The 266192-nt window shown below is 41.0% G+C and overlaps 10 protein-coding genes and 1 long non-coding RNA gene across 13 annotated transcripts; 7 read left to right on the forward strand and 4 right to left on the reverse strand.

Annotated features, from left to right (window-relative positions):
* Nucleotides 1-57426: 57426 nt before the first annotated feature.
* Nucleotides 57427-117410, reverse strand: LOC101478558 (eukaryotic translation initiation factor 3 subunit H). The gene is made up of 8 exons (XM_004568074.5): nt 117254-117410; nt 108931-109087; nt 81538-81705; nt 76774-76873; nt 73288-73437; nt 62648-62768; nt 58160-58292; nt 57427-57713 (listed from the first exon to the last, which is right to left on the reverse strand). The coding sequence occupies exons 1-8, from the start codon at nt 117353-117355 to the stop codon at nt 57619-57621; spliced, it is 1026 nt and encodes a 341-aa protein (XP_004568131.1). The 5' UTR covers nt 117356-117410; the 3' UTR covers nt 57427-57618.
* Nucleotides 117411-118746: 1336 nt separating this feature from the next.
* Nucleotides 118747-127035, reverse strand: LOC101478831 (double-strand-break repair protein rad21 homolog A). Its single transcript, XM_004568075.4, has 14 exons — nt 126879-127035; nt 125350-125541; nt 125053-125182; nt 124779-124878; nt 124180-124286; nt 123786-123983; nt 123523-123648; nt 123301-123426; nt 121918-122141; nt 121188-121341; nt 120895-121040; nt 120317-120493; nt 120040-120123; nt 118747-119733 (listed from the first exon to the last, which is right to left on the reverse strand). The coding sequence occupies exons 2-14, from the start codon at nt 125491-125493 to the stop codon at nt 119542-119544; spliced, it is 1908 nt and encodes a 635-aa protein (XP_004568132.1). The 5' UTR covers nt 125494-125541; nt 126879-127035; the 3' UTR covers nt 118747-119541.
* A 2797-nt stretch (nt 127036-129832) lies between these two features.
* LOC101479111 (exostosin-1b) lies at nt 129833-175701 on the reverse strand. The gene is made up of 11 exons (XM_004568076.5): nt 173771-175701; nt 146296-146389; nt 141022-141129; nt 139106-139225; nt 136540-136672; nt 135999-136117; nt 135068-135163; nt 133769-133858; nt 133410-133570; nt 133145-133316; nt 129833-132863 (listed from the first exon to the last, which is right to left on the reverse strand). Exons 1-11 carry the CDS (start codon nt 174721-174723, stop codon nt 132678-132680), a joined length of 2232 nt encoding a protein of 743 aa, XP_004568133.2. The 5' UTR covers nt 174724-175701; the 3' UTR covers nt 129833-132677.
* On the forward strand, nt 132779-133152 carry LOC143421046 (uncharacterized). Its single transcript, XR_013100773.1, has 2 exons — nt 132779-132904; nt 133030-133152. It is a non-coding gene; the product is annotated as an uncharacterized LOC143421046 (long non-coding RNA).
* A 6952-nt stretch (nt 175702-182653) lies between the features above and the next one.
* On the forward strand, nt 182654-195422 carry washc5 (WASH complex subunit 5). 2 transcript variants are annotated; one of them, XM_004568077.3, is made up of 29 exons: nt 182654-182747; nt 183257-183526; nt 184358-184503; nt 184662-184746; nt 184956-185056; nt 185391-185583; nt 185695-185847; nt 186003-186116; nt 186633-186804; nt 187586-187713; nt 188049-188178; nt 188505-188617; nt 189075-189241; nt 189564-189639; nt 190446-190556; nt 190921-191061; nt 191596-191676; nt 191806-191907; nt 192073-192252; nt 192418-192542; nt 192689-192851; nt 193017-193119; nt 193193-193272; nt 193407-193510; nt 193684-193813; nt 193995-194091; nt 194336-194489; nt 194664-194751; nt 195037-195422. In XM_004568077.3, the coding sequence occupies exons 2-29, from the start codon at nt 183341-183343 to the stop codon at nt 195091-195093; spliced, it is 3480 nt and encodes a 1159-aa protein (XP_004568134.1). In that variant the 5' UTR covers nt 182654-182747; nt 183257-183340; the 3' UTR covers nt 195094-195422. The 2 variants fall into 2 exon arrangements, with proteins under 2 accessions (XP_004568134.1, XP_076745913.1); XM_076889798.1 differs by lacking the exon at nt 182654-182747 and adding an exon at nt 183046-183064.
* A 127-nt stretch (nt 195423-195549) lies between these two features.
* nsmce2 (NSE2 SUMO ligase component of SMC5/6 complex) lies at nt 195550-200560 on the forward strand. Its single transcript, XM_004568078.5, has 6 exons — nt 195550-195947; nt 196456-196568; nt 197305-197458; nt 198340-198431; nt 198888-198994; nt 199681-200560. The coding sequence occupies exons 1-6, from the start codon at nt 195833-195835 to the stop codon at nt 199790-199792; spliced, it is 693 nt and encodes a 230-aa protein (XP_004568135.1). The 5' UTR covers nt 195550-195832; the 3' UTR covers nt 199793-200560.
* Nucleotides 200561-202083: 1523 nt separating this feature from the next.
* On the forward strand, nt 202084-204680 carry lratd2b (LRAT domain containing 2b). 2 transcript variants are annotated; one of them, XM_004568079.2, is made up of 2 exons: nt 202084-202327; nt 202643-204680. In XM_004568079.2, the coding sequence occupies exon 2, from the start codon at nt 202833-202835 to the stop codon at nt 203655-203657; it is 825 nt and encodes a 274-aa protein (XP_004568136.1). In that variant the 5' UTR covers nt 202084-202327; nt 202643-202832; the 3' UTR covers nt 203658-204680. The 2 variants fall into 2 exon arrangements, with proteins under 2 accessions (XP_004568136.1, XP_004568137.1); XM_004568080.4 differs by lacking the exon at nt 202084-202327 and adding an exon at nt 202352-202530.
* A 30493-nt stretch (nt 204681-235173) lies between these two features.
* On the forward strand, nt 235174-239388 carry klhl38b (kelch-like family member 38b). The gene is made up of 5 exons (XM_004568081.6): nt 235174-235504; nt 236555-237775; nt 237861-238002; nt 238094-238199; nt 238462-239388. The coding sequence occupies exons 2-5, from the start codon at nt 236556-236558 to the stop codon at nt 238749-238751; spliced, it is 1758 nt and encodes a 585-aa protein (XP_004568138.2). The 5' UTR covers nt 235174-235504; nt 236555; the 3' UTR covers nt 238752-239388.
* Nucleotides 239389-242609: 3221 nt separating this feature from the next.
* Nucleotides 242610-249518, forward strand: fbxo32 (F-box protein 32). Its single transcript, XM_004568082.6, has 9 exons — nt 242610-242888; nt 243368-243492; nt 243806-243855; nt 243983-244075; nt 246431-246524; nt 247111-247295; nt 247419-247601; nt 247953-248096; nt 248227-249518. The coding sequence occupies exons 1-9, from the start codon at nt 242776-242778 to the stop codon at nt 248314-248316; spliced, it is 1077 nt and encodes a 358-aa protein (XP_004568139.1). The 5' UTR covers nt 242610-242775; the 3' UTR covers nt 248317-249518.
* Nucleotides 249519-250188: 670 nt separating this feature from the next.
* On the reverse strand, nt 250189-253730 carry prelid3a (PRELI domain containing 3A). Its single transcript, XM_004568083.5, has 7 exons — nt 253360-253730; nt 252894-253062; nt 252590-252679; nt 252429-252499; nt 252141-252243; nt 251835-251911; nt 250189-251713 (listed from the first exon to the last, which is right to left on the reverse strand). The coding sequence occupies exons 1-6, from the start codon at nt 253389-253391 to the stop codon at nt 251840-251842; spliced, it is 537 nt and encodes a 178-aa protein (XP_004568140.1). The 5' UTR covers nt 253392-253730; the 3' UTR covers nt 250189-251713; nt 251835-251839.
* Nucleotides 253731-254667: 937 nt separating this feature from the next.
* Nucleotides 254668-260806, forward strand: elovl4a (ELOVL fatty acid elongase 4a). The gene is made up of 7 exons (XM_004568084.5): nt 254668-254891; nt 255831-255913; nt 256433-256620; nt 256880-256960; nt 257445-257616; nt 258392-258519; nt 258669-260806. The coding sequence occupies exons 2-7, from the start codon at nt 255847-255849 to the stop codon at nt 258993-258995; spliced, it is 963 nt and encodes a 320-aa protein (XP_004568141.1). The 5' UTR covers nt 254668-254891; nt 255831-255846; the 3' UTR covers nt 258996-260806.
* Nucleotides 260807-266192: the final 5386 nt, after the last annotated feature.

A 266192-nucleotide genomic window follows, 5' to 3' on the forward strand; every position in this document is an offset into this window, starting at 1 on the left:
ACAAATCCAATGGAAAATTCGTATCTGTGTTGTTTTATTCTATTGCTAGTCGCAGTGGAGCAGTTGAAAACAGTGTCGACTCTTAATAGAAAACACTTTCTCCTGGGGTATTTTTACTGTAGCATCAAAAAGAAAGTAGGTGGGATATGCTCATAAATGGACGATTTCCTCCCACTTCAGCTGCTGAAAAGTGTATTACATGCATCTACTAGTACACAGTGGACACTCAGTGGACTGTTTGGGTTTTTTTTGTTTTTTTTTGTTTTTTTTCCTCTCTTTGAGTTCAAACGGAACTAGTACATATTCATTGAACTGTTGTCTAAAACAGCCCTTCTCAATCTGGTCTGGCAGAAGCAGATGCCTCATTGTACACAGAGAATCAGTGAAATAAATCCTTGTAAATAGCTCCAGACTCTGAGAGACACGTTATTGCTCAGATCAAAAGAGGGCTGTCTTCCAAGTGAAACAACAGCACCTCAGATATGCTTGTTAGTCTCAGTCAGTTAAGCTGAACATACCTTTAGCTCAGTATAGTTTAGCGTGATAGGTAAAGGCTTTGCATAGGTCCTGAGCAAACAATGACATGGCTGCATTTTCATATAAATTTAAGCAATTTTCTCTTTTTTGGGAGGGCTGCTGTGTAAAATATCACAGCAGGCTCTGACAGACACGTTAGTACATTATTTATTGCTACACAATTAAAAAGTACATTTAGGTAGCTGGAGACATCAAACACCTGCTGTGGTTTACTTGTGGATATCTGTTTCAAGCAGGCGTGAACAAATCAAATCCCCCCCTTTTTTTTTCTTTTCTTTTTTTTCTGAAATAGCTGCTGCAGTGATTTTGAGAGAGATCATTATGAGAGAGAACATGCTTCTGGCAATCCTTTATTACATTTCCCTGCCAGTGCTCAAATAGCAAGCTAGCTGCAATAACAAAGCGCATCATGGCTGCGATTTTTGTCACCTGCGTGGCCGTAGCTCTGGGACTTTGATGTTTAAATTGTTGTGGCAACACACACACACACACACACACACACTAACAAGCTGAAGCAGTCCACTATTGCTGAGTCATATCTCTCTCTCTCTCTCTCTCTCTCTCTCTCTCTCTCTCTCTCTCTCTCTCTCTCTCTCTCTCTCTCTCTCTCTCTCTCTTCCCCCCCCCCCCCCCCCCCTGTTGTACCCATTACCCATTTCTGCTCTAAGACAAATATGCTGAAATTCTGAATCTAATGAAGCTCTGTACTGTGTGCAGCCAGAGAAGGAGGGGTAAACAATAGTGCCTTTTGGTTTTTACTGACTTCATAATACAAGCCACAGTTTAAATGCTAAACCAAATCATTTGCCATTTTTGAAGATGCATTATGAATTTCATTCAACAACCTAATGAGAATAATGTCGCCAGATCTCTTTTTGTTGCCGTAATGCTCTGGATTCTACTCTTGTCTGCCTCCGCAGCCAAACTGAAGACGCTGAATATCGGCTGTTTTGGCAGTCAAGCGCCCTTCTTTCACAACTGCATGCCTGCTTCGGGGTATAGAACGCCAAAAGTTAACACCACTTTCACAGTTTCAGATTTGCAGAAGGCAACGCAATACTGTTACAGAAGAATAGAGCTTGGATCATGGCCAGTGAAAGCAGTGCTGTTATTAATGAGATCTTATCAAGCTCAGCATATGCAAATTTGGGGAAAAGGAAAGATGACGTTGCAAGATGACCAAATGATAACCATTCTGAAAAACAGAGAGTGGGGGTGGTGTTGGGAGGGGGGGGGGGGGGCGGCACATAATGACCTCCCTGTGAACACTTGTTAAGAATCATTGGAGTGAAGTGGACAGAGGAGTGTTGTGAAAACCTGGGCGCCATCTAATGAGTCATCTACATGAGAGGCTGCAGCAGAGCCGGTACCTACTCACACACACCTCACTGATTTCCACCGGGCCCTTCTGTCTGTTTAAGCTCATGTTGGTAGAGCACACTTTTTTTTTCTTTTTTTTTTAAGTCATAAGGGGCCAAAGAAGGCTACAGGATCCTACATCAATATGATGCACCATGAAAAAAAAACCAAGCTTTTCTAAAGGTGAAACATGCAGTTTTAAAATGTGGGTTTTTGGGATTATGAACAAAGAAATCTTTTAAATTATTAGAGACTTTTAGTACCCAGCTGTAGCTATTACAGTGTGCACTAGAGATGGCACGATACCACTTTTTTATGTCCGATACCGATATCATAAATTTGGATATCTGCCGATACCGATATGAATCCGATATAGTGTTTTTTAATCAACAAAACTGTTTTTAAATATCTTGCTGCATTTTGTATAAGTTCATACTCAAGTTTAAAACAACAACTACACTAAAGCTATTCTGTTATACCTGTATGCAAAAAAAAAATATTTCATAGTTCAGCAATACTGATCAATCTAATAAACTTAAACCTACACCATCCTCCCTATTCTGGTATTTTAAAGAGTACTTAGCGTAAATATTAAGCAACCTAACTAATAGGGTTCCAACTCCCAGCAACAACAAAAATAAAAAAATAAAAAATAGGGAACCACCCCTCACACTCCACCTCATGATGCTTAATCGACGTAATCAACCTTAATTTGATGCAGTGTGAAAAAAAAATGCACAGAAATCAATTATTTTTCAAGAAATATTAAATAGATTCAACATCTTTCTTCAACAAAATTGCAGACTGCACAGATGGTACCTTCCCAAAGGGAAAAAGTACTATAGCTTACTAGGGTATATATATTAGACTTAATAGTTACTATATACAGTAATTGACTTCTATTCATTTTACATCAAATTAAAACTTTGGGTGTCAGATAATTATTTATTAAAAGCTTGACATTTTAAATGAGAATAAGAAAGAAAAGTATGTCTTTGTGCCCCCTTTTCCCTGTTAATGCCCTATCGGCCCCCCTGGCTAAACTTTGCTAGATCCGCCCCTGCACAGTTACCAGCCGTCAGCTACGTAGAAAAAGATCCTCGAGTAGAAAGTAATATTAAATACATTCTAACAATAGCTGATCAAGCTTAAACGTGCTGCTGTTGTTCAGCCGCTGGTTTCCTCTTTCTGGTGCAAAGTGGGCCAAAAACAAACTAGAGAGACGGACTCGCGACAGAAAAGCCGATCAGCTGATCGTTAAGCAGTTTCATGATTGAAGTAGCAGCAGGAGAGGCAGTCGCTCCATATATCGCTTGTTAAGCTTAACGCAGGAATGCTTTACATTCAGAGATGGACTTACACACTTGCTTTACTTCTCTCGGGATAACTTTGTCGGAGATGAAATGCCGGGTTGCTAGCGAAGCTCCAAATGCTATCCAGACCACCGACAGGTCCCGCATGCCACAGCCGCTCTATCACGTGATGCATACTGCTCTGACGTGCTAACGTTCTGAGGTGAGTTACCGCGTGTTGCAAGTTTTGTGAGGTGCTTTCGTGATATTTAATGGATCGGATTACATTTTTTATTTTTCTCCGATATCCGATCCAGTAATTTAGGTCAATATCGGACCGATACCGATACGTAATATCGGATCGGTCCATCTCTAGTGTGCACCTTTAGCTTTAACAATTGATTGAAAAATAGTCATTGATGTTTCTGTCCAGAGAACTGCTGCACTGTGGTCTGATCACACTAGGCAAGGGCCTCAATGGTATTCATACATTAAATATTTTGTTTTTGAAGCTTGGTGATGTAGAGAGAGAGAGCCACCTTTACCACTCACACACTTGGGAGCCAAGAAAATGCCAGAACTAGTCAACCACAACAGCTCTCTGAGCTTCTTTTCTCTGCATTGTCAGTGTATTCTTCGCTTTGGTTTTGTTCTCAAGCGCAAGCACGATTTCATTCAATAAAAATAACATTTTTTCCGACGTAACAACTTTGGTAATTACTGACAGCCCCAATTACACATATAACGCTCCTCAGTTAGCTCATTTCCTTTGACTGTTGCCTGTTTACAATGGCCTTTATGTGTCTGATCCACTGAGACAAGCCCTGCAGGCAGGGTGTTAAACCCTGACCCGAGCAAACTTGCGACTACTGGTGCATATCTCTATCTGGGAGGCAGCAGCATCATGACAGCCCGACTCCATCTTCCAATAAGGAGCAATCATTCCGCATCTCAATCCTGCCTGACTGTCTGTGGAGTCTCATCATTGTGTCAATGGAATGTGCTGCTCCCACATGATTACAGGTGTGACCTTAGCCATTTCTGCAAGTCTCCACCGGGGGACTTATCGACTTTCCTCATCCAAACCGTAACTGCATGATTCAACATTGCCCTCAAGTGCAAATGCAGTGAAGTGTGTTGCAGTGGATATTTTTTGTGGGTTCCTTAGTACAGTAGGGGAACCAAAGCATTTGATTAAACACAGAATAAGTACAATTTGTTACTGACTCCCCTCATTTATGGCTAATAAAGTATTACATCACACAGGGACATGTGAACATCAAATTGCTCTGGCAGAAATGAGAAACACTGTGAAATCTAACATATCTGACACACGCACAAGAGCATAGCTTCACCATCACATATGATGAAATTCCATGAAATCTATTGTATCATTGCAGCCCGGCATTAAGTGCATTCGTGAAAAAAATCATTAGGTCTACATTATGTTCCATATGTTTAAGGCTAAAGTGCATAATTGCCATTGTTGACCTTTTCTACCTTTTTTTTCCTTTACTAACAGTGTAGTCAATGAAACCCAGCCACTGTGCACTGGACTCAAAGTGTGAGTACAACTTCAAGTTTTGCAGAATTCACAAACACGCTAACAAGACTAGACTCTATATAAACAAAGCCTGAGGAAAATTCCCCTAATGTCTGGTCACTGTGTGCCAACCTAACGCCTCTATGTGCAAAACAAAGCGTACTAAACTTGACATTGCTTTAGGCGCTGCATTTAGAGAAAGACTATGCTCTGAAACTCACATATTCATGAGAATAAAATAGCAGTGAAATGAATGCAGTCACACTTACAGCATGTGAATTATTTGGAATTATATCCTCTGCCAGTGTCTGTGCCCTTTCATGGGTGTCAAGTTGGTGGGGTTCAGTGCATGTGTACTTGCAACCTTATGCATGTAAATCACAGCTAAGTTGTATTTGGTTTTTAAGGCATTTTGTGAATAGTAACAAAAGGTCTGCCATAGGTCTTTGTTATCCAGTAAGCTCCTGCGTGCTCTGCTATATTATGACAATGCTCTGATGACAGAAAGCTTCAACAGTGCCAGCTGACAAGTCTTTCATGCAACTGTCAGTATTTCCATGCAACCAAATTTGTTTAAAACATTATTAACCTACAGTTGTGCAGTTACAGATGACAGCTCTTTTAAAGTAAAATATGCTAATATATTCCTGGGGTATAGGGTGAGTTAAAGGTAGGGAACATGCCCAGTGCTGCTGGTGTCTTGTGGTGATCAAAGCATTACACAGACAGGGAGCATCGCTCCCCTGTGGGCCAAGTAAATTCACCATTACTGGTGTTGCATATGCAATAAGTCCAAGCCGCTCCCACTTAGACCCTTTTATCAAGCATTTTATGGGACAAATGTCTGGGCACCCAGGGTTCAGTCTGATTCTGACAAATGGTAAAGAATGAAAATGTCTTTTCTTCTTCAGAAGAGATTTGTCATGTGATGCATTTTGCTCATGACTGTGGTCATGTGTAGTACATTGTAGGAAAGCATTCTTTTTTGAGAGCCATTTTCCACATTTTTTTCGTACTAGTGCAAAAAAAAAAAATGCATTTTAGTCCTTACTGTGAGATTTCAAGATTTTCTCCTGACATTAATTAAACCTCTAAAACTACTCTCGGCTCAGTAGAATTACATATTTAGAAGTTTTTTTTTCCTTGTGAAAATAATCCCTTCTTGCCTTAAACTGGCTTGGATGTAACTCTAAACCTTTACCACATATATTATGAGGAAATGTATGAATATGCAAATCAGTCACAGCAGCAGCCTACACTACCCTCATAGTGTGTGTTTGCTAAGCAGGAGAGGAAACCCCAGTGTTTAATTTAAAGACATAGGGTCCCAGATCAGATATGGTGCTGATCCAGCAGGTCAGGAGAAAGAAAAGATCACGAAGCACTGAAAACTCTACAGCTCAGCAATGACATTAACTCTTTGCGTCATGTAGTGCGGTGTGAACGGGTACATGACTGGGAAGACTGAAAGGATAACAAAACACAGAGATGAGACTAGGAAAGATTGGGCACGAAGCGAAACAAACCACGAATGAATAAACCAGAATTCAAGAAGTAGAACTAAAAAACTCAGAGCCACGGGAAAATAACACACTCAGGACCTAGAACATTATTGTCTTATACTTTCAAAGACATAAATAAGAAGTCCAAAACAAAAGTCAAAAACAGGGCTGAAGACCCAGGAGCACAAGGGAATTTTTCTTTTGTGATATGTCCAGCGTGGGAGAAAAAAGATGACATGGACATGTGGTATCAAATTTGGCTCATTGTATCATTTTGAAAGACACAATAGTGAGGCAGCTAGGAAAAAATAACTAACTGAGGATTAGCATTGCAAAGCAGCAGGAGCAGACAAGTTAAAAATAACATAAAAGGCATTTAACTGATGAAAAATGATACACTCATAAGAAAAGGAAAAGAAAGAGATGACATGATTAGTTGCTCTTTTTTCTACAGAAAGTTTGAGTCACACTTGTCAGGGTGTGCTGACAAAAGTCAAAGTAAAAAAAAAAAAGTGGAATTTGTATTGTTGTAAGGCAAGCTGAGACAAATTCTGAAGAATGGTCTAGCTTGCCAAAAGGAAAAAGTAGGTAGGTTTTGTGCAAATCAACAAATCATTGACATGTAATCAACTGCATAAAGATGGTGCTTTTGATCACTAGCTGAAGGGATTTTACATCATCTGTGAGTGCAAAGCGGTAGAGAAAATATTACCTTTTCAGGCTGGCACGTCTGCATTTTCACACTGCAAATCAACATTATGCTGCGTGTCACAGATGATAATTCAGTGACAAGCCTTAGAAGGAAGTGAAAGGATTTATTGAGCATGCAGTGTCCAGGCTGCCATTTCCCAGGTATGGTAGTTATCCTGGTAATGCTTCAGTGTAAGTACCTGTTCTCACCACAAAGGACTGAAACAGCTAAAGGTGGACATTTCTGTAATAAAACAGAAAAAACAAGGTGTTAGGGTTATTGATTTCGAGGGGTTGAGAAAGAAACACATAATTACAAGTCATACACTACCCTTTCTTGCTCTGGCCTTTATGCTGCCGTCTACTTATCCTGAAATAGTGTTCAGCTACAAGTTCATGTGCTTTTTGTTTGACACTGCTGGCGGTGAACAGCTACACAATGAACAGACCATTTGAAATGGATGAGAAAGTGGGGTAATCAGAGGCACAGCTTACCTGAGTAAACTTTCTTCTTTGGGAGAAGCTGTAAGGAAAGTCAGGCCTGTTTTTTCTGATTCATCCATTGTATTTGTTTGTCATTGGCACAGCAGTGACTGAGGACATTTTACAGTGACATTGCATGTCAGGATATTAAATAGAAACATTTTCCAGTGGAAGAGACTAAAGCAGAGTGCTGACATTCACTTCACAAGGAGCAGTCTGAATATCCAAATTGGGAACACCATAACCTAGATTTGTTGTTGTGGGAACACATAGACTCTCTGACTTATGTATGCAGAGTCATTCACACATGGGGACACGTTCAGCACTTTCATCAAAGTGTCATTAGATACAGATTCTAACCTTTTGTGATATGCAAAAATTGAATGAAATATTTAAAGAAGAAAGAGGTTAATGTGTCCTCTCTGGGTGTTTATCCAGGAGGGCAGAGAGGCAGCACTTCTGCTCTTTTTCACGTGGCCAAGCTTCTGTTGAGAGAAGCTTTCCAATTTATGCAGATGCATAGGTGGGAAAGAAGAAAACACACAAATCGCACAAAGCACTCTCATGAGAGCATGATGGATAGGTGGATGTACTGAACCACTCATGAAGAATGACACACAAAGCACGTCCCATGATTCCACTTTTTGCCAACACTGAAAAAGGCTTTGCCTTCTTCATCTCAACGGCTGCTTAAAGTGAACAAAATAAATTTACATTATAGGGTTTGAGTAGCAGACACTACTACAATTTGAAGGAGGTCTTCTTGAAGACAGCTGGTAAGGAGTCATTAGGGAAACACCATCTCCAAATTACACAGCAATCGAAGGAATGGCACAACAGCTCTCCAAAAATGATGGAGAGACAGGTAGATGCGGAGTGGAGAGAGCCGCTCTGGATGTAATCACCAGACGAATTTGCTGTCCTTGACAGACAGACAGAGCATATGCCCAAAACATATACTTGATATTTATGAACTTACTGAAGCATGTCGGACTGTGCTCTGACATTAAATCAATGGAAAATATTACCATTTATAATAATACCTTTTACTTAGTAATGTGCGCTTTCAAAGGTCAATGTCAGCGTACAACAAAGATCTTTTGTTGCAGAATCCAAGAACAAATTATCTTAGCGTGAAACTTTAAATTAGCTGGTGGCTTCAAGGTGCCGAGCCGGTTTCTACTTGATAAAGTAAAAGGTGTGGGCAGAAGGGAAAATCACACCTGCCCACAGCTTACATTTAAAAGAAAATTTAAAACTAAACACAGAGCCGGAGGGAGCTCACCGCTATGATGGACTGCTGCTGTTTACAGATGTGCTCACAATGGAAATTATTGTAATTAAGTTCAGATTACTGGTGATTTGCGCATTTTTAAATTTAAGGGAAACCTCAAATCGCTGTAATCACCCTGTCCCTCTGTGATTATTTTTCATGCTCGCTTCCATTTGATTTACGAGCTTGAAAACTATTATTGTAGGTGTGGGTGTATAGAATAATGTAACAGTGTGAAAAAAGATTTCTCATGGTGTCATTTGAATCTGTATAGCCAAATAAATATTATTATCAACAGTCAAAATCATGGCCATTGAAACTCCGTCTGACTCAAAAGGAGTCCTGTGATGCGTTTAAAGTATGATGGCAGAGGCTGAGGAGCTGTGCTTGTCACTCAAGTGTCACCTGTAACAAGTGCTTCAAATTATCTTTACCTCTGAACCCGTTGGCATTTAGCGAAGTATGCTCTCATCCAGAGGATTTTACTTGTGTTCCCGTGAGTCGCTGCACAAAACTACTGGAGAAGGTTTGACTTTGCAGAATGAACTCTGTTCTCCATGAAAGATTCATGCAGAGAAAGAAAAACATAAGTTTTGGACTGACAAAGAAATAAAATCAGCTTACACACACACCCTCAGAATTGGTTATGTTGCATCATCTATCCTCGAGGGTTTTTTTCCCCCCCAGGTCTTCATTTTTTCCTTCAACATGTAAATCTTAAATGAACTAAGAGTGGTGACTGATGTCAAGGAACAAAAATCAAAAAGGGAGCGATATTCTCTCACTCTGCTGATATACTGCAGTCATTAGTGTGAAAGTTCAAAGCAGAGCTCTTTGCCGCCTACACCAAAACCCCAGCTCTGTCCAGTACACCTGGACTGATGCTTAGTGGATCTCTATTATCCTGAGTATCTATTTCCCTGAGGAGCTATTACACTCGTTAGCCTTATCTTATCTTTAAACAAGGGGAACTAAGCAGTGCTCCCTCTAGCACTATTCAGCCTGAGAGAAGGAAACTTCGGCTCTGTGCTAAAGCGACTTCAGTCACCGGAGACGAGGCTGGTGTCAGTAAGCCTCAGGCACCTGGCTCAACTGGCCTGCTGCGGTGAGAGAAAAGTGATGACTTTCAGTACAGCAGATTGGGGCTGACTCATAATGGGCAGCGCACTGGAAGGATTACAGGGGAACACAGGGCTTAGCCACATCTTTCTCTGGGGATAATGAAATTCATCCACCTACCAGCTTAATTACCACTCACTCCACGCCACTGAAGTCACTCTTCATATCATATAGTAGCGGTCCACTATATCGTGTGTCTGTTATGTCCTAGAGTATGTGCATATGTCATTTTACTACTAACATCCTTCATTCTGTTCATTTAATGCTTCTTAAATAAGCAGCATTTTCTGTAAAGTTGATCAGAATAATTTCAGTGAATCTTCAAACTGTGGGTTGTTTTTCAAACCCATAAAAAGAGAGAAATTCCACCAAGCACAAGGTGACATTACTGAGGTAGTGTCGAAAAAGTTTCTTTTTATGAGTTACACCTGTTCAGTTGCTTATGATTGCAAAAATCTTATTAACCAAGACAATAACTCAATGCACTGCTCAACCTGCTGAAGTTCAAACTGAGCATCAGAATACGATCTTATCTAAGTGACTTTGAATGTGGCATGGTTGTTAGTACCAGACAGGCTGCTCTGAGTGTTTCAGAAACTGCAGCTCTACTGGGATTTTCCCACACAACCTTCCCTACAGTTTACAGAGAGTGGGCTGAAAAATAGAAATTATCCAGTGAGCAGCAGTTCTCTGCGGGTGAAAAACCCTTGTTGATGCCAGAGGTCAGAGGAGCATGGCCAGAGTGCTTGAAACTGAAAGTAAGGCAACACTAATTTGGTTGTAGTAACTTGTTACAAAAATGGTATACAGAAGAGCATCTCTGACTGCACAACAGGTCGAATCTTGAGGCAGATGGTCAACAGGTGCAGAAGACCACATTGGTTCTATCTAAGAACCAAAAAAATGAGGCTGCAAACTGAGGCTCATCAAAATTGGGCAAAAGAAGACTGGAAAAATCTTGTCTGGTCTCATGACTTTCAATTTCTTCTGAAACATTTCAATCAGAATTTGAAGTAAAGCACATGAATGCATGCATGTCTTGTATCAACAGTTCGAGCTGGTGGTATTCAATTCAGTTTGATTTATATAGCACCAAATCACAACAACAGCTTTATATTATAAACTATAATAATGCAAAGAAAACAGAGAAAACCCCAACAATGATCACTCTCCTTATGAGCAAGTGCTTTGGCGACAGTGGGAAAGAAAAACTTCCTTTTAACAGGAAGAAACCTACAGCAGAAACAGGCTCAGGGAGGCCCAGGCATCTGCTGTGACCGGTTGGGGATGGTAGTGATGTACAGGTGTGAGGGATATTTTTTGGGCACTCTTTTAGACTGCCCAATACAAACTGGGCATCATTCAAATGCTCAATGTTGACTCTGTTCATTTGACCATTTCAGTTTTGTAGTACTTGTGACTACTGATCAATGGTCATGGTAATCTGGATGAAACTGTGCTCAGAGCTTGTTGTCAGACAGTGATAGCAATTTCAGTTGTTGTGCGATGTTCTGTTTCTCAGGCTGGGGTAGCCTGCCATCAGCTGAGATTCAAGTCACTTGGATGATTGTCCTGCTGAAAACATTGAGTCCAGATGAACAGAATCAATTTTTGTGTGATTTCTTTACCTGAATTATGTATTTCAAGCTGGCTTTTTGAACATGGCAATGAGTTCACTGTACTATGTAATATGGCCTCTACTCTGTCATCAGATCTCAGCCCAGTGGAGTGCTTTTGGGGTTTGGTGGAACAGACGATTCATCATCATGAATGTGCAGCTGACAAATCTGCAGGAATTGTGTGATCATGTCATGGATCAAAATCTCTGAGGAATGTTTCCAGAACCTCATTGAATCTATGCCATGAAGAATTAAGTCAATTCTGAAAATAAACGGTGGTCAAGGTGTATCTGAATTGTATATGTCAGTAAAGTACTCGCCATGCCTGCTAAATTGATTTTGATTGTAAACTCAAAGAAGACACCCTTAAACCTGCAGCAATTACCTTTTTTTTTTCCATTTGAGCAATAACAATAACAATAACAATAACAATAAACAGCACTGACATATTTTCACTTTTTCCAAATGTGTAAGCAAACAGTTGCCTATTTACACATCTAGCAGAAAGGCTGTAGCAGCATCAGCATTTACACTCCAACTCAAATGTTTCATGCAAATTAGAAATGTCTTTTCAGTAATTTTGAAAGAAATGCACATTTGGAAAAAGTAATTAATTTGTCTGAAACATTATAAATGGCAATTAATCCAATCATCACTCATTATTGATTTTTAATGGAATAGGGAACAGAGGCCCATTCCAGTGCTTCCATCGCACACTGCATTACCTAATGCAAGTTTATCATGTTAAAGGCTAATTAAGCAACTGAATAAATTCTTTCCAAAATGATTTTAGCACAATGGAAAGCATTTGTGCTGAATGTAGAAGAAACACATTTGGCCAGTTGAGCATCTGGATCGTCAACCTTTGTGGCTCATTTATAGCTTCAAAATAGAAATTCATCACAGGAGACTCGGTGTGGGGAAAAATAGCCCCCGCGTAGAAGAAAAAATCATTTTTTGTCAAAAATGAATTTTTCTTTTTACAAATGATAAGAATCCAGAGGAATGCTTGGAACATCAGACATTTTGGAGAATATGAGAGAGCTGCCCAGGATAAAAGGAAGGCTATGATTGTATTTTGTTATGCCATGCTACACACCTATCATGTGGTTTGAAGCCAGGAATCCTTCTGGAATGCAAGAAACATTTAGAGAAGAAACACGCTGTATCCTCACTAATGAAGCTATCCTCATGAAGTGGTTAGCTCAGTCGTTGGATCTTAACCCTGTTAATCTGTTGAGGTAGTGGCAAATAAGTAAATGATACCTTAAGAGCACCTATCAAATCAATCAAACGTGTAGTAAAGCATAAAGCATGAAGTGAAACTGCTCATGATTACCTCAACAAATCGGACGTCTAATGGTCAAAGGACTGCAAGGCTACTGGAACAGATGGATGATTATTTTGTGTAAGTGTGAAGCACAAAATTATTATTTCAGTCCCATTAAAATTATCACAAGGTATAATTTCTGGGGGTAAAAAACTGACCCCAAACGTTTTAGCAGATGTCCATTTGAGTCTTGTTTCTGACCATCTGGAAAATATTGTGGCGAGCTCAGACAAGGAGGAGACGGAGGTATCGTTTGGTCTTGCTTCCCGTGAGCTAGCCAGGGAGCACAGCCGTTTATTAACACAGGCAGACCAGCACACCACAACAACAACAACAAAAGGCGCTCTCTCACCCAGAAACACACAGTCGTAGAGAGAGCGTCACCTGTAACCATGGCAACAGAACAACAAAACATAACTGTCAAAATGTCTGTGAAGGTTCTCAGTCATCCAGGTCATTGTAGTCAAAGGAGCTTGCAAAGAAAAGCGTCTGGACTTCTTTAAGTTGCTTGAAGACGTTTCACCTCTCATCCGAGAAGCTTCTTCAGTTCTAAGGTCAAATGGTGGAGAGTCCCAGATATAAACCTAGTGGGAGTTCCCTCTAAGCCTGAAGGGAAAAAGAAGGAACACACACATGTAAAGGAAGCACTCAAAACGTGCGGCTATCCTAAATGGGCGTTCTTAAAGTCAGCAAAGAGGCACAGAAAAGAAGATCAGACACCAGCGAGGGAGGACAGACGCAACAACATTGTCATCCCCTATGTAGCCGGCGTATCAGAGAAACTCAGGAGAGTTTTCTCCAAGCATGACATCCCAGTGTATTTCAGACCCAGCAACACGCTCAGACAGAAACTGGTTCACCCGAAAGACAAAACGCCAAAACACAAACTTAACAATGTGGTGTATGTTGTACAGTGCAGCGAGGAATGCTCAGACCTCTACATTGGAGAGACCAAACAGCCACTTCACAAGCGCATGGCACAACACAGAAGAGCCACCTCCACAGGACAAGACTCAGCAGTCCATCTGCATCTTAAGGATAAAGGACACTCTTTCGAGGATGCCAATGTTCACATTTTGGACAGAGAGGACAGATGGTTTGAAAGAGGAGTGAAAGAAGCCATCTATGTCCACTGTGAGCGACCATCTTTGAACAGAGGCGGGGGTTTACGACACCAACTCTCTGCCATCTATAACCCAGTTTTGAGATCCCTTCCCAGACGCCTTAACGCCCACTCACATCCTGGGCCATCTGACCTCAGGAATTCGCATGATAAGGTGGGGCCAAGTTTCACAATGAACACACCCGAAACTCTGGCTGATTGGGACCTGCAAATGTCCAGGTGCCTTCTTCTGGCGCACCGGCCGATCTCGACCGGCGGGGGAAAAGTCACTCGGATCAGAGCATGGGGTGCCACCAGCATTCCCTGCCCCGGCGTCTGCTGGAGCGAGCGGTCGGTACGGTGAGAGTCTGTCCTGGTGCAACACCACCATGCGCCCCTGGCCCGGCATGCAGATACGGTACACCACTTCTGTTAGCCATTCCGCGACCTCCGCCGGCCCTTGCCAGTGACTGCAGAGTTTGGGGGACACGCCTCTCTTGCGAACCGGGCAGTACACCCAAACCTTGTCGCCAGGCATGAACCCCCCCCCCCCCCCCCCCAGTACTTGGTGTCGTAGGCTCTTTTCTGTCGTACTCCGGCGCTGGCCAGGGCCTGGCGGGTGTAGTCATGAACCACCTGCAGCCGCTCCCTCAGCCTCCTGTAGTAGTCCATCTCTGGCCCACCATCAATCTCCGGCTCGGGGGGGGACCCGAACACCAGATCCACAGGCGTCCGGAGCTCCCGTCCAAACATCAGAGCAGCAGGTGTGCACTGGCTGGACTCCTGAACCGCAGTCTGATACGACCAAAGGACCAGGGGCAGATGTCGGTCCCGATCCCGCTGGTGGCGGCTGGTGAGAATGGCGAGCTGGGTGGCCAGCGTGCGGTTGAAGCGCTCAACCAAGCCATCGCTTTGTGGGTGGAGCGGTGTGGTTCTCGTCTTCCCCCCCCCCCAGCCGCCGGCAGATCTCCCCGAAGACCTTTGATTCGAAGTTACGCCCCTGGTCACTGTGGAGCTCAGCCGGGACCCCAAAACGGGTGAACATCTCCTCCACCAGCTTCTCGGCCGTCGTCATTGCGCTCTGGTCCGGCACCGCGAAGGCCTCTGGCCACTTCATGAAATAGTCCATAGCCACCAACACATACCGGTTCCCTGACTCTGTGACGGGGAAAGGCCCTAGGACGTCCACTCCCACTCTTTCCATTGGGGCCCCCACCAGGTACTGCTGAAGGGGGGCAGTGGAGTGTTGAGTTGGGCCCTTCTGTGTCGTGCAGGTGTCACAGCAGTGCACATGAAGTTCCACATCACGTCGACAGCCAGGCCAGTAGAACCGTCCCCTGCGACGGCGGAGAGTTTTGGCATTCCCATAGTGGCCGGCCCCCACCGAGCCGTGGACAAGCTCGAGCACCTGCGACCGCAGCAACCGAGGCACCAACAGCTGCAGGAGATCTCTGCCCTGACCGGGCCCACCATCTCCGGTACAGGAGGCCGTCGTGGGTCTCCAGGTTGTTGTACTGGGAGTAGTAGGCCTTCACTTCGGGCTCCTGTCCCGACACCCCCGTCCAGTCTGGGCGTTGCGCCGCCTCCAGCCAGGCCCCCACCTGAAACAACGTCGCGTCGGACTCCTGCTCCCGCTTCAGCTGCTGCGTGGTCAATGGGAGCCATCCCCCTCCGCTGACCGCGGCCTGAGCAGTAGCCACCCCCAGTGCCTCCTGGGCCCGCTCCTCCTGTTGCAGACAGTAGCGGCACTCGAAGGCCATGCAGGGCCGTCTGGAGAGGGCATCAGCGTTGCCATACTGTCGACCTGCCCGATGCTGGATCTCAAAGTCATAGCCCTGAAGGACCTCCAACCAGCGGGCCACCTGACCTTCTGGGTGTTTGAAGTTCAGGAGCCAAGTCAGAGATGCATGGTCAGTGCGCAGGAGAAACCGGCAGCCGTGCAGGTATGGCCGGATGTGCCGCACCGCCAGCACTACGGCCAGCAGCTCCCGCCGAGTCACGCAGTAGTTCCTCTCGGCTCGCCCCAGAGCACGACTGAAGTACGCCACCACCCGTTCTCCAGCCTCGTCCTGCTGGGAAAGGACCGCCCCGACTCCTACATTGCTAGCATCAGTGTCCACAATGAAAGGTTGCCGGGCGTCGGGGTAGGCCAGGACTGGGGCTCTGGTGAGGGCCTCCTTCAGCTGTGCAAAAGCCGCAGCATAGGCATCCCCCCAGCCAAACAGCTGTCCCTTGTCAGTCAGGCGGTGGAGGGGGCTGGCCATCGTCGCGAACCCCTTGATGAACCGACGGTAGTAGGAGGCTAGGCCCAGGAAGCTCCGCAGTTCTTTGACGTTCGAAGGAGTCGGCCAGTCCCGGACCGCAGCCACCTTTGCGGGGTCGGTGGCGATACCTTGAGCGCTGATCACATGGCCCAAGAACGTGGTCTCTCTCGCCAACAGCCGGCACTTCGCAGGGTTGAGCCGCAGCCCAGCTCGTCGGATGGCACTGAAGACCTCGCTCAGGTGAGACAGTACACTGTCGAAGTCACCACCGTGCACCAACAGGTCATCCAGGTACACAACACAGCAGCTACGAGGGATGTTCACGAGCACCCTCTCCATCAGCCTCTCAAACGTCGCTGGCGCATTGCAGAGCCCAAATGGCATGACCCTGAACTGCCACAGCCCCTGTCCAATGGTGAATGCAGTCTTAGGCCTTGCTTCGGGGGCTAGCTCCAACTGCCAGTAACCGCTGCGTAGGTCGAGGGAGCTGAACCAGCTGGAGCCGGTAACATAATCTAGGGCCTTGTCGATCCGCAGAAGCGGGTACGAGTCCTTCTTGGTGACTGCATTGAGACGGCGAAAGTCCACGCAAAACCTCGGGCTGCCATCCTTCTTCCCCACCAGAACCACGGGTGCCGCCCATGGGCTATTGGACGGCTCGATCACCCCAGCCATCTCACGGATCTTCTCTTCCGCTACCTGCCATTTTGAGAGGGGCAGCCGGTGTGGGCGCAGACGGATGGGTTGAGCAGAGCCGGTGTCGATGGTGTGCTGGACCAGACTTGTCTGCCTACAGTCTTTGTCACTGGCGGCAAAGATGTCCACATTCTCGTCCAGGAGGCACCTCAACCGCTGGCGCTGGTCGACATTGAGGCCTACGCTGCTGCGCTGCCAAAGGTCATCAACAGCCTCGATGGTCTCGGTCGAGGGAGGTTTGTCGGGGTGAGAGGCTGAGGCGAGTGAAGATGACCCGGAGCCACCGGCATCCGAAATCTGCTGAGCGGCAGCTGCCCGACGCCTGTCTCGTCTGGTCCCCTCTGCTCCTTGCTTTTGGCCGTGCTGGAGGGCAAAAGTCTCTGCGCCAAGAGTGATAGCCAGCTTTGCGGTGTCAACGCAGGCCCCCCAGCGGGTCAGCAGATCAAGGCCGATGATGCACTGGTCCTGAATGTCAGCAAGCCAGAAGTCGTGCACCAGCTCCAGATCCTTCACTCGGATCCGCAACGGTTTCTTCCCCCGCATGTCAGTTCTCTCCCCCGTCACTGTCATCAGCTGGGTGTCGGTGGGTGACCAACCCTTCACAAGCGGCCCGGATGTTCCAGGGAGCACACCAGGTCGTATTAGGGAAATGGTAGACCCCGGGTCCACCAGGGCCCGGCATGGCTGGTCCTCAACACAGCAGCTCAGGTAGAGTCCCTTGAGGTGCCCGACTTGGCCCACCACCGTGCATCGTCCTTGGATGGGGGCAGGAAGCTGGAGCGGTGGGCCCCTCGCTACACCGCTCCTTCCCCATTTCCCTGAGGCTGCGTAGTTCTGGTCTTCGGGGCAGGTGCTGGGCAGTCACGCGCCACGTGACCAGGCTCATCGCACCGGTAGTAGCGGTTGGTCGGTCGACGAGGACGCCTCCGGGGCACCGAGGGTTGCAGCTGGCATATCTCCGCGACCTCCCCGTCGCAGTCTGCGGCTCTGATTTGGGGGTAGTTTGGGGGGGGCACCTGCTGGTTAGGTCGCAAGGTGAGCACCAGCTCGGTCCTTTCAGCCTCAAGGAGCGCCTCACGGAGAGTTTGAGGCATGGCCAGGCGGACGTGTTGGCGTAATCACTCTGGAAAAAGTCCTCGCAGAAAAGCATGCAAGCTAAGCTCCTCACGGCCTGCTGCTGGGAACTCCGGGTAGCCACGACGAGCATACAGCAACACATCCGCTGCAAAGGCGCCCAGGCTCTCCCCTGGCCGACGGCTCCGGTTGGTCAGCTGCTCCCTGCTTTGATCAGTGGAGTGCCGCTGCCCGAATCGCCTCTCGAGTGCCATGGTGAGGGCCTGGAGCTCATGCTGCTCTGCTGGGGCTAGGTCAAGGAGTACCTGCAGTGCATCTCCTTCCAATGCTAGTGCTAGGTGTGTGGCAGCCTCTTCGTCGCTCCAGCCACTATGCCTCGCGGCTAGCCGGACTTGTGAGCGGTAGGGCTCTAGTGGGGTTAGCCCGTTGTATTTCGGTACCTTAGCTGGCGTGGTAGGCATAACTGCTCGCGGTTGGGGGCTCGGCGTGTGGGTCGACAGAGGTAGCCCATGAAGCATTGCCCTAGTGTCTGTGGCGACGGGCCGCTGCCACGGTGCGCTTGCGCCGTCGGGACCCATCGGGGGACTTACATGGCCGCTCGCTTCCTCTCTCTTCAATCGCCAGCTTCCCAAGCAACGAATGCTCTCCTTGACGGCTTGCTCCAGCCTCCGAATGTCTCTCTCCATTACGGCGAGGGTGAGCAATCCCACTTCTGACACCAATGTGGCGAGCTCAGACAAGGAGGAGACGGAGGTATCGTTTGGTCTTGCTTCCCGTGAGCTAGCCAGGGAGCACAGCCGTTTATTAACACAGGCAGACCAGCACACCACAACAACAACAAAAAATGGCGCTCTCTCACCCGGAAACACACAGTCGCAGAGAGAGCGTCACCTGTAACCATGGCAACAGAACAACAAAACATAACTGTCAAAACAAAACCCCGAACAGCCCTGACCCGCTACAATATTATACTTCCCCTTTGTCCCTAATTCTGTAAGAGTTTCTCAATATGCAATATTTATATAGAAAAATGTAACTGATACAATATGTAATACATTTGCATAAAGCAAAGTTCAATGCATGCTGTTTTTCTGATTTTTATCAAATATACTTGCGCCTGTTCTGTAAAATGATGAACTTACTGTGAAAACACGATAAGTCCAGCTTAAGTAAAAAGAAAAATAGCTTTCAGTTATGAAGAGAAACACTTTTTGATTTGGAAAAAAGGGGTAAAAAAAATATTCTTAAACGTGACTGTTTTGGTTCTTTGCACAGATACTGCACAGGATTACCTCTAAAGATGCAGAGTTTTCCATCTCTTTTCAAGGGAAGTTTCAATTTCATAGGTTTTTACCAAACAAAAAAATCACATGGAGCATTAAGTGGTACTAGTCTGTATTTAGCAGAATCCCATTTGACACAGAACTCCCACTTTTTCATGCACAAACTGCACTGTGGCAGAACAAAATGCTAAGCACTGAAAAAGAAACCTTTTAACTGTGCTAATGACTCTGCTATTAAATGCCAACAGAAAAAACAACCCCCCAAAAAATAACCCCCACAAGAATAAAAGCACATTTACTCCAAACAAGATGCTCAAGGTCAAGATGAAATCTGGTTGGAGGCAGTGGCATCCAGTTAAATTGTCTGGATCGCTTCATTCCTCAGTACCGTGCCGGGCTAAAGACAGAAAAGTGCCACAGGGCACGAATAAACCCTTAGGCCATCATCTGTAGCCCTCAACAGTGCTGTCAGAGGTGACACTTGTGACTAGTTAATCCTAAGTAATGAGACGTCAGAGGCCTGGAATTTTCCCGAAAAACTGAGTTGTTGCAGGAGTTGAAGGGGTCACAGAGCGAGCCACGGGCTTTTTCTTTACAGGAAGCTTGTTGCACAAATATGCAAACACAACATAAGCACTTATTGCAAGTGCTCACTCAAGAATAATTTGAATAATCTGAAATTATTACTGTTGAGAAACTAAATAAATAAACAAAATCCTCTGACTCATCATCTGGAACCACGGGTGCATTTTGCGTTGGTGTGGAAATGGTACTCAGCTATACATGTGGCAGCATATTCATCTTGTCATGTTGTTTGCACACTTCTTTCTTCATGTGTGGTTCAAGGCGAGCATTCGCGACATCTCAAACTAGTCAGCGGACTGACTGATCACAGCTGCATGCCTAGCTAAATTAACATCAGATACAAATAACCATCGTCACCACCCTCACCCCTCCACCCACTCTGGCTCATCCATTCGCGGGCATAAGCCCCTCACACAAGAGCGAGCGGCTGACGTGATGGACAAATATCAAAGAAGCAACGGGGGAAAATGAAAATGGCTGGGCAGCAGCATCTTGAGCTGAGCCACAAGGTAAAGGGACAGAGTGAGACTAATGCAATGGGACGTGCTAAATGTGAGCTAAAGCACCAGCAGGACGTGGAGCAAGAGGGCTTCAAAGCGTGGATTGGGGAGAAGTGAGGGTGGGGGGTTGTTGAGCAGTGGAGGCTCTAATCCTAACTGACATTGTGTGAACTACAGTAACTAAACCACACATCAGTATGGATCCCATTCACTCGCTACAGATGATGACTGTATCCTTTAAGACAGGCTGACATACAAAGAGACAAACACAGCTTGAGATTTTATTATCCGCCTACAGTGCTAACCATTTAATTGCACTTGCATTTGAAAAAAAATCATGTTTAAATTCAAAATGTTTTATAAACAAAAATCCTTATCCGTATTCCAGGTTGACTTGCCCCCAGCAAATTACACTATTATTGCTAAACTAGTGACTAATGCACAATGGATAATTGTGACAACAAGCTGCTTAAGAGGTGAGGAAGCTGTTTTCTTGTGTAATTTTTTTTTTTTTTAAATCTGCCGTAAACCTGAAAATGTTTCCTAACGTTGGTAACAACCAAATAATTTCAAGTTTCCCACAGCAGGCTGCACAGTAACAAGCTCCAGCGGCACAACAAACTAAAAAAAGGCATTAATTTAGATAACTGTGGGTACGGAAGCTATGCCACAGAGATATCCTGTGACTGTGAATAAACACAAAGGCAACATTAGGTAACTTTATAGCATCATAACCATAAAAGTTTTTTGGGCACATACATAGAAACTACGTTATATATTAAATGTTAAAGTTAGCCAGCAACTTATTATGCACATCTACCTAATGCAAATATTCTAATACAACTGTCCCAAATAAAGTATACTTAGTTGAAGCCAAATTTGTACTGCAGCAGCTCCAAGTGAAAGCACATGACACACGCAGTTTTTAATGTCCACTTTTTATTTAGAAAGTTTTTAGTGTTTTTTCTTTTCTTTTCTTTTTTTTTAACTTTATGATCATCTCAAAAGCTGCACTCTGCAGAGCATTTAACTGTGTGTTGTAGATATCATGTCAGGGTCTACTATGGCTGATTTAAATGGGGTAGATAACATTAGAAACAACATATTAAACTCTTGAAAAACTGCAATTCTGTTGACTAAACCTCCATGAAACCATTTTAAACAGTCCAACACAGTAACCTTCATTTTTGCAGGCGTTTATCAAAGGACAGAGCAAATAAACTCGCAATCAAGTGTACATGGTAAATTGTAAAATAACGATAACACTGATAAATGAAATTTTAAGAAGCGACAATTTCCAAGAAACAGCAAGCAGGATAATTATCTTTGCTGAAGAAGCATTTTGGATTTGATAACATACTATTGATGGAAAGCTTACAGATACAGGCCGTTTGCTGACTTGAAAAAAAAAGATTGCCTTACACTACTATGAAAACAAAGCAGACGTCAGCTGTTAGCTTGTCATATGTCATTAAAAGAACAAAGTCAATTCTGGAGGCTGCAGCATGCATGCAGTAAATAGATTTGTTTTCAGCAGAAAGTGCAGTGTCAGTGTTTGGTGCAATAAAGGAACATCGTGTCTCAATCATGGGATTAAAAGGCCTTTTTACGATTAGGGTTAATTAAATTAAGGAATGAGCGATATCAGGATATTACAAGACAGACAATAAGTGTTACTTGGATCAGCTTGTTGTGGCTTCTGGCCTTTACATGGGACAATGAATATGTAACAGATCTGCATACTTATCATTTAAAAGTAGACGGGTAAGCCTATCGACACCGAGCACAACAGGCGGGCTTGGCTCTTCACTCCGACGCTATTCAGGCCAGTGCTAACCTGACGTGTGGGAACACCCAAGGACCCAACCTGTTCACACACAATCTGCAGTGGCACAATCCCATTACTCAGCCTGTTATTGGCCCCTTTCACACAGTGCAGCACAGCACTGGATCAGTCAGCCACGGCCAGTCTCACTGCCTCTCTGGGGAATAGACTGGCTTCATGATTTTCTAAGGTGCTCATCTCATACTCTCTCCCTCTCTCTTACCCTCCATTGTCCTCAGTGCTCCGTGCATGCTGTCTATCTTTCCTCGGTCCCCCCCCATTCCCACATTCCCGTCTATCTTTCTTGCTCATTTGCTCTCTCATTCTGCCCCTCTTGCTCCTCCTCTTTATCCCTTGTCCTGTCTCTCTCTCCCTCTCTCTCCGCTCACTACAGTCCCGGCTCTTTCTCTGGACAACAGAATACCTTATTTAGCAGTCTGCTCAGCACAGCCATGGCAAAGCTGCCAATTCACCTGCTTAGATTGCTGTATTCTCTACTCTGTCTCCAAAACCCATTGCAATTACAATCCCTGCATAAGTAAATGCACCTGGTACATGGCCATGTCTGAACAGCACCCGTATCATAACTTCCCCAAATGCTTTATTCTGCGTGGTTCTATCCCCAACAAACTCTCCTTTAAAGCCTGTAAAAGCACTCATTATCTGGCACAGGTTACTGAATGTCTCCATGTGCATGGAAAATGCGCATTAAAAGAAAAGAAGCTATCTGAGTAGGTACTTCTAGCCAACATTTGAATGACTGTGTGCTGTCAGATACAATGCTGTATTCTCTTTTTAAACAGTGGTTAGCACTGTTGCCTCACAGCAAGAAGGTCCTCCGGCTTCCTCCAAATACATGCAGTTTGTGGGGATAGGTTAATTGGAAACACTAAATTGCTCGTAGGTGTGAATGTGGGAGTGAATGTGACTGCGATTGGTTGTCTCAGTCTTTGTGTTAGCCCTGCGACAGACTGGCGACCTGTCCAGGGTGTACCCTGCCTCTCGCCCTGAGACACCTGGGATTAGACTCCAGCGCCCCCCGCGACCCTGAAAAGGATAAGCGGAGGCGAATGGATGGATGGATGGAAAAAAAGGCGTGCAACCAGGCATAGCAAAGTGTAAAGTGAGCGACCTCAGTCTGATGTCAAACTTATGCTTTGCATGGAATAATCTTACCTAATTCTGTAATATATAAATTGCCATTTGTTGCAGAACAGAAAAAAACTGTTGTATTCCTCTTCTTATAAGAAGAAGAGGGAGAAGAAGAAAGAGCAAGCAAAATAAAAACATTAAGACCAATAAACTGTGTAGTGAGAAATTTGGGAAATGCACAACAATTCAAGCAAATGAAAACTTAAATAAAATTGGGGAAAGCCTTTTCATTAAAGCATGATTTGAGACTGAGAAATGAACATGCTCTAACATTAAAGTCCCTCTATGGATGAAAGGCACTGTTGAAAAAGAATCCAGAAAACTACAGTTAGAAACCACAGAGCTGCTTGTTTGCTGCAAAGACTGATCTTCTGACATCTTCTGCACTTTCTGATATATAATCTATATCGCTTTTCCTTTATTCTTTAGTCTTTGCGAAACTATCTAGATTCATTCCCAAAGACTATGAAGTACTCCGCCTTCAATAGCTGTAAGAATATTCAAGGCTTAGGAGGAAATTGCAACACAGCCTGGAAATTTAGCCATAAAGAGTTTTTGAATAGAAAAAAATAGATAAATGCCATTCTATGAAATTCTACTAAGAATTCAAGTGTCTCACTGGTTGAAAAAGTGTTTAACATAAAAGCCAGTTGACTGAATGATTCATCAGTTAGTGAAAACTGCTCACAGCAAGCAGCTGCTTGTAATGCATCTACAGGAGGGACAGAACCTGCCAACAGAATGTATAATGAACCCGACCAAGGCAAACAATGAGCAGCAAGTAGCACTGAAGATTTAGACTAGCGCATTCCCACTCAACTTTACCCATTTCATCTGTTTGAGAAGAACTGCAAAAACCATGACCTGAACAGCTTGTGCATGTGCCATGTATTTATTTCGGAGTTTCATCGTAACTATGCAACAGGCTTTTTAAAAATAAGGATTTGAAGGATTAAAAAGGTCATAACTTAGCATAAAATTTGAACTTTACTAGATTTTGGTTTTAAACCATCTACATCCTGACCAGTCATTAATACATGCCTTCCCTGACCTGAAAGACATTATAAATGTCTCTTTCTTGAATAGTGAAAGTTGACAAGTACAGTAACTGAGAATATTTGCTGCTTCTTTGCACAAAACAGATTTTGGCTTTAAACTCGGTGAACACCAATGCAAAGGCTTTTATTTTTTGATCCAGAGGACACTAGTGCATCCAGAAAATGAAGCTTATGCAGAGGTTAATTAAAGTACAGTTTCATCATTATGTCTGTGCTCATTTCCATTTGTGACTTTGGCCCCATCTTAATTTGGTCTTTATGTTCCTAATCTAAATTAGCCTGCATATATATATATATATATATATATTATATATATATATATATATATATATATATATATATATATATATTAGCATATATATATGCTAAATGATTACTTTTAATCTGAGCACTTCTGTATCAAATTCCAATATGTCCATGTTGATTAAGAAGACTCTTGCCATGTTTAATAGTTGATTCTGGGTCACCCTGAGTCCAGCTTTAAGAGAGAAAAACGCAACAAAAGCTTTTTGAACTAAAAAAAAATTGGTAGTAAAGGTAGGGTTTTTTTTTCTGAGAACCAAATTTATTTTCAACAACACCTCTGCTTAAACTTAAGGATGTGTGGCAGAGGGATTTATCTGAGTGTTACATCAATTTGACTGACTGACTTTCCATATTCAGTGCAATAAAACTGAAGTGAATTTCCATCACATCTATAATGCTGCTAACAGCCAAGAAAGCAAAAAAACAAAACAAAAAACAACAATGACAACACATTTTTAAAATGTCACAGGAAGTAAAGGGACCATTAAATGTGTTCTGATACAGAAAATACATTTCATTTGCCTGGAGAAAATAACCCCACTGATATGGTCCTTGGCAGTGTGATAAAAGTAGCAAACTATGGTGAAGTTACTGTAATTTTCAGTCATTCAGCTTGAATGTATACATGCGGCATGTGAGCGCCTTGCTTTATATCAGATTTATGTGTGTAGGTGTTTGTGTGCACGTGCTTGCATGCAGTCGTGATGTAAAAAGGAGTTCTCTCTGTGTGTTTTCAAGGTATTGCTCATGTTGTGAGGACATAAATCTATTGACATAGATTGACAGAGTCACATTATGAATTCCTTAGGTAGGAAAAAAAAATCCATTCCAGTCCTTTTCCATCAGGTCAATAAAATTTCAGGCGTTTTTAAGGTTATTTTAGGGTGGATTGTAAGCATGCAGTTGATGTACAGTAGTTAAGGTTTCAGTGAAACTCAAGAAAATGTTTGTAAGTCTGTGCAGAGTACACTGAAATAATTATTACACAAACTCTGTATATGTTAGTGTGCACGTCTGTGTGTGTCTGTGCATGTGTGTGTTTTCAACTGTCAACTGCCCAAACAATTAAGTCTGTCTTTAACGTCTGCTGTGATGCCATGCTGACCTTCTCATGGCTTGCAGAGAAACTGTGCAAACAGCTTGGGGCAACAGTCATTAGGATGCACACAAATTAGAACCTTTGCAGCGCTATTACACTGTTTGGCTACTGGCCCTTGGAGGACAGACATTCAACCTGAGGAATATTGAGCAAAAACACTCCACAGAGTTAATGCGAAGTTCTGTTTTTAAATGCCAGAACTCTGGGTTAATCTCAAACTAAAAAACTCTGAAAATGTATCTTCTCTGTCACCTTTCTGCGTAAGTGTCCTTTATAAAAATTCATATTTTACACTTCTGTTTTTTTCTTTACTAATTACTGTCTGTATTTATGTTTTTGCCTCTCAGCTCTTTCCATCACTGTGAAAAAGAATTTTGCAACAAGCAACTCAAAAACTGAGTATTGTGGGGTCATTAAATTATGTAAAGTTATTCAAATTGCACTGAACTACACACGTAGTGTCCTATATTCCTAAATCTTGTTGTCATTAACCTTGAGTGTTGCTTATATGTAATTCAAAGAAGCTTTTTAATGAGTTGTTCAATGCCTGGCTGTACAGGAGCGCTCTCTAGCTCTTTCAAACCTTCCTCTCTTGTGCAGAGATGTCATAGCATCTTGAGCACTGACCAAATATAAACAGAGAGGACTATAACAGATGGACCAAAGTAACACCACATAATTGGATTATGTTAAAGTTTCCTTTTTTCTTCTTCTATTTTTTTAAAACCGCATGTGATCATTTTTGGACATAAGGAAAAGCTGAGGAGAAATTGATTATACCACTAGGTATGTATTGGTTAGCAAGATTTGTCCATACATGATTTACTGAGATACTCAACAGGCTGCTGATTTTGACCAAAATCAGAATCACATTTCTTTTAAAACTTTTTTAGCCTGAAAAACTGAACAGCCAACTTCTCAGAGTGTCTTTGACGATAGTTTAACAGCGAACAGGGAGAAACTGGTCACATAAACACAGCTATGCCCATAATAATGTGCTACGGCCTAATAAAACATTAGGCCTTAACACCGTGTAAAAGAGTGACTTATATAAAAATTCGCTCCCAGTTAGGATATCGGAAAGTAGGAAAATATAAACCTGTGAAGAGGTTTCATTTTTACTGTTAAGCATCTCAATATGAGAGTCTATGAGACTATGAGACAGCCCTTAAGTTCTTGTTTCATGCGCAGCAGTTTTAGGCACTTTAATTTCAGCTTCATTTTACAGCCCGAAGGTTACTGCTTTCTCCTACAACTGATGTCATAGTAACTTAATTCCCCTCCATTAGCTGTGTTATACCATAAGTTATAAACCATCCATCTGTTTTTTTCAGCTCATCCAACACAAGGTTGCAGTGGGACAGGAGCAGTCAACGCCGTGGACATGGGGAGGTTATTAACAACACCCATATAAAGTCATCAGATGGAACAGCTAAACTAATTTTAAAAAAAAATCCAAATATTACATCATGTTTCTGGAATTTGGTAACTTGACATAAGGTGCTTTTACTTAATTGTTTTCCATTTTAAATCACTAAAGAGTTGCTCTGCAGTTGATCCTATCATGAGTTCAAACAACTATCTAAAGAAGTAGATTGTGGTTTAACCAACAGTAGCTACAACAGCCCCATACTGAGGTTACTATGCAAGAAGGCTTTGATATCATTTTGCTATCGCCTGGTGGTACTGATCACACTACTACAGCTCTGGTTGTCACCAGAGCCAGTTTATTTAACGTGTTGACCTCTTTGATGGCTCTTTGCCCACATAAAGAGCCTTTAAAGATATTAGTGCAACAAGTTAAGAAGTTCAGACTAAAGGTCAAATTTTGCAGCAGCGTCAATTAACTGTTCTGTGTTTTTTTTTTTTTAAATCACATAAACAAATTGCTCAAATTAGTTCAAGTGGCCAATTAAATGTTAAGAAAATAACATCCTAAACTTAGAATGTAGAGTTTGAAACTTCACGCAGATAACTCCTCTGTCAATGATAACTACATATTAAAGGACTGGGAGGGGACGTAGTCTGGATAAAGTGACAGATTGACAAAGATAAAAAGAGCCGTGTGATGAAAGCTTGAATATGTGATCATAATGGGAGATGGGGAAGAAGTGAGGACACGGTTTGAGAAACAGGCACACTGAGGATGTTGGTAAGAAAATGAAATGCAGAACGAGAGCGAGATGACATAACACACACACAGATGAGCAAGAAAGGAAAGGCCAGCTGTTCCTATCAGTGTGATACTACTAATGAGGTGGCAAGCTGTAGTTCTTGCAGCCATATATGGTGTGGTCACCTCTGTTGCAGCCGATTGTTGCGGGCGAGCGGTCATAAAACACGCTGAAATCCTCATCGCTCTGCAGATGCATTGAGGGGTACAGGTGTGGAAATTAGCCATTCGATCCAAAGGGGCCCCGTTTGCTGTTACCTTGGAAACCAGCTCTGGTCTGTGGAGTTTCTTTGTTCTGCGCTGCCTATCTGAAACTTCTCTCTTTGATAAGAGAGTAAGACGATGAGGCAAAAACGGGAAGAATCAGAGTGTCCGTCTTTGGCCCGCTGTGGGATGAAAACATGTCTGCAAAGTTGCACATTTAAATCATTCCAGTTAATCCACAGATGATAATCGTTTTTCTTTTATTTTCACCTTTTGCATCTTATATTCTGCTTCTTAGCATCCTGAGCAACATTGCACGCACTTGCATGGGAACTTTTTTTTTTTTTACATTTCAGTGTCGTTAGTTCTGAGGCAATGTGTTCATTTTCGTTTCTCACTCTTCTCCTTTCACAAAATGGATAAGAACTGGATGATGCTATTGTGTGCTTTCTTTCCTTCTCTTCGAAGCTCCGGTGGCAGATTACTGGTCTGTCAGTACTCTGTGGAGTTCAGGTAGAGTGTGCTTTGTGCTTCAGCTCTCAGGGAGTGTGAAGCCAGAGCGATAACTTGTGACAATTTTTACATTTTCCAGCCCGGGCGTTTAATGGATACACTCATCAAACACAGCATATAATAAGCAGAATGCAACTCAGACAAACAAGGCTTCACGCCTGAATGCATACCTTTATGCCACTTTTTCCCATTAAAGGATTATATTCATTGCCTCTTTCTAAGGACCTGACAAACATGATTTCTATGCATGAGGCTTAAGGGATTTCATAAAGGAGGGCAGTAATAATAGGTCAAACCTATCCATCTGTCATAAACTACACTCTTTATGAAAAGCTCTGATGTAAAAGCTTGTAATAATGACAGTAAATCGGAGCGGCAAAATGTCAAAGTTGATGACTTGTCAGAGTAGAACTTTGGCTTAAATTTGGCTATTTGCCGCTGAAATCTAGCCAATTTTTTTTTAAAACTTTTGTCCAAACAGATGGAAAGCATATTTAATTGATTCGGCTCTATTAGAACATTCAAATCATTCTGATATGCTTTTAGTTAATTTTCATTTTCCCATTGCTAATGGCTCTTGACATTTGTGCCCTGTGTATCAAATGTACCATCATAACTCCTCTGGAAACACTTTTGGCATAGCCCAGCAAACGTTTGATCTCAGAAGGCAAGAGTACCTTTAATCTTGATGCAACTGTGGTCGGAGAGTCATGTCCCAGGGGTTCCTGGTGAGAGCAGTGAATGACTGAGTGGTAGAAAAGCCAGTGTCATCAGTGCAGAGCCGGGGCTCTCTGGCTCCTGGTCTTATAATACTCCACGCTACAAGGCCCCAGCTGTGCTTGTGCTCCCCTCTCATCTTGTCCATCTGTGTCTGGGACCACAAGGGCACTCCAGTCCTCCCTCCATCGTGCTCTCTTCATCACTCTCTAAGTCACACCCTGCCTCCACGATTTAAGCTGAGCCTGAAATAAAGATGACCCGAATCTCTGAGTGGCTTATTAGGCACATAGTTGAATTCTTTCTGTACTCAGAGACAGCAAAGACAAAAAAACTCCATTCAAATTTTTTAATTAAAATTTTTTATCATTCTAGTGTCATAGTATGTGGTACAGGTGAACTCCACAACAGAAACGAAGAATGCCCAGGGAGCCTTAAAAATCACTTTTTCTGGGTGTCACTAGAAATTTAGGGCAATGCCACAAGCCACTGTGGGGGAACCACTGAGCTCTGCAGCACTTTGGTTGAGACGATAATAGGTTATCACTAGAGATTTTGAGCTTTGGCTGACTTGGCAAGAGAGAAAAAGAGTAGTACAAGTGGATTACGGCACAGACGCACTGCGGCCCGATGTGCTGCTTGGTTTGAGGCATAATAATAAAAAAGGAGGGGGAAAAAACAAAGACCTTCTTTGAAACTATCCTCCAGTCAAGTAAACTTAGAAAGTTAACTGGGTACAAGATACAAAACTATTTTTATTTTCTTTGGAGCTAAGGAAGAAGGTGTGCTCTATCATAAGAACCAATGGCAGTTTATACTTTGTGTTATCTTTGTACCGGTACTTTGATTTTACTGACATTGAATAAGCTGTTAAAAGAAACAATAAAATGAAAATCCTGGTTGCCTGTCCACCCACACATCACTCATATCTACTTCTCCAGATCAAATATTCATTCAGCTAGTTCCAAATATTTGACAGGTTTCAGCATCATCCCGTCCCAGCTTTTAATTCAAATTTTAAATCTCCTCCCTCGTAACTCGAGCATGATTCAAGAACATACATGTCTTTATTATTGAAATTAACTGCTACATCATTAGCATGTGAAGACATGATTCACATTTGAAGTGCTCACCTCTGCTCATTAAACTCACTCATTTGTTAATTACTCACCAGCAGAGCAGCACTTGCTTCGAACGTGACCAATGCTAAGAACGGATACAGCAGTGTAATCACTTTTACTGGATTTCTGCAAGGATACATATCCATGCTCTAGGATAATTGAGCTTGCAGTATAAGACTTGCTTTAATTGCTGCATAACTTTTCGAGGGTCCGTGTTATTTAACATTCAGTGAACCAAACACTGTAATGAGAAACTTTGCTTTATGTCTCTCTAATATTTGCCCTCATAGTGATCAATACAGTTTTCCAAGTGTTTGCAGAAAATAAACTCTGCAGCTCCTCTTTGCTACGAGGCTACGAAAGCAAAAGGCAAAGTACACATTCAAAGAGATTCAAGTGCTTTTTTTTTTTGCCTGATTTTTACCTTTGGAGTAAGTCCCATTATAGATTTATTATTAAAGCTGAAAGCACACACAGTTACCAACTATTCATAAATTCAGTGCTAAGCATGTAGCATAGCCACTAGCTACACTGAGCTTATGAGTTGATAAACTGGAATTATAGACTAAAACATCTGCAAATCGCAACCAATATGGAAGGGCAGTAAACCTTCATTCTTCCTAATGGACAGCAGGGGGCAATTGATTTGGTTACAAAGAATCAAATAGCCGTGTTCCACTAGTACCTACTGGGGTCAGCTAGTCTCAACTCGACTCAGTTTTTAAGGCTTTTTCTGTTAGATGACAGTACCTGATACCAGGTACTTTTTTAGTACCTACTCTGTCGGGGGCAATCTGAGGCGATCCGCTAATGTGACATCAACTGCAAGCCATCGAGTCGCTAGTCAGTAGTGTCACCCAACGACTTATGAAAGCGACTCCCTCGTAATTATCAAATACACCATTTTTGAAACCCTGGCAACACGTGAAATAGAGGCCATGTTGTTGTTTTTTATGTAGCTGCATCTGACAAAGAAAGTGTGTTGCTATAACAACCCTACAGACCCTGCAGTACTCGATTGTAATGGAAAATGTACGAAACCAAGTTGAGTCAAGTTGAGTAGGTAATAATGGGAAATGGCTAAAACTTTATAAACCACCCTAATGTTTTTACGGTCTCACTCGAAGGTTTCAGATCTAATTTAATAAAATAGGACTGTAAATTTGTATATTGTTGTCGCTTTTAGAACAAAAAAAGAGAATAAAAGAATTGTGGGAATGGACATGATCAACAAATGAGTTCATTATGACTGTGCAGTGTTTTTATTTAGTCAGTCAGATCCAGTCTTTGCTTCTAGTATCCTGTTGATAGAAAAAAAAAAAAGGGGATAACAGTCAAATTGCTCGGAAATCGACTTTGCAAACCAATGGTTCATACTATAGTCACTACATACATCTTTTATATACAGTCTATGATTAGCATGACAAAAACCATTAAAGAGGGCTATGAAATAACCATTTTAGGAAGCAAAGTGAATTGTTAATCTTATCTAACAACCCTTTGTAAACAAGGTTTAAGTTTTCTTTGTTGAAATTGTTCTTCTTTGAGGGAATTTACTTCAGCGTTTTATATTATTTACCTTTACACTGATAAGAAGGCCAGTCCTATAAAGCTTATGATAAACTACTTAGTCTGATTGTTTCAATATAACTTTACAAATATTTTGTAAAGTTATACAACATATGACTTTACAAGCATTTTGCTGCATATGTAAATGAACTTTTACAGTCTTTATACATTATATACAGTGGGGCAAAAAAGTATTTAGTCAGCCACCGATTGTGCAAGTTCCACCACCTAAAATGATGACAGAGGTCAGTAATTTGCACCAGAGGTACACTTCAACTGTGAGAGACAGAATGTGAAAAAAAAATCCATGAATCCACATGGTAGGATTTGTAAAGAATTTATTGGTAAATCAGGGTGGAAAATAAGTATTTGGTCAATAACAAAAATACAACTCAATACTTTGTAACATAACCTTTGTTGGCAATAACAGAGGTCAAACGTTTACTATAGGTCTTTACCAGGTTTGCACACACAGTAGCTGGTATTTTGGCCCATTCCTCCATGCAGATCTTCTCGAGAGCAGTGATGTTTTGGGGCTGTCGCCGAGCAACACGGACTTTCAACTCCCGCCACAGATTTTCTATGGGGTTGAGGTCTGGAGACTGGCTAGGCCACTCCAGGACTTTCAAATGCTTCTTACGGAGCCACTCCTTTGTTGCCCGGGCGGTGTGTTTTGGATCATTGTCATGTTGGAAGACCCAGCCTCGTTTCATCTTCAAAGTTCTCACTGATGGAAGGAGGTTTTGGCTCAAAATCTCACGATACATGGCCCCATTCATTCTGTCCTTAACACGGATCAGTCGTCCTGTCCCCTTGGCAGAAAAACAGCCCCATAGCATGATGTTTCCACCCCCATGCTTCACAGTAGGTATGGTGTTCTTGGGATGCAACTCAGTATTCTTCTTCCTCCAAACACGACGAGTTGAGTTTATACCAAAAAGTTCTACTTTGGTTTCATCTGACCACATGACATTCTCCCAATCCTCTGCTGTATCATCCATGTGCTCTCTGGCAAACTTCAGACGGGCCTGGACATGCACTGGCTTCAGCAGCGGGAACACGTCTGGCACTGCGGGATTTGATTCCCTGCCGTTGTAGTGTGTTACTGATGGTGACCTTTGTTACTTTGGTCCCAGCTCTCTGCAGGTCATTCACCAGGTCCCCCCGTGTGGTTCTGGGATCTTTGCTCACCGTTCTCATGATCATTTTGACCCCACAGGATGAGATCTTGCGTGGAGCCCCAGATCGAGGGAGATTATCAGTGGTCTTGTATGTCTTCCATTTTCTGATGATTGCTCCCACAGTTGATTTTTTCACACCAAGCTGCTTGCCTATTGTAGATTCACTCTTCCCAGTCTGGTGCAGGTCTACAATACTTTTCCTGGTGTCCTTCGAAAGCTCTTTGGTCTTGGCCATGGCGGAGTTTGGAGTCTGACTGTTTGAGGCTGTGGACAGGTGTCTTTTATACAGATGATGAGTTCAAACAGGTGCCATTCATACAGGTAACGAGTGGGGGACAGAAAAGCTTCTTACAGAAGACGTTACAGGTCTGTGAGAGCCAGAGATTTTCCTTGTTTGAGGTGACCAAATACTTATTTTCCACCCTGATTTACGAATAAATTCTTTACAAATCCTACCATGTGAATTCATGGATTTTTTTTTCACATTCTGTCTCTCACAGTTGAAGTGTACCTCTGGTGCAAATTACTGACCTCTGTCATCATTTTAAGTGGGGGAACTTGCACAATCGGTGGCTGACTAAATACTTTTTTGCCCCACTGTACATACTTCTACATACTTGTATAAAGAGGGTGTGCACATTCATGTCTTTACTTTCAACATCGTTCTCAGTGTGGGTATTTTTTAGCTACACAACAGTTGCTTACTCGTGTAATAATATCTATTTTAATGTAGGGATACATGCTAAATCTTGTAGACTTTTTAACTAGATTGAGTCAGCTTGTGAATAGCAAGGTGCAGACACTTACACAAAATGTCTTAAGATGGATTAAAATGATGTCCAAGCTCTTAACACTTTCTTAGACATTATCTTGAAGCTGAGGAATGCACTTTCCATTGTCAGTTCTTCTCCCTGGGTCATGTAGAGAGGCTGTGGGTGTGAGTAGGGAAAGGGCATTATATTCAAAATAATGAAGGGATATGTGTTAATGTCCTTTTGCTGAAGCGAAACCTTTACCTCTTCCTCCTCGGGGACTCTATTCAGGACCATCAATGAGGCTGGTAATTTCTTTTTAACATCCTAATTGTCTTTCTTTTTGTCTGCTTTTTATCTGACGCATCCAGTCGCTCTTGCTCCAGTGAATTTTTGTCGGTGGCATAAGGTCTATTTCGTGTTGTTCTCAGCATTTTAATGCATCATTTGTAGGAGAGGCACACAGAATAATGTGCAGCCAATTAGGTCATTTCTGTTGGTCTGCCACTGAGAGGTAATTCTAGATGTCCCTTAGATGGCTGCTGGATGTTTTTGAGCAAACTTCTAGCACAAGGACTAAAAATATAGTTGGGATGTTTTCCTTACAGCTGGGAATCCCCCTCGTTTAATGTAACATCATGGATCTCTATTAGTAGACAAGGCTGGTGTTTATTATTAGAACCATCGTGCTTCTGAGTAATCTCCTCGGTGCTGTGTTTTATATGAGCTAGTAAAATGTAAAAATGGATCATGTCTGGCTGTAGAGGAGCATGACTGTGACACTATGGGTTGTAGTGTACTGCTCCTGATCTGAAAGCACACAAAAAAGAGGACCCGATTTAATGTGGCTTAACAAAATCTTTTCCTATCACATGAGTAAAAGAAACATAAGCGTAGACTAAAATAAGCAAAGCAGTCAGTGATAAAGTAGAGGATGTTAATAGATAATAAGTCAGAAAACATGGATCTGTGCTGTCATAAATAATAAAATAAGGACTTTATGCTACTTTACACACATAAGGTGATGGCTTTAGACTCCATGACTGCATCACCAGGCTGATTAAAAGTAGGCTGTACGTATGATATATGAGTAGCCAGAGGAGACAAAAATAATGAACTGACTCCGGCATCAATTAGTAATAACCACGAGGCAGTGTTAGATAATGCTCAGCGGTGCATTCTGAAAAGTCAGCCAAACTAATGGAGCCGAGCTGGCGTGTTTGTGTGCACGCGTGTACAACTGAAAAGGAAACAATAAGATAAATTCTCCGTAGTGTTACATCTGAATGAATTCTTTCCGAGCCTTGAATCTCAAAGCAGAACTGAAAGTAATATTTTTCTTTTGGTAAATGGCTCCGTAACATGATGGATTTCCCGGCTTGTGAGTGATGCCTAAAGAAAAGTTCCTCGGGAAAAACTTTAAGCAACTGTCATTGTCACGTCAAAGTTTAAGAAGCATGTAATGAAATTCATGGTGTGTTTGCAAGGTCAGGGAGACAAGGATGTGAGGCTAAGAGATTAAAAGTATCCTTCTACTGACCCTCCAGGAGCCTTCAAGGTAAGCTGAAATGCTTTCTACACATTCTCCGTGGGTGGTCATTTTTGCTCTTGCTCGAAATGACTGAGATGAAATTCTAGTGGATGCAGTAATGAGTGCACAGAGTTTAAAGAAGATGCTTTTAGGATGCTTCAAAATTAAGTCAGCTGTTTTGTGCCTTCTTCTGTTGAGCTTTTTTTTTTCTTAAACAAATCAATAAGTCATAACACATACATTTTTCATGTGCAGCACATTCACCCGTTTGTGTCTTGACTCAAAAGGCAAATTTTATTTATTTATTTTTAGCTTTACAGAACTGCTCTCATTCTAATAAATATCAAACAGCGGTAGACATTACACAAGCTGCACCCTCGCCCTTCGCTTTAGTAGGAGGCAAAGATGAAATTACAAAGCTGAACACTTGTAATTACTTGGAGTATTTGTTGCATTTGCCGGTGAATTTTACTTTGAGGTGTGTTTTTTTAAAGCTATCTGCTGTTAAACTTCTCAAACACCAGTGAAATCTGATTAGAAATTATATCAGTGTAGTAAATCATCTTGTGAAAAGATGAAAACCCCATCTCTTTTTCCAATCTCAATCCTTTTTAGGAGACCATTCTAGATACAATAAACTCGCTCTTTGATGGGAGAATCACATCCATTTTATCTCCCCGTGCTCCCGCAATTGCACCGTTACCAACAAAACTTATTTTCTCCCCAAGCTCTAAACTACTTCTGTTCAATATAATATCCAATTAACTGACTCTTGTCCTCCTCCGTATGGTCCCACATCCCTCGGCAGTCAATGAAGAGAATCTGGCTACGGGCAAACTGCTTTGTTGGCCTTCCTGGCTCTGATGTTGACTAAGATTAATCAGCAATTTTTAAAATTTCTTGCAGCAGCTCAGAGATGCTTTGAAACAAGGAGCAGAGGGATCTGCTTAATGGAGAGGTAGTGCTCTGGAAGACGCGGTGTGGCCAGAAGGTGGGAGAGCGACCTGTTGTTGTTCACTGGGAGCAGACCGACAGGAAACAGACTACTAAGTGGCAAGGTGGGTTGGCGGTGGGTGTGCAGCTGAGCCTGACCCCTTTATCAGGGAACAGCACAGAGCTGCCAACCCCAGCCTGCCACAGCACTAATCACCCAGCCGCCTGGCAGTAAAAGAATAGAATCCAGCCCGGACTGGATTCACTCAGCCAGCCAAATGATAGCCTGGTGGAGAGGAAATAACTGCTTTCAGATCAGTATCGCTCATATCAGTCGATAAACAGTGTGGGTCCTCACCTGCACCTATGCCATCAAATTTTCTATTGCACAAAAAAGGGAGCTCTAAGCTGCTTGGCTCAAGATTAGTTTTTTTTTTTCCTTTGACGTTTGGCAAGCAGCTAACCTCTTGAAAAACAAATCATAACTTGCTAGTTGACAGCTGAATCTTGAGCCAGGCGTCAAATTATGATACTGTCAAAACAGCAAATTCCCACTGTGTATAATGAGCAAATTATATGTGCTAATAGGAACGGACCATCAAATCTGTGTGAAAAGGCAGCGCATGCATTATCTAACAAAGAAATCACTGCATCGAACATTAAACATTAAAAAGTTACTCTGGTGTCAGTCCAGGCTAGCATGCAACTTGCTTTTTAACACGTACGACACTGGACAGCCAAACATAAACTGCACGATAGTCTTTTCCAAAAACAATCAGCACATTCCAGTGAGTTAATAAACAAGCTGGCTGCTGAATTCACAGAGTGGTTTAGATGGATGTTCCTAATAGCTACCTCGCAGTCAGTGCCAACTTTTTTAGGTACACAACGCAAATACCAGGTTGGACCACCTTTTTCCCTCAGAACACTGTTAATTCTTCATGGCACAGATACAACAAGGTGCCGGAAATATTCCTCAGAGGTTTTGCTCCACATTGACATGACAGCATCACACAGTTGCTGCAGGTTTGTCAGCTGTAAATCCATGATATGAATCTCCCGTTTCACTACATCCCAAAGGTGCTCCGTTGGATTGAGGTCTGGTGACTGTGGAGCCCATTTCAGCAAGCTGAATTAATCGTCATGTTCAACAAACCAGTTTGGGATGTTATAAGCTTTGTGAAATGGCACGTTCTCCTGCTGGAATCAGCCATAAATGTGGGTACGCTGTGGTTAGAAAGGACTGGACGTCATCACCAACTATACTCAGGTATTTACATGATGCTCAGTTGGTACTAAGCAGAGATGGGCAGTAACACTGTTACTGTAATCCGATTACTTTTTTCAAGTAACGAGTAAAGTAAGGGATTACTACTTCAAAGGGTAATTAGATTACTGTTACTTTCCCATAAGCATGCTGCATTACTGTGTTACTAAACTGTGATTTTGTTTATGAGAGTGTCTCATGACAATGATGTACGAGCATGCGACGTCTATGGCAGCAACAGAAGTGTGTGGATCAACAATAGATAATATAGAGTGCGGCAGAGAGTACGACCATGCAGCATTTAAGGCGTGGAAGTACTGACATTACTTTGAGTTCGATTGCGTAAAAAGTGACAAAAACATTAGCGTTCGCTGTACACTTTGCATGAGAAGAAAACTTCTGTCTACAGCGAAAAATTTAACTTCAAATCTGAACAAGCACCTAGCACGCTGCCACGGGACTGCGAGATTCAGAGAGAAACCCCCAGATCCCACCACTGATATGACCGCTGCAGCAAACCTCCGACAGCCCCACTCCTGCTATCCAGTTCAATTTAATTTTATTTATATAGCACTAAAATCACAACAACAGTCGCCTCAAGATGCTTTATATTGTAAGGTAAACCATACAATAATATATACAGAGAAAAACTCAACAATCATCTGACCCTCTATGAGCAAGCACTTTGGTGACAGTGGGAAGAAAAAACTCCCTTTTAACAGGAAGAAACCTCCGACAGAACCAGGCTCAGGGAGGGGCGGGGCCAAATGGTCTATTTTCACTCGCTAAACAGGTGAAAATAGATTTAAGAGCGACAGGACTTAGTGCCGCTGAATCTTTGATTTTATTTATTTTTTCCTGTGTTTTACTTGCATCTATTTGAAAGAGTGAGTGTAAACACAAAAATGTATTTATTTTATATGCTGGAATATGCAGAAAATAGTTTTAAATGTTAAACAAATTTCTTCAAGTCAAAGACTGTTGCTTATAATTACATTTTTGCTTGATGCATAAAGTTAAAATATTAAAACTAATAAAACAAGTTTTAAAAAGAGACTTTTTCATTTGAATACATTTAATATGATGGATTATGCAGAAAAAATAGAATTGGGCTGAAAGGTCTATTACGTTATTACCTATTCAGGTTGCGTAGCATGGTTTTTAAAAGTAACTAAGTAATAAAGTAACTAATTACTTTTGGAAACATAAGTAATTAGTAAAGTAATGGGATTACTTTCTTGGAGAAGTAATCAGCAATTAGTAACTAATTACTATTTTCAAGTAACTTGACCAACACTGGTACTAAGTTTTTTTATTGTCCAATTTTGGTAAGTTTGTGTGACGTGTAGTCATACTTTCCTGTTTTTATTTAACAGCAGGAACCGGTGTGGTCTTCTGCATCTGTAGCCCATCTAGGTCTTGGTTCAACGCGTTGGGCATTCAGAGATGCTCTTCTGTATACCTTGGTTGTAACGAGTGGTTATTTGAGTTGCTGTTTCCTTCCCATCAGCTTAAAGCTGCCTGGTCATTCTCCTCTGACCTCTGAAATTAACAAGGCATTTTCACCCAGAGAACTGTTGCTCACTGGATATTTTCCATTTCTTAAAGCATTCACTGTAAACCTAAGACATGGTTGTGTGGGGAAATCTCAGTAAATCAGCAGTTTTTGAAATACTAAGGCCAGCCTGTGTGACTTTCAAAGTCAATTAAATCACCTTTCTTTCCCATTCTGATGCTTGGTTTGAACTTCAGAAGTTCATCTTCACATGTCTACATGCCTGTTGAGTTCCTGCTATGCAGAGGTGGGAAGTAATGAAGTACAAATACTTTCTTGCTTTAAAAACATTTGCTTTAACAGCTTGGGGGGGGGGGGGGGGGGGGGGGGAGTATTATTTCCCAGTGGTGTGTTCCTCCCAACTTAAAACCAGTATGAACCCAAATGGTGAGAACAATAACGCACCCTAGGCAATCCTATTTGTGTATTGCACATGACGAAATGAAAAAAGGCAAACATAATTCATGCGTCATCTGCTGTGCTAAGCACAGGGTTAAAAGAATCCAGAACAGTGTTTTTGTTGTAGATGCCTATAAGATGTGATATTTCAACATCTAACTTCTACTACTGATGAGTAGGGAGCATAAAGGGAGTGATTTTTTAAGTAGCATGCCATTTCTAACAGCTCGACAAATATCATCAAGCACACAGGCTGTTTCTGTGCAGTTTGTCAGTCTGCTAGCTAAAGGTACAGCTGCTGTATTTCTCAGGGAGAGAAAAGAATGAGAGGCAACTTGAAGAGAGATGTAAGAAAGACAGGACAGGAGAGGAAGAAGAGGTTATATTTAAAGGTTAGGACTGCTCAGTGGATTTGATAAACTGGAAATTTATAGCCTATTTCTAACATCCTCAATCATTTTAGGGTGTTTTGAACAGATATTGGATTGATAGCCTCCATGATGTGTTGCTGAAGTTGTGTTATTTTTCATATTGTGAAAAATCTTGCAAAACAAATTGAAATATATTTAGCTTATTCAAAGGTTGCATGAAAATACTGCGTAGTTAAGTGCAGGCTAGAAAGGTTAGTTTGCGGTAGTGTGGTGAAGTCTGCTGTAATGCATGATGTTGGACTGGAACAGAGCAGTGTGTGATGTGAGGTTACATCAAGGGTAGCAGACGTCAAATTAAATTTAATGTGATGATGCTGAATAGACTCACTCACTGAAGACCACTTTTATAGTGTCTGAAGGTTGGAAATCAGCCGTGATAGCTCGTGTAACGTCAGCTTATATCTTGATGAACCGAGCTGTGTAAACCCACTCTAGTAAACCTCAGAGCAGCAGCACGTTAGCTGATCACAGCCTGTAGACGCAGCTCACAACAGAAATTATTCTGACTTTTTTCCCCACACTGCACCACTACAACTGATCTCAGGTTCTCCAACCTGGTGAATCTCACTTTAACTCTCGACTACATTAATTTTTCTGGTTAGGTCTCGAGGCAACATCATCCTTCTACAATGTAGGCAACAGCAAATACAACTTTTTTTAATCCCTGTGTTTTTATCTCTTTATGATTTACACAACAGATGTTAAAGCTGAACAAATTCTTTAGAATTCAGATTTAAGCTGAAATAAAGATTTGTTCTAATAATATTATTTTATTATTAAATTAATATGGTATGGGGTCCAATTTCATCTGCACAAAAATAGCTGGTTGACATACCTTCCAAACATGCCAGCCATTTTTACTTTTATACTTTGAATGTATTTCAGAATCTTTACTTTTTCGCTTTTACTTGGTTACAGAAGTTAAATCTGTACTTCAGTTTTTAGGTACATTAAACACAAGTATCTGTACTTCTACCTGAGTGAAGATCTTTTTGTTGGCCACTGAGAGTAAGTAACAAAAAATTGCAAAGTTGAATAACGAACAGTGAAAATGTAAGCTGACCACCATTAGCATGTCTGTTGATATAGTTGACAGAATAAACTGGTGAATTTTGATCTTTTTATCTCCAGCTTTGGAAATATAGTATAGGATGTTAGCATGGTCTCAGTATAACTGGAGTTATCATGTCATTACCTAAACTCAGGACACGCTGAAGCAGGCGGTGACACCGTTTTTGTTCAAATACCACAAAACCCAAAGTATAAAATCCAACAATTTATGCGCAGAGCCAGGTTAGCTGTTGACTGATGCTCTTGTTGTCATGCTATGCAATAACTGGCTGCCTACTGCAGCTACTTATAACTGTACTCTTGGGAAGAAGCCAAGTGTTTTGCTCAAAATGTCAAATTATTCCCTTAAGAAGTGTAATTGCTGCTAAAGGACTCTTTTCTTTCAGGTGCTTTTAGCTTCAAAGTTTAGTTATGTGCAGGCTTGACATATCAATCCTTGTGCGTAACAACTCATACATTTTCATTTTTTATTTCCTCTCATTTCAATTCCTGGTGGGCAGAGCAGGTTTTAAACATTAAGGAAAGGAAAGGAGTCGTATTTGATGTTTAATTCTGATAAGCAGTCAGCAAGCTTAGATGTGTAAATTGCAGAAAATCTGCTTAAATGCACAACTATTATGGCTTTTTATTTTCAGTATGCGGGACTATACCAGACATCCAGACAGTCAAACATGTCAGTGATGGGGTCAAATGTTGTCACTTGTAATTTTTGAGCGCTGATACTTCACATAGAAGCCAGTTCTCAACTCTGCAGCTCAATCAGTGATGCCGTCTTAATAAACTTTCTCTTTTAAATCACCCAAGTTTCTTTTTTTTTGTAATTCTGAAATAATAGGAGTGGCAGTTTCCATTTCTCAGCACCTGTATCTTTTTTACAGTTTGTAGTACATCATCTCATGCTTTTAACAGATTATGTTTATTGCAGTAATTTGTCTAGATTTCTCCAAGGCCATCTGTCTTTTAAATGAACTCCTGCATTCAAAGGTACATGTCCACAAATTTGCTAGGATTTGATCCAGCGTTTGGACAACAACCAGCGCTGTGTACAAATATAACTCAGGTGTGTAGTGAGTTTGAACACATCAGATATGCTGCCTTTTTGTGCACAAACCATGTCAAATCAGCCCACAGCACCATAACCAATTCCTTCTAAAATGGGTGAAAGTTTCAGAAATTTCTCTTTACAGAGTATATGGATCGGGTGCCAGGTCAAATACAGCGAGACAAGCCTGCAAACAGCACCCTCAGACAATTTGTAGAGATCCTTGAGTGAGGAGGCGCACAAGAAATGACCAATTTCAGGTTTGAAAATTGTGTGTGAATTTATTCCAGCAGTGCCCAAGGTAAGCAGGGAAGGAAATGCTGACGCTTTGAAAAAGATTTACTACTGCCCGGCCTTGGAACGTGCCTCTCTGGCAGAGGGTTTGAACGGCATCAACCTGATTTTCTGTAAATCACTTACCTGCAGGCCATCATTGCCTTAAAAAAAAGCCAGTTATGGCTTCCATAAGCTTCCTCTCTATCACATTCCCTCCATAACAGGTTGGCAGTTGCATCAGTAGTACAGCATCTCCCTGCAGGTGGCTGGGGAGAAATTGAATTAAGATATTGTAGCAAAGAGTGAAAGTGCGGTTCTAGCTGTTCACCACTCGCCACTTTGTTTACTGATGTCCACATGATTGTCCATCTCTGTCGCTGGTCGGGGTTTCAACATGCAATTCACTTGGCATCTGTGTGCATGTGTCGTGGTGCGGTTGACACAGCATTTGCCGTGCATTGTATTATGTGTGGTTCAAGTCACAGGTGGTGGCCACGAATCACTGTGCCAAAATAATGTGGCTGAATGTCAGCGGGCTTCCTTCTTTGCTCACAGGAAATAAGTAGACGTGAAACGATAAGGCTCAGGGCTCAGGCGTTACCATTTGTTATAGTCAGAATGCATTTGCAAAGAAATCACAAAAATGATTGAAAGCTTAAAATTAAAATGGCAACATTTGAGTTTGCTGTAATTGTCTTCCCAGCTGGAAGATGATGTGGTAGTTCATTCTGTTAAAAGGTCAGCGGCAGCTGCTCTGGTGCCACTCTCAGAGTTTGCTCCTGTTTGAAAAGGGTCAAGTACATATTTAGAAACAGATCAGTAAGCAGTATTAGCTTTTCTTCAACATCAGTGCACTAAAGAAAATTCATTTAAAAAAAAATCTAAAAGCCAACTGTGAGTTATTTTTCTTAACACAGATAAGAGATCAAACAAAATAGGCTAGTTCACTGAGTGCACATGTTGAAGCGGGTAAAGCAGACTTAGATAATAAAAGTAAATAATTAATAGCACTGAGGGAGAAACTAGAAGGGATCGCGAATGAAGCATTTATCACATTTTTACAGAATGCAACTAATTAATCAATTTTAGTGATTTTCAAAACGTCTTCAACACCCAAAAGTGTTCCCCAAAAGACTCTCAAACTCATTGTGCAGTTTTACCACTTTAAATTATATATCATCATACAGAGTTTTCCCTTTGAGTGGTTTCTGTTGAACTCAGGCCTACAGCACTGGTGCTTTTCTCTCTTAAACTCTTAATAACCACCAAATGGATTGTGTGGATTACATCATCACATAAACATAGAACCATCGAGTGAACTGGTTTTTCATTTACAACGTGTAGACTCATCACGGCTCTCCAGTCAAGTTGATTATCCAAGAGTCTGAGTCATAATGCAGCTCAGACTGGTTTCAGCATCAGCGCCTAAATCTAACTAAAATCCGGCGGAGAATTCTGTCAACACCTCCGTGGATGCTACTATCACCATTTAATGGAGCGGTTGTGGAGGATATGGGCGATGCCTGGGAGGGTGCATCAGCGAAGATGACTATGTGCACAAAAAAGACATCTCACACTAGTCTAACAAGTACAATCTGATAAACAAGCGAAAAGGTACAACAGCAGAGTCAAAACATTACCACTGCATGGTTCCAGGCTCTGAATAGTCAATAGAAAGCACAAGGATGATAATGCCTTAGAAAATTATTCTCCATCTGCTAGTAAAAGCGGCTCTCTAATAAAATCCACAATCCCAGAATGGATCAAAATCAATACAAAAAAGTTGTATTGATGGAAGTTACCTTAGGAAAGAAGACGTTCTTAAACCTGTCTTGGCAGAGAAACTTTTAGGCTCAATTTCTCAGACATAGATTAAGCCTAATCTTAGACTAAAAATTGTATTCATAGAATTTGTCCTTTCAGTTTAGAACTAGGCTTAATAAATGTGTGGAAAACTGGCTGTTAGTGCAAATATGTGTCCTGAGAGCAAAACAAATGGCAAGATACGCTGTGAGCCGAGTTTGAGACTAAAGAAAAATATGTTAGAGGCAAGTGCAGTAATTCCAAATCTTAGGTTATTTAGGTGAGAGCAAAGTGAACAATGAGAAATAAAAGACAGAAAAAAGTACGAAAAAAGGAAAACTGTCTATATCTCAAAAAAATTGGTGAATAATTCTGAAATAAAGGGATGTTCATTATGTTAGTCTCGCCACTATATGGTGTGAAAAAGAATGCTCTTAAATTAGGTGCTGCTTTTCATTGTGTGAAACAGACAGACTACATTAAAAGAGTGAGGAGGAGAGAATGAATAGGTGAACTGAATGTTAATGTTTACCTGCTGGAAAGAAATATTCAAATGCACATCAGTCATTCTGAGGACAGAAGCTGAGGCCAAGGCGTGCACTGCATTGATGATGCATGATTGAACATCAAAGGGGAGGGCGCTATCAGCATTTATCTTTGAGAGTCACAGCTGGGAGATAAGTCGCGCTTTAATTGTGGGTCTGTCTATTGTAGGTCACAAGCATCGCATCAATCACTGTACCTGGAGCGACCTGGCATCTCCCGACTTTAAGGAACGAAGGGAAGCTGATCATGAATTATAATTACTGCATTCATTTTCTTCATTAGAGAGAAAAAATGATAAGCAAGCAAATAAAAAACAAAGGACGGAGTTTAATTCAACACTTCTGGCGATACTTCTAGCACTGGTTTGGTTTAAAAGTCACAGTTGGGTTAAATATCAGTTTAATTAGTTTGAACCAGAGGTGGGACCAAGTCATTGTTTTGCAAGTCTCAAGTAAGTCTCAAGTCTTTATCCTCAAGTCTCAAGTCAAGTCTCAAGTAATGTCAGGCAAGTCAGAGTCGAGTCTCAAGTCACTGGTGTAAAAGTCCGAGTCAAGTCACAAGTCTGAAACTTTGAATTTCAAGTCCTTTCGAGTCTTTAAAAAAAACAAACGAAAAAATAATGTTGCAGTTATATGCTAAATGTAAATATTAGACCATGTAATTTTAAAATCTGTGTTTTTCTCAACACATACAAAATAGTGAACTTAGAAAATATACACAAATTGTGAAATTGCACCTCTTTAAAATGCAGCTCAATTAAACCTAGCTCCAAGAATAATTTTCACCGACAGTTCTGAGATACGCTGCATGTTATTCTTGGATGCGGTTGTAGGACGAGCTTTAAAATCGCATGACAAAAATATCATACACATTAAAAAAAAACTGTATCACCAACATAGCCTGGACAACATTTGCTAGTTAGATGAAGTCAGCTATCTCATCTTAGCATATTTATATGCATATTTATAATTATACGGTTCTTGGAGTGAGTGCATACACTCATGAAGTTTAGTAACTTCCGGTCACTGCAACAAGCCCAGGTACAGTTTACCGACGGATGGGTACAGGACCTTGAAATGCACCGTGTAGAACGAAAGACCATCGTACGTATCATAAGTTTACCAGTCTCACAAATCGTCTTCATAAATACACATTCGTTAACCGTTTATTAATAGGACCTTTGAGCTCAACGGTAATTAATTAGTAGTGGAAATAATTTCTGGTACCCATCACAGAAATGTAGCAGTGACAATAATATTGTATGCTGTAATCGTACTGGGCAATTAGTGATACAAAAAACCTGTTTTATCCTGTGAATAAAAGTATATGTTTTTGTCAATGTGCCATAATAACAGAAGCGAAACGCAATATTGTGTCAGGATAATTTACTATTTATGCACAATAAATAAAGGAGCATAGCGCGACAATTTCTGTTCAGCACCAGACTTGCTTGTAACCTATATCACCAATTATGTTAAGAAAAATGACGCATTAACTACAACAGCAGACTGACCTTTGTGGAAATGCTTGGAGCAGACTAACCTGTGAGCTGGAGTGTTCTAGGACGTTATATTTGATCTTTGAATGGCTGCAATCCAGTCGCCTCTTTGTTACTTCGGAAACATGGCTCGAACAATTTCTCTTCAACGACGTAATCCGATAACAACCGATCTCTTTACCCGTCGGCTTCCCGTGGCTGTCATGCGACCGGCTATTGCAGTTAATAATACAACAGCTTCTTGACATTTTTGTGTTTCTTTTTATCGCTGTGTGACTGATTTTAATTGAAAGCCTGCGTGCGCTAGTACCGCTTGCCACGAGTTCCCAGAATCCTTTGCGGTTCTACCCGTGAATGACGTCACATTTTCAATCTCTATATAATATGCATGTTAAATTTTATATTTGGGGTGAAATATCAAGTCTTTTCAAGTAAACCGGTTCAAGTCCAATTCAAGTCCCAAGTCATTGGTGTAAAAGTCCAAGTCAAGTCACAAGTCTTAGAACATTTTTTCAAGTCAAGTCTAAAGTCATAAAATTAATGACTCGAGTCTGACTCGAGTCCAAGTCATGTGACTCGAGTCCACACCTCTGGTTTGAACAGGTTAAATGTCATGAGCACTGAGTGAGAATTGTTGCTCAGTTATTGAGAACAAAACAGTAACTTGACAACTGTGTCTCTCTTACTTGCCTGCAACACCTAAAATGATTTCCAGCCATTAAAATTGGTGTTTAATGACCCTAAATTGGACCTCCCAGCCAATCAGTCAACACTGGGTGGGAATAAATGTTCATTGTCCCATTGTTTTGTCTGCAGTTTTTGCACACCAACTCTGGACAGTTGTAGGAGAATCAGGTCAGGACTCGAGTTGTTCTTGCTCTTGTGAAGCAAACGACAGGAGATTGTTCACAGCAGCTGCGCTCTCAGTACTGGAAAGTTTCAGTTTCATTGGTTTGTGAATAGTGCGTGCAGGAAGACAGAGAACCACCAAATGGTCCTTGTAAATTCAACGGGCTGTTAGCTGGGACACTGGACATCAGCCAGGCTTTATACTGCGGAGCTAGCAGATTAAAGAGCGTTTAGTGTTCAAACCAGCTACATCTGACATTTGTGTTCTCGCAAGCACTCTGTGAGGTCTAGGAAAGTTCAGAGCTGTGGTGTTCATGTGAAAACAGCAACACTGTATATGGTCGGGTCACCCATGCCAAAGGAAGCTTTGTGCATACCTTTGTGACACCAACAGCTTTTAACAAAGCAACAGCATTTGATGTCTTGGGCATGTCGGCACTCTGGTGTTTCACATACAGGCAGTCTGAAGAATCTCCAAACACTTTTTGAGCTATGAAAAATATCTTTAAAAAGAGGTAAAAATAGCTCGAGGGTGCTGAGGGAGTTTTCAGAATCAGTGATAATGAAACCTTTTTTTAAAATACTACTAGCCATTAGGAAAGCATTGATTACAGCTAATATTGATTATTGCTGCTTTAAAGGAACTAGATGGCATTTAAGATAGGCACTCTGTCACTTTCCTGCTGGTAGTTTGATGAGAAGATCCATACCGCTGTCGTCTGTATTCTAATTTTGGAGCTTATTGAGAAAGCAGTTGATTAGCTTCATGTAGTCAAATACCACCTAGCAGTGCTCCCACAGCTATTAAATTAACATGTTGTATTGTGTTTGATGCATATACAGATACCATGTGATCTTTTTTTTTCATCTGTTTACGTTTGATGCTCATATTTTCAAACATCAGAGTTTAAAAGAGCAGCTGTCAAGTCTTTTAGTTATGCTAAGCTAAGCTAATTAGGCCTACTACATATATATGCTGTGCAAACATGAGAGATTTGTTAATTTTGTCAATTTTGTTAATTATATATAATAGAAATCAACGGTATGCTGCACTTTCATTCAAACATGAATAAACAGATTAGGTTTTCTACCATTACAAAATAACAAAATAAAAGGCATCCCCAAAAAAAAAAAATAACAACAACAAAACAAATTTGTGACCTGCAAAATTCTGACAAGAATAAAAACCCAATTTATATTGTGCAGCAACCAAGCAAATCTAAGTATCATGCAGAAGATTACAAGCAACATGTGACTGATCTTGAGCAAGGGGGACCATCCAGTACATTTGTCTTAGAGTCCTGGGGATAAGACACGACATTAGTGATGGAGTGGGATCACAACAACGCACTGTAGCCTTGCCTGAAGCCCACGGATGCATGTGACAGACAGGGTATCATGCTCCGAAACCCTCCTTGAAAGGCTTCTGGTGCTGCTGTTCTGGGGATTAAACCAGCCTCATAATGGCCTGTGGGATTTGTGCCACTGCCGGGTGACAGCCGTCGAATTGGGTGGCAGGCAGAGACGAATTGCAACTAGAACACAGCGCTCAATCTATACAGCTGCCAATCAGAGTGAACATCTATTGACCAGGAAGGGGGAGAAAAAGAGATAAGGCAAATACAAAGCTGCTTCAATGACAGGTAGAGCGCTGTTACGTGAAGAAATGAATTCAGACCGTGGACTCGTGTGAATAATCCCATAAATGCTAAATTCCCTAACCATATCCACACCTCTTCCTACGACTGCATCTGCTCTCCACTGCTCTTGTTTTGGGGATTTGCAAGATGTTTTTTTTTTTTTTCCACGGGAACTACTTTACATCCTCAACAACTCCATACAGGATCTACAGTTGCCATGGCAATATCCATGGCAGAAAAAGAGAGAGAGTGTAAAAATAAATAAATAAATAAATAAGGGAAAAACTATTCACAGTTGACAGGGAAATAACTGGTTTCATTATATTCAGCCAGCTGATTCTCTCTATCACCAATGACAGGGCGACGGCAGGCGCGGTGAAAGAGCTTGTGTTTGTGCTCGAGCGGTAATAAATTACGACTGGGGTCAGGGCTGCGCGGGCCACGCTCGCTGATTAAATGAGACCAAACTTATATCCCTCTGACATCTCCCAGTCTCTTCTTCGGGAATCTGAAGGTGCAGAGACAAATCCCATAATCCTAATTAAGCATTTTCTCCTTTTGCAGCATGCAAAATGCCTGGCTGTTTACATACCCGAAGCCCTCATTCAACTTCCCTCGCTCAGTTCAAACATGCAGTTTGGGTTAATTCCTGCAAATACTGAAGAGGAAAGTGACGTCACTATAAGCTAGGAAAAGCCACCGAATCGTTAGCGAAGGAAAGAAAAAATATTTCTGGTTTTAAGGGTGGAAAAGTTTAAGCAATGCATCAGAAGACCACAGACTCAGCTTGTGCAGCGTTTGTGTGGGTATTTTTTTTTTTACCTCATATTTGAAGAACTCATTCTCCTCTTCACCGACTCACAGCGGTATCATGGTCAATTGAGCAGGATATTGCAGGAGAGAAAAGCGCAAAAACAGCTGATATTGTGAGTTTCCATGTGTGTTTTTCTCCAAACAGAGAACATTTCAGAAACAAGCAGCACAAAGGAGAAGACACTCTGCACTTTTAAGTCCACAGAAATACCCCCCTGTAGGAACAAAAGGTGAAGTGTATGAACATATGGATGGACATTAAGTAGGCATAATGAATGTGCTCCAGAAAAAATAACTCATTACCGTCTGTCGGATGGCAGCATATTTACAAATGACAAGCAAAATAAGTGAGGTTTATTTTAACCCCATTTAACATTTAGAGGCAAATATAAACAATCAGTGAATGTATTACATGCTGCAAATTAGTTGTAAGCACATATAATAACATTTTAATTCAAAATACCACTCAGACATGTGTTCTGTTTATTGGCACTTCACATTATAAAAATACCCAAGGGTTGTTGTTTTTGTTGTTTTTTTTGTTCTGTTTTTACACAATTATGTAAAACCTAATATTATGAGAGTTTGATTTGAACTTGGAATAGGCTTGGATGCTTATTGTGCGTCAATATGTGCCTTGAAAAAGTATCTTCAGTACAACAAAGTGTGAATGTACCTCAGTTTGTTTCAGTCTGTTTCTGAAGTGAACAATATTAGCATCTTCAATAATATCAAGATATGTTCTACAACTGTATAAAATACATTGCAAACCAAGTGTAAAAGGATTTGCACAATAGGCGACCTCCATATTTGCTGTGGCAACTTGCCAGTGATTTGGGAGAGGCTTTGTGTGTCTGTGTTTCAGTACTGCTGTGAGCCTGTGCTTGGGCTAGTTTAATTGAAGGTAGGCATAGCTGATTGCACTTCTACTCCAGCCTACTTTTTGTCTTCCTAGGGGGGCTGTAGCTCAGGGGATAAAACAGACCATCAACATGTCAGACGGTTGGTGGTTTGACCCCTGGCTGCTCCAATCTGCATAACTTCAAGTAACCCCAAGTTGTTCTCCGATACATCCATTGGAGTATGAAAATATAGAAAGCATGTAAGCATAGAAAAAAGTGCTTGTATAAATGAGTGTTCAGGTATTTAAGTGCTATTTAAGAACCAGTCTACTTACCATTCATACTATGCAACAGGTATGTTGTATAATCCAGAATTAAGGTGGTTTAGATTAAAAACGCGTTGCATGCTCTTCCTCTGTGCAGACCAGGGCCTACATGCTTTAAGGTGAAGGCAGAGCTGGCTTACTCTGCACTAGGTAGTGGGTGTAGGAGGACAACTGCTGATACCTACTGAAGTTGTGAGCACACCAGAGAGTGTAGCTGACCTGTGGGGCAGGTAACCATGATCATGGACTTTGTGTTTTGTCTTCACTGCAAGCTGAACTTTCCCCCTTAAATTTCATGCATCAAATATTGTAACTGGGAACGTTTTATTGTAGTGTTTTTGTCTTTGGTTGTGAACTACTTAGTTAGACATTTACCCCAGAAAGGTCCTGGGTTCGAATCTACTGGCTGGCTGGGGACTTTTTGTGGAGTCTGCATGGTTGATCCATGCTTGTGTGGCTTCTCTTCAGGTCCGCCAGCTTCCTCCCACAGTCCATAAACATCTGGTGTTGTGTGAGATTGGATGATTGTCTGCATCACTGTGTTGGTTCTGTGATAGACCAGTGATCTGTCCAGGGTGTAGCACACCTGTTACCTGTTTACAACTGGAATCCAGCCTTTAATGAGGATATTTACCTCATAATGCACTTTCATCTCGCACATTATTAATGCAGCAAGAACAGCCACAGGATATAGTGGAAAGCTGTTACAAATATCAAATAAAAGTTTCCAAGATTGAGTCTTGTCTCTTTGAGTTTTAAAAACATTTATAAAGGTTTTCCTGTGTATGGCCTCCACATTCCACCAGACGAGTCTCTGTAAGCTGTATTCTTTTAAGAGATATTCCCTCCTTGTGTGTTTTTTAGTGGCGGAGAGACATATTCGTTCAATATTTATCATAGGTAATTAGTTACACTGCAATTTGGTGGCTGCAAAATGTGCTTCACATCATTTTCATGCTCAACTTATCACTCAGTGACCCCGTATGGTTAATGGATGGAAGCATTGGCATCTCTGACATTAGGAGAGACGTGTTTTGGAGTCTTCTCTCACCCCCGTTCTCTGCGACCTGCTGGAGCGGGGGGCCGGGAGGAGGAGTTGGCCATCCGACTGGGGTCTGGAGTGTGGGGCCTCCCTGCTGCTGCGGAGTCGGGGCGGTCTGCTTCTCGCCACCGCAGGGAAAAAGGGTAACACCACCTGGGTCTGGGTGCAGTTTCCCCCTCCAGGGGCAAGGGTACCTAGACCCGGTTCTTAGAGTACGCTTGGGGAGTGTGATCGTGTGTACAGTGTCTCTCTATGTCTGTCTCCACGTTGGTTGAGTGTTGAGTAATTGCATATGAGAGCTTGAGGGTGGGAATGGATGTTTGTATCTGTGTGTGCCTGTACGTCTGTGTCTATATGTCAGGTTGGGTATCAGACGCCACCTCTCTGGGGACATCTCAGGCCCTCCAAGGTATGGAGGCCTATCACCCCCACCACTTCCCCTGCCGGTGGCAGATGCCCTCAGACATCGGTGCGTTGGTGGTTCTTTGTGTCCGGGGGTGGGTGCCCGGGTACACACCGGCTCACTCCTTGGTGCCTGCTTATCGGGGCCTGGAGCTCACTCGGGCCACTTCGGGGGTGGGGTGCCCTCGGCCTCTCGGCCTGGGGCTCGCTCACTCTGGCACAGCTGGCTGCCGGCGGAGCTCATGGGCGCGTCACTGCAACTCCCCCTGGCTTCTGCTCCGCGGCTGCTGAGTGAGCCCTCATCTGGGACTCCTCAGCTCTTTCTGGGACAGTGGCGCGGCTGCCCCTCTGTTGGTCTTCCTTGGTCTCTTGTGTTCTGAGGGCCTCTGGATGTCTGGAGTCTTGATCTCCTCCATACCTGCTTCATGCCCTGGAGGACGGGGCTGTGGCCCCCCACACCATCTAGCAGATCATTACATGAAGGAACCTTTTAAAAACAAGCGCGTCCATGCTCACAGGTGTACACACGGGTGCTCACACACACAAACGACACCCTTTTTGACTCCTACCTCAAAGCACACTGTACGCTGTCGATCTTACGTGCTGCACAATAATGTTTGATATTTAGTATTTACTGTTATATTCCCATATATCATCGTGATGTTGTTTATTGTATTGCTCTCGTTTTCTTCTGCTTCTGCTTTTTTCTTTCTCAACAGGTGATCCAGGTGATTGATATATGTATTTTTTTTTGTTTTGTTTTTTTGTCTGCTTATTTAGTTGGTTTTTGGTTTTTTTTTTTGCCCTTTATCCCCGTCCCTCTTCTCCACTGTTTTCCCCCCCTCTTCCTTTCTCCCTTTTCTTTTCCTCATTCAAGTCTGTCCCGTATCTAGCAAGTGAAAATAAATAAATAAATAAATAAAATAAACAATAAAAGATGAATCAAATAGACCATTACAGCAAGGCTGGGATGGTCAATTTGGTAAAGTAAATCCGTTGGGCATCTTTCCTCGCCTTTAGACAATAATTCTGATGGCAAAAGAACCAAACGGGACAGGCAGAAAACAAAAACGTTTCATCATATGATATCAGTGATCATTCAGAATCTGTATTGATGTGCAATGACATTTCCTTCTAAAAAGACTAGTGGATCAAAGCCATAGAGGCAAAAAGCCCCCACAGCATAGCAGAGGCACCATCTCAAATCACTGTAGAGGTCAAGGGTTCCGGTTTTAAAACGTGCTAAAGGCTTACAGTGTGTTAAACACAATTTATTGAGTTCATGTACTAAAGGGTTACTGACAAACAAGTTAGTTCCAGGAACACATCATTTGGCTTTGAATGTGACCCCGTCATGCCCTGTTAACTCTTAAAAGAGTACATATTTTAGCACCCATATTGGCTTATCAACTCAGCCGGCAGTTAATGATTATAATGATTTATATTGCTGTGGAGTAACGTAGAAGCACATCACCAGTTTGGCTCTCCTGCACTTCCACTCTATTGCCCTTGAGCCCTGCCGTGACTACATGATTTAGTCCAAACTGTTTTCCACTACAATCAAAACACTGTCACTTTAAATACCATCTGAACCTCTGTCACTGCCTTTGCACTCTGCAGGGGTCAGCGATGCCACACGATCCGAATGGATCTGTTGAGGGCATTTTCAAGTTTTATCATTTGCTCACACACCTCAGGGTTTGGGGACACAGGAGGTTGCCCCCACCCTCCCCCGGCCAGTCAGCCCCTCAAGGACAACGTCACCCAACAGGGGAAGCTTCAGAATTACAAACGATGCAGATTCAGGAGACACCGCTTCAAAAATCCAATCAATACCTGCTAGGAAGAAATGCCGCACATCACAGGACGCATCAATCACAAGCACAGCTGTGCCTGTCAAAGTGGCAGATACCTTAATTAATAAATATCAACTGAGCCTTCTGTTATGAATTAATATTTCCCCATCCTGCCTGCATGTCAGGGAAACATGTTATGATTTGGGGAAGAAATCATTTCCGGCTCGAGTGTCGCTGTTCCAATAAGCGTTTATTACGTTGGTTGACTTGTAATTATTGTTAATGACACTGTGCGGATGACAAGCAGGAGCACTACAAGTTATTACTCGACCAGGCGAGGCTGATGACAAGTTAAATAACATCATCCGCTGAATTAGATGATGCTGTTTAACCACAGGTCGAGGAAGAACAACAGAGAGCGCAGGCAGATAGAGCCGCAGCGTCATTATGATACACTGAACCGCACGCTGACAAGTCTCTTTATTACGTGAAGCAAGAAGAGCCAATCATTCAGCGTCCCTGTTGCTGGGGTGGAGTGGACACCGGCGACAAGCTCCACAAATGAGCTGCGCTTTTTATGACTTCACAAGTAAGTACCGAGATAATGTGACACCTCTGCAGAGGATCAACACCAGAAACAGCTTACAGTTACATTTGAGGCGTTTAGCTGACGCTCTCACGCAGAGGGATTTAGCAGATGTTAAGGTTTCTGAGTTTAACTCGAGGACACTTCACGGGACTTTAGATGCCGACAGACATGCTGGATGCGCCGTCAACCTATAAGTGAGGTTTTGGCTAAGGATGAAACCTTCTTAATGGCTGAAGAGTAGAGGAAAGCCTGCCCCCCCCTAAATATGTTCCTGTCTCGTGAAAACTGAGGCGAGTTAGTTCGGGAGGCCGGATTTACAGTGCTGTCGTGAATGCACCACGTAGGTAAGCGCGGTGTCTTTTGAAGCAGGTGGAGGAGGATGCCTCGCGTGTCAACAAGCACACCTCGATCACCAAACTAAAACCAACTGGAATTTAGTATTTGCCCAGATGTCTAATGTATTAAAAGCTGCAAAAGTCACCATAACTGTTGCCTTCACTGTACTGTGTGCACAATATATTTATTAATTCGTCATCATTGACAGTTTGGTGGCAAACAACCTAAACCAGGGGTGTCAAACTCAAATACACAGTGGGCCAAAATTCAAAACTAGAACAAAGTCGCGGGCTAACGTTAATATTTATTGAAATATATTTATTCCTCCAGATATAAGAATGAATCTTTTCTTATGGACTCAAACATGTTTTGCTGAAAAACTGAATATGGAACAAGCAAAGCTTAATACTAAACAATATATATATTAGCTGTATAATACCAGTAGGCCAGCTCTAATAGTAATTTGGTATGGCTTCGCGGGCCAAATGTAATTAGGCTGCGGGCCAAATTTGGCCCGCGGGCCAGAGTTTGACACCTGTGACCTAAACAATATACCTGTTTAGGATGTGTGTAGGTAAGAATATGGCTGAAATGTCATCTTAGTGACCTTACCTTAATCTCAATAGATATTGCCTCACAGACCTGCCAGCCTGGCTGTAAGACTCCATTTTAATTAACTTTTCTCCCCCCCAAACTAAGGACTCGATGGAAAGCAGTATTGATACCAAGTGGTTTATCCTGTTGAAACAAGTAACTAGGAATAGAGTTTATAATCAGGTACAGCGAAGTGATGCCCAGAGGGCAGCAACGAGTATGTGCTTTGTATGATGTGGTCAGGTAGGTTCAATAAGATCATCGATTTCCTTTTGCCTCAGTGGTCACACGAAGAACTCCAATCCCTCTGCCTGAGTTCAGTAATTATTGACCAGGTCTTGAAAATGCTGGTCAGGAAAATGTTGCTCTGTTTCCATGATAAGATCAATGGATGGATAAAGCTTTTAAAAAAAAGCACCAAAAAAAGGAATAGGGGTTGGAATTGTTTTTTTGTTTTTTTTAATGTGACAGTCAACTTAAAGGGAACTGATTACTCTTATTTCCAGGGTAGCTTTGCATGATTCACAGTTCAAAATAATCTTGCAGTATCTCATCTTGTGCCTTTGTGTAGTCCTTACTGCACTTACACTTCCTTTCATCTGATTGGACACACCTCCTAAACAGAAGGTCAGGCCAGCAGGTGGGTGGGGCTTTGTGCCTACAGGCAGAGCTGCATGCCTGAGATGACCAAATTAGGACCGTCTGCTCTCAATGACATCACACAGAGCCAGGGGTAGAAATAAAAAACTGAAACATATTGTTTAGAGCAGAATGAAGCCTGATCATCAACTTTAGCTCAGGGTAATATGAGCAGTCACCACTGCAACATGTATCAAAAGAATGGGCACAAATTTATCCTTGAGGGTTACATGTGACCGTTGCTTAGCTTTGTTGATATTATTTCTATTTCTGCTTGGAAGGTTTTAATCATAAGAATATACACCAGACATACATATCGATATGTATATTTATAAGCATTGCATCAGCCTGAACTTGTTAGGTCACTATTTGTTATGTAGATGTGGAAGTTCTCATGTTTTGCACAGTGTGTAATATGTGCTGGCTGATTGATATTAACATTTATTTATTCAGTGTGCATGACAAGAAATAAGAAAAGTCTTCTTTAACACTGTGGATTATAAAGTAAGTTCTTTTAAGACCCAACAATCAGAAACATAACTGATTTATCAACTTTTATTTTTTCCTGAATAAAATTCAAAACCACTGAACTTTTTCCCTTGTTGGTAATTTCTCTAATCAAATCATTTGTTTTTTCTTTGGCAACACTCATCATCAAATACAGAATGTCACCCAGCATATATGACAGATTCTCAGCCTTGTCATTTGGCACACCTGCAGTGCGGCCCTGAAAACTCAACAAGCAAAATAATCTTTGCTACAAGCCCGATTTCACTTGTGGGACTTCTAAAAATAAACTCATGCTAATTGCAGTCATTGTAGAAGAAAGGCAGAGCATGGCGCGTTGTGCAATTTCACTTTAGGAAAACAAATGTCTACTTTTTGTGAGTGCGGTGAGAAAGAGGAGGGTTGGGAGGGCAAGTCATGTAACTGGCATTTCATTTAACGCTCAGCTTTCACTGATATTTCTGTTGCAGTTCTGTTTACATGAAAAAATGTCGTTTTCCCACCACGTGCGCCAACACGAGGCGAACCCACTGATAATTGGTTCCACCTGCTTAATGTTTGAACTGCGGATGAAAAGCATGTGGCAAAAACAACTCAAAGTACTGCGGAATTAGTTTGTACTTTCAAGCAGAGCTCCGTTCTCACATATTAATAGTCTGCACAAAAACATTCTGTACAAAAACCAATCATCTTTGTACAGTGAAACTGAAATTGCAATTTCCATCAAAAACAAAAGACAGCTCGACTGCGATAACAGACGAAGGAGACGGAGAAGATGTTGAGATGCAAGAGTTTTTATTTAAATCAAAACCAAGTGTTCAAAGTTAATTCTGTGTCTGGGGTGGTTCTAGACATAAAAAAAAACAACAAATAAATTCAGAGGAAAAAAAATAAAAAATGAAAATGAAGGCTGCTCCTGTGGGCATCATTAAGGTGGGTTTGCATCTCTCTTGCTCCTTCTGTCTCTCCTCTAGTTGTGGCCTTGGAGAGCCTCTGCCATGAACAGCTTCCCGAGGTTCTGCGAGGTGAATTCCTTCACATTCTGGCAGTAGTTGTTAATTTGCCCTGTTGGAGTGTAACCACATGCATCCACACGCCCCCATACAAAAGACACAAACACGCGCCCACAGAAACGTACAGACAAACACGCACGCACACACATGTACACAGACGGTGCACGCAACCAGGCGGGGGTGGGAGAGAAAACAGCAGCACAGCAAAACAGTGAATTAGTGTGGAGTCGGAGTAAACGGAAGGATCAGAATGTTGTCGGGAGGTGGAGAAAAGGGGCGGTCGAGATGGAGATTGAGTCAATAAACTTTAAATTAATGTAATTTCGAGATAATGGCGGAGATAATTACAAAACAGAACCTGAGCTCCTGTGAGGGGAGCAGAGGCGGCTGATGGAGTTTGGAGGGAGGGGTGAGGGGGGTGGAGAGGGAGCTCTACAGTGGTCATGGAGAGTCATGACTATACTCGGAGGATGTGTGAGTGTGTGTTTGCGTGCATACCTGCAATGAGCAGCGTGTCCATGCGTGGTGGCGGCTGGGGGGGCTTGAATAGTTTGCTGATGTCCTCTTCAGGCAGCGGGGGCTCCCCTCTGCTCTGGCGCTGGGCGTTCTCTTGCTGCCGCCTCTGGAGGTACTGTGGAGGGAGCGATGCAGAGACAGAGAGGCCTGGCATTAGTGACGGCAGACACGGGAGAGGAGAGGATGAAAATAAAAGATAGATTGCGAATGGAAAAAGTGGGTTGGGAATTGAGGGAAGAAATCAAAAAAGTGGACAGAAAGGGAGAACGGGATGGGCCGGAGATGACGAGGACAGGATGAGAACATAAAGAGAGGGGAAACAGAGAAAGAGGAGGAGTGGGAGTAGCAAAAGTTAAAGAAAAAACAAGTGAAGTGAGAACAAGGAAAATGCAAAGTAACACAGAGACAGAAATAAAAGAGGAGAGCACAAAGTAAGAGAGACGATGCAAACAGTAAGAGGTGAGTGAGATGTAGAGAAACATAGTGATGAGAGATGAGATGTAAGAGACAGAGAGTAACAGAGGAGTTATAAGTGCTGACAGGGATGGAGTGATTTGTCGGGGGCTGACAGTCGGTAAATCAGTGAGGTGCTGGGTCTCTGGAGATCCTAAAAGCCTTCTTAATTTGGCAAGATGGAGGAGAGAGAGACAGACACACAGGTGGAAGAAGTGGTTGTGTCAAGGAAAGGAATAAAAAGTGAGTGGGAGCAGTGACTTCAACCACATCCCACAACGCACCTGTATGGTTGATTGAAGCTGAAAAAATTGCTAAGATAAACAATATGAATATGAAAATGAAAAATATAACTATTTGTTTAAATAAAACTTCTCTGCCACTGCACCGCAGCATGACTGTGTAATCAAAATGCTAATGCATAATTGTATGCAAATTCTAGAAACAACTCTTTTTTTCTTATGCTCCAACTTACTCAGTATTCCATATAGATATACAATGCCTTAAAAAGTAATTTTTCCTACCAAGAAAAAAAAAAGTGTGGCACAAGAACAAGCAACCCTTGCTAAGTCAGCAAAATAGAAGCACCTTTGACTGCCACGCCCCCAACCACCCAGTTTTTCTGTACAAACTGCTCAATCTCTGTCAAGTTCTATGTGATGTGTGTGGGAACAGCCGTCCTACTACAAAGCCTGAACTGAAATGGGGTCTAGACTACTGTGTATCTTTGACTTCATGTTTGAGCTTGATGTCTTGGTAGAAAATAATCCTATCCCAGCAGTTCTTTTACAGCCTACAGACAGATTTCTCTGAATTTTATTTTTCCTATATTCATTTTACCCTCAACCTTCACAAGCTTTCCAAAGCACCACTACAGCAAAACTGCTGGAACCACTGTGCTCCCAGCTGGGGAACATGCCTTTCTGGCATTGTGCTGCTTTCCTGAGTAAAGCTTCATTATGACAGCCCAATATTTTCATTTTTGGTATAATAAGTAGAGGTCCGCACAGACCAGGATCAAATTCTACTTATTATAAACCACATTATGCTCTCAGTAGATATGATGGCTTCTTTTCCTGCCACGAGTGCCGAGTTTGTCAGAAAATATGTCTGACAATGAATATCATGAGGCGAGCTCATTTCCAGAGCACAATGTTTGTGTGTGCAAAATAGATGCTCTTAAACACAATTAAGGAATTGGTTTTTATTTACCCACAGAGATCGAATATAATAATTTAATATTTGGAGTCTGGCAGCGTACAGAATATTTTACTGTTGCTCCATGTGGTGAAATGGGACTCTTAATTATGTCCACAAATTAATCTTTGAAGCATGTAAATGAATTTTGGATTGACCTTCAATGAATTTACAGTTGTTCTCCGGAGAATATTGTGGTATTTGGAGCCGCTTGTTAGCTGAGAATCGTCTTTATGCTTGTGTCAGTGCTCTCGTTCTCTTCAGCTTAGGCCTAATTATCTTCTCGTCCCGTCAGCTAAGGTCCATCTTTGAGGGTTTTTTTTTTTTTTAATATATATAAAAATAAATAAATAATTCTGGCATGCTTTTACATGCTCTGCATTTCCAGTGGGCTCCATCAACCTCCACGTCTCATTACTGTTGCTTCACCATGCGCTTTATCTGGTCTCATCTGACTTTCGCCAACCTAACCGAGAGGTCAAAGGTCATTTTTACCAAAGACGCCCCCCTAAGCCCCAATGGGCTTCATTTTCATTTTGAGCATATTTTGCTTCCAAATGCAGTCTCTCTTAAATTTAGCTGAATGTGTTTGCTTTCTGTTAAATTTTTACAAAATCATTACATGGCTATAGCATAACGTTAAACCTTTTAATCGGAGCCCTTTCGTTTCTATCGTTAACCATAAATGACAATTCCTCAGTTCATATGATTACCACACTGCGCCATACCTAACCTCCTTTAAAAGTGCGCCTCGCTTTCAACAGATGTAGGGAAAAAAGAGAAAATGAATGAATTGAAAGAAGTGAGATGTACATTTCCTGTTACAAAGACTAACTTGGCTGCAGACTGTTCCTGGGAACCTGATATTTACTGAATTCAGAGGGCTATAAATGAAAAATGGAGCCCTCTCAGCAGAACGCCTTTTTGCAACTTTCTATGATGATTAATAAGGTTCCATTTGTCCGGGAAGCAGCAGGGTCAATAGCACGAGATTACATGGAGCAAATACTGCAGATGTCTGAAAGGTTTTAACAGCGGCGCGCTTTCTCCTTCTCTGTGCGTTATTTGTTCATTGTCGAGACTCATGTGAAACGTGAAAAAAGGTGACACCATTAAAGGCCCCATCTGTGTGATATTGTGTATGACGAGAGTCTGGGTATAGGGGTGTACAGGGCTTCGGGGAGCTGGAGATGATGGGGAGGTCAGTGTGGGGAGGATGATGGATCATAATGGCTGCAGTGTGGGTGAATAGCCCGGGGATACGTGGGGATAAATCTAGGAGTGCGTTTTCGTTGTGTGCGTACTGAGGACGAGCTGTGGTCACCGATGCACGATTGTTGTGAGGTCTGCCTAATGACTGTGAACTTGGCTCTGGCTTTTTCTTCTGCCGGCCAAGATGCTGATGAGTCAGCCCCAATCGCCATTAATACCTCAGACATTTTCTCATTTCCACTTGCTGAAAATAATGACAAAATAGCGCGACCGGTTTTACCGTGGGTGTACGTTTGCGCGCACATTAGTGAGTCACCTGTGCCTCCGCTCTTCCACTTTCCCAAGCAGCGCGCCCGTGAGAGTCGCTGACTGTTAGCAATAGCATGTTTTGCCGGATGTTTATGATGCATCTGGACGAGGTTGTAGCTGCAGATGGTATGAGGCTCACTCTGTGTGTGTCTGTGTGCAAGTGCGTTTCGTTCTGGTTTGCTTCGTGCCTCCAGTTTGTGCTTGGAGGTGGTGTGTGCATCTGTGAGCCTTTACACACACAGTACATTTGTCACAGTGCGCTTGTGTTTTGCAAAACGCTTTTAAATGAAGTCTGAGTTCGTGATGTGTCTCGCTGTTACAGACAACAAATATAAACAGAGGATTTTCACTTCAGATGAAAGGCTCAGTTTACTAATGCCAGCTTTCGCTTTATATGTATCAGCTTTCCATAACCTCTGAACCTGCTTTTCTTAAGTACCTAAAGAGAAATATTGCTGTGACTGTATTACAGTGAGTAAGGACATTACCTCTTCCTTGACAGGAGGAGGATGAGGATGACGGTGCCTGAAATTGAAAATCTGCTGATCTACAGCAGTAACTGAAATGAGGTGACTGATGATAACACTATGACAGATATTGCAAAATTAACATTAGTCATTCTCTAATTGGTGCAAACTCAAGACAAGAGAAATCACTTTCAAACTGATCTCGGTGCCTCTGCTTGAATCTACTTGTGACACGAGTTTCATCTTTTATTCTTCATCTTTTTGTCCCCCTGCTTTCTGTGTCTGAACCTCTACAATGACAGCTGCATCACGTGCACGAGAATCTGCTGTGTTTTTTCACACAGGGATGAAAGTCAGCGTGAACATGACTCAAAATCACACTCAGCAACACAACTGAACTTTACCAGATCCAACCGGAAGATCCTGCGCTTTCAATCAAAATTATTTTGAGCCGACTTAACATGAATATGGTAGCGTTTCTTGCTTGATCCCTCCTCAGAACCTAGGACACGTATTTAACATTTTTACATTGTAGTTCCTGCTTTGACTCCTCAGTATGTACACGTATAAGCCTACAGGACCATATTCCTACATGTGCGTGTGTGGGGGTGTGTTTGATACCTGGTGCTTTTGCTGCTTGCCTGCTGTGATTATAGCTGCAATTGGTTGTGCCCATGTCTGACAGAAATCTACCTGCTGTTTTCCTGCTGAGATTGTGGCTGTAGGTGCATCTGTTTCTCTGTGTGTGTGTGTGTGTGTGTGTGTGTGTGTGTGTGTGTGTGTGTGTGTGTGTGTGTGTGTGTCACGGTGCATTCATGCATTCAAGAGTTACCTGGTGCTTCTGCTGCTGCTGCTTGCTCAGGTTGCGGCTGTAGGTGTTATATTTGACAATGTCTTGGCTCATGTCATCCACTCTGTCCATCAGGAGCTGAAGGCTCTTCTCCAAGTGGTTGCTGGAACAAAATTGACAGTGTGTCACTCAAACAGGTTTTTGTACTGTCAACAGCACTTGTGAACCTCAGTGAAATGTTTTTACCTTTTTACAAAAAAATCTCTTTAAATTAACAGCTCACACTAATCCATATTTAATTTCAACTTTTAGTTGTAACCTCTTAGTTATGTGCGATAAGTATGAAGGCTCAAAACAAAACAAAGGGAAAGACCTCAGAAAGCATCAGTATACTGGCACTGGCGTGTTTAACTGGCTTGGTTGGTGTGGAGAATCACAGGACTGACAAACTGCAAGTACGAGGAGACGGCTCTTCAGTAAGTTTACACATATCTCACACATAATAGGCTCCTCATTGTTGCTGCTCCTTCTAAATGTAATGTGATATGCAACATCGCCTTTATTGTTATGAGCTGTACAGATATGCTAGAGAATTTAGCTCCTGCTCCTTACTAGCTTTGTGTTTGACACCTGCTCATTGCAAGAAGAACACTTCAAATAAGACAGTGCCACTGACAAAACTATCAAGTTGGGCTAAGTTATGACTGACTGGGTGAAAGACTTGTTGCTTCATTTGGCCTTAGGAGGAATTTGCTGTTCCAGTGTCTTGCTCCGGTACACTTTGACAGGTGGAGCCAAGGAAATGTTCCCCTGTGGATGACCTGAGCAGCCTCCTGAGCTGAGATCCAATGCAATTCAATTCTATTCAATTTATACAGTGCCAAATCAAAACAGCAGTTACCTCGAGGCGCTTCATATTGTAAAGTAAAGACCTATGAGCAGGCATTTAGCAGCAGTGGGAAGGAAAAACTCCCTTTTAACAGGAAGAAACCTTTGACAGAACCAGGTTAAGGGAGAGGCAGGCATCAGGTGAGGAGAGGAAGACAGGACAAAAGACACACTGTGGAAGAGAGGCAGAGCTTCACTAATGATTAAATGCAGTGATTTATAAACACAGAGTGAAAAAAGGTAGGCGAAGAAGTAACACTCATTGTATCACTGGAAGCTCCCAGCAGCCTAGGCCTATTGCAGCATAACTACACTATTCCCATCTAGAATTGACCACTATGAATCTAAAACTTTCCAAGCTTTGAGAAGTCAAGGTCTTTGTATCCATCCAGACTTAATCTTTGACCTTTCACCGCCTACTAAATTTGTTGCTCTTGAGACCCATGACCTGAAAGTCACCTGTGATCCCAGGTTTGGTCAGTACTTGGTACAGGTCCTGTGGACCTTACTTCATGCCCCTCTCCTACACATTTCTGTGATGTCGTCACATCCTTCATGTTTTTCCAATGCTGCCATGCTGACAAGACTCAAAACAGAGCGCCACCAGCATTCCACTTCCCTCTCGTCCCATGAGCTCCATTTTTAACAGGATGTCTTGCTACCGCTTAAGTTCAACCTTCACAAGACTGCAGAGCTCTACTTCAAGTTGTATCCCTCTTGTACTTCCCTCTGTGGAGTTGTATTGTTTCATTTACGAATGTTTGGGTGCTACATAATGCAGTATGTACTGTGGGAAAACAGATTCGTAGTGTTTATTTAAATGACAGCTATACCCGTAAGAACTGCCAAAACCGTGTATGTTTTGGCAGTGTGCATACTTGTGCTGATGTAACTGTTGTGCGTTTGTATAAATATGTTAGTGTGTGGGAAGACTGGAGCGTGCTTTGAATGGTTTTAGTTACATTCCTCTCTGCTCTGAGTTTTATTAACAATTTCTAAAGGAATCAATATTTGTCTCTCAGCCCGTCACAATCTGTTTATTTTGTTGAAAGCCAAGAAAAAGAGATTACCGTCTCAACTTAAATTTGAGCCTAAACCCACTTAAACTCACTATATCTGCACTGACACCACAGAAACAATCTCCACTGTAACCATAATTGACCTGAGCCACATACATTTCCCATAACAATTTGTGCATATTTATTTCATATTCAATTCTTCAGCTTTCTGTAGTTCAAATGAAACCCACTCAGTCATGTCGGAGTATTCTGATCCCTTTACTTGTGCAGTTTATAAAATACTCGGTGTTTTCTTTTAGACTTGTTTGGAGCCCTGCCCAGTTATTTCAGATTTTGACTTTTCAGGTCAGAGAATCTTTTTCTTCAACTTCTCAGAGTTTTTTTAAATGCAGTTTGACCAACTCCAACAAGGCTGTCTTGTGCCTTTTACTCAGTTGGTCTCCATCTACCTACTCTAGCACAGAGGTCTAAATTGAGGGTTGCTGAATGGGCTGTCCTTTTAGCAGGCTTTCCCATTTCGCCAAAGGATTTCTAAACTAGCTGTTGTGACTGCTGGGTTTTGGTCACCACTACGACCAAGGACTGGCTGACTCGGTAACTCAGTTTGAAACCACCAGGTCATATTAGGAGTACTGGTGTATTCACAATTACAGAGGTCACTACGCTCTAAGCAACACTTAAAGATTTAGAAATGGTTTTGTGCTGTTGCCTTGATCCGTGTCTGGGTGGGCATCTGCAGAGAGTTAGACTTAATGGCTTGTCGTGACACGTACTGTGAATTGTGACTCTCTTAATACAGAGATGTTTTTATAGCAGCCCCTTGTCTGCAATACAACTCCGCCATTTTTGGTGAGCACATAAAAACCCCTCGAACCATTCGCAGAAGCTAAGGCCTCTTGATGGCTTTAGCAGAGGGATCATCACACATAACATCTCCCCAATCGAGCCTTCGCTCCAATGGATTCCGGTACATGTTCATAATACATTTTTTTTATTTTACTGACTGCCCTTAAAGCAAGTCTGGTTCTGGCCTCGAAGTACATTTCATATCATATGTTGACCTGAATTTGCAGTCCTAGATACCCTTTCGTTGTTCAAAAAGTTAACACATTATTCTAAAGGTTGCCGTGCTTGCGCCAGGCCCTCTTGGTCGTGACCTGCCTGAGGAGACCTGGTTTGAAAAATCCATAATAATCTCCTCACTTCTTAAAAACATATTTATAAACTTGCATTTATGTGATGTTGTTAGGTGATGTCTTTCACAGTCCATTACTGGCTACCACCTTGTTTTATTTAGTCGTTTGTGCTTCCTTTGACTTTAATCTTCCGCTTGTATTTATCATTTATTCTCATCATCTGTTATGCATTTTGCATCCTTATTCTTGCTAATTTAATTCTACCAAAGCTTTAACTTAATTGCATCCATTTCTTCTGGCTCTAATGTTTGGCCGTCTGATTTTACCTTCTGAGTATTATTTGGTTTGTTTGCCAAAGCACTTTGTAAACTCGGTTTGTAAAGAGGGGCTATAATTTGTATGGCTTACATAAAGCAATAAATGTGCATAAAGTGGTTTTGAATTTTTGTCTGGAGTAATTGCATACTGAGGAAAAGTTTCTCCTGTCACGGCGCTGCTTTGCAAGCAACAGATGACATAAAATTACAGTCCAACACTAAAAATACTGTAGTTCTCATATTTGAAAATTTACAGTTTCACTGCTGCATGCAAGCTCCGTTTTCAGGTTTTATATTAAAGCATGAGCAACATACAGAACAATATATCAGGTCTGCGGCTACAGTGCACACCAGAACAGAAACTACAGGACAATAAGTATTTGCATAAAGTTAAGCAGTAATACATTTTGGAAATTTATGCACATTCTAAAGACTCATCGTGATCATCTTGGTTTACCATTGCCTTCCATTAACTGCAAACACCTTAATTATATTTGCATGAAAATATGCACACACCGAGAGAAAATTAATGCAACTAACCACAGGCATGCTGATAATTATATGAACAGTGCTGACAATGATTTATAGTGCTATTCTCACATGCCTTAACTATCTGTGACACTATCCGTATTATACTGTTGCATCTGCATGAGGCGTGCGTTAATATAAGCGATTAGATAATCTACTTAAATGCTTGCATACTGCCCTTTATTCAGAATTTTAGTCAGAAAAAGCTGAACAGGTTTCAGAAAGATCAAACTACTTAAAGCCATCATGCAAAACACGTAAAATTTCCACTAACTTCAAAGTCATTTCCATAATCTGGACTGCCTGAACCATTTCCAGTACAGTAATGTTTGCCTGTGAGGACTGTTGCGTGATCAGTTTGTCAACCCTCCATTGTAAACATGCAAACCGATGGCCCAGGACCAACTCTCAGCATAACACTTCCCTACTGCGTCCCTCTGACTGTGTCAGAATTGATTCTCACTGACGAGAGCCCATTTAAAACTATTTCATCCAGCAGTATGGTGGCTAATTTGTGTGGTGCGCATGAATAATATATGCGAAAGAATCCATCTAGGATCCTTCAAAACATCTGCCGTTTATGTAAGTGTCAAATGCCTGAGCTGGACTGAGTGTGTGTTTGTGAGCTTTACTGTGTGCCGTGGGGAGTAAGAGTGACTTGCAATTTAGTGGGATTTCTTATCAGTTTGTATGTCTTTTGTCCCTGATTGTGAAATTGCAAGATTTTTGGAGAGCTTATGTAACAAATGAAAAAACGAGAAACTGACGAGTAAAAATTAAAAGGACTATTTTATCAAAGACTAAAAAAAAACTTCACTCCCAGTCCACAGACTTCCTTTACTGAGCTTTGAGCTTCCAACTGCATCAGTGTCTCGTGTGTCTGATAACTAGTTTAGTGCACTGGAGCATGTTCAGTTTGATATTCTGTTTTCAAAACCCTGACCATACAAGAAAAACCGCATAACTGCTCCGTGTCTTCTCCAAACACTCGAAAACTTAATGTTACCAGTTACAGAAAGTTGCTACAACTGCACGCTGAATAATGTATCCCACACTCCACAACGTCTGGCCATAAACTCCACAGGGTTAAATTATTCAGAGGCATCAGCAAGCTTTGCAATCAATACTGAATTAGAAATCAAAGTCTATCTAGGGATTTCGCACCATCGCCGATTCTGTCAAGTTCAGTGGAGGCCCGTACAGTGTACAGTAGGAGTGCCTGTGTCCACAGGGTTGTATTTGCCCAGGACAAAAGAGGACAAACCTGCATTGTTGTGTGAGCAAAAGTTGGCTGACATTCACTAAAACTGAAAGTTCAGAGGGGAGTTGTTTAACAAAGCTGCCAAGGAAATGACTTCCACTCTTAGAATGAGCGTTTTATTCTGATGGAGTCTTTTTAACTGATGGACTCGAGCACAATGTGGATTGCTGGCTTGCGCCGCCAGCGGAATAATTTGTTTTAAAGAGGACTTGAAATAAATCTAAAAAGATTTTTCCCCAACGTACGCGTACAGCATTGTCTCAGTTATATAAAAAAAGAGAAAAAGATGAATGTTAGCTTTGGCACAAATTTAAAACCTTATGTGACTGAATACCTTTCTCCATCCCTCACTGCTTCCTGCCCATTATCATTATTTCAGTTCCGTCTCCTTTTAAGAGAAGGATCTATTATTGGCTTTTGTTCAAAAATACCTCTTCTTATAGTCCATCTCGATGGATCAAGTTTGTGTGTCAAGGGTCAAATTTTTCTGCAGATCATTTCATTCACACAGACACTTCTGTCAACACCTGCCTCATGACCCCATTTCCAGTTATTTCTCTTCACCTGCATCAGCAGCTATAGCACACAAAGCCTTAAAAGTTCTCCCCTCCCCCTCACTCACCGAAAACTTATCAGGGTAATTTAATATCAGAGAAAATATGTTTACATATTTTTCACTTTTCCAACAGTAAAAGAGTCCAGGCAGGAGGCCAAATACACTAATCAGACAGATACTGGGGGTAATGAACTAAATGGGAAATTTACACATGAGTGAAGACCTTGTTCAGATAGAGGGGGAGGAGGTAGAGGTGGTCAACAAGTACAAGTACCTCGGGCTGTGGGTGGACAATAAACTGGACTGGTCATGCAACACAGAGCACCTGTATAAAAAAGCCCAAAGCCGACTGTACTTCCTCAGGAGGCTGAGGTCTTTTAACATCTGCAGGAAGCTCCTGAGGATGTTTTACCAGTCGGTGGTTGCTGGAGTACTTTTCTATGCTGTGGTGTGCTGGGGGAGCAGCACAGCAAAGAAGGACTCATCCAGGCTGGAAAAACTGATCAGGAGGGCTAGCTCTGTGGTCGGCATGAAGCTGGACACTCTGGTGACAGTGGCAGAGAAAAGGACATTAAAGAAACTGATGGACATTATGGACAATGCCAGGCATCCTCTGCACACGGCCATTAACAATCAGAAGAGTCTGTTCAGTGACAGGTTGCTTCTCCCCAAGACAAGAACTAACAGACTTAAAAACTCCTTTGTCCCACACGCCATCAGACTGTTTAACTCCTCTCTGGAGGGGAGAGGGAGGGGAAACAGGAGGACAAAGGAGGGGGGAACAACTAAGCTGTAGTGCCTCTTCACCTCACTGTGCAATACCTTTTGTGCAATACTTTTGTAAATAGTCAACAGTGCAATAGACTCAATACTTGAAATGTGCAATTCACTTGTATTTTTATTTTTTATTCCTATTTATTCTATTTATCCCCTTCGTATATTTTATTTATATTGTCTCTGTATTTATATATGTGTGTGTGTGTGTGTGTGTGTGTGTGTGTGTGTGTGTGTGTGTGTGTGTGTGTATATATATATATATATATATATATATATATATATATATATATATATATATATATACATAATATTCTGTAACTCTGAAACTTCTGTCGGTGCTGTGCTTTTTGGAAATCGAATTTCCCAGAGGAACCCACCCGAGGGATTAATAAAGTTCTATCTAATCTAATCTAATCTAATCTAAAAGGCCCAAAATGTAGTTTAGTTTTAATAACACTGCAAACATGGGTATTTCAAGAGGGCTGTGGGGGTTGAAAGGCTACATAGATGAATTTACATTCATACAATCCATCACCACGATCAACATCATCATCTGTGGTAAGAAGAACCCTGTTTGCTGGAGTGAAACGGCACTCTCTCAGCGTTAGACATAGATGACATTGACAAATGGGACCGCAGATTGGAAAATGAGACAAAAGGAAAAACATTAAATAAAACCCATTATCGTTTACTTTTTCTTCTTTTTTTCCCCCGTTTCTTTTTTTTTGAAGGGGTGGAAATGAGGAGAAAAGGGTGGGGCTGTCAGCAGAAGATGTAGAGAGATGGAGCGCTACAATCCAATACGAGGGCAGAGCTGTGCAGCAATCTGACAACTTCGGGGAAACAATTTCATCTTGCCAGACATCCCATCGGCGGTTGTGTCGAAAAACCTACGGGGGAGGGCCATCCTGCTTCTGCTCCGTTTTGGGCGATATCAAAAGCTATGCTTCAACTTCAGAGTAATCACTTGGAAAATGGAACAATATGCAAGAATAGTGAGCCATTCTCCTTCACTCTATTTAGTAATTTGGAAGAAAATTGCTGGGGTTTCTGCCTGCCTCTGTTGGCCATGCTCATGGAACCTACATGTCTGCCTGCATGAGGCCTCATTTAAGTCATGCCATACTTGCGTTTAAGGACACAGTTGAGGAGAATAACAACAACTCCCGAAGTGCCTCGCCGCAGCGTGCAAGTGAGCACAGTGTTTTGCGCGCTGCCAGTGTGTAAATCAGCACTTTGAGTCGTTATTGTGCTAATTTCTCACACCTGCCCCTGGGAAGCTTTTTGATTAGCAGCTTCACAGCTGTTGCTCCACTTGCAGCGATTTATCTCCATAAATGATTGCTGATAAATTCTCCTGAGACTGATGCTGAGTGCCTCTGAGATATAAATGCGAGACTTAAAGAGCCAGGCTGTGAGTTGATATGGTTGGTTATATTTGTTCATATTGTGCTCATTAGTGATGGTAGGCAAAGTTTGATGGCAGGTCCTGCTTTTGAAGACATTTTGGAATAAATAGGCTGTGACATTTAAAATGTGGCATTTACCGGACCGAGTTTTAGAGTGAATCTCTCAATCAAACATCCAATTCCATCCTAAAAGGTACAGGATTGGGAAATCGGATAAGTGGTCAGACGCGCCCTGGAATGCATTTGTGGGCAGTGATCGGAACAATTTACAAAATCCCCCCCCCCCCCAAAGAAAAAAATGTAGCACCTACTATCTGGTACGATCCAGTTATTTTAGAATAAAGTTTAAAGGAATTGGTTTGATTACTTGTTCCTTCTTTTTTAAAATATATATAGGGACACAGTTGTTTATGCTATTAAGGCTCCAGTGTAGTTTGTCTTCCAGCTTACAACTCCAATTTCAAAAAAAAGTTGTGAAATGTAAATAAAACACAAATGCAATGTTTAAACTGAGAAAATATACTATTTTCAGATAAATAAATAAACAAATAAATAAATAAATAAGGCCATTTTGGATTTAACAGCAGCAACACATCCCAAAAAAGCTGGGACAGGGCCATGTTTACCAGTGTGTAACACCCACTTTTCTTTCAACAACAGTCTGGGAACTGAGGAGACCAGCTGCTGGACTTTTAGCAGAGGAATATTGTCCCATTCTTGTCCGTCTGATTATTCTTGCTCTAGCAGCTCAACAGTCCTTGGCCTTATTTGCCATGTTGCTCATTTCATAATGTGCCAAATGTTTTCAGATGGTGAAAGGTCTGGATCGCAGCCAGGCCACATTAGCATCTGGACTCTTCTACTATGAAGCCATGCTGTTATCATAGCTTCAGTGTGCAGTCAAGCATGTTCTGGGTGAAATATGCAGGACCTTCCCTACAAACTTGATATGAGCATATGTTGCTCTAAAACCTGTATACACCTTTAAGCACGGATGGTGCCGAGCTGCCAATTTCACAGGCACGATAAAAGTGCTGATAAAAAGCTGGACGGTCCCTCTGCTCTTCAGTGCAGAGGGCGAAGCATGTTTACAAAATAAATTTGAAATTTGGATTTGTCCAGGTCCATTTTAACCCTGGAGAACCCATGGGTTCAGATCCGACCCCATTGGTTCTCCAGGGTTAAATAGGTTTGGGTCAGAGAAGAAGGCAGTGTTTCTAGACCATGTTCATATATAGCGTCATCTTTGGATCACTGAGACTGAACTTGATTGATTTCTGGAAGTGCTTCTAAGCCCATGTGATGATTTCCATGACAAAGCCCCACCTGTTTTTAAATGCAGTGTTGCCCAAAGACCTGAAGCTCACGAGCATCCAACATTTCCATCCCTGTCCCTTACACACAGACTTGTCCAGATTCTTTGAATCATTTGGTGAGATTATATACTGAAGAGGATGAGCTATTCAAAGTTTTCAAACTTTTACATTGAGGGACATTATTGTGAAATTGTTCCACGTGTTTATAGATGCAGTTTTTTGGAGTCTGCTGTACATCTTTACTTCTGTGAAACTCTAACAAGCTCTTTTGTTTATGTCCAGTCGTGTTACCTGAAATCGTGTTACTACCCAAAATTTGCAGTTCATTCCTTTATGCTTTTATTTACATTTTTCCCAACTTCCCAACATTTGGAATAGGAACTGTAGACACTGTGCATCCACCTCAATGTATCTGACCCTTTCCTCATGAATGAATCATCTGCATGTTCAACCATGTCAGAGCCATCTGACCTAAACACTGCAATGCAATAATAAAAATGTAATAATATTGATATGTATAATATCAATAACACATAAAGCTATATTATCATACCAAGTAAAGTTTCTCAACTAGTACTAAACCCAAGTATAGGAGATGGAAGTGGATGTAAGATCCGGTGTTGTTGCCCTGGGGAGGGTACGCAAAAGGCAGAATGCATCAATAAACTGCTTATTCTTTCATTCAATCTAGCAGCTTTTGGAACAGTTGAGAAGACACAGATTAATGCCCAAGAGTTCGCTAATGTCAAATCAATTTTAATTTAGAAGTAGCCTTAAGTCATGTCTGTTGAAGCAGCCTCCAAGCTTAAAGAGATACCCTCAATATGGCTTCAAAGCTTGTAAGATGATTTTAAGAACTGCCTGCATTCTTTAGTAGATAAGTACTCAGTGTACTATGGTGACTATGTACAAAGAAATCAAACTAAGGTGACACTTTGCTCAGAGCTGGATTGTGTGGGCTGAAAGAATTTCCATCAATAACCACTTTTCCTCTGTTTGACTGTAGATTTTACACAAAGCCTGAAAAGAGATGGTACGAATTTCAGATGACCTTATTGAGCCATTAAGGTGAAATATTGAAAAACGTCCTGCAGTTACGATGTCCCACAGATCTTTTCATTTGCATTGTAAGATTAACTATTTGTCGGCTTTGCAAACAGGAGTCTTGAAACTTGAAAAGAAACCATAACACAGGGTTTTAAATCTGGGAATTAAAAAAAAAATGTATATACAACATCAGGAAGAAAACCAAAGCACTCACACTGCAATGCGGGCATGAGAATAGATAATAAAAGTAAAGCCGTACTAAAGGTTAGGAAACATATGTTGATAACCCTTCAAAAAAAAAACCATCCAGATAAGCTTCCCCTCTTGAGAAAAACGTGTAGTCCACCAATATCTTATTTGCCTTTTTACAACCGAGGTGTCTGGCCTTGGGCCCTTGTGGTAAATGGCTGCATGAGCTCATGTCTGACCTGCTTGAGAGGTTTAGCAGTTCGTGCTTGTCGGCGACCGTGGACTTGTCCTCCAGCTCCCACATTAGTACATTGATAAGATGGGAGTTTTTGATGACGATGGGCACCTCCTCAAACATTTGTTCAAAGCCAATGTTGGCCTTCTTCAAGCTAAAGGGAGACAGAGAAAGAAGAAAAGAGGGGAGGGGAGACAGGAGGTAAAGGTGAAATCACATTTCTTCACATTTCTCACATGGATTTCGACCATCTTTCTACTTTAAACTCACTCGAAGTGTGATGGACCCAATGATGTGGCTGAAAATTAATGATACCAAAAAAAGTGGTGGGTGTTTAAACATCTCATATGATTTCTAAGGGAACCCTGATGGACTTCAGTGCCTGGCCCCGTGTGATAACCACTGTTCTTTTTGTTGTGCTGAATCACAGTCACAGGTTTATACTAACTACAGGAATTTTTTTTCTATTAGAAACATTAAGTTGTTTTAAAGGGACAGCTACCTTGACACAAAAGAGAGTGAATCAGAGTGGAAAATAAACAACTGTTAAACAAACCTGGTCTTAGCTGATCTATAGCAATTGCGAATACATTTTTAAGTGAACAGACGGTGGTTTGGGGTTGATAGTTGCTCTGCTGGGACTCATTTGCATTCAAGTGTTGAAATCAGTTTTTCTAGTCTGTTCCTCTGCTACTCCAAATTTTCGTGTTCGTTAGCATGCGTTTCTCCATATTAAAACAAAAGCTGCATTTCAGTATTGTGCAATATTGAAAAATATTATAATGCATGTTACACGCTGACATGTAAAAAATGCTGTCATTGATTCAGCAGTTCATATTGCCTCCCAATAGCAATGTTAGCCACAGTAACCAGTATGAACTTTGCGGGAGGGCTATTATGCCAAGCACACAAGGCACTGACTAATTCCTGATCAACTCCTCGGGAGCTGAAAGCCGCACCTCTCTCTCCCTTTTTCTAACAGGGTGTCACAGGCTGGGTCTCTGACCCAGCGCTCTGAGTTCATGTTTGTATTTGTCTCATTTTGTTATGTGATTTAGTTTGTGTTATTTCCTATCTGCCTTTAGTTTAGGCAGTTATTGTTCCTGGGTTTTCTATGTTTTGGGGTTTTGTATTTATTCATCACATATTAGGTCTGTTAAGTTGTGTTGTCATGTTTTAGTTTTAGTATTTCCTGTTTTATTCTGACAATGTCATGTGTTCTTTGTTTATTGTATTTAGCTTTCCTCTCCTGGTCCTGTCATTAGGTTTATGTCTGTCAGCTGTTTCCCCCATGTGTCTCCACCTCCCCTGATCACCTCATGTATGTATTTAAGCCCTTTGTTTTCTGCATGCCATTGTCAGGTCGTCTGCTCATCCATGTCTCATCTCCAGGTACCCATGTCAGTTCACTATGGTTAAGGTTTTTCATGTTTTGTTATTAGTTCACCCAGTTTAGGTTATTGTTTAGTTTTCACCGATGCCCTATTATTTTGTACCCTCGTTGCTAACCTCAATAAACGGCTTGTTTTGTTAATCCACACCACGTTTTGGTCTGCGTTTGAGTCCTCCTCTGCAACACATACGGTCTGCCCCAGCCAGACCGTGACACAGGGGTCTGTTAACACAAAATGGAACTTCAATCTTTGCTTAATGTCTCACATAAATCTAATAACCCTGACTGACTGCCTCGGCTCAGCCTGTCACTCGCGCACAGTGGACGGGCTACAAACTAATGTCTGTATGTGTCTAATGTTGCCTTGTTAGATGCATTGTGCTTGTTATGAGATCAATACACTCACTGCATTAATCTGCCGTGTGCAATGTACCAGAAACAGAGATGTTTGGGCTGTTTGGGTCTGTGTGATAAATAGGGATGTGGAGCATCACTGATTTTAAGTTATTCTGAAAGATATTGTTTTATATTCTAAGTAGAGCAGCACCTCAAGCAAACTTTAAGAGGAGACTCGGAGGCAAAAGCAAGACGACAATGGTGCCCCGGGCTCCGAGTCAGTATGGGTAACAGCAGTCTATAAGGAAATCCATAATGATATAAACACTGTTTGCTAAAGATTTGGCACAATTATCAATCTAGAGGGCTTTAAAACATTTCCTGCATTCGATGACCTTTTCAAATGCCGCCAGATTGATATAAAAAGGTGGCTATGAGGAAACGGAAGGACAGCACATTCTACGCAGGACAAATTGTTCAACCATACTAGACTCTGGCACACTTAATGCCACGCTCTTTACAAGTCGGGCCCCGCTGGACAGAGCCAAAAGGTTGACTCCACAGGCAGACTAATTTGAAGCTTCAGATTTTGCGTTGAAGTGGACGCTATTGACCACTGCCTTCATAGCCCGACAGACTTGGAGGGCAGTTCAAAGGGATGAGCCTATTCAACAGTCATCTATCCTTGCCTTTCATTTCAAAAAAAGGTGCACAATATATGCAAGCTTATGCAACATCAAATACAGCAACATGAAAGAGGCTGATTTTTTACTGCACATTGTAGCAGAGGGGAAAAATGAAACACTTTTGAAGTTTTGCATCTTTGGAGGAGGGAAAATGTTATTGATATTCAGATTTCTAGTCTATTTTGGAAATAATAGGATAGAGACGAGATTGTTGTAATGGGGCGATATTGTCCTTTCCTGCCCTGAGCTGCCCTCTTTCAATCACGGACTTATTGGGAACACTGATAGCTACAGATTGGGGCTATAATAAATCATAGGAACTAATGAAAAGCTGCAGAAATGAGAAGGATCCTGACTCTGGGCCAAACACAGTGGGTCAATAACAGAGTGGCTGGCAGACGCACACAGGTGGCGAAATACAGAGGAAATTGGGAGAGAGGGAAATGAAATGATGCAGTTAAATTGCCGTACTGCCTGCAAATACGCTTGCTTTTAGTGGATTTCAAAGTGTATATCTAAAGATTTTTAATGGACAGCCTGCGGTGTTTCTCCACTGGGCCGTTACGCTCGCATTTGTCCGAGCGTTTGCGCCCTCGTGCGTTTCTGCATGTGGGAGCTGGTGCACCGGCACCACCCTGAACTGCCAGGAAAATAGTCCCCCTCATTACAGACGTTTTTAGCAGCAATTTAAAAGCAATTACGATAAGCCTTGGGGTCAGAAAAAGTGTAAACATGGTACATTTGTTTGACGGGCAAGGGCGAGATGATAAATCATCATCATCAGCATCCATCTTCAACTGCTACTAAATACCTCCCCTGAGGATGCAAAGGCCATATTTGCATCCATTGAATAAACAGAATTGGAACTGTGAAAAAAACCCCACTAATAATGATAATAATAATAATAATAATAATAATAATAATAATAATTCTCAATTCCTATAAGCAATAGCAGCTCATGTGTATACATATAGTTATCTGTGAATATCTGCATTTCTGTGTGGGCATGGTCAACAAAGTAAAAGTAGTAGCATGAGTAGTATCCCGCTGTGTGTTCTGGTCCTGAATTACTCACCCCTCAGGTGTGAAATCTTTCTCTTTGCAGATCTCCATGAGTTTTGGGGTAAGCCTGTAGGCTTTGAGAGACAGGGAGCCTTGAGCCGTCTTTATAGGATCTAGAATGAGACAGAGGTGAGAGCTTGATTTTAAAAAAAGAAGAAAAAAACCTGCAATAACCATCTTAAATCATATGGGTTGCAGAAAACAAACTCATGGTTTTCATTTTGCCCATTTCAAATAAATAGATAAATACAACAATGCAATTTTGGACTCATTTTGGAAGTTTCACGACAGCTCTATTTATTGAACACAGTTTTGACATAGATTGCTTTCACGACTCATATTGTTATATGTGAAATCCTGAGTGAGAGAGGGATTGTTTTTTCTTTTTGATTTTCTTTCCCCCTTAAAGACGTGAAAAGTATTCACCCTGAATACAGTGATAAAACAGGGATGTTTCAAAATGTACAACACGGACTAGGATGATATCCAATTTTTCAGCACTGAGAATCATAAAACCCTTAAATTTTACAATTTTCATAAATGAAAAAGCCTAATGATTAATTTTCAGAGAACTGACAAGCCAAGCTATTAAGCCAAAGCCAAAGTTAAGCACTATATTTGCAAAAGCAACTTAGCATGACATGTCAACAATAATAATTAGCTTCCTTTCCATGCACGGAAAAGAGTGGTGTGTCTCTGCACTGTGACCGCCATCATCATAGGCCACAGTAGCTTAATCATAATGCACAGTATTCTCCTTAATAACTCTGAAATGTGGTTTCCAGCAGACTCCTTTTTACACCTCTCTAAAGAAAAGCCACAGTTTACAGATTAATACAGTCAAACTGAGCCAAAAACGTGCATGTCCCCAAAGTGAAAATATGAGGAACAAAAAGATCCTGTTAAAAGGGTCTCATCTGCAGATAAGCCATTATAACAATGACTCAGGGAATTTTCAGATTCCGTCAGTATGTCCTCTCCCCAATTTTCGGGATGGAAAACTCTATTCTTGTACTGGCATACAAAGTAGGAAAAAGAAGAGCACTTACAAAATTGCTTCTGTTATAAAAATCAATTCAACACACTAAAATAAAGTAAAAGCAGCAAATAAGAAAAAACAAAGTTCACTTCCTGTTCAGATTACCTGCAGAAAATGGGTCTTAACTACATCCACCTTTTTACCTACAACTTAGCTAGTTCAGTTCATGTGGTCATCTCCACTGAGAGTGGTTGCTAATAGCAACAGTTCACTAAAGATAACCATCCTATACTTGGAGGAAGCCTGATGGCTTAATTAACATTTTGCATGATCAAGCCTGAAGCCCCAGGAGCCTCGTGAATTTGGACACGGAACCTTTATCTTTTCCTTCCCACAGACACTAATCTGTGCCAAGTGGTACACACATGATTTTATACATCAGTTCTGTTGGTCAATATGCAGTAAACTGTTAGACTTTTGTCTTTATTTTTGCAAATACACAGAAGGAAACTGCACAGAGCTGCTGCTGCTTAGCTCTGCGTTGGTCCATCTTAACCTCTTCAATTTTTCACCTCAAATAAGACAGTCACTGCACTGAACACATTCAAACAACTGGTTTAACAACCAGCTTTAACTCTGTGCTGTCACTGGACAGAAGCCATTAACGCCGCCAGTTGGCCACGGGATTGATTCCTTAATCGACGTAAATTGAACGGTGAGCTAATGAAAAACAGAACAAAAAAAAAAAAAAAAAAAAAAGGAAATCAATTTTCTTTCCTTTTGACTTTAAACGGAGATATAATGTCAATTCCTTTGAGGCACTGTGATCTGTTAAGCGCTGCATTATTGACTGACATAACAGCGCACTCCTTTGGAATGAGAGGACGCTCACTGCTTGGCTAAATGGCTTTCTGGGATGACTGGATCAGAGGGTTGCATGTTTAAAATGGTCAAATTTAATCTTTGTCAATACTGAGTGTCTACAATCTAAAAACAATACAACCCAGGAGTAATGCTAAAGAGACAGAACAGGGCAGGGAGAGCTCCTCGACAGTCAGCATTACTTAAACCTTGAAATTCAAAGTTGTTTTCATTAGCAATTTCCCAGCACAGAATACATTTATTTTCCTAAATCTGAGATTTTTTTTAAACTACAGTCCTCTTTATTGTCTGACTCTAGACTTGAAGTAACTGGATAAACTGTGAACGGTTTTAATGAAAGACTGCTTTAAATTCAGTGAGCTTGTGAGTCTTTTTGTGTCACCCTGGCTTTACTTTTATTTTTCGGTTCATAAACCTGAGGGAGAAAAACAAAATGAGCAATACAGAGAGGAAATACTTTCTTGACACAGTGTGGCATACTGACAGTGTCTATATTTGATTCCTCAGCTTAGAAAAGTTTAATGTGTTGGTCCATGTCCTCTGTAATGTCTAGGGTCCACACACCAACACCCCTGCCTTTGCCTACTGCCCAGCTCAATCTGCAGCTCACACCAACGCCTGCCTCTGCAGAAGGTGGGCCCACAGGGTAGCAGATCCATGCTAGTTTTCAGGCCTCATGGAGGCAGGCCTGGCCATCAGATGCTCGCTGGTGAGGTTAATCACCTCTAAACAATCGGTTTCTTTAGAATTTTCCAAATTGCTCGCTGTCCGGTCCCACCTCTGTGACAAAGGCCTTGGACAACACACTTCCCAGGATCACACGGACGCACAAATGACACGCCCTGGCAATTTGTCAAGGGCATGTCAAAAGGAGTCCGTTGAGGTGGTTCGGACATCTGGTTTGGATGACGACTGGGCACGCCTGACTGGGCGTACAACCCAGTGTAAACCCAGAACCTGCTCAAGTGACTGGATTTCTTATCAAGCCTGGGAATGCCTTGGGATCCCCCAGGAGAAACTGGGGAACATGGCTGGGGAGAAAGATTTCTTGAATACGCTGCTTAACCTGCTGCATCCACAGCCTGACTTCAGATAAGTGGAAAATAATGGATGGATGGATAAAAGAAAACAGCAGCACTCTGACAGGAACGACAAAACAATCGCCATTATCATCCATTTCATTGTCCACTTATCCATGTAATGTATTAATATGCTCCCTCTGAACTTGGTGTGGCAATAAAATTCCATTTATTTAGACACTAAGAAGTTAACACTTCACTAAGTAGTGACAGGTTTTCATTTTCTGTCATGTTTTGCTGTCATTTAAATCCTTACACCATCTGGGGTGGTTCAGCATTTCCGGGGAGCTTTTAAAGGCTTTTAGTGTGAAGCAGGTGAACCCACATAATGCCTGTTGGTCTCATGTTAGCAGCTACAGGCTACATAGTTAATCCAGTCTTCTGCGAGCCCGCCTTTCCCTCACAAGAGTTCCAGACCACGGCATCAACAGAATTTATTGTAAGGTCAAAAGCCAAAAGTCATCTCCATCTAAATCTGTACTATTGCAGATGTGCACAAAAATAAAAACTCTCTATAAATAATCGTCAGTCTCCTTGATGATATAGACTTGATGACAATGCAGAACTTGCAGAAATCCATCTTGAAACAAAAATCTAATTCCAGGCACATGACGCTTAGAATTAGATTGTTTTTTAAACATCTGTGCTTACCTCCACTAATCTGTTCCTACATCTGTCAGACTGATTTATTGCTGAGTTTCTAAAAGTGCACCGCAGCAAAATATCTTAAGACTTCTCAGTGGCAGTCCTATTCTTGGATACCTATTGATTAAAGAGACTAAATTTGACATGTGGTTGTTTAATCATGGCAGAAACCTGAGTGACAATGAAGCATAAATGACTGTAATCAACTCTCTTGTAGAGGCACCATTTTGGTGCAAGTGAAAGAAAACAGATAACGACCATGTTTACTGAAACTAAGCAAGCTTTTCTGCTTTCAGGCCTAGGGTGAGTGTTTTGATGTTGCTGTGTTTACTTTATTTCATGAGGACTCAGCAGTACTTTGTGGGGCCAACTTTACTAGAATGACTTTCCACCAGCATGAGTCTCTTTCAGTACTGGTGCCCTGTGAAAGGTTTGAATGGCTTTAGGACATGTGACAAATACAGCAGTGGATCCCTTCTCTCCTTTTGGCTTGATATCACATTATCAATACAACTTTTTTTTTTAAATGTAACAGCAACAGACAGTCCAAGATTTACACCTTTATTGTGGCTCTTAAAAACACACACAACATAAACTTGAAGGGGACCTATTATGCAAATTTCCAATTATTTTAATTCTTGAACCCCACTAGGGCAGCTTTACATTATTAAAGGTTCAAAATAATTTGGCTTATCCACTGTGCGAAATAAGCCATTTCAGCTTCCATTCCCCTACTTTAAGGCAGATTTCTTCTCGTGGGGGCTTTTATACTCAGTCACAGCTGTGGACCTGACACATTAGAGATACCCACTCTCACTGACATCATACGGAGCAAAAGGAAACAAAATATCAGAGATCAAGTGCTTTGAACAGTCTGAACTTTAGGCTCAGCTGCTCTTATTCTTTAAATGTTTATGCAAATTTAATATGAGCATCCACCGCCAGTGCAAGTATGAAAGAATATAAGAAAAAGTATAATAAGTAAATTATACTTAAATTGATGAATTTTTAATTTAACATCTATACCATGAATCTTTTTTATTTATATTCAAATTCTTTGTAATGTTCTGTCTGTTCATCTATAGTAAAATATATTTGATGTTTTGCCAATTTCTTGCAAACAAAAGTAAACAAAATGATTTAAAAAAAAAAAAAACTGTCTTTACGCCGTGTTCTGTACAGGACTACTCACCATATATGAGTACTACTGACTCCTCAATGGCGTGCTGGTAGCTGAACTGAGAGTCGAGCAGCGCTCGGCTGACAAAGGAGCCATAGTAGGTGGACTGGTACCAGCCCACATGCAGATGGTCAATGTTGACGTGACGCAGAGAACGCATCATCTCCATCTGGTACTGGACTAGAGGCCGAGGAAGAGGAAGAAATAGAGAGGAAGGGAGGGGAAAGTCAGGGAAATGGGACAAAGAAGAAGGGGAAAAAAAATCAGTTCACTGAAATCAGCTTCTTTTTTTTGAAACTGTGAATATCTGTTCTCCATCTGGAACTCTACATGGTGTATGAACAAGGGGAGGGAGTAATGGGAGAGAGGAGATGTGAGAAAAATGATAAATATGGTGAAGAAAAAGAGCAACCAGGATGTGAAGGACGAATGCAATGAAACTGAGGAAAAACAAAAGCTTCATCTTCTGTTATCAAGTGGCTGTGGTGGAGATTTCTAAAACAAACATCAGCTGGGTTCACCAGTCAGCCTTTCATTACTTATGTCAGTTAATACATCGTACTGGGGAGAGAACGGCAGGACAGAGACACAGACAGGCTTAAGCTAACAGAGAGAAGGCAAGATGCATTTTGGGGAGAGCCATTTCATTATGGCAGACACATCCTAAGGATGCACAGCCACAAATACAAACAACCTGCCTCGCTGGCTGTAAGTAACAACCAAAGCAAGCAAGCAAAACAGTATCTCTATGCAGGCTGGCTGGAGGAGGTTGATAAATCAGTTTGTGATTGGGCAGCTGTGGCCCCCTAGACCCCAGTCTGTAGAGCACATCCTTCTCCTACTGGGGCTGTTAGCAAGAACAAACTGGAGCGGTTTGAAAAGAGGCATGGGTGAAAAGCAGAAAGGGAAAGAAAAAAAGAGCAAAGCTGGGAAAAATGAAGGACACTTGAAATGGAGGGAATGTGTTAAAGAGGGGAAGTGGGATGAGAGGGAACACACAAAGAAAAATAAGGCAGGGAAGAAAACAATTTTTTTTTTTTTTTTTTTTTTAATGGGTGAACTTCTTTTTTTATCTTCTGCCTTATGGTCAAAATTTGACCCCTGGCAGTTGAGGTTATGTAAAGCAGAGATCAGCCAAAGTCAAAATATATTAACATTTCATTTGGTTGTAATTAGCTGACCTCCAAGAGTTCATGGAGTGTTAAAAACACTGAGGTTTCTGAATCACTAAAATCCAAAGCGATGCAAGGGACCCCATCTGATTTGCATTAATCTCAAGTTTTCTTGAAGCAAACCTCCCACAAACCTGTTTCTTGCAACAAAACAAAGAAAATAATCAATCAAATGTTCTCCTTGAACTGAATTTTAACATTTGGCTTGGAGCAGTGGATGGGAACAGTCCCTTTTTGTGGCCCCATACATGAATTGATGAACTGGACGTAACAGTCTATCCTTTAAATCTTCCCCTTTATTTAGTGTTTGACATGGTCAGTGAGACAAAAGGAAGCAGAGTCAAACAGAGGGAGGAGGATGAGAAAGTAGGAGAGAAATAGAGGAAGATGCAGTACATGAAGATTGAGAGAGAAATTGGGAGACTGTAGCAATTCTGGTACATATCATAGGAGGAGGAGGAGGTTTCAGGTAGCATCTGCAAGTGTGTTTGTGTGTTTCTAAAGTGTGTGTCTATAACATTCAAGTTTTTAATTCTGACTGAATGGTGACAAATAAGAAGTAGGTGAGAATTAAAACAGAGAGTGGGAGAAAAGGGTAACAGGAGAAGCAAAAAAGAGCGTGAGGAAAGGAGGGAGTGATGGTGATGGAAGGATAATAAGTCTGTTGGAGAGTGGCTCTGCTCGGGGGCTGGCTAGTAGCAGACTCCAAGACAGACAGAGCTCAAGGCAGCCTGCCACCTAAATACAGCATCTGTCTGTGCACTTCTATGCCCATCAGTATGGGTACTTACCTTTTAGGCTCCACTGAGGCATGCACCAGCCCAGCACCCTATCATTAGCAGGGAAATTGTGTACAAAGTGATCTGTCTCTGATACAAAAGCTAAAGGCTGGGCGATTGACAACAGAGGTAGGAAAACCAATTGGCCATCTCTCCTCCCTAACTCAACACCACCTTCAATTCCTAGTTCGCAACTCTAATCTTTGTTGTGTCCAATATGCAGCTCAATCGGGACTTTGCTTTCAGCACATATTTCCTATTCCTTATGACTGTATTGCAGATTTAAACAACTGGTGATGATCTTCTTAAGTGATGGTTTAAGAAGGTCGTCATCAAAATAAATAAATAAATAAAAAAAATATGATGATCTATGATAACAGGGTTCTTGCTGATCGGAGCTGGCTCGGCCCTGGCTTATCGGAGAATTAAGAAAGCGGAACCGGCTGTTCAAACCCCCCCAAGGCTGCCCGCTGGGATTGAAACGATGGGACGAGGCGCGACTTCTCAGAACGGGCTCATTGAGAGCAGCATGGTTAAGACCTTGGAGACGCTTACAGCTGCCGTGAATACTCAGAATAACACCCCTGAGCGTATATTGGGTTACATCAAGGAGAGGCCTGCTCAGAATAACACCTTTGAGTGAAAGTTGGATTACATCGTGGAACAGCTGACTGCAGTCGTGAGTTCTCAGAATCGGCTCTCTGAGCAAAAGAATGTCAACACCACGGAACGCAAGTTTGATACCATCATGGGGAAGCTCGCAGTTCTCCAACGGGAGATTGAGAGACTAGTGTCGGAGTGTTAAAGAACAGCTTTGAAATTCTCATGAGGTGTTGCAAAAGAAAAATCACCATCATAATGCGGCTACCCGGTGCCAGCTGTGGGCTCAAGGCTGGAGCCGAACAAAAACTCCCTGATAACGACTGTGTTGAGTCTGTTCCTTCCCATTCCCTACAAGGCCACCTGGGTTGGCTGGAAGACTGTTTACTTAGCCTGGCAGGGCGAAGGACACTGTCTCAGCTGAACTATGGACACGCAAACACATACATATACTGATACTGATAAGCAATCACTGACGCATCACCCTCCCTACCCCGGATCCAACGCCACCTCCAACGCTTACCTCCCCTCTGATGTGGACATCGGGTCAGCTGGAGGCGCAGTCGAAGATTGCAGCGGTCCCAGATCAGATGTACACACTGGAACACTTTCCCATGTTGCTTGTCTGTGTTTATTGTGCTATGGTGTGTTGATATCTATGATTTCCTGTATTATCCTTTTGTGTTACACATTTCGATGTTTTTTTCCTTGCTACCTAGCCTGACCTGTCTCCCCAATGTGATGTTTGTGTATTGTATGTACGGTCGGCAAGGTCTGTCATCTCGGTTGTGGGCAAAAGACCAGCAACTGACAAATAAAGGCTATCTCATCTCATCTCTCATCTCAAAAGCTGCAAGAGCTGAACATGTGTTGGCGCGACACCACTTAAAACGGCCTGTTGTTTAAAGCGTGACTTTACACCATCGAGCCTTGCTGAATGTTAAAACGTGTCACTCTCAATCACTCGTCTTGGATCTCTGTCAAACGAGTTGATCTATAAGGCATTCAAGACAACTTCAAAGTCCGTGGGTCTTTCTGCAGTCGATATTACAGTTTAGATTCAAGGGTGGATTTCAGCGTTTTCTTTAAAATGAAAAGGTTGGTCAAAAGTCTAAGTATCCTTGAGAAGCATTTACAGGGAGGTTCTTTTTAACAGAGGAGCAGAAATCTAAGACTCAAGTGAAAAGTCACTGATCTTTAGAAGGTTAAGAAATCATATCTGAAGTACTCGGAATTTCAAAAGAGTGGAGCAGCCTCCATAACGAAAGAAACGCCGTCTCAATAGTGTCTTTCCCCCTGTAGCTTGTAGGACAAACTGAGCAGCAAAGAGGCAATGGGGCACAGAGAAACAAAGGGACAGCCATATATGAGCCTCAGTAAAAATGCTTTAACCCACTGGGTTTGTGGTTCTGATTCCTCAGAATTATTATTCATATTTGGATTGATATACAGATTTCCTTCAAGACTATTGTCATTTTTAAAAGTTCTGGAATAATATGAATTCTTCCCACTAAAACTTCAACAATGTGAGGCATGGGCAAAAAAAACAACCCAGAAAACAAACAAAAAGACCCCCAATTCACAAAAGGTGAAAGTCAAATAATAAAAATGCTGCAGAAATAGTAGAATTAGTATTCAGCGGATACTTTTGTATGGGCCTTCTTTAATTTGAATTTGAACTTTTTGGGGATGTTTTTCTCTTCTATTTTGCACAATTTGAATGTGTTTCCTTTGTGTTTGTTACATTTCCATAATTTGAAAATACATGCATGCATGCACCACTGCAAGTGATGGTGAGAAAAAATTAAAATATATTTATTCCAGCAGATTATCCCAGCATGTCATTAAGTCTGTGTATCTGAATACTCTTAACATTAAAATGACACCATGTGAATGGGAAAAGACTACCGCGTGTTCAAACTAATCAAAGTTTACACCAACTTCACACTGACTGACGTGTACTCTACTCGACTGGATGACACTCGGCTTCCAGACGAAACTCAAGCAGACAGGCCGCCTTGCAAACAAACTCCTACCGACTGTACTCAGGTCAGAAAGGAAAAGACGAAGAAACAAAGACAGAAGACACATGAAGAAAATCAACTGTCTCTTAGCCTGAGAGCTAAAGTGAGATTCGGGGGCGAGTGAGACAACCAGCCAGTGGCAGGCCTGCAGAGGCATCCACTACAAAAATCTAATAGAAGATACAAGAGTCTTGTAAATGGCACAGGACCACTACCTTCTTTGTTCATAAACCATAAATTACAGCTGTGGAGGAAAAAAAAAAGAACAACAAACAGCAAAACAAACTGCGTGGCATCTTAGCTGTGTCGACTCAACACTGATTGGAAGTCATAAACCTCTGGAGATCTTTCAATCTGCCTGATAACATAGGTGCTAAAAACAATTATTTTTATAGTTATATAATCACCAGTAACAAACTGACACTTATTGATGAGATAAAAAACTGTATGCACTTAAAGTGAAATTCTGTGTTCTTTTGTATCAACTGACACCGATAAACAAATCTCTCTCTACATCTATATATATTTATTTAGCTTACTTATCTATATCAGCTGATACCTGTTTATCTTCCCTATTTTTGTATTGTTCTCTATTATGACACAAGTATTCTTCATCACACTTTCTCTGAACCTTTACCAAGGGCAAAACTGACGTGACAGCACAGATAAATATCCTTCGCTGACACCTGTAAATGCCATCTTATTTGCCAATAGTCAATATCAGTCAACAAGCAAGACAGATTGGTACATGCTTGGAAAACACTGACACCCCCCCCCCCCAAAAAAAATAAATAAATAATGAAAGAACATTTTTACTCTGAGTGGCCAATTGATTATCCGGTGCCTATTTTTGATCTACGCACTGACTGACATATTGTTTTATACCTAAAAATGAGTCATAAAGAGATAAGAAGTCAAAGCTACAAACACATCATGGGACTCGAGGTTCATACACGACAAAGAGAAGCTTTTGTACTTCCTGAATGTCAAAACAGGGAGGAAAAAAAGGCTAGAGTAATCTGACGTGAATAATGTTCTGTTCTTTCAACTATGACTGTGCCTACTTTACTTTTACCTTCAATATAGTACTTACAGCACAACAGTTCATAGACAAAATGAAAGAGGCAGCGTGCATCATCTACAGGCTCACAAGTATCATGTGGATTAATTATCTTGAGGGTGCACACACATAATAGATGATCGTGCTCTTTCTTTTCCCTCCTTTCCCTTTCTTCATCCACCAAGGGTGAGACTACATTTAGTCGTGCTAAGGAACAACACAAATTCTACTTCACCAGAATAGCTGGAGAGCTACTCCAGTTAATATGGACTTTTTGAAAGAGAGACAGAAAGAGGACTTCTTTCTCCCCCCCTGTTGCTTTACTAGGGAAGCCAGTAATATTCTGTGGACATAACAGCAGCATTAGCCCAAGAACAGCCAATTTAACAATATCATCAAGGCGTGGAGGTGGGAGCGTGCCCCACCATTTGCTATTCCTCACTCATTTCTGCTGCCCTGCCGCCTCTCCTATCAATCAATCTGGTTCTGAGGCCAGACGGGGAATGAGTCTGTCCATTCCCTTAGTGCTGCTTGATTGTGTGTGTGTGTATTTAGACAAGAGACAAAGTGAAAGTGTGTTTAAAGGAGTATGTGAGGAACTGTGAGTTCAACAGAAAATTGAGAAGGAAATAGGATGTGATGCAGAGAGTAAAAGTGTGACATCTGGAAAGGAGAGAGAGTGTGTGTGTGTGTGTGTGTGTGTGTGTGTGTGTGTGTGTGTGTGTGTGTGTGTGTGTGTGTGTGTGTGTGTGTGTGTGTGGAAAAGGAAGGTGAGAGACGTGAAGCTTGAGGATGGACAAGCCGTATGTATGTATGATAGACTGGAGGTGTTTATCAGTAGGGAGCAAAACTCCTTACCTTGGGGAGGAACATTCAGAGTCATAACCAACAACGTACTACCGTGTGTGTGTGTGTGTGTGTGTGTGTGTGTCTCCGCCATGAACCAGACAGACAGTCCATACTCTAATACTCAATGACACAAGAGGTGAACTGCGTTGGACCTTGCATGCTGCTGCAGGCCACAACATCTCTGTGCGGGCAGCAAGGTGTGTGTGAGCGTGTGTGGGTCTCTGAATGTGAGGCTGCACGTATCTGTGTGTCACAACACATTCTAATCACCACCTTGACAGGCTGACGGGGCCTTGCCTGGAAAGTCTGTTGCGGTTTAACACACACACACACACGCCAAAGTTTACATCCACCAGCGTCAAGTTAAGCAGGTGAGTAGCAGACAATGGTGCCAAGTGTTTGAAGCTTGGGAGAGCGACATTTCTTTACCCTCAGTTTCCTCCCACTACTTACCGAATTTGGCGAATAGAACATTTTAATAGTTTAAAATAAGGATAAATGGGCCAATCAGACCTCCATCAAAAATACATTTTCGTTATAGGGGGAAAAATCCATTTGGAAGCCGCAATGAAATTAAAATTATGACTTTCAGATGGTGCATTTATCAAGGAAAGTTAAAGAGAAAGAAAGAATATGTTAAGAAATATCTTCAATATTAAGAAATATCAAGCTATGCATATATAATGCATTTCTAATTTGTATTAACACCTCAAGCTGAAACTTGAAAAACACACACATACAAAAAAAGATTCAGTTCGTGCATGAAGTGTAACACTTTTGATTGTACTGAACAGACTGAAAACCCCTATTTCCACATATGTTCTCCACAGTGACAGCAAACCACACTCATTTTGGCATTTCATAAATACTTTAGAGCCACGAGGAAAACAAAACAAATGTTTAGCTTACAATTTAAAGACATCGTATTCTACCAGCGTACTGCTGAGTGAAGAAGGCTGTTGTTCTTCTCCCCCCCCACCTCACCCTCAGGGCCCCGGAGCACAAACCCTCATTGAACAAGTCCACACTCTTGACCCATTCATTCAACACAGCTGACAACCCACTTTTACTCTGCACTCCATTCTGACAGTCATTTACTTTGCGACAAGGATGCCAAGCTGTTTTGGAAGGTAAAAACAGAGTGGTTCTTACCATCTCTGTGTTTACACATTTATTTTGCAGTTCTCTTTAAAAGCCTCTCTGACAAGCACTAAGCATTCTATAAATACTCCAGGCTTGACTTAACCCCATATGCAACTAAACAACGCTGCATCCACTACTACGTCTACTTCAGAGGACAAAGATAATCTGAATGTTTTTAGGCTTTGAGGCCGACTTCCTTCTCTTCTTTGTTGTTGCAATGCTGCTGCCCCGTTTGCCAAACCCTTCATCTAACCTTGCTACTCCCTCAGATTCCCTAAACAGACTCAGTAATGTTTGTACTTCTCTCCTTCTCCAAATCTGTTAAAAATTCTAGGTTATCTGCAGAGTCCAAAAACTCTTCACTCATACCCTGTCCAGATTTGGGAAAACAATGAAAAATGACCAGCGCAGAAAGTGAAAATAATGTCTCCACAATAAAACAAGGAAATGATGGACATGCTGTTACTCTCAAGGACAAATAAGATTAGCCATCATCAAATGCAGTGCATGTCTATATGCTGTACCCATGAGATGCAACTGAGACAAAATCCATAATGCTATCCATTCATTCCCAGCCCACAAAGCCCATGTGGAACTCAAATTTAATGGCTGTAGCCCTTTTTTATGAGTTATTCATGACCTCCCAGGTTCGCAGGATTTCTTTAGCACTTTAAGCTCACAATACCAACCTTCATCACGCTTGTTCCTTCATCACTGATTCTACCCACCTGTGCTTATAGCTTTACAGCTGACCCTTTACTACCAGATTAACCAAACAACAACAGTCACTAGGGTTGCCACAAACGATTATTTTGATAGTCGACTAGTCACCGATTATTTTTGCGATTAGTCGACTAATCAGAGCATGCATCCATTGGACGTAAAACCTACAGCTTACTGCACAAGCATGCATCTGCTCTTATGTAACTATCATTAGCTTACAGCTTTAAGTGTTTAAAGTATGTGCTAACTAAAAATAAAGACAAGATAGTTTATTAAATTTAAATGAAATTTGCAGATTGTTTCGGTGAAGTTTAATAAACTCCTTGCTATCTAAAATATAACGGGACACCGGAGTATATTCTCGAGCATCTTACACTTCTGATAATCAGTTGTCTGCTTGACGTTTATACAGCGGTGTAAAAACTATAACTTTAATTTCAGCCAAACCAATTTACTCAGGAACAAATAAAATACTAAAAAAAGCCAAACAATAACATTTTTAAGTTATCTAAGTGACATATATATTTAACCTGAGTAGCGAAAGATGGCGGTGGGTTTGAAAACGATTTGCCGGGAGTCCGGTGTTCTCACAGGCTCTAGTGAGCCTTGCCCCCGGCTAGCTATCGAGCTAGTGGGTAACAGACGTCTCCGAAAACGTCGGAGCGCTTTTGAAAATATGTGGTGTCTTGATAAACTGAGCAGATATTTGAGGTTTACACAGCTACATTCTCGCCTGAAAATATGTTAAACGTTTAATTTTGTGACCCAGAAAGAATAATAAGAGTAATATTAAAACAAACTAGCTGCCACCATTGTTGGAAACTGAGCTGGGCTGCGCTATGAATTCTGGGACGCATCTTCTTCTTCTTCGGGGTTTAACGGCAGCTGGCATCTTCTGTTTCAGTCCGTTATTACACTCTTAAATCCTACTACTTATTCCTGCGTCTTTTGTGATCTTACAAAGCTTCAAACGACGCGTCGACTATTAAATCAGTCGTCGACGATTTTGATAGTCGACGTAATCGTGACTAGTCGAGTAATCGTGGCGGCCCTAACAGTCACACAGTAATACGTATAGTTTAACAGTGGGGTCATGTGCTAAAAGGCAGATTTAGTGAGAACTCTGAGTGGAAAGTTTGAGTTTTCTTCTTCCAGAAGACCCCCAACTTAGACAACCTTTCTTCAACCAACTCAGGGTTTCTCTACAAAACTGTCAATTCTTCCTTCATAGGCCACATAACATTAATTTGCCCCAGTTCACATCTCTACAATGACAGAAACCCCATTTAGTTGTCAGTTCGTGATTTGTTATAGTTCAACAACTATTGGCTGATTTCAATTCTGCTGGAGTACTGGCTAAAAAATTATTCCTGGCATGCAAAAATGGAAGCAATATAAGGATGGAGGAATGTAATCAGTTAATACTTTTCACACCTCTGATTCTGTAAAGCCCAGTCAAATTTAACAGCATGGGACCTTTAACATGACAAATGCAAATGCACAAGTTCCTGCAAATATAGTTTGCTTAATTAACAGCCACTAAAGACAATAGCTAGGTTTTGTCTAAAGTCTAATTCATTAAATCAATCTCCACTTCTGTCTGTCTCAGGCAAACAATCTACACTTCCAGGCAGCGATATCCAAACACAAGTACACCCAGATGTGTGCACGCACATGCACACTACACAGACACACGCAGGTACAGGAGATGCCTTTAGCCAGGGTTGATATAGCAGATGTCCTTAAGCAGGTATGATGGTCCTTCACAACCACTGCCAATCAGTGTGGTCAGTGTGTAACCTAACCAAGTATACTAAACTTTCCTTTTCTCTTTCCTTTCTGTGAGTGAGTTCCCCAACCTACATATGTTGTCACATCTAAATAATGCATATTTAGCAAAAAGAACATGAAATCTAAAAATGACAAGATTAGCAAATAATTATTTAAAAAAAACAACAACAAAAACCCCATTTTGGATAAATGGTGAGAAAACAAGTGTGAAGAGATAAATAATGGGTTGAAAAATCAGGGGTGGTGTGGATGAAAGAGTAGTCTACTTCATCTGACAGGCCTGAGAGGGTGTGGAAAAAAGGCCAGGAAGCAGAGGCGTAGATACATTATCTGCAGCACAACACAGGCACAAGATAAATGAAGGCCACTGCTCCCCATCATTATGACATACATGATGACAGTAACCGAGAGGTGCAGAGGGGAAAAGCGAAGGGAGGAGACCAAGGGTAGGAAAGGAGAAAGTGTGATAGGCAGAGGGAAGAGAAAGAAGGTGACTGCCCGTCTTTCATCAAAAAAAAAAAAAAAAGTCAATCTGCGCGTGTCTGTTAGGGATGCACCAGTTTAATATTTTACCTGGATATTGGTCCAATCTGGACTCAGAAAGCTTGGTCGGTGATTGATAACAACAAGCAGAGCTATGTGGCAATCCACTGAATTCAGTTCTATGTTAGTGACCTGGTTGCTGGTGGAAAAGCAACTAGCTAAAACTTAATTATATAACACACTTCAAGACAAGAAACCAGTCACAAAGTGTTACAGGGGTATTTAATTTAAATTAATTTTTTTAAGAGCAAATACAAGGTAAAAGTAAACCAGGTAAAACAACACAGAACATACAAACGTTCTGAATACATGAGTTTTAGTGCATTACAAAAGATCAAGTCGGAGGAGACGAAGGGATGAGCAAGTGTCTCCAGTTCACTTTTTGAGACAGAAAGGATGGGAAAGACCTTAGATGTTTGGAGAATGATAAAGTTATTTGCCATCCAGCCACCAGTTGCAGTGAGACAAAATAAAATGGTTAATTTATATGTGCTGAGATATAAAGGAGAGGTACAGTTCAATGTTGTCAGCATACAGATGATTAAAAAAAGGTTTTCAAACTACTACTAATAATATGACATAATGAGATAATAATATACCACAAAAATAACATGAGACTGAACCCAGATCCTTGTGGAATGCCACATGATTTTGGGGTGATAAGAGCTAACATAGCCAAGGAGGAAGCTAAAAGCAAAGTCCATGTAGTTTGGAGTCATTTCACACCTGCTTCGTAAACAGCTTTATTTTGTAAGGGAATAGAGGAAACTAGTGTGACTGTAAATTACAAGAGTACAAAGTAACCTGTTGCCATGTATTATTTTACTAATGAATACCAATTCCCTAACGGTGTTCCTTCCTCTAAAAAAGAAACCAGGAATTAACCTATTAATTTAAGTCTGGTGTCAAAAAATCCTCTGGTATTCAATCACAACTGGAAAAAGACAGTTTGATGCATCTCCTGGGTGTGTGTGCGCGCACCTGAGAAATTAAATCATGAATGAACCTAAAGTAATAAATGAAGTAATAACCTAATTTTACTCAAAGTTCACCTGAAAAAAGCAAAAATTTTAAATCAACTTTACTGTTGAAGTATGACGCCCGAGTTCTCTCTAGACTGGATTTCATTTTCAAACCACCATTTCCAGCACACTGACCGTGAACACATTTTAATGACACTGCCAACCAGGACAGGTGTAACCTGACAGGCCAATCAGCATTTCCCAACAGCATGGTAATGTGCAGGCTTTCATTTACAAGCAATTCACTCTACAGATGACTTTATTAACAATAAATTAATCATTGTCACCATTAATTTCTGTAGCCAATCATCAACTTCGCCCTGCTATACAGTACAGTAAATATATCGCTGACCTTGGAACACTCTCTTTCCCATTATTTCAGTAAAACTCCACAGTGCACTTGTTCCTACAGCTATACATTAACAACGACTTTCGAAGACATTAAGTCCTCGTCCTCTTCTCTACAGAGGAAAGATGACAAACGCATTCTTTCTATGCATTGTCAAGGTCAGCTGGTGCGGATGTGAGAGAGCAGATAGCTCCGTCGTGGCATTCTGTCCGTCCGTGCATTCATCTGTCGGGAGACGGGAGCAGTGATAAATGTGCAACTTGTCGGGAAGTAAATGGTGGTATCGAGTTGTGGTCTGGTCCGGAGTGTCAGGAGAGGTGCGGGGCTAATTTTCAGCAGCAAGGCTATAATGGGATGTGTGTGCCTATTTGTGAGTGTCTCTGCGTGTTTGTGTGAGTGCACCCACCACGGTCTATGTTCCACCTGGCACAGTGGATTAGGTGCAATTAATCTTAGTTAAGCAAGCCCTGCGGAGAGCTGCCTCCGTTACACGCGCATGTACATACAAACACGCACACTGTGCCACAATCAGGCACACAAACCACCCTCAGTGATGCAGTGATGCACAAAAGGGAGTGCGAGCATACTGAAGCAGCTGCTTTGTGTGCATAACACACTGATGAGCTCACCGTATGCACATTTGACAACGCTGCTTGTCAGGCCTTTGTTTTTACAGTGGGAATGGGGAAGGGGAAATCATGTGTATTCGCATACTTGTTTATCTTCTCAAATGTGACAAAAAGGAAGGAAATTGGGTGCTCACAGTCATACAGGTGTTAGCATCAACAAAGGTAAATGTCATAGCTAGTGGAGGTTTATTTATTAACTGTGGTGGCCGATTTGGTGACATTATGAAGGCAAAGGGGAGTAAGATATCATCTGTGAGGTCACAAAAGCCCACGAGAGTATTAGAATGGGTAATGTTACATGTTGTTTCCTTTGAATGATGAAGCCTAGCAATAGAGCTGATGGGTGCTTCCCATAGAATGCTGAGCAACTACCTTAACAAGCTACAATACTTGCTAACAGCTGACCAAACATAACATACCAACATAAACATTCAGTTTGCAGAAAACCACATTCAACTTGTACACATTTCACATTTGAGTGTTTGTGAGGTCCAAGCAATGAAGGGGATACACAATTCAACACAGGCTTCCACATACCCATTTTTCAGTCATGCACATGCTTCTTCCTTTAAATGAATAATTCTCATGACAAATAAGAAATGCCTTAAATGCAATCAAGAGTCATCAAATCATTAATACATATATTTGCACTCGAGCGAACACATTAAATGTAAAAATATTTTAAATACCTATTTTTTGATATTATACTTTAAGCTTCACATAAACAATACGAGGTACCCCTCGCGTTGCTAATGGCTGCAAACAGGTTTTGAAAGTGCACTCAGTCCTGTGTAAGAGAAGCTGGAGTAGCTACACCTGTGACTACATGAACTAAGTATCTGTGCAGAGAGAATTAATTTCTGCACCACCCACATCATTTGTTTCAAACTAAATCCCAAGTGGCTTCACCTGTGTTTTTTTTTTTTAAACAACTAATAATAAAAAATTCACAACTATCAGACTCGCATGAGTAAACGCTTGCCCATCTGTGACTAAAACAGCCCAGCAGAGCTGCAAAGGAAGATGAGAAATTTTGGATATTCAGGTTTCTGGAAGTAAGAGTCTTCATTGGCTTCTGCTTATAAAACGAACGGTGACTCTGGGGGAAAAATGCTGTCTCAATGTGGAAATGTCAACTATGTCTTTGTGTTGTCAGTCACTGCAGATATACTTAGTTTACCTCAACTTTTAAACTTAGATTGAGTGACTTTTTAATATTCCTCTACGTTTCTTTTTTGTTGTTGTTGTTTTGTTTGTTTGTTTGTTTGTTTGTTGTAAATCCTGTGGTCAGAGAAGCCGAGCGGAGCGGAATGAATCGTTAGCACATGCACCGCGTTTTCCTTGTGATTTGTCACCCTCACAGCGGCTGTGCACTGTGTGACAGGGAAAAAATAAGAGAGACCTTCTGTTGCTTCTAACATTCTTGTCAAATGATAATTTTACACACAAATATAGCCGAAATGCCAGCGCAGCTGTTGTCTTTATCTTGTGTGCGTGGTGATTTTGCCGCTACGATGCTGCGCTTACAAAATCAGTATCTTTAAAAATTACTGCCTTTAATGCTTTAAACCAAAAAGCAAATGTCCTTCCCGTGTCATGTTCAGCATCCCCACCTCATTTCTCAAATCCTTGTCACATCCCTCTCTCCTGCTTACCTTTCACCCTCCCACTAGTCCCTACAGCACACCTGGATTATCCTGCAGTCTGCAGTAATGCATTCTGACCCCCCTCCACACACACAGATGCACAAAATTTAATGCGGGGCAGAATCGTGAAGAGACAAAGGAGCAGATGAATAAAACAGTGGAACTGATGGCAATGGTGACGGCACCCGGGGGACTCACATTCTTGATTTATAACGCCAGGTGAGCATTCAAACACAGATACAGACCAGGCTCGCTGCTAACAGCCAGTCTTAGATCTACACTACAGTGAGAGAGACACAAAACTCACGTAGAGGGGATCAAGATGAGGAAAGAGGAAATATTAGTATGGAGACAATGGGAAAGGGAATGAGTGATTTCTTTTTCTTTTTTATTAGAGAAAAGGCCAATGTGCCCTTGAAAACTCCTAATACATAACAGTCCACATATTAGCTTTTATGTTTATGTATTTCCTTTAAAGGTGGGCTGCCAAGTGATTTCTAATTAGCCTCACTGAGGGAGAGTAAGGAAAAACGGAGGAAATCAATTTCCCATTTGGGGCAGGTAGACTGATCTATTGAAGGGCTAACTCCAAGGTAGACCTTATCAGAATAGGTGTGGACCATTTTTTACCCAATACACACAGGCTGAATATTATATATATGTAGATACACAAGCAAAGAGCAGAAATCACGACAAAGGCATTTTTAATCCTTGTGACTTCAATTAACCCACATCATCGTGTCTGCCACGAATGACAACGTTTAGAAAACTTACAAACCCTGCAGGAGGAGAAAGCTGATCTAACATGTCCCAATTAGGTGTTTTCTTTTTTTGCATTTTGCTAGATTTTGAGTTCCCATAAAATTGCTAGCATAGTGGTATGTGCTTCAGCACTTACTCATCACTGTGTTTCCTATAAATGTGAGGAGCCAGAGAGGATGCTCTCCTTCTAAAAAGCCCCGTCCGCTCTTACTGGTCTGCTCCCAAGGGCTGAGCAGGCACCACCTACCACATCATCAGTATACGCCTCCAGGGGAAGATGATTCATTAACATTTCCTTGGCATTTTATACGCAAACAGCAAACTATTATAAATAAATAAATGAATAAATAAATAAAAGTACCCACAAAATGATTTTCCCCCATCATTGGTGTATAAACAGCACACAGTATTCACTTTAATTTGATTTCATGGTGTCTTTACAATTCCCCTTAAGACAAAATTTCAATCAGAGAAGCTTCCCTCCAAGGTGTTTATTAAATCAACCCTCATGATGAAGATGAACCATTGCTTAAAAGAAAATTTGCCTATGAAAAACTCTGCAGCTTCCCTGCCCGTCAGTCAAAGCAGAGCAGAAGACGTCGTTACAGTTGCAACAAAAACATTGAAATCACCAGGATTACTCACAAAATGCTAACAATGCCTCCAAAACTGCAGTCAGGGTTCCTACTGCAGAAATGAAATTGGAAGTGTGGGTTGTAGAGGTGTTCCTCATTATAATGAAATTACATACACTCTGGTTGCTGAAAAACTATGTTCCTATCCTATTGTGTAAACAATTCCCAGATCACAACAACTCTCAAAGAACATAGGAAGAGGTTTTCTAGAGGTACAAAGCCAGACACTGCTTCAAAAACATTTCTAAAGACCTTGGTGGTAACCAATCCACAGTAAGAGAACCTTCACAGACAATCCACAGTAAGACACATTGTCTACAACAAAAAGGAAAATCAAGAACACAATGCGCCTTCCTGAAAGAGGTGGAAAGAAGATTTCAAGGATAACAGTGACACACAGAAATCTAATCTCCACAGAGATTAGATTTTCTAATCTCTGTGGAGATTAGATTTCTGACTTCAGAGAGTTGTTTTATAAAGATTGCAGTAAAAGGTTAGAAGCTTAAAAACAGTTACCACATTAAATATTGTGTTTAAAGAAGTTTACAACTCTTTGCAGTCTGTGATCCAAATGTAATGAACCAAATTGTGTTTATAATACAGCGGTCGTTCAAATACCTTGTTTAAGAAGTCAATCACATATGCATGAGGTTACGACACGAGGTCACCTGGACACAGATGGTAATTTAAATGCCTAAAATGCAATTAGTCTTGCCACACCCTAAAAGATACAAAAAAAATAAAATAACCTGAGAGTCTGGGAGAGGATGATCAAGCAGCATTTACACAAACCCACACACAGTCCTGACAACAGGTCTAATTAAGCAAGTAACTCCAAACACCAGCGGGGATGTAACAGAGTTGTGCAGTGAATTTACACCAACACATTTTGGTGCCCTTGTGATTCTTCAAGAACACGCACACCGTATTTAACAGACGACTTTGACTGCAACTGTAAGTGTTGTCTCATTTGAAACTAGGGCTGGGCGATATGACCCAAAATTCATATCTCGATATTTTTTAGCTGGATGGCGATATAAGATATATATCTCGATATTTTTTAGCTGGATGGCGATATAAGATATATATCTCGATATTTTTTTAAAGCCATAAGGTAAGAACAAAAAGAGAGTTCTTAGTCAAAGCTGTGTCCCAGATGTCACACAGGCACTTTTATTAACATACAGCATAGATTTAAACATGAAAAAAACTACTCAAAAATAAATTATGAGCATTTATTAAATAATAATGCTCCATAAATAAAAGAAAACTATGTTGTTTTTGTGCATAACAAAGAGCTCACAATTACGCAGTCAAAATGTAAACTAAAAGACGCTGAGCATAATAACAAAGACAGATTTCAGAGCTGCTCTCTTTCCAAGTTCGTGACTGACAGCCTGGAGTTTGAAATTCACTTCATAACCGTGTCTCTTAACAGGTGCCATTTATGGTCCTTATACACACACAATACGGTAATATTACGTCGAAGCACCTTACGTATCACTCCGCGAGGCTCCTCGGTAGCCGTAATGCTCCGACAATCCATCAAGCCGGTGCAGCTCCGTAGCTTACCAAAGTCGAACAAAAAAAGTTTTTGACAGATTGCTGAGCGCTGTGTTCCACATAAAATCGGTTCGCGGCCATCAAGCACAACCAGAATTCATACATAAGGCGCACTGTCGATTTTTGAGAAAATGAAAGGATTTCAGGCCGTGCATGGCGTTAGCGTGGTTAGCTCGTTAGCGTGGTTAGCTCGTTAACACGTTGACGCCGTCCAGCCCAACGCACGGGGCGATACGCAGTAACTCGTTAACGGAGATTTGCCGTGTCCATCTTGTCTCCGCCTGCAGGTGAAGCGATGGGGGAGGAGGGGGAGTTGTGTTCAGTGAAGGAGAGGCGAGGCAGAGTAACCTTGCGTAAAGACAAAAGCGGACAAAAGAGAGGCAAACTTGTGGCTCCACAACTATAATTATAAAGTAACATAGACTATATCGATATAAAAGATATTGTCACATCTTATATCTCGTATAAAAATATATCGATATTTTAAAAAAACTCGATATATCGCCCAGCCCTATTTGGAACATTAGATATTTAATATGCAAGTCACAACAAATACTGGCATTTTCAACAGACTCTTTAGAAAAAAAACCTTTACAAGTGCCAGTGAAGAAAATACTTTTGGCTACTCCCTCGCCACGAGGGGTCGCCACAGCAGGTAGCTCCATGTCTCTGATTTGGCAGCGTTTCGCTCTCGATGCAACCTCAAAGGGGATTTGTGCCTGAAGCCAGAACACTTATTAAAATGTCTATGAAGAAGAAGAAGAACAGGGACATTTTGGAAGGACTTTCTCTTTTCTCTTGGATAATTTATGCTGAGCAATTATGCAACATCTTTCTCTTATCATTCCAGCAACAGAAGCTTCCAAAGGTATGGAAAAAGTCGATTATTGCTCCAATTGCAAAGACTACAAAACCTACATCACTGAATGATTTTAGGCCTGTTGCTTTAACATCTCTAGTGATGAAATCCTTGGAAAAGCTCATCAGCATGGAGGTTCTGCTGCAGGTAGAAAAGCTTATTGATCCACTGAAATTTGCATACAGGCCTTGTAGGAGCGTTTACAATGCTGGGGTCACTTTATTAAATTTCCTATATTGCCAACTGGATGGGGCCAAAGTCCATGCTCGGCTCCTGTTTATTGACTTTTCTTCAGCTTTTAATACCATCCAGCCACATCTTTTAGCTGATAAGCTTCTTAACCAGTTTGGTTGCATTTTAGACTTTTTAACTAACAGTTTTCAGTGTGTGAGAGTAAATGGCTGTTTTTCCAATCAGCTGAATTCTTCTACTGGTTCACCACAGGATGTTGTCCCTCTCCCTTACTATACATTTTGAATACTAATGACTGTCGTAGTACACAGGCTAACAGGCATTTCATTAAATATGCGGATGATACACTCATTGTAAGCCTCCTTCATGGTGAAGAGTATTCCCATGGGCCTGTTATGTTTGTTTCTTGGTGTGGTGAGTCATTTTTAAAGATAAACACCTTGAAATCTAAAGACATGGTCACTGAGTTCAGGAAACACAGGATGCACAGTGTACTTTGTTAATGCTACTGATAAAACTTGGGCTGTTTTTTCCTCTCTTTTTTGTGTATGTATGTGTTGTTTTATGTGTGGACATGCTCCAAATCAATTTCCAATAAAGTTACAATTGACCATTGAGTTTTAAATCTGTAGTCTAAGCAGCCAGATTTCCCTTGTAAGGAGGCATTTTTCTTTACCCTGCAGCCCAATCATATTCACTACAATCTAAAGCTATGTGGCTAATTAGTATGCTGAGTAATTCAAACAAAGGCAGCAGGAGTGACATAAACAACAAATAAACTGAAAAGAGGGTGCCAATCAGCAAAAATCAACCTCATTAATGATTACAGGTTGTTTATACATCAAGGGTAGCTTTCAATGTGCCTTTTAATTAAGTGTCTTGTTAAGACTTAAGTAGCAACAACCTGTTATCAGCTGACACGTCAAATGTACAAGTGAAATGCTCCTTGGCTGAGAAGTGGCCATCATGTTTTGTCTAAGGGGGCTAGCCACAAAAACACATCTAATTACCGAATCAGGGAGCTCAAACTGCAAAACAAGCCCCCTTATAACTTGTTTGTTTCACAAGGCTGACAACAGCTCCCATCCTCAGGGCCAATGGGAAACATGACATGAGGCCAGAGGCCTTGCAGCCAATGCAACCTGTGTCAGGCAGAGAGCTAGCAGCTTGGGGCAGCAAGCTAATCAGAAGGCTGTGGGAACGCATTCAATGGGGGAAAGACTCCACAGATAAATACAAGCAACACATAAATGCATTGTGATATGTGTCTATTACCATACAATACACTACCCCAAAAAACAAGACACTGATCACTTTTTTACCCAGTATCAGCCCTGATAGAGAGATTTTTCTCCGAGTGGCAACACCTATGGTTCAGAAGAAGACTGCAGTACTGCAATGATGTCACAGCATAACCACAAATGAGGTGACCATTAACTATCATCATGAACTTGCATAACATCAATCAACTTCCACTGTTATATCTGCATTTGCTGATGTTAATGCGCCTATGACGGCAGGCACTGTACTGCAAATCAGGAACACAATAATTACTCCAGTTATTCAATTTTCTTGGCGCTGGCATCAATGCAGTTGCTTTTCTAAGAGAAAACCAAAAGCCATTGCTGGCTTAGTACAGTTTGTTCAGAAAGAATTTCTGGGAAATAATTACCCCAACAGGACATTTGTCGGGCGCTTTCATCCTCTCTTTTTAAAATAGCATCTTCCCATTGTTGTAGCGGGAATGGAAGGAAGACTTGGGGCTACTGGGTGCAGGTGGGGACAAACAGGAGGGAGAGTGGGGGGAAAAGGAAAAGAAAGTTGATGATAAAAGAAGGAATGAAGAATGAAATACTAAAAGGAAGGAAACAATCAATGATTGCAGGAAAGAAGAAAATTGTGGGAAGAAAGGCTATAGGTAGTGCTTACCTGTGGTGAGTCTGGAAAAAAAAGGGAGGGGAAAAGAAGGAGAAGTAGTGGAGAGTGGAAGGAAGGTGACTAATTTTGTTCTACCTTCAGGATACCTCCTCCTGCTGCCGAAGTCTAGCGGCGTGGGTTGAATATCAAACACCGAAAGTGGTACTGAGCAACGGTTTGTTTGATACAGTCCCTTCTTACAAGCCAAAAAAAAAACCCCCACTACCCAATTATGCTTTGTAATCCTGTGAAATTCATTAAGCCACAGTTCCCAACAAATATTAACAGTTTGCTGAAGGTTTTAGTGCTTGTGTTCACGAGGGGTCTCCCAGTCGAGATTCCCCCCACCCCAAACCCATTTTTTTTGGCCCGATACTGATCCAAATCTTTTCATTTTGTGTATCTGAGCCTGATCCAATAAATATTTACCCCATGAGAATTAAACATGTATCTGCCACATGGAATTAACAGCTATAGCCTATTAAATTTGACAAAAGCTACTTAATCAAAATACCAAAGGGTTCAAATCTACTGAGCTGATCAGCTTAAACTATTTAACGAGTAAGAAAAAAAAAGGTTAATTAAAAGATTGAAACTTGTGCAATAGATCCAACTTTTTATAACATCAATTGCATGGAGGTGAGGAGGTATTTCTCACCATTTTTTGAAATACTGAAGCAAACCAGATCAGAACGCAAAACCAACCCAGCTTCTACGATTTGGCAGCATCATTCTAAACAGTTAAAACAACATTTGGTGCTGTGTGCAAGCTAAGAGAAACTGCTTCCAAATCCCCCTCCCTCCCTCTCGTATATTTATCTAATGGGATAGAGGAGAAATAACTGTTTTGGTGAGCTAAGTGGTTTAGCAAATTTTGCCAATCCAAGGGTCAGAAGAAGTCAATCACCAGTGTGTCCAAATAATTTTTCACACTCCCGTGCTGTAATTTTCACTATCACACGCAGGGAAATACTTACAGTGTAGAGCTCGACTGTTATTAAGGGAAAAAATGGCAACAAGACTACCAAGCAGAGGTGGACAAAACAGAGCATAGGCGAGTAAAAAACAATAAACAAAGAACGGGATTTAGAGCAGCTTTGTTATTGTCCATAGCAATCCAATAAAGCATCTCTTCATCGTCTCAGATATCCAACAGGACTGGCTGCCACATCTATAGACTTAACAGACTAAACAGATTCATATATTCAAACAAATATATACATCACTAATCATACTTTGATTGAAGATGATTAAAAGAAGTGTTTTAATCCAGCAAAACGCAAATGAGTTCCTGGTATTGTGATGTAGTTGTGATTATTCAATAAGATTTCGAAAAGGAGTAGCTGCCCAAAGTTTTTGCTCAATGATTGTTTAAAGTTGTTTTTTTTAAAAATAGAAAAATCTTCGTGAACCTGTATGCAAATAGACAACTTCACGGCAAAATATGCAAAGATGGAAGAAAAAAAAAACCCCACACACACACACTGTCAAATGCAGTGAGATCTCAATAAAAACTACAATACGCGAGAGTGCAGAGCTTATACAGAACCATAATGAGAAACATGGCACACTGACACAAAGAGCTGAAAGTTACAGTGTCAACGGAGCTTTATCCACCCGCCATATTGCGCGGCACAGACTGAACAGTGAAGCTGCATGAAGTGCACCTCTCATTACTTCTTCTGTGCAAACACATTGCTGCTACTAAGAGGAGAGGTTATTAACCACTTCCAGCATGAAGGGTAAGTAATGAAGGCAATACCTGTGGGAGATCTTCAGTGTACTGTGATCCAACAATGAATTGGCCTACTGTAAAGCTTTGATTACACTGGTTTGCATCTATGAGTCCGCTGTGGTCCCATTGGGTGTGGGCAATTTAAATTTCGTCATCAGATGGTGAGTGTGCGGGTCCTGCCTGTTTTTTTCCTCCACCCCGTATGGACTTGTCTGTGGAGCATTAGCATTACATATGCTCATATGCACCTCAGGCAGTAGGCTGCAGGCGGACTTCAAAGGAGTATAACAGGAATTAGTACTTGGTCGTCAGGTCTCCAGCCTAATAGGATATAATCAAGGCTTAACTAGTTAACATAGGTGTAATACTGTTAGCTAAACAACTAAAGGTTTCGGATTATATGAATGTAGCCTCTCAATCATGTAGGTCATAGTAGTATTGAGGGCTTGTTGGTTTGTGACAACCCTCACCTCCCATCCAAGATGCTTCTTCAGTTCTAAATCCTGGGAGGTGGTCCTGAAGGTCGTATAAACCAATCTTAATTATGCGAGTCATTACATGACCGAAGGTGTGAAACAAGGCACTGGTGATTATCATCACAGGGGCCATGGTCTGAAATGCTTGTGAGAAATTGCCTTGGAAATTGCCATCAAATGAGCTCTTCAGGTCACATGACTCTAGGTGTGAGTGGGGGCTAAATCGCCTGGGAGGAGCTCTCAAGGCCGCACTGTAGGTGGTATCGCGGGCCGCTACGTCTTTTGTACAATGGTCGTTCAAAGTCAATGTAGATGGCCTACTTTACTCCTCTTTCAAAGCGTCAAGTCTTCTCAGTCCAAAATGTGAAAATGAGCATCATCAAAAGAATGTCCTTTCTCCTTTAAGTGCAAATGTCAGCAGTGTCGTCCTGCTGAGCTGCTGCTTTTATGTAACATAGGAGCTAGCTCTCCCGAAGAAAAGCTTGCTACTAGATGAAACATTTTTCACCAAAAAGAAGTCCAGTTGCTTTCATTTCAAGCCCTCAAGAGTATCAAATGATAACATTTACTTGGTTCTTTTACTCTTTTTCTACTACTAATAACTCTTTCAACCTGTTTTTCAATCGGGACAGTATGCTAATATGACACATTCAAAGTGTTTTTCTGTTTTTTGGAATATTTGGTACCCAAAGAGAAATTTTAGCCAGCACTAAGGGGAAAATACCACCTGCCAGTTTCAGTAATTTACTGAAGTAGAATAAACAGTTTTGTTTGCCTGGTCTAAAATATCTAGAAATGCACAGATTCACTGCCTTTACGGTGCGTGATTCGATCCCGCTCACTATCAAGTCAACCCCCAGATGATGAGTTGAGTCCGGTTAGCTGGTGGATTTGCAATACACCAGTGAAAACCCTGTGATAGTCGCTCTGTACTAAAATACCTCTGCTTTGTAATATTGCTGATATCACAACAAAAGAGTCGGGCCAATGCACATGATTAACATGCTATTTGAGTGCCTCTACTGCACAAAATGCCAAGAGAATAAGTGCCCGCAGTTCCACACATTTCTCTCAATACATTTTGTCAATGATGCAAGGAAAGCGTGTGTGCAAGGACACTGGAAGATAGGAGGGCTGGGGTTCAGTCAAGGTCATTTCTTTTTTCTTTTCCCATTTTTTCCTCTCTCTTTTTTTTTTTTTTTAATCTGAGGCCGATTCTGCTGTGCGTGCTCAATTACTCTTTATCTCATTCCTCACTCATTTTGGTCACATTTGCTGCCACTGACTGTCCTGTAACTACAGCTCTATACTGGCACCTGTTGATGAAAGCATAGCATAGCATATACATGCGCGCACACACAGACACACGGGAAGGGAGGGGAAAAAAAAAAAAAAAAAAGAGTCACGTAGCTGCCAATCCTGCCCATTGTTCATTTCGAGATAGATTCGAGGAGTAATTCTAATCTGAGGGGCCTCCAGCAGGCAATGAGTCAGTGTAAGATGATTTAGGTGTACACAGACACACACACAGATCACAAAAACACAAGGCACACACACCAATCTATCCACATATGCAGACCTTGGAAGCAAAATGTATTGAGGGTGGCTGATTTGAGGTGAAGAGAGTACACGCTTGTCAGCTCAGTCTGTGAAGGCCCAAATCTCCAGCTTTATCTCAGAGAGTATTGGTTAACTGATATGTATCAGAGTCTCATTATAATGGTCAGAGATAAGGCTGCATTGAAATAAAAGGTATAGGTCTGAAGCAAACACTGTAAAAGTCATCAAAAATTGATAAAAATGTTCAGATTTTGGACAGCGTTACCCATGTGCCTCTAGAGGACATGAGTCTACAGTATAACAGTGTGCGTCTGAATGAGTGTGTGTTGCTTCTGTCCACTTACAGAAAAAGAAAAAAAGAGCAAGGTACAGATTAATGGAGCACTGATTGAAAGTAGCGATGGAGCAATGTGATACTCATATCGCATATCGGTCTGACACAGACTCAAATGGCTGTATCGTGCATCTGTGACATCTGGCTGATGCACGAGGCCAATCCATTCAGTTAATTTCCTTTATTCCATAGCTGTGTTCACACATACACTGCAGCTCTGAAATGTTCTTGACATTAGCTTGCAGAGCTATATGTGGAAAAAAAACTGCTCAATCTGGGCAACTACAACCACATCATAAGAAAATTTCCAAGCCTCTTTCTCAGTGAAGAATGCAGCTTATTAAGATCACTATCCGATTGGTTCATACACAAAGCATCACCAACTCAAGTGTGAGCAACTACCTCTGAGTCATTATCCAAGCTACTGCTCTGCAGCAAAGTTACTTTATTTGCAGAAACATTCAGCGTGGTTAAAAATCTTTGATACAGGCAGATGGCCTGGGTATCAGTGAGTAGCGCTGCCTATTGTTTGTCTGTACAATAGCAGCAGACGTTACATTGACAGAATTCGTTTTTTAATTCAATACGCATTTGTGACCTGATATGACTCAGATACTCTGTTATAACACAGTAGTACCACATAAATGTCTACAGGAGTAAGTTACAATGTCTGATTCATTCTTCAACAAAACTCTGTTGTTCTGCTGCTTCTACAGTTGGTCGAGGTCACCCGCCCCAGCATCAGCACAGATGAAACACTAACAATTGCTACAGGGGCGACGAGACAGAGAGAAAAGGGTGGCCTGACTGGTCGCGCGTGTGTGTAGACGTTTCAAGCTTGAGTGTGAGACCAAAATGATCAAACGTACAGGCATTAAATCCGCTTTTCAATTTTATTTCTAAATGTGTAGTAGCATAAGTGCGTAGCATAAACTTTCTGTCAGCTTGGAGAGCGGAGATGGGAGCGCTGTGTAGCTACAGAATTGTCTGCTTTATGATGTGCTGTTGCCGTTTAAGAGGTCGAAAGCACGGAGAACATGAATGAATCCCATTTCCATCTCCGTTTTTGAATTTTGTTCCATACTGACAGAAAACCTGAAGCCTGTCACCTTTTACAGCTGGATCAAAATCCCCACTGAGCAGAGTTCTATTGTAGCTCTGTAAATTTCCCAGAGTTCACGGCAAGACGCTACTCGCTGAAGCCCTTGTTAAGTTAAAGGGAATGACAGATGGAAAATCCAGCGCTTCCAGTGTTTATAACACAACAAGCCATCACCGACACACACACACACCGACACACAGAGAGAGAGAGAGAGTGAGCTGCTCCTGACACTAACAACCTTAAGCAACCATTGGCGCTTGCATATGCCGCTGAATTTTTGACTATTGCTCGTTAGCAGCTGAAGCCTCACAGACCAGGATTTCTCCCTTTCCTCTGTTCTCGGGACCACCTCACGTTCCTCCCACCCCTCAGTCTGATGCAGTGGGGTTTTTTTGTGCTAACAAGGAGAGAGTAACAATAAGGTGTGATAGGGGAAGGGCAGAAGTCAGAGGGCATGACACTCTTTGATAACAATGCTGACAGAAAGCAGCAGGGGAAAGGAAAACATGTGCGGATAAAGACCAAATCAAAACCCGTGCACGTTCGCACCGCCCACCTGTAACGCCAGAAGCTAGAGCACTCCATCCTTGGACTGCGCATCAACCCTTGGCACTGACAGGGTAGGACACCCAGCACCTAGTTAGCTTAGTTAGAAGTCAGCATTGACCTTAACATGACGCCGGAGGATATCTTACTCAAACTTTCAAGAAAACAGACATTCAGTTCGTTCTTGATACAAGTTTACTGTGACATCATCTCAGAAAATCAGTTACAAGAAGCCAAAAAATATAAATATGAATAATAATTATAATTATAATAACAACCTTGAATTTACTTTATTTAGTCAAATTTAGTGCCCTCTTTTCATTTCAGCACACAGTGATTCCATTGTGAACTTATTGGCATGTTAGATTCACTCATAATTTGTACCCTCTGCTGTCACTTCAGTCTGCGGCTGTCACCGTGTGCGTGTGAAGGGGCGGAACAAGGCAGCAAGCGCGGCAACAGAAGAGAGACGGGGAGAAAAAGACGAGAGCGTTACTTGAGTTGATGACAGCCTGTTAGCATGCAAACAAAGGCGTCCCAGCAAGCGGTAATTCTTCTAAAACCAAACACGGCATGCACCAACTGACTCCACATCACGGGCAAAGCCGGTCCTAGAACGGCAGCAACGCTGCAGATGAGTTAAAGCTAAATCAGCCAGCAACACAGGACCTGTGTCACCCCTTCAGCTCTGAGGGAGATGAGCACCCCCAGGTGTCTGGTCACAATCTCTTCCCCCGACCCCACCTCCATGCTGTTAGATAAGCTAACATACGTGGCGCGATAAGGGTCAATTTTAATGAGATTTCCACAGAAATCTACAAAGTAGTTCCCCCCAAAATTCAAAGACTTTCTGTTCACCCTGGTAAAATTTTAAAAACAAATTAGTTTGATGCAATATCTGATATAACATTTGGCTCACACGTCAGTCATGCCAAAATAAATTAATGACAAACAACAACACCTTTTGTCCTGCCAAAAACAATATACGTTTTCCACGGAAATGTTTCAAGTCAGTGTTTTCACAGCCATCTGGTATATCAACTCAAGAACACTGTGTTAATTAAAAACTTAATCATCCAAATTTGCAATTCATAATGTCACGCACCAGAATTTAAATGACAAAGCAGCTCTTATCTACAGTGGAGTTTCAAAATTTCACAATAAGCAAATACCACAGCTCCCATGTTGCTGAAGATTTCTTAATATCATCTTGTCATAAATTGAGCGGCCGCAGTCACCGGAGACACCATCATCTTACGGTTTTACTTGCGCTCGGTGCTTAACGGGTATTTATTTCACACTCTGTCGTGATGTGATAAGTGTGCGCGCGTTTTTACAGCTGCAGGAGAAGATCGATGGAACAAACAGAAAGCAGGCACACTGCTTTTAGTTACCTTCATCAAAGTCAGCATCATCCTCTGTGTGCTGGGGGAAAGGGAAGCAGTTGGTGATCTCAAGTCGGTCGTCGACTACCAGGCCCAGCAGGACGCCCTGAACCACCTCACTGCCCTGGCCCTCTTCTTGGTAGTGCTTGATAATCTTCAGCACCACCTGTGAAAAGGGAAAAAAAGAGCAACATTAGTGCTGCAGTAGAAAAGGAGGCAGAAAGGGAGGTTGATGATTCTTTATCCTGCTTTCAGTGGCATTTACTGAAAATTGATTTCATTTTCTGAATTGATAATATTTTATCCATCTTGTCGTTTATAGCATTTATGTAATTTCTTGCTATTGTTTGATTTATGGTACCAAATACAGTTGTCTCCCTGCTCGCCATGTTGATTTGAGCTCATTAGTGTGAGTTGAGGATTTTCTGTGTGAGATGCTGTTTAAAAGTCACATGGATGTCTTCCTCTGTTCTTTGGCACATTATTTTTTAATCACAGTACAAACACACTGAACAATTTTCTTATTTTCAAATAGAGAATAATGTCTAACCTCTAGTGTACAGAAAAGTGGTTTGATTTAGTAAAAGAATGCAAATAAAGACACATGATAAAGGCCTGTGATTTACGCCTAGGAAATGTGAAAATAGGAACTTCCAGTTAAAGAATTTATGTTGTTATGATTGTAACGTGTAGTTAATATACTTTAGGTTGATTGTACAACTCTAGTCACTTTGTGGCTGAGAATATTGTCCCAGCAGAGCACATATGACACATTTCTCATCAGTTCCCCACCAAGAACAACCAACACAAGGCTTCTGATTTCACCAACACCCAAAGTGATATCAAGAGAAAAACCAAACAAAAACCACCCAAAAACAATGAGACTTCATGCATCACTAGAGTTTTCTCTGCTTATATACACAAACTAAAGTGTTAGCATTACTCATTACGCAAAAGAATTACAACAACGTAAATATGAATAGTAACCCGAGGTTTAACAGCTCTGAAACAGACACCAAATTTGTGCTGTAAATGTCCACGGTCTTGTGTTTTTTCCTTGGAAAAGGTTAAAAACAGGTGCAGCAGTGTTTAGCATGAAGCGTGCTAATCTGCAAATTAGTCATATGCTCATGTTACCAATTCTCCATAGTTCTCCATGTGAAACTGCTGCACCTGGCTAGCACGCTAATCGTGCTTATTGTTCTCAAAATTCAATACATTAAGAGTGAGCAGGAAACACTTCAGTATTAAAGCAATCATTTTTGCTCTTCGTGATTTTTATTATGCACATTTTGCTGTGGAGACTCCAAACACACACTAAACGATAACACCGAAGATAAATCCTGCTCTATAATGAGTGTCACACATACATCCAGACAGCTGTGTGCACCCTGCAGCTCAAAGAATAATGATCTAGGGCCTGTATTCAGTTGTGATGGATCACAAGGATGAAATGGATGTGTAGATGTGACATAAATAATATCACACTGCTCTGGAAACAGTTCCATTTTTTTGGTAGAAACAAGCGGTTGTCGTCTGCTTGTGTAACTTTCGAGGTGCTGATGCTTGATATGGTTAAGCCCCCCGTAGCTATTACACACTTTCCCTCTGGAAAAACTATTACAAGTTGAAAAATCATGTTGTTGCACTGACAGGTGCACAGCTCAGGTTCAATACAGTTTTAACTGGGTGGTGACGGGCACAGCTACTCGTTATCAGCCCGGTCTGTAGTTCTCCTGATAGAGAGACAGAGAAGTCTACTTTTTTGGGAGTGGGATGAGGGGTGAATTTGCATGACATTGGCTCATTACTCTGGTAGGAGGAGCCTAAAACCCTGATCATATCAACAATTCATACTAATCCCCTAATGAAGCTACAATATTGCAAAACTGGGAGTTAAAAACAAAAAAATTAATACAGCAAAGCATCAGGAAATTCTGTGTGACAATGCATGATACTGACACAGGGACACTAAATACTGATATTTAATGTAAAAACTCAAAATACTCTGAGAGTACTATGAAAAAGAGGGCTATCTCATGCACCACTATCCTGAGATACCAGTAATAAGTGACGTATTTTGATATCAACAGGCTTTCTGGTGATTCCTAGCGAGATGTGAAATTGTGTAGTAAAACAGGTTTGGGGGGAAAAAATATAACTCCTCTAATACTAAAACTAGAACATTTCTAAACAAATTCTAGTAAATTTATAAGAGCTCTCCCAATAGACAGCTGAGCTTAGGTCTGTTGCCTCAGAGCAGTCTTCTTATTGTCCCTGCGCCTATGTGAGTTTCCTCTGGTGCTTTAGTCTCCTCCCACACTCCACAGATGTGCATGTTAAGTTAATTAATGATTCTAAATCCAATGTAACCCAATGATCAACTTGCAACCAGTCTAGGGACCCCCACATCACAACAAAACCACCACTTACTTTGGTAACAGATTGCATAATGAAGCATTCTGCACTCTTCACTGGCCACTAAGCTCTTACATAAAAACCACAAAATTGTCAAAAAATAACCATTGTTATGTTAGGAGAAATTCTGGGACAAGTTACTAAGGCTATCACTGACTGTGGTTGAGTGCTGGAGCCCGCTGTGGTAAGCACCACCTGCAGGCTCAAACACTGGTGCATCACTGATCTTGAGTGTGTACAAAAGGGCAGTTAGTATTCAGTGCAGCTTAGCAATTTACACTGGAGAGCGAAGAGGCGGCACACATAAAATTTTCAAGAAAAATGCCATCCTTGTACAGTGGGAGGGTATATTTGGACTCGTACTCCGATATCCCACATAATCGTGCTTCATCTGGACAGAGTGTCCATGCATCATCGTATGCATTTAATTTTTAATGCCAGATAAAAATGGGCCGATAGGACAAAGCCTCCGAATGATTCAGGAGTGGGTTTAAGCTCTAATGCTGTGATACTGACACCAAGGACGGCGGAGGAAAAACTATCGCACATGCACAATACAAACATGTGGCAGGCATACTGACAAGCAAAAAATAAATAAATAAAAAACTGAAAAGCAATGGCAGAGAGCAGAGAAGGTAAAGCGTCTAAATGAACAGGAACAGGACAAAAAGCTGAAAAGCGCTGTGTGGAGGGGGAGAGCATAAATCACGCTGATAACAGTGTGGGCAGGTCACAGCCAGAGGCATTAATAATACACACATACACATTCACACATAGGAGCAGGGTGGCAGTCCTAAAGCCATGCTCACAACAAAAGAGCCAACACCACCATAAGGGAGCCCTCGCTGGTCTCGGGCAGCTGCTCGTGCACGCGCAAACATACACATACACATGCGTGCTTGTCCGGGGAGATGATTTATTTCAATAGAGCGCTGGCTCTGTCATGCAACAAGTAAAAAGAGCTAGAGGCGGGAGAAGAAAAACCAAATGGGTTGGAGTGGAGAGAAAAACAAATCTCATTCCCTGCCTGCCTGCTTTGGCATTTTTGACTGAGAGGGCAGGAAGGTCTGAGCAATAGGTCGGTGAAGAGAGACACGGGTGGAAAGGGAGGGAGAAACAGCAAAATAACTGAGTGGGAGCGCGATGGAGGGGAGCAAGGTGGCGGAGCTGGGTAGCGAGGAAATGCAATAGTGCAAATGTGAAACGGAGAAACAGGTGGATGAAGGAACGGATGACAAAAAGAAAGCAGTGGGGCAGTAGGTGAGGTGTAGCAAAGAGAGCGAGGAAGAATAAGAAGGAATCCGGCAGGGGAGAGGAGGGCTACAGTCGAAGTCTCCAGGAACAGTGGCATTGGCTGCTTTACCCTGTCCCCGGTCCCCTTTGAGCTTTGGCTCCTTTTTCCACCAGCAAATAGCTTTTCTAGTCTCCCTCCATCATTGAGAGCAGATAGCAACGGATACACAATGCTTTCAGCTATCTAGCTCTTGGCGATCTGCTCATCGCACACTTAAACAGCATCTGTCTGCAAAAAGGGAGGAGGTGAGAGATGGACAGTCGGCCAAAAACAACTCCAACAAGGTCAAACAAATAGGGCTAAACACGATGGGGGTTTAAAAAAAAAAGAAAGGAAAAAAAAAAGGGGGGGGGGGGAGAAATCCTGAATCCACAGAAATGCTTTAAAGACAGGAAGCAAAGAGGCATCTGCACTACAAGAAAAGGAAGGAAGGAAGCCTGGAGGTTTCAGTGGATTTGTAGTACTGGCTTCCTGGCGCTCAGTAAATGCCATCAGGTATTGTAAGCAAAGCCTGGAAAGCTTAACGTCTGTGCAAACCTGCATGCCCACAAAGACATGCCAACTCTCCTTCCAGTACCATCCCTCCCTACTACTCACGCTCTCAGACACACACACACACACACACAAACTCACGTATAATTTTATTGATCCAGTACACCGGCAGCTAACCCAGTGATCTCACCTCATGTGGAGAGGCCCAAGATTGATATGTGGACAGTGCATTATAAATCAACAAGCTTAAAATTGAATTGTGCAAAATCAATTGCGGTCTAAGTCCCCTGTTGGCTGCCTTTAATTCTTATCATAAATCTTCTGCCTCGCTCACACAAAGGGGCTTATATTCCTGCCACAACGGGGCTCAAGTTATGAGAAAGTACAGCAAGAGAGACGATCGCGTAATGAGGTTTTGTTTTTTTTACCCTTATTTTCTTTTTTGCGTTGCTGAAGTGTGAACGGACTCTAAACTCAACGCCGCCTGCAAAATATTTGACAGAGAAAATACTTTTGTGTGGCAGGAGTCGTCTGTTGGGTTAAGCCACGGATGAAGACCACGGCAGATTCCCACTTCATCTGCCAGCTTTCGCCTGCTGGCGTGGTGAGATCTTTCTCAAACATGTTTGATTTTGCTAGGCCAAGTCTGGCGTGTAATGTGAAGTAGTCCAAGACTGATGTATAGCAGCCACTGACTCTGGCAACAACCGATGGGAGCAGCTGTAGCAATGTGGGGAGACAAATAATCCAAAAAATGTACTAAAAGGAAAGTACAGAGGTCAGAGCAATACAGCTAATTTATAGTGAGGATATTTATGCATATCATGCGTCCTGTCTGCTGCACAGTCCATCAAGATAGCAGCCTGGTCTAAACCAGTGCACAGTTTCATGTTTGAGACACCTCATCTGAAACCATAATACACCTTAGTCATTTTTAATTAATTTTTTTTAATCTAATTTAAGATCAAAGTCTAGCCATTAATTTCCTTGACATGTAGTATTTTCATTGCTAGGAGAATAATCTGCCATGATTGAGGAATTCACAGCATATCCAGCAAAACATATGATTAACTGCTTATCCAGGGTTTCCCCACAGAGGTCCCGCCCCAATAATATCTGGCTATCTACCCATTTCACCCTTTTTTTTTCCTGCCCAAAAGAATGACGCAATCCACTAGCAATTTCCTAACGAGCAATTTCCTCAGTCTTATTTTGAAAGTTCGGTTGCTAAACAGCTACTCCCCTTCCCATCTTGTGTTTCCTTCCTGGCATACTCACCAGTCGCTCTCATGGCTCTCAGAGTCTCTCATCCCACGGTCAGACTGAGTCCAGCTTTGCCATCTTGGACTGCCGCTGGCAACAATAGTCCTTGTTCTGCTCTGAGGATCTGCTGCGAGCTGGAGGGCCACTCTAACCAGAACCTGCAGCCGGTTTAGGACTGGTTCATGTGCTGCTCCATCAAGGCTGCGGAGCAGAACAGGGACCACCGTAGCCAGCTGCTCCCCAGGATGGTTTAGTTGGCATCCAACAGTGGGGTAAGAGACTCATTGGAGAGGCAGCTAATTACTGGTCTGTTAGTTATTTGTCACAAAGGGATCCTGCAACTAATTAGCAGTGGATAAAGTTTATATTATAATATTTACTATATTAGGTATAGATGTGCCTCCTTTCACACACACACCCATGTGTGCACAGCCACCTACTACCACAAACGGGAGTATCACTGTTATCTATTACTATTTTATTGATATTAGCCTCCCTGTTTAGGGTTTTATTCATATTTCAAACTCATCCTTTTCTCTCCCTTCGCACATCTAAAGCACTCGGTGGTGAAACATGGCTGGACTAATGTTTTTTAAAGATGTGACTGAACAACAAGCAGTAGCCACCGTGACCAACAGTGCTCGGCAAAAGGCTGCACTCCTCCGACCTCTCAGCAAGGTAACCAACTCAACTGTGGAACAGTGAGCTGCTTGAAATCTGATTATTGTTGACCGAGTCTTCTTTTTTTTACTTCACATTTCAACAATGCAAGTTTGTTTGACCTGAGCAGCCGCACTGGATGCAGTCGTGCTTTATTTTTGCTCAAGTACCTGCTCAGCGAGTGCTTCAGCGAGTGTATCAAGGAACTCTGAATGTCAAATTAAAATAAATAGCATGTAAACATGACGTATAGCTTCTGTGCTATGTAGAAGAATATATGTAAAGCTATGATTCTGCATTGGATAGCAAGTCATCTCCTGTGTGCATGGCAGCAGATCTGTACTACATTATTATATGACACCTCCCTGTCAAGCACAGGCTCAAGAACCTGAGGCTTATCTAAAAACCCCAGGGGGGCAGAAGGGACTGTTCTTGCTGAGAGTGGAAAATGACTGTTACATGAAATGTTAAGATTAAACTTACTTTGTTTTTTCCCTTCCTTTCAAGTCAGTGAGACCGTCAAATCACGGTGCCAAAATATCCTGCACAAAGCACTCTGACTTTTCCTTAATTCGTGGTACAAGAATAAGACGCGTGTCTGACGTGCATCGAGGCTTCTTCTCAACAGAGGCAATTGTGTGATCTCAGTAGGTGTTTAATGGAACCCACTGCAGTGCTGCTCTCCACTTCTGTGGCAACATCAGTGACTGAAACCTCTTCAAAAGCAAGGAAACAATTCAGTTCTACTACACAACAGCAGTGATGCTGTCTACGGGCAAGCCTCCAGCTAAACCTCTGACAGGCGTGTCATGACGCAACACGTCAGCAACAGCTGCATCTCAATGCATTCAGGTGAAGCGCATTTCATAACGCCACCTGAAATAGACACCCTTCCTTCAGCAGTCTCCATTCAAATGAGGCTGCACACTAAGCTCTTCCTGACTGTTTTTAATTTAAGTGTTGCGATTAAAATGTTTGGCTGATAAAGCCGAGAAAAGGAATTAAGAAAATCTCATTAAGGGTCTAAATAATACACATGGAGGTGAAATATTCAGATTTGAAATTAGAGCCTAGGACTCTGGGGCACCTTTAATGAGCAAGATAAAAGGAAGGCAGCAGCTGGCAAGTTTAAGTCTTGGTACTGCGTTCAGGAACACTGGGGAAAAAAAGAAGGAAAAAAAAGAGCTGCTTTGTGTCCAGTGCCACTCAGGGCAGGAGGGAGGGAGAACGTCAGCGAAGCAAGTTTGTCCTCTGCTGTTTCTGCAGAGGTACTACAGGACAGGAAAGGGGCCATGGATTGTTTCAAGTCCAATTTGAACATGTTCCACTATTTACCTGTTAATGAACAGTCGCAAGAGCTTACTAACAAGTCAGCGAGGAAGTAAATTTTGTGTCCAAAGTACACACAATAGCCACACAAACCAGCACACTGTTACAATACATGTGCCCAAGAACCCTAGGTCTGAACAAATCTGAAACAAAGGCCTCTCTAGCTGTGTATGTTACGGGAGACAATAGTATCACCAGGTCCCAACAGGAAAGGCAGAACAGTAACTTGTTAGTTTTTGTGCTGCAGAGGCAGAATAGTGGGAAAATGAATTTATTTACTGTGTTTTGTTAACCTAGCCACAAGAGATTTAACATCATCTAAAGCAAATTCTGCTTCAGAAGACTCACTTAACAAGGGCCTAATTTAATCAAGACAATAGGATCTGTTGGAAGGCACACAGGCCTTCTGTGGGTCTATAACAAAGGTCAGATTTGCCAGTGAAGGTACTGTTGTCTGCCACAATGAACACAGCTAACAAATGCAACCTCTAAAACACTTTACATCGTAAAAAAAAAAAAAAATCAGCACCGGCAATAACACAATTCTGATACTCGGGGAAGTCCTGGTGCAAAAAACAAACACCCCTTTCGTTTAATGAAACCTACACACCGGCTAACAAAAAGACGATTGTTATTAGCATGTTATTAGTCTGCTAGTAAGTTTGGAATCTCTAAACAGAATTTTTTTTCATATGTTTACCAAAAACTGAATAACAAGGCTCCATGCACGTTTTATCCCTTTAAACAGAACCAGAAAGGGCCTTGTACTATCTCTCCGCCATGATGATGCTCACACTGTAACGCACACATCTGCTAACAACCGTTTTCTCTGCCGCTCGTTAGAAGCTGGTAACACAGACCCACACTAACACTTACCAGTCCCTCAATCTGGATCTGCTTTACGGGAGAGTCCAAAGTGCCGCCAGTAGAAGCCATCGCTGTGCTGGATACTGAGCTGGACTCCTTACGCGATGCCATCTATGTTGCGCTCCACGCGGAAAAAGGAAGGAAAGTGCTCGGCGACGGACGTTTCCGGTGATGATACGCCCGTTTTCCTGTCCGTGTAGAAACAAAGGCTGAGAATCCGATCTACTTCTCGTCTAGAAGTTCCAGTTGAAGTTGTTGGGGTTTTTTTTCATTTAGCGCATCGGAGTTGTAAAATAATACTTTTCTACAAGTGCCCTAACATGATATATGCTGACAACCGCCGCTACAAAATAAAATGAAGGAGCAATCCCCATACAGTTGTGGTCAGAAGTTCACATGCACTCATGATGTGCATGATCTACATGGTGCTTTGGGGCTTTTAACGCTGTCTTTGAACTGTTCTTTTTCTTTGATTGTACAGTCTACTAATGACTTTAAAGAAAAAAACCCCACATAGGCATAAACTCAGGGTCACAAACACACACACGTGTGTGTATATATATATATATATATATATATATATATATATATATAGAGAGAGAGAGAGAGAGAGAGAGAGAGAGAGAGTTAGTTTAGAATGTTTTAGGGCGTTCAGGAACACCCATGAACCATCAAAGCTTAAGCCCGCCATGAAATGGAAACTATCCAGTTTTACATCACCACGAAGTAAGAGGTTGTCAACTAAGAATCAAGTCCCTGCTCTAAAATCGGTGGAGAAGTAAAGGTGAGGTTTTCAATCCTAAAAACACTCTACCAGCTATCAAGCATGGTGGTGGTAGCAACATGATATGGAGCTATTTTGCTAGCACTGTTATATTGCATTGCACAAAGCAGATGTAATAGTGAATAAAGAGGACTAGTCAACAGCTAAATGGTTAGTAGCCATTTCAATAGGACAATCCCCAAAACACACCAAATCTGATTAAAAGATACAGCAATCTAACATTAAGGTTCTAGAAAGGCCTCCCCAAAGCCATTCCTGAGTTCAAATAAACTCTACCAATCCTGCAAGGAGGACTGGTCAAATATCCTTCCAAAATTATGCCAGAAGGTTGTTCAAAAGGTAGAGCTTGCTAACAGCTAGCTAACACACACACACGCTTGTGCATACAAGTTTGACACAGTGTACATTCAAGATAACCCCAAATACATTAAAACTTTTGAACCATTTTTTTAAGTCATTAAAGATGTTTACTATACAATTGTTCCAACCTTTTAATGATTTTCCTTACCAAGTATAAAACTATTAAAGGCCCTACATTTCCATGACATCTATGCCCACAATGTCATCTATGCTCACAACTGTAACATTTAGTATTTTTGATCCCAGTCTCTGGTTTTTGCATTTCAGTGCTTTCTTTACATGGTCAAGCAACAAGAAAAAACTGAAAGCAGAAATGAGCCTTTGAATTTAAGGTGAATCAATACTCTCCTGTTAGTAATCAAAGTACTTAAAACACTTTATTTCAAATCTTTACAGATGTATCACAACTAGAAGTTACCCAAAGACTAAAAAGGTGGGATAATGAACTTAACTGTAACAAGGACATTACCTAGTTATATAATGCAAAGAGGTGAATAAGCATAAACTTAAAAAGGTACAAAAAAGAAATTTACATGAAACTTAATCGACAAACTTCCTGAATTATACATCTGATACGTGATATTTAATGCCAGGTAAGATTGACCAATTTTTTTTAAAAAACAGATTAAACATTTTGTTTTTCAAAGAACAAGTGCAACAAGGAGAGGATGGGAAAGGTTACACTTCTGAGCAATAAAACAGTACCTTTGCAGAACATGGACAGTCATTACAGGATGTTTTATTGAAAAGTACACTGGGGGGCTTTATCTAAAATCTGCAATATTTCAGTTGAAACAGGGGCAATGATACAAAACTCAAGGAATAAGCAGACAATAGAAATTTAACTTAAAAGTTTACAAATTGGTGACTGAAAAATGTTGCTTTATAAATATTCTGTTAAACATTCTTCCTCGCTCCATTTGAACCAAGAATACTGCATGATTCAATCTGTAGTACAGTAAAATCTGTTATTTTAAAAAGTTTCCAACGCATTCGCGCCTAATCCCTCCCCCCTTTCCCCAGGGAAGAAGTAGGAGAAGGAAAAAAAAGAAGAGGGGGGGGGGCATCAGGAAAACACAAAATAAAAAGGAAAATAGTTGAGAATCAAAAATGTATGCCTGTTGCAAGCAGTGTTTGTTGGTTCTTCCAATGTCTAAATAAGGTGGAATTTTGGTCCAGCTGTGGCGATGATGTCGCTGTAGGGCTCAGACTGGGTCACTTCGATGGCTTGCTGCTTCTTCAAGACGAGGAAACTGTAAAACTTGGCGGCTGCCTGCTTCCTGTTGTTGTTCCGGCACAAGTCCAGCAGACTAACAGACTGTGCACCAGTCTTAGCCATAACGCGCTATGAGACAAAAGCATTAAATAGATGTATGATCAAACATAACACAACTTTGAGATGATTCTCACTGTTGAGGTCAATTTGTGAGGAAAAGTTCTTAAAAGACTACCATGTTTCAAATTTAAATCCATACCATGGATTAAATCCATCCAAACCATGTTGCAAGTAAAGTACAAAGGTTAGTTGTTGTTTTTTTTTTTTAAAGCACTCTGTGAACTGCCCAAAGCCTTTTCATTATTACTTGCTAACAGGCTTAGTTATTTAAATTCCATTTTCAGAAATGTGTAAGCACCATAACAGCTTTCTTACCTGGAGACCATGCAGCATCTGTTGGGTTCTCTTGTTCCATCTCTTCTCTTCCTGATCTTGATCTCCACCCTGCCCTTCCTCTTCCTAAAGTACAAAAAAACAAACAAAAACAAAACAAAACAATGATTAGCATCAACTGGTCCAGACATGTATAGCCACACAGACAGAAAAACTACTTCTCTTGATTGGGAACTTTGGACAAATTGGCAACACTGTCAACTACAAATTCTCCAGTTTTGCATGTAAATAAATAAAAGAATAGGCTATTTCCACTCACCTCTTCATCGCTTTCATCCTTCTTGTCTTTTTCCTTCTCCCCAAGAAGGTTGAGTTCAGGGACAAGGTCTGTGAGGTTGAGACTACTCTCCTCTGGGGGCAATTCCACCTGAGGCATGTCTAACCTCTGAGGCACGACTGAGCGGTCAGCCAACTGCTGCGGCTCCAAGGGAACCATCTAAAAAAGGAAAGAAAGCAGAAAACATCAAAATCAGGACCGAGTTAATACAAAATGCAGTAACCTGAAATGTTTTATTTCTACAACTGGACCCATTTTGATGTTTCAACAGATTCAAAACAACTTCATCTGTTGGAACCTTTCTATTAAATAACATTTAACACGAATGTGACCCTAACCAGGTGAAATCTTTAAGCCTGGTCTAGGAAAACACTGTTTAAGAACTGAAAATCTAACAAGAATCAGCTGTCCATTATATACATTTTAGATACAAACAACAGCACATTGTTATACGCAATGCAAAGGTAAACTAGACATCTGTAATTTTGCTGATTTTACAGCATAAATAATTTTTATTTATTTATTTAAAAAAAAAAAAAAAAAAGGAAATAGATATTCACAGGAAGGGTGCCGTCTTTGTCAAGAGCCTTGCGTTTGACTGCACGTGGGGTGGAGGGAGGGGGCATGACAGTTTCATCCAAGGCCGTTCTGCTGCCCTCCATTGCAGAGGCTGCCAGTATGCTGGGCTCCTCCATGATAGGCTGGTCTGAGGGACACAAAGAAAGAGATTAATTGAAAGTAATAACAACTGTCGAGGTGAACACCACCTTATTTGATGAAATATGGTCTCCCTTCTGAGGCTTTAACACAACTAATGACATGATCTCCTCTCGTCATTTCCAGCAGGACTTACCAGTAACATCTCTGTGCTGAGTTAAGACCTCGTCTCTAGGCACCTCTGGGTTCTCCAGTTCTTTGAGGAACTCATCCAGACTGTCTGCTTCGCCTCCCTTCCTCCTCTTCCTCAGCTCATCTGGCACCAGAGGTGTCAGGCAACGTGTGAACATCTGATATCAGATATGTAAAAGTTAAAAAAAAAAAAAAAAAAAACAACTTGTGAGAGGGGCGGGTGTTACTTTTTTTTTTTTTTTTTTTTTTTTTACACATTTAAAAACCACTATATGACAAGTTAGTATTAAAACAAAAATGCAGAACTGTTGGGGAGGACTCATGTGAGACAAAAGGAAATTGTCCTAAATTATGCATCGACACATTTTCTATTTAGTATTCAGAAGCAGTAACGTCAGTGTTAAAGGACAGGGAAAGAGGCAAAAACAATCACTTCCTCCACCTCCTGCTCCTTCAATGCTCTCATTGTAAATCCCACAATCTGAACAGAATGCCAATGAAAAAATACTATGTTATAAATCTACTCCATCTCCTCTCCCTTTCCATTACACAGCAACTGAGGCTGACCTACTTGGAGAATTGGACTGCTGTTGTGAAAGCGGTGATAAGCACGCCAAAGTGCTAATATTCCTTAGCAGTGATTTCAGACAGGCAGCTGAAAGTCTGTGTTAGTTCTCAATGTGTGTGCGCATTTACCCACAAATACATGAATATTTATCACAAGCATTTGTTACCTTGAGCAGCCTGGAATTCCAGAGGGGCTGAGCAGGCAGAGAGAAGAGCTTCTCCACTCCTCCAGTTTCCTTCCACATCATAAGCTTCTTAGTGGGAGGGGCAAGGTCCAGGGTGGTGACAATATCTGAGTAGTCAGACAGTTGGGCTCTGATGGTCTTGCTGTCCAACTCCTTCACGCTGTCCACAATCAGTTTCCTTTTACGCTTGGCCTTGGTCTCTTTAACTGAAAAGAAACAAGAAAAAAAAAAAGTTCACAATGGTTATTTCACCATAACTACCCTACAACTAAAATTACAATTTTAACCTCCTAGGACCTGGCGTCCACATATGTGGACATCACATTTTGGGTTATTTAGACCAAAATACTCAATTTTGCTCTACAAGCACCTGATATCCACTTACGAGGACATTATACTGCTGCTGTTCTATCAAAATTTTAAACGAATATCCTCATATGTGGCTCTCATTTTTCTTAGAAACAAAAATTAAGTTAAAAAAAAAAATTAAAAAAAAAATCTGGTAATTCTTTGTTTTTACATTCATCGAGTCCCAATATGCCCAAATATCAAAGAGAAATTAAAAATGCATGCGATGGAAGAGTTCGGGTCTTAGGAGATTAAATTATTACGATAAGTGCTTAATGATGTTAAAGCTGTGTCTACAGAGAAGTTAGTAGTTTTTTCCCTATGTTACACCAAGCAAACATGGTTCTGTTGTAATCACTCCAGCTGTATACACAAATGGCACATTTAATTCATTTGTACTATATGCCCGTAAATACAGCCTGCACTGTATTTTCATGCTTCCACTCTATATAGCCCATTATTACCCAGAGAGTAAGAATGTATTACACTAAGCATGTTTATTGGAAGTGAGGACATTATCTTCCTATCAAACCTGTGTACACCTGCAACTATGTGGCTTATCCTGCAAAATATAGACAAGTAAAACTAAAAGTTAATTGCTCTGAGCAAATTATATATCAATATTACAGAAATTTAAGCCTTTCTTCAGTCCTATTAATTTGCAGCACTGCCTTCAAATTTCTCAGTACAACTAGAGACATTAAATAGAAAAGCTATCACAGCACTAAAGAAAAAGTGTAATGTTATTAACTTTATCTGTAGTTGGTTTTAATTTTGTGGCTACTTGGTGCTTATTGCCATAAACTAATCACTTTTAAGCATTTAAAATTGCAGAGCGAGTGTGTTTATGCAGCATTGACTATAGAGGCCCCCCTTTTTTTTTTTTATGGACCGCAATTAAAAAAAAAAGAAGAGTAAAACTGCAATGCTACAAAAGAATAATAAATAAAGAATTCAATTCAATTTTTTCTCCTCTTTAATGCAGCCTTTCATCTCAACAAAAGAGCGGGGACTTACCAGTGATATCAATGGGCTCCAGGGCAAAGGCCTCCTCCTCATTGTGAACCAGAGTGGTCTGTTCTGTCTGGTCAGCCATGGCAGGCAGGGGCTCTGGTGGACCTGAGTCTGGGCTGTCTGGGCCCGCTGGACACACGCATCAAAAGAGGCAATATGGTCACTTATAACAGCACACAACTGAGGAGTTTTATCACCATAGTTTCTACAATTTTGTTTACTTACGTGACTGGAGGTTGTCAAAGTCATCCTCATCATCACCATGATCTGGAGGCATCATGACACTTTCTGTAATAGCTGGAGGATCGTCAAAGATACCGCCGCCGTCTTCAGAGCTCAGCAGTTTGTCAACTAAGAAATAATACATTTAGCTTTATCATGTTATCATATCTCACAGAACAAGAATTGTTTGCCAAGTATGAGAATGATGTGGCAGTGATGATGATGCGGTCACCAGATCCCAATGTGTAAACAAATATGCTTCTCACCCAGCATCCCCCCATCACTGTTGCCCATGGAGCCGTCCCCAAAGTCATCATACTCCATGTGGTTGGATTTGTCAGGAAGATTAGCTGGACCAGGTTCAGCCTCAAGCAACAGGTTAGAAGCCGTCGCACCATGTATTATATCCTCCTCAAATGTGCTGGCATCACGCATCATCTCTCGGTCGTCCATGCCAAAGTCAGCTGAGGAGTACAGCAGATATTATTATAAAATATACACCACATTTCTCATTACACAGAAATGAATTAAACATTTCAAACCCCAATGGATAACAAAGACATAATTAGTAAATCTAAATTTGCCAAGTGTGGTGACCATTACCATGGTTGGGTTGTGCGATGTGTGTGTGTACACATGAGGACATAAATAATGACCTACCAAAGTCATTGTCTTGCAAGAGGCTCAGGTTGCCAACATCTTCCCTCATGGTGATCTCCTCTACTCTGCTCTGGTTCAGGGTGAACTGCTGAGCAACATCTATGTCACTATTTGAAGGAGAAAGCAAACAAAGGTATTAGAGATGAGTCAAACAGTTGCCTATGACGTTATTATAAAGCCTCCATGTCAGCCCATCACTGAAACTCAATATACTTGTTGTTAATTGCAGTATTTATTTATTCATTTATTTACAATACAACTTGCAGAACTACATTTTTCTATGTAGTATACAGACTTCCATTAGCTACAATAGCCCATGTTGGTCTTTGTCACCACTGTTTGAATCACCAAATAGCTGCTCTTATTTACAAAGTTTTCATCTTTCTGTTATTGAACAATCTGTGTAATGATGGCAATTGTGCAATGAGATGGGCTTCACTGACAATAAAAATGGTTGATGAAAGCAAAAATTGGGGGCATGCGTTGCTGTCATACTTAACACCAAGGACTGAAAACACAGACCTTACACTGCATCCTATAATTGACAAAAGTATTTGGTAGAAATTACAAAATAAGAGTCGTTTACATAGTTGACTTACTCCAGATCTGGAAGTGGCTGGTCAAAATCATGGAATTCTTCAGGTAAGGTGATAGCATTGTACGCTGCCTCTCTGTTTTCCTCAGGTAGATCCACTACACCTGAACACAGACAAGCAGCAACGTAGTTTTAAACACACAACTTTGTATGTGGTTCTTATTTATGAGGTGTAGCACAATGGATCAAAGTCAGTACCACAGCAATGGGCTGGAAAATGTTTTTATTTATTTGGGGAAAACGGATCAAAACTTCAACAAACAGAAAAAAGACCTTACCTGGTCTAAAAGCCATTTTGATCTTGATGAAAGCTTCATTACAGTCAGCAAGCAGATACTTGGCCTTCCTGTGGTAAATTCTCACCACCCCAAGGAGCAAGTGGCCTGATGTACGCAATGCCATCTTCACCTAAAAAAACAAAAGTGCCCAAAATGCTCAAAGAAAATAAATTTTTACAGGGTTATTTGTCCTGTTTTAGTATTTCACCAGCTCAAGATCAAAACAAGCATAGAAAGTGGACTGAAAAGTCTACAGTAGAACCACCAGAATACCTGAGACTATTTTTGTTGTGTTACCTTGGGTGAGATGATGCTCTCCACACTGCTCTCGAGGTTGCATTCAAACACATGGGCCTTGGTCAGCTTTTTGTCCCAATGGGCCGCCAGCCAGATCTTGGCCAGCGGCCCACGTTTGCTGAGGACAAAGTGGGCGTAGAACATTGCCCTGCTTCTCCTGGGTCACACGCTCACCCCTGTGGTATAATTTACCTGTAAACATAATAAAGTAGTAAAAAAAAAAAAAAAAAGTCAAGACAAAAGCATTACCATCCCTTAGGATTTGTGGAAAAACAATGCATCTTTTGCCCTACTTCAACAATACAATCCTCAACACTTTTGACTGTTCTTAATGTGGGATTAAGAGTCAAATCTACTTTTTGAAAAAGTCGAAGAAAACACCACTGGATAGTTGCACACGATTATTACTTAGTAATACGCTGCAACTATCATTTGGTCAGAAATATGCTGAATATTTAAGCCAAAATAAAACCTATTGCTTAATTACATATAACCTTGATGTTCCAACAAAACAAGCCATTACAAATAAAACGGATGGACACTCATGCAGATTGTGGAATAGAGATCCAAAATTTAACCAGGCCACCAAGCCGGAGTTGGGCAACAAGTCGCATGAGTCGTTAAGACACTACCCCATATTTTAAATAATAATGCCATCAGAATGCTTCTATTTAATAAACAGCGGTCTATTGTATCTCAAATTAACATTTTGAGACAACTTCGAAAGCCGCCGCTCATATTAAGCAGGGGGCTTGCTAGCTGGATTTACCGAGGCTACTTTATACTTCATCCAATTGAGCTCCCTCGAAACACTTCGTATACTTTTTTTCTTACAAATAAATTAAAGTTATGAAACTTTAATTGTTACTTACTGCTGGTAAGATACTAACTACACATAGAAAGTGAGATTCGAACGTTATCAAAACATGCGCCGTGACTTCATTCAAGTTCCGCCTATTTCCCACTCTCCGAGGCAAACACTGTAAATGCACATGTCTATCTGTGGAAAGTCGCACTTTGGCGGCGCTTAACTTCAATAATACGACAACGTTTTACATTTCCAAAATGCAATAATTAACTAGAAAAGCCCCACGCGTCTTTGAACACGCACTTCAGACAGTTTAACACGTTAAAAGCGCCAAAGAGTGGTCTGCGCCAGCAAATAGCCGGCGCCATCAAGTGGGATGAACTAAATTAGCCAGCAGCTAACTACAAAAGAAGCAGTGAGCAGCTTCGCGGTGAAGCAGAAAATGTGGATCAAACTGAATTAACTTAATTTGAGCAAAACCACAAATTTTATAAAATGGCAAGAACACAAACGAAGCACGTGAGGGGGGGGAAGTGAAGCGCACAGGAACAAGGCGCCCATACTTTTTCCCTCTACACTAGCACAATACTATCGCTAACTGCTGGCTAACGGCTTCTTTTACACTGAAGGCCGCAGTGAATAAACTCACACATGCATGCTTACTTCCTATTGTAAAATACACAAAACTGCGCCCAAATATTTCCGCTGCAAACACACTTACCGACAGTATCCCCTCTTGAGCGAAACCCCAATGATTAAGTTATTTCTCCCAGCAAATTCTTCCCTGTTGTACTCATTAAAACAGCCAAGATGGCGCCAGTCGCCTTCCTCCCGCTCACCGCTGTCCTTTTAAAATCGACAGGATGTTTACAGTCAAAAATGGCGAAGGAGGAGTCTGCTAAGAAGGGTGATACTAACAGACAGCCTGCTGTGAACGGCAGCGGAGGATAGGAGGCGCTGTTGCACAGAGATCGCCAAGGTAATTTTAAATTCTGAAATATATATCGCGTATGTATTATTAAAATTTCAACAACAACAACAACAACCACAATAATACATATTAATAATCTTTTTTAGGACTTGCTAAGGCGACTGAGCTAATCAAGGTTATGTTAAAGACTATGTAAAGAGCAAAAAATGATCGGTTGTATTCACGTGGGATGGTAACACTCAAACAATGTCAATCCTTCTAACAGTATCCTTAGTGGGCAGTGAAGTGGTCATCCATGCAGTCCATAAACCATTTTAGACACAGAGATGAGGAACATGGCTAACAGACTGACTCATCTACAATCAAATTACAAAATGCACTAAGAGGATTTGTCTCATAGGCTACAGCATCTGTTGCATTACAACTGCTGCCAGCTGAGCATGTTTGTAATTTAGCAGCAGCAGCAAAGCTCTGTATCACTATATGAGGGAGATATCAGAGGAATTACTCTGTTAAATTCGTTGTTAAAGAACTGATTCATAACAATATTATTAGTCATCTTCAGTGAACATCAAATCCTAACAAGACAGTATGAAGTCACAAGGTCTGTTTATGCACCACAATCACATAATGCCGCCACATTCCTCGTGCATTCAGTCAATGTGATCTAGGCCAGATTACATTGGGGCAAAAATACATAAAAAGTGAATATATTTCAAAACTGGATGGAGGTGTTTGAATGGATTACATCACTAATTTATGGGGACATCGTATGAAGTTTTAGAAAATGGTCTATGACCCATTTTAACACACTTTACTCCAGAGCCGCGTCTGGATCGCAACACAGTTTTGAGCTTCCATCTGTTAAACAAGATAATATTATCTAGATGATTGCTGTCTGCAGCTATGATGTGACGGATACGCCTTAATAGCTTTAGAGAAAGCAGCCACTTCTCTGTTGATGCTTTCCTGCTTTAGATGAGCTCCTACGTTTGATGTACAAGGTTTGAGTCAAAGCCTGAATGCATCTGATTATCTACATCTAAAAAACAGAAGTATATTATTATCTGCAAAGCTCTATTTAAGTTGAAAAAACCCCACTTAGGCTGTACTGCATTCTTATATGCAGAGATATGCAGAGACTTGCAGAAAAGGATGAAGCCTAAAAACAGCTGGAGATTTTTATCTAGGCAAATACTTAGGACTTGTATTCCTTTAATCCTGTGAAATTAATTGATTCTGGTTATTAGAGCAATAATGTCCCTAATCTAAATGTATTCAATTAAGTCACCACAGGGAGCACCATCAACTCTTCTGCAACGTAACTGCCTGTTAGAAGTCCTGTATGGCATTCAGATGAGCTGCAGATGTACTCTTCAAACTCTAAATGACTTATTCCTCATGTGCTTAGTTTTCTTTAAATATATGCATTTGCATAGACTAGATATCATCTACTTTTTTTTATTTTTTTATTATGGATAAAGACAGTTAAGTGTTTTATACCACTTGCAATAGAAGTGTAACAGAAAAGCAAATGTGCTCCCTCAATATAGTTCAAAATGCACAATGACTCTCAGGATTTTATCCCAAAAGGCAGCATGGAAGAAACATGAAATCCTTTATAATGAATTGTTTTTAGTTGCAGTGTTTGAAGTAAAGTAAGGCAAACAGACACCATGACTATATAAATTCCCATATCCCAAGAGATCTATATTGGCACTACAGAAAATAATATGTCTTATGACTTCAAATGCAGCAGAGATAGAGAGAGAAAAAAAGAAGCCCTTTCTTCTCTTTCTGAAGCTTGAGTGTGTCCTCAATCATTTCTCTTAGCATGGCATAATGTTATCTGATAGGGAGTGACATTTCTCAGATTTGGCCCTGAGTCACAGTGCTTAATCCGACAGCAGGGAATTGTCCTGCCTGCCAAAACTGAGACCCATCACCACAGCAGATACACATCTCATCACCAGGATTAAGGAAAGTTGAACTGATTTGCAGAACATTAAAAAAAAATAAAAATAAAAAAAAATACAAGAATACTTTTGGCATTGGATAGCATCCCCAAGGCGCTGTGGAAAAACTCCAGCGGTATCATCTCTGTAGTTTCCCACTTCAGTTTATCTAAAACTACACATTTTCAGCGACGCATCTAAATCATTTCTTTCTGAATTGGACCACACCGTGGATGTGGACCTGGTGTGAGTGTCCAAATGGTGTTCTTTTTGGTGTGACATGATAATTCATCCTGACTGGGCATTAGTCCAGCTTTTTCCAACTGCAGATCTTTTTTTGCTTTGAGTTTTGCCCAGTTGAGTTTGTGTGTGTGTGCATGCGTGCGTGCGAGTGTATTGGAGGGAAGCAATCTTTCCTGTAGCTGTTGCTCCAGCTGAGTTGGCAGCTCTCATGCACCATGGGATCATCCTGGATAGATGCTGTTATTTATGCAGCGTGTCTAAACCAATCATCCTGACACAGATTTATGTAAACACTGCAGTTTCTTGGCATAGGATGAAATTCACACAAGCACAAGAAGGAAGCTGGAAGCATTATTCAGTTTGGCTCTTCTTTAGTGTGCACAGTACACAAAATATGTTTTGGGAGCCTAAAAATGGGTTGTGGGCAGGTCAAACAGGAAAAGGGAACAGAGCAAAAAAAGGGTATCCGGATCGCAGCCAAACAAAATTCCAACTTTAGTTTCAAAGTAACGAAAATTAAAACCAAAAACCACACAAAGAAAACCGTAAACTTATATCAAACATTTTATTAGATTTTTTTTTCTCGCCCCTGATTTGTTTTTATAAAATTCATTTTACAAAATTCAGAATTTTCCACTATCTTTCCAGCTTAATCTCTATAAAATTAGGTCTGCAGTTACAGAAGAGAGTGAAGGAAGCAGGCAGAGATTCATTCAGGTCACAATCCTGTCAGATGAATACCGCGTGTGAAAATTTACAGTATGTGTATTACATGTACTACTACCGCTATGACAACTGGGAAGGAGGAGGATTTTCGGAGGAATTCGCAAGTACAGTAATACAAGGCAGTATGCGTGTCAGGATGAGTTCAAGAAGACATTGAAAAATTATGCTATTACAGAAAAGGCAGGAATGTTTGTATCAGATGTGTGGTTATAGCATTCCAGTGTTGAACAATATCATTTAGGCGGCCACTATGAGTTACTGGATTTTGATAAAGGAAAAAAACACTACGAAGCAAAAGGCAGATGAGGAAAACTTTAAACTCGTGACAGTATTTCTTCTGAAGGCACATCAATATGTAACCTCTCGCCCTCTCAGATATTAACACAAGGGCACAGAAAAGAAAAAGATAGAGAAAATGTCACCTTATATATATTGCACCGAGTTTATTTCAGAAATGCAATTCTGTTTTTTGTTTTTTAAATTTACTGTCAAGCTGATAGCACATTCTCTGAAGTGAAAAATACCATGCAGCACCCTCATCTTTGGACTTCCCCTTCCTTTTTCTCCCCATATAGACAGAAAAAACACACCTGCTGGACCAAATAAATATGAGAAGGCGAATGGAGTTCTTCATATGAGAAAGGGAAATGGAAAAAAACGAATGCTTGTATTGGCACATACAAAGGGCCGAGGAGCTTATCAAACTAATCATATGCTTGATCTTCTTTAAAAAAAAAAAAAAAAAAACTAACAGAAACAAACAAAACAAATTATTAAAGGATGTACAGGGGTTAAGGGGTTAGAGTTCTAAAGAATTGCATTACATTTTGCCTGGATGATGCAGTGATTCAAAAACACATGCCCCATTCTAAAAATCATCACGTGACAACGTTTTAGATAAAATGATATGACATGACATATAAACCAAAAAACAAATGCTGCTAATGGGATCCAACAATCAGAAATTGTTTAATAAAGAAGCAGAAAATCCCGATTTCTTCTTGGCAGTCAGCATATATTACTGCAGAAAATTAGATATGCCTCTCAGATTTAGAAGACTAATATATGTAGCAGAGGCCGGGAGATAATTTACCAGACTGACATACTGAATTGTGGAAAATACTTTCCAGTGTCTTTGTTTTGAATTACACTTGTTAAATGCGGGGTACGCACAGTGTCATAATGCCAATCTGAGGGCAAGTTTAAATCTGTAATTATCAGTGAGGTTTTTGATTGTGTGTATTCTTTAAAAGGAACATTGAGAATAATCCCTTACTACAGGATCTCCAGGACATTCCCCAAGCTGAACATTTCTACCCAGTTAGAAATAATGCAAATGCTCGGTGCAAATGTTTGTCAGCCGCGTCCTATTTATTTATTCTAAGTGAGGAAAAGTGGTAGTCTCTTCAGTATCATTTTTAAATTAGATAAAGGGTTTAAATGATTTATGAGGATTTAGGCATATATATAAATCTTGCCAAAAAGTTTTTCTTTCTTGCCTTTTCACAGTGGTGTGTGTTTCAATTAGTTGGCTCAGTTTGCTAAGCCTGTTCTAACAAAGGCAAAGCTGTATTGTTCTAGCCAAAACACATGTACAAGTATCCTAGCTTGTTATTTAAGAAGACTTTTTTCTAAAAAGCTCTCAGGGAAGTACAGTCTTGGATTCAATGAGAGATTTCTATCCCTGCATTTGCAAATCTAGTTGTGTAAGTTGGCTTTAACACCATTATAATTATACCATGAGAATGTAATCAGAATAGCACATGACAAGACTCAGATTTTTTCTTTTTTTGCTCATATGAATGAAAGCATGAATGAAAGAGCTACAACAAAATATATAAAAGCTGACTAGGAAGATTTTACTCCACGTTCCATGATTTCATTTACACAGAAAATAACAAATGACGGGGGAAACCAACAAAATAAGATAAAACTGACAGCAGCAAGATCAAAGTGCTCATTCTGCACCATGTCTTTTTCGGAGATTCCCAGATCCCAACGGCATCAGATAAAACTGTGAGGCACTGTGAATATCAGATCAACGACCGCAACTCAATTCTGTGGTCGCGGCTTTGTTTCCTCTCTTAACCCACTCTAAACTATTGGTTTTAAGACAATACAGAAAGAGTAGTGCTGGCCGTTCATCCACTGTATAAAAAAATAGCTAAACACAATCCAAAATAGTGTTATCCTCTTCATAATTATCAGTAATATTCTATCAGCAAAAACTTGCAGAATCCTGTGCATAGTGTACAGACCAGACCTGTCTCTTTCAGCGGGGTTGAAAGTGGTTTGCCACTGACGGGATACTGAAGCAGCAAGCTGTGAATTCAGACTCCAAGACCGCTTTGCTTCAAGGTCGAGAACCTTTAGCTCCTCAGGTGAGCTTCAGCAGGTGGTAGTCAGTGTAAATAGTGGGACTCTTGTGGTCAGGTCTCTCCAGTACACATTACAGTAGGTCAGAAAGGAGACACGGAGGAAGTACCAAGAACAAAAAAAAAGACACAGCCGCATCTGTTCCAGTTTCTTTTTCCCCAGTTCCAAACCCCATTTGCTTCTCTACTGATCCATCCATGCAACTCTGAAAAGGCTGTGCGCATCTCTGTATGGTCGCCCCCCTCACTCTTTCTTTGTAGTGTCCAGAGAACGGGGGGGCTCAGGAAGGTTATAGCCTCTCTATGTCCCTGTACTTTTTCCGCAGTATGGACACCTGGTCTTTGAACAGGACTGGGTCCAGCCTCATTTGAGAATGGATCAGGGGCATGGTGCCAAACCAGTTGGCAAACTTGTTCATGCAGGTCTGACGCTGGGCAAAATGGTCCGGGTCAGCCCAACGAGATGCTCGGGAGCTCTGTGGATTGAAGGTGCGAGAGACACAGACAGTGGCAGAGGGTAAGAGATCAACAAAATAAATGATTCATCACCAATGACAGTGACCTTTCTGAGGCAATATTGCAAGAATACAAATTTAAATTCAGGTTTACAAATGACGACTGTTTTGTTTTGTTCCTTGACAGGAGGGATTTAGTGGAACTAAAGGCTATCAGAGCATAAAACACTTAACTGTGGATGATAATAAACAAATCCACAAAACCATCAACACAATTTAAGAAAAAAAAATAAATGCCCCACCTGTCCCATCATGGTTTCCTTGTATTGTTTCTTCTGGGTGACCTTGATAGGTGGCAGTTTAGTCACCAACGACACCAAAAAATTCATGAGAATGTCCTCACAGTTGGACATCTGGTCAACCATGATCTTCAGACTGGCTGGAAGGTAGGTGGTGTACAAGTCGTGGTAGTATCTAAACAGGAAGTTTGACAGAGTGACTGATTATAATAAAAGGAGAAACTGTGTAAGCTCTGGACTAAATGGAATCGGAGATGAGTGACAGTACTTGTGATAGATAGCAGCCCCGGTCAGCACCATGGAGTAGTCATTGGTCCATTTAGATGTGTAACCCCACCGCTCTTTGTTGCTGTCCCAGAAGTGGCTACGGGCCGGGTAACCAACAATGCGGTCTGGGAAACTCTGCCACACTGTGAAGGCAAAGTCAACCTGGATCGAGATCACAGAGAAACAAAGTGAGACGGGCAGAAAACACAGCACATGAGGACAGGAGAACAGATGATTCCAGAGAAGTGTACCAACAGCATAGAGAGAGAGATGATAAATAGAAAATGACTAGCTCGAACTTGGGCCACTTTTGGTCTTAAATGAAAACACAGTACAAGTGAAGTATGATGACAGTCTGACCTCTGTAGTGGAAAGCACCGTGTCCTCGTCCAGACTGAGTACAGCATCGGTGGGGATAGTGTTGTAGGGCAGAAAGCGGCTGCTTATCACCTGGTGTGATTTGGAAAACACAAGCAAATGTGACTGGGCGAGAGAAAAGAACAAACAGCTTTATTGTGCAGCTGATTACCAAATGACACTGTATGAATTGGCCTCATATGAGCACAAGTGAGGTGCATGTGCTTAACAGACGGCACCAACAGTCAGTGTCTTTCATGTCTCTTTGTGCTACAGAGCTGTTCATCTTACAGAGTCAGTGACAGTACAAACACACCGTGTTAATGAGGAGCTTAAAAACACAGATCAGGATCCATAAGTAGAAGAGTGCTTTTCCCTACAGTCTCTCATATATCTCTCTAAATATAGTTAAAAATAACTATTTTATTAAGTGATCATAAGGACTAAAAAATAAAAATGTGTCTAGACTTCTAAATGTCACTTTTAATCAAAGTGTAGAATGTGGGTTTTTAATCGCTGTCAGCAACAACCTTGTTGGCCACACTGGCATTCGACCCACGGGGCTTTAGTTGAATAAATACCTGCAAGTTTCTTATACACTACAAGTTTCATTTTGCTTGGAAACATGTTTACAGGATAAATACCGATAAACCTCCTTGAATCAAGCTCCAAGAAGTGAGAGAGAAAGACACAACGTTCCAGTGCCATGTCTGAAAAGCACTTATGCTTAAAATTTAAGTCTTTTTCATTATTTCTGAGACCTAAATGATAAATCCAACATTTTTGTATCGAATCCCCAGTAAATATAAAATAGGTTTAGATATTGAACCTATAGCTGACACACTCTAGCATCCTCCTGCATTAGGGAGGCTGTGGTCTTAGATTAGTAAGTGTTGAAAGCATAAAAGGTCATGCAGTAAACAGTAAATTAAAAAGGACCCAAAGGCTGTACTTGTTAGAAATTCACCTGTGCCGTCTGCACTGATTCCCACTAATAGAATTCACTGATGCAGCCCAGGTTGAGCTTTAGTGATTCTTCCGAGAAGAATGGGGAAAAAAGAAAATAGGTGTACTTCCGCTTAAACCAAGCACCAAGTAAAGGTATGAATGCTTATGTAACATTTCAGTGGTTAATTTTAAATTAAACACACACATAACTGCAAAAACTGTTTTTGTTTTGACATTGTTGAATACTGTGTGCAGTCCAATAAATACATTTTATTCAGTTTAAGAAGATTTGTGAAATAAAACCAAATGTGGACAACTTGCGTAATATGACACATACACGCCTAAGGTTTTTACCTTGCTTTCTCCTTCTATTACAGTAACAGGGACTGATGTGGCAGGCCAGCGGTGCTTGGCAGGAAGAGGCTTTTCACAGTTCCACAAAACTATCACCTGCACAAAGAGGGGAAAAAAGTATGGATTAAAGATAAACACCATGAAGAAGACCTCATTTTAATTTCAAAATCATCTCTTTACTAGCTTTGTAGAAGACAACAGCATCTTCATGAAACTGCATATCTATTTTCAGAACTGTCACACCACCTACACGACAGTGATGTGTCATTACTGTAAATGCTGAAACAAAATGTACTGTGAACCCAATATTCACTGAAAAAGGCGACAGGATTGAATGAACACACCGAAACCCGTGCTGCAAAACACAGCACAGACACATAGTAGTTAAAACACTGCCACCATATCTTAAACAGCTCTGTGTCTGAATTTCAACAGTATTTAAGCACAACTTTCACGTCAGCAGAACAGCTGTAGATTACATAGTTCTACTGCTAATGGCTTCTTATATTTCCTACAGTGTGCATTACCAGAGTATAAAAGGATCCGGAGAGAGTGGAGTGTTGGGGTGGATGTGTTGTGGCAGGAATGTTGCAAATGCAAATGATTTGGACAGCCTCCCTTCATCTCTCCAGCATGAATAAAATACTGCAGTTCAAAAGCAGCTTTAAACCAACAGCCGCACTTTGGTGATACGATAAACCTGAGCAATGACATAGCAGCAGACCTCCCTTTCCTACCAAAGCGGCTTTGCTTGTGTGGGTTGTCCGGAAAATGTCTTTAAATAATGCTTTGGAAACTTTCTGCATTTTAGGATGCAAAACATTTAAATTAACTGACAGAAGGAAATCACATCAGCGTCACGGAATAACCTCTGTGGATCGGGTGTGTCTGAGGATAGCTGTGTGTACGTGTGTGTTGGGTTTTTATTGACCTGGGCACAGTACTGGGATTTGGCCACAGCGACAAGTAACTTCATGACCGGCTGGGACTGGGAGACCAGTGGAGTGACCACATGAATGATCGCTGTAAACTTAGAAGGTGGCTTAATACCTAGAAGGCAAAAAAACAAAAAAAACAGGACACGGTATTTAAAAAAACAACCTTTTTCTTCTCACACATCTACTTCAAGCTGTGTGGATGCATAGCTGAACAGGTCTAATTAGGTCTGTAAAGGAAAGGAAGCCAGTTAACCAAATCCCAGTGTCAACAACAAGCCAAATATCTGGCCAATTAACACAAATTAGCACAAACACAACATGGCAAGTGTAACTGATGTGCTTCTCTGACAAATCATAAAATAATAAATATGCATTACATAACTTGTCCGTGATTTACATATTAGTTTACAAGCACTTAACACCTGTCACACACCACCTGTTTCTGTGTTGTGCCATAAATAAAATCAGTCTAACCAAGCCTGGGGTCTCTCAGTAATGTTGTTCCTATACTGCATGCATGATTGATTAACTGACCCAGCTCAGCGTAGTAGAAGGGAAAGTCTCTCAGGGAGGTGGAGTACTGAGGCAGGGTGAAAAGACCTCCAGGAAGACTGTTCCACATGAGGTTACTTCTTGAGGTGTGCAGCAGCACCCGGTCCTGAATTATCTACAAGAATAGGAGAGGGGAGTGGGGGGGTGGGGCAAGATCACATTTTTCAGTAAATTTGTAATTTGATCATAAATAAAATCACAACAGTGCTTTTCCTGAGTTATTTCAAGACAAAGAAACTTCTCACTGTTCTCACAAGGACTGAGGAAATAGAGTTGTGCGTCGAGATTGTGCATGTCCAATCCAACATGCTGCTTGGGACTGAGTGCAGGCACAGATCCTCTGGCACTTCTCAAAATTAACAGCTGAAATTACGAGTCACTTCAAATAAATAAGGATCCTGCAGAATACAAATGAGGGGCTTTTTGTCTTCATCTTGTTGTGCCTTCTAATAAACGTCCTTTCATTCTGTTATTTGAATCTCTTTTAGGGTTTTTGTCAACTAATTTTTGGCTGTGCTTTGCAATTTCTCATCTTTCAGTTTCCCAGTTATATAAATGAATTTCAGGTTTTCATCGGTATATTTTATATATGTGTAACAAATGACAGAGTTGGATTTAGACTAGAATTGACAGTGACCGATCTATTTTGAGAAATTGAGATGATATGAATCTGTGAAAACAGACATCAGTTCAAAACGCTGAAATCCGATGTTGTAAGATCCTCACACAGTAAAAGCCTTTATGCACCAGATGCATAAACATCGTGTGAATGTTTCATGCATTAAAAATATTTCTCAGACCAAACACATCATTTCGCTGGACAAATTTGCAGCACTTATTTTTTTCAAGTCAAGCTCAATTTTTTAGAATTTTTAAATCCAAATAGAGATCTGATCATTCAGTCCACTGCATTTGACATCAAGTGTGTTTGAAGCTCAAAATGTGCACTGGTACCAAATATAGAAATGGTAAAATAATATTTTACCTCACTGACATCATTAATATTGAGTAACAGCAGTTGTGACATAGCTTTAACTCAAACCATGAAATTCTCCCTGTTGTCGTGATCTTGTGAGAACTGAATGAACCCAGTTTTCCCCCTTTTATTTTTAGGAAAACATTACGATGCTTGATTTTGTTTTCCTTTTTTCTTCTTCCTTTAAAAAAAAAAACAAACTAAAATAAATAAATTTAAATAAATCGTTTAAGAACGATTTTTAAAAAAAAATCAGAATGTCATGACAGTTTTTCGCAATGGACTCTCTGTAACGAAATTAAAAGTCATGTTTAGTTATTTAGTCCAATATTACATTCTGTATGCTTGTAAGCTTTGCAAGCCCAAGCATCACCTGTTCCCACTGACATTCCCAGATGACTCCTAGACATTAAGAGGATATCCTAATAGAAATGTTATGTGTCCTCAGTAGTTATGGTGCAGCTACAGACCACAACAAACCCTGTTTATTTCTAGCAGAATACATGTGGTGATAAACGTGATTGTTCAGGTTCACTTTTACCTTGTTTATGGCAAAATATCAAGAATCCCCAGATAATGGTAGCTCGCTAAAAGAGTGCATCAGGAGTCAAAACATAGCTAATTTGGTGTTGCACTGTGGGATATGTCGGTACAGGGTTAAGATGCTGAGTGTAAACAGATCGAACATCAGCTTCTCGGGGTTGTAACTTTAGCCCGCTGACACGGAAAAGCCATCTCTGCCTTCTAATGCTCTGACTTACTTACTCTTGGTATGAAATGTCTGTAAAGTTATACGAGCATAACTATTATTGGTGTGAATTGCAGTCAGTCATAAGACTGACTGCATGTTATGGAAAACAGCTGTAACATGATCTTCTTCACCTGCCATTCAGATAGTTTTTCAGTCACTTAGAGGTCACCTTCATTTGTTGTCATAAAATAGTGTCAGGTAAATTTATAGACACAAATATTTAACCATGTAAACAGAGGATGAGTTTAAAGAAAAAAATCCTCACTTCCACAGCTTTACAATATCCTTTTTGCTTTTTTTCTCGCCTCTTTATCCTTTTTCCATTCTTTACAGCTCTCATCTTTGTCTGTTTGTAACTCTAGCCCAAGAGCAGCGTGATAGGCTGCTATTCACCGGGAAGCCTACAGATAAATGGAGTCTGACAGGAACAAACTACTGACATGATTGATAGCCAAGCCACAGCGATACGCAGCCTCAAAACATGACAGCAGTGCTTAACAATATACATCACTCCTCTTGGTTTTCAATGTGGTTTTGAGCATTTTCATTGTACTAGTGCTACTACACAGTCTGTACTGATAATACGTCACCACAAAGTCGATAAGAATAATGAAAAGAATAGAATCATTCCTAAATGATAAGACAACTAATAGATTTATAATTTAACTGTATTTTTTTACGCTTGTATTTATGCACAAATACAGAAGTGAAAAATACTAACACAGTAGTGAGGTTTTAAAATATGACAAATAATACACAGCACTTTTACGCCTGTATATAGTGACACACATGTGGAGAGTTGTATGTAGGTGTGTATGTACCTCCAGTGTGGTCAGTACTATCTTCTCCACAGAGTTGAAATAAGCCTCCCACAGGAACTGTGTCTGCTGTCTCAGAGAGAGGATCTTATCTTGGTGGATGGAGTGCACTGTTGAAGGGATCTAGGGAACAGGTAAGATATGCAAGAACATTTATTTTAATGAAGAAAGTAGAAAAGAACAGCTTAAACTGGATAATCTCAATACACAAATCAGTTCTGCTGTCATATCTGCTGTATAGTAGTTTCAGGTTAAAGGGGTTAAAACCAATAAATCAGCACTGAACAATTCATGGAGGTCATCGAAGATGTGCCCTCAAAATGCAGCAATATTCAGACACTTTGCACTTGCTAGCTGACATAAACAAAAACTGGAAAAAAGAAGCAAGGAACACCTGCATGCTACTGTTACCATCTCTTTTTAAGACATGCCAAAAACCTTCAGTGTTTAGGGGAAAAAACTAAAACTCACCTTCAATCTACATCATCGTCATCTATGAGAATTAACACCCTTAGAGTTGTATGTAAAATGTTATCATATGAACAAATAATAGATAATGTATGATGACACTTTACTAGAACCGATACTGACAATGTTCATCACAAGCACTGAAGTCTCTTGTACATTTGGCAAGTATGGGTACTACAGCTTCCTTCATCACCGTCACGTCGGAGCAAAACAGGAAGTCAAAATTGGTGAAAAAAATTAATACAAAACTGAATAACCAAATACTTTCATGATAACAGATTTGAGAAGCCAGCATTGTTACTTATCCCATTTCTAAAAAGGTACACGTTTATTAAACATCAAGTGTGATCACATGTATAAAAGCAGAAGTGTTGGCAGTTTGTGCATTTTAACACAAGGCCACTATTTTACCACGACTCAACATCCTAGGAAATTCAAAATCGCAAAATTGATGGTGACCACATTCGGCATGAGTGACAAGCTCGGTGTCAAGACCTATGGAGACATTTCAAAGCAAAGCCCCGAAACACAAGCAGCCATTGAACAGGAAGACTGTCTGACCATTGAACGAGGTCAGACAGTGCAATGTTTAGAAATTGGGGGTGGGTGGGCTACGTAGGCCTCAGTTAGCAATTTAAATGTTAAACATCATGATAGTAAAATTTGCAAAAGCCTGAACAAGCATGGCTTGTTTGGAAGGACTGCCAGAAGAAAGGTTTTTCTCTCTAAAAAGAATATTTTAGCATGACTTGCAAAGTCGCACCTGAACAAACTACAAAACTTCTGGAGCAGAAGTGGAGACAATTCACAGCACCACATTTGGAAAACAAACAAAGGAAAAAAAGAGAAACAAGAACATATCAGCACAAATGACTCATACACACTATCAAGCACAGTGGTGGAGTCGTGATGATTTTGGCTTGTTTCAAAACCATAGAACCTGGGCACCTTGCAGTCATTGAGTCGACCACAAGCTCCTCTGTGTGTCTAGAGTCAAACATGGGGCCCTCTGTCTGACAGCTAAATCTTCGCTGAAAATGAGTCATGCAACAAGACGATGACCACAAAAAACAGCAGCAACTCACAGAAAACTACAAATGTGGTTCTACATGCTACTAAATCATGTGGCGTGCTCAGTTTTTTATAGTTCTTTGACAACCTTCTTTTTCACATGAATGTATGCATTGAAATCTGTCCAATGAATTAGATTCTGATAAAATAACCAAAAACATCAAGACAGGAGATAATGCTTTTATTATAATAACTTTCACTGGTGATGAGGGATAAAAAAAAAAAAAAAAAAAAAGTAATAAAAATTCAAGAAATGGCAATATGACAGTGGTGTTTTTTAGTGGTATTCTAGGAGGTTTTAATGAGCTATTATGGCACTCGACCTCTATATGTATATAGGGTATCCTGCTTTAGGTTTTTAACTTAGAAGCTCTGCTTACCTGTAATAGCAGCCTTTCATCCCCAATAACAGCTGCCCTATTCCAGTCGATGATCTCTGAGAAGGGAAGCTCCCAGCCATTACTTAGCATCACTGGCACGCAAGCTGCCTGCAAGAGTAACACCACAAATACAGAGAGAAAATGAACTGTTAATAAGGTGAACCGCTTTAAGAATGGAACCTGTGAAACTTGTGAGACCCACAGTATGCTAATAACGTTTAAATTTACAGTAAATATCTCAAGCAGGGAGGAGAAGTTGGATAAGAGTGCAATCAGTTTGCCAGTGCCATATTGCCTGCTACCTGAGTCTTAAAATATTTATACTCAATATTCATATTCAAAGGGAACAACCAGGCATCGGTCTTGTGGAATAATTTCTCTTTTAGGAGGCAATAAAAAAAAGGAGGTACTCATATAAGGCAATTTAAACAGTTGGATCGACACTTTTTTTTCACAGCACATTTCCGTAAACCACAGAATCACTGCAATACTGTGACGACTACCTCTCAAAGTGACTAAGCAGTGTGGCTTCATAAAAATGATCAATGTACTTAGTGGAAAGGAAGATAAACTTTAAAATGGCTTAACTATCAAACCCCTGTGTCTAAGAGATGAATGAAATTCTTACTGAGGTGTGTCTGTTGGTGGATGTCTTTGTGTCTTAGTGGTGCACAGCAGCCTCCTGTAATCTGTTAAGCGGACTACCAATTACTGATTGGTCTTGTGCATCCAGGAACAAACACTCGTGCATCAGAGCGCTGCAGTATTCATCTAATCATCTTCTTGTCATTAGCAAAGGTCTTTGCATGCTTTACCTGCCTAGCTGCTCTCACAGAGAAATAATCTTCAAACCCTTGTAGGTAACTCAGGATATTACACAGCCAATATGTGAAAGAACGATTATAAAAACTCAGTATGACAAACTTTCTGCTATGATATATACTATTCTATACCAAAGTCTCAAGCCACTGTTCAGTTCTCTATACTTTGCTAGGAAAATAGGTCATTGCTGGATTTTTCCTGTTTCTTTAGGGCATGACTTTCATATACTGTTCACGTACTGTAGATGGGTTTTTTTTCCTTTTGTTTTTAGGTGTGTGCCAATTCTTCTTTTGTCCTCTTTGTCCTCCTGTCCTGTTCTCTTTGGTAATCCTATTCTAGGTGGAAAAATATTATTTTTTGTGTTTCTAACTTTTATCTTTCGCATTTTCACTCAACTCAGCTGAGGAAATGGGAAAAAATTGTGCATTTTTGTCACATGATGAAGTGCTTAAAGATGCTATTTAAAATTGGTTGTTTGCCATCTGTTGTGTGTAGACACAACATGGTTCATCAATTAAGTACTTTTTTTAATTCTTGAAGACTTCATAGATCAGTGTTATGTGGTTCAAAAGAAAAAAAACCTTTGAAAAATGATCAGGTACAAGGACTAGACTGAAAATCAATGGAAAAGCTGACAATGGCCAAAGAAAAAACTTTGAAAAACCTTCAGAAAGCCTGGAGAACTACTGCTTAAAACCACTTTAAAAATCACAATAAAAACTGGCTCCTTGGAACCAAAATATAAAAGTAAGAGGGGTGACTCAGTCCTATAATGTAGTTTTCTTCTAGAGGAACTAAGCATTAAGCATTGGATTTCCTTAATTACTTTGCAACCAGGTTTCCAAAAAAGTTAGAAGTCTGGGTAAAATGTTGTGGTCTGCATGTTTTCCAGAAGCTCTGCTTTCTCCCACTAAAACATGCTGGGTTAATGATACCTGTCTTGGACGATGGCACTACAGCAAGAGATACTGTAAATCTCAAGAGTTTCACTCTAATTAAATAAAGATTTAAAGAAAATCTTCACTCCAGCAGCGGGAATGAGGATCAGCACCTCCAAATCTGAGCCCATGGTTCTCAGCCAGAAAAGGGTGGAGTGCCCACTCCGGGTCGGGGATGAGTTCCTGCCCCAAAAGGAGGAGTTCAAGTATCTCGGGCTCTTGTTTGCAAGTGATGGGAGAAGGGAGCCGAAGATCGACAGACGGATTGGTGCTGCGGCCGCAGTGATGCGGATGCTGCACCGGTCCGTCATGGTGACGAGAGAGCCGAGTGTAAATGGTAAATGGTAAATGGTAAATGGCCTGTATTTGTATAGCGCTTTTCTAGTCCCTAAGGACCCCAAAGCGCTTTACACAACCTGTCATCCACCCATTCACACACACATTCACACACTGGTGATGGCAAGCTACAATGTAGCCACAGCCACCCTGGGGCGCACTGACAGAGGCGAGGCTGCCGGACACTGGCGCCACCGGGCCCTCTGACCACCACCAGTAGGCAACGGGTGAAGTGTCTTGCCCAAGGACACAACGACCAAGACTGTCCAAGCCGGGGCTCGAACCGGCAACCTTCCGATTACAAGGCGAACTCCCAACTCTTGAGCCACGATCGCCCCATCGAGTGTAAAAGTGAAGCTCTCAATTTACCGGTCGATCTACGTCCCTACCCTCACCTATGGCCACGAGCTGTGGGTAGTGACCGAAAGAACGAGATCACGGATACAAGCGGCTAAAATAAGCTTCCTCCGAAGGGTGGCTGGCCTCTCCCTTAGAGATAGGGTGAGAAGGTCAGCCATCCGGGAGGGGCTCAGAGTAGAGCCGCTGCTGCTCCACATCGAAAGGAGCCAGCTGAGGTGGTTCGGGCATCTGACAAGGATGCCTCCTGGGCACCTCCTGGGTGAGGTATTCTGGGCATGTCCCACCGGGAGGAGGCCCCGGGGCAGACCTCTGCTTAGGCTGTTGCCCCCGCGACCCGGCCCCGCAACCCGGCCCTGGATAAAGCTGAAGAAGATGGATGGATGGAAAATCTTCACTCCTTACACTCACTGACTTCAGTCACTGGGGCATTATGCCTCACAACAGCCTGTTCGCTTTCACAAATTCCGTCAAATTTCCGTGCGTCTGTCCTACTCAACTTCTTTGCTTCTTGTATAAGTGTTTACACACACCCCAGTGCCTCTCCCTGCCACGGCCCATCCCTACAATCTAGCCAACCTCTGCATTCTAACTCCACTGCAGACACACAGCTTTCTCCTCTGGCGTCCTGTCTATGCGTGGCCTCCCCTGTGATGTAATCATCTTCCAATTTCATTCAATACAGAGGCAGTGCCCATTTTACCTCTGGTAAAATCAAAACTCATCATTTTAGTTCCATCTCCTACAACATTCATTTAACAACATAAATTGCCTCAAGTAAAAGTATGCGTTAAATAAAATTAACTTAGGCACTCTTCAACGTATGATCTGAGCACGCTGTCACTACATGAGCCTGGCCATATCTGTACACCTAAAACACAGACAGATGGTGTGAATGAGATAATTACTGTGTTGGGGTTGAATTAGGGACACTTGTTGGATAATTGAGGAACATTAAATGCAGGGTAGCCATTCACATAAATGATTAGGCACATGTTTTCTGCCACACAAAAACAAAAGTGGAGGAAGATTTGAGTAGGTGGGGGTGGGGTGGGGGGTGTCACCTAAAGGAATGGAAAAAGCTGAACCAGATTAAAAAAAGAAAAAAGGAAAAAAAGAAACAAGATGGCAGAAAAAGCTGTGAGTCATACGCAGCTAAAGTAAGACTAGCTGCACATTAACAAAATGACTGGCACTGGGTGAGAGAGCTACTAGGACTAAATAAGCACTTCACTTTTTGCACTCTCGAGTGCTGATGAGGAGCTTCATTGTTTGATCAGGTTTGGTGTTGACACACAACATTATTTCTTGAATCAGTTTAATCTATATTTGCTTAATATAAGAGACTGTAAAATGATGATGCCTTAATGATCTTAGCACCTTACAATTTCTGTGGGCTGGAAATCAGCTGAGATTTATTCATGTTCAAATTTTAAAGTGATTCCTTAAGAATAATCTGACTCTGTGTTTGTGTACCATGTTTACATATCTTTGTGCGGACCAAAAATTGGAATGTCAGTATACTTGTGGGGACCAACAGCTCTTGTAGGGACAAAATGCCCATCCCCACGAGCTTGAAGGCATTTTTCAGGCTCAAAATGTGGTTTTAGTGTCAGGGTTACAATTAGGTTATGGTTATTTTTACGCTAAGTGTTAGGGTTAGGCATTCATTTTTGATGGTTAGGGTAGGCTGCAAGGAAAGCATTATGTCAATTAGATGTCCTCACAAAGATATGAAAACAACTGTGTGTGTGTAAAATAGCTTCTTCAAGCAAAATTAAACATGATGTTGCATATGATTTGTATTTCCTGAACTATTGTACTATACAACCCCGTTTCCAAAAAAAAATTAAATATCAGTCTAAGTAGCAGACTGTTTTTAAATATAAGGCATTTAAAAACTATACATAACTGTAGGATGGCAGCATGCACCGCTCCAAACCCTGTCCAATATTAATGATGCCCTCACAGATGTGCAGAAGAAACAGCGTTCTTAAATTACTGGACCATTTTATCCATGAAGGGTGATGAAGACTACTTCCCTATTTCTGAAAGACTGCCTTCTCTGGGATCTACATTTGGTGAGATGCCACAGCGGCTCCATAGTGTAGTGATCACACATTTGTCTAACAAGGAAAAGATTCCTGATTCAATCCTAGGAAGAAGAAAAAAAACAAAACAAAAAAACAAAAACAGGGGCTGCATCAGGAGGAGCATCCGATATATAAGAAAAAAAACCCTCCCAAATCAAGGCATGCTACCAGCTGTGATGACTAAAGTGTAATATAGACTTTGTAAAGCCTATGACACAGAACATATTTATCCCTAAAGTTTTTTCACTTCTTTGTACATCCAATATCAGCATTCTCTCTCCAGGAATTTGCTGACATTTGTGAGTCCTTGTATTGACACTATGATTAATATTCCTTATACTGACGATGGTTGTTATTCTCTCACCGATTTAAAAACTATGGCAAAAAAGTATCTAGAAATGGGTGAGAGGAATCGACGGTAGTGAACAAGCCAATCACAATTGTTCCAGACTATGCTGACGCGATGTTTAGCTACATTTCCAGGGAGGTCATATTCGTAGAGTTACAGATGGGTTTACGGTTACAACATAGCTACTGCATAGATTCAGGGAGCAGCTGTTTCTTTTAGTTGTGAGACATCCCACTTAGTCTTTTTTTTTTTTTTTTACACTTGTTTTAGGATTACATTTTCACCACCCTAAAATATTGAATAAAATTCGCAATGAGCCTATATTCTAACAAAATACAGTCAGCAGTAAAAAGCAATATGTGCGTTTTTAATCACTGACCTGTAAAGCCTCTAAGAAGCGAAAGGAACCCAGCCGTCGTCCTCGAGGTACCAGACAGAATGTGGAGTTGTACAGCATTTCTCTGTAGTCATACCTGCAGAGCAAGAAATTAGAGAAATCAGCAACACATGTTCAGAAGATGAATTTAGGCAACCATACAGAAAACAGAGCTGTGTTTTTGTTTATTTATTAAAAAAAACTTATTAAAAAAAAAAAAAAAAAAAAAAAAAAAAAAAAGGACTTTAGGAAGAAAGCAAATGCAGAACCAATTTTATTTTTTTTACATGTGCAAAACACGTGTTACCTCTCTTTTTTGGATAAAGGAATACCTTGAAAGAACTAATACTATGAGGAAAAAGCCCATTCTCTGATCTTGACTTCTGTCCACTCACCTATAAACCCCTTTGCCCTTTCACCTGCACATCTAAACATCTCTCGTTCTTCCTCCATTCAATCTAAGCCTCAGTCAGCACTTGCTTGGATTAAGAAGCTGCTTGGAATTCCTTCAGTGTCATTATTATGTGCAAGAGAGTGAGTGTAAAAAGGAGCGGTTTTGTGTGTGTGTGTGTGTGTGTGTGTGTGTGTGTGTGTGTGTGTGTGTGTGTGTGTGTGTGTGTGTGTGTGTGTGTGTGTGTGTGTGTGTGTGTGTCTTGGCTAGTTGTGCATTCAGTTGAGTTTTATGAAGGATAACTGGAAGTGTAAATATTTTATTTCTCAGTATTATTTGCAAACAAGGACAAATGCAAATGTGTGCTACATTTAAAACAAGTTGTGGTTACATTTGAATGAGACTGCAAATAAGCAAAGGTGAGTCATCATTTGTGTTTGCCTACTGTGTATATCTACCTGGATGTCCACAGCCTCTCATTTACTGTGTGTGTGTGTGTGTGTGTGTGTGTGTGTGTGTGTGTGTGTGTGTGTGTGTGTGTGTGTGTGTGTACATAAATTATGCTTCGGGTTTCACTGCTGGGTGTTTCACCAAGTGTACTGGTAAGGCTCAATATTAAAAAGGCACGCTGCTCTGCAGACTTGATCCATGAACTGATTTACATCTAGTCTACAGGGCACTGCACAGTCAAGACACATCCCGGCATACTACTATGCACACTTGGTAAAAGTAACACACAGTAGTACACTGTACCTCCAGCTCTTCCTAAGCACTTTCATAACATAAAGCACAACACTTTTTCTTGCTATACCCAATATACAATCATCCAAACCGCATTCTTAGAAACACTAAAAATACCTCAAAGGGTGTCTAAGAAATATATACCTATGACCATAATACGACATTATTACACCACTATCAAGTCATTTACACAGCAATACAAGGGACATGCATTATAGTGACATAAAAGCAACAGCTAAGCTTGATGCTGTTGATAATACACTTAATACATAATACACTATAAAACACAGAAATCCATTATCAACACTGGAATTATTAGTAGGTCAGAGCAACTAATGCTGCAGAGTAGGTAGCACAGATGTTGCTCTAATCTGTGCATCCATTATGAAATAGTGGACTTAATGAAAAGTGTGACTACATCACAGATGGATTGCAAGATGACAAACACACAGTCTAGCGAGAGTCATGATATTTAACCATTTTGCATGCCTATAAAATCAGAAATGTAGGTCTGCATCTGGGCCCGGCGGGGTGTAAGTTTTTCACATCCATCATCTTTTCTGTCCGTGCAAACTCAGGGAAGACCAGATGTTCCTCTCCCTGCATACCTCCATTCTTCCCTACTCTTCCAGATGGCTGCCTGCGGGGAGGAGCAGTCTCACAGTATGCTACCTCATGTCAGTGAGGACGTTAAGGATGAGTGTTCAAAAACATCTTCCTTTTGAACCAGCTCATGCCTCAGTGTTTTTCTTATATATTTCACAGTGCAATTGTAAGGCATGAAGAGGTTTAACAGACTGGTCTCAAACAGCATAGATGTCAGTGAGAAGCTCATTGCCCGCATCTCACAGCATTTAACTCTGCATGATATGAGGCAAATCCTGCCTTGTCCCATATTTCCACTATGCAGTTAGCTGCTGGTGAACAGAGCAGTTTCACAGTAGCAGATTGGCTGTAGGGATGAGCAAAAAAGAAACAAAAAATAACAACAACAAAAAACCCCACAATTTTTCCCTGTTTGCTTCTCTTTTTTTGTACCTTTGAAAGAGAAAACTGTGCTAGTCTGTGCCATTTTTATGCATTCTGGTCATTGTACTCAAATGAATGAGTCCAATTCTTCCTTTTTTAAATCCATTTACTTTCATAATTCCTTCAACCCCTTTGTTAGGATGGGTGAGGGTGAGCTAATAACATGAAGTCAAACTACATTGCAAAACAATACAGCTTAGCCTAAACCCACACAGAGTTATAGTATGTATGTGGTAGACAGACACATTCAATTTGGACTGAACCTCGACCAGCTGGTCAGTCAGAGCGACCACACCGTTGACGTTTACTGACCACTGTGTTGTTCTTGGTTAGAAACAACCACCTTTTAGAAATGGTAGCTCCTTTTATATGACTAGTCTGTGTTGTCTATCTGTGAGTGACACAGGGAAGACGGGAGTGCAGACTAGTAAAAAGAAACCTTAAAGTCAGAATATATACTGATTTGTCAACCAGTATATTAGTTGTTAAGCTTACCAAAACCCCTCTACTTTCTTCCAGAGGTGTGGACTCGAGTCACATGACTTGGACTCGAGTCAGACTCGAGTCATTAATTTTATGACTTTAGACTTGACTTGAAAAAATGTTCTAAGACTTGTGACTTGACTTGGACTTGAACCGGTTTACTTGAAAAGACTTGATATTTTACCCCAAATATAAAATTTAACATGCATATTATATAGAGATTGAAAATGTGACGTCATTCACGGGTAGAACCGCAAAGGATTCTGGGAACTCGTGGCAAGCGGTACTAGCGCACGCAGGCTTTCAATTAAAATCAGTTATACAGCGATAAAAAGAAACACAAAAATGTCAAGAAGCCGTTGTATTATTAACTGCAATAGCCGGTCGCATGACAGCCACGGGAAGCCGACGGGTAAAGAGATCGGTTGTTATCGGATTACGTCGTTGAAGAGAAATTGTTCAAGCCATGTTTCCGAAGTAACAAAGACGCGACGGATGGCCTGGATTGCAGCCATTCAAAGATAAAATATAACGTCCCAGAACACTCCAGCTCACAGGTTAGTCTGCTCCAAGCATTTACACGAAGGTCAGTGTTTTTTAGTAGTTAATACGTCATTTTTCTTAACATAATTGGTGATATAGGTTACAAGCAAGTCTGGCGCTGAACAGAAATTGTCGCGCTATGCTCCTTTGTTTATTGTGCATAAATAGTGAATTGTCCTGACACAATATTGCGTTTCGCTTCTGTTATTATGGTACATTGACAAAAACATATACTTTTATTCACAGGATAAAACAGGTTTTTTGTATCACTAATTGTCCAGTACGATTACAGCATACAATATTATTGTCACTGCTACATTTCTGTGATGCTACCAGAAATTATTTCCACTACTAATTAATTACCGTTGAGCTCAAAGGTCCTATTAATAAACGGTTAAGGAATGTGTATTTATGACGACAATTTGTGAGACTGGTAAACTTATGATACGTACGATGGTCTTTACTTTCTACACGGTGCATTTCAAGGTCCTGCACCCATCCGTCGGTAAACTGTACCTGGGCTTGTTGCAGTGACCTGAAGTTACTAAACTTCATGAGTGTATGCACTCACTCCAAGAACCGTATAATTATAAATATGCATATAAATATGCTACGATGAGATAGCTGACTTCATCTAACTAGCAAATGTTGTCCAGGCTACGTTGGTGATACAGTTTTTTTTAATGTGTATGATATTTTTGTCATGCGATTTTAAAGCCGGTCCTACAACCGCATCCAAGAATAACATGCAGCTTATCTCAGAACTGTCGGTGAAAATTATTCTAGGAGCTAGGTTTAATTGAGCTGCATTTTAAAGAGGTGCAATTTCACAATTTGTGTATATTTTCTAAGTTCACTATTTTGTCATGTGTTGAGAAAAACACAGATTTTAAAATTACATGGTCTAATATTTACATTTAGCATATAACTGCAACATTATTTTTTCGTTTGTTTTTTTTTAAAGACTCGAAAGGACTTGAAATTCAAAGTTTCAGACTTGTGACTTTACTTGGACTTTTACACCAGTGACTTGAGACTCGACTCTGACTTGCCTGACATTACTTGAGACTTGACTTGAGACTTGAGGATAAAGACTTGAGACTTACTTGAGACTTGCAAAACAATGACTTGGTCCCACCTCTGCTTTCTTCCATAGTTCGTCAACATCGTTTCTCTTTTGTGTTTGTGCGTTTAACTAATTGCCATCTTTCACAGGTCACTGAACTCAGCTGGAAATTCCATCAGTAGGGACCAACCCCTATTGGCCTGCTATGCTATGCTGTGCAAATAAGCATCCTTGTATCACTTTTAAAGGAAAATAAGTAACTGTATTTTTAAACGGCATACACTGGCTTACCAAGATACAGTGATGACAAGTGTTATGCAAGAAGAAAAGCAAATCTAGGACACACTGTACACAGATTCCAGTGAAAATATTATGAGGTGTTTGTTTACTTATGTGAAATCATTTTACATTAATATTTGAGGTTCAAGGCCAGAATGGCACATAAAGGTGGAATCCTGTTATTTGCCAATAATCAGTGCATAGTTTCAATTGACAGGAAGAAAGTAGACCGATCAAGCCTCAGTTTAGGTGCAAACACTCTCCTCCATGTGCAAAAGAAGAGATGAGAGAAACGCACTAATGCGGCCTCATCATTTCGACACTTTACTTGATATTAATACATAACTAGTCCAGTTCTGACAAATGTCCAAACTTTCTCACTGAGGAAAACAAAAAGGAAAAAAGAAAAGGAAAAAGACTTGGCAGTAAAATGGCAAAACATCAGTTTCAATGCTGTGACCTTCTGTTATGCCTCTTTACATAAGTCTATTAATTTTTGAATATAATTTAAAAAATAATTTTTAGTATTAGAGTTAAGGAACAAGAATGATTCAGAAAGAGAAATGAATAACAAGAAGTGAGCTGGGTCAAGAATGAACATCAACCAGTCTCCTAGCAACCAGAACGGATGGTGTGAAAAAGAAATGCATAGCACACTTTGTCAAGTGCCGGAGGAGACTTGGAAGAAGAGCCAAAGTGTTTGTCTCCCATAATCCATGCAAGAGACCACACACATTATCCACATAACTCACAGAGAGGGCTGCAATCAAAAGAGCCATTGACGTGGCATTTCAATGTGCTGATATTGGTTCCACCAGCATGACTACCAGGAACTACAGAGCAGTTTCCTTTAATTTATGTAATTGTTGGTTCTCTTAATCCTCTACACAGTATACATTTACACAACAACAAATATTTGATTTCATGAATTTTCAGAAGAGGTATTGTTAGATTGATACAGATAGGTTAGGTGAAGCAGGATGAATTTACTCATAAAATAACCAAGGACCTTTTCATAGCTGGGCAACAACACAATTTCTGTAACCTAGATTTTGGATATACTGAACCATCAGTTGGTTTAATTATGCCAAATTCAAAATAAATTTGGAAAGGAATGAATACATATCGAACTTCATTTGGTCATTTGGGTTTTTGGTTTGTTTGTTTTTTAAGCTTACAAACCAACAGAAGTGGGTTTTTATCTACTGGCAATGCCAAGATCAAGGCATGCCAATGACAAATGCCACTGTACATGCAGTAATTTGTTATATAAAGCAGAGAAAAAATTCTAAAGTATAGTAACAGTAGGGCAGTTATATATAACACTAGATCTGTGTACAATATGCTCTTTGATCAAACCAACTGCTGTCAGATGAGAACAGAAATTCTGAAGATTTTGGCAGAGCACCAGTTTTTATCTGCGTGACTTTGTTGTAGTATCTGTAAACTCTGGCTCAAGTTCTTAAAAAGAGAAAATCAGTAACAAGGTTCATCATCATCAATGATCTGATGGCCTGGGGCTAGTTTTAAAAAAATAAATTATATTGCTGGTCATGTTGGTTAACCAGCTTATTGCTCTTTTAGGATCAGTGATGGTGTTTCCACAAATTCATTCACCTGTAGCAAACTGACTAAAATGTATTTTCAGTCAGTTACAGTTAGCATTATCACATTATGGGCGATCATGGCTCAAAGAGTTGGCAGTTCGTCCTGTAACCGGAAGGTTGCCGGTTCGAGCCCCGGCTCGGACAGTCTCGGTCGTTGTTTCCTTGGGCAAGACACTTTACCTACCTCTTACTGGTGATGGCCAGAGGGGCGACGGTGCGATATGGCAGCCTCGCTTCTGTCAGTCTGCCCCAGGGCAGCTGTGGGTACAACTGTAGCTCGCCTCCACCAGTGTGTGAAAGTGAGAGGGAATGAATAGTGGAATTGTAAAGCGCTTTGAGGGCCCTGAAAAGCGCTATATATATGCAATTATTAAAATGCCAAAAAAGCTTCATGCCTGTTGAGATCTTTAAATTTGAAAAAGAACGATCTAGCGTCTGTTTGTTTTATGTAGGGAAAGCATAAAGCATAACTGATTTAACCAGATGCTAAAATGAAACCCGTCTGCATACAAACTATTTATTTTGACACAGTCTTAGGAGCAGCTGATCATCGCACTACTTCCAGCAGTGACAGGGGTGAGTACTACTACTTCTATAGATTTATCTTAAACCTCTAGATATTTAGATACATTTCTCTGGATTAAACTAGCACTATACTAAGAAATTACATTTGCTTCTTTTTTCTTTCTTTTTTTAAACAAAAACTCCCATTTAATGGCCCAGGAGCCAGTGGGAGAAAGAACGTTAAAGTAGACATCGGTTAAAGTAGAAACTGATTTAACAATTGTCTCCACAACAAAGGAGAAATTGCATGAACTGAAACGAGAAGGCAGCTATACGACTGTGCTGCTCTCCCACCCCACAGTACCAATACTAACTTCATATCTAATTTTACGCCTTCTCTTTTCTGTCACAGTTGGACTAGGTTGATAGACATTTGGCTGTTGCCAGGACCATTTCTCTGAGCCCGAGGAATTTGAGCCTGAAAGGCAATGAGTGAAAGTGAGTGTCATCAGAAGATAAAGGAAAAGAAGGATAAACTGCAGCTGACAACTGAACACTAGATCCAAGCCCCGCACAGCCAGAGCCACCCATGGCAAGACTGTCACAGACAAACACATAAAGCCTAATTTTAAGATCAACACACATCGGAGCAACTTCAATAGTTGAACAAATGGACCATCTTAGACTCCGCTGTTTTGTTTCTTGACAAGACTGCACACGAGGAAGTAGACGTGTACACCACACAGTGATGGGCCTAAGAGGGGATCACTTTTGGAGAAATTGAGAGAAAAAAAACCCAAAAAAAAACAAACACTCACTCTTATTGAAAGACTTGCATCTAATGTAATATGAATTTACATATACGTAGTGATTTTTCGTGTATGGGAAAAATCATTAACTGACCGTTTATCTCTACAAAGCATTCAAACAGATGCTTTGAATATGGGACTAATAGCATCAAACTTGCATGAGGGTATTTTGCAGTCTATATACTGGAATCTGTGGTAGCATGTCTTCAAGATTTTATTAGAGCTTGGAAAAACTTGCACACCAACCAAAGCAAGACTGAGCCTACACAAATTTATTCTGTGTTTATATATCTGAATATTAGTTAAACTGTGAAATCCATTCCAGTAATGCAACACAACCAAGAACTTCAACACTAGGGGACACACAAGTTATTGGCCAGAATAACTAAAGAGAACAACTTAAAGCTTAAAATACTCCATTGGCCTGAGGATGAAACATGACTGATTAATGTCTAAGACTGTTATGAATGAGATTCCCTGCACTATCTTGCATTTAATAGGGTAGTTAATCTTGACCGTTTTTAGCTGCAGCCATGATAAATGAGAAACTTTTTTTGAAGCATTGGTGCCTCGAGCAAGGATGGGGACCTAATACTGGGTCCACGGAAAAAAGAAGAATCGGACGGCAATAGAGCTTCAGGGGTAAAGGAAAAAAAATCTAATTGAAATAAACTACACATTTACAATGTCACCTAGACTTGGCTGTGCTAGACTTTCTTTCACCGAAAGTCTAACACAACTGTTTCCCACATCAGCACAGTAATTTACGTTATGGGAAATGATCATTTATTTTTAATAAGAAAACAGGATTGCATAAACATATTGTAGGTAGCTGGATTGCTGAATGTATTTTTTCCATTGAAAAATTTATGGTTGTTACACTTTATTAGACAAGAGGACAGTTTTCCAGCGGTACAAGAATTACCATTGGTGCTTAATGGAGTTTAACAAGGACTGTGTGCTCAAGCCCGAGTCAATGGAGCAGAGAGAATGTTAGAACCAATATGGCTTTTTCAAAAACAAAGCCTTTACTCATTTCCTCAAGGCGCCTTGGATTCACTCATCTTGCTCTGGTTAATGAGTTCAAGACAGCTTTATAAAAAATTTACAGACACACAGAGGGGGGTCTAAAGCTCCACCACATTACATGACCTCAGGTTAATTTACCCAATTACTATGCTTTGAGTCTTCTATCACTCTTCTTTTTCTTGTGCCCCTTCTCAGTCTCTATCCATCTTAAGCCCTCACTAAACAGGAAAACCTAAACACAAAAACCTTTGATCTGCTCAAATGCTGCTATGCACACCCGTAGGTTTGTACAATTACACTCAACATCCATGCACACTGACCAAATCAAACTGATTTTTTCAAAACATCCATCCAAATAAAAATGCTTGGATCTTAAAAGAGCTGCTGATTTATTTTGGCAAAAGCGTCTCCCACATCTCTAATCAGCCATCCATCAGCTTGACGAGGCTGATGAGTACGATGCTTTGAAGTGCTCTCTGGATACCATAACCAGAACAAGGGACTCTTGGAGATAATGAAATGACTGTTGTTAATGGAACAGCCATTAGTGATGGAATGTCAGGACTGGCTTGTAAAGTCAGGCAACATAAAGATGTTGGATCAGTCGTTAGGGTCAAATTACTTGACTACAATGACCATGGAGGGTCTAACGTCTCTAGCAATAAGGATCACTGAGAGTAATATACATTTATGCTGGCTCTGGTGTGTATTTCCAAACATTAAATTAGACCTGAGTATTACAGTATAATCTTTAAGGACTTTTTTTATAGCCTGCACCAAGGTTGTTATCGTTAACGAAAACTAACGAAATAACGAAAACTAGAAGTGAAAAAACATTTTCGTTAACAGAAATAAAAATAAAAACAAAAAAAAGGAAAACTAACTAAAACTGTAATGAGTGTTCACAAAACTAACTAAAATTAACTGAATTTATAGCAAAAATGTGTCTAGTTTTCATTGATGTGTGCGTGTCATACAATAGTCAAGGGTGAAAATGAAGTTTAGTTTACAGATTTTTTTCTTGCTGTCTAATTATGCCAGCAGGTGGCCAGTACGTTAGTCGAGTCGTCTGTGTTGCTGCTCCGTCCACGCGCAGAATCATGTCAGGAAAAGTCGGGAGAAAGCGCCAGAGTCCAATTTGGGATTACTTTGAATATGACTGTGTTTTGGATAAAGCAAGTGTCTTGTAGTGGAAAGAGACAAATTATGAGGGATGATAGGTTTGTAGCTTGAACCTATTCACTGGAACGTTGAGGACAATATAATTACACAGCAAGCAAGACCCGAAGTAGGCAAAGTTCTTCATGTTACTCATGCATGAGGGAGACCTGCCTGGAGCCAAGTGTCGTTCCACCACTTGACCTCCGTCAGACTCTCAGCCAGGTTCCCCATAGCACTCCTTTTATTGTGGTTACATGAATATGCATAGGGTCATTAGCATATAACATCTTACATAGGTATACATGTGAAAAAAGAATACTGTGTGTGTGTGTGTGTGTGTGTGTGTGTGTGTGTGTGTGTGTGTGTGTGTGTGTGTGTGTGTGTGTGTGTGTGTGTGATTTGTGTGAGGTCAAGATGTGACCCTGTGAAGAGTCTAGCGGGTCCATCTGAACAAAAGGCTCTTATACTTAAAGAGATATACGTGTGTTTGCTATACCATATATCAACAAGAGAAGATACGACCTCTCCTAGGAGGTGTGTAATCTATACCAGAACACTCTGTAGAGGAGTGAACGCACTCCCCTCTTCATGCTACACAGAGTTGTTACAGACCTCCTAGCATGAGACATTCTTTCAATCTACAAATGATTATACACCTCTAAGCATATATGGTTAAATATTTCTAAGCATAAATGACAATCAACAATACAAAATCTAACAAGGGACATTTCTAAAGGGAAAAAAAAAATCCCACAAACCTTAAAGTGCACTTGAAAAGCTCACACAAGGAGGCTAACCTAGCTTACCTTGAGAAGGTAAGGGAGCACACTCAACCCTCATCCCCAGAAAACAGAAGCTAACCCCAGGCAAGGCAGCGTGATGCATCCCGAGACAACAGGACGGGGATACAACTGTGTGAGTCAACTGCCTTCAAAAAGTTTATCAATTCACTTGAACCAAAATTACGAACACCTGGTGCTGCGAGAGTTAATAGTCTCATTGGGGCCAAGATATACATTTTATAGTTGCCTGGTATCAGTGGTTGTTCATCTGCCTTTATTTATTTATTTAAAGAACCCATAGGTGGGAATGTGAGTTGTCTGTCTCTGCGTGTTAGCCCTGCAACAGACAGGCGACCTGTCCAGGGTTAGCGTATGGTAGCTGGAATAGCAACATACCCAAGGATAAGCAGAAGAGCATGACTAATATGATGGAACTGGGATTTTGTTAGACTTAATTATTGCAAACACAACTAAAACTATAACTGAAACTAATCAAAACTAAACTGAAACTAAGGATTTTCAAAAAATAAAAACTAAACTAGCAAACAATTGGTAAATACTAATTAAAACTGATATAAAATTGAAAATCAGAAGTCAAAACTAAATAAAAATAAAAACTAATGAAAATTGCAAAACTATTAAAACCCTGGCCTGCACTAAGAGATAAAGAGTATTTCTTGATCTTAATAAGCACTTGCACTTTAAGCTGAGAAGCTTACTGATCAACTAATAACATGGCTTTGGTAAAAGCCAAAGCAAGACATCCACAGAGCTTTAAGTGTGTCCCATTAAGAACAAATGTGGAAGTTGAACAGATTAATCTAAGCAGCCTCCATGCTTCAAGGAAGGGTGTCAAACAGCCAGCAACAGGCATGTGTAGGACACAAAGCCTATCTGGTGGTGCAGGAACAGGAGCTGTTCTGCAAGAGAGATAAGTCCAGGTCAGGAATGTCTCTGTTCCTGGGCCAAGTAGAGAGGATGGCTGCAAGAAGAGATGGAAGTGCAAGAGGGCAGATAATGATGGAGAGGGGGATTGAATGACACAGAGGTGGAGGGAGGGGACGAAGGAAACAGGAAAACACACACAGGGTGATGAATGGATAGGAACTGAGAGGGGGAGTGATGAAAGATGGGATTATGTGAGGAAAGAGTAGAATAACATATGCAAAGATGGATATGAAGAACAATGGAAGAGAGCATAATAAGTGACTAAAAGTAGGTTGAAATTAAGTGATTATATTTGATTTAATGTGTTTAAATCTATCAGTACATTGACTACATTTTATCTACATTTTGTTAAGGATGGAAATGGTCTTAAATTCATAGGCAGCCGGTCCCTTTACTAGTACAGCTGCCAAGATAATAGCCATGACAGGGAGAAAAGGGATTGGTAATGCCAATCTTAATTCAGACTATGGAATGATATGAACCAACTATGAGATCAATGCACCGTCAAATGGACTTGTGGGCTGTGTCTGATCTGAGCCAACATTCATCACGCTGAGAGAGGGATTTAGATAAAGCCTGGATGCTGAGACTGAGGAGTTTGTTTTTGAAACATTCTTTATTTGTTTGTGTGTGGGTGTGATTTTGGACAATATCTGAGGGGTAAGGCAAGAGCTGAAACACAGGGCCATGTATGTAGGTGTGTGCATGTATGAATGTGTATGGGCATGACTTATTTATTTTAGGGCAAAAGTGTATGCTTTAAGACACAGAAACAGACATTTCTTGCAGCTTTTCATTATGCTAATGTGTGAGTGTGCTGTGATTATTTGTGAGTATTATGTGAAAATGCATAGTTTTGGGGGATTGGAACCCCAGGAGTGCAATCAACAGTATCCACAGGAAGCATTTCTTTAAAAGTAGAAATAGCGCTATTGAAAAGTGTTCAACCCACCTGAATACCTCAGAAACAGATATCTCAAAATTTAACTACAAATAAAACAGAAGGGGACAGGCACTACTAAACCTAAGTGAGAAAACAAATTTTTTAATTTTGGTGACACAATCAAAGAAAAAAAGAGAAAGGAGTTTTCTTTATCCAATCTGCTGATGGCATCCAGCCTCAAACGCTCGCTAGGTAAAGAATGGCTGAGTGTGTGAAGCCAGTGTCAAGTAATCAGAAGAGCAGCTTCATTCTGCTGCTGAGAGTGTAAATTAGCATCTCACCAAGTCGAGCCGCCAAAAAAATCCCACCAAGTGTAAACACAGTCTTTTAGCTCTCAAGAGGGAAAAGATGATTACCTCACAATTACGAGACCACAGTGCAAAGAGAAGCCCCATTGCCTCAGTGACAGAAAGAGAGATTACAGGGTGGCGGTAGTACTAATGATGATGGGTAAAGTGAAAAATACTGCAGTTTATCCCAGGGGACACATAAAATTGCAGCAACTAGCTGAAATTTCTGGCACTTGGCTAGCACACTGGCAACGCTCTTCAAACTGAAACATGAAGAAGAGCTGGTTGCGAGTCTGCTGCCAAATCGAACGGTTTCTTTTTCTAAGGGTTTCTTTTTCTGTGAGGTGACACTGTACAACAGACTCATTAAATGTACAAACATGCAAATTTTGTGAGGGTTTTTTTTTTTTAACAAACTTACATTTAAAACAGGAACTGAGTCATTTAAAGTCCTCTTTTGTTTTGTTTTTTTGTTTAATGTTTTTTTTATAACAACAACAAAAAATCAGGACTATTTTAAACGGTTGGATTCACAAATTTTACTGATGCAATAATAGTAAAAGCAGAAAGTTCATTGTGTCATTAGGAGTATGACCTGCAGAGACTTTGACTTAGCAGGAAAGTAAAGAAATAAACATACATTTGACAGTACTAACATCCAGCTGCTCTCTGAAAAATGAACGACAGGAATCCATTGGGAATTGCTCAAAACTTCAGATCAGAATCAAATAATTTACAACAGCAGGCAGCAGTGGAGTTTGCAGAAAGCAAAGCACAGATGGGCTTTGAGGTGGACGAGAGAGAGAGAGCACATATCTGAACCCCAGTACAGCAGCAGCTTTAGCAAACATTAGGGGGGGGGGATAGCTGCATTTCATTTCCATTTCTGCTTCTTTTCCTCCATGCACCAAACCTTTTAGAACCAAGCTGGTTTGACAGCACTCCGTACTTTCTACCATGCTGGGATGACGCTCTCTCCCCTACTCCTAGGATTAGGTCACTACTCAAATCCTCATTACTAATTTGGTTAGTACTATTTTTTTTATTAGACCTACAACCAACTGACAGATAGTTATTCTGCTGGAGAAACTGTGGGGAAAACATGGCAGATCATTTTCATATATTTTGGAAATGCCCAATAATCCAACCATACTGGAGTGAAGTGGTCAAATCAATTTACTTGGTGACTAGTCTCAAATTAAATTTGGATTTCTGTACTGTGTGTTTGGGCAATATCCCATCAGCAGCCTCCTTAAAGGACAAATATTTGATAAACATCCTGTTGGGAGTGGGCAAAAAAGCGCTTACCAGGAGGTGGCTGGAGAAAGAGCCCCCCAACAAAGAAAGATTGGATAGGAATAATGGAGGAAATATATAGAATGGAAAAACGTACTTTTTTTTTTGAACCTCAAAATGGACCAATTTCATAAAAACTGGAGGAAGTGGGAGAGATTTGTTGAAGGTGGTAATGTGGGATGATGGGTGGCGGGTTATATAACCAGAGCTTCACTAAGTATTTTCACGCCACTACTGGAAGAAGGAAGGCCTGCTAAGGACGTGGTCACTGTTTTTTAGAAGGCAGCTGATAAAAGAGACTGGAAATACCCTTCCGAATATCATCAGGGATGGACTGTAAAGTGCTGCGTGGACAGTAGCAAAAACCTGACGACATGGGACCTGTAAAGAGGTGGAGGGGAGCTCCCCCAGACCGGGCAGATCTGAGGGTTTCACTGTGCCATTATGTTATTGTCAGTGCGTATTATGTTTGTTTGTTTGGTTGTTTTTTGGGGGTTTTTTTTGCTGTTTTTGTGTTTTTTCATGTGGATGACTGTCATAATTACAAAACTTTCAATAAAAAAACAAACAAAAAAAAAACAACCTACAACCAGTATACAAGCTCAAGTGTTTTCATACACTGAGGTAAAACTGAAGGATTATGAGCGTTATTCACAAATCTATAGTGCAAAGTTAAGAGCTTAACATTAGCTGGCATGTTTTCTATCAAATATCCTAAAAACAATTATTTATGTACCTTTAAAGGAAACAAGAAAATAAACCAAAATTACGACGTGACACACATTTAAGGTTCAAACGGTGGTCAAAAATGAGCACAAGGTGAGCTAACAAGGTTTGTAATTACCATGAGTCACTTAAACTACTGTCACAACATGTTATACTCAGCACCTTTTATTTAATAAGACAAGGCTAGAAATACCTAAATCCTCATTACTGTTTTAGCAACATTACACACAATGACAATTTAGCCTGTTTTTTGGGAGGAAAATGCACAATGCACACAAAGTCTGATGCAGCTGATTTCCTGTACATACTTGCAGACACACTTGCCCAGAACAAAGCTTCATCATCTGTTAATGAATTCCATGGCCAGCAGTGTTTGCTGGTGCAAGCAGGTAATTAGTTTAAACAGCGGGAAAGATCAAAGACAACGCTTCCTGTCTCACTCCCTGGTTATGACCTCGCAGGGGAAAGTCACAGATTTCACAAGCAAGAGAGAAAGAAAATGTGTGCAGCTCAGCATACAGAACCAAAATCAGAGTCATCATTTTGGTCTCAATCATAGCAAAATATCCTCTTTTGTTGTAATACACAAAGTGTTTTGTTTTGTTTTTTTGTTTTGTTTTTTAAAACTGTACCCTTGAGTCGCTATCAGCAAACTATGCTTTTAATCTTGCTAAAGGTTGATACGATTTACGTGATTTTTAAGTCTAAAACGCACTTAATCTGTTAAGAATTTCAACAAAGGATGAGTAGAATAGGGCCATCATTCCACTGAAGAGTATCACTTACTCTGGGTTATCATCAGGTGTGCTACAAGTTCCCCTTTCTCTCACCGTGCCAAGCTACAGCCCTTATCTGACAAAATGGAGTCCAGAGAGGACAGCGAGAGATAGCATATCTCTGCGTGTTTGTGTGCCACTTGTATCTGATGATCCAAGTCACTCCTAGCAAAGCGCCACAACATGGTGGCTGTTGATTTTTCAATGCTGCCAATTTTTGGTTACATTTAAACAGCACAACATGGCCTCACATGGTGACAATGATCCACAGCCAAAGTACTTTTGAGAAAATACAAGGACAATGCCAATCATCATACTACGCCTGCCACTTCCCCCAAAACACACTTTTAAAAAAAAAAAAAATTATGAATCCTCTCCTCCCTTACAGAAATAACACAAACTGAGAAAAAAAAACAAAATTTTTTATTTATTATATATATATATATATATATATATATATATATATATATATATATATATATATATATATATATATATATATATATATATATATACATATAGTGACGCCAAGCCAAATGTCACAGACAATGAGGGACTTCATATCTGTGGGCTTTGCAGGTCTCCTCTTCATACTGACAGAAGGATTAAAATCCCATAGGATTTAACTGGCACTGGTGGAGAGTGGAGCTTAATTCTTCATGTAGCTCTCTCAACATATTTCACTGTACATAAGGGATAATTTGGAAAGCTCTCATCGTGCCGGCCAAGCAGGTTATCTAAGCGAAAGGACTCTAATGTATCTCATGGGTCACGCAAACACTGGCTGCCTGAACGATGACTCAGTTCCATTAAGTTACATCTTTGTCCTTAAATGCTCTACCAGCAGCAGTTCACATGACTTTGCTAAAGCATGCTATCAAATATTTATACCAAATCTTCTGTCCTATTCTATGTTAAGAGCATTTTACCTTGCACAAAGCAGAGCACAGACTGGGTTTGAGGTAGACCACATATCACCTTTCCGCACCCTAGTTTAGCAGCAGCTTTAGCAAACTGACCCTTCACAAATCTCATGCTTTTCGTCTCCATCACCATACAGGAATGACTGCATTTTCTTCCCAACCCTCTCAGATCCAAGCTGGTTTGGCAGCACCCCTAATTTTTGTCCATACTATAGGTTGTGTAAATTCCTTTCCTTATTCCCAGTATTACAAGGAGAATACATCACCTGCACATGGCTGCCAAGGATAAGACATATATCAACCTGTCAGGACTGGAGCCAAGCTAGAGGAGAAGCATGGAAAATAAATAGCACTGCCCTCTGTCCTGAACAACTGGCCTCAAAAGAGGGTGAGAGTGTGGCTAAAACCTATTCAAGCAAATAAAGCATATTTGAATTTGAATTGGACAAAGAGTGCAAAAGAGAAAGGGAGGGAGAAGGGGAAACTAGTGCAAACATATCAACAAATGTTCAAGTATACAAGACTAGGCCACCAGTCATCACATAATTTGCCATATTTTCACTGTTTTTAATTTAGGTTTCACTCAGTCGTTCAATGGTAACTTAAACTTGAACTAACTAATGTGGAGATACAGAAATTCTTTTATTGCTGCCATATAATCTGCATCATTATAATTGCATTAATAACATTCTTTATAGCATTATTCCATTTAATAATATTTCTCACAGTATTGATATAGCATTAAAGTTGCTTATTGAGGATGTTTAGTTAAGGATCCTTCCATTATGTTAACTTTTTTTTTTTTTTTTTTTTTAAACAGGTACGGTCAGAAGTATTTCATACACATTGCATATTTGTGCTTATTTCGAGTTGATGTTCGGTTCATTGAGGGTCTTAAGCTTCACTGGTGTGACTGTCCAGGTGATACATGCTGAGGGAAACTAGAACATAGAAGGATGATTGCATGCATGCTTACAATACATATAACACATATAATCTAGGAATGTGTCAGGCCTGAGGCCTTAACTGATTTGGTGTCTCACTATATTTTACTCTACTTGGCAACAGATGACCAGAGTCAATAATTAGCTCCAGAGACCCTGAGGGCTTGAAGTTTATTACCTTGTATGGAAGGTGTTATAGAAAAGAGAAGTTCTATGTCTGTTTATAGCCATTAAAGATGTACAAGATGTACCATTAACTGTGACTAATGTCTGGACCCTATTTTAATCCGTAATTGACGCCATGGGGGGGGGGCGTATACCCCACAGCTTTATAAGTGTTCTCCATATGTATTTTTGTCAGAAGACATAGGCTGATGTTTTCTCCTGGCTGCTAATAAACTCACCGTTTGATTGCACTTTTCTGAGGCCTCCGTGGTTTGTCTCACTGCTCTACATTGATCGATTTCGCAACACTAACTAGTGGCAGTAGTGAATGACTGGTGATGAGATGTTAACAGTACATAAACACAGATTTAGCATTGTCTATATAATAAATATCTGTCACGTTATAGATAGAATAGAGCAGCAGAAAGTCAAAGGACTTTCTGCACAGGGCATCGGCTTGACTAACTGGTGATGCCGAGAGTAAACTCAATAGGTTAACCCCTGAACCTGTCTTTACTCACCAGACAGAATCAGTTTGGTAATTTCTATATGACTATTATGTAGAGTAAGAATGTTGGTCACATTATAGCCTGGTAGTGTTTCTTTAAAAGTACCGCACACTGCAGCATGAGTGATTGACTGGAGTTATTTGTCACCAAAAAAGTTGAATCAGCAGAGATACCGATTCACTGATCTAAGCTGCCAACATTAAGGTGCAACCATACAGCAACACTACACTTGAGTCTATACATATTACATAATATGTATAAGCCAACACTGAACAGGAGGTGGCTGTCTTCGATGCAGCTGCCACAAAAAATTTTTGTCAGCCGTCTGCGATCCACTAATAGCCTGGTTAGTCCTGAAGTTGTGCGTTGTTCCTTTTTACATGCCAAGCAATGGCAGCTTTTCATTAACTCCGGGACGGCTAATCAGAACAATTTCAAACTCAACACTGCACTTTGTGAGAGTCACAACTGTCTGGTACACGGACACTAGGGTCTGCATGGTTATTACAAAAATCCTAATTATGATTATCTTAGTCATAATTAAATTCCATTTATGTAAAACAATTACTCATTAACAGTAGTAACATAACTGTTATCCTGGCTCAAGCTAAACTAAAATGAGGCAAAAGCTCACCAGTGAAAGGAAAAGAGGTGTACTGGATTTATATTACAAGACAGAATGAGACCATCCTTGCAATAATTAAACCATAACTACCGGTGATCTTGTTTTCATAGTTGTGTCAGGTCATATTGAAAATACACACACAATCATAGGATGCATCATCTGTTCAGGAGATAGCCATCACTTCCCATGAGCTTTACAAATATAATAAGCAGCTTCTTATTTGTAGCACCTAAAGAAACCTTTATTATCCATTTAGTTGAGCCCATCGCCTCATAAGGCTGGTGGAACCCGAAAGTCAACAAAAGCCTTCGAATTTTTTTATAATAGAGAGTTTATAAGCCAAATGAATCCTCACTACAAATTAGGGCTGCACGATTAATCGTTAGAAAATCGCGATCTCGATTCATACTTATGTGCGATCTCATTTCCAAATGACAACGATTAAAACAAAACAAAAAAAAAAAGACGACGATTGTACCGCATTTTGATCCGGGACGTACTCTGCATGAAAACAAGCGCTCACTCTTCCTGCTCAACAAATGACAAGGGCGGAGCCTTATACCACGTGATACAGAAGCTGTGCCTTGTGATGCTAAAATTAGCAGGGAAAAAACAACGGAGAGCACGTCAGGGATGACGAGAAAGTGACAGGAGAAAATCCGTCCCGGTCAACCACCCAAACATCAATAACGGGAACCTTATACAGCGCTTCCCTATACCCGTCGAACTCCCGCAGGCACCTGACCAAAGATATGGCTCCCATCAACACTGTGCAAAACGAGGGATTTAGGAAAATGATCAACACCCTAGACAAACGCTACACAGTGCCGTCCCGCAACTATTTTTCTATTGTTGCACTACCTGCTCTATACACGCAGCGCCGAACAACGGTGGAGACGGAATTTCAAGCAGTACAACATTTTGCGGCAACAACAAAACGTGAGACATTTGTTGTTTTTATGTTTATTTATTGTTTTTATGTTCAGTCTCAACTGTTACGAAGTTGATGTGCAGTTAATAAGTGCAATAAATATTTATACTGGAAAAGAAAATCGTGAGAGAATCGTGATCTCAATTCTAAGCCAAAAAATCGTGATTCTCATTTTATGCAAAATCGTGCAGCCCTACTACAAATGCCTTGTGGCTGACACAAGGCATATTTTAAACCAACAATCTAACCAACCTTTTTTCTCATGATAAAAGAAGTTTACAATAAATAAATAAATAAACAAAAAAAATCAGCTTCCAAATATCACCAAAATTCTACATTCAAAGGAGCCAAACTGATGCGGTAAAATGTGGTGGGAAAACTGTAGAGATAAAGATAAAAGGAGAACGGAGGCACAAGCTCAGTGCGTCACACTGACACATTTCCTGCTCTACCGTCTGTCATCACTCTGAAAGATGAAGATCGGCAGACAAAGATATGAGAGTAGTTTTCAATCACAGCATTCAGAAGAGCTCATCTCAGCTCAATGCTGTCAGTAACTGCTGCTGGTAGCATTTTCCTCAGTGGGATTCTGCATTATGGTATATTTGGAAATGAACAGCCAAGCGGAACAACTAAGCAACAGCTGAAATTATACAACTTTTAAGTGAGAAACTGGTAACATAGTTTAACAAGTTATACTGGGAACACAATGTACAAGAGTTACATAAATACTGCAAAATGTATTCCAACAACCACTTCAGTGCTGTAATACACTATACTATTCTCTTGAGAAAAGCTCATAGCTTATATATGGCTATTTGTCTCAATAGTTCAAATACAGTCACTATGTTGGTGTCTGTAGGAATCTGACCTGCTCCACAAAATACACCATAAATTTCTCACACAAACCTCCCAATCAGAAAAACAATTTCAAACACTACCACACAATTTTGGAATGGTCAATGTGAGTGTTATTTCTACACCAGTGTCAATCAAAAATAAACATAATCTGTGCAGTGTGGTTTTGTGGCTCGCCAGCCTCCTTTGCTTCCTGGAGCATCATTCAGCCCTTTATAGCAGGTCCAAATGTTTCGTGGACAATTTCTGACACATGTGCAAATGTCCCGCCTGCTGTACTCTCTACATATGAACAGACATCCCCACACAACACAATGTCCTGCATTTTCAGCACAAAGCTGTCAAACGGCTTTTCACAGTTATGTACGCATTTTAGCACAAAAACAATACAATCGGCTACAAGTTTCTCTGAGCAACTCTGACCCTCATTCACCAACAACATTATAAAACTACCATTTTTCAATCCAGCTACAAGCAGATTAAGAGTCCTGACACACAAACCGAACACGGGCAGCAAAGCACCACTTGGCTGCTGTTAGGTGTCTAGTTTTATGTTTTTTGTCTGTGTGTGTGTGTGTAAAGTGAGCTTTCCACTGAGGTCTTTAGCTTCTACTTTAGCTACGACTTTGTTCAGTGCAATTCTTTTATTAATATATCTATCTATCTATCTATCTATCTATCTAGTGCTGTTTGTAACCATCTTTCTCAGAGATCAGAGATCTCAGGCACATTCTATGCTTATACAATATCTACCTCACCGTAGCCATACAGGCTATGGGTCCCTCATATTAGCTGCGAAGCAAAGGAGCACATTTGTGTGAGCTTTTTAATTTAGGAATGACTCATTAATCTCTTCCATTTTAGCAATGTTTAACTAAAGTTCATTTTGTGACCTATTAACACCACAGCGCAATCTAGCTTTTAGATGTGCTTAGTTAGAAGCACTCTTCACAAATACGACTAAAAAACAAATTCTGAACAAGTACACAGGAGCCAGTGTAGTTGCGGAGGAGAAAAAAGAAAAACACGTGACCTAATGAGTTGAAATGGTAGACAACATGGTGAAAAGGGGAATTTATAGATAACGTACAGGAACTCAGAAATCAACTTTCCTCCCGCAATAATTATCATTTTCCCCAAGCTCAGTAAAGCCTGCATCAAGTTGGCTCGCAGCCCTCTGCTAGGGGCTTTGGCCAGTACTGAGGATTAAAACCCTGCAAGTCTATAAATACACCTAGTAGAACAACGTCAGCATCCAGCCAGCTATTGCACTCACCTCTCAATGCTGGGTAGCTGGCATGCAGTTTTTTCTTCCTTTCTCACTCTTCTTTTTTTACTTTACACCACCAGTATTTTAGCCTCTCAGACTGTCACTATTTGTTCTCTTTGTGTTCCCATTTCTCTCTCCCCCCTGAACTTCCTCTCAGCTTGTTTCCCACTCCTTTGTGACTCTCCCCGCATCTTTCACACAGTCCTGCTCATACTCCCGCGCTTGGCAGGGCCTCTTAATTGGAAACAAGCTGTGAGCAGGCTTTCAGTTTGAGGTTAAAATTGCATCTGACCTGCCTCCTGCTGCATCTTCTCTTCTCTCCTTTGGCTGCATTACAAGCTTGTAAACAGTGGCTGAGTGCAGATATGAAAGGGACAATGTGTTGAAGAGGGGGGCAAAAGTTGACTCTCACTGGCTATAAACAGCAAAAAAAAAACCCAAAAAACACATCACAGATACACAAGCAAAATTGTGTCCCTGTCTTCATAGTATACTTAGTAAGCCCTTACTAAGTATACTATGAAGACAGGGACGGGCTATATAACAGAAGATTTATTTAAAAAAAACAACAACAACAAAAAACGTCAACAACTCCGCTTTGTTTGTTATTCAAACGAGCTGAGCGTAATCAGGTAGCCAAGAGAAAAAGCGTAACTTGGAGCTAATCCATTGTTTTCAGCAAAAGATCTTTGACAAATAAAAAAAATCCAACAAATCTCCTGACGTGATTTTTTTCCATTTACTGTAAGCAGTGCCAAATCATCTTGACAGCCAGTGCTGATGTGCACGTCTGCCTCATCAAGAGAACTGCACAAGCAATAATCATGACAGAAGCAAAAGACAGAAAAGGATGCACTTAAATTGTGCATGTGATATGCAGACATGGCACATCAAAATATCCACATCAATCAAACTTCTGAAACATAAAGTCTGAACTGCAACACAAAAAAATGACATGACCATTACATGGTAATTATGATGAGAGGCTGCATTTGGTCTGTCACAACTTCCTTGTTGTCAGTGGGAGAGGATAAAAGGGATTTGTTGCACAAAGAGCCACAGCCAGGCACAGAAACTATTACTTCCACCCAGTTAGACCACAGACTGCACTGTCTGACCCATAGAGCTGCATAACAGGATAGTGCAACTCATTCACAATCACACACCAACCTTCACAGAGAGCTCAGCTAACTAAAGATGGGGCAAACGTGCATTAGTCTTCGCGTCTGATTTGTACTTGAACATAATGAGCTGATGCCATGTGGAGCACCTGCATTTATTTAATTATTTAACATGTTAACAAATTGGTTAATGTCTTAAGATGAGTTTAAAGCCTCCTGTCTGACAAACAGCTGCTTAATCCAGTGAGATATATTTAAAAGCTCAACCCGTTTAACATTTTCCCAATTTGTAACATCCTCCAAGCAGCTTACTCCAGCTAGTGTGTTGTTTACATCCCTGTACAAGTCAGAGACATTTTTTCATTTAGAGAGCTGAATCATGACCAGAAACAAATATTTATCTTCTTGGCAAAAACCTTCCTTAACTACTGTCCCATCTACATCTTTGACTCCATCAAGACTAACTCATTTGGAAAGCCAGGAATGCCAGAATGGTGTACACAGCAGTTCTAGGTATTATTAATATCTGAAAATAGCTTAGCTTTCAGGGAGTTTTTAATCATCCCTGTAAAAGATACTAGAAGTCAAAGAGCAATTAATTAAGACCAGTACGATAAGAGAAACAGGAAAAACGTCTTGTTGAAAGCTACCCACAATATGGCGTCTGCATGTTCTTATAAATATGTCAAACACTTCCAAGTGGATTATTCAGCCTCAAACCACAGTAGTCAATCAGTAAGGGAATAGCAGAAGTGATTTGATCTGGTACTGGTCATCTCATTACATAACAAGGTGATGAGAAGAAAATCTGGGGAAGGAACAATGTTATACAGATATGTGTAAAAGAAAGTTTTTCAAAGAACTGCATAGATGCCTATGAAAGCAAAGTACACCTCATGATTTAGTAGCTTGTAGAGCAACGTTTAGCACTAGCCTGCCGTCTGACAAAGGGGGAATTTTTGCCCACTCATCTTTACAGTGCTGTTTCAGTTCATTGAGGTTTCCTGGCATTGTTTATGCACAGCTCTCTTAAGGTTCCAACCACAGCATTTCAATCAAGTTGAAGACTGCACTTTGATTGCAGCCATTCTGATAAACCCAATTTTGGCCAAGGTTCAGTCTCATAACTGAACCCTGGAACATTTTGGTTCTCAACTCAATGGTCCCATTGCAAAACAAGCCCAAATCATCACGCCTCCACCACTCTACTTGACAGTTGGTATGGGGTGTTTGTGCTGATATGCTCTGTTTGGTTTTTGACAAACATGGCACTGTCTCATATGTGCAAAGGACATTATTCCAGAAGTGTAATGGTTCTTTTAGATGCAACTTTGCAAACCTAAGCTGTTTTGTCATGATCTTTTTAGAGAGAACAGGCTTTTTCCTTCTAGAAACCCTTCCAGACCTTTTCAGTATTCTTCTAATTATGCGGTCATGAACTTTAACATTTAACATGGTAACAGACCAATAGACGTGCTCAAGTCAAGTGTCAAGTGCATTTCATTAGCAGCACCTAGCTGCTACTTACACTCTTAAATCCTAATGAAAACTGTAAAGGTGTGGTTAGCTTTTCACAAGAATGCAGTTTTTCTTGTTGACATGATTATATAAAAATTATGTTTGTTTGTTTTTTCAATAAGAACCCAAACAAACCTCTTTTAAAAATGAACATGAAGCTGCAAAATGCACAGTTTTCTCTGCTTTCTCTATAAAATTGAATAATAATGAAACATAAATGATGAAAAACTTTTCCATGCAGGAGTTACTCAAATGTTCTTTTTTTGTCATCAGATTTCATTGAGCTAATGACACAGTTCAGCTGCCATCATTAACCTGTAATATTCTGTCAGGCAATCTAGTGATATGAAAACGATGAAATTAATTTTAGCGTTTATCAACTTACCCTAGTTTACCTGATGTTAATGAGACCAACTGTATTCTGAACTTGAGAGCAAGAGGTGGGAACAAATGGGGTGCAAACAATGCTGTCTGCATTTCTCTTATCACAGGTCTTCTTGGTCACTCTCTTTATGTCAAAAATGTACATGGAAAAAAAACAGACACACATAGCAGCTCACAAACTGCAAGACTCCAATTCTGGAAATTTATTGTGTCAGCTAAGCTGAGAGCAGGTGTGCCTGAAATGTTACAGTTTTTATGTTGCAATAAACTAGACAAAAGTGGAGTCCTGCAGGGTGCAAGCTGTTGGTCTTTCCATGTACATTGTTGACCTAGTTTTGGCCAACCTCCTTCACCATTTTTTGATAAGGATATTCATTTACTTTATCTATTTTTTAAGATAAGTTAGAAACAATTTTAATTCAATTGTTAGTAATACCGGGCATTTATGTAGATTCATTCATGGCTCACAAACTCAGCAGCCAGCCAGCAAGCCACAGCAGTCATGCTGCAGCATGATATAGTGCAAAGTTAAGGCAAACGGGTCTATAAACGATGACAACACAAGGTTTGGTGAGACTACACAATCTGCCAGTTCTGCTCTGTGAAGGCACTGCATAGAGGTTACTCTGCCTTAGTGACAAGAGTCACAAAAGCTGCCTCACAGACATCAATGTGAAGGAAAAATAAAATGACAACCAGCAGTGATGCCTTTAATCTCTGACAGCTGATCTGATCACCAAAAAGCAATTGTCTAAAAAGACCAGATTACATCCTGTTTGAGATGTAGCCGACCTTGGTGGTCCATGTATGCACCAAGGAAGAAAAATAACACCCACATATGTTCTTTTCTTCAGTAAACTGCAGTGTCTGATCCTCACTATTTAAACCTGCAGGGTTTAATTTTTGTCTTTCCCTTTTTGCAGTGAAAATAATTACATAACAAAAAGCAAAAACGACCTCAGTGGTGACCCATGTTTTTCCTTGCTATTGATCGCTTTCCATTTTACGTGACAAGATTTATATATTTTTTTTTTTTTTAAATCTGAAGTGTTGGAAACTTCTCTTGAAACACTTCTTAGGTGTTTTACCCATACTCCTAGCTTCTGTAGCATACCCTGTCACTGTGAAGTATTCAGATAGATGACTTTAAAATAAAGCAAAGATATTTACTTGTTTATATTTGTTTGATAATAAATATAGAAACACCAGCTTAAAGGTAAGGAACTTTTAAAGACTCAATGTTAGGCAGCTGCCAGGGCAAACTAACCCTGGTGTTAGTACATGTTTTTCGTCAAATATTACAGAATTGTGCATTGGACTTAGCACCAAGCTAAAGCTTGTTAACTGAGGAGGTACCAAACACACTTTAACCATGCAATGCAGCTAAGAAGCCAAGGGCAAGAGATACTCCAAGCCCGTTTCACCCCCAGTGTACTTAATGACAGGAGGATTAATTTTTCCTTTGGGTTATAGCTCTGATGCCACCCATCTCACTGTGTAAAAGCACACCCTGGCAGCACTTGGCATCAAGCACTGAGCTGGTAAATCGTGGCAGAGAGAGCAGATAGTTTAAGTCTATGGTCTGATATGAGGATTATTATTTTTATTGGCTGGGTGTGTAGAAGAGCTTTGGTGTTATTTTCCAACCAAGTCAAACATTAAAGGCGAATCCTGTGAGGTTTAATGGTAAACAAATGAGATCCAAGAAAACCCCTCAGTCATATTGTTGGAGCAGCCAGGTTTCAGAGCTGATTCCTTCACAAACTATAGAAAGGAGGATCCCCCAAACAAGCAACTCACACCAACAAAGAGTTGAACCCCAAACAACGGCAGGGGTCACGCAGGACACGGGTTGGGGCCAGGGCATTCCTGGCTGATGCAGTTGGGTTTGTCTGGGAAATGACTGAGCAAACAGAGACCAGAGTGGCTTCCCCTTGCTGGCACCAGCGCTTTGTCCCTACTAATCCACTCCAAAGAGCCACAGTCAAACACCCAGCGCCATACAGTCACCAATAACAACATAGCATGGTCTGAGGGGACACGAAATGAATCCCACTGGCCAAAGCTGGGAGACAGACGCCAGTTTACTCATCACATTTGAGTACAGAATACAGTGTGGCTTAGTTGTGGGACCGGGCAAACCGATCTGAGTACAAGGTAGAGACTAGTTACACTGAGTATTATGTGCCTGTTTCATTATAAAACTTTTATTTGTGTGTCATGTAGAGAGCATGACATCTGTCAGACACTATCAGGAAAGTCAGAGGACCAGTTATCAAGAAAAATAATAACAAATCCTAGATCAATGGGAATATCACCTGAATACAGCAGTTCTTGTGTTTGACATTAAAGCTACTTATCTGTGCCTCGTGATGCATACCTTAGTAAATAAAATGATATGGCATAAAGAATATTTAAAAGTGACATATCAAACCGTGCCAACATTTGGACATTAGATGCACTTAATGTAATGACACCTTATCTTTTTGACAGCCCAGGCTCGGGTCTCCTTACTTAACAATAGGAATAGTTTAATTTATACAACACTGGGAAATTCAACAAGAAATATCACTGGTATTTGCCAATTTTATGTACAACTCAATGAGCTGACCGGACACAAACCTGAAAAAAAAAAGTTTCAGTCAGGAGCAAACAAGTGTGCTGACAAAACCTTTAACACATGACACCACCTGTTTTGTCATTATTACAGTCACACATACAAGCTTCACTCAACTAGTTAAAAACACCATACTGACAAAAATTAGTGGCAAGACAGACCTAGACTCTTGCAGTACAGCTAACCGGAAGATAGTTGTGAAGTACTTACTTGTCATATTCTGCATTGTCTTTGTTACAGCGTGCATCCTTGTGCTTCTGCCAGTCCTTCCCATGCTTACAGGTGGTGAGGAGGACTACATCCTCTGAGTTATGAATATGATATAAAGCATTCCTAGTGTCCGAACCTATTCCAGTTAGGTACCTTTTCCCCTTAAAAACAAGCATGTACTTTCTATAAGGGGGGATTGTGTTGTATTTCAGATAGCCCTTTTCCCCACCTGTCCTTGGGTGGTCTTTGGAGAAAAGAGGGATTGAAACGTCAAAGTCAGGCCGAAAGTTCTCTGTGCTGATGCTGGCTTTGGCCAACATGGCAAGGCCAATGTCAAAGCCAAGGTCCTCTGTGTAGTCCGGCCACGTGCCAGAATATAAATTAAAGATGATGTGGTTTTTGCCTCCATTCCACAGAGGGAGGCTCTGGATTTTTGCTTTCAGGTTGTGTACATACTGGGGCGAGAGCTGGTCCCGATCCAGAGTGTCCAAACTCAGGACAAACAGGCATGCCTGCCCTGGGTCAGATGTGTAGAACCTGGAGCCTTCGATAGAGGACAATATGTTCTGATAACTCTCTGAAAGTTTTTCCCCTTTTTGTTGGGGGTATACGTAAACTTTAAAGCCATTCCTCTCACACAGTGAGAAGTCAAAGCAGGACTCCATTCTGCAGCGTTTTCCCGTGTAAAGGCCCGAGTTAGCGTCCCTCTTCTGCCTGGGAGATATGTGTTCAGTGAGATCATCGCTCCGGTCCTGCTCCCAGGAGCTGAAAGGCTGCAGGTACCCCGACATGTGACGCCATCGCGCCCCGGGGCCATAACCGGAGAGTCTGCGGTCATGAGGCCGGCTGGGACCCCGTCTGGACAGGGGGACTTGTATCCCCCCTAAACAAAACAACAGTATGAGACACGCGCCGGTGGAGAACAGGATTAAGTAGCGTTTTTTGGCCTGCATGTGTCCTACAGTTTGGGATGAGATATGCGGCGCTGAATCCAAGAAGTCCCAAAGTTTTGGTTTCACCACCTCCAGCGGGAGCGTTCCGCCATCTTCCCCCGGGCTGCAAGGGCTGTGCGTTCACGTCTCCCTCCTGCTTCAGATGCCTTTCACAAGTCCGAGAACTGATCCAACGCATGTGGGCGATTTATAAAGTTCATCCACCTCGTCTCCTCGTCAATAGTGGTATCGACTAGCTGACAGCAGGTTTTCCTATAGAGGAGAGTGACCCGGTGCTCTCAAATTCGGGCATCTCAAGACGCACCCTAGTTGCCTCTGTGTAATGCCACCTTCACTAAGCCATGCGCCATCGTTGTCACACAGAGTGTCGATTTCAAGTCAGCGACAAACAAACACAGCACCGCACAAAGTACAAACTCAACGTTAAAGCTGTGATGTATTTCCGACTTGTTGCCTGGACAGCTACAACTATTGTCCCTACTGGAAATTAAAGCCGAGCGGCCACTTGAGCTCTGGACGTTTACACAAACCTACACTTCGAGACACTGCCACAGTTCCCTCACAAACTGCACACAAAGATACGAGTATCGGTGTGGCTGTTAAATCTACACGGCGCATTGCTCCAGACTACAATGCTAGCTAGCCGGCTAACTAACTAGCTAGCTAGTTTCTGAAAACATTCCCGGTTAGCCTGTTAGCTCAGCGAGCTTCAACGCTGGTTGGAAGTACAGGCAACCAGAGACTCTACCCTCTACCTTTAAAAATAACACGTCTCTCCATTCAGCTCATTCTTCTCTCTTGTCGTCAAATCCACAGATTCGTTCCTCCGCGAATTTCTCGAGTAGTGTAAAGTATTCAAGTGGTGTTTCTCTCTCTTTCTCTCATACACACATACACAATAACAGGAGTGCAGCAGAGACTGCAAGCCAAGCAGAGCAGCACGGCCGTCCCACTAGGACGACTGCTGATGGTGCTGTGACGTCCTTCCACGGCGCACGGTGCGTTACCATTGGCTCCTGTCACACCCGAGGCGGGCGGGGCTTTCCTCTTGCACCCATTCACATCTTGGAGAAAAAAAAGAAAAATCGAGGAAAGAAAAGATTTCTGTTTAGAGTTTCCAAGAAAAAAATGGAGTGGGCTTAAAATTGTGGTTTGACTATTTAACCATGTGATGGTGTATGGGTTGTCAGTTATATAGACATAGATAACGAAAGTCCTTTAACTTAAACTGAGACTTGCTGGGCACACACTAAGGAGTTCAGAAGTCGAGATTCAAGATTTTGTTTTCGGTGTTTTCTTTTTTTTCCATTAATGCTGACTTTAATGTGTAAAAATTAAATTAAATTTTATTTACCAAATCACAAACAACAGTCACCTCAAGGCCCTACAATAACAGTACATACAATAAATAACTGTATTTGTCATCCAAAATTAATTCAGAGCTAATATCATCAATATAACTAATACTTGCACCTCAACAGACTCATGAAGGTACTGGCCATAAAGATGCAGGATGTAGGAACTATATTGTATGGCTCATACAAGTATTTGCAGTTGTGTTTCAGTTTACAATAGATGATTATTCAGGAGATGCATCACTACCCTCTATTAAACACTCTCCATCAATGAGAATGAGTCAGACAGAGGGCTGATGGACTTTAACAAAGAAAGTTTGGTAGATGGACTAGTTCCTGTGGATCACTATTCTTCTCTACTTCACCACTCAAAGGACTTTATACAACATGCCTCATTCACCTGTTTTTTCTATGCCCACGTGCTTTCTATCTGACATTCACACTCACTCACACTCTGTTGAACCCATCAGAGAAAAACTTGAGTTTCAGGATTATGTTTAAGGATACTTATACTGGAGCAGCCAAGGATTGATCCACCAGCTTTCCAAATAGTAGATTACCTTCCTGAACTGCAGCCTTTGGTGGCATTGGATCTCTGTGTTAACAACGTTGATTAACAAAATGATTTAACATTTGAAAATACCATAAAGGAGCATGTCTGCATTTTCCCAACCCCATCGATGCTGTCTGCTGGACAGTTCCGGTGCATGCACTGGTCCTGCAGAAGTGTCGTTGAGCAAAATGTAGGATTCCGGGATCACACCAGTGCTTTGAGTAGAACACTGATTCCACTGTTGAGTGATAAATAACAAGACAAATCCATCATTTTGGAGCCTGCAGACAAATGGAAAGTCATGCAAAAGGTTGAAAGCAGAATAGAGTTTGGCCTGAGAGGAACTGCTGCACTAAATGAGGACCAGCAGGACAATGGCACTGTGGTGCGTTACTCAGATCTTTTCTGGCATGTAGTATGCCATAATGTGTTTTCACAGCTGCTGTGGACTGAAAGCCTAGAAGTGATTTTGCAGAAGCGGGGAAAGAGCAAGGAGGAATGTGAAGCTGCGTTCCTCAGGAGCTGTGGACCAGCTATCTGCACTGCCTCGGTTCCCCATGGACCACTGATCAAAGACACGGAGTGATACAAAGGCCACCTCCTCCCTTCCTCTTTGTCTCTTGTCTTTCTGTCCCACTCAACCCACTCCTGCCTCCCCCCTCTCTTCATTATCCCTTCCTCCTGCTGCATTCCTTCCATCCCTCCTGTCTTTCATCCCCTTTTTACTGATTTCCAAGAGGGGGTGGTGCCGATGACTGATGTGAACACATAGATGTTCCTCTGCTGTTGCTGCTAAGATCATCAGCTGTGCCTTGTGTATAAGACAGAGTAAATACAAATCAGCAGAATATACAGGCAATTGGACTCCAGCAAGGGAGAAAAAGGGGAAAAAGCATAAAAAAACAACGAGGTTTTGCTTTTGTCTAACTATAATCCGCAGCTTAATGAGAATGTGGAGATGCTGTCTCCCTGCTGTTGCATTGTGTTTGCTGAACTGAGCACTGGCCAGATTTAGAGCAGCAGGGTGACGGAGCCAGAGCAGCACTCCCACTGTGTTATACACGCAACCATGCCAATATCTAATTTGGATGCACCCAGGTCAGCATAGTTTTCCCAGCCAGGCCGCGACTCAGCCAGCCAGCAGCCAAATGGAGATTTATTGCTTCCTTCTGAGTACATTTTGAGGTCATTAATTTGCTGTTTGTTAATCACCGCAACACAACTGCAGTTTTGTTATCAAAATTCCACTCCCTTCGAAAATCTGTCAGAGCCATTCGGTGTGCTAGGCTACACACATGCATGCTTATGTGTGGTTGTGTAAATGCGGCGTGCGTGCGTCCGTTCCTCTTTCATGTGCAGTTTAAGTGCACAGCCTTGGATGTGATAATTTAATTTCCACTCCTGAGTCAGACTGACAGCCTTGGTGAGGAGCCTCATACATCTGTGTTGACACTGAAAGGCATGAATCACACCTGAGCCTATCAAGACAGAGAGTGAAATGAAGGGTTCATGGGAGAAGTTTTTATGTCTTACATGCGCAGACAAGGATTAAAATAGAGGGCTCTTTTTTGTACATCTGCCACCTTTTTCTCTAGTGGGAACAGGTTGTATTATTGGATTAGTTTAATAGTCTTTAACAGTTTAATAGTGTATAAAATAGCTTTTGTGAAAGGAAAAGTTCAATATTTTGGGAAAATAACAAATGTCACCACCACCACTTGCTTATATTATTAAAGGAAAGGTGGGTCCACAAAATCAATAGGAAGCATCCACCAGGAACAATGATTGTCTGCAGTACTGGATTGTAAGCCATTCAATAACTCTGGAGGTATCATGGAACTGACCAAAGTGGTAACACACCAACAAATTAACATTGCAATGCTGTGCGTGGTCACAAAAATATCCCCAGAATCATAATCAGTACCCTGTGATTTTATTGAATCTCATTACAAGAAGGTTAGCATAAAGAGGCCACGGCTGCAGGTGAGTTCTGCCTTTAAAAGTCTGCACCTGTTCCCAGCATTCATGTCTGTGATGTGCTACAGTCACAAGGACCTGTCACATAAATTTGAGAGGCAACTTCAAAGTGTTTTCACCCCGTCATGACCCAGATCATTCAGAGCGAAAAACCATGACCTGTTAAAGGATCAGTGTTCTGTCGCTTCTTGCTAATCAACAAGAGTGGAGAAGAATGATTGGATAGAAAGGGATTCGGGATATTCTTCTTCTTTTTTTTTTTTTTTTTTTTTAAATTTGCATCAATTAGTTTTGTGGAAGTATTTATTAGTTGAATAATAGTTTGCAAAAGTCTTGACTTACCCCTCATTTTAAAAATATATTATTTCTTCTATAGACTTTCTTCTTTGGTTTTAAGTTTAAAGTAGTCTTAAGGAATCGTTCTCTGTCAAGCCTAAAATCATGTCAGGCTGATATTGGTCAGTATGGACATTGTGATAGCTGAAGGATAAAGCTAGCCATACCAAATGCTATTTTTTTACTTTTAACAATTGCACAACCTCTGTGTTACCTATTTCACATATTCCTGCATCAATTTTTTTTATTCTCCTGGCAAAATGACAAGAAATGTGACATAGCTCAAAATGTTTGGACAGTACTGTAAAATATATATTACATTTAAAGATTAAACTTAAAAGCAGCAGGGATATTTGTGAATCACTATCAACAAACTGTTATTCCTGTGGCTGTGTTAGAAATAAACTTGATTATAATGACTGCAATAGACGATTACCATCAAACATCCTCCTCTGTTTCCTTCTCTTCTGTTTGTATTTAAAGGAAAAATCACAACCTAAAACCGCATTTAAATGAGAAGAACAAAAAAAGCACAATGTGCTCAATGTGCACGGCAGAGTGTGTGTGTTGGGACATCTCAATCACAGAGCAGAGATCAGGTTCAATTACACATGCAATAACTTTTCGGTCTCCATAGGCCCAGAAACCATTTATATGCTAATAAGTATGACAGCAGTAATGACTTGCAATAAAAAGACATCTGCTGCTTGATCGAATCTGATATTAGAGCATTACCACAATCAGCCTTTGCTATTTGACTTGAAACCACTTGTTAGCCTCGTAACTCCATGTGGGAAGTGTTTTGGCATCTAGAGTTAGTGATGTAATAACCCTTGTCCTGGCAGTTTTGTGCCTTTCTGCAGTGTGTGTTGGTGTTGTATTTGTGTCTCCACTTGCGTGCACTTAGGGAAAATTGAAACTGGTTGAGTAAGTGTCAATCATGTGAGCCAAAATTTCAACAGGGGCTATAAAATATGTAAAAACCCACTGGCATATCAGCGCAAAGATCCTTTTCTTCTTCTTTTTTATTTTGATCAGTATGCTCTTCAGAACCAATCCTACTGGAGTCCGGTCTTGAGTCTGATGTATCTTCATGGGAAAACTTCAAAGAGTCAACTCCTTTTTGCTCTCATCAGTCATCTGGTATCAGTCTTTACAGTATCAAAAGAAACAACAACAAAGTTAATCCCATAAATGTTACTAAATGCCAACCATATATGGCAGCTAATTTGAACACTAATTAGTTTTCATACATGATGGATCGAAAGAGTGAGGCACAGTATGCATCCTGTCTAAGTCCAATAAGAGAAGCCTGCTGCATGCAGCTCTCACTTCAAGGGCCTGAAACAAGATCAATGAAGAAGAATAGCAGTGGGACTGGACTACAAATTGAGCAGCTTTAATCACCTCGCACAGTTCACAGCGGTGTGAAAGTTCCAGCCATGAAAAGGTTTAATCACTAGTCAAGCTGAATAGAGTCAACTTGCTGTTAATAAAGGGCACATGGAGCCTGAGGGGGACACATGCATGTGTGTGTATGTGTGTGTGGACTAATGCATCAAGTCACACACATGCTCACACCCATATACGTCCTTGTGTTAGTGCACCCAGACCAGACATTACCCTCCTATAGCTGCTGAATACTGATAATAAAACCTCCAGTTTATAAATCTCAGAGTCGCTGTTTCTGAAAAATATTCAAAATTGGAAATTCGGCAAGTTAGTTAACACATGAAGCAGGTCACTGTCAGCCAATTGAGTGGCTTTATTTACAGAGAAGAATTACTTAACCTTACTGTCGATGGTCACTGGCTGCTCAGGGGAGAGAGAGCGAGATCTGTCAATGCTCTTAATGGGCCTAGAAATGAGGGCTATTTAGTCATTCTCCTGTCGATGTTTAAATGAATATTCAATATGTGTAATATTACTCCCTGGGATAAAATTGCAGCCTTTTCCCCCCTCTGTACACATTTGTCTAATATTTTTAGGATTAAAGCAGTTCTTCAGTGAGATCCCAGAAAGACCAATCAAGATAACAAGCACAGGAAAGCCTCAAGGCCCCTGAAGGTTAATGAAGAAGGTGTGTAATAAGAGACCTCATTAGTGAAAACCTTTCATGATGCTTCCCGGGAAACCCATATAGCTGACCCAGGTGCTACTGAGAATGTGACCTTGGTGTGATGGTAAACAGGTAATGAATCCATCGGCTGCAGGGACACAGCGTGTAGCATGTGGACAGCTGGGTCAATGAAGAGGCAAGCAGTGAATCGAAATTGCATCGGTCTCTGTCAGGGTTTCTCTGTGTAAAACGCTTTGGAATAATGCTACTCCAGTGGCTGGGCGAGAAAGGGAGCACATTAGGCATAGCTCTCTTTTGCCATATGTTACACCCTGTGTCCCATTTCCTTGTCAGTCACTACTCTGCACTAATGATGAAACTTAAAACCAGTAAGGACAATCTGTAAAAACAGCCTGAGACAGAGTCTTTTGTATCTCAGAGATAAGATGAGGTTAAGATGATAAAGCAATTTTGCAGGAAAAGACTGACAGCCCTTGCACCGCGTTGGAATTTAATTATTGGGGGGGGCGACACGCTGTACAGTCTGCTGTGGCACACAAAGACATCAAATGGCTTGTGATTGAGATGAAACCTTGTTCTCGTCACACAGAGAGGTGGCAGGTCAAACAAACAGCTCTCACCATCTGAATGCTATTAACCTCTGGCTCACACTGCTTTGAGGGAAGGGCCTGCCAGCGTTTTAGACTTATCGGCAATAGAGCTCCAATTCAATCAGAGTTTTGAAGGAAAAATGACGGCTTGTACTAATTCATCCATGGTGGCCATGTGCTGGTCATAGAAACTTTTTTTTATTTTTAAAAAATGTATTTATTTTTTAATCCAAGTTGGGAACATGCGAAAATAATGCTTCAGGCAAATATATTTTCATGCAACAGTAGTTAGAGAAAGGTCTGTTTCAGATGCCTGCAAGAAAACACTTTTTTTGGGGGGGTGATATTTGTCGACTGCAAACCATATTTTGAATTTCTTCCCTGTGGATTTAATTTCAGTTTAGATCCTATCCCTGTGGAGCAAGAAACCTGCACACAGTCTGGTCCTGAGTGTGTGGTGCAGCAGCAGCGAGACAGACAAACTGAGGCTTTAGTGGATCTCTGTCGCCACCTAGCGGAAATATGCAAACATAAGGGAACTGCCTGATTTGACTTCAAAGTACAGGTATTCTGACAAACCATCCTCCTTTGGCAAAACGTCCTACCGTAAGTTGTTTATGCACATTTCTGCTGTCACAGAGTAATTCCACCACAAATTTAACTAGGTATGACGGTTTGCCACTTATGTTTGCCCATCACAGTATGCTTGTAGCTCATATTCATAAAGCCAGGACGGTTTACCACTTCATTTTACCTGTTAAAGTATGTTTGTAGGTCACATTCACAAAGGTAAGACGGTTCGCCACTTAAATTCGTGTTGTGCGCATACGCAGAAACAACGGGTAGGATGGTTTGTCAGGTAGGATGGATTCCCAGAACACCTGCTTCAGTTAATCTTAGCTGCCCTTCTTATTACATGTTATTAATTCAGGAACGTTTATGCCATGGTATGTTTCGATAATAAAACAAGTAATAATACATCAGCCTATTACCATGTAGTGGAGGTCAAAGCGTTTGACAAAGTTGTTCCCGCTCGACTCCGGGGCAGTGGGTGAACAGAATCAAACACACCCAGCAGCAAAGTCATGTGGCTGGTCATGAGGAAGTAAATAGGGAAGAGGAGCTGCAAGGAGGTAAGTACCTTTCTCCAGCAGTGTTGGGGTTTTTAAACGGTACACTCTCGACTCAGACGTCAAAATGTAAAAGGGTAATCACTCACGTGGTGTTTGGACCTGTGCACGCGCTCGTGTGTCATCTTCAGCGTAAGATTTAATGAAAATAGTTAGCAGGTAGGCTACATGCTAACGTTAGCTCAGTGATAACTTATAGTTACAGGTTACAATCATATACTAACTTCGGTTCTGTTTTTGGTCTGTCTCTAAGAAACAGGAACATTGGAAAACCTTATGGTTTTTAGGTTTTACAAACGCAGACACGTCAAGATTGAAATGTGAGAAAATGATGCTTATGAATGATAATAACATCTCCTCGTCGCAGTCAATTGTTGTAATAATGATGCCAATAGATTGTAATAAGCTCTTTCTGTTGTCTGTGCGACAAATGTCCTGCAGCTTCAGAAAGGCCTCAGAGAGCCTGCGTGCTGTTTTAAGTTCACTTTTTTCACTTTTCCTTTGTCTCTCAGGTGTAGCTACAGTATTTGCTGCAATAAAGCTTATTACACTATCTTCCTCCTCCTCCTCGTCTTCCTCGTCCTCCTGTATCCATTATGGTGGACTTCCTGGCAGACAACAACCTGTGCGGCCAGGCTATCCTCAGGATAGTTTCCAGAGGAAATGCCATCATTGCTGAGCTCCTGCGCCTCTCTGACTTCATCCCTGCAGTTTTTAGACTCAAGGACAAAAGTGACCAGCAGAAATACGGAGACATTATCTGTGACTTTAGCTACTTCAAGGTATGAACTACATCAGAAATTCAAAAGATCCTTTCATTAGCTTGGACCACTTCCTCATTGAGATTTGGCAGGATTTATAGTAGGCGGTAGGTGGAGTAAACATGAATTAGGGAAAGCCTCAGAGCGGATTGGCATTAGCTCTTGGGCCAGGCATGATCAAAAAATGTATGAAAAAGGATAATCTGATTGTAAAGTGTATTTTAATTCTGCAGCTGTTCACCACTAACAAAACATGTACTGGTAGAAAGAGGGGAGTTTCACAGGGTTGCCGGTAGGTAGCACACAGTAGTGGCTGCAGTGACTCCAGAGATTGTATGGATATATGCCATGTGTCCGGAGGGGGACACATTGACTGTTTGTGAACATTGTCAACTTTGTATGTAAAACTTTATATTTAGCCATGTATTTGACTTTACTTTTTTACTTATTTTGATTTTACTTTGGCTTTACATTTTGAATTACTTTATTTTTATTAAGGGGAGTGTATGAGATGTAGTTCTGCTCCTGAAATTCACATAAATGATCTCCAATTACTCTGTGGTGTAAAGTTTACCGTGCTTGTACTGAGAAAGCTGCAAGAGCTTATCCAAGTCTCTATTTGAGGAAACTACACACACAAAGGATACTCAGTTTTGCAGTAGTCAGCACAATGAAATATTCAATTGATGTGACTGGGATAAATACATACACCCTAATGGTTTTGACATTTAGCTGTAAGTCTTCCTAAAAAGCAAAAGATAATAAAAGCAGTATTATTGCTTTAGTTTCAGCTGTCTTTCGGCATCGTTTGGATTTGCTTTGCATTGTCACACAATGTTGCTTCCTGTTCAGGGTCCTGAGTATTATGAAGGAAAGCTGGAAGCCAAACCGGAGCTTCAGGACTTGGATGAAGAGTTTAGAGAGAACAACATCGAGATTCTGTCAAGGTTCTATCTGGCTTTTGAGAGCGTCCACAAATACATAGTGGATCTTAACAGGTATAATGAGATGGAATTATTGGAATTAATTATGTCTTAATCAAATAAAAACTAAAACCACAGTGCTTGACCGTGAGGAACACTGTTTTCTGTTTAACCACATGCTAAATAGCCCTGTTTTAAAAGATGTCGATGAGCTATTTTTTCCCTCTCTTAAGATATTTGGATGACCTACATGAGGGTGTTTATATTCAGCAGACCTTGGAGACTGTGCTTCTAAATGAGGATGGGAAACAGCTCCTAGTAAGTAACACAAATGCAAATTCATTTTAATTTTGTAACATTACAAAACAAGTCTGCATTACATGCAGGCTTACATCTTTAAATATCTGTTCCTGAGAATTAGTCGCCCATGTCAGATGAATGTGCATGCTTAACCCTCAAAACAACACATCAAAACGAAACGAAACAGCACTCCAGGAACTGATTGGTCATGTTTTCTCTTCTCCCAGTGTGAAGCTCTCTACCTGTATGGAGTCATGCTGCTGGTTATTGACCAAAAAATTGAAGGAGAAGTCAGAGAGAGGATGCTTGTTTCCTATTATAGATACAGGTGTGCTTGTGACTCACATCCCCACACATCCACATGACACTCTCTTTGTGACTCACTTGCTCAGTGCACTCCAATCACCTGTTAGCCAGTGAGCTTGCTTCCAGTGAGGGTGAGTCATTTACTTGACTCACCAAAAGGTTAACTCCTGTGTCAGTTCAAGCTGACACAAAAGTGTACACTACACACAGAGGGATGCTGTTTACCCATAAATAACATTCCAGTTGTATTTCACGGCTATTAATAATTCTTCTTCTTTATATTATTACTTTTTTGGGGGTTATACTGGCACCAACAATCCATTCTTCTATTTGGAAAAACACGTTTTTTTCTTCAGTGCTGCCCGTTCCTCGGGCGACTCCAACCTGGATGACATCTGTAAGCTCCTGCGTAGCACCGGCTACTCCAGCCAGCCTGGAGCCAAACGACCAGCCAACTACCCGGAGAGCTACTTCCAGAGAGTTCCCATCAGTGCCACTTTTACTAGCATGGTCATTGGGAGGCTGCGCTCGGACGACATCTACAACCAAGTGAGAAACATTTGGTCCAAAATCTCTTTGTGGTTAAACTAAATAACAGATCTTGTCCCACAATGTTTCCCTCATTACAAATTTTTAAGACGTTTTCCTCCTCTCCTCCAGGTTTCTGCGTATCCTCTACCAGAACATCGCAGCACAGCACTGGCTAACCAGGCGGCCATGCTCTACGTCTGCCTCTTCTTCAGCCCCTCCATACTGCACACCCAGCAGGCAAAGATGCGGGAGATAGTGGACAAATACTTTCCTGATAATTGGGTGAGGCACTTGTTAAGTCTTTTCCATTTGCAGTAGATCTGAATATAAACATCTTTATAAAAGGTTATGTCATTTATTTTTAAATGTGTGCCATGTTTTTGCTCAGTTTTTTTTAAATGTTGAGCATATTTTTCTGAAGTGTAGTCTCTCTGCAGGTTATCAGTATTTACATGGGGATCACAGTGAACCTGGTGGAAGCCTGGGAACCATACAAAGCTGCCAAGACTGCGCTCAACTACACCCTGGACTCTGCTAACATCAAAGAGCAGGTATTAAAAAATACATTAGCTTCAATGTCAGAGAGACCTCAGATTCTTTCATTTACAGTCCTGCAGTGTGCTTATTTGTTCTGTGCGGGTAGTGATGACAGCGTGCACAGAATTTGTAACAGCACACAATGTAAACAGAAACAAATTTCAGGAAGCCATTCATAAACTTTTCCCGGAAAGCTCATTTCAAATATGGGGATGCCTGTAGAGCTGTACGCTGTAAGAGTCATTAAAAAGTCCTTTCTCTCTCTCTCTCTCTCTCTCACACACACACACACACACACACACACACACACACACACACACACACACACACACACACACACACACACACACACACACACACACACGGCAGGAGGAGCTAACTGAATAATCCACATTTAGTCTTTCACCTGCAGACCAGGCCATTCTCACTAATGACCACTAGTGGGAGTGAATGTATGAATAATTGACTGCCCCGAATGAAAGATGGTGCACTGTATACAAGAGCCATGTTTTTTTTCACCGTACGTGTAGGCTACTCGGTATGCAGCCAGCATGGAAAGCCTGAGGCCTCAGGTGCAGCAGCTGCTAAAGGAAGGTTTCCTCAGGGAGGAAATTATCTTGGACAACATCCCAAAACTGCTCAACTGTCTGAGAGACTGCAATGTTGCTATTCGCTGGCTGATGTTGCACTCTGCAGAGTCAGGTGAGATACTGCGGTTTCTTTTTTCCTCATTTACATTGGTGTAAGCACTTGTGTTGCATTTACAGTCCTGTGAAAAACAAAGTAAACCCCATAATTCAGCTTGTAAAAAAAACTTTTAACATCAACAACTTGAAGTCATTTTTCTGTATGACACTGTGGAGGACTTTTTGGCCCACTCTTCTTTACAGTGTTGCTTCAGATCAGAGCATATCTCTTTTAAATGCCACAGCATTTCAATCAGGTCAAGGTCTGGATCTTCACTGGCCATCGCAGCACCTTGATTCTTTTCCTTTTCAGTTATTCTGAAAATACACACGCCAAACTAACCGCTTAGTTATTTTTAACTTCCTCTGAGCATTCCACAGTCTGACCTGTAGGGTGATGCTGGCACGTCCACTTCTGGGAAGATTGTGGTATTCTCTTAGCACACACCTGAATGCTCCAGACCCGAAAATTGCCAAAACGTCAGCTTTTATAGAGGTGCTGACACTTGCTAATGATGAGTTAATCAAGTGCATTTGATTTAGCAGCACCTGGCTGCCACTTCGCTCCTATGGGAGCAGTAAGGGTATTCTGAAAACGATTTTACACATGACTGTAAATGTGTAAAGTCAAGGATGAGTCTGAAATGAACTCTGAAATCTGATCCTTAATTTTAATTTACCTGTATTGAAATGACACTGTTCGTAGAGTAAATGTCCAATGAAGTCCAAGCATTTATAAGGGTGATGTTGGTGAAAATAGTGTATTGATTTGTGATCAGTCATCCTCTGTCTCATAGCCTATGACCCAAACAACAAGCGCCTTCGTCAGATCAAAGACCAAGTACTTAATGACTCCAAGTACAAACCTAAGATCCTTTTCCAGCTGCTGCTCGACACAGCTCAGTTTGAGTTCACACTTAAAGAGGTGAGAGTCTTTCATCAGTGTTACATAATATAAATGATCACAGGGAAAAAAGTGAAAAATGTTAAAGACAAAAGTGTAGCATTTCTTTAAAGTGATCTTTTCTCTTTTTTAAAGAGTAAAAATGGAAAATGAGTTCCTTTATAATTTCAAAGTGATCTGTCCAGCTGTAGTCCTCGTTAGGTGTGTCCGCCTGGTTGCCTGTTAGCCTACTGTCAGGTAGCATATGGCTAGCCTGTGTGTCATTTGGAGGGGACACAAATGTAATGTTCTAATTACGCATCTCATCTGACTAATCCTCCCTCATCAGCTTAGCATCTGCGCTATTCCTCTTCCAGATGTTCAAGCAGATGCTGTCAGAGAAGCAGATCAAATGGGAGAGCTACAAGAAGGAGGGATCAGAGAGAATGACTGAGCTGGCTGAAGTCTTCTCTGGTGTCAAACCTCTTACCAGGGTGGAGAAAAATGGTGAGTTGGACTGTGAGAATGGATAAGGTGAAGACTTACACACAGCGTTGAAAAGTAGTTCTGACTATGGGAGCCTCGGGCATGCAGCTTGGATTATTTCAGTGTTGGGACATGAAATCTTAAAAGATTTTAAGCTTGAAGGCGTTCAGAGGAAAATGTTGAGGCAGGGAAACAAGATGGAAAAAATGCATTAAAGGTACACACGCAGGGAGCGGCGGATTAAATTTACATCTGTCATACTTACCTCGAGCGTAACTGCCGCTTGTGAAATACTTTGGTAACATTTTGTATCTGCTTCAATGACACACTTTTACTGTCCTTGGCAGAGAACTTACAGGCCTGGTTCAGGGAAATCTCAAAGCAGATTGAGTCTTTGAACTATGAGGACTCCACGGCTGCTGGGAGGAAGACGGTCCAGCTTATACAGGCTCTTGTAGAGGTGAGCATGATAATTATATTTCAGCATGGCTTTACATTTTTGGATTAGCACAGTGTAAGGTAACAATGGTGCTAATACTATGTTTTGATTGCCTTAACTTCATGCATAGAAAACAAGCAAATCCAAGTACAATGTTTCAGAATGGCGGAAAAATTAAGAGATGATTTTTTTTACTGCTATTAAATGCATGTAAATAGAAAGACAGAGGATTATGTAATAGGAATATTGTGTTGGCACAGTGGCATCATTTTCTGCTCTGTCCTGCCAACATATATTAAAAATACTGAACTGGAACTAATAGAATTTGGCAGCAAAGCTTGGAACATGTTTATATAAAGCTGCTGATAATTGCAAGAAATGTAATCAATACCAATACAAAATTATTATTACTATTTTAAAAAAATATTGAAAGGAAAGCTGTCAGGCTGTGCCTATAAAACCTCCTTTTGGACTTCAGGTCCAGGAGTTCCACCAGCTGGAGTCCAACCTGCAAGTTTGTCAGTTCTTGGCTGACACCAGGAAGTTCCTGCACCAGATGATCCGCACAATCAATATCAAAGAAGAAGTCCTTATTACCATGCAAATAGTTGGAGATCTGTCCTATGCGTGGCAGATTATTGACAGGTATTTACTTCTTTGTTTACTTAATAAACAAAATAAGGCCAGTGTAAAGTAGTTAGTTTAACTAGTGTCATATATAGACACAGTATCTCTTAATTTTGTCATCAGGTTAGTGAATCTTAGTGGAGCACAGTCACTGTGCTCGTCACTTGGTTTGCAAAACACAGCAGCAACTCATTCTGCTTACCTTTCTAAACTGCAAACCATCACAAAACCACCACAGAACACTGCAAGTGTTTTGGCTTTGATTTATTTCACTTGTGTTTTTGGTTTGTCTGTGTTGATGAATTCGTCTTTTTTTCCTGACTTGTGCTTTATTTTACAGCTTTACATCCATTATGCAGGAGAGCATCAGAGTCAACCCATCCATGGTTACCAAACTGAGAGCTACATTTCTGAAGGTGAGGGTCTATTTATGTCTAGAAGTGGGACAAAATATGCCGATTACAATACATCCCACTGCTTCCTCTTGCAATATGACTGTCGACTCGGTGCTAAACAGTGTTATTGTCAAACAGTTTGACTTTTCAGATTCACTGCTTCTTGACTTACTGTAGTAGCACTCATTATTTAGCATATTAGAGCTACTTTCCCCCTTCAGTTGCACCAATATCTTCATGCATCACAGATAAATGTCTTGCGAAATGTATGAGTATTGCAGATTCACTGTGGTAGCATTTCATGAACAAATTTATACGTCCAGCATATACACAGTCGTTTTTGGACTCGCCTATTCTTAATGCAGCTGTTTACACCGATCACGTAACTTTGCTGAACGAATTTGCAACATTCATTTTTTCGAATCAAGCTGAACTTTTCAGATTTTTTAGATCCAAATAAACAAATGTGACTAATCTAGCCACTGCATTTGTCAATGAGTGTGATGTTGCTCTAAACACGCAACGGTGCTACATATACAAATTTAAAAATTAATACTTTTTTGCCTCAAAATCTCAGTTTCTTCCTTTTCTTGTTTAGAAACATCAGGAACTTCCTTATGATTTATGTCAACTTCATTTTTTGTTCTGTGTATTTTTTAAGGACAAATTTTCCGCTAAAACCTAAACATTACACAAGTATGCATCCAAAAAATTTGGAAATTCGTGTCACTTTTTTGCAGTCTGCTCACGTGGACCATCATCTCGATATGGAGAAATGTTACCTGTGATTTAAAAATCATTTTTTCTGTATGTGTGTGTGTGACCAGCTGGCGTCTGCATTGGATCTTCCATTGCTGCGTATCAACCAGGCCAACAGTGCTGACCTGCTGAGTGTTTCTCAGTTCTACTCTGGAGAGTTGGTGTCCTATGTGAGAAAGGTAGTGTATGATGTCATTTTTTCTGCTTCTCTTTCCTCTTACAAAAGCTTTTGCTTTGAAATGTTTTGGTCTAATATTCTCCTAGCGTGTAGTCTTGTTATTTTAACAAATGAGCTCTGCATGCTGCAAACTGTTTGTCAGTATCAGTGCTGTAGCAGCTGCAGGAATGATGAATTTTTGAAAAACCATCTGTTTGGCAAATGTACCCAAAAAGAAGTGCTTAGTGCATCTGTACCTTGACGTTGTGGTAACTTCTTAGCTATAACTTTATGCTGGAAGATTTTTTCCTTCTGGCTGTACTCGAGATCCTTGATCTAATGGATATACAATAAACAGTCCTTTTTTTTAATCTTCTTGCTTCCAGGTGCTGCAAATTATCCCAGAGAGCATGTTCACTTCGCTGGCCAAAATAATCAAGCTTCAGATCCACGACATTATGGAGGTGCCCACACGGCTGGATAAGGACAAACTAAAGGACTACGCCCAACTGACGGCTCGCTATGAAGTGAGACAAACTGATGTGTATGAAACTGTCTCCTTCCCCTTGAGTGTTGATCAGAATGTCACTGACGTAAAGAAAGGGGGAAAAAATATCTTCAGATGTTGTATAAAATAAAATAATAAAAAAATAGATAAGAGAGCTCATTTTGTTCTGTTTTGATCTCGCCTCATCAGCTGTATGGGAGTCGGAGGCAATCATGCTAACATTTTTCAATCTGCTCACAGCTTTTGATGTGAAATACAAATTGGAAAAGGAAGCGTGATATGGAAACAGATTGTGCCAGCAGACTTAGCTGAATTGGATTAATTAGAGTGTGAAGTACTGAAGTTACTTTTTAATTTTTTTTCAGTCATATTTGGAATTGCAGTCCAGTGCCTTGAAATTAAAATAAGATCATTGTAGAGTGAGACTTTTTTTGTTTTTTAGACTGAAAATCAAACAAAACATTGGCTTTTATATAAATGATTGATATCAATATTATTCATATATATTATATTTTTGCATGCCTAAACATCGTTCTGCTCTGTGTCTTTGCAGGTGGCAAAACTAACTCATGACATATCTATTTTCACCGAGGGCATTTTAATGATGAAGACTACTCTCGTTGGGATCATCAAGGTAAATGCAGTGATTAAGGTTTCTGAACTTTAAGAACAAAGATTTCTGTCTTTCAGAAGATTAATACAATCCTGCTGAGGGATTTGGTGCAGCACAGGTTTGCTTTATTAACACACTGTGATGTTTAAGGTGGATCCTAAGCAGCTTCTGGAGGATGGCATCAGGAAGGAGCTGGTGAAGAGGGTGGCTTATGCACTGCACAAAGGCTTAATATTCAATCCAAAGGCAAAGGTGAGACGCTACACCTGTTGTATGTTATGGATTATTAATCGTCAAATAAAGTTTGTGATATATTTGCTCTATGTTGACCAGTTTCCATGTTAAGTTTCCCAATGATATTGAAGGATTAACAGCAGTGAAATAAAATAATAGAGAAAAAATACTGAATTCTTTCAGCCCAGTGAACTGATGCCCAAGTTAAAGGAGATGGGCGCCACCATGGATGGCTTCTACAGGTCGTTTGAATACATCCAGGACTACGTCAGCATTTATGGCCTTAAAATCTGGCAGGAGGAAGTGTCCCGCATCGTCAACTATAATGTGGAACAGGAGTGCAACAGTTTTCTCAGAACCAAGGTCGAACTTCACACGCTTTCTCCTTTTCCCTGAGTAGTGCACTGAGAGCAGTTTGTCCCTGACTGATAGATTTTCTTATCTATCAGTCAGGGGCGCGTTCTAGTTGTTTGGCTGTTTCTCAGTAATAGCAGTTGGCTGATTGACTTGTTTCTTGCTTCTCTTCAGATCCAGGACTGGCAGAGCGTGCACCAGTCCACCCACATTCCTATTCCCAAGTTTCCCTCTGTGGACGAGTCTGCCACTTTCATCGGTCGTCTCTGCAGAGAAATCCTCCGAATCACTGATCCCAAGTATGTCTCCACAGACATAACAGTGGAAGTGAAATAAGAGTTAGCGAAATTAGCAGAATAACTGAGTTTATATCTGAGGATGGAGGAGAAAAAAATCTTTGGTTATGCAGTTTATTGATGGTGGAATAAACTGATTTTTTCTATAGGGTGACGTGTTATATTGACCAGATGAATACCTGGTATGACCTGAAGAGCCACCAGGAGGTGACTAACAACAGATTGTTCTCTGAGATCCAGAACACCCTTGGTACATTTGGCCTTAATGGACTGGACCGACTGCTCTGCTTCATGATTGTCAGGGAACTTCAGGTATTTACCCCAATATTTACCTCAGCATCCCCCCACTCCCCCCCAAAAAAGATGCCATTCAGGTCAGCAAAGATCAATCCCTGAAATCATGTCAATGTTGGTAGTATCTTTAGTGCGTTTAGTATGGCTCCCAGATTGTAGTAATGTGTGTGTTTGTCTCATCAGAACTTCCTGACAATACTTCAGAAGACCATCCTGAAGGACAAAGCTGTGGTGGAGGTCTTCAGAACATTGCAAGGTGCCGTCAGCCCAGTCCAAGGCATTGTGGGTAGGTATTCACTTAGAGAATCTATAACCTGCCTTTTCTTGTACAGATCTAATTATTGTTTTTGTTGCTGTAGCTAATGCCAGCAAAGTCTACAGCAGTGCTGTGGCCAAATCCCAGAAGATCTGGGGTACATATCTGGAAGCCATCATGAAGGTACTGCTCCATGTTCCCACGTTAGTGAATAGAAAATAAAAGTAAAAAAAGAAAATCCCTTTTTTTTGGTCTTTATTGTCACAATTTTCTGATGAAGAGATTAAAATAATTTTGAATGCATGTGTTTATTGAAGGTTGGTCAGATGCAGATTCTCAGACAGCAGATCGCTAATGAGCTTAACTACTCCTGCAAGTTTGACTCCAAACACTTGGCGGCTGCACTGGAAAACCTCAACAAGTCTGTATATTCTTACCATAATGGCACTGAATTGTTTTTATGTTTTCTTTACTTACCCCCCAAGTGCTACTCTGTGTTAATGACTTTCATGATGGATGCTCCTGCTAATTGCATCATGTCTGTTTTAGTCTCACACTGTTCTTTTATGCTGACTCTGATTATGTTCTTGCCAGGTCTCTGCTGGCAGACATTGAGGCCCATTACCAGGACCCATCCCTGCCTTATCCTAAAGAGGACAACACTCTTTTGTACGATATCACTGCCTACCTGGAGGCTGCTGGCATTCACAATCCTCTCAACAAGGTTTGAACAGAAGGGGCATCTCTTCCCACATAATCAGTTAGCCTTGTTCTGATTTCACCTGAATCGAAATGAGTCTTTTCAATGACGACCACAAAATGCAAGCTGTTTTTTGCTTTCTTTGGCTATACATTAGCAGATGTTCGTGTTCAGACTCTTTTTGTTCTACTTATGCTTCACACAGATCTACATCACTACAAAGCGCCTCCCGTACTTCCCCATCATCAACTTCCTCTTTATTATTGCTCAGCTGCCTAAACTTCAGTACAACAAAAACCAAGGTGATTTTCCCCCCATTAGTTCACTGTAACCTGTTTGAAGTTGATAAGAGATCAGGTTATACAGTTTTGAGTACAATGGGTACCCTGCCGCCTCTTCACTTAGTTCAGTTGCAGCAGACTTTATTATTTTTCAGAAAGCGGCATTAAATCTTATGGATTTGTTTTTCCCCACATTTTTCTGCTAACGCACAGTCCCTGAATGTCTCTGAATGTGGTTGTAATTTGATGTTTTGTGTTATGGCAGGAATGACCTGCAGGAAAGCAACAGACCCGGTCGACTGGCCTCCACTGGTGCTCGGCTTGCTCACCCTGCTCAAGCAGTTCCACTCCAGATACACACAACAGTTCCTGGCTCTCATTGGTCAATTCATCCGCTCAATCATGGAGCAGTGCACAAGGTAGCAAAACAGACTTCACAACTTCAGAAAGATTTCTAAAATAAGATTCGAAATCAAATATTCTGTGTGGTAGGTTTCCTTGGTGATGATTGTGGATCGTGTTACCGGACATAAAATGTATCTGGTTATAGCCTCATGAAATCATATTAAAGCTTCCGTTTGATCCTGTTATAGTCAGAAAATCCCTGACATGCCTTCTGATGTGGTGGGAGCTCTGATGTTCCTTGAAGACTACGTGAAGTACACAAAACTGTCACGTAAGGTAGGTGCAACTTTCCCTATATTATTTGTGTTAGTGTTAGAAAATATTTTAAGAGGTTGTAAATGATAAGAGTAGACAAAGTTGACAAAGTTGACAGTACCCAGGGGTAGTAGTAGAGCTGAAATGGTGAAACATCAATATGCTTAGGAGCATTATTATTGGACAGCCAGATTTAATAACCATCAGCTATGGAAAAAGATTTTAAAATACTATTTTTTGCATCTGTACTCTACTATATTTGTGTGACAGTAACATGTGTTTCCTTGTGTTTTCTGTATTTTTAAGGTGGCGGAAGCTCATGTGCCCTGTTATATTTTTGATGAGTTCAGAACAATACTGTGAAGATATGGATGAAGATTTTCATTTAAAGATTCGGGTTTTTTGCCGAATGTTTTTTCACTGCAGACATTTTGTCTCAATGTAGTGACTGCACAGGTGTTACTAATAATTAACAACTGATTTGTTAGGTTTAAGTGCTCCAGCAAGCGTGACCACAGGTATTAATACTATTTTATTATTATTCACTGTGCCTATTCTACAGTGATATGTCAAATGTGGGGCCTTTTGATTTGTTTACTTACATTTCATTCTGCTAACTATCAGTGTCTTGCACTTACAGATTGTAAATTAAAAGAACATTAAAATGCAAATAAATCACTCTTACACCTTTATGTACTAAGATTCTGTGCCATTTATAAATCAAATGGATTAATAAATACGATTCTTTCTATTAAAAAGGCAGTTTTGTTTTCCTTCCGTTTAAACATATTTTGTTAAAGCTTTTACCTTGAAAAACCATACCCGGAAGTTAGAAGTTAGCTTCTGTTGTGGCTCCGTTTTAGCGGGTGATTTGTGTGCGTTTGTATAGCATCCACAGTTTCTATAGTTTATTTACGTTTCACTTGTTATTTTTATACTAAAAGCGTTTTTGAAACAGATTGTACTTGACGTTCATGTAGGTGTCGGTCATTTTGCCGGCAGAACTAGATACCTGTTAGCAAGCTAGGCTAACGTTAACGTTAAAAGCACGTTAAATTTAGCTCTGGTTTGTAGTCCCAAAGTAATAAAGGTAGCTTTCACAATGTCTCTGAGCGCTGTTCACGGAACTCTGTCGAGTCTGAAATCCTGTCAGGCTGATATCGGGACAGGTATGGACATTGTGACAGACGTGGCTATGGACCTGGCGGAAGCTCAGGGTAAATATTAAAGGTTTTCTCATCGTACTGCTCACCACCTCCATCTGTAATCTCTACATTAATTATTCGCTTACCAGATATATTTTCACGTCTATAATTAATGTTTTTATGTGCTTTAGATTTGTTTTTAAGGTTTATAACTAATTTTGGAGCATACATTTATAGTACTATGCAAAAGACTTGCATCACTTTAATATTAAAAAAAAGAAGGCACCTACCTCAAGGAACCCAGTGTCATGTCTACATATATTAAATAACTTAGCAAAGACCTGATTTTAAGTTGTATAATTAGGCACTTTGTGTTTTTGCGACAGGCTGCTAGTAACATTTTTTTTTTTAGTTGAATCTATGAAGAATGCCAAAGATAACACAATTGGACAGACATTACATAGGATTTTTGCACAAACAAGGTGATTCCCAAAGATCTGATAGTTGTTTGTGTGCGTGTGTGTGTGTTATGGTGTGACTGCTTAAGTGATTACTTCTTTGGTGTGCACTTATGTTAAAGATGACGAGATGAACCCGGGCATCAAAGAGATGGAGGCCATGATTCTGGAGTGTGCCAAGCTGGACAGGGAGATTAACTACTTTGTTGATGTGGTGCAACAAGTTACAGCTGAGGTGAGAGCAGCCTGAAGGTTTCCTTGCATTAGGCGACTGAGATAATGGATATTACAACAGTGTGCTTAAACCCTGTTCATTGTAGGGAAAGTTTTGATGCACCATTTGACTGTTCTGCTGCATAGTGTAGACCCATCAGGTGATGCCTAGTTGACTCAAGAGGAACATGTCGTTGAAATGCTAACAAGAATTAAAAAACAAACAAACAGCAAAATGCAACACTTGTGCAGGAAATAAGGCAAGAAGTGGAATGCTGAAATATTATTGTCTTTAAATAATCAGTGCATTCTTAATGCTGCTTTTTCTGCATAAAGTCAGAGCTGCACATTAGAGCTCTTAAATGTGACACAGTTATAAACATTATGACTAATAATGAAGTCAACATAAAAGTCAGTTTAGCAACATTTTTTCAGCACATGAATATTTTCAGTGATAATGGGGAATAGAGCAGAAAGTGTCCCATGGGATCACAACACACACAGATTGTTCAGCTGCATCTGATTCTGTCATTACTAACATACAGCTCAGCAGGTTAGATCACATCATCAGGAATGGCTGAACATAATCTTGTGCAGAGTGCAGCATACGTCACCATGGTGACGTAACCGATGACGTGGAAAACTCTTAACACTATGTTCAGAAGAAGACGCAAACCTCGGGCATTTGTGAAGCATTTCTGAATTAAATACAAAATGTAGATTATTGCAAATTATATAACAAATTTCAATCATTGTAGGTTGCCACGCAGCAGCCGGAGGCCATGTTCAGCCTGTCTGCCAAAGTGAAGGAGCAGTTCACAGAGAGAATAGCCCAACTCTCTGACGCTGACCTGCACACTCACCAGAAAGTAATGGCTTTCAAGGAAAGTGTCAAAAACTCTTTCAAACAAGGTAAGGCCTGTGGAGAGACGGAGGAGATTTACTTGAATTAGACTCACCGCAGTGCATTCAGGACTTCTAATGGACTTTGATAATAGCAGTGCTATCTGAGGACTTCTTGCTGAGCAGAGAGATCTTGGGATGTGGCTTTCTTGTTTAGGATAATTAGCTTTATTTTAAAACACGCAGCTTCCTTTGTTTACTGTTGAATGATTGTTTCGCTGTCACCCTGTGGCTGTTATTTTCTGCTTTTTAACTCTTACTAATTACAGCTATGCCGGCCTCATATAGTGCCATGCTTTTGTGAGTCTCTGTAGACATTATAGGCTACATTATGCTAAGTATGTTATTTTCACGAGCTGACTTAAAATGAAAATGTCTGATAAAAGAGCCAAATGTGATAACCCACTTTGAAGCATGAACTTTGCGAGCCGAGGTGATCATTGCAGTGTGTTCTGTGAGGGCTTAGCCCATTATTATTCACTGAATTAGTATTACTTCATGTTCCTGTTAAGGGATACATTTTGAGGATTCAGTTCTGCTTGCTTAAAGGCTGAAATATAAATATGTTGAATAGCATAATCCTATGGAGGAGTTTACAAAGGCCACATATAGAGAGCAGTTTCTAATACTTTGGGCTCAAGTTAGCCTTTGAGTTCTTCAGTAGTTGTAGATGTGCCAGGACAACAACTGTAGATATGAAATTTATGTGCAGACTAAAAAAAAAGAAGAAGATGAGTTTGTTTTGTTTTGTGTTTGTTTGGGAGTGTTGTGTATAAAGTTTTGTGTGTGCAGTAAATATTGGTGGATGGTGGTATGTGCCATCAAATTGAGTCATTTTTACTCTGAGTGGACAAATGGAAGCAAACTGCATGTGCATTGTTTGTTTTTAGCTAACCAGGAGTCAGCAGAGAGCATGGAGGAGCTCGATGAGGACATCGCTGTGACACAGAGTCAAGTCAACTTTACCTGCCCGCTCACACAGGTAGATTACTGATTATATTTGTAGATTACAGGTAGATTAATCCAGTGTGTTTTCATGCCTCTGTCTTTGCCTCAGAGGTGTTATGTTTTCATTGTGCCCATCTATGTGTCGGGGTATTCCTTGAGTTTAGGCACAGACATTAATTTGGACTAAAGGTTGAGCTCATTAGAGTTTGCATGGTCACAATCCAAAACATTTGGGGGCTAATTATGACAAAATTTCACACCAGTCCCAGGATTATTACAATATTGGTGTTTTTCATTTGGCTCAGGCTAAAACATCTTAGGTGGGTGCCAAAATGTGTCTACGCAGAAAAAAAACAAAACCAAAATCCTGACTGTAAGATGATGTTCCTGCAAAATGCATCATTCTGATCTCGCTTGCTTGCTTGTTCAAACTGCTTTTTCAACAAAACACAGGTAACTTGAAACGTATTCTTTTGTGCCTCTGTTCAAGGTGGAAATGGTGAACCCGGTAAAGAACAAGAAGTGTAACCACCACTATGATGAAGCAGCAATCATAAACCTGATCAAAACAAAACAAAGCCAGAAAAAGAAATGCCGGTAAGACACTGCATCTCTGAGGACCGTTAAAAAGTGGAGTCAGGTTTTCTAGCAGTAAATAACACTGCAGGCTGGTGTGGGACCAGCAGGCTGCCTTAATTTACATTGCCTTTATTATGCTGCTTTGATGTTGGAGTCAAATTAAATGTGGCTGATCCTGCAGGAACACTGATAAAATCCCAGCAGCAGTGTTGCTGAAAAATAAACTTGCCTATTGTCTTGGGTCCTGACTGTGGTCACTGCACACACTGCAGCAGTATGTTTTCCTTGTTGAGATTAGGTTTATGCTTGAAGAAATGGTGTTGTACCTGCAGTAAATGGCATTTCATCACATTTACTGCTTTAGCAGCCTCGAAGTTCCCACCGTTCAAGTCATCCAGTTTATCACAGCATGTGTAACGTCAGGGGACTCCTCAGTGTAGAATGCAGACATTATAATAAGAACACAAAAGATGGAAGTCTGGTTGCTGATAGGCAATCAGAATCAAACTGCGAGCACTGGCACAGGAAATAATAAAGCAAGTTTAGGCAGATGTATAACGACTTAACAGTTACTCAGCAATGAACGGGGCAAAGCTAATATGAAACTGATGCACAGAAAGCTTTTTTTTGAGCTGTTCTGCAACTGTTTGTGTGTGTTTAAATGTCTGAAGCAAGTTAAGGTTCTCTGTGTCTCTGCTCCGTAGCTGTCCTGTGGTGGGCTGTGGAAATGCAGATGTGAAAGATTCTGACCTCATTCCTGACCAGATGCTGAGGAGAAGGATCCAGAGCTACAAGAGGCAGAACAACCGGACTTAATAATGAACATTTCTATGGAAATAATCAATAGTTAAAGAAATACATTTTCCGGTAACAATTTTGTACACTGAGAATCTAGAATGTTTATATTGCCATCTACGCTTTTATATAAAATGCCATTCTTTTTTTGTACCTTGTAATTTTTGCTGCTCCGTTGAATCTGGATGACATGTTATAATTTTTCATCTGGAGAACTTTCATTGAGTGTAAATAAATAGTAAGATAATTACATGTTTAGTATTTTCACAGTCTGTGGTGGCTACTTCAAGAGTCTATCTGATGCAGTAAATCTACTGAACCACGTGAGGGCAGTGTTTGCTTAAAGTCTGCAGAAATATATAAAGGTGCATAAAGGTGCTTCAGGGTTTTGAGAATCTCCTAATTTCTCAGCTTCACCTACATCTAGGGTTACTGGCCAACATGGCAACTGTAGATCCAAGAAAGGATGATCTTTTACTTAAAATAAAATCCTTCAAAAATGGCCTCAGTGAATGAGCCATAAACAAACAGTTCTTTTACATTGGTGGGAATGCACTTATGTGATTAAGCCTGCTCTCGCTCCTTGTGAAGGGTCTTTGTTTCAAAAGAAGAAACAAACAAAGGCTGCGTTGAGATGAAACTAGGTGAAGCTAATCTTTTAATAGCCTTGCATCAGGAATAAAAAAAAAAAATCTGTAATTGCCCTCTCTCTACAGTGAGTGCGTCAAACAGCACTAAGAACATTTCAGTGAAGCTATTAACTGGCAATAAATGACTGGCTAGTGTTGACTCATTCATTTCTCCACTCTACTTCATTTTGAATTGCCATTCTGCAAATCTAATCTTGTTTACTACACAACACGCGAAGTCACTGGTAATTCCCCCCCCCACCACCACCCCCACACACACAGAACGCAGTTTACTTTGAGCAAAGTGCACACATGAACACACTTCAGCGTTCACCACATCACAGGAAGGAGCCATCGAGCTGTTTCCTTTGTGAGGATGTAGAAGCGTAAATATCCTCGGGAATCACAATAACCGTATGGACACACAGTGCTGAGAAAAATGAACAATTTCTCACAGATTTCTTATTTCTGGTTCCTGTTTGATCTGGAATTCACATTCATCTCTGGCCTCAAAAAGCTCCAGGAAGTAGGTGTAATGGATGGCTGAAACACTGTAAGCCTGGATATAAGGCCTGTCCAAGCAGGATTTTTACCTTTTGGCAGGAAGTGAACATATTATCACTTCTTGGCGCACGAGTCTTGGCCCGAGCAGCGCTTGAGCTGATTGGAAAGACGGGGCAGAGAACAACGGGCCTCCAATGAGACTCGCATTTTAAAATTCTCCTCTGACACAAGTTTCTTGTTTTCCTTGCCAAGTCCAGGAGTGGCCTGGTTCTGTGCGCTGTTGACACACAGGCTTGGCAAGAAAACAACATTCTCTAAGGTTACCCACATGACCCACCCACCACCTTCTCTAAAGTGAAACAATTTCTGTACAGCATTAGGCTGCTGAAGACTACTGGGAGCAGAAGAAAAACCTAAACAATTGTGTGGCTCCTGTGTTTATGTAAATCCTCCCTGAATGGTGCTCCTTCATTAGGATTCCTGTGCTGTTACTTGGAAACTTGATCTCAATGAAGTGCATTTCACTTTTTCCACATCCAAGCCTCACTGAGCTCAAAAAAAGATTGGCAGGTGAGATGTCAAAATCCAGTGTTTTGTTTTTGTCCTCTGAGTAAACACATAAAAAAACCCATCCAATTCTATAAAATTCATTTGGATGTGACTGCATAATGTTAGTTTTTGCTTTCCTACAATGACACAACCTGAATTTAAATAGAAACCTGTTAATAAAATATGAATGCGTCACCTTGGTTTTGCAGCATGTCTGAGTTAAACAAGTCAAAGTTGTCTGTAGGGATGAAAAACTGTCAGTTCCCATGAAGTTCCCACTAAATGGGAATTTTTGATGACACTTTTGTTATTTCCTGTTTTGTTGTTTGTCGTGATTTAAAACTCCATTACAAAAAACCTAGCGCCATAACTTTTTCTTACCCTCAAATATAATAATATATAATTCCATTTTAAGGACCTGCTAGTGGACATATTGCGTAATCCCCTCTCGTCTTTCATATTGTTAACATAGTTATGGCCTTTATTATCGACATTTATCAAATTTCAGAGCTTTTGGGATCCCGGCGTCAGTTTAAAATATTAACGTATCCATTTCTAATGTTCTGCTGATTTTGACTGAAAACTGAACACGCAATGAGGCATAAAAGGCGTACTGTCGCTTTAAATGACAACACCTCCCAGCAGTCGTTGGATCCTGGGCGAGTTTCGCTGCAAAGAAGAAAAAAAAGAAGAAGAAAAGAAACAGCCCACAGTGGTTCATGCTTCAGTCTATACAACAGAGCAAAGCACAGCGCAACAGCTTACCATACAGGAAGGAGAGCAGGTGCCAGCGCAGTCTAAACTACTCATTATTTTACTGATGAGACAACAGGAGCGAGTGAGACAGCAGCTGCTGACTGGAGCTGACCTGCAGGTGAGTGTCTGCTGCCCCGCGAGCTCACGTTCAAAAATAAAGAAGAAAATCAGTAAGTGTAGAGTAGCTACAACTGAGACAGGCTGACGCGACAGGAGCAATGTAGGTGATAGGATACAACACTGAGGTGACAGGAAAAGTAAAAACTGCAGCAATAAGAATAGTTGTGTTGGGATTGTTACGTGGAAACTGTGAGCCAACAGGTGAGTCAGGTCACACCTGTTAGGACTAAGCGTCACAGTTTGACTTGAAGAAATGCCTTTATTATCTAAATTCAACCCCTTAAACACATCCGTCTTGTGTGTTTCCACATAGATCGACGCAGTTGGTGTTCAATTGGAGAAAATCTGCTGGACATGGATTATTGGTGCCCTTCTTCGCCGCTTTGGATTTAGTTAGTCCCTGCAACCTTTGTTTTTTACGTGTAGTTCCCGGGGACGCCAAGAACAGGTGGATCCTGTTTCTGTGTCAGGCTCAAACCGGCTACCGCTGACCGTTCACCTTTATGGGGAATCAGGTGGAGAAACTAACGCATCTAAATTACGCGGAGGTGCCAACGTCGGACCCAAATGGGTTCGACCCGGAAGACGACGGACCGCGGATTGGCGTGTCTTATATTTTTTCCAACGACGACGACGACGACCAGGACGACAATTTTGATCACTTTCCAGCGGACAAACGCCAGGTAAACCATGAAGAGAAGCCCTTTGACCCCCGGGACGAGCTGGAGTGCGCGATCTATTATCGAGAAGAGTGCGTCTTCGAAAGAAAAACCGGAGCCGCGACTCACTCCGCGGAAAGTCTTCTGAACAAGTGCAGACCGGGAGACCTGCTGGAGTTCGTGGCCACTGGACAGTATCCACACTGGGCTGTTTACGTCGGGGACTTTCAGGTGGTTCATTTACACCGGGCTGAAATCAAGAACAACTTTCTCACCGATGTGAGCCAGGGCAAACAAGGCCGGATAGTGAACAGCCTCTACAGGTACCGCGCGCTCCCGCCAGAGGTGATTGTGCGCAACGCGCTGGACCACGTTGGGTCAAGAGACAGGGAGCTGTACTGGAGAAATTCTGAGTGTTTTGCAGCCTGGTGTCGCTTTGGCAAACGGGAATTTAAAATCGGAGGGGAGATCAGAATTGGGAAGCAGCCGTACAGGTTAAAACTGCTGTTTTCTGAGAAGAAAAGTCACGTCCTGGAATTTCAAAGCCTGGAAGACGTGATTATGGAAAAGAGGAGGAACGATCAGATTGGTAAAGGTGCCGTGATGCAAGAGTTGGCCAACCATTTGAATACAACACATGAACTCAAAGAGGAGAATTTTGTTAACTGACACTGGATGCACTGGTCATCTGGAGAGGATTTGAGGTTCCACGGTGATGTTCCATGCTCCATTTAAGCGCTTAACCCATGAGGTCACGTAAACGTGTACACTGTGCCAACAAATGTGCATATTCAGAGGGAGTTTATGGTGCATCATGAAAATATTTTTCACCCAGAGGAATTTGTGAATTCCAACTAAAATGCTTTAGCAATGATCAGCGGGGTTAAAGCGACATTTCCATACCTTAATTTGCATTGAAAACAAATAAAAATGAACACACCCCAGTGGCAGATATCCCTCCCTCCTTTTATAAGAAAATGAGAGTTCAGTCTCTACCCCAGGTTAAGCAACCTGTTATGGCGGATACAATTTGCATTGGAGCTTCACCTGCAGTCTAATCAGTCGGGAATGAAGTTAGAATTTAACTGCCCTTAATTATTTTTCTAATCCAGCAATGCTTTGCAGAGAGGAGCAAAAAACTGTCCTTTTAGTCCTGACTGACAAGAGTGCTCAAGCTGCTTGCTCCTGTACAACTCAGGTGTTGGAGACCAACCCACAGAGTGGAAGAGAGAGACGGTTACTCAACGTTATGGTGTTTCAAGCTGGTGGATTGCCTTCTGTTGCTTTATATCCAATCATCACACAGCTTTACCTTCTCTTGGACTTCTTTGTGGACACTGTTGACAGCTATGGGCACTTTTATTAATTCACCTGTTACAACAGTTTATTTTTTGAAGCAGAAAGATGTTTGTATGAAGGATTATGGAAATAAATATATATATATTTGAAGAGTAAAGGGTTTTCTTTTTAGCGAACGGTTGGCCTTTAAATGTTTTCTGAGAGCATTGGTACAGTGCTAATCGATAGTTTCAAACCACCAGCCTCAAGAGAGGCCGCTCTATATCCTGCATCCTGAACACCGGCCTTGTCTTTTGCACTGCGCTTGGCAATTGGAGAGCAGCTACACCCCAAACAATTCAATCCCAGCTCGCAGTTGGAAGAGCCACAGTCATACCTGTTCATCTGCTGCTTTTTGGTTTGTGGTTGCGTGCAGGAAAGTGCAGGCTACCCACACAGTTAAAGCTGCCAGTTTTGATCTAAATATTTTCCTCCGAGCAGCAGCTCCCTGAAACTACTTAAACATCTGCTTTGTTAGGCTGTGTCAAGATGAGTTCCAACTGTGCTGGACATTTTTGCTTTGTTTACACCTCTACTTACTGAAGCTAAGACTTTTTTTTTTTCCTTGAAATTTACCCAAAGGCTAAAAATGTTTCACATCCATATTTTTCTCTCCTTCCCTCTCCTTGAGCTGCATCATTTATTAAACTTGGGGTAAAGGTGCAGTTAAATAAGGTACAGTTTTATTTCTATTGGGAAACAGTATTACAACAATGACTGAAACACTTTGCAATGTGTTCACATACAGAGGCTGCAACGGAAATTACAACAGGCTGTGAGGTTGTTTGAAATGCCAGACATCTTGTTTTTTCCCTCCCCCCTGTCTGTGCTTCAGAGGAAACCAGTGATCACGGGTAGTCAGCAGATGAGTTACTTTTTCCTCTGGTGATATTTGCGTGATGATACTGCTGTAGTCATTTTCGTGCAGGTAAAGGTCCCACTGGACTCAAAGCTGGATAATCATCAGCACCCGTACTGAATGGGAAAGCTGCCGAACACATTAGCATTTCCTCAATTCTCTGTGGTCTGCCACGGTGATGAAATACGAATCGTGTATGTTTATGTGGTGCATATTTATGATAATCAGTCATATTTTTCTTTTAGCACCTACAAACACACACAGTATTAAAGCAGCCGCCAGTGGAGTTGTGTAATTGGGATTATTAACTCACATTTTTCATCATATGTGACAAAGCTAAAATTGAATTACACGTACTTCATATATTACGTTCAGTTTGATTTACCGGTCTCTACATAAACTGTATCATGCGCTATTAAAGTAGTGTATGTAATGAAAACCACACAGCTAAGAAAAAGCTAGTTGTGAGTTGAGTTGTGTACTCTGCAGCTGGTGCAAATTTGATGCTGCCTTGTGGGGTTTTCTTGCAAAATGCAATCGATTTGAAAATGTCTGAAAAGTCTTACTAGCTCTTGGTCTTCTTCAGTGTCTTGGTTAACACGCTGCAATGCTACATCACGCATTACTTTACTGTCAGCTGCTAATATGCAAAATAATGTCAAACTGACTGCATGATGCAAGCAAAACAATCACCTTTTGTAGTGTTACTGGTCCAGAAGTTCACACAGTGCTTATAATTAAGCTCATCTTCAGTTTAAGGAGAACCAAATTGAGTCGAGTGTCCTAGTAAAACTGAAAACTGATCAAATTCAAAAGACTCTGGAAAAGAGCCATCAGTGTGATATGCAGCCATACTAGAGGAGGTGTGATCACTTTCAAAGATTTATTTCACTTTTTGTGTTTTATAAATATCTTTTTTTTTTCTTTTTTTTTTTTAAAAAAAAACTGTAAAATCAGGGCAAGATTTTTGATTTGACACGTTGACTCATTCATGTTGCATTTTGGCCGATGAGTCCGTCGTGTTTCCTTTGCAGGGTTGGAGGAAAGCCCACATCCTTCTGGCAAACCTGGCAAGGTTACAGAAGCTGGGGACAAGCCAGAGCTCCAATCAAACCCACCCTGTGTTTACAAAATGTTGTTATCTAAAAAAAACTTCTTCCCACACGCAAATATGTCTGAGCTTTAAAAGAGAGTGCTTATGAGGAGATCAGATCATATCTGACAAGCCTACAGGAAGTGGGAGTGTATTTTAGATGTGGCCTCGAGCAACGGCGAGATTGTTATCCATGTGGGACAAACACTGTGTAGTGTAAATATGGATTCTTTGAGGACATTTGACAATTTCAGGTTATGTTCTGAACTACTTAGAGTTTGAATCTTACCTCAGGGTTTTTTTTATTAGATTGCCAGCGACTCTTACATGGAAAGGCTTGCCAGAAGTTAGGATTCTCCTTAACCATTAAAGAATGGGATTGAGAGTGGCTGCTGGGCTAAAGAGTGTGCTTCTAAGATATGATAGTGAAACAGATTATTAAGATTACTCCAGCTTTTGATTAGCAGTGCCATACTGGGCATCTCATTTCAATAATGACATGCACAAGAGCCATTTTAATGGCTTACTGTAAGAGTGCGAATGTATTTCCTTGCCTGTAAAATCATCTATCTGCCATAGACAGGAACAGAGTGCTGTGGGGTTTTGTTTGTCAGGCCACTCTCTCTGCCCACTCACCTGAATCATGTTTATGAGAGGCATTTCCATGTGAATTAGAGAGTATAATGAAACTCCAAAAGCCCTTGTAACTCTAAAATTAACTACACTGCATTCATTACTAATCATCGATCCACCGAGCTGCAACTTACGCAGCTTTGTTTTCCCCCTTTCCTGCGATGAACTTTACTTAGACTTAGCACTACCCACTTGTGCTGGGTTAATTATTCATATGGGACTCCCACCAGTTTGACATGGACTGTGCTGTGTTTACCGTCGGGCTCAGACTGGCGCTGCGCTGTAATTCTTTCTCGTCCCGACGTGGGAATTGTTTTTTCAGCCACACAATGGCCATTCCCTCCCACTTCCATGGTGTTTTCTTTTTCTTTAAAAAAAAAAAAAAAAAAATCAAAGAAGCAATCTGGTAGACCAGTTTTACTGTGTTTTTGCTTTGACTGCTTCTTTCCAACTGCAGAACAATTGAATGCAGCTTGACGCAGACGCTCTTGCAACTGACGTCCTGCTTCCTTCCTTTTGTGGTTTCTTTCACTTTCTCATGATAGACATGGTTTTGTAGGGATGAGCAGCAGAATATGAAGGTAACCCCCCCAGCAGTAAAAGCCAAAGCTGGCACTGCTGTGCTAAAAAAAAAAAAATTGATCAGTTCCAAGAAGTTATGGTGATTCACAGGAAATAACATGGAAACAACACAAAGCAGCAAGTAAGAGCGGGAAACTCAGACTTGCAATCACATGTAAAGATATCTTTGTGAGACACAACAATGTCTTTGATTTGATCTGACTAGAGGTAGATTACAAATTCTTGGACAGCAGGAGATGACGAGAAGCTCCCGAGAATGGAATCAAGGCCCTATTCTCGTTCGAGGCGCCGTGTCCGCTCAGCTGGGGCTGTCTGGTTTACATAAGCAGAGGCGGACAACAGGAAAGGGCTCGAGGAAACTTTCAATAAAACTGACCTCATTCTGTGGTTGGTGATGAGGGGATGAATAAAAGCCGGGGATAGAGGCCTCGAGTTATGACCTGAAAGTAAAGGAACAGAAATCTCGCTGGTTATTAAACTCTCATTCTTGAACTTGAGATGTGACTGAGAGTTGTTGCCTTCAAGCGCTCTGGCCTGTTTGTCACTTCAATTATTCATGGCAGGCTGATTCAATAGCTATCAACATTCATCTTACTCTGAGTCGTCACAAGATTTCCCGCCCCGCATCTTTAGCTTCACCGACTTTCTACCGAGCGGGTAAGCAGATGTTAAAGGTCATTTTTAAAGGCCTTTTTCAAAAATCTTGGTGTTACATAAATTGAGATACTGCTCATGTTTTCTCTTCAGACATGAAGCTAAAATATTTACAAAGGAGCTGCACGTTTTGGAAAAGCGTCTTTTTTGTGTGGGGTGTTTCTTCACCTGGCAGTAAGAGGCATAATCCCTCAGGAGTCTCTTTTTCATTTATTTAAATAAACAAATAAACACTCAGCAGAGTTTCTCCTGTTCTGTGATTTTAAGGAAACTGATTCTCCTTTCTTGTCCGCATCGTCCTCATGAACTTATCTTCTGCTAGCACATATATTTGCATAGTTTTAGTTGAATTATGCCTCTCACTCAGAAATCTCCACATCTGACTTTTTGTGCTAACTGTGCCTCATTCTGCTCTATGGATTGCCAACTTTAGAGGTGTTTCAGAAAGAAGAAGCAGGAGAGCAAATATTGGTAAAATCAGAATAGAGTCACAATCATTATCAGCTGCAGGTTGGAGAAAAAAGTTAACATTTAAGGAGATCGTATACCTATTCAGTTTCTTGCCAAATATTCTGTCTATACCTTGAATTGAATTGGAAATCTGAAGCCTGGTTTAGTTTATATTAGCTGTAATTGAGAAACTGCCTGCATGGCTCTGTTCAACAATAATAAAATTCACGTACAATGGTTACTAAAGCTCACTAACGTGTTACGTTTCATTTGTTTAACTACTACAAATAACAACTAAATACAGGAGTGCAAAAATCACAATTACTGGTTTAAAAGGGAGTAATGTGCAGGACTATTTCTTGGTTGGGTGCAATGACTTCCTGAAGTTTCTGCTGAATGCAAACCATTGATGACAAGACAATCTATGCTGAATATGAAGTTTTAGCCAGCAGGGAATTAGCTCAGCACAAATACTGCAAGCAGGTGTACAGTCACCTTGAGACAAAGCTAGTTTGTTCTCTATGTGTTCATTTTTCATTCTTAGAAATTCCAGTCATGGTAAAAAGAAAACACACCCGCTGTCAGTTCTGAGGTTTTATTTGTCAGGACATAATAATGTCCAGTCTTTTCCAGGCCTTAAAATGATTTAAATACAACCTCACAAGAACTGCAAAACAAGATATATTAAACAGTGTTATTATTTATTTAGAGAAAAATTAAGCCAAAATGCAGAAGCAATGTGTGAAACACTAAGTACAGCCTTAGTGCTTATATAATTAAGAGGGTAAGTAGAATAGAGGTCGTACTAATCAAATTAACTTCATTTGTTGATCCTCAGCAAGTGTTAGCGCCTCTATAGAAGCAGAGGATTGGCAGTTTGCTTTGTGTTAAGGAGGAAGCATATGATCTTAGGGAAGTAATTGTGGCTATCCAACATGGCAGCACAGCTTAGGTTTGCAAAGTTGCATCTAAACAAACCACAAGACAGCTGGAACAGAGTCCTTTGAACAGACAAGACAAAAGTGGAAATGCTTGACCATAATGCACAGCACCATGTTTGGCAAAAGTCAGACACAGCATATCCTCAATACTGCATACAAACTAGGGATGATGATTTTACAGCCAGGGGACCTGATGGTCACTGAGCCGACCATAAACTGTTTTGTACACAAAAATGTTAGAGAGTGAAACGTGAGGCTTACATTAGGTTATACAGCAGCAAATCTACAACAGAAAAAGAAAAGATTCAAAATGAGAATACTTTATGAATCCCTAAGAAAATGACTTGGTTACAGTTGCTCCAAGACAATAAGAACACTAACAGACTGAACTAAATTAAATAATTCAATATATTACAAAGTTACAAAATATAAGAAATAGCTCTAATTTATTCAAATAGCTTTATTATAAATATCCAGAATATTACAGACATTAAAATTATATAATTGACATTTTACTCTAAACTGTAAACTGTGAAACTTTGTTATTTTTACTGGTGAGGATGTGGAAAAGGGTGTAACTACTGCAGTGTGTACTGTGCGTTATATGGAGGATTTTTAATGGGAGATATCCACAGGCAGGGATGATTTCCTGTGTCGTTCAGTGGTGCATTTGGGTAATTTCAGTCGCTCACTGAACGTGCTCCTGTGACTGGCCAGCACATCATGGAGTGGGTGGGTGGGTGGTATTGTCCAGCATTTTCCTAATCTTGGACAACATCCGCCTTTGCGACACCACCTTAAGGGAGTCCAGCTCCATCTCTACAACATTACTGGCCTTGCGGATCAGTTTATTGAATCTGTTGGCATCTGCAATCCTCAACCTGCTGCCCCAGCATGCAACAGCACAGAGGGCGGCACTGGCCACAACAGACTCATAGAAAATCCTGAGCATTGTCCGACAGACGTTTAAAGACCTCAGCAGCCTCAGAAAATAGAGCCAACTCTGGCCCTTCCTGTAGAGTGCAGTGGTGTTTTTACCCCCAGTCTGGTTTATTATCTATGTGTACTCCTGTATTCAAGGTGCTGCAATGGCCCAGTCAAAGTCAAGATGTCAACCTGATTGAAATGCCGTGGTGGGACCTTAAGAGAGCTGTGCATAAATCAAACCCTGCAAACCTCAGTAAACTGAAGCAGCATTGTAAAGAAGAGTGGGGATTTTAGAAAGACATGATGGTGTGTACCTGCTTTAATGGGTGAGAAAACATTGCGACTCAAAACTTGTTCATTATGTTTGTGTCCTATAATCCAAATTAATTTAATATGATTTAAAATCTTCATTCCAACGTGTTTATTTTAGAATGTTCATCAGAGACTAGAACTCAGCATGCTGAGATAACAATGATGTCACGGACAGAAAGACAGAAGTGCAAAAAACAGAAACTTCTTACTAGGAAAATCATGTAGTAAACAGAAATGAAAGACTCGATAATATCAGAAAGAATTAGACTCACTATTAGAATAGCAAAGAAATCAAAGCATGAATCCAAAATTCAGCAGATTAAAAAAAAAGAAAAGAAAAGAAAAAAAATCAAAACTTCAAACATTTGGAAAAACAATAAAACCTCAACAGAAACCCAAACTCAGATACATTCACAAAGAATCCAAAGCAACAAAACTTTAGGACCACTACAGCATGACTTGCAGGCATGATGCCGACGTTCAGGCTGTGACAGCAGATGCTGAAGGGGAAGAGGGTCTGCACATTGTTAGAAAAGGTTAAACGCCAAGCGACATTTACTGTGTGTGTGTAATTTAAGCAAACGTAACCTTTGCTTTCTGCACATGCACCGTGCATGCGTGTGTGAATAGTTAATAAACTTGTTGATATTTAACCCGCCCTCCGGGTTGACGCTCATCCATATTAAACTAATTAAATCATTTCTATTTACACAACAGAGCCTGATTTGCATTTCCACTCTCAGGTTGCTGTGAGAAAACCTCGCCGTGTCTGCCCACCAATGGAGGGAGCTACGATTTCCTCTTCTCTCTCCAGCTGATAAGCATCCCATTATCCTTTGTGGGTGTCTGCTATGAAAGCAGATGTGCTCAGTGGCAACCTGGACATCCTGCTGGCTTAATCAAAGATATGGAAATGGAAGTATTAGTGTCAGAGTGTGAAAGACTGCGAGAGCATCCCTACGTGCGTGTGCTTCTGCATACCTGTGAATTCACTGCATGTGTGTGTGTGTGCGTGGCAGTGAGCTGGTGGGTGGCGGAGAAGCAGAGGTCTGGCCCTGCAGGCTAGATCTTGGCTGCTGATAACGAGGCACTGTTGGAGCTAATAGAAGGCAAAGCCAATTTAGACGCACTCAGCGGCCGTCTCATATCACCGCATTGACCAGACTGAGGGAGAACTCAAAGATGAGTTGTTTGTGCATCAGTATTTCGCTGCTTGGGACTGCAGTCTAGACATAAGTTGTTGAAAAAAGAAACACAAGAGGCAACAGGTCTGGAACTAAATCATTTTATGCTTTTGGAGGGGGTTGTTTTGTGCTGCTACCCTGTCTGCTGAGCAAATAAAATCCACAGATCTCCTCTGTTGATATATTTATAGATTCTACACACATTTATTGGCACAAAACTGAACTAAGTCTGTGTTCTGTGCGTTGTTTTAACCGGATCAGTGCAGAGCTGCACTTTGCTTCTTGTAAATTTGTCACAGTAACACATCTTAGCAGGATAATTGCAGTATCCCAGAGATGGATCGGCCTCCCATGTGTACCGCAGTTTTATTGCCTTATAATTATAATACTAATTACAAAGATGTATTACAACCCCCATGTGAACAGATATATGTGTGTAAACACACACACACACACACACACACACACACACACACACACACACACACACACACACACACACACACACACACACACACACACACACACATCAATCAGAAATACTGTAGCCGATGATTAAAATCTCAATGTGAAAATGGGAGGCAGTAATGACTACACCACTGCCTTCCCAAGCCTGAGTGTTTGCGCTGAAGCAATGCTAATGCCTCCCTTTAAAGGTCTGACTTTGAGATTTATTGTCAACAAAACTCCTGATTCCAGTTTTAACAAAGTGTGTCAACAACAAAGAAGCAATTAAGCTGCATTCGAATTTCCACAGGTTGTTATTACGAATCAAAACTTAAAAAAAAAAAGATCACCTACGCTACCATCATTGTGATTGCACGACAATTTATTTTATTGCTATGTTGCAATGTTTTCACCTATGAGAGTTTCTTCTTGTAAATGAAGTTGTGCCTCGGTCCTTTTCTTCTGCGCACCTGTCACTGCAAACGCTAGTTCAGTGGCGACAACAGCGAAAGGGACAGTAATTGTAACAAGGCTCTTCTGTGTAGCATCAATCAGAGTACAAGAAGTGCACTAAATTGATACAACTTCACACTCGGAGCGTTAGGTTCTCTGTTCCAAGGGCATATTACAACTGATTATACACTGTTTGTTCATTCAGAGCCAAGACAAAGCGGGGGCACACCCACACAACCTTCCTGGATCTCAGAGGATCTCTTAGGACAATGGTAGAAGGCTGTACACAAGGACGAGGTTTGTCGCCTCACGCACAGGCAGGCAGGCGAGAGCGGATTACGGTTTGAGCCCAGTGGGAGGCAGGAATTCATTTCAAAAACAAGTCGAATGTGAATCATCTGGGCATACAGAGCTGGCTGAAGAGTCATCGATGCTGTCAGGAAGGAAACAAGCTATTGCTTTTTCATCCTCAAATGTGGACAAATTGATGACCTCAGACTGACACACACACACACACTGAGGCAGGCAAAGACATTTACATCATGGACTTGCATTTTCTCTCCAAAGACACCTATCCTGTGTCCACAAATGGAGGTAAACCTAACAGAGAGATTTAGGACTCTGTGGATAAAAATACGCTCTCTTTAAACTCTGACTGAAGTTCATCAAAGTGCATTCTGCCCCTTCAGCGAATCCAGTTGTGCCTTGATCCTTGGTAGAGACCCACTGATAAGTAGTTAACTCTTTCATGATAAAGACTCCAATAGTGCTGCACACGGAGCTCCGAGGAGGAGGTGGTGGTGGGGACGATAACTCCATGTTCCTAAACAACAGGCTGACTTATCTCCCACTGCCTTCCTGTCCAAGATATCCTGTTTTTCCCCCGGAGGCAATGTCATTATCATGGAAAAGGCCCAGCACGTGGACATTTTTAAGTTCACAGATTGTGCTGATATTCTACCGACTTTTCTCTTCTGCATGGCATTTTCCAAGATCATATTAGCTTAATGGGTTTGTCTCATGTTCGGCGTTGTTGTGAGCTGCTAGTACAAAGGTTATCTGGGTGTCATATCCCTGCAGCGGTTGTGCAGACACGCTTGTGGAGCTGTACCTATCTGAAGGCAAGGTCTGTTTATACGAGAAAAGCGATTCAGTGATTTCCTTTTTATAAAACAACATGCAGCTTCGTGGCTCCTCAAATCACCCCATACCCAGCACCTGAATGCAGAATTCGATACCTACAGTTCACCCACATGTGCACAATGATGAATACGATCTCGTTTTCTTCCACCGTGTCCGCACAGAGGCGTGCAAATATTCAAATCTATGTTTGGCATTTTCAGATGAATTATTCAGGCCTAACATCAGAGGCTTGCATGAATTGAACATACAATACCCTGTCAGAGGCTGGCCATCTCTGACTGGTGCGCTCTGTGTTTGGTTGAATGATGAACACGAGCAGTTTGCCTCTCCGGCCATCCTCTCATTGACTTTTAATGCAAGCGTGTGGAATGTCTGATCATTAAAAATCTGAGCGGCAATGTGGAGGCTGAATAAAATCAAAAAGACAACACCCCCAAGCGCCTCTGTCTTTCTTTCTCTTAGTCTCTCTCACTGTCCATTCATTAATGATATCTATAGCCCTTTAAGCCCTTCATGAGTGTTGGTGGAGTGTCTGGAAGCTCTCTAATCCCCACGTTGCTCTTTATTCTGCCCATGACGCTCATCCCCTCTGTGTCAGATCCCGAAGCCCCCGCTAATCCCCTGGTGGCATTGCGCACGGGGCCTCAGCTGTCAGATCCCATGCTGCGCTGCTTCTTGCCCGGCTAATTTGTGGCCCTGCTTGGGATGCTATTGATGTCACCCGGGCCCGTCTAGTCCAATAACTTTTTTTTCCCTCACTCCTGTGCTCTTTCCCACTACCTCGTTTCTTTCTTGCTCTCCCACTTTGCCCACCCCTTTCTTGCTCTCTCTTTCTCTCCCCTGGCTGATGATGAAACTCCCAGCTGGCTCCAAGCTCAGGCTTTTGTTCCCTCTGTTGTATTAAGAGTCGATGTCCTTTCCTCCGTGCCTGCACATTACAAATCTGCCAGAGCCATTCCTCCCCTTCCACTGAACGGACGTGCACTGGAGGTGGCTGAGATAAATACAGCACAGAGGGCAATTCGAACTAAGCAGCTGAGAGAACACAGACTAAGCATTTAAATGATGGCACATTAAGAATCCAAGGAATTCTTAATGTGGCCTAAATTCTAAGAAGTTCAATTAAGAGCGCTTAACAATGCATCAGTATTCCGGGTTGCTGTCTTTTTTTTAATGAGAGGAAGGAGGCGGGAAGAAGCACACAGGAAAGGGAAGGGTGGAGGGTGAGGGTGTGTGTAATGATTAGAGCTGTTTTCTTTCATTATAAGCTCCTCTGCAGCTCAGTGGAGCTCAGTGGGCTGCACAGAGATTTTGGACAGCTCGGTGTCGCCCACCCAGGCTGCCACCCGCCTGGCACGAAACACTGTAGACACAAAACACCAGCACAGGTGTAGACTTCAGAGCTTTTACTGAGCATAGAGAGAACCAAGATAGCAATATGTTGAAATGTTGTCGCTTCCTGAATACAAAGTTTATGTTTTTTGAAAAAAACAAAAACAAAACCCAAAGCAATCAATGCTGAAAATGTGAACTCGGCAATCTAAAAAAAAAAAAATTCTGTGCAAATAAAATGCATTTTACATAATTTTATATTTTGTCTTACAAAAACAGACACAAGCTGTAGTTGTACTTTGTATACTTTTCTGTAACAAGTAGGATGTAGTTTCTTTTGTGTGTACTTTCTTAGCTGAGGTTTTTAAAAAAAAACTAATCAAGGACGTTGCTCCATTATTTCCTAAGGATCTGCACCTTTTTTTTTATTATTATTATATGGCACAGACTGTACAAGATGGATGTACAAGATGAGTGCTTACTCAAAATATTTGCTCCCTTTTTTAAATAAAAAATGTTTATAAAATCATGAAAAACTATGGAGAAATTACAATTAATGAGTACACATTATCCATTATCCATTTCTTCCACTTTTCCACTCCAGAGTTATGGGGATGCTGGGGTACACCTTGGACATGTTGCCAGTCTATCACAGGGTTAACACAGACAACCATTCATACTCAAATCCACCAATACAGCCAAATTAGAGTCAACACTGAGCCCATGTCTTTGGACTGTGGGAGGAGAGTACCAATCAGTGCAAACCACCTCACCATCATGGTGCAAGTAACTTATGATACAAAGAGTAAATCCAGCATCAAACAGACATACAAATTGAACCCCAAGTTGCCACTCTGATGTGTTGAGAGTATGAATATATAAATGTTATTCTAAAAGCACTTAAGAATAGAAAAGGTGCTTAAGTGACTATGTGGGTGAATGAGGCTTATAGTAGGAAAATTCTTTCAGAACTTCAAACTGTAATAAAGTGATCATTTAAAACAAAATTTAAAAAGGGTTATGTATGATGATTATATATATATGTTTATTTTAAATAGTTTCTTATTTTTCATACTCCCAGTTGTCTATATGCAATCTGCTTCTATCTTAGCTTGATTATAGGCTTAACACACTGTACAAAATATTCAGTTAAAGGCAAAAATCCTGACAGTGTTTTTCTTTGTTTTTTTATTCAAGTCAAATAAGAACTTTCCCCATTTGCATGTAGTGCCTTACACACAGAGACATAGCCAGTGTCAGCTTTCTATGCTTCGACACAAAGTAAAAATAAATGAATAAATTCCGGCTACATGTTGCAGGCTGACTTTGTATAGCATCTCTGTCTGTGACATTAGTCTTGTGTAAACTCAGTGGCGCTGTGGTCTTTTCTACGTTCACACTGCAGGTGCACAATTCCGATTTTTTGATCAAATCCGATTTTTATGTCTGCTTGTTCACACATGCGACAGCAAACTAGTGTGAACCCGCATGAGCAAAAGAAGACGTCACACACATCGCGCTCTGTTTAGACCCAGAGCAAACAATATTGTTTGAATGATGGCCCTTAATATAAAGACTTCGAACTTTACGTTTCCCAATTTTTGCTTTAAGTTATTTTGTTATTTACATAATAATGTAAATAACCTAATAATTATCCTTATTGCTGTTTCAGAGGAGCGGTGCTTCAAAGGATAGTTGCAGATTTCTGTCAGAATCTGCAGATTATACAGTACAAATAACATGTTCACGTTGTCTTCCCAACAGTTTCACTAACATCTACACTGGATGTCCAGGAAGCGTTTGCGATATCTTCTCGGGTGCTTCTCCGGAGCTGATAATTGGCGTCCGTCGTGTGTCAGTGACGTAAAAGACGGATCTAATGCGACATGACCATTCAAACAGCAGTCGCTTTCTAAAACATCGGATATGTATCTGATTCAGTACCACATACGAAAGTGACCCAGATCGAATTTGAAAATTAGATTAGATTCGTGCCATTCACAGTGTCATACCATGATCGGATATGCAGTGGCGTTCCTAGCCAGTTTGGCGCCCTGGGCGAAAACTCCCTCTGGCGCCCCCCCGCCACACACACACACAAAACATATTAAGGATTGTACATTAATATAAAACTGTTGTACACACACACACACACACACACACATACACATATGAAGAGAGAGAGTATGCATAGTATGCAAACAGCTACCAAACAGCCATCATAATTCGTCATACAATGCGAACAATTGACAAAGACTAATTAATATTAAAATCTGTAACATAATGTATTGTTTGGAGTTTAGTCTGTTACTGTTGCTATTTTTACCATTTCATCTTGGAGCAACTGTAACTCACATAATTTCCTTAGGGATTAATAAAGGATTCTGATTCTGATTGTTTCAGGATGACCTGCCATTATCCAATGACACATCTGCTTACCTGTATCTTTTGCTCGTTTCTCCTCCTCTTCTTTTCCCTTTTTTCTAAACTGAGGACCTGATGGCTTTGAACTTTTCTTGTCCATCTTCCATTGGTTTTAATTTTGCACTCCAGTATGAACACCCATCCCTCAACCCAAGGATCACCACAACATGATCTAACACACCTACACCTTAGTTCACAGATTCACTTTGTCTAGGGTGCATTTCTGAGATTTCACACAACCCAGGATTCAAATCATGAATACATGATGGGCTTGAATTCACATCATTATGAATGAAATGTGCTCTATTTGGAAGCAGCCAACCCCTCCTCCCCTTTCAACGGCTTGTGTGTGAGACTTGTGTATCAAACTTTAAATTTTAAATTGTTATTGATCCCTTTACCCCTGGTCCTAAAGTGTATATTTATTTTCTTACTCTTCTTATATATATATTTTTTGTTTACTTGCACTGCTGTAACTGGAGCCTTGTCATCTCGTCTGTCTATATACTGGACTGTAGCGGAGATGACAATAAAGTTTACTTTGACTTCAGCAGCAAGCAGGTGCACCGAGGGCTCTCGCGCTCACTTTTCGTGTATAGAATTTTGAAAAAACATCGGTGCAAATTATAAGTCTGTATTATAATGTCTGGTGTTTTCGTGTTTGTTGGTTTGTTTTTATTTTGTTTTACTTTGCAAGTTGGTTATTAGATGCTGCTCCAGCCGATCAGAAAATCCCCCGCCGCCCCGCCCTCTCCTGTCAGTGCACCTCGCAAACGAAGGGCGTCCTTACTCCCAGCAAATGGGCGATAGAAAACCGATCGGTGCATGTACCATTCCCAATATGCGCTGGTTGACGTCGGGGGAGCATGAGTACCAGCATTTTTTTTGCCGATGCCCGTGATGCCGCCCCCCACCACAATGCCACCACCGCCCGTGTCACCCGTATCTAAAACCGCTACTGTGGATATGAGTCACATAGGGTCAAAAAAATCGGATTTGATGCGCTTTCACCTGCATTGTGAACGTAGCCTTAGTGAAGTAGTTATGGATCAGAGGAAACAAGCTGTATTCTTAGCACCAATTCTAGCTGACAAACAACACTCCAACTGATTGTTGGAGGTGGTGGCTGTAGCTGTGGAGTCGGGTGGTTCTTGGTTTAACCCCCTGACTCCTTTTTTCCTTTAGTGCCTATAAGATAGTGAAACGTGGGGCCACAGGCCTGTACATAACTGGACTCAACTGCAAGACCGACATGCAGAGGTGATACAGTTAACTTAACACAAACTTTAACACAAAACACAGAGCTATACTTGATGTGGGAAGCGTAACCTGGAAATCTGGCGTGGCACTGACACACAATATTTGACATAGGGATTCTAGCGTGGTAGCCTAAGGGAGGTAACTCAAGGGGAGACTGGTGGCGTGGCGGTTGCGAGGTCCCACTGAGGAAAGAGGAAGAGGGGGTTAGTCTTTACAGGGGCTGGTCCAGAGATAACAGGAATTTGAGATTGTTTGGAGTGACTTAATTTTGCAGGTGGAGTCTTAGGCTTGGAGGGGGAGGCAGAGGTTCGAGTGGCAAGCTGATAGCATTAACGACAGGCTGACCTGAATTTCAGGAGTCCTGGTAAGTTGCGGTGTCAGGAGGGCAAGCAGGTGAGTGTGGTGGGTGTTTTCTTCCTGGAGCATAGCGTGAATCTGGTGAGGTTTGTGACCAGTATCCAAAAGGTGAGTTCTGTTGCGTGGCGGTGCTGTGTGCCTCCATTGAGTCAACGGAGCTAGAGGATATAGAAAGCAAGGTAAGTAATATAAGGACATCGATCTTGAGCAACAAGAGTAAGCCTGTTACCAACATAGGTGAGTTGACGGACCAGCGGCGAAGTGATGCTGGTCATAAATACCCCTCTGCTGATTGCCACAGATAACTTCCAGGTGAGTTGCTCTGGTGAGAGAATGGCAGCTTTGCCCAGAGGTGGACACTGGAGAAAAGGCACATCCAGACTATGACAGAAAGCAGTCTATGAATAATCAAAAGTGTCAACAGGTAAGTTTGGTTTGGCTTGTAAAGCTATTTAAATAGTTAAAAGCAGTCAGTTTGCCTCTAGGCTTTGTTCACAAGTTATACAACAGTTATTCTTTAACACAACCAATACGACCAGCCTTTCTGGTAGGTTTAGCAGTGTTCTGCTTATTCATTCTAGCCCTAGGTTTTAAAGGAGTCTTATAGGGTAGGGGACTTGACTAGTCCTACTTTTATTTCCTTTGCAAGAAAAAGGTTGTAGCATAGCTGTGAATTATACAGAGTTGGAAAAGAATAAGAAACTAAGGAAACACAGCCAGGAGTGAGAGATGAATAGTGTCCACTGTCGAACGAGGGGCAGAGGAAAGAATAGTCCAGCAGAAAGACAGGCAGATTAGAGAGGCTGAAAAGACGACTAAAGAGGGAGAAGAAGACCAAATAAATGATGGCAGTGAAAAATTGGAAATCAGAGCCCCCAGCTAAGACACCGGGAGACAGGAAGTAGGAAGTAGCTGATCTCATTCCTGACTTCTCTTTGAGAGGCCTCATCGATGTGACACGCATTACCATCGCGGCTCTCGTCTCGGGCCTCATCGTCACTTCCCGTCACTGTTGTCTCTCTGCAGCCGGCGATGATCACAGCCTCTCCTTAACACGCAGAGCCAACGCACCACGCCGCTCTCCCTCCCTGTCATTTCCTTCTCCGGACCCACTGTCACGAAGATAAATAAGAACTAAGAAGTCAGTGAGAATTTTCCAACAGTCACTCTCTCCAAGCGGATTTTTCTGCACTGTTTCTTCTCTGCGCTGTGAAGCCGCAGGATTATCTCGGGGGCTGTCGGGCTATTCGAGGTCGGGACGAGTATTTAAAGGTCTGCTACACAGTGATGGAACAGCGCGGAAGAAAAAGTATTCACAGAGTGACACAAATTAAATCTGTGTGAGTCGAGTTTGCAAAGAGTGCGAACCCCCGATACAGGTGTCAGCTCCCATTCTGCTGAGGAGGCCGAAGTCGCCATGGAAGCTGAACTCATCAGGTTCATTTCAAAGTAACATCAGGTGCATTTACAACCCTGGAATGGTTCAACTAAATTACACGTCTACAGAGAAGATGCCCTATAGGGTTTCTTTAATGTGTGTTCTGTGGGTTGTACAAGCAAACCATTTAAAAACTCCAAATGTTCACTCTCTCTTCTTGTAATTCTTCCACGCACATAGATAAAAAACACTTAATGGTGCTCATCTGCCAACCCAGCTCCACAGAACAGCAAATCAACAAATTATACCTCCCCTTCATACTACATATTATAACTGCAGGACTATAATTCAGTCCTTGTACGTGTGACAGACTTTTTTATTTCCTTTTCTGCCACTTTTCTTTTTTTTGCCTTTTTTTGGGGGAGAGAAATGTACTCTAACCACCCACGAGTGGAAAATGGAACATACTCGGTGTTCATAATTTCTATCAAGCACCGTGCATCTGTTTTTCTTTGAGAACCAAAAAGCAGACATCCTCACGGTCACAGCCGGAGAGGATTCAGACAGACAAACGGATGCTTGAAACAGACACAGACTATGAGGAGAGGCTGACACAGAGATGGGATGAGAGAAAATGACGGGGAGAAAAATTCACACAGGAAAGTGGAAACCCAGTAGGAAACGAACACTTTCATTTTCTATTGAAAGAAAAGAAGAAGGCTGGTACCATTGCCAAAATGACCAAATTGACTACACTGTCATTTTCTTTCAAATCAAACCTATATTTAAAAAGAGGCAGGCATGTGTCATTACAATACCTCTTTATGTCTGCACTTCTGATTACAGGACCGTCAGAGATGTGCCCTTGGATATACTCAGGCTTCACGAGTGTTAGTGTAAGTGACTGCCTCATATGTTGTCTTGATTTCCCTGCTACATTTACCAAATTCATATACTTTCATTTAACAAGACCCACACCCAGAGAGGCTAGAGTATTGCTGGCTAATGTGAAATATAGCTTTCTGGCAGAAAAATCATACAGGCAAAGAAATCTTTCTGAATATCAAGCATCTATTGATTAGTTTTTGTCACAAAAACACTTCTGAATATCTGCTTTGTGCTATTCTTCCACTTGCTATTGACTCTTGAATAAAGGTATCATGTGCACCGGAGTTCACACAAAGTTTGCAGGAGAGATTATGGAAGAGCTTGAAAGCTTTAGCGCACAAGGTTATGCGCTAATACCTGAACAACAGGGAGCCAGATGAGCGTTGTTGATGCCATGTAGGAAAAGGACAATGTGCAGTATTTTTGATTCCTGCAGCACATGATTGTGCTGTCACAGCGTGGGCAAAGTACTGGATGTGCACATGCACACACACACTCGCAACTTTTCACATTCCAACATGGTGACATCTTCCTCCATGCTAAGATGTTAATCCCTAGATCACTTTGTCTGCCTTCTAAACAGCTAATGTGTGACCTGTAAGGTTGTGAATTTAGGTTGCATCAGCCTATTAAAAAAAATAAAACAAAATAAATAATATATGTCCTTAAAAAAATATTTGAGCAAAAATAATTCATGCACTTAGCTTGTAACGACTTTCCTAAAATCTGTTTTTCTGTTAAAGAACTAGCAGATCTGGAACTGCTTTCATTTATTTATGTGAGACTGAGATCTTTCACACGCGAGTACTAATAACACACACAGGCGTTGCACCACTCCGGAGGAAAAAAAAAACCCAACCCTGGGGGCAGGTTTACTGCTGGGATTTCTATGCTAGTCTTCAATAGGGTGCAAAGGGGGATTTGCATTGTCCCCTCCAGGTACTTTCATCCTGACCTGGCATCACTGAGCACGTGCTGGAACTGTGGCCAGTGCAGTTGCCTGGACAACTGATCGCTGGATTACAGGTTGTGAGAAAGAAAAGAGAGAGAGTGAAGCCTCTGAGGGCAAGAGTCGGTAAGTGTCTGGATCAGTGGTCTTCAGTCTTGATCTTCCGGTTTCTTTTTTTTCCATTTTGGGCTTCAGATGCAGGATTGTTTTAGACTTGGGAAACAGTTTTATTGGCTGGATTGAATTCATTTATTTGTTCAGTAATAGAAGCTTTCCCCCACTGGCTTTGAATTTTAAATCCTTCTCCTCACTTACAAAATGACCAAACTCTAGAAGATCTGAAAGTGTTTTGTAGTACTGTATTATCCGAAAGCAGCACCGCTCTCTCAGAGTGCAGACTCTGAGAGCTCTGAGAGTTTCTAAGAGTACGATTCTTACTCTTCTATCAAACCAGCTCCCAGGATTGGTTTCAGGGGGCAGACACTCTATTCTGCGTTTTAGCTCTGTCTTCAGTCTTTTGGATAAAACGTCAGTCTGCATCAGGGAACCCTGCGCTATTCTTTAGTTATGGTGCTGTATGACTGGGGTGCTGGAAGACCTCTCGTAATGATTGTTGTCTCTCCCTGTACTGTTTTGTAGGTACCTCTAGCTCATGACCTGCATGTTCCCAATCACTGGATACTTCCACCATCAACAGTCTCAGAGTTCACGTTAAACTGTATGTTCTCTGTTTCCTCTCCATGCCGGTCCTTCCTCTCCTCTTTTCTCTCTTTCCAACTGGCTGTGGCAGATAGCCGCCCTTGCTGAGGCCACTCCTGCTGAAGGTTTTTCTCTGTTAAAGGGCATGTTTTTTCATCCCTATTCTTTCCAAGTGCTTTCTCAAAAGGACTGGCTGGAATTCTCTATTACTGTGTTTATCATACAACATAGTGTGTATAAAGATGACAGTTTGCATACATTAGATGGAAATGGGATGTCATTTTTGCTTCATCCAGTCTTAAAAATTAATTACTAAACATTTGATCATATGATAAAGAAAATCTTAAGGTGTTTTTGGGTGAACACATGTTGCAGTAGGCCTGCTTATCCTATTATGAAGTTCTAATCTCACATAGAGTTTCATTTTTGCCTTCCTAACGTCAGTGCTCCAGATAAGGATACACAGTGTCTCTGCACTATCAGGGAGCAGCTAGACTGTCCTTGAGCCTCTGATAGAAGCCAAACACCCAGACAGTCAGGTCATCATACACACCTAAAGGGTCCATTTTCAGGGGTACCACAATAGTGAGATAAAGGAGTAAACTCCAAAAAGTCCATTACAGTTTAATCTATACTGCACAGCATGTAAAACATGTTCCATTATTTTAGCTTTTTATAGATATAGTGATAGTTTGGGCTGTTTTTACTATCAAGATTCTTTTTGACAAAGTTTTATGAAAAATAGACTCGCTTACGCCGGGCCTGTGTCCTTGAATCAACACTTGAATAAAGTTTAATGATAACTGGTCACAACCCAGGTTCTGTTTTATTTTTTCTTAGCTGCTCTTTGGCTGCAGGTGTACCAAAATGAAATCACAGTTTGGAGTTTGGCTGGATTCCAGGACGTGGCCACCCAAGTGAATATAAACCTGTTTGGGATTCAGTGAAAGTTGATGTATGAGCAAAGAAGAAGTGCTAAAATAAACCTTGACCGTAAAAGTGTGCTGGTCTGGCTTCACTCTGCGAAACTTTCTCTCGAATTAAATAAAAAGCCTCTTCTCATCTCTGTTTCCATTTAGACCACACTATTGAACTACAGGATGTGGCTAACTGAAATCTAATGCCTTCGGGGGGGAAAAAGTTTCTACCGCTGCTGCATATTAAAGCCTAACTATTTTCTGTGACTGTGCCATGTCCTCATTCAATATCAGGGGCTCTGCAGACATACAAATGGCTAAAGGCTGGTAGTGGTGTAGTGACAGCTTGAGCTGCTATCTGATTGACTGATTGTTTTTAATAATGCCCCCATGCAAACATGTGTTCATATTTAACTAAGGACATGTTGACTAGACCACTACTGCTTTGTTTTTTGATGATCTTTGTTATCTAAATGACATCTCAAGATAACATGATTGGGTCAGTTATGCTCACCTGGGGAACCCTAGCGTACCAGAAAATGCATTTCTTCTTCTTCCCAGCACTATCTATCTCATTATGCTTCAGTATCCATGAAAACACGCTATTTGAGGTGTATTTTACATAACTTAGCATAGAAAACAGAGAGCCTCATATAGCTGAGCAGCACTGTATACACTGGTATGCTTTCTGAAGGGCCTGCATGACAATTGTTCCTACTATCTCAGTTGAGGCAAAAATCCATAAATTCAAATTTTCCACTTCTGGTGACCCATCTGGATACAGCTGGACCAACTATTTTCTAGCTAGTCCGCAACTAGAAACAAACATATTTATCTGTTCTGGATGACCAGACTCGAAGGTGAAGCAAAAAGCCCCAAAAAGCTATCTGAACAAAAGGCTTTCAATCAGCATCCTGACTCCGCAAGGTTTGCTGACCGTATTGTTTTCTGATTGTTTTCCTTATCCAAGATCATTTAAGTTTATTGAAGGTTCTTAATTGGCCCCAACTGCAGTTGTGAATCTGAAAGTAATTGGCTGTCTGTGTCTGTGTGTTAGCCCTGTAACATAATGGTGAGTTGTCCAGGTACCCCCACAACCCTGAATTTGATAAGTGTAGAGTATATATGTGGGAAAATACATATACATATATGTTTGTTATGCACTACATTGCCAAAAACTCATCTGCTTTTCCATGCACATAAACTTGAGAGACATCCCATTCCTAATCCATAGGGTTTAATATGATGTCTGCCCACCCTTTGCAGCTATAAAAAGCTTAAATTCTTGTTTGTGAGGTCAGACACTGATTTTGGATGAGAACGCCTGGCTCACAGTCTCTGCTCTAAGTCATCCCAAAGTTGTTCTCTTGGGTTGTGCAGGCCAGTCAAGTTCTTCCACACCAAACTTTCTCATCCATGTCTTTATGCACCTCACATTGTGTACTGGTGCGCAGGAAGGGGCCATCCCCTAGCTGTTTTCCAAAATGACTTGGTATGTTCAAGCATTAAGACTTCCTTTCAGTGTAACTAAAGGGCCAACCAGTGTAATTAAAGGGCCAACCCAGAATCCTGAAAAGAAGCCCAATACCATAATCCCCCCGTACTTTCCACGGGGGGATTTCCACTTGGCACAATGTATTCAGACTCGTACTGTTCTCCTGGCAACCACCAAACTCACACTGGTCCATCGGATTGCCAGATGGAGAAGCATGATTTGTCGTGCCAGAGAACACATCTCCACTAAGCTAGAGTTCAGTGGTGGCGACGCTTTACACCACTCCATCTGCACTTTACCCTGTGCTTGGTGATGTAAGGCTTGGATGCAGCTGCTCAGCCATTCTATGAAGCTTTCTACACACTGTTCTTGAGCTAATCTGAAGGCCACATGAAGTTTGGAGGTCTGTAGTGACTGACTCTGCAGAAAATTGGTGACCTCTGTTATTTTACATGACTTATCTTTCATGGCTAAGTTGCTATCATTCCCAATCACTTCCACTTCGTTATCCAAAGTGGAATACTTAGTGAGGAAATTTCACGAATGGACTTGCACAGGTGGCATCCTGTCATGGTACCACACTAGAATTCACTGATGTTTGTAGAAGCTGTCTGCATGCCTGGGTGCTTGATTTGATACATTTGTGGCCATGTGAAGTGATTGGAACACCTGAAGTTGATGATTTGGATAGATGAGCGAATACTTTGCATGTATACGTATTTTCCCAGATTTTGTTTCACACGCACCTAAATCTTTATTTAAAAAGATGCACATTTTCTCTTTCTCAACACTTTGCACAGGTTTGGCCACCTTTCTGCTACTTCTTACCAACATGGTTAGAAAAAGGAAACCCTGTGGATGTTTTGCCAACTCATTTTTTAAAAAGACCAGTGGCTCAAGTCCAGCATATGATTATCGATGTGCTCTCTTACCTCGGGTTCTGTGTCCCGAGTGTTTTACACAGACAAGTTTTCATCCATTTTTAAAGAAACCAATACCAAGATCAACAGCTTCACAATAATTACAGACACAGCTCATTACCTGTCTTTCCCCTAAAGTCCTAAAAAAAATCAGCTTAAAAAAATATTGAAATGTTCAATCAGGCAGCGTTCATTTCAAACCAGATGTTGTTAAACATAATATTTAAAATACTCGCTTCTGCTTACATTCAGCTACCTTGCACACAATAAGTTTGACCTTATTTCACTTTCTAGTGTTTCAGGCTGTTTTTTTATAAGGTTTGCTTGGATTATTAACTCTAAAGTTAATTCTCCCAGTTGAAATATTGTTTTAATCCAAATGATTTCAGTAAACTTAATGATTTTTTTCGTGTCATCAAAAGATAATTATTTGCAAAAATTACATTTTAATTACAGGCTCCATGGTTTACGAATGTCATCATTTTCTGGGTAGTAAGAATGCAAGCGTTTGTTCTGATCCATGAACACATTTGCATTTTTAAAGGTTTCTTATTATTATCATTTTTTCTTTTTAATCCAGTAAGTCTTAGTGAGCTGAAGGAAAAGAAATTGACACTTTCACGCAACAAAAAAATCTCATCTGCCATTAATCTTAGAAAGCTTGTTAAAATTGGATCCTTAGTGACCCTGCTAAATTCACCCGTGCCCAGATTTTTGTAACATGCTTTTCACATTCAGTATGTCAGTCTTCAATAAATCACCTTCAGAGCCTTCAAAGCTTTGCAGCCAGACAAGTCAAAATTTATCTTCACAGCACAGGGTCGTGGTGAGTTTTCAAATCAATTTTTTTTATTATACTTGAAATACCCAGAAAGAATTACGTCTCAAATCAGGATGACTAATCACTACACCTTTAAAAAATATGTGTGCCTGCAGCTCACCAAAATCTTTCCACTATCAAAGATTTAAATATTTGATCCTCTTTTCAACTTGTAATTTTTCTATCAAACTTTTTTTTCTTTTGCTTTTTTATAAACCGAGCAAATTATTTGTATTATTTAAAAACTGTAGCATATACATTTGTGTAAGTACCAGATGTCCACTCCAGGGGCCACTTCATTTACTAGTTGTACTCGCTTTTGGCTTCTGAACTGCCTCAATTCTACAAGGCGCAGATTCTGTAAAATGCTGGAAACATTCTTAAGAGGTTTTGGTCCACATCGATATGATAGCGTCACACAGTTGCAGCAGATTTGTCAGCTGCACATCCATGATGCGAATCTCCCATTCCACAACATCCAAAAGACAGTCTGTTAGACTGAGATCTGATGACTGTGGAGGTCATTTGAGAAGAAGAATGAGAATTGCCAGCTAATTGTGACATTGGATAAATAATTAAATGAAAAATTTAAACCCCAAAAACCTTCTGATGATGAAAAACACATTTCATGTTCCTTCAGTTTGAAATGCCCAGAAAAAATCTTGCATGGTGACTTTGTGGCCGAGGGGAACTTAACAGCAGTGCAAACATGTGAGATGTATAAGCTCTCTCTTTTTCTGTACGCGGCCTCTTCTCCACGACATGTCAAAGTCGAGGTTAACGCAGTGTCGTTCAGCTCAGCCCTATGTGCCTTTTAGTTATTCTCGATTAAATTGTAGGTTTTCCAAAAAGCCCAGTGTCTCAGCCCTCAGTTACACACTTGGGGGGGTCGGGAGGAAAGAGACAAGAGTGCAGATAAAAGAAAAACTGCAAATGTATGTCTACTGACACAGTTCACTGGACTGCACTCAGTAAAACAAAGTTGAGGACACCTCCTGAGGCTAATCTTAAACAAACCAGAGCGCAGGGTCAGGTTTGTATCTCAGTGATTTTGCTGTAGCTCTATCAATATGCAGCAATTCCAGTAAAGAGATGGATTTATCCAGAATAGATTTAAAGTCTAAGTAAGAGACACACTGTGCTTCGTTCTTTCACTGGAAGGTCTGTCCAGATACTCTCTGTTTAGAAGATTAGCTTTCTGATGTTCTTTTTAAGCGGAGCGATACGCAGGCACCAAATGGGTGCGCTTTGACAAAACACTGCCAACATTAGACAAGGTCAGAACAGTCATCATCCCCGAGCTGCATTACATGAAAAGGACATTCCATTAATTTGGATGATGTTTAGAAATGCGAGGGAGGACGATGAGGGGGAGGAAAGCGCGAGTGAGTGAGTGAATGTGAAAGGAATGAGGGAGGGGAGGAGAGGTGTAACAGGTTTCCAGGAAGCAAAAAGGGAGGGTTGCCATGAGTGCAAAGATAATAAGGCAAGTGAAGCTGAGAAGAACCTGAAGGAAATGATGGATGGTGCAAAGAGGAGAAAATGGAGTGGGGCCATAATGAGAAACAGAGCGAGATCAGAAACTGCTCAGCAGTAATGGGTGTTAATAAAAGTAAACTTAACATCTAAATATGGCCTCAGCTCATTACTGCCACCGACAGCCCTTTGAGCAAGGCCCTTGATCTTTTAATTACATGGGCAGCCGCAGATAAGACTGTGTGGTTGCTCTTAGAAGCGTACAGGTGAAAGAATAAAGAGCATGTGAAAATACCGCAGAAATTGGCGTTAAAGCAGCTTTATTTAAATTTTTGCCCACTAGGAGGCAGCAAAACAAGCTGTGAACGTAATATTGGCATGTAAAGACATGATGTGGTGAATTATTGCTTTGTTCTTTCATTCTTTTTTGTTTTTTGTGTTTCACAGCTATTCTGACATTTATTTGGAGAAAGAAATCAAGAAGTCATTAATCGATTATTATTTTTTACTAGCTACTTTGTAAATATGCCAGTTCAATTCAATTTGAAAAAAATTTTTTTTTCATCAAATCACAACAACAGCCACCTCAATGTGCTTTATATTTAAAAGTAAAGATCCAACAACAATAATACAGCAAAAACCCCAAGAATCAAATGAATCCCTTTAAGCAAGCATGTAGTGACAGTGGGAAGAAAAAACTCCCGTTTAACAGGAAGAACCAGACAGAAAAAGGCTCAGGGAGGGACAGCCATCTGCTGAGTGGCCAGGAGTGATGAGAGGAAACTATGCCAACTATGTGGTGTTTGACAGAAAACTTGCAGTAATGAAAGAGATAATAAGAATGATCCAAAGAGCATCAGCCAAGTGTAGTAAATGAGCTAGTTATTTTACCATTCCTGAGAATAAAGATTAGACAAATAGATCAGCTTTAGAAAAAAAAAGAAAGACTAATCCTCAAGACAAAGACGAGAATCTTCATTTCATCAGAAACGTATTTCCACCTCGCCATGGCTGGGTGCTATTTATTCTTTTTTTTCTCCCTCTTTTTGTTTACCTCTCAGAATAACGTATGAATAAAAGAACTGGCTTGGAATAATGTGTTTACTTTCTGTCTGAATCACCTGGCAGCGCTGAACACTAAATATACCACAGAGTAAGAGTGATAAGATCAGAACAGACTCACTGTTAAACCCCTGTAGGACTGTTGCAGCATTTAATTGGAGAGGCTCTGTTTGAAAGTAGACCACGGTTTATTGTGTCCTTTGTGCGGTTATTTCTTTGCGCTATCGTGCATTCGGTGACCCTCGGTGCTCCTCAACACCGCTCATTTGCTCTGTTTTTGAAACCTGACATTTTCCCTGCCTGCCCCTGCAGCCACCACTCCCTCTGTGTCCATCTGTTTCTCTGTTTGTCCGCGTGTCGCCCAGAATACAGAGGGAGAAGACAGTCAGTGAGGCCTTCAAAGACATCTGAGTAATTTCACCTCCAGAAAACCCACCTAAAGTGTTCTTTCCTCCCTCCCCTTTCAGTATTTCTCTCTCTCTCTCTCTGTGGCACTCTCTACTCTCTGTCTCTCTTTATCTCCCCTGCCTTTGTATTTCTGCTGTCTTTCATGGCCCCTCTTTCTTTATATATTTCTATCTCACTCCCTTTTCTCTCGTTGCTCCCTTTCCTCACTCGCCCCCTCTCTTTTCTGTACCTTAGGTATACCTGGCTGGCTGCTGAGGGCTGACACTTTAAAGACATGGGCTTCAGCTTCTGCTGCTGCTGGAATATCAATATCTGCTGCACACACACACACGCACACACATGCACGCGAACACACACACACACACACACACACCCTTCTCTCCCACACATACTGCAACATATAGCACACATGAAGGCACACGCAAATCCACCAACACCCCTGCGTCGTCCACACACCCAACCCACACAGGTTAGCTGACTCTATCAGAGCAGACAACAAAAAAACGACACTGTGTTTGCCTTGCTGCACAGTGGCAGCGACTGAATGACCGCCATACCAACAAGAGAGGAACCTTGGGAGAGCTACAGCAGAGGGCACAACCAGTAAACACTAAGTGCTTTCCCCTTGCGCCTTCGCATTTTTTTCCCCTTTACCAAATAACATGTCCTGCATTCGTTGGATACATCAGAAGAATTTTAAGCAGCTAACTGTAAGCCCTTTAAGACCACATCCCTGCTTGAGCCTGTGTGTAGGTACTGAAACACAGACTTACTTTCACAGCCTCCAGCCCCCCTCCCTCTTTGTCTCTGTAGGCTACTCCTCACACCTCCCTCTCCACCCCTGATTTACATGTAGACGTCTCTCCATCAAAACCCAGATTACTGATCTCAGAGTTGCTTGGCATGTATCTCTTTACGCCTGGGAATAATGCTCCATGGCAGACTCATTCGAAGGTTATCACACTCTGATTAAATGGGTGTTTTAAAGTTTGCACCATAAACGTGTGTGTACGGCTGAGAAAATAACGTTTCATGATAACCCAAAGCATTCAAGTCTCACGCCTCTATTTGGTTTCTTTTCGTAGAAAATGTTCTGTCACGCCAGCCAATTCTCATCTCTCATCTCAGCAGTTTATGCGTCTGTTTTGTTGACACACTGACTGTGAGCGTAGCCTTTAAAGCCCCCTAACCACTCTGAAATTTGCATAACGTTGGCCTGACACCTGCTGGATACTCTGCTGGTCTGAACGTGGTATTGGAGAGAGAAAGAAAGCGATAGAGAGAGCACCATCTGTGTGCTTAAAATAAAACAGTCCAATAGTAAAGTGATGTGAATAACGGAGGTAGTCTCCACTCCGTAATATTCATAATACTCCCATCTACATTTTTCAACCTTTAACTTGGACTCATGCTTAAATCGAGTGAGAAAAAATGTTACCACTGTAAGAACGTCTGAGGCTGGACAAGCAACATTTTCTCACCAACAGTTTGATAGCATTCATAGTAACCGTCATCCTCGTTCTGTCGTGGCTTCTGCTTGCTGTCACAGGCAGCCCACCATTCCCAAACCAGATTACATTTAAAATGTTAAAGGGATTTACATACTGAACACACACATCTACATACCAGTCACATTTTCTCCTGTTGCACAGTAAATCTCACAGAGTCATTTCTTCCCTCATCAGTAAGTCATGACGTCATTATCGATAACCCCTCTAACCCTGAGAATCTGAGATTTTTTTTTTTAATAATTACTATTTCTTGGCTTTTGAATACTGTTCTCTGAATGTTTCTACCAGTGTCAAATGGCCTGTATTTATATAGCGCTTTACTAGTCCCTAAGGACCCCAAAGCGCTTTACACTACATTCAGTCACATACACGCACACTGGTGATAGCAAGCTACATTGTAGCCACAGCCACCCTGGGGCGCACTGACAGAGGCGAGGCTGCCGGACACTGGCGCCACCGGGCCCTCTGACCACCACCAGTAGTGAAGTGTCTCGCCCAAGGACACAACGACCGAAACTGTCCAAACCGGGGCTCGAACCGGCAACCTTCCAATTACAAGGCGAACTCCCAACTCTTGAGCCACGATCGCCCCTGTCCTCTCAGAAAGTCCATATTTTATTCTCCAAAGCACATGGTGAGGGTGGCAGCGGTGCTTAAACCTCACAAGGTTAAAGTATGTTCCAGGTGATCAGCAGGTGAGTGAACCCTGGCGTTATTAGAAAGTTCTTGGAAGATGTTGCGCCTCATATGACAAGTATTTTTTCCCCACAGAGCTTTAGAAGGTGCTCTAATAATTCATGTTTTTAATGTGAGTCATGAATCATGTCACGAAATAACGAGTGGCATAAATCACAGGTATACCCAGCTATCTTTGTCTGCGCTGTGGAAGCAGAGCTCGTTTTGGGCTGAACATTTCAGTGAGCTTAGTCAAGCGCAGAAATCGCTGCTCCGGCGCCAAAGGCCAGATATCTAAACAGACATGACAGAGTGACAATCCAGTTTACTTTGGGCCCAAGTCTGAAATTCATTACAAAACAACAAGAGAATGTTTTTTTGGGGGTCTGGGTGCAACTGAGGAACACTGATTCAAACTGAGCCGACAGTTGGCTTTGTGTGGTGCGTGATAAACTAGCTGCGAGCACAGTAATCTCAGATAATATGATTTGTCCTGTACTGCGTTATCTTTTTGGTACCCTTCTGCAGAATAGTGCAAATAGCACTGATGCAAATGATCTTATTTACTTTCACTCTGATGTAATAAAAAGGGCATTAAATGAGCAAACACAAATGAAGGGGACTCATTGCGTGATTTGTACAAGGATGAGCACTCCTCCCTACCTTTACCTTTTCTTTATAGCCAGTGGTCTGTTTTCTTTAGCCCTTCTGTCTCCCACAGAACCTGAATTTCAGCTCCTCATATTTGTGGATTAAGAATGAAAACATGTAATAAGTAGGGGGGCTTTCTTTGTGGAAAACAAACTATTACCTGCAGCACCGAGTGCCGCAGAGTACAGCGAAATTAAGTGAAGGACAGAGCTGCACATGTCGCTTCTGTTTGACCAAGGAGAGCTGTCTGACACACACTCACACCTACACAAACACAAGAGTAATCGGTGAGATCTAAATCCCCCTGGGTGTATAAGCTCTATTAGAGCGTGTGCTTATGAGAAGATAATCATTTGGTGATATGAAGACACAGCACGGGGCAGTGGGTGGCAACAGTTAAGCTGTTGTATGAAAACGCTGCGCTATGAAAAGTGTGTGCCGAAGCTTTAACTTTTAATATAACTTGTTGCCTACAGGCAGACATTAATGAGTCCTTTTTGTCAAGGTGACGGAACAGAGATAGAAGACAATGTGCTTAACTTTTAAAAGATGCAATCGCGGCGCTGAATATGAGAGTGTGGGTGATAAAATGACACTGCGGTCTCACGGGTAAACGAGTTAAGCGTTTGCCTTTGACAGGAGCACGTAGTGGCAGATATTAATTTTTTTACATTTTGTTTCATGATACAATTAGCAGGCAAAAAACCCCCAACATTTTAGTTTATTGGAATATAAATGATGTCTTTGTTGTGTACTGTCACTGAGGACCCCGTAAGCACAGACAACAAAGGTTTAAGCGTTAATTAGAAAGGAAATTGTTTTTCTTTTTCATAATGAATTGTGTATTTACCCAACGCTCGGCCACTAGATGGCGCTGTTTAGTTGTGTCTGCTTATAATGCAAAGAAGTACTATCCTGTGGTATCACACGTGTGATTATTGTGACCTCAGTTCTTGATGTTTACAGCCTTTACTTTATTTCGTTGTTGTTATTGTTGCTATAACTGTGCAAGCAGTGACATGCTCGCATTTGCCCACAAGCAACAGGACAAGATGTCAACATAAGATGGCCAGTAAGTGCAAGTGCTCTATGATGTGAACTGCTGGTGCTGTTGTACAATATCCTACAATCTACACTGCCATGGCAACCCAGGCAGCTATTTATCTTGAATTTGCCAAGCTCTGTACAAAATCCCACAAACACGAGAAAACATGCCACATTTGTAACTGCGATTACTGAAAATGCCTTTTCATTAAAAAAAAAAAAAATTATATGTAAGTGCCCACATTTAAGAAAGACCCAGCAAGCTTTGATTCTTCTCCAGCTTTAATGAATATCCTGTTGCCACTTTGAATGACGCATTCCATGAAAGCCGCTGTATAGGCTCTATCTGTTTCAGAGAGCATAAAAATGAGATGGAAATGAGCTTAAAAAACACACAAAGATAGGGAATGCAAGCAACTGTTGCTGATATACAGTTAAATTAGGATATTCTTTATGCATAAAGGATCAACACACAAAACACCTCTCATGTTCCTCCATTAAACCCAAGCCTCTGGCTGAGGTTACATAAATCGGAAACATTTTCACTGAACTTGTGGCGAACTGTTTGTAATGTTGTGGCCAAAGTGTTTTCCATGTTCTTTTTTCTGGAATCCTGCTGAAACCTCCTCGTATCGCTCTGTTTATGTCGCTTCTGCTGTAACATAATCCTGTTTTTATATCTCTGTGTGTTCCACGAGCCAGCCGGCAGAATGAGCAGCCAGCAAAAATGAGTGTTATCAAGTATCAGTGCCGTTTTTACTGCTGCAATCATGTGCCAGACAGAGATAGAGCTGATGGAGTGAGCAGGAATGCGAGCTATAAAGAAGAAAAGAGAGGTCTCATGTGGATTTAATAAACAGAGGAAGAACATAATATCAGAAGAAGAGGGAGAGAGAAAGAATAATAAATAAAGGAACAATACAGATTTGGTGGTAAATCCAGACAGACTCTGAGACAGCTCTCTAGCATGTCACATGTGTCTGCAGCAGTGCTGCCAAAGACAAGCTCTATTTTTAGGGGAGGAATGTACACACGGGCCTCGTGGAAAGAGTCCATAACAACAAACAGTGCGCAACACACCTCTACAAAGAGAGAGGAGCGTACAGTCACATCGATTTAATGCTAGAAGAAAGAGGAAGACAGGGAAGGAGAATGTTCAGACATCATATTTGATGCTGAGAATTTACTTTGAACTCAGTGGGACCCCCAAGAAACCCTGAAAGAACCACAACAGGTAAGAGCCGTATTCATGTAAGGCTGCAAGGAGGACTGAATCTGCTCTGTGTGATGTCTAACCTTAGCAGTACCTTACATATACTGAAATATACTTATTTCATATGCTGAAATAAATGTTAATTTATAATGGTAAATGGACTGGTTCTTATATAGTGCTTTTCTACTCTGAGCATTCAAAGCACTTTATACAACTTGCCTCATTTCTCCTATTCCCTTCTATTTTCTATGCATAAGTTCTTTCTATCTAACATTCACACGAGCAGCTATGGGTGAGTATTTTGCCCAAGGATATTTTGGCATTCAGACTGTAGCAGCCAGTGATCGAACCACCAATCTTCAGATTAGTATATGACCTGCACTACCTCTTGAGCCACAGCTGTACAGCATTTAATACTTAGTTTTGACAGTATGTGACATTTGGTATTAACCATGTGCATTAGTTTGCACAATTTGTACTAATATCTAATGCATGAAACGTGTGAAGCTCATAAACATAAACACTGCCACACATAAACACAAAACACAAAATCATCATCTGTCCCATGACACCTCACCAAGAAAAATAATTTCATGGGTGTTTCATCAGAATTTTCGACTTAGTTTCCAAAATGATCAGACGGCCATGCTGCAGGCCTCATTGAGTATCTGTGTGTGGTTAAAAAGGCTAAATATGGTCCAACTATTGCCTGAACAAAGATTATGTTGCTGTTATGAGTTGAAAGGGTTGCAAACTTTAAAACTAGACATTTGGAGCAGAATTTTAGGAAAAGCTAACCATGTGCATTTGCAGGAAAATAGTTTCCTTGATTGATTCATACATTCGGATTTTCGTTCATCAAGTCACTGAAAAAAGCAGAAAGGACTTAGCTCATCTAAGAAATAGAATCCCAATATGTTATCCGAACTACACAATAAAAAGCTGGTATTCTGACAGCATTAAGCCAATAAACATAACTTCACAGCGAGCACAGTGAGTAAGTGATCACATTGCTCATAGGCTTGAATAACAAGTTGCACGTGATAATCTGAGCCTGCTTTCTTTTCTCAGCATGGATCAACCAGCACGTGAGGTCTACCATTTCAAAGACAAAGAGCAGTCCTCCAACCTGCTCCTGCAGCTCAACAGACTGAGACAGGAGAACATCCTGACTGATGTGCTGCTGTGTTCAGATAATACAGAGATCCCCTGTCACCGAAATGTCCTGGTGTCCAGCAGCCCTTACTTCAGAGCCATGTTCTGCAACAACTTTGTGGAGAGACAGCAGACCAAAATAGACCTAAAGGGAATCACGTCCACCATTCTGAGCAGCATTATCGACTATGTTTACACAGGACTCATCAGCATCAGCATGGATGACGTGCTTCCTCTGATGCAGGCAGCATCCATGTTGCAATATGGCCGCCTTTTTGAGGCCTGCTCGAGTTTTCTGCAGGAGCAGCTTAGCCCAGACAACTGCTTGAGCATGATACGACTTTCTGATATCATGAGCTGTAAAAGTTTAAGAGACAAAGCAAAAGAGATGGCCATGAAGAGCTTCTGCGACGTGTCAATATCTGAGGACCTGTGTGAGCTGTCTTTGACGGAGCTCATGGGATACCTGGAGGATGATTCCCTTTGTGCAGAGGAGGAGCAGGTTTTTGAGACACTTGTTGCTTGGATCCATCACGATCCTTTGTCCAGGCGAGGTGCTATCAGTGACCTTTTCAAGAAGGTTCGCCTTCGATATATCCACCCCACCTACCTCTTCCAGTTCATAGCCAATGATCCTCTGATCCAGTCCTCCACCCTCTGCACTGAACTCATAGAATCTGTTAGACGCCTCATGTTCTCTGTTAGCACAAAATGCAGTGGAGACATCGCAGCAGACTTTAAACATCCCTGGGTTGCGCCAAGGCGCTACAGCTATCATGACATGTTGGTGGTGGTAGGAGGGAGGAAGAATAATGAGCAAACCTCCAGGGAGGCCATAGTGTTCGATGAGAGGAGCCAGATGTGGCAGTGGCTTGCTAAGCTGCCTGTTCGTCTCTACAAAGCCTCCTACGTTGCCCTACACAGTATCCTCTATGTCATCGGAGGTCTGACCACAAATCCGAAGAACAGCGAAGTCAGTAGAACTGTCTACACCCTTTCCCTTAAGACCAACCACTGGCGGACAGCGGAGCCTATGTTAGAGCCACGTTTTGCCCACCAGAGCGTCTCCTACCTCCACTTCATCTTTGCCCTGGGCGGCCTTGGACCTGACAGGCGATTGACAGGCAGCGTGGAGAGGTGAGATGGTCCGTCCTTAGTCAAGAAACTCTGCATACACAGAATGACACACATGAGCAAACACATCTCTCAATGCTCTCATCAGGTACAACAGTATGTTCAATCTGTGGGAGTTGATGGCACCCATGCCTGAGGCTGTACTGCACCCCGCGGTGGCTGCTACTAACCAGAGGATCTACATGTTTGGAGGAGAGGATGCCATGCACAACCCTGTCAGAATGATACAGGTATTACTACACCTGTTACCTTTGCAGTCATTTGTTTCATCCATTCACATTTATTCATGCACCCTTTTTATTTCTCCTCTCCCCTGTGTAGGTGTATCACATTGCCAGGAACATGTGGTCTAAGATGGAGAACAGAACAGTGAAGAATGTTTCTGCTCCTGCTGTGGTCATGGATGAGAAAATCTACATCATTGGAGGTAAAAGGGCTAAGACAGATAGAATAAACATGAACTGCACATGTGATAATGATAACTGTGTCATTTCACCGGGGGCCTGGACTGAACTTTCATACCATTAGGAATGAAAGTTCCATTAGGAAAATGGGATTTTTACAGTATTCTTCAACAAAACAAAGGGATTCTTGCAAAATTCTTGATGGATCACTTTACAATTTCATCACCACTACATACCAAACTATTGCATATGAATATATATATCATAATATCTTCTCTGTCACAGGATACACCAGGAGGATGATTGCATACGACACCAAGGCCAACCGATTCATCAAGTGTGCCAACCTAAAGGAGAGGAGGATGCACCATTCAGCCACCGTTCTCAGTAACGAACTGTATGTAACAGGCGGACGTTACATCAATGGCCACGACGTCATTGAAGACTCGGACGCTTTTGAGTGTTACGACCCGAAAACAGACACATGGACAAGTAAAGGGAGTCTGCCTTTCAAACTGTTCGATCACGGCTCCGTGACTCTCACATGTGTCTCACAGACATGGTCGAAATCATAAATTAGGCAGGCAGTAGTGTTTCGCTTTGTTTTGTTTTGACGTCAATATTTTATAGAACAAATGTCATTTTCATTTTTTAATGTTTTCAATTTAAAACTAAAGTATTTAAATGTTAAGCACTATTTATTCCACGACTTTTCTGTGTTGTTGTTTAATGCCTGACTCTGACTCGCATAAAAGAAGACGACTCTTGTTGCATAGCCTGCTCTTAACCTGTCTGGCTTCACAATGGGTGAGAGTGCTATTTTCAGCCTGCTCTAAATCCAGAGATTTCACCTGTCATGTTTAAATCGAGAGGGCTGTGTACCGGTTGGTGCAACTCAAAGCTCTGTGTGCAGCTCGTAGGTTTGAGCCTGTTGACGTGAGCAGCAAAGCCTTGGATCAATTTCTGTCACTTTAATGAAAATGGTGGTGAAATTCATGTGATAAAGAGCAAGAGATTGTTAATGCAGTGCTGAAATCAAAATAAAAGCATACCAGAAGGTCAACTGTTTTGGGACTTTGGGTGCCGAGCATACTTTTGCATCAAATGCTGAAATCATTTGTTCTAAATGTTCAGGTTTAATGTTTTTGTACTGTTGTTTACTGGTTTTAGCCCGTTTTTGTACAGCTTGAAAATAAAATCACAGTCTATATATGTGGTCTTTCTTCATCCCCACAGTACGACTCAGCAGTTCTTGGTCTGTTGACAGTGAATCGCAATCTGAGCCGGTGCCCTGTATGTCTCATCGTATGTCTGTTTAAACCCTCTCACACTGGATCTCAACATGTCCAGACAGGTTCCTGTTCTCCACACACATGGAGATACAGAATGCAACCATGAAACGTTACCCTTTTATAAAGAACATGCTGAACTTTTACCCAGTGAGAACATCATTGCTGGCCCTGTGACAGTGGGAATTGAGTCCACGAATCCCATCTGACTCACTGATTTGTTATGGTTCACAAATTAGATGTATGCTAAAAATCTGAAGATATGCGGGACAAACAGCTTCCTATAGAATGATTGCATAGTGCAAGTTTAAGCAGCAGTTAAAGAGATTACATCATTTTATTCATCAGTGGCATCTGCAATGTAATGTCAGCCTTTCGTATGGCGTAAACACAATGTGACCAGAGGGGACATTTTTTTGAAACCATAAGTCACTGGGTCAGATGTTTCAGTCGTTTTGCTGCCAGCAAACGGAGCCCAGGGGACAGTGGGTGGAGTGGCCGAGACAAGGTGGTGTGGATGGGTGACTGGAAAAACTATAGGTGATCTGATGTTATTTTGAGCAACAAACAAGAAGGGCAAATGTTACACCACGTGAGGCATGTGGCCCGGCCGGTTTCCGTGCAAGCTGGCAGATGTGAGCGAAGACTCGAGAGAAACTCATGAGCGGGGGTTTCACAACAGAGAACCTGACCGAGTGATGAAACCCATCCAAGAGGAGCAGCAACAGGTGTATGTGTTTGTGTAACTGTGTGCATATATATGTGTGTGTGTGTTTGTGATTAAGGTGTTTGGCGTTTCAAGTGGGGCCGTGTCTGGTCACAACATCACAACAAAAACAGACAGAGGTGAGAGTGGAAAAGATCATTCACTGACGACCTTTCCTAGGTTCTAAGTTGACAAACATATCAGAGAAAGATATATTTCAACATATTTAAACATTTATCTAGATATAAATATAGAAAATGTATAAAGTTAAAAAATATACATTTATGCATCACATACACACATGCTGGCTCTGTAGGGCTACATTATTGGTCATTCCACGAGTAAACTAAACCCAGACTCTTTAGGTCATAGCTGCCTTCTTGGTCAGTCACTAACTGACTGCACTTGCTGGGACTTTCCAGCCTGCCATTCAGCCTAGTCTACAAATAGACTTAATCAGACTTCAGGGACTCACAGCATATTACTGCATTACCCTGAAGTTCACACAGTAATACATTTTAGGTTTTTCAGTTCCACTTCTCACACACTCTCTATGGTCACCCATATGGGGAACTACTTCTGCACAAACAGCTCTGCAGCTGCTGAGATTATATGCCCCGTATGGCTCTATTGTATCTAGCAGAGAGTGTTCGCAGGCCTTCTACATATATCAAGATGTTAGATTAAAGCCACAAACATCTGTTTCAAAAGCTTGAGCCATAAAGTTGTAATACGCAGTCTGAGGTGGATTTTTTTTCTACACGGTAAAAAAAAGGCAAAGAAATAAATAGAGGAAGAAGAAGCGGAAATACATTTGTAGCGCTGGGGGGTAGTTTGTGACCATCAGCAGCACAAAAACCACACGAGCCACATCTGCACGGCTTAATGTGTCAAAGCACAAGTGCTTCTTGGAGGGAAACCATGTGCCAGAGATAACATGTTTTTCCTGATCATATAACGTGTCGTGATATACGACAGCATTGTAAGCGCTCACTCACATGGATTGAGATACACACATGCGTGCACAGCTGCCATTGCAGCAGTTTACTGAGAAGTGTTTGCTATGTTGGAGCAATTTTTAGAAAGTTGACATTTATATCCGCAGCTAAAAGACAGGTTGACCAGACCAGGGTGTGTGTTGCAAGATCTTAAAGGCACTTCTTCATCAATCGCTTTTATCTTTGTTTTTTCAATGAACCGCTTGGTCATTGCACTGAAAGCTCAAGGCTGGCATGAGAAAAGCGATTAAAGCTGTAAACACACAGACATAAACTTTTAATGTGTATTCCGAAAAGCCACACACAGATTAATGTGTAAACGTGTCACATGTTTAATGAAGCTGATAAGATCCGACCCAGTGACCTGTAAACGCTATCTTCTGTAACGTGGGCCAAAGTCAACAAAATACCCTCATCCTGTCTTCACGGATCAATCTGGGCCATTTTGGGAAAACTGAAACACACTGGTAAGCCCCCTGAATTACACACACACACATGCAGACACAAACACACTCCTTCACAATCCACAGTGTGGCCAAATACCCTGGAAAAATCTAGAGGACAAATCAGTCTATTTATAATACAGAGTGAGACCGAGAATCAGGGCACTTAGCTGTGATATTGCAGTGTAATTTTCCCCCTTATAGATTTACAGTGTCATGAAGTGAGCGCTGATAAGGCTGAGCAGGCCGCTTCCTGAACAACAACTGTGTTTTATCAACATCAATCCATCAGGCATTAAAAAAAATGTTATTGTTTGAACAGGCAGGTTTGCAGTGTGCCTTCCTCAAAGTCAGAGGTTTGCTGCAGGATGGCTTACACAGCATATTTGGAAATTATGCTTGATTTGTAAACTATTGAATAGTGATTAAGGAAGATGGGATCAAATCAGTATGAATTTAACCCAGCTCTCGTTTGAGCACGCAGACTTGTGAGGTATATCATTTTTCTGTTTACCAAGTGTTATTTTCTTTATATTTAACCCAATCATCAAAAACAGCAGTGGTGATAGTAGATTTATGAGTGTAACAATGATTATTCCTTGTACTTGAACTCCGACCACAGCCAGGAAAGTAGCAGTGTCTCAATGTAAAAAAGCAGAAGAAAAAAAAATGAATCAAGCACAAAGAGTACACACAAGTCAATCAAACGACTGCAAAGAGACACAAAACATCTCTAAGTCCAAGCATAAAATGAAGTTGAAATTGACTTTCTCAAAGTTACATAATAGTCTGTATACATTAAAAAACGCCTTCCTCCAATGTGTTAAAATATTTGTTGGTGTCCCCTGTCATTATTTTCCATGACATGAGGAGTGTTGATTCCTCCGCTCGCTTCTCCGAGAGGTTGTGCAACGCTGGAGTTGATAAACAAAGCCACGTGTTGCGGGGAAGTTTCCAAAGTGGGCGGAGCTCGCGTGCTTCCGGGTTCTCACTTGGAGGATATAAAGAAGAGCTGCGCAATGTCAACAGTAGGCTAGAAACACAGGGGGCAAAACAAAGCACTTAGAAGCGGGGGTGGTTACATAATAAGCTAAATCAGAGGGCTTTCCAAAGATTTCTCACACATTTATTGACTTTGTTTAAGTTAGCGTCATCGAGTGAGGATGCCTTTTCTCGGACAGGACTGGAGGTCGCCGGGTCAGAGCTGGGTGAAAACCGAAGAGGGATGGAAAAAGACAACAACCGACGACAAAAACAACAATGTCTCCGTGCAGAGGTTGGTCATTAACCGAGAGCTAAGAAATGGCGCTGTCTCTGAGGAGCTTTGGAAATTGAAATGCGCCATCACTTTTGTTTGGTTAGAGAGAGATGGAGGGAGGAGGGACTTTCTTCAAAAGTCCAAACAGCATTATGAACAGAAGCAGGCTGACACACACACCAAACCAAAAACAACTATAGGCCTCCACCTCGGTGTCGTTTCCTTCTCACTCACCTCAGTGTCTTTGTGTGTTTCTGGTTGCTATGTTACTTTCCTAGGCTAATCACCGAGCTATTAATAACCTCCCTAAACAAGTGAGTGGATTAACAAAGATCTGTAAACTTTCCAGATGAGCTACAGTCATTTCAACACGGCCCAAGTTACACTTTTTTCTTTGGGTTTGATGCTGGAGTTGCTCGTTGTGTAGAAGGAAAAGGTTAAAGTGGATTGCAGTTCAAAATAAATTAATAAATAAATGTGTCCTTGTGTTTTTGCAGCTTCTGCAAAGAGGCCGAGGAGGAGGAGAGTTTTAACAAGGAGAACCTGCTGCTTTCTTTCAGCTATGACATGGCTGCCAAGAAGAGGAAAAAAGACTTAATGAACAACAACACAAAAGTCCCATGTGAGTCCTTATTAAAAACAAAAAAAGGAAGCAAAATATTTAGCCCGTTTTTAAAGCGTGGGAGTCATAAATCACATAGCAATGCATCAAACTTAAGTTGGAGTAGGTAATACAAGCAGGAGAAAGCTGGAAGGAAAGGCATTGGTGGAGCACCTCCTAATGACACTGATGTTTAGTCATTCTCCTGCATTTCATAAACTCCCTTTCCAAAGGCAGCTCTGAAAACTTAGTTGTGCTGAATACATTTGTCACAGTGCTTATAAGCCGCTTAATGAGGGCAGGCCACTAACGTAAACACTTTGCTTTCTCACAGATTTCCACAGGGAAAAATGGATTTATGTTCATAAAGGAAGCACCAAGGAGGTAACAAACCGACTCATTCCGCTTCACATCAACTTTTCATATCGTCATTGCTAATGTAAACATGCTGAGAAAACTATACTCCTGCTGAGGATTGCAATCTAATACCCTGATAATTAAATTCTCCCAGCGCCACGGATATTGTACACTGGGAGAGGCCTTCAACCGCTTAGATTTCTGCAGCGCCATCAAGGACACGAGGAGATTTAATTACGTTGTCAGAGTGAGTTCTCGTTTCTTTCCTTTCTTCTTAGTTTGTGCTGTCTCTTTCTGTTTGTCTTTCTCTGTGGTTGTTAATGGGAGATCTGTTTGTCAGTGGCACAGAAAGGCTTAAGGTTAAGAGGGTGTGTAGGCCTCTGCCAGCTTCTTATCATTGCTCTGCAGACAAGAGTCTCTCAGTGCTGATGATAGGGACCCAGGGAGTGTGTGTTTGAAGTAGGGACACAGTGTGGCTCTTTTTGTTTTGGAATATGATTGCCAAAGCATGTTGGTATCCCATAGGATTAAGCGAGGAACAGATGGATCATGTAGTGAGCTTAAATGACCAATTGGGAGATATTAGTGTCAGTAGCATTGTGGGATATGAACAGAAAACCTGGAAGGCCATGCACGGGAAACTCTTTAATGAAAGTCATCCACACATGCACAGAGTTTGAACAGATTCAGCTTGGTGGGTATTCCTGACAAAGACGAACAAAAAAGTGATGCTCGCTTGCCATCATCTAGTCGAATTTGGAGCTTCTTCCTCACTGAACTGAACACCAGCTCTCCCACATGTGCTCACATGTGAGGCGAAGGTGGGGGAGTGTGTATGCAAGAGGAGGGTGACAGCTGTGCAGTGAGGTGCGACCACCTGACAGTTGCTTTACGAAACCAAACCCGGTGGTAGTCAGATGATTCGGACCCCTCTGCAAACACAAACACAGATACCTCTGTCAGGTTAAACACCCTCCTTATGTGTTCTCCTCACTCATCCAGTGGTCCAGTGTCACATTTCTGTCTTTCTTTTTCCCTCTCTATGTTGAGTATCTGTGTGTCGTTCTTATCTAAAGAAGCATTTAAATGAGTTGTAGCCTTCTTCAGGAGGACACAAGAAAACTTTCTCTTGGCAGAACAGTGAGGTTTCAGGGGATCGTATTTTATACAGTGCCAAACCCATAAATGGAGATTGGGCTCTAATCTTATCGGAATACAAAATAATCTGGTAGTCCAGATAAGTGTTAGATTTACTGCAGATATTTGGCTAACTCCTATTTGTTAACATCTCTGTTGGAGTTTGGGATTGACCTTTTAGTTCAGGTTCCAGTTAACGAGTGCAGTGTAGTGTGGTAAGCCCAAAGAACAATATGGCTGTGAAACACTAGCGCCTGGTCTGGACACAGTGTCCTAGGTCACTGCTCTTCACTGGTTGTGTCTGATGGCATTTGTGGGTTCATTTAACTCTGTCTCAGTTACACAGATCAGATTCTTCCATGACAAGGCAAGTGGTCCTCCATTTGTTTTTGTTTTTTTTCTTTCTTTTTTTTTCATCTCACAGCCAGTGAACGTAGGTTATTTCAAGGGCGAGCCATGTGTAACTTTAAAATGAGCATCAATGCAGAGATGGCACATAATAACAAAAGGTGGCGGCGTGTCTAATTCTGTCGGTGTGTTTGTGGAAAAAGTGTGAGCCGCACGCCAAAGTATAAAGCGCAGTTTAGTGAACTGCAGGAGCTAAAAGTAGATACGGAAACGCACATTGTTCTGCCCGGCTGCTCTACAAAGAGAGGAGCACTTGATGAGCTGCTAAAAGAAGAAGGGCACGGGATTAGGTTTTAGGAATGGCGCTGGGAAGAGGGGGAGGGGGGGGAAGACAGTGAGGAAGGAGTGAAGAAGCTTAAAAATGGCAAAGCTGACAGGGAGCATGAGGATGAAAAGGCTCAAAAAAGGTCATTTGGTTAAAAATGATGCATTATTAAGATGGCTGGTTGGCTGGTTCTTATTTTTCAGTATCCTAGTACCCCAGAAAGTACCCCGCAGTTTACCAGTACGCTGATATACAAACAAAGGTCATGACGTGGTCAAAATGAGCCAGTTTCTCCATGATGTCACAGCATCTGCTGCATGCCAGACATGCCACCCTGTTGGAACCCGCTGTTTGTCCGCTAGCCAACGGCAACAGACATACATACACACACGCGCGCTTACACAGTCACGCACACTCTGTCAAATGATTCGGCTAATTCACATGACAGGAAAACCAGGACTCAAACGATTAAAAGCTTGTTTGTGCCGGCATGGGGTGGCTGACCTTGTTGACAGCCTGCGCTCTTATCCAACACCTTTCCGAGTAGCTTCTTCCCCTAATAAAAGCCCTAGAATGCTGTTAGACGTCCACAGCTTCACTTGAGAGAAATGACCACATGGAACGTCTCCAAAGTTGTTCTAGGCAGCAATTATTGTTAGAACCAAGTGCTTTGTAAGAATGCAGCCTAACAATCTTTAAGAAACACTGCAGTGGAACAGAGCGTCTCACTTGCAGACAGGATGAAATTTATGTTGTTTCTTTTTTTTCCCCCCCACCTCCCCATTCCTCCAGCTCCTGGAGCTTATTGCCAAGTCCCAGCTCCCCTCACTCAGTGGAGTGGCGCAGAAGAACTACATGAACATTCTGGAAAGAGTGGTACAGAAAGGTGAGCTCTGATGCCCTGCCTCTTCATTTCAGTCTTTTTGTGTTTCAGATGATTTTCTTTTCATGTCGTTTTGTTTCCCTGTGCTGTTCTTAAATATTTGCCCCTCAGTCTACTTAGTTTTTGCTAAGCTCGTATATACAGCGTAGTGGACTCTTCTCGTCTTACTTTCTCAAAAGTGTAAACACAAATAATGCAGGTATAGCAAAGCTGAAGCTTTCGATATATGATGAAATGAACCTTTGTGATGTCTGAAGAAGGCTGGGGATGGAGTTCAGTGCTTTAGTGGGACGCTGAAAAACTCTGACAGTCACCAGACCCGAGTGCAAGTCACAGTGTAAACTAAATGTTCCTTCTGCTAAACAGAGATTCAGGTTGTTTAGGTAGCGTTATGAAACTGTTTTGCCAAATATTTGAAGTTCTGCGGGGCCGTTCCATCACAACCAAATATTTAGTTTAATAGAGATTTTTTTTTTTTAAATAATTTTTATTTAAATTATTTTATTTTGCGGAGTCGCTGTCTACTTGGCTTGAAACTTCATTGTATCATTGTGGTCATTAATCTTGGCTGTTGACCAACTCTCCACAGTCCTCGATGACCAGCAGAACGTCCGCCCCATCAAAGAGCTGCTGCAGACCCTATATGTCTCGCTGTGTGGGCTCGTTCAGGACATGGGCAAGTCTGTGCTGGTGGGGAACATCAACATCTGGGTACACCGAATGGAGAACATCCTGCAGTGGCAGCAACAGCTGGACAACATCCAGATCAATAGGGTAAGCATCTGCCTACAATGCAGAACTCCAGAGGGGCTCTGAAGTGCAAATCTTTATTACATCATAGATTTTCTTCTTTTCTCTCATCTCTTCCTTTTTTTTTTCCTTTTTTTTTTTTTTAAGCCAACAAATACAGGTATGACTCTGACTGACCTGCCTGCCAGTCTGCAGCTGAACATCATGCACAGTCTTTCTGACGGCAGAGACCTGGTCAGCCTGGGCCAAGTGTGTCCGGAGCTGGGGACCCTCACAGAGGACCGGCTGTTGTGGAAGAAACTCTGCCAGTACCACTTCACAGACAGACAGGCATGTAGAAATTTAAGGGAATGCAAACACTTGCGTACGTGGAATGTTCAGATGGCCTTTATGGCATCTGTGATAAAGCTAGCCTGGAAAATGGGAGGCAGTAACCCAGCACCATGCTCAAAAGGCATGCATTTGATAAGTGAGTGAGGGATTCTCACCTATAGGCTAAAGTGGGTTACAGAGAAGCTTTACAGGATAGACGCCCTTATGACAAAACTATCCATTAAGGTTTCTAAAAATCTCACTCTGAGTGTGACTAGTATTATATGAATAAAATAAAAGCCTGAAGTATTTATTTATTTTTTTTATTTTTTTGAGTAACATTTTTTAAAAGCCTGTCTTATATTTTAGATCCGGAAGCGGCTGATGGTGTCAGATAAAGGTCACCTGGAGTGGAAAAAAATTTACTTTAAGCTGAGCCGCTGCTATCCTCACAGAGAGCAATACAGCGACACCCTGCACTTCTGCACACACTGCCACATCCTTTTCTGGAAGGTACTCTGCTTCATTCTCTTTCATTTTGCACTTGATCAGTGTAGATGTGAAACTAAAATGTTCTTGTTTTTAAAGCAGAGGGGGGAAAAAGGCATTATAAATTCATGCAATGTTTCTTTTTTTCTTTCAGGATATAAACCACCCCTGCACAGCCAACAACCCAGAAAGCTGCACCATGTCCCTCTCCCCTCAAGACTTTATCAATCTTTTCAAATTCTGATCCCTCCCACTCACAGACGCCCCGAATCCCGATGATCGGACTGTACATACTGCTGTACATATTGTTTTCTTTAATATCACGATTCTTGGATGTATTTTAGAAGAGACTGGAGAGTGCTGAGGCAGCAGGACAGTTATGCAATCAGGTTTCTTTTGAGCGAGCACTGAAAACCCATCAGAGTGGGTTAACTGTGGAAAGCTAGTGGACGTGACGAAGAGCAGTAGTGATGTCGAGGAAATCGGGCTACATGCGAAGGAAATGAAGGGAATACTTAACTGCTGGAGTTCAATCTTAGTTTAATGTGTTTTCTGAAATTACACTTGCAAAGTAAAAGCACCTTTTGAACTTTAGATTTGAGCACCTTTTTTTTGGATTTTGTTTTTTCTTTTAATCTTGTATTTCAGTGGTTTCCAGTAATTGTTCTTCAAAGGAAGAAGAGCGATTTCTTTAAAGTTGTATTTGTTATTGCTCGTATGGGGAGGTGCAGTGTGCTTGGTGTTTAGATGGAGTCTGTACTAATATTCATGTTTGGAACTGGGATGAAGAAAAGTAAATGTTAGGTTGCAGCGGTACCTAAGAGAAAATGAATGTAAGCATGAGTTGTAAATAACCGTTTAGACTGGGTTTGACACGTTGACTCACTGTCAGTCTTTTCTATTTTGATTTCTTTTTCACTTTTATAAGGATTTGATTTTTTTTTTTTTTTTCCTGTTGCAGGCGATACAGCCGCAGCACGTGAGTGCAGTATTACCAAAGATTGTTATCAAAGTCAGTGTAACAGTGGTGTGTGCCTTTATCATGAAACTTGAAGCCGTATAGGTACAGCTTGTGCCTTGTTTGCAATGCTTTCAGATCCTAATGCTGTTTATTTTATTTTATTTTTTATCATTTTAAACATCAAGTGTCTCATTTACAGAAGGGTTAAGCTCTGAGGCTCTCACACCAAAGTTAACTGTTTGAGATATCCCGCATGACATCGAGCTGATTGTGTTTACTTAATGAGATTTTTGGCAAGCGGCTCAGCTTGTGCACTTGGGTTTGAAGGAAAAGTGCAGTCTGACCCAGACTCACTTTTTTATTTTTTATTTTATTTTATTTTTTCACTGATCAGACAGTGAAGAATGATGTACATGCTATGCAATGCATTCTCTTTATGTTCTGTTCAATTAATAAAAGGGGGGCAAAAAAGCCCTTAAAGCTGGTGTCATTTCTGAGTAGTCGCTACACCTTTCTATGGGGGGGGATGAATAGAGCACTTGATCATCATGGTATAACACACAGTTACCGGTAAACTTCAAGGAATCAATCTGTCCAGTAAGGAAGCAGAATCCATTGTACACCAGTTCACTTTCCTTGGTGCAAATGAAAGTGACAAGTGCTGGGTTACCTCCCTCTCTTCCTGTGTAATGGCCCCTCTCGTGGGATCTCTGCAACACTTTTGAGACAGTAAACATTCCTGCAACAGCATACATTGATGTGCCATTTTTGGAGGACCTGGTCTACTTGTGCAGCCTGAATGGGCTGCAGGTACTGTCTCATGTTACCAGTAGTGATAAGGATGCAAGCAAAAAGCAGGGTTAGAGAGAAATCAGGCAGCAGGGAAAAGGAGAGAGCAATGGTTCTGTGGGCACCACCTGTAAAACCATTCCCTCTTAGGGGGGTTGTCTTGTAATTTTTCCCCTAATCGGTGAACCTCATAACTTTCATGTTTACCAAAGCAAGCATAATGAATTCACAAAACTCGATAGACTGATATGCCTTAAGTTTAACTGACTTTGTGTAATACCGTGATCATTAAGTGCGCCGTTAATTAAAAAAAAAAAAAGTTTCCTTTATTTATTGAACGGCGTATACAATGAGCTTACATGAGGACAATTTTTAAACATTTTCTAGGTTTCTTGCTGGAGGTGAACAGAGGTCGCACCATAGGTATCTGTGTGCCCCCAATTGGACAAATGATGAACTACACTGCAGTTTAAAAAACTCTTGGTATGTTCACTGTGGTCATGGTGCAACAGTTACTGAGAGGTTTGCCTCAGATTTATGCTTCTTTTCAAATGTGAGTGTTATTGACACAAACCAAAGCATTCAGGCAGTGTCAGCCTTGTATAGAGAGATTCATGCTATAAACTGACACTGTGGCTCTGAAGTGAAAATCTAAATGACTTCAGCAATTTTTCAAGCACTTTTTTAATCATTGCAGAAAGACAACTGTTTCAAGTTACAAATAAAAAAAAAAGAAAAAGTAACGTTTTCCCCCCATGAAATGAACACACACCCACACACACATGAAATAATTTACGTTTTATCACACATTGTTAAATAAATAATATTTATACAAATATGTAATTTTTTTAAATTTTACTCAGAAAGCTGATTTAGCACGCTGTGCTTCTCCCAATGCAGAATTGCACATACAGTACTGCCCTGCTCCTCAGGGTATACAGGTTATGGAGTAGTTCAGCATGTGGAAGCATGACAGGTGTGACTGGCAAAGGCATTGCACTGCCCTCAAAGCAACAATACACCGGCATCATCTTAAGGCCATTATAAATGGTTTAGCCTGTGTGCGTTTGTATAACCTGCACGATCCTCCTCTTCCTCAGTAACCTGCTTGCAAACCTGCTGCCCATGCTACATCAAAAAGAAGCCGGTGTATTGATGCTTTGAGAGTACAGAAAGAAGGCGATGTTAATGATACATTCCCATCTTGTTTTTGTGATAGTAAGTCAAAGAACTGATATTGTCGAAATATTTTTCTTCCCACTCCCACATTCTTGCAGGTTTTTTTTTACTACTATCATGCGGACATGATCTACAGTCTGTGCCCCGTTGTAACAAGTAATAAGCACCAATAAAAACTTTCCAATTTAAACTCCTACTATAGTCTCTGTTGTGTGACACTACACAAAATCTACATTAGTTCAAATAAAATCATGAAGTTGGGTGCATACTAGTAACATTGTACCACATCGTCACCTTTTGCATCCTTCCTCCGTAGTTTTAAAAATAATATGGCATGGTGTGAAAGTCATCTGTAATATAATATTTCAAACAGTGTTTTCAGGTGGTCCTTCAGTGAAGCTGATGCAGCTCTCTGTTTTGCTAACACTTCTTTAAACAGCTAATGAGTTAATGAGTAGTCAGTGAGCAATGAGTTATGCCTACCACAGTTGGCCCCTTATCTCTTAAAATCTACTCTAATACTTTTTAATAATCATTCAGCTTTGGCAAAAATGTTACTTTTTGTTTGTTCTTCCAGTGCTGTTTCAGACAGAAATCCAGAAAAAAACCTCTCAGACCACCACCGGCCAGAGAAATGCTGGAAATGCTGAGGATCGCCAGTTGTTTATGAGGTGTAGCCGGGGAAAATAGTTGCCACTGTACACTTCAACATCTGTAAATTCAAACAAAGAAGCTCTAAGAATTTTATGGCTTCTGTGCACTTACAACTTTGGGGATTTTCAGAGGTATGAATGAAGAAGAAAGTTGCGAAGAAAGGCAAAAAGAAGAGTTACCAGCATTAGTAAATGTCACAGAGAGGAACATTTTCTCTTTCAGAGTTCTGAATAATCCACTCAATAGCATCCCAACCCTACAGATTCACAGAGAGAAAGAAAGGTTAAAAACAAGACCAAGGCCCAGTGAACATCCTGGTGGGGTTGTAAACCACTGACTGTGCTTCTGCCAGAGTGGTAAAGAAACTAGCAGAGAAAGCAGAGGCCCACTTAGAAGACATGCAAAGACTGTATTATTTGAATCTGCATTCATCATCAAATCAGGGTGCAAAAGACAAATAAAAAGAGAAACATATTATGTGTTACCTTCCTGGCGTTAGCTGACATACTCCTGGCCATCATGGCTTCCAGGTAGCTGCCCAGACTGACTCCCTTCACTGTAATGATGGCTTCCTGGGTCAGGACAGTCCTGAGCAGAGAGAGCACAGGCGATGGCAGAGACATCGTTAAACAGAAAAACATTACCGTAACATCTTGTTTCTGCAAAAAAATAGTGTCACGGTGATTCTGGCTCCTATCTCTTAGCCCTTTAAAAATGGACTGATGGTATTCATTCTAAACACATGCAAATAAAATAAAAGTTAGACTACTTACACCTCAGGATTTTCTGGGTGTGGTCTATAAAGAAGCCTCTCATCCACAGATATGAGGTTAGTTAGAGTGATCTGGAAAATAAAAGGGTAGATGGTGACAAAGTCTGTGCCACACTTTGTTTAAAAGCATTTATCAAGCTGCAAGCCTCCATATTAACTTACATTTGTTGAGCACAACTCCATCTTTTTCTCCTCTGGATCAACTATGGAATGTTCCTTCACATAGGTCTGTGTCTGGTTGGTTCCCAGTATCTACAGACAGAAATATACAGCACAGACACACTAAATCACACCAGCAATCAAACCTGTACTGGCAACAGCCTAATTACTACAAACACTTCATTCACCTGAAGTGTTTGTAGTCACTTCAGGTGAATGAATTGTTGTGCTGTCATTCCTTTGAAACACGGAACCCCTGCAAGACATTGAGAACCATTTCATATATCTGTATCTGCTGATGACTGACCGCTCTGACGATAGCCGGTAGGCCCCACTCTGTGCTGAGGAGTCTGTGGCTGTGAAGCCGGCCCTCTGTGTCCAGACTGCGGTCCAACACGTCCACCCCGATCACATTAGGGTTCATGGGATTGGGGTACTTCCTCATAGCAGCCTTGATCACCGTCTCCCAAGGGTAACTGCACACAGACCAGGACAAGATAACGTTTAAATGTGGTTACAACAGCAGCCATCAAAAATCTTCCATTGTTGGTTTCTGAAAGACACACTCTGGCTTGGACAGGTGTGGTTAGTGATCATCCTTGAAACATCATCAGTGGCACGCCTCCTGGTGTCAAGCCCATATAAAGACTTACCATCATGACTTAACATAGAGCAGACTGACTGGAGATATGGAGCCATGAGCTTCACCGTTTAAAGCACCGGGTTACATTAAGTTAAAGACAAGGACATGCCGGCTCAGTGTGCTGACCAACCTGAAAACATGCTCCGTGCTCCAAATTTTCATTTTATATGTCAGTCTGTTGACCTTATCGCGGAACAAAACGCCCTTTTCACCGCACCATTATAATGAGGAACTAGCTCCAGTAATGGGAGAATGAGGCCTGTGATGACAGAAGCTCACGAACATCAATGCAGTGAGTCCAGGGAACACATCCCAGCTTTTCTCCGCATATCAGCTTCGCGTAAAAACTGCGCAAAACACCCTGCGATCCCCGCGTCACGGCGACGACAGGCAGATGGCCTGTAATGGATGAATTCAAGTAAATCGTCCCGCTAGGACACAAAAGAAGCCGGTGCAACTGCGGAGGCAAGTAGCGTCAAGTCACATAGTGAGATACAGGAGTCAGGTCGCACATTTCAGAATAAAATCCTCGCTCGAGTGTCCTGATCAGTCGACGACACTGGTTTTACCGACATCACGTAGAGTATGTGGACGATCTCATGGAGATATACAGTTCATAAACGTTAATTAGCATTAATCTTTTTATTAGTGTCAGAATTTTTCTATATGAATGTACTCGTAATGAACAGCGCCCTAAACTGCAATCATATCTCTTAATTTGTATCATTAATGGCGTTTATACAACTCTTTAATGCACTATGATGCAACACTTTCAATGAGTGTATTCCAATGAGATTTCTGCGAAGGGTACCGCTCTTCCTGTCTGACTCTGCTTGTGTCCGGCTGACTTGACTAAAGCTGGTGAAGCGCTTGTTGCTGCATCCGTCTCAATTTGTGCGCATGTGCAAAGCATCCTTCCCTCATCCACCGACAAGTGGCAGCAAAGGAGCGGGGTTGAGTCAAGTTGCACGAAGGAGATCGTAAACCTAACCGGAAATAAAGGGTAAGTCCTTTCCAATAAAAACCCAAAGTGCGCTATTATAAAGGAGAAAAGAAAAGAAAAATAGAAAAACAACAAACCAAATCATATAGACAATAATAATAATATTATATAATGATTATTATTATTATTATTATTAATAATAATAATGACAATAATAATAATAATACGCTACGTCGAGATGAACGCAATCAACTTTTGGAGATTTACTTACCTGGATGATTGAGAATTCATCAAGACGAAACTATTATTATTATTATTATTATTATTATTATTATTATTATTATTATTATTATTATTATTATCATATAATATTATTATAATAATATAAGATCATTGGGGTGGGGTGCAATCAGTTGGGAACAAAATCTTATTATTTTTGAAATATAACCGGAAGTACAACATAATAACTGTTTGGATTTACGCTCGTGTTGTTGGTATTCATAGAAGCAGACGCGCAGTGGAGGCTAGTATGGTCCCTTAACGAGAATTTCGTGCCATTGCCGTTCATTCAGCGGCCCGTCTGTTTCACTCCAAATAACGGAACAATTCATCAGGTCACATAAAAGTCTATCAGGAGATTGGAGGTCGGATTAACGCGCATCGCGTGACCTTGCACTGAATGTAAAAATAGTGGGATTTTCTTTTAAAGCACCGACACGGTAAGGAAACGAGCATCCTCATCCGCGCGGAGGTGAAGGCGAGACAAATGTCGCTATTGTGGCCTACTGTGCGATGCATGCAGACGTTGAGTGTCAGATCATGTGTTTTGTGGAAAGCGTTGTTTTAATGGCGCATAGATACAATCAGCTGTGAGTTTTTGAGAGATCAGGCTGACAATAAGACTGCTCGTGCAGCCCGTGGTTGAAGGCCGGGATTGCATGCCGCAGAAAGCAAACCCGTGACACAGAGTGGGCTTTTTAAAACGCATGCAATAAAGCTTTTATCGCAATAAAAGCTTTTAGAGATATGCGTATTAAATACGAATCTTAACTTCCATATAAATTGCAATTATTGTCTTATTCTCTGATCGGTTTTTGTGTAGAGCGCGTGCAGGAATATGGCAGATGCTGCAGCATCGCTTGATCCGCTCCGGGCCGGAGAGAGAAAGGGGAGGAGAGGGAGGTGGGGGGTGGTGCACCTTTTTAGGAGCGTTAAATCACACCCTGCGTCTGAATGTGCAATCCACAGTCAGAGTATTTCATCCTGGCTCTCTTTACAGGAGATGAGGCATTTCATTGTAAAAGTATGTAAGGCATCTTCTCGTTCGAAGAGTCACCAGGTTGGCTGTTGGTCGTGTTCAAACCAAAAATCTGCTGACACATGCGCTCTACCAGCCTGTGTTCCCAGCTTTTGTGCGCAATGAACCCTATTGCCCAACTACCAAGGCCTCATGGAGCACCAAACTCCTATCATATAACTGACCTCCCGTTGGCCTATTGATATATTTATTTGATTACTTTTCTGAGGAGTGGTGTTAAAATAAAATTATTGCCATTATTAAGATGTCTTTTCCCTGTTATTGCTCTTCTACATAATGACACCACTCAACCTCAGTGAATTTAGCTCTGTTTATTAAATGGTTGTCTGTTTTATTTCAGGTTAACTACCCCAGCCATGGAGATCATCACACATTTAATCAACGACACCATAGAGTTCTACAAATGGACCCTCACTATTGCAGGTAATACCTTCAAAACATCCGGCATGCCTGAGAGCATCTGTGTGAGATATTTTAAGATCAGAGAACTTGTATTTATCAGTGAGTAAATGCACATTCACTTGCCCGTGTGTCCAGCCTTAGATATTATGTATCACTCTGCAGGGTTCTTGCTGCTGTGAGTCATTATAGAGGAAGTTAGTATAAGAATAGTGCATCACTGGCAATTTGTTAACAAATTACTCAATACTTTAGGACATATAGTAGCTATATATGTACTGCAATATACCGCAGTATGTATTTATGTTGCTACACCCAGTAACAGGCCCTGTACCCTTTATCAACCCAGGATATACTTGGATGCTCTCTCAAAGTATCACCATCAAACTGACCACTGGGCATCCACCTGCAGGATATTATCTGTTATCTGCACTACTACTCAGCACGAGCACTCCTCTCAAAATATACTGAACCCACGCTGCATCAGTGCAATGCAAATATTACGAATATTTATGTAACTCTATGAAAACATGTTTCTGTCAGACAAGCGTGTGGAGAAATGGCCCCTGATGGACAACCCCCTACCCACGCTCGCCATCAGCACCTCCTACCTCCTCTTTCTCTGGCTTGGGCCCAAATACATGAAGAACAGAGAGCCCTTCCAGCTCCGCAAAACCCTTATTGTCTACAACTTCAGCATGGTCTTCCTCAACTTCTTCATCTTTAAAGAGGTAGATTGTCACATTGTTTTGATTGTTACTTGCACGTGTCCAATAACTGCAGTCAGTGAATTAAATCTGATATCCTCTTATTCCAGCGTTAACTGTGCTCCCGAGTTGATACGTTACAGCAGCCGTTTTGTCCTCTGGGTTTAGACTAACCTAATTACAGTGTACTCATGCTCTTGTCTGCACTCCATCTCTTCTTTTCTCTGCCATTATCACTGTATGCTTGATAGCAGTGACTCAATGGACACTCTTGTTTTTTCAGCTGTTTATGGCAACGCGAGCAGCCAGATACAGTTACATTTGTCAATCGGTGGATTATTCAGATGATCCCAATGAAGTCAGGGTGAGTGTTCAGAGCGTGCACACACACACACACTTGCATAGATAAACTCTGAATATAGTAGTGGGACTTCAGCTGTTTATGTAACTTACTATTTTAAGACTTTTGTGGCTACAATAATTAGTTTCCTTGGAACCAGATCCCTACCTGTTAATAATTCTCCACTGTACCCATGGTTCAGAAAATTACAGTCAGCCTGCCAGGGACACGTCACTCAGAGAGCTTTTAGAAACATGAGCGGCGTCCATACATTTAGAGCATGGGCCTGTTATCAGAAAAAAGTACAAGCTGGAGTTGAATGGTGTTCAGTTTCACCTTCCTTCCTGTTGCTCCATGACGTAGTTTGAAACAGAAACCACAAGTGAGTCAGTCTCGGGTCGAGGTTAAGATTTCCAAAATCAGAGTTCACGCACATGTAGCTCTTGATCATATATGTTCATATGTTAACAGTCTTTTTCTTCTCCTTCTTTATTTCTGTGGGAGTCAGGTGGCAGGAGCTCTGTGGTGGTATTTCATCTCCAAGGGCATTGAGTATCTGGACACTGTGTTTTTCATCTTGAGGAAAAAATTTAACCAGGTCACCTTCCTTCACGTCTACCATCATTGCTCCATGTTCACGCTCTGGTGGATTGGCATCAAGTGGGTGGCAGGAGGACAGTGTGAGTAGCTCACAACACAGCAGACATCAGCTATATGCTGAATTTATCAGCATTGCTGTTGATAAAGCCTTCACCGGCTCTGTAGTTTTGTGGTTTATACTGGGTGAGGGCTGGGAAGAGACACAAATCCCTTGGTGGGTGCTTCAGGAAGCTAAACCAAACATGTGGAGCTACTTGTCTATAAACCTTTTATTCACTACTGGTAAATGTATTCATTATTGTTGTTTGTTGAGCTTATTTTTTTTATAATATGCATCTGCATATTAACAGCCATGCTAGCAACTCTGTAAAGTTATACCACAGGCAGAGGAGCACTTTGAGCTAAGTGCTAATGCCAACAAGGCAACATGTTGAGAGTAATAGCATTTAATCGCTGAAGTTTACTATTGGGTACAATGTTTATCATGTTCACAGTATGTATTTAGCATGATAACACGCTATCACTTGCTAATTAGTAAACGCAGGTGCAGCTATATGTATATTTGCAAGTAGATGATTGTGACTGAGAGTAAACTGAGTCTGAACACTGATGAGGAAGCTAGATGACAAATTTCACTGAAACCCACAAGCATAGTATCGTCATATGTAGCTTGGATGGTTTAATCTGGATTCATGGGGCCCCTGGACCTACACTTGTTTGTATCTCCCACCCCCCTCAACTATTGTCTTTTTATTGGATACAGACAGCAGGAGTTCAAAGCAACTCAGTTTAAGATTTTTTTTTAACTATAGTAAGCAGAACAAAATTAAAAACTTATTGTTTCTTCTACTGCAGCATTCTTTGGTGCACATATGAATGCGATGATCCATGTCCTGATGTACCTGTATTACGGTCTTGCCTCCTGTGGACCTAAGATCCAAAAGTACCTGTGGTGGAAGAAGTATCTGACAATTATCCAGATGGTAGGTTGATTTCCAGGGTGGTTGATTTCCAATGAAATATATTGACTGTAGGGATCATTTGACTGAAAATCATTCTTCTTGCTATGAAAGAACAGTGAAAACACAATATGGTGCAAAAGCATAACTCTTATTCTCTCTTTGGGGCTCAGGTTCAGTTCCATGTCACCATCGGTCACACGGCCTTGTCTCTCTATGTCAACTGCGATTTCCCCCACTGGATGCACTACTCCCTCATCTGCTACGCCATCACCTTCATCGTCCTGTTTGGCAACTTCTACTATCAAACCTACCGCCGCCAGCAACCCGCACGTCGCGACGTGTCCTCTTCCTCTAAAGCCGGCAAGGCTGTTTCTAATGGCACCCTCAACGGCCTCAGCAAAGCTGCCAACGGAGCAATGCTGATGGGGAGCAAAGAGGAGAAACCCCAGGAGAACTCTGGGAGGAGAAAGAGGAAAGGACGAGCTAAAAGAGATTAAAGGAGGGTGAGTCAAAGAGGTTCAGGTGAGGTAGGGCCTTGCTTGGTTTCTAGGCTGATCGTGCTAAAACATGAAAGACTTACTTTGAGGAAGATTTAGATAAGTGGATGATCAGGTGGGATGAGTTTATTTAAGCCATGATCTGAGTTGTATATAAAATACGAGGCAGGCATTTTTTGTTAAGAGAGGACCATTCTGTTACTAAAAGGTGATCGCTGGTCATACACCGGATGACCATTATCACAACACCAAATACAACAGTTTCTGGTGTCAGACAGAGCTTTGTATTCCTTCTCTTTATTGTGGCGCTGAGTAGACCTGCTTCCATGAGTGACTTTTAGCTAGTTAAAATCGAAGCCTGAAAAGTGAGAAAGTTGCATTTAATGCATCTGAGCTGGTAAAAAGCAATTAGAAACTGCTATACTGAGACAGGAATACACATGATAACAGAAATGTCTATTTATATTTGAGTGTATTCTTATTTTTTGTTGCTTACCTGTACAGATACAAAGCTGACGATAACGTACACTATCGTGTCAGTTTTGTCCTCATATTATTTACACGTTGTTGACGTTGCACAGGTGAGACTTTGAGTTTACAGCACCTGTGTGCTGCAAACTGACACTCCTACAGGTAGCCACTTAGTTGTGCAGATGAAACTGTCTTATTTACACTAATTTATTTATGGGATATAAATGCTCACTTTTGAGCTGTCATCCATTAACGCACAAGTATACATATATATACATATATATATGTATATATATGTAAAGGAGAAGAAGAAATCCATATGCAGAGATACATAGGGGTACATAGAAATAGGAGTAAATGAATTGTCAACCCTGATTGGATGATGCTGTTCCACTGCTGCTTTTAAGATGAAAAGATTAGCTTCAGCTCACATGGGGGTGACAAATTATTATTTCTATTTACAACCATAACCAATTTTGCATATCCTTACCTGTATGTAATGTGATGAAATGTAATAAATGTTATTCAGATAAATGATGAATCTGATGACTATCTCAGTGTTCCCCCACCACCACCCCACCCCCGTCAGCGAAGCTGGCTGCGTTGTGTCTTTGCTGATGTTTACTTGTCTTTTTATATTCTGTCCTCTCAGAAGTTGTCGTTCGTCTTAGACCCTGGTGAAGATGTAATGTGCTGACGACATGGTGGCATTCTGGCTTCCCTTTTGTACTTGTAGAGAATTCAGAGCTAGCTTACAGCTGCTACCTTTTTTTAAAGAAACAAAACATCACGTTAACTAAACCTGCCTTCAGCGCTGTTTTCTTTGAGAAAAACTCCTTTACGTATTCAGTCAACTTTTCAGATTGAATTCATGCCTGGAGCAGGCTTGAATGTAAATTTATCAGAAACAAGATTTGGATTAGAAAAGATAAAAGATAATGATTTCTACATAAAAAGACTTTGTGTGCATCTATTAGAACTATGTATGCATTACCACTGTCTGTAGTATATGGAGCATAAATGATCAGCCTGATATATATGAACAACTCCTGGCTTATTTCATCTTTCAGCTAATGTGTTTCAATGTCATTTTATTTATTGGTTATTTATTGTTATGTAAATACTGTTTTCCACCTTGCTAAGAGTAATTGTCTATGTATTTGTCTTCTTTTTGTGTTGTACATATTATATTGTGATATTTTGGACACTGCTCATTTGGGAATGTTCCTGCCTTTTCTGCTTGGGCGTTTTATAAGTCAACATTGCTTCCTTTTTTCTTTTTAATATCTTATCTTTGAACTCTCTTCAGATTAAACTAAACTGAATGCCTGTACAAATGCTGACTTGGTTTAATTGTCTCCTTCATGGTGCAGTTTGTCTTTAACAAAGATATTTTCATTCAGCACTTACCAGAATCTTCATTAGGTACACCTGTACAACTGCTTGTTAATGCAAATATCTAATCAACCAATCACGTGGCAGCAAATCAATGCATACATGGGAAAGGTCAAATTGAGCATCACAATGTGGAAAAAAGGTGATTTAAATTACCTTGAATGTGGCGTGGTTGCTGGGGCCAGACAGATTTGTATTTAATATTTGCTGATCTGCTGGGATTTTCCTCACACAACCATCTATGTGGTTTCCAAAGAATGGTCTTAAAAAGAAAAGATATTTTGTGAGCTGCATTTCTTTGGCTGAAAATGCCTTGTTGACAGTAATTTATGAGATACAGAAGTGCATTTACCCAGCAGATCGAACCTTAAATCCCTTAATTTTAAATTCTTCTTAACATTTTTTAACACTTTCTATATGTTCATGTAAAGTTGGGTAACAGTCTAAGTCTAAGAATTTCATTAAGGGTAAATGTTGCTACAATGTTTTCTGAATATGACAATAAACTTGAACTGAACCTTGGCGCAGATGGGCTACAGCAGCAGTAGAATATACTGGATGCCACTCCTTTCAGCTAAAAAGAAGGAAATTGAAGCTACAATTCACACTGGTGCCAAAATTAGTCAACAGAATTCTGGAGAAAGGTTGCCTCGTATGATGAGTCTTGATTTCTGCTGCATTCAGATTGTAGGGTCAGAATTTGGCATGAACAACATAAAAGTATGGATCCATCCTAACTTGTTTCAGCGGTCTAGGCTGGTGGGGGATGATGTAAAGGTGTTGGTTGTTTTGCACCCTGTATTGCCAGCTGAGTACCCATTGAATTCCACAGCTTAATTACATATTGGTGCTGACTGTGTCCATCCCTTTGTGACTGCAGATTATCGATCTAATGATGGCTGTTTCCAGCAGGATAACGCACCATGTCACAAAGCTCATGTCATCTCAGACTGGTTTCCTGATCATGAAGGTGTGTTTGCGGCTTCCACAGTCACCATATAACAGGGCACCTCTGGGAAATAGTGAAACAGGAAACAGAGATCATGGATCTGCAGCAAAATCTCAGATGAATGTTTCTCTGTTGAATCTGTACCATGGAGATTAAAGCAGTTCTGAAGGCAAAGGCTGGTCGAACCTAATACTGACAAGGCCTGAAAAATGTGTTTGAATCAAGTTTGTGTTTTTACCCTTAATGTGGATTTCCAGGTTTAAAAAACAATGGGGGAGATTGGTCACATTAAAATGAGCATCAAATATTAAATTGTGTGCTCACTACACTGACCACGTTTTTAAATGGAAATAACTTGTCATAAACATAATGTACTGCCTGGTTTCATGATATGAAGAGAATAGACCTAAGTTTTCAATAGATATGTGAATCAAATGATCCCAGTTCTCAGCATACTGTTTAGGTTCTTCATCAAAAACCATCAGATGGTGGGAGTATGGAAGGAGGGCATAATGGACTGGAGAGAACAGGTTTGATTTGTTTGATCCATGGCAGACATTGTGACCCTAGGAGTATTTGCTCGTGCTAGTCCAACTGGGAGGCGAGGGTTCAGCTCACAGTGTTAGTCTGCAGAGTCCATTTCTTGGCTGGATTATTCTGTCAAGGCCAATAGACTGGTAGACTCAGGTGCAGACTTGGAAGATCTCAGATCAGTGCGGGTTGTTTTGTTGTTGTTGTTTTTTTTAACAGTGAAGAAACTATCTACAACAATCACAAATATGCAAACAGCAAATTATGTTCCGGGGGGAGGGTCCAAACATCCGCCATGCACAATTTTCTCATGCTCAATTCAGGCTCACCACACCAGGGGAGGGAATCCAGGAACCTGTGCAAGAGGAACAGAGAAACAAAAGTTAGTGATGGCTGTCTGATACCGATGCGCTGATATTTCACCACTAGATGTCGCTGAAACGAAGCTTTGAATGAACGATCCTATTTTCAATACAGTTGATGAAGTGGTTCGGTACTGGTTCATTGCTTTATTTGCACATCAATATCAAAATGCACAAAGGAAGAAGCAGAGCAAAAACAGGAGCCAGGGTTACAACTAACTGTTTAGTTCAATGATCTAGCAGAGGCTGAGCCTCAGCCTTTAAGTAGGGTCCTCCATTATCAGGGGCAGGTGAGTGATTAGAGCAGAGTGTTCAGTCAGAGACGTGAACCGCGAAGTCCCGCCCACAAACAGACACAAACAAATGAGCACAGAGAGGAGAGATAGAAAAAACAAGGGGGAAACAGATAAAAGATAGAACCTGGAGCAGAAGCCAGGAGGACTGAGGGACCATGACAATTTGGAAAGTTAAGGTTATTTTTATTACCTTAATCTGTAAAACAGCCTTTAGCTCAGAGTTGGAAAGTAAGTATATTTACAAAAGTGCTGAACTTAAGTATTTTTCTGCTTTATATTTTCATTCCACCACAATGAGATAGAAAGGTTGCACCTTACTAACAATGATTTGAACCAAACATGTCAAATTTGGATTTGTCACTTGATACGACTGATTGACACTGATTTTTAGTCCATTTCTTGTATAATTTGCCATACATTAGCCTTTTATCCCTGTTCCCCTTCCTTTTTAAAAAAAAAAAGAAGTTTTTTTTTATTAGTTTTTCTGTTTTCACAAATAGTACATAATTATATAACATAATAAAGTGTACAATTCAGAACCAAAAATAAAAACAAAACAAAACAAAACAAAAACAAACAAACAAACAGACTGATAACTAAGCACAAAACACCAGCTTAGGTCCATCTAAAAAAAATAAATAAAGAGAGAATACAATACAGTACAATACCTGTGGTCCCAGTAGTACGTTGCAGTTTAAACACTCAAGAGAATCCTTGTAACATAATATTAGAGATGTCAGGTTCCACATAATTCAAGTATGGTTCCCACACCTTAAAGAATTGGTCTGTTTTTGAGTGCAGTACACATGTAAGATATTCCAATGGCACTAGATCCAACACTACTCTTTGCCAATCTTTAATAGTTGGTGCTTTTTTATTAATCCATTGGAGTAGTATATTCTTCCTTGCTGCAGAGGTGAGAACACAATACAATCTCCTATTATTCTTGGATATTAACCGCCGGCTGGGGAGGCCCAGTATGAGAGACAGAGGGTCCATCTCCAATTCACAACCAAAAATCTTCTCCATTTCAGATAACACATTAGACCAAAATTTTTGCAATTTCAAACATGACCAGAAGCTGTGAGTTAGGGTACCAATTTCTGTCTTGCATTTGAGGCACATGGGTGAAAGTGTAAGATTATACTGATGTCTGCGAAATATGGATATATGCACTCTGTGTATGATTTTCAACTGTTTTGCTTTGGTAAGATTACAAACTGAGATTGATTTGGCGTAACTCCAGACATCTTTCCACTCCTCATCATTGATTGCTATACCTAACTCCCTTTCCTATGTGCCTTTAAGCCTCTGTGACATCACTGAAGGTACAGAATATAAAGCCTTATAAAATATCTTCACAGGTACCTCTTTATCTGTTAAAAATAATAATTTTTCAACAGGAGAGACTTCATGACTCTCACTAAAGTTAGTACTATGCAAGATATAATGCCTCATCTGTAAGTAACAGAAAAAGTCATGTTTGGGGAGAGAATATTTCTCAACCATTTGGTCAAACGGCATAACATCGTCGGAGAATAAGTCCCTCAGTCTGTGAATTCCTTTGTTCTTCCATTCCTTAAAACCTATATCGAACATCCCCAGTTGAAAGTCAAGATTATTCACAATAGGGGTAAACACAGATGTTAACTTCAACCTTCCCTCAATTCGACATACTGACTGCCAGGCCTTAAGTGTATTAAGTGTGACAGCTCAATCTAATATCTTTAAAGTTCTTAAAGAACAGTAAGTCCCTTAATGGATACTTTGAAAGAGAGGTTTCAATCCCCAACCAGATAGAGTGTAAATTATTTGTGACCCAGTCATGAATATAGCTCATGTGAGTACTCAATTGATATGTTCTAATATTTGCTAAATCTAAACCCCCTACTGAACCTGGGAGCTGCAGTGTAGCCATCTTAAGTTTTGGTCTGCGTTTACTCCATGTAAAAGAGCTTAGCCAGCCATTCAGATCCTTCATCACCCTATTTGAAAATATAACTGGAATCATTTGAACAGGATATAACAGTCGAGGCAAAATATTCATCTTAATCAAAGCTATACGTCCTAGCCAGGAAAAGGGTAGGGAATTCCATCTCTCCAAATCCTGCTTTACCTTCTCGAACAGAGGGACAAAATTTGCTTTATACATTTGTTTACATTTTGGAGTTATAAATATCCCTAAGTATACAAAACCTGTGGGGGACCATTTGAAGGGGAAAGAAAACAGTCCAGTTGGCAATGAATTAAGGCTCCCAATTGACATAGCCTCTGACTTAGTCAAATTTACATTAAAACCAGAAAATTGGCTAAATGAATCAATAATGTTAAGTAAAGCCGGTATTGATGTCTCTGGATCAGAAATAAATATTACAACATCATCTGCATATAAACTGATCTTATGCTCATAATCGATTTGCAAGCCCCGTACATCAGGTGCCGTCCTCATAGCCTCGGCTAACGGTTCGATGGCAATAGCAAACAAAAGAGGTGACAGTGGGCAGCCTTGCCTCGTTCCTCTATACAATGAGAAACTATCTAATTTCAGTCCATTAGACAAGATGGATGCCTGAGGATTATCATACAAAATTTTTACCCACTTAATGAAATTATCACCAAGACTGAATTTATTTAAAGTGTAAAATAAGTAAGTCCATTCTATCCGGTCAAAAGCTTTTTCAGCATCCAGAGAAAGCACCAAACTGCCCACGTTCCTTTGCTGAGCAGCCTGAATTAAATTGAGAAGGCGCCTGACATTATTACGAGAATTACGGCCTTTTATAAAGCCTGTTTGATCTTCTTTAATAATTACAGGCAGGAGAATTTCGAGTCGAGTAGCTAATATTTTAGAAAGTATCTTCCGGTCCACATTTAGAAGAGCTATCGGTCTATAAGAGGAACAAGACTCTGCACACTTCCCCTTCTTCAAAATAAGAGAAATATTAGCTTCCCTTAGAGTCTGAGGTAATCTATTATGCAAGAACGAATAATTAAACATATTAAGTAATGGGTCTATTAACAGCTCACGAAATTCTTTATAAAATTCACTACAAAAACCATCAGGTCCTGGGGCTTTTCCGTTCTTTAAAGCTTTTATAGCGTTTAGTAAGTTCTCCTTCCTTAAGAATTGCTTCTGGACACCCATCCTTCCACTGATACCATTTCAGATGAGGCTTCAGCGGACAAAGTCAGA

This window comes from Maylandia zebra, linkage group LG11 (genome assembly GCF_041146795.1).
Source record: "Maylandia zebra isolate NMK-2024a linkage group LG11, Mzebra_GT3a, whole genome shotgun sequence".
NCBI lineage: Eukaryota > Metazoa > Chordata > Actinopteri > Cichliformes > Cichlidae > Maylandia > Maylandia zebra.

Bases quoted from the DNA above. Each gene is read 5' to 3' on its own strand.
- LOC101479111 (XM_004568076.5), bottom strand. From the start codon at position 174,723: ATGCAGGCCAAAAAACGCTACTTAATCCTGTTCTCCACCGGCGCGTGT. The intron at 139,226-141,021 runs GTAAGCAGAGCT...CCTGTTCCCTAG, and splicing joins ATGAAAGGCTGCTATTACAG to ATCCCTTCAACAGTGCACTC. The intron at 136,673-139,105 runs GTACATACACAC...CTATTCTTGTAG, and splicing joins TAGTACTGACCACACTGGAG to ATAATTCAGGACCGGGTGCT.
- elovl4a (XM_004568084.5), top strand. From the start codon at position 255,847: ATGGAGATCATCACACATTTAATCAACGACACCATAGAGTTCTACAAA. The intron at 255,914-256,432 runs GTAATACCTTCA...TGTTTCTGTCAG, and splicing joins ATGGACCCTCACTATTGCAG to ACAAGCGTGTGGAGAAATGG. The intron at 257,617-258,391 runs GTGAGTAGCTCA...CTTCTACTGCAG, and splicing joins GTGGGTGGCAGGAGGACAGT to CATTCTTTGGTGCACATATG.
- fbxo32 (XM_004568082.6), top strand. From the start codon at position 242,776: ATGCCTTTTCTCGGACAGGACTGGAGGTCGCCGGGTCAGAGCTGGGTG. The intron at 243,856-243,982 runs GTAACAAACCGA...AAATTCTCCCAG, and splicing joins ATAAAGGAAGCACCAAGGAG to CGCCACGGATATTGTACACT. The intron at 246,525-247,110 runs GTGAGCTCTGAT...AACTCTCCACAG, and splicing joins GGAAAGAGTGGTACAGAAAG to TCCTCGATGACCAGCAGAAC.
- lratd2b (XM_004568079.2), top strand. From the start codon at position 202,833: ATGGGGAATCAGGTGGAGAAACTAACGCATCTAAATTACGCGGAGGTG.
- klhl38b (XM_004568081.6), top strand. From the start codon at position 236,556: ATGGATCAACCAGCACGTGAGGTCTACCATTTCAAAGACAAAGAGCAG. The intron at 238,003-238,093 runs GTATTACTACAC...TCCCCTGTGTAG, and splicing joins ACCCTGTCAGAATGATACAG to GTGTATCACATTGCCAGGAA. The intron at 238,200-238,461 runs GTAAAAGGGCTA...TCTCTGTCACAG, and splicing joins GAAAATCTACATCATTGGAG to GATACACCAGGAGGATGATT.
- nsmce2 (XM_004568078.5), top strand. From the start codon at position 195,833: ATGTCTCTGAGCGCTGTTCACGGAACTCTGTCGAGTCTGAAATCCTGT. The intron at 196,569-197,304 runs GTGAGAGCAGCC...CAATCATTGTAG, and splicing joins TGCAACAAGTTACAGCTGAG to GTTGCCACGCAGCAGCCGGA. The intron at 197,459-198,339 runs GTAAGGCCTGTG...GTTTGTTTTTAG, and splicing joins CAAAAACTCTTTCAAACAAG to CTAACCAGGAGTCAGCAGAG.
- LOC101478831 (XM_004568075.4), bottom strand. From the start codon at position 125,493: ATGTTCTACGCCCACTTTGTCCTCAGCAAACGTGGGCCGCTGGCCAAG. The intron at 120,124-120,316 runs GTGAGTGGAAAT...TTTGTACTTTAG, and splicing joins AGGATGAAAGCGATGAAGAG to GAAGAGGAAGGGCAGGGTGG. The intron at 119,734-120,039 runs GTAAGAAAGCTG...TTTGTCTCATAG, and splicing joins AGATGCTGCATGGTCTCCAG to CGCGTTATGGCTAAGACTGG.
- LOC101478558 (XM_004568074.5), bottom strand. From the start codon at position 117,355: ATGGCATCGCGTAAGGAGTCCAGCTCAGTATCCAGCACAGCGATGGCT. The intron at 81,706-108,930 runs GTAACTAAAAGC...CTCGGCCTCTAG, and splicing joins TGATGCTGACTTTGATGAAG to TCCAGTACCAGATGGAGATG. The intron at 76,874-81,537 runs GTGAGTAGTCCT...GTCTCATTCTAG, and splicing joins GTCAGTAGTACTCATATATG to ATCCTATAAAGACGGCTCAA.
- washc5 (XM_004568077.3), top strand. From the start codon at position 183,341: ATGGTGGACTTCCTGGCAGACAACAACCTGTGCGGCCAGGCTATCCTC. The intron at 191,062-191,595 runs GTGAGACAAACT...GTGTCTTTGCAG, and splicing joins AACTGACGGCTCGCTATGAA to GTGGCAAAACTAACTCATGA. The intron at 194,490-194,663 runs GTAGCAAAACAG...ATCCTGTTATAG, and splicing joins ATCATGGAGCAGTGCACAAG to TCAGAAAATCCCTGACATGC.
- prelid3a (XM_004568083.5), bottom strand. From the start codon at position 253,391: ATGAAAATTTGGAGCACGGAGCATGTTTTCAG. The intron at 252,680-252,893 runs GTCAGTCATCAG...TTCTGTCTGTAG, and splicing joins TACCGGCTATCGTCAGAGCG to ATACTGGGAACCAACCAGAC. The intron at 252,500-252,589 runs GTAAGTTAATAT...TTTATTTTCCAG, and splicing joins TGGAGTTGTGCTCAACAAAT to ATCACTCTAACTAACCTCAT.